The sequence below is a fragment of the Podarcis melisellensis genome, assembly GCF_964234715.1.
Source record: "Podarcis melisellensis genome assembly, chromosome: Z".
Classification (NCBI taxonomy): Eukaryota; Metazoa; Chordata; class Lepidosauria; order Squamata; family Lacertidae; genus Podarcis; species Podarcis melisellensis.
In genome coordinates, this window is record NC_138547.1 from 40,738,328 (window position 1) to 41,026,685 (window position 288,358).

General features: G+C 44.2%; 3 protein-coding genes and 3 long non-coding RNA genes across 15 annotated transcripts; 3 read left to right on the plus strand and 3 right to left on the minus strand.

Annotated features, from left to right (window-relative positions):
• Positions 1–2,166: 2,166 nt before the first annotated feature.
• RNF128 (ring finger protein 128) lies at positions 2,167–41,226 on the plus strand. The gene is made up of 7 exons (XM_081897655.1): positions 2,167–2,769; positions 27,119–27,366; positions 31,430–31,501; positions 33,862–33,944; positions 37,237–37,333; positions 37,796–37,964; positions 39,786–41,226. Exons 1-7 carry the CDS (start codon positions 2,328–2,330, stop codon positions 39,902–39,904), a joined length of 1,230 nt encoding a protein of 409 aa, XP_081753781.1. The 5' UTR covers positions 2,167–2,327; the 3' UTR covers positions 39,905–41,226.
• A 15,141-nt stretch (positions 41,227–56,367) lies between these two features.
• On the plus strand, positions 56,368–106,190 carry TBC1D8B (TBC1 domain family member 8B). Its single transcript, XM_081897573.1, has 21 exons — positions 56,368–56,617; positions 67,468–67,578; positions 69,473–69,591; positions 70,374–70,599; positions 73,948–74,188; positions 75,867–76,074; positions 77,459–77,626; positions 78,371–78,520; positions 79,420–79,570; positions 81,173–81,387; positions 82,824–82,941; positions 85,954–86,239; positions 88,202–88,331; positions 90,540–90,638; positions 92,634–92,702; positions 95,154–95,394; positions 96,712–96,777; positions 97,445–97,528; positions 99,852–99,908; positions 102,118–102,215; positions 103,451–106,190. The coding sequence occupies exons 1-21, from the start codon at positions 56,488–56,490 to the stop codon at positions 103,862–103,864; spliced, it is 3,381 nt and encodes a 1,126-aa protein (XP_081753699.1). The 5' UTR covers positions 56,368–56,487; the 3' UTR covers positions 103,865–106,190.
• Positions 106,191–109,491: 3,301 nt separating this feature from the next.
• LOC309362198 lies at positions 109,492–228,778 on the minus strand. Its single transcript, XR_014164867.1, has 2 exons — positions 228,731–228,778; positions 109,492–113,149 (listed from the first exon to the last, which is right to left on the minus strand). It is a non-coding gene; the product is annotated as an uncharacterized lncRNA (long non-coding RNA).
• Positions 112,142–211,679, minus strand: PASD1 (PAS domain containing repressor 1). Of its 9 annotated transcripts, none has more exons than XM_081897604.1 (20): positions 211,340–211,679; positions 158,260–158,316; positions 156,811–156,965; positions 155,346–155,437; positions 152,102–152,191; positions 148,630–148,750; positions 147,017–147,130; positions 144,726–144,844; positions 142,793–142,875; positions 135,445–135,551; positions 130,436–130,583; positions 128,556–128,637; positions 125,552–125,675; positions 124,467–124,576; positions 123,079–123,177; positions 121,021–121,179; positions 119,126–119,341; positions 117,770–117,999; positions 115,646–115,844; positions 112,142–115,406 (listed from the first exon to the last, which is right to left on the minus strand). In XM_081897604.1, the coding sequence occupies exons 2-20, from the start codon at positions 158,289–158,291 to the stop codon at positions 115,239–115,241; spliced, it is 2,448 nt and encodes an 815-aa protein (XP_081753730.1). In that variant the 5' UTR covers positions 158,292–158,316; positions 211,340–211,679; the 3' UTR covers positions 112,142–115,238. The 9 variants fall into 9 exon arrangements, with proteins under 9 accessions (XP_081753730.1, XP_081753732.1, XP_081753727.1 ...); XM_081897606.1 differs by having other exon boundaries at positions 117,770–117,981; positions 119,123–119,341; XM_081897601.1 differs by having other exon boundaries at positions 117,770–118,011; positions 119,123–119,341.
• Positions 228,779–249,529: 20,751 nt separating the features above from the next.
• LOC309362206 lies at positions 249,530–255,248 on the plus strand. Its single transcript, XR_014164875.1, has 2 exons — positions 249,530–249,617; positions 254,003–255,248. It is a non-coding gene; the product is annotated as an uncharacterized lncRNA (long non-coding RNA).
• A 22,172-nt stretch (positions 255,249–277,420) lies between these two features.
• On the minus strand, positions 277,421–280,263 carry LOC309362179. Of its 2 annotated transcripts, none has more exons than XR_014164845.1 (2): positions 279,139–280,263; positions 277,421–277,497 (listed from the first exon to the last, which is right to left on the minus strand). It is a non-coding gene; the product is annotated as an uncharacterized lncRNA (long non-coding RNA). The 2 variants fall into 2 exon arrangements; XR_014164846.1 differs by lacking the exon at positions 279,139–280,263 and adding an exon at positions 278,059–278,824.
• Positions 280,264–288,358: the final 8,095 nt, after the last annotated feature.

Here is a 288,358-nt window from a genome sequence, read left to right on the forward strand (position 1 = left end):
GTCCCCCCCTCACAAAAAAGAATTCACTGATTTTGGCAGTGGTAGCAAAACCAAAATGCATTCAAGGTAGACACAGCACTGGAGCAGACAGAGCGGTTTATAGCTGATGGGGATACAAATTGTCCCTTCCCAAGTCAATCATTTGATAAGGGGGCAGGGAAGGAAATCTCTCAGATGATACACACTAATCAGCTGCAAAAAGCCTCAATAATAAGGAAGTTAGTTGCACTTTCATTCCCTTAAAAATAAGTGGAACTAAAGCTATGATTAGTCTCACCAGCTGATTTCACAGAACAAGTAGGTACATTCAAGATTAGTAAATCATTGGAGATTCCTTCTGAGTACACACTTGAGATGTTGGCATAGCTACAATGCAGTTCTATGTATTTTCCCCCTTACCTGCGAGTAAGTAGGACTAACCCCCATACTTACTCCACTATTTACAAGAACTTAAGAGCGGCTTTGTTCACAGGTGTAAATCTCCAGTTGGGAGATTGATTGGGTATCTAATTAATTTTTCATTAGGCGGCAGGTCCCCCTACACTTCTGAAAAAGTGGCCTGTTTAGCAAGTTGAGAGTATCAGTTTTAAGGAGGAACGTTTGTGGGGATGATAGGTTAAATTCTTCAGGGTAGCAAACTATTACAGTGGTACCTCTAGATGCGAACGGGATCCGTTCCGGAGCCCCGTTCGCATCTAGAAGCAAATGTAACCTGTGTCTGCGCGTCTGCACTTCTGCGCATGCACATGACATCATTTTGAGCGTCTGCGCATGCGCAAGTGGCGAAACCCCGAAGTAACCCGCTCCGTTACTTCCAGGTTGCCGCGGAGCACAACTTGAACGTGCTCATCCCCAAAGCACATTCAACCCGAGATATGACTGTATATGACAAAATGCCTTATTTTAACTGTGTGGTGTATTTTGTTTTTCTGTATATTTTACACACACACACACAATTTTGTAATGGCTTTGGCCAGACAAATGAATAAAGAAACAAACAAGCAATAACATGGAACAGTGACAATGCAATTCTATTCCCCTTCCCCTTACATGGGTAAGTGGGACTAACTCCCAAACCAGGTGAGCAAAGCACTGCAAGGCAACCTACATCTAACATAAATCAATGGGGCTTACTCTTGAGTAAATTGCTAAAACTTGGGCTGCTAAGACTGCAATCCTAGCCCCTACCTCCACCATAGCTGTCAACGTTTCCCTTTTTTAAAGGGAAATTCCCTTATTCCGAATAGGATTCCTTGCAGGAAAAAGGAAAAGTTGACAGCTATGACCCCCACCCTCATGCTGAAGCATGTCGTTCCCCCCCCCTCCCCGACTCGCCATTGGAACAACAGATGACAATCTTAAGAGCACACAGTTTATTATAATATTTTGTGTTATTGTAAATTCCTTAATTGTTCATTTTTAACCTTGTACTGTGGTACCTCGGGTTACATACGCTTCAGGTTACATACGCTTCAGGTTACAGATTCCGCTAACCCATAGTGCTTTAGGTTAAGAATTTTGCTTCAGGATGAGAACAGAACAGGATGAGAAACAGGCAGCAGCAGCGGGAGGCCCCATTAGCTAAAGTGGTTAAGAACAGACCTCCGGAACAAATTAAGTACTTAACCTGAGGTACCACTATACAATGTTTATTGCTTTCATTTTATGGGTCAACCGTCATTTTAGATAGTAAGATTCATGTTAAATTGCTGTTTTAAGGGTTGCTTTTAAAAGTCTGGGATGCATTAATCCGTTTTGCATTACTTTCTACGGGAAAGCGCACCTTGGTTTTGGAACGCGTTGGTTTTGGAACGGACACTGTGACAGCTTTTACTAGGAGGCTCCTGCAAGATAACTTGTGGAACGGATCAGTCCATACAGCATGAGACTACTAATCTTTTGTTGGGGTGTGTGCGGAACCGCAGTTACTTAGGCATTTTTATTGAGTTCTACTGCTCCCAACCACGCGCTTCGATCCCGGGACAAAGGTTCGGAACGCGGCGGCGGCGGCGCCAGCGCTCGAACCCGGCGGCGCGCCTGCGCGCACGTGGGCCTCCCTGGCCGGCCGCGGAGGAGGAGGAGGAGTGTGGAGGGGCGTGTCTGTCTCTCCCCCCCTCCCGTCCACTCTGCCCCGCCCCTCCCCTCGAATCCCCGCCCTCCAGAAATGGGCGGGGAATGGGCTCAGGTAAAGAGCGCGGCAGTCCGGCCAGTCGCTCGCCTGAGGCAAACGGCGGCGGCGGCGGCAGCGACAGCAGCAGCAGCGTTGTTGTTCTCCCCCCCGCCGCGTCGTCTCCTTCTCCGTGGTGTGGCGGGTCTCCTCTGAGGCGATGTGGCGGCATTCCTCGTGGGCCTTCCTCGCGCTGCTCCTGGCCGGTGGTGGCGGCGGCGGCCCCGGCAGCCTCCGCCACGGGGCTTCTGCCCAGTCGGTGTGGACGGCGTGGCTGAACGTGTCGTGGAGGATGCCCGGCAGCAACGAGAGCTACTGGAACGTGGGCGAGAGCGGCATCTACGGGCAGGACTCCCCCCTGCGCCGGGCGGCCGGGCTGGTGGTGGCCCCCGAAGGGCCCGGGGCGGCCAACGCCTGCAGCCCGCTCACCAACTTCAGCAGCCCGCCGCCGCCCACCCCGTGGGTCGCCCTCATCCAGCGCGGAGGCGGGTGCACCTTCGCCGAGAAGATTGCCGTGGCCGCCTCCAGGGAGGCCTCCGCCGCCGTCATCTACAACTACGCTGGGGGGTCCGGGAACGACGTCCACCCCATGACCCACCCGGGTGAGGAAAACGGGGGTGGGGTGGAGGGCTCCCTGGGGGTGGGGGGCGGAGGGAGCCGGACAGTTTCCGGGATGCGCCCCTCGCTTGGGCATCTCTTAGTCCCTCTGAGTCGAGATTGAAAACCTGGCTTTTTTAAAAAAAAAATGCATTGTATTGTATTGCACAGAGTTGCGGGAGAGGGAACCCCGAGGGTCATCTAGTCCAGCCCGCAAGAATAAGCCCGCTGCCCCCATAAGGGGATGGAAAGTGCCACCTTGGCGTCCGTCAGCACCGCGCTCTAACCAACAGAGCTACCCCGGGAGATATAGATATGATTGCGTGTGTAGATATGCAGCTTGTTTAACGCGTTTATATAACACCTTTATATTCCGAGGGAGGGTCGGGGGAGGTGGGTTGGGGGCTCACGGGGGGTGGGGGGTGGAGGGAGGGAGCCAGACAGTTTCCTGGAGGCGCCCCTCGCTTGGGCATCGGGTCCTTCTGAGTCGAGATTGAAAACCTGGCTTTTTAAAAAATAAAAATGCATTGTATAGCACAGAATTGGTGGAGTTTGGGGAGAGGGATCCCCCGAGGGTCATCTAGTCCAGCCCACAAGAATAAGCCTGCTGCCCCCATAAGGGGATGGAAAGTGCCACCTTGGCATTCGTCAGCACCGTGCTCTAACCAACAGAGCTATCCTGTGGGGGGGCTCCCTGGGGGTGGGGGGCAGAGGGAGGGAGCCGGACAGTTTCCGGGACGCGCCCCTTGCTTGGGCATCGGGTCCCTCTGAGTCGAGGTTAAAAACCTGGCCTTTTTTAAAAAAAATGCATTGTATTGTATAGCAGAGTTACGGGAGAGGGATCCCCCAAGGGTCATCTAGTCCAGCCGCAAGAATAAGCCCGCTGCCCCCATAAGGGGATGGAAAGTGCCACATTGGCATTCGTCAGCACCGCGCTCTAACCAACAGAGCTACCCTGGGAGATATAGATATGATTGCATATGTGTGTGTAGATATGCAGCTTGTTTAATGCATTTATATAACACCTTTATATTCCGAGGGAGAGTCGGGGGCGGTGGGGGGGGGGGAAACATGGCTCTCCTGCTCCCCGTTTCATCCTTAATGGCAACCCTGGGAGGTAGGCTAAGAGATGGGAACTGGCCCAGAGTGAGCTTCAGAGGGTGTCAGAAGGGACACCAAGGGTCATCTAGCCCAACCCCTTGCAGTGCAGGAATCTTTCATATGAAGTCTGCTCTGCTTGACTCAGAAGATATGATCCATCTTCTTTTTCTGTGTTTGAACACCCAAGTAGAAAGAAGCATTTCCTAGCTTTTCTTTTTGCTTAAGTATTCTACAGCCTCTTTGTGGCATTGGCAGTTTTCAGTTGCCATAATCAGATAGGAAAATTGCTCATTTTTGCGCTTGGTGTACAAGCACTTGTCTGACGTGTGGTTGCTTTGTAAAGTATGTCTTATTTGGGCCTTGCATATATCTGTGGGTCCTTAATGTATTGCTTCCATCTTGCAGCCTTGATACCTTTCTGCTGTCGTATATGAAATTTATATCTTGCTTTTTAGCCAAGATTAGCTCTCAGGGCTGCTTTTAGTTAAAATCTGTTGGAAGGTGTGATATGAGGGAAAAGACGGAGAAGGGGGTATGGTATTCTTGTGGGCCATGGCAGTTGGTGGCATCATAGTCCAAGTCTCTAGAGAAAGGTGCAGCAAGAGGGTTAAAGGGACCACTGATGTTGAAGATGGCAACCCACAGAAGTATTTCTCCAATTCGGCTTCAGAGACTTGGCTATTGAAAATTGAGGGCAGACGTACACCACACACTTAATCCACATGATTTTCCTCAAAGAATCCAGGGAACTGTAGCTCCCCCCTAATACATTCCTGGCACCCGTGAAAAGCTGCAGTTCCCAGGACTCTTTGGGCAAAGTCATGGGTTTTAAGTGTGCAATGGGTGTGCTATCTTAAGAAGTGGATAGTTTCTAGGCTTTCTCCTCCAGAGGCAGAAGTTGCTGTAAAACAGCACCAGGAGTTGCTTGACTATTAAAGATGCTAGTCCACAGGATCAGACTGCCTACTGCAAAGGCTTCTCTTGACCATGGCTGTTGCTATATTACTGTTGTGAATCACACCACTTACTCCTTCCTCCCCCTGGTGTGGGAAGCACCACCAGGTTCTCACTGCGATCACATGCATACACAGAAGTGTCCCAGTAAGTTGAGTGGAGCACACCACCTCGCATCTAGGGTTAGACTCCAGTCATAAATACACTTTGCGAGTAACTAACTAAATGTTGGAAGATTCAGGGCGGATAAAAGGAAATCCTTTTAATCCTGAAACTCGCTCCCTCAAAAAGTAGTGATGGCTTCCAACTTGAATGGCTTTAAAAGAGGTGGGCCATTGTGAAAATAGGATGATGGACTTGGTGGACTAGTGGCCTGATCTAGCAGTCTCTTCTTATGTTCTTTGGTACCTCTAGTAGGCAGAAGATCCTAAGAACAATTTGGGCAGCTCCTGAGGTTATAATCCCTGAAAAAACATAGAGCACACGCTATCTTCAAAAGTACTAATGCTGTTTCTCCATTGTCCACACTACTTCACTTCAGCTAGCACAAAATTATATTCTGCATAGCATATAGATCCAAAATGCAGGTATCTTAACTCTGGAGATACACTCCCAAGTTTTGGTTCCTACTGAACTCAACTCACCATCCTGAAAAAAGCAATTGGCTTGCCACTATACTGTATACAAGTTGAAAGTACTCCAAAGCAGTTGCAAAAGGGCAGCAAACAATTCCTTGCTTTATTGCTTGCAGTGAATAAAAGCCATCTAAGAGGCTTCTGTATCATTTATTTGTTTAGGCAATTTATATACTGCATCATATGTTAGTGAAATCTGCAAACAGTTTATGTGACATCCTAAAAATTTATTAACAAATACAAAAAAGATAGCAGAAATTTAAATCGTCATTTTGGAGCTGCACAGATAAAAATTGGATAAGATATCCTCTGAAACCTGGCATGTGTAAAGTCTGTTTTGGGGGCATAATCTGTGGCAGTTTATTTCCTGGAGTTAAATCCTAAAAAAAAACTCTCAACAACTCAACAGCTTCAATCCTAAAAAAATCTCAACAATTTTGGGGTAAAATAATAAAAAAAGCTCAACATCTTCAAATCTAAAAACAGGTTAACAAGTTTGGTCAGCCCTTGGGTTCTTTGGTTGGCCCTCGCGGCCCTTCACTTCATCAAATCTGGCCCTCTTTGAAAATTTTGGACACCACTGTACATTTTGATGATTGTACTGGCCACGAATGATTCTGTTTTAGTATCTTAACTGCTTGCCAGATGAAGAAAATTTAAAGCCTGAAAGGTGCTCTGCACATGTTCAAGAGCATTCAGTCTAAGGTGAGAGTTCTTGTAAGTAAAATAGGTCAGTGTTTTTCAACCACTGTAGTGTGCCGCGAGACGTTGCTGATGTGCCGTGGGGAAAATTGAAAAATTTGAAAGATTTAAAAATAAAGTATTTTATAATTTTTCATATTTCTGTTTACTTACTATTTCATAATAAAGTAATTATAAAATACTTTCTTTGTGTTTATTTGATTCCTATTCAAGAGAATTACTTTATATATAGTCAATATAGGCACAGAGTTAAATTTTTTAACATTTTCTAATGGTGGTGTGCTTTGTGATTTTTTTCATGAAACAAGTGTGCTTTTGCCCAAAAAAGGTTGAAAAACACTGAAATAGGTTCACATTGGCTGTGATTGAAATTCTACACAATGTACATCTACCTAAAGCATAAGAGCCCTTCCAGAAAATATGTGGTAACCCTTGTTGCTCATGTGTCATATGCAATATTAATGTAGTAGTAAATCATGCTTCTAGCCCATGTTTGCATGTGAAGTGTGTGGTTTGAGAGATGGTAGTAACTTGGGCATGACCCTGGTATCACCTGCACCACGTCTACAAGGCAGCTCAACCTTTAGTACTCTGTTTTAATCAAGTTGCAATAGCTTATCTCATTTGTATGTTAACATTACAAATATGGATTACAGTAATTTGCATTTATGCAGTGCATTTTAATTATATGCAGTGCTCTTCATAGATTTTCACTGACAAGCTCTGGAAGGATTTCATCACTTGTTTGAACAAGGAAAATAATTCTCATTTTCTAGTTCTTTGGATTGCCTTGTATATTGGTAGGAATGATTAGGAATCACAGAAGTATGAACATTCTGACCACCCTTCCTCTGAGTTTGCTATGCTAGTGTGCTAATGCCATGCTGTTGCCTCATGTTTTTCTGTGAATGAGTTAGTTGTCTTAGTTACATGCTTACTGTGCTGCTATTTGTTGCAGTGACGGGGATATGCATAAAAGCAATATACGAACAATTTCCACTTAAGAATTCCAGGGACACCAATAGTCTTGCGTAGTAATGTTTTCCTTTGAGAAAAGAAAGCAACACACTTGGCCTCACTTCCCTCTGCAGCATGTCCCTCACGGCTATGGAACAATACTGAAAAGATGCCTATTATCTTCTGGGAGTTATTAAACATGCACTTATTTATTTATTTATTTATTTAGTGTTTCCATGTTATCATTGTGGAGGGGCATTAAAACATATGTGCCATGGGATTATTGTACTCTAGTTAACATGAACCTCGAATGTGGGTGGAGGGTTACAAATGAGGGTAATTGATGTGGCTTTTAGTGGACTAAAAAAAAAAAAAATCTTTTGCGTTTGCTGCTGCATGCCTTTGACGTCTCTGCACCCCCCGCTGCCGCCTGCTCCTTGCGAACTGAATAAACCAGATCCCCTAATGTAGTACAAGTGCTTCAGCTAATGAATAGCTAGTCAGAAAATCAGTTTCCCTTGATATCATTTAGAGGGCCTGCATAGTACAAGAAATTGATTGGCTGTACAGATGCCAAATAAATTGATTGGCTTTGGCTGAGACAAAAAGTCATCATAGCGCAGAACGGTTAAATTGCCTTGAAAGGAGAACGTAATTAATTGTATTGTGTGTTAATGCTACGGTACTTACACTGCTTTCATCTATCCTAGACTCTAATCCATGTGTATGGGTGCAGGCCCCAACCCTATCCACTTGTGGGATTAAGCTCCACTGAATACAACAGGGGCACTTCTGAATAAAACATACATAGAATTGATCTATAAAGCCACTGACATTTCAGATTGAGTGGTTTATGGGGTTCATTTGAAGCATTTCTCCCTGGAAAGATCAGTAGTGGCAGGCAGCCTTCCTTGAAAGGGCCTCTCCAGGGCAATGCCAAATGCTTTTTTCTTATCTTATCAAACGTACTTTGACATGCAATTAAACCAAGATAAGCATCAAATATCAATCCACTGTATCTTACAGTTGATGAGGAGGAGTGGGGACTATGGCAGAGAACTCTCCTCCGTCTCCTGAATTGAAGGGACCATAGCAAGCCTTCTGCTAAAGTGATTGAGCATGCACAGAAAAATACTGTTTCTGAAGCAGGCAGGACTTGGGCTATTTAGAATGACTATGAGTGTGGTACCATCATAACAATTCTGAGGAAACATTTGCATCCTCTCCTATAAAACGATGCTGCACAGTTGAAATGGAATCTTGAACTTTGGGAAAGGCCAGTGAATAGTCAATGAACTAAGAGGGGATAAGCCAGAAGGGAAGAATTGAGGCTAATGATGGAGGCATGGGGTTTTTAGGGGTTTTTGAAATGCTTTATGTCAGTTTTATGCAGTTTCATGTAGATTTTCAATTTCATTGTCCTTCATGGGACAATGACAATAAAGATACCGTATCGTATTGAAAAGTGAAGCAGCAGGAAGTCTCTGAAGAAACTGCATCATTCTTAAGGTCAGGGATGGCTGTATGCTATTATGGGGAGGAGGGGCAAAGGAGTGCTAAGAAACCTGGTCAAGGGGCAAGTGAGTAAAGGAATGGGGCAAAGGAAGCAGGAGCCTGAAAAGCAGTGTTGAGAGATTGTAGTTATTGAGCTGAAGAAAAGAAGGACCAGAAGGACCCTGCCAGATCATAGCATTGTAGAGTTGGAGGGGCAGATGATGGTCACCCATGCAATGCAGGAATCTTTTGCCCAACATGGGACTTGAACCCATGACACTGAGATTAAGAGTCTTGTACTCTACCAAATGAACTATCTCAGACTTAAAGCCCTCCTCCCTATAAATTTCAGAGAACTTTGGGACAGGTGAGGGGCTGCATGCTGGTATGGAAGAAGCAGTAGGAGACTCGCCCTACTCCCTTTATGCAAAATTAACAACACCTAGCTCCCTTCCCCAGTTGTGCAAATGAATTGTTGCTGGTGGTGGCAAAAGCAAGGAAAGGTTACCCAGAGAGCCAGAACCAACATTTGTGGACTCCAGACTGGAGCTTTGTGTGTTTAGCAGGAAGCAAGAGACCTTGGAAGTCCACTGAGCCCAGGAGGCATACATACCGTATTTTTTGCTCTATAGGACGCAATTTTCCCTCTCCAAAAATGAAGGGGAAATGTGTGTGCGTCCTATGGAGCGAATGCAGGCTCATTGGCTTCAGCGATAGCAACGGGAAGCCTCCGAAGCGCAGAGGGAGTGCTCCCTCCGTGCTCTGGAGGCTTCACGTTGCTTTCGCTGAAGCCTGGAGAGCGAGAGGGGTCGGTGCGCACTGACCCCTCTCAATCTTCAGGCTTCAGGCAGCTATCCACAAGCCTTTGGAGCGCGCCTCCAGCCCCACAAGCTCCCGGACCTGTTCTGGGGTCGGGGGAAGCTCGGGCTTCCCCTGCCCCAGCCCCGTGGCTAAAAACGAAGCCAAGACAGCGAGCGGGATCCATCCCACTCACAGTCTTGGCTTCTGCCAAAGCCGCGCGCAGCCTCTCCCAGCTGGAGAAGTTGCGTGCGGCTAAAGAGGAAGCCAAGATAGCCAGCAGGATGGATCCCACTCGCTGTCTTGGCTTCTTTGCTCTTTAGGGCTGGGAATAAAAAAAAATTCTTTATTTCCCCCCTAAAAACTAGGTGCGCCCTATAGTCCGGTGTGCCCTATGGAGCGAAAAATACGGTAGGCTATGAGTGTGAGGGAAACCTGAAATGTAGGTAAATGTGATCACATGTTTACCGAGTGTTAGCATATCCAGAACTGAACTTTTTTTTTAAGACAGCCATGCATACTACATTTGCTGAAGGAGGTAGCTGATGTATATGTATGTTTGAGGGTTTTTTGGCCCTCTTTAGTTGGAGAGCTGAAGCATGGTGAGTAGGAAATAACACTTGTGTTTTGAAAATAAACTTCCAAATCGTATTGGTGTGGCTGTTCTGATTGACTGGGTGTTTCAGAGGGACAGGCTTTGGGGTGCTAGCAGTTGGGTACTTGCTATACAGTCATACCTCAGGTTAAGTGCATTCAAGTCGTGCTCCGTGGCAACCCAGAAGTAACGGACTGTGTTACCTCCGGGTTCCTGCGCATGTGCAGATGCTCAAAATTACGTCACACACATGCTCAGAAGCGTTGAAATGTGACATGCGCAGATGCGCGGACACGGGTTCCGTTTGCTTCTAGATGTGAACTGGGCTCCGGAATGGATCCCGTTTGCATCTAGAGGTACCACTGTAAATTAAATACTGGAGTTAAATTTCCCTATGATGTCATGCGCAGAAGCGGCAAAAAGCGACGTGGGCATGCGCAGACATGCCGTCACTAGTTATGTTTGCTTCTGGATGTGAACGGGGCTCCGGAACGGACCCCGTTTGTATCCAGAGGTACCACTGTATTATAAACCAAACTAGGTTCCAGATGGAGAGGTAACATGCAGACTCGTTGTTAATGGTGTTGCATACTCCTGCCCGGGAGGTGTTGCATACTGCTACTCCTCCCACGTTAGGAGAGGAGTTGCTTGTGCTGCAAAACTCAGCAGGTAACTTCTAGTGCCTCTCAAATTATAAACCACATTGAGCAAACAAAATCAACCATAAGACGAAAATGAAATTAAGGAGAAATGTGTTTCATTTGCCTAGGTCACAATGTGAACCTCTGAATTCTGCAGACTTTTCAGCAAGCTTATGTGCCAGTGTTGCTGGTGCCTGGTGGGCAACTGTGTTTTCATTGCACGTCAGATGTCTAATGACTGTGGGAAAATTACACAGGTTCCTATTTGCATTGGGGGTGGAGGAAGAGGCTAGCACTGGCTGAGCCAGCTGTTGGTGGCTCAAAGATCAGGAGGCTAGTGTATGGATAGCCTAAAGGCATTCTCATGTGGGGGCGGAACTTGTTTCTCAGCTAATGTACATAGTCTTGCTGTGTCAACAGAAACTTGACGATCTGGTCCCCCTTTAAGGTGGCAGCTACGCTATAAACCTCTTTTGAGTCTGGGATTTGTGTTAAGCAGGTTGTTGTCAAAGCACAAGGCAGAGTTTATAGAGTTTATAAAATCCTGTGCGACTCTCAAGAGCAACTGTTTGCAGCACTTGCTACTGGGCTAAATGGTGAATAACTGGATATTCTTAGAAGGTAAGGTAGAAAGCAAAGCAACTGCTTTCCTTTAGGAATACACAAATTCATTTTTGTCCAAGTTCCATTAACTTTCATTTTTCAGGGTCAGGGAAGGAAACTAACTACCTTCTTATTGCTTTGGGGAGCAATGGGTGAATTTGTCAAGGTAAGATGCGGAAGAGGAAACACAGCATTTCCTTAGTAGCCTGGTAGGCTAGGCTTTTCTCTTCCCCTACCCTGATGGGCCATGTATGATGGGTGGAGCTGCTCACTTGTCAGTCACCTGACATTATAATGACACCGGGCTACCTTTCTGCATCACTTTGAACTGGACGTCTGAGGATCAAGCTCCCCTCAAAGTGATATATTGCCTATGATTTGCAAACACTATTGATCAGCTGCAAACACTGTTTTAAACAAGCCCTGCAGTTACCTTCCCTATATCTGATGTCGAACATGATGTCTGATTTAGATCAGGTGGGTGTGGCCTGATCAAAATGGTCTCATGGGGCAAATGGGGAGGACTGGTGGGCCTAATTAGGTTCCCCACCCCTCACTTAAACAGTTGGATAATACAGTGGTACCTTGGGTTACAGACACTTCAGGTTAGACTCTGCTAACCCAGAAATAGTACCTCATGTTAAGAACTTTGCTTCAGGATGAGAACAGAAATCGCACGGCGGCTGCAGCGGGAGGCCCCATTAGCTAAAGTGGTACGTCAGGTTAAGAACAGTTCCAGGTTAAGAACGGACCTCCAGAATGAATTAAGGTTTTAACCCGAGGTACCACTGTATTTATTATGGTTTTGATATCAGGAGGTGTTTACATTTGAAGCAACAATCTATTCACAGAATAGACTATCAGTCCACAGTTAGAAAATCACCATCTTCTAAATTGAAGGACAGTAGTCCCTCACCTTACACAGCAGTTTTGTTCTAAGGCAGTGTTCAAAATTAGTCAGTGGCTTTTTGCACCTGGCTTTGGACCACTTTGGACCAGGTGAAAATGCCTGAGCGCCAGGATCGTGCCTCACACCTCCCTTATCGGGAGGTGCATGCTTGGTGATCATTGCATATGGACTGTTTTCACACACTAGTACCCCATTCTGTAGAATTCTATCAGTTATAGTTCATCTGCACAATTGGAATGAATTTCTGGAACCAAAATGCTTTTTCTGTGCAGCAGGAACAGTCACTTTTAAGAAAAGGAGGTCGGAAAAAGCCAGTATATATGTGGACTGTCACTGGATCAAGTGATTTTAAGTTCTCAAAGTTCTTAACCTAGCTCAGGGTTGTCATATGAACTAGTCAGATGTTTAACTGATAATCAATCATAGTCAGTTCATCATTTGATAAATTAAGACTTTAGAGCCAAAAATGGCAACTAGACATTCCATTTTGCAACTGTAACCCTTGGTTTAAGGAGCCATTTGGCACCTAGATTATATATCTGAGTTTCTAACACTGTTCTAAGGGTTCCATATATACATGAAAATAACATGTATTCAAACCCTTGGAGCCTCCCCATAGCTAGGGAGTGGGTGGGGGGAGGGAGACATAGCAACCCTGAGCCTTCCAGAGCTAAAGAGTTAAACCCAAGTGAACCCAGAAGAAAAATAACTTTTAAGTTCTCTGCCTTGTTTGGGATTTGAGTTGTGCAATTTCAACCATGTATGAAATTGAGGCGTTTATAATACATAGATTTGTTTATAATGGAGCATCATCAGCCTGCTGTAATTTAGCATTTCCCTTTTTCCTTCTTCCAAACCCTTCTTTATATGCCAGAGAGAGCTTTGCTACAATGGGGTTTTGGAGCAAGCAGAAACAGCATGAATCTCTCTCCCTGCTTCTTCCTGCTTCAAAGCCCAGGTCAGCATCTCTAGAGCAGTGTTTTTCAACCTTTTTTGGGCAAAGGCACACTTGTTTCATGAAAAAAATCACGAGGCACACCACCATTAGAAAATGTTTAAAAATTTAACTCTGTGCCTATATTGATTATATATAAAGTAATTCTCTTGAATAGGAATCAAATAAACACAAAGAAAGTATTTTATAATTACTTTATTATGAAATAGTAAGTAAACAGAAATATGAAAAATTATAAAATACTTTATTTTTAAATCTTTTGAATTTTTCAATTTTTCCCACGGCACACCAGGCAACATCTCGCGGCACACTAGTGTGCCGCGGAACAGTGGTTGAAAAACACTGCTCTAGAGTATCTCAAGTATCTCAAGCCCAGGTCAGTATCTCTGGGAGATTTCTTGTGTCATGCTCAGCAGGGGCCCTCACCCCCAAGCAGTTGGTAAGTGGATATAGCTACAAGCAGCACCCATTTCAGAAGGAATGTTGCTCATTTCAGGCCAAATGAAGTCATAATAATGTGACCCTTGATGTCTTAGGATAGTAACTTGGCTTGCTAACCTACTACAATAGTTAGATGATTACTACAGTTTGTTTTGAGTAGAGTGTCTGGAAGCAGCATAACTTGTCCAGCCTGATACTTAAAATCTCTAACATAAAAAAAAAATGCTATTAAATGTTGGCTGATAATGATAATACATTTTTTTTCAGGGCAAGATGCCCAGGATTTAGCAAACTCAGAATAAATATTTGCTTTGTGAACTAGTAAGGGCAGAATCTTATCACCTGCTTACTGAGGGAAGATGGTACCTTTCTACGGCAGGTCTCCAAGTATATAACTATGATAACTGCCCTTCTTGTGTAATCTGTATTGACCTTCAGAAGCAAGCTGTTGTATTGGTAAGGATTAAAAACAGTCCCACAGAACAAAGTGTGTTTTTTTCTAAGGCTTTTTCCCCATTAGCTATATTGCGTTCCTCAAATATCGATTATTGTACAAGACTTGAGCATTTTTATTATAATGAGCAGTAAATGATTACTCATTTTAACCCCAGAAGTGAAGCCATATTGGTGTGGGAGACAACAAATTGGTTGGTTTGCAAAAAGCTGTGTGCAAATTTCCCACATTGCTCTAAAACTTTGCCTGAGAGCAGTTTCTTTCTAGACTTGGATTGGGGAAAGAAGGGGATGGGGGTCATGCATGCAGGCCACAGGTAGTCCACTCATATTCCCGACATTGCATCTACTTTGTCTAATGAAGTATAATTGGTTTTAAAACTGTTTTTGAAGTTATATTCAACTTCAAATCTTTATTGCGGTCCAAAGACCCACAAAACAATTTCAAAACTAGATACAGTTAAAACGACCAGACAGACAGATGGAAGAAACCAAGGCAGTCATTTTGTTTTATCTAGGGCATAATGATCTTTGTTTCTTATAACCTCAGAAAGAAACTTCGCCACGGCCAGTCTAATACCATTTGACCTGTCTTCCAAAAGATATTTAATATGGGAGGCTTCGGATTTTCCGGGCAAATTTGCCAGTAAGAGTTTGATCAGTTGATCCCTTGCTTGCTCATATTGCCCACAATGCAGTAGGATATGCTTCAAGTTGTATTTTGAAATTGTTGTAACCCATCCTGGGATCTTAGGGTGAAGGGCGGTAATTAATTAATTAAGATAAGGAGAAGGGGGATAATAGTGGTGGCACAGTTGAAATGGGTATAACCAGAATTACTTTGAGCTACAAAATTATGAGGTGAACATTCCCCCCCCCCCCAATCATGCCTAATTGCTCTCTGTTCTTGTCTTCTCTTCAAAGAAAGCCTGTCTACCTTTAAGAGTTTAGTATTTCCGGAAACTTATAGCTTGGTTTTTAGCAATTAATTAAATAAATGGTTGTGAGGACTCATTGTAGTGGTGAGGCAGGAAAGATTTTTCCAGAGACCCTGGAAAGCTGCTACGAAAGTAGAAGCTATGGGCATGAAGTCTAACCTGGAATAAGTCTGCTTCCTGTGTTCCTTCCATACATAAATACAGCACAGAATATTCATTTTCAGTGTGAATTGTGAGTTCAGGATAAACCAAATTCACTATCAAAGGATTCTCTGAAAGCCCAGTTGACTTTCAAGTGTTGTAACTTTCCTTTGCATGAGTATCCACAAAGCAGATGGCTGACTACAGTTGGAGACTGGGATAAATGGATTTTTAGCTTGCCCATATGTGATAATTCTAATGTTCAACTTTGTTACAGAACTTATGAGTGTTCAGACTAACAGTTTAGATATTCCTCTGTGATAATCTGATTTCAATACTAGAGCTAAGAAACCAGGATTTTAATTAGGAGGCAAAAGTTTACCTTTAAAATCAGAAAACCAAAATAGTTGTTTCAACTTAGCAACGATGTGGTAAACATCAGTTGCTTGATTAAAATTGCTGTTGCTCAGCAGAGCTCTAAAAATTAATCTTCCTTCTTCTTTCTGGCAGGCACTGGGTTGTTGTTTTTTAAAAGCAGCTGCCTTGTACTCTAGAATTAAAATCTAGGGTTCCATAATGGGGCAGCAGCACTGGCCAGCAGGAAATGTAGAAGATCCAAGCTAGATAATTCACGTATGCAATTTAGCTACAGTAACTGAAATCACCTTGCTATTCACAATAACAAGGTAAGACCTTGTAACATAAGACCTTGTAGCATATGGGCCTCCGGAAGGAAGATTCACTGAAATTAAAATGAAAGGTTTGGTTGAAGCAGCAAGGTTATCTCTCCTCCATCATCTCCGTTTGGCATTAGGGAACTAAGCCAGGATTAAAAACCAACACTTTAGCTAGAATTTTACTAACTAAACAACATATAACGTTACTGTAAAAGGTTAGGAAGGCATATTAAGTTTGCTAAGGCTTCTGGTGCTGCTTATTTTAATGTAAAAGGCCGGCACTCAGATAGGTTTCAAGGAATAAGACCCATACTTCTCTTGCGCTTCTTTCACGCTGGAGCCGATGCATCCTGTTCATCTTCATCCGACCTATAAAAACCAAGAGTAGAGTTGCCATTGGGGGATTATAGGGCTGCTTGGCCATTTTGCCAGTAATCACCATTTCGACACATAGAACTCTAAGGTTGCGGCATTTTATCTTTACTGACTAAAGCAGTCACTTAGGTCTTATGATCAGGGCCAAAGCAGACATGACACCACCTCCTTTTTCTTGACTTCAAAGCAGCTGTGATAGTATGTTTGTGCCGCTACATTGATAGGGCAACTGGCATTAGGCGTAAAAGGTAAAGGTACAGCTGACCGTTAGGTCCAGTTGCGGATGACTGTGGAGTTGCGGCACTCATCTTGCTCTATAGACTGAGGGAGCCAGCATACACCTTCTGGGTCATGTGGCCAGCATGACTAAGCCGCTTCTGGCGAACCAGAGGAGATCACGGAAACGCCGTTTACCTTCCCGCTGGAGCAGTTCCTATTTATCTACTTGCACTTTGACGTGCTTTCGAACTGCTAGGTTGGCAGGAGCAGGGACCGAGCAACGGGAGCTCACCCCGTCGCAGGGATTCGAACCACCGACCTTCTGATGGGCAAGTCCTAGGCTCTGTGGTTTAACCCACAGTGCCACCCGCGTCCCTACCGTTTACTTACTTAATGGGTAAGTGAACCATTTTTATAATTTGGTTTTTGCCAGATATCTCTATTGAACAACTTCACACTGCTGCTGAGTGTTTGCATGTCTGAATGCTCCTTGGTTAAAAAAACAAAACAACACCCCAAAAACCTTCAATTATAAAGCTAACATTTTGGAGCAGGCTCATTTGCATGACATCGGGCTTTATATATGCAATAGTGTGTGAGCCTCATCTGCCATCTGAAGTAGCAAAGCCTAAACACAAGTTTACCTCTGCAGTATTCAGAAGAGACTGGCTACATATTTTTCAAATATGTACAGTAGCTGTAATAAAAAGTGATGAGGTTTGATTCTCCTCTAACTTCTTGAGAGAATTTACCAGAGAGGTTAGGTTAGATTATTCTGTGGTATGTGGTATGGGGTGGGTGATTGGTTTTGAGTGGTGGGTGATAAATGTTTGCTGAGGGTATGAAAAAACTGTTCAGTGGCTTAATTACTAGGAATATTTATGCTTAATGATCAGCTGTTTAATCTAGTTTCAACAATATCTAAGAGGCACTGAGTGGTTTTAGAATAGAGACCTGTGAAGTCAGAGCTGCTGTTGTTCAATAAATATGTGATGATGATGGGAGTCAACTATATCGTTGTGCATATGGAAAACCTTTCAGTTTTTACTTCAAGGTGGTTAAAGCAGAGGTTTTCAACCTTTTTGAGCCCCCTTGACCAACTACATTCTTTCTGTGACATCCCTGTGGGGCTCAGGAGCCCAGTTATGTCACCCCTTGCTTGCAGAACTGGCAGCCTCTCACCCTCCCTTGTAGAGTTCCCCCAGCTTCTTCTCTCCTCTCCTTGGGAGTCCTCCGGGCAGCAGTCGCTGCTGTCCCGATCTCTGAGCTTCCTGCCCCCACCCCACCCCAAAGAGAGGTGCCTCCTCATACTGCCCCACAAGGGCCTGGGACTTTTCTGTCCATTCCCAACAGTCAGGGCTGCTGCAACATCCACACAAGCCTTTGGGAGGCAGAGATGCGAGAGGGCATCAGAGGAGGGAGAGAAGGAAGGAAAGAGGGACAGAGGCCAGGGTTGCCCATGGCACCCCGATCATTATTCAAGCTACCCCAGGGTGCCAAGACATTGGTTGAAAACCACGGGGTTAAAGAAATAATTTGTGGTTCAGCTGGATAGTTTCATCGTCCCTCCACTGCCACCAGCCCCTTATGCTCGCAAGGCACAGGTAAGCAGCCACCGGGGCTTGTGTTGCTCTTGCATCATCCCCCCAATATAGTCTGGACCCCCCCAAAGGTCTTGGGGACAGTGGACCGGCCCCCTGCTGAAAAAGTTTGCTGACCCATGCGCTAGAGCACTGGATGGGAAAGGGTGCTTATCCTGACTCTTTCTGTGTACCTCTCCCCTGCTGCCAATTTCAAACATGTTTGCTGCAAAGCAGTTGGAAATGGCTAGAAGAAGGGGCTTGCAAGGGGGAATGGTTGCTCTTCTGCTGCAAATTATTTCCTCCCTACTGCTTTACAGCTCTTCAGTGAGAAAATGAGTTTCTGGAATTGCTTCCCAGATACATTCTGCTGTGAAGTGTTCAGGAACCCTTAGTGGCAGGTTTCCCCCAAAAGAACTTCCTACTAGAGTAGACTTGATGCCTCCAGATTTGTTCACCTTGTGCAAATTGTTAACTGAATAATAGGTGATTGTCTAAGTACAACTTGGAGACCTTATTTTGTGTTCTACAAGACGCAACAGACCATAAGACGCACCTAGTTTTTGGAGAAGGAAAACAAGAAAAAAAATATTCTGAATCCCAGAAGCCAGGACAGCAAGCGGGATCGCAGCTCCACGATCCTGCTTGCTGTCCTGGCTTCTGGGATAGCCGCGTGCAGCCTCTCCGGGCAGTGGCATGAATTCTCCCCCTGCCTGGGAGAGTCTGCGTGCGGCTAAGGCTCCCCCAAGAGCTGTGCTCCCTTTAAAGAGCCGCATGGAGCATTGGGGGCTTTTCCCCGAGGAGGGAGAAGGGATGCTCTTCAAAGGGAGCGCTGAGCAGAGCCTCCTGCCTGCATTCGCTCCATAAGATGCCCACACATTTCCCCTTACTTTTTAGGAGGGGAAAAGTGCGTCTTACAGAGCGAAAAATACAGTAGGTCCATTGCTTTCAATGTGTCTGCTCAAAGTATGATAACTATTGGGCCTCATCCAATATAGCGTTCCAATATAGCATTGGAACTGGAAATCAGGGTGAGTCTAGATTTTGTGCCCCTTCTTAAGCTATCTTTCGTGTATTATCTTCTAATGTATGAAGTGCTCTAAAATATTCACCGTCAGTAAAGCCTGGGCATATCCACCCTTCAGATGTCAGCCAAACATTATTAGACTTCTCCCAAAGCTACAATTCTAGGAATTACAGAAAGTTATCTGATACCTTAAATGATCGGGATTTGATTAAGTTCAGTATACAAAACTAACCCTCCCCAACCTATTTTACATTTATTCTGGGTTTTTCCCCCAATAGCCCACCCCCACCCCAAAAAACTTGCTATAAGGTTTTAAGATAAAAATCAAGCCAGGCAGACTTTATTGCTTATAAGCAAAGGCCACCATTCTTGATGCGGTTTAAATGTTACGTTTAAACAAATGCAAAGTTTTACTGGATTAGTAAGTATTTTAAAACACAGCAACTCAACTTTCAGTAGCATATGTCTTACATTGTTAAAATAAGAGAGGGGAAAAATGCTGAATTTTAATATATTAATCTTAGCTTTCCCCAGAAAATATGCATTTATATTGTGTAGTAAATTATACCATGCTTGCAGATTTCCATGTGGAAAGAAAAGGTTAAAACTTGCATATTTGACTGGTATTCACTCTGTTCCTAGTTTTTTATGAAACAATGCATTTTTATAAATCATATTTTTCCTTAGAAAAATACAGCAGCAGATGTTAGTGGTTTAATATATGCTATCACTACAAAACTGGATTTGAAAAAACAATTCAAAAAAGCCATTTTTTTTTCTTTAATAAGAAACAACTCTTTTCCTAAATAAGAAACTGATCAGAGGTGATGCTACAGACAATTCTGCTTGCCGAAGAGATTGGGGCAGACATTTATATCAGAATGAAATGTTTGTAGCCATGGCAATGCTTAAGGGAAGCATGCCTGACAAAGATAATCTCACAAAAGAGATGGTGGTAGTCAAAGCAGGAAAAAGTAATACTTGAGAACAGTAACACCTTGTTTGAAAGTATTGGCAGCTTCCTGGCTGCTTGCTTTGCACTTGAGTGTTAAAGGCCTTAAAACATAAAACTGTCCTAGAGCAGTGTTTCCAAAAGTGTACAGTAATTCTTCTTTCTCCTTTTAAAAGAGAGTCCGTGGCTAGAAATGCACCTATGAGTTCATATTGCCAGCTTGAGGGTACCGGAGCCTCCTAATGATATATTGGCATGAGTTTACTGTGGCATGTGCACACATACAATATGTTGACTATTGGGCCTCAATTGGGCTCTGGGTCATTTGTAAATGCATTGGTTTGTAATTTGATCTGATCCTGGAAAGTAATGAGAAACCTGAGTCAGCCAAGTAGTTTCTGTGCACTTGTGGGATTGAACAAACTACTTTGCTGGTGTATTGTTTAGATCATCCATTGCTGAAAATTGCCAGTAGCTGCACTTTGTCCCATAGCACACGATGGTGCATATGATGAACATAATATCTTTATAGAACAATTCATCTAGATTTCTCCATGAAGAAGGAAGACAGAAAGCCAAACCTTTATAATTTTATATTCTGTTTCTGAGGGTGACATACTATAGAATTACAACAATGCATTCTAAACAGTGCAGTTGTAATTACAATAAGAGCAAAATAACTGCAACTGCTCATAAGCAACCATAAATTCCATTCCAGTTGTATTTTTTATTTTGTACCATGTTGATTTTGTGCCCTGAGTTGATTTTGTAGAAAGCTAGGTACAGATTCATCATGAATCATGATAACATTAAAAGGACTTTCCTCCTTAGGAAGGAAGGAAAGATATAAATGTAATTACTAAGTAAAATGCCTAAGATAAAAAAAACGAAAATAAAAAACCAATTTACTAGTGCCTGAAAGATACCAGTGCAGGTGCCAGGCAAACCTCCCACAGGAGGATGCCCTAAAGGTAGGAGTTTGAGGCTGTTCTGCCTTTTATGAGATGGACAGTTGCCAGGGAGGCTCACTTTTGCTATTGAGTCATGATTTATTGTATACCCCAATTAGTTAGGATTTGACCCGGTGCACATCTGCTGGAGAGATAACGTGCTCTGCAAGATGGCAAGTTATGGCTAGTGCTGTGGGAAGGTAGCGATAATGTAGCAGGCTTTCCTGATTCCTCCTCCACACTGATTATTACAGGCACAAGACTACATGGCCCTGCTTTGCTGCCTCTGCCCTTTGTTCTATATCTGGGCTGAATACAAAAGCGGATGCTGTTGTACATAATTACAGGTGCAGTCTCACATACGCTTGGAGAGATTGCTTTGTTTTTATCCAGGTAGGCTGTATGCCTGCCAGTCTGGCCACATTTTCTTGTTGAGAGTTGGAGAATGAGATTCAAGGTTATATATTTCTTGTTGGTAGAAGTGTTCAAGCATCAGTGGTGGCAATACTTGTGCATTCTTATAGTCCAATATTTAATTGATATTCCTAGGGTTGTTTTTGTTTTGTGGTTGAACAGGTGTTCGGGAATATCCAGCCGTCTCAAAGTTCTGTATCAAACATACCATTTAATATTTCATTTGAATGTTCTTTTGCATGAGTAGAACGCTGATTGCAGATTGATTGATTAATTGATTTATTTAATATCCTGCCTTTCTCCTGAACCAGGACTTGCTTACAAATAAAAATAGAAGACACAGATAAAATGGAAAAGCCCAAACCTAAAAGGATTAAAACAATATAAAAACAGAGCCATTAAAAATACATAGAATCGTGGAATTATACAGTCGGAAGGGACTTGGAGGATCATTTAGTCCAACTCTCTGAAATGCAGGAATCCTTTGACCCATAGTAAGGACCAAATCTTCAACCCTCAGATTGCTCCATTGACTGAGCTATCCCAACAATAAAAACATCACAGCACCATCCCTTTCTTTAGGAACAGTCAGTTCCTAAAGACTTGTTGGAATAACAAGGTCTTCACCTGCTGGCAGAAAGAGAACCTGAGGGAAGAAGTCTAGCTTCTCTAGGTAGGGAGTTCCAGAGTATGGGAGCAGCCACCAAAAAGGCCCTCTCATGCATCCCCACTGAGTGTGCCTGCGGGGCGGGTGGGATTGAGAGAAGGGCCTCTCCCAAAGATGTCAGAGCCCAGGCAAGTTCGTGTGGGAGATAAGGTCCTTTCACGTAGCCTTAACCTGGTTGCAGCGCATCAGCAGCCCCTCCCAGCCACTCTATGCTGCCATAATTGCAGTTCTCATTAGAGCTTGGAGGCAGGTTGAGGCTTGGACTTTGTGCATGAAGGAACTGGTACTCCAGTTTGAAACAAGAAAATGTTGATAGGTAGACAATGCAGAGCAGCTCAGCTCAACTGGTGGTGGTAATCAACAGAGGGAAGAGAGCTTCCCGGTAGGCTGTTGCTGCTGTCCCTCTCAATCTGAGACAATAGTGTTTATTTCATTTACAAAATGTATATACAGTGGTACCTCGGGTTAAGTACTTAATTCGTTCCGGAGGTCTGTACTTAACCTGAAACTGTTCTTAACCTGAAGCACCACTTTAGCTAATGGGGCCTGCCACGCTGCTGGAGCACAATTTCTGTTCTCATCCTGAAGCAAAGTTCTTAACCCGAGGTAATATTTCTGGGTTAGCGGAGTCTGTAACCTTTTTTTTTCTTTTTCTTTTTTTCCTGTTCTTTTTTTTTTAATAATATTTTAATAAATTTTACAAAAAAGTTTTAACATAACGACAAAAATCAAAAATAATCACAATAAACAACAAACATCAAAATACAAAATAGGAAAAAACAAAGAGATAGCATAAAAAAAGAAAATTTAACATAGAAAAAAAGAACTCTCTCTCAAGTTAATATCCTTCAAAACCTTATTTTCCTTACTTCCACCCGCCTTCCTTTCTTGTATTCCACTTTAAAAATTAGTTTAGCAAGATCATTCATTATTCAGTTTTATCCTTATCCCTCCCTTCATATTCTTATTTGTCTTAATCACTAGAACCCCTTCATTTCATTTTCAATGTCCTCAGCATTCAAAAATTTTACAATGTTTTTGTAAGTAAACTTTAAACTTCTTCCAATCCTCTTCCACCTGCTCTTCTCCTTGATCTCGAATTCTGCCAGTCATTTCTGCCATTTCCATATAATCCATTACTTGCATCTGCCATTCTTCCAGGGTGGGTAGATCTTGTGTCTTCCAGTGCTTTGCGATGAGTATTCTTGCTGCTGCTGTGGAATACATAAAAAAGGTTCTGTCCTTCTTTGGCACCAATTGGCCGACCATGCCCAGGAGAAAGGCCTCTGGTTTCTTCAGGAAAGTATACTTAAATACCTTTTTCAATTCATTATAGATCATTTCCCAGAACGCCTTAATCCTTGGGCACGTCCACCAAAGGTGAAAGAATGTTCCCTCAGTTTCTTTACATTTCCAACATTTATTATCGGGCAAATGATAGATTTTTGCAAGCTTGACTGGGGTCATGTACCACCTGTACATCATTTTCATAATATTCTCTCTTAGGGCATTACATGCCGTGAATTTCATACCGGTGGTCCACAACCGTTCCCAGTCAGCAAACATAATGTTATGGCCAATATCTTGTGCCCATTTTATCATAGCAGATTTAACCGTTTCATCCTCAGTATTCCATTTCAACAGCAGATTATACATTCTCGACAATATCTTAGCACTGGGTTCTAGCAGTTCTGTTTCCAACTTTGATTTTTCCACCTGGAAGCCATTTTTCCTGTCCAAATTATAGGCCTCTCTTACTTGAAAATAGTGTAGCCAATCCTGCACCTTGTCTTTAAGTTTCTCATAACGCTGCAATTTCAATTTGTCCCCTTCCTGCTCCAAAATTTCCCAATATTTTGGCCAGTTAGATCCCATATTAGATTTTTTCAAAGCCTTTGCTTCCATAGGTGAGAGCCACCTTGGGGTTTTGTTCTCCAAAAAGTCTTTATATTTAACCCAGACATTAAACAATGCTTTCCTGACAATATGGTTTTTAAATGCCTTATGTGCTTTGTCCTTACCATACCACAAATATGCATGCCATCCGAAAACATTATCATACCCTTCCAAATCTAGGATGTCTGTGTTCTCAAGAAGTAGCCATTCCTTCAGCCAGCAGAAAGCTGCTGCTTCATAATATAGCTTAAAGTCCGGCAGGGCAAACCCCCCTCTATTCTTTGCATCAGTAAGAATCTTATATTTTATTCTGGGCTTTTTGCCCTGCCAGACAAATCTAGAAATATCCTTTTGCCACTTCTTGAAACAGTCCATCTTGTCAATAATTTGCAACAACTGAAACAAAAACAACATTCTTGGCAATACATTCATTTTGATCACCGCAATTCTGCCCAGTAAGGAAAGCTTCAAATTTGTCCAAATTTCAAGATCTTTTTTCACTTCTAACCAACACTTCTCATAGTTATCCTTAAATAAGTTAACATTCTTAGAAGTCATATTCACCCCTAGGTATTTTACTTTTTTCACCAATATTAGGTCTGTTTCTTCCTGAAACCTTTCTTTCTCAATCGGCATTAGATTCTTCTCTAAAACCATAGTTTTTTATTTTCTTAACCTGAAGCACTATTTCTGGGTTAGCGGAGTCTGTAACCTGAAGCGTATGTAACCCAAGGTACCACTGTACTGCTTTCTTATAGCCATAAGAAAACCTCTTAAGTTTACATATAAATTATCAGTGAAAAACAGTTAGAAATTGATATTTTAAAACAGTCAAAAGATTTTTAAAGTCAACCAGTAGCTTAAAAGAGAGAAAATACAAGCAGTTGCTTCTACATGACTGGATAGACTTGCCTGAACAAAAATGTTTTAAGCAAGCATCTTTGCTGTATTCTGAATTATACTTAATAATACTCCAGAAATAATTCTTTTAAAAAGCCTGACATTTTTAGGAGGGAAGAAAGAAAAAAGCACAGAAAGTTTGTCCCAAACATTGAACTTGTCTGGTCTTTTATCATGCTACTGTGTTCTTCCCGGGAGAAGCGATGTGCAGCCCCTCGTGATCGCTGTTTGTTCTTTGGCTGATACAGTGGTACCCCAGGTTACATACGCTTCAGGTTACAGACTCCGCTAACCCAGAAATAGTGCTTCAGGTTAAGAACTTTGCTTCAGAATGAGAACAGAAATTGTGCTCCGGCGACACGGCGGCAGCAGGAGGCCCCATTAGCTAAAGTGGTGCTTCAGGTTAAGAACAGTTTCAGGTTAAGTCCGGACCTCCAGAACAAATTAAGTACATAACCCGAGGTACCACTGTAGTGGTAGAGTAAGCTTCTGTTGAGCTCTGTATCTCAGTGCAAGCAACATTTGGGAGCCAAGTATTCTTGTGGGCAAAGACAGAGTAAGCCAGTGCCAGTCAGCTGCTGCTGCTGCTTCTGGGTGAGGCCCGGCCGGTCTCCCCCCTTGCAATGACATTTATTACTGGGAGGCAAGAGTGGATCTCCGAGTGGTTCCTTAGTTTGCTTCCCTACAGCTGTGCAGTGCCAGGAAACGTTAAATGTCCTTTTTTGTCAGTCCCCAGCTGACCAATGCTTAAATCATATTTATTGCGTTTCTGTTCAAAACATAAACCAAAACTCATAGTTTAGCCTTCATGCTGTATAATTTAATCAGTGATTAGTGTATAGAGTTTAAATGGGGTATACAAGGAAATTTTTTATCAAATTGTCATTTTGGGCTAACCTACTTTCCTACATTCTCATGGAAGCGGTTACCTTAGCTGCTTTGGTGGGGCTTTTCTTTTGTTTAATTCTGAATAGCTGTTCTATACTTGCAGATAAAATTGAGCTGCTTAGGTCTAGTCTCTTAATAATCCAATAAAACAATATTGGTCATAGATTATATTAACACAGCTTTTAAAGAACTTCTTTGAACTTAAAATGGTGGTTTAATTATCACAAATTGGTACAGTAATACATATTCAGTCTCTATTAACAAATATGCAGCAATATGAAAAGAGATATATTGAAACCCTTTTGACGCCTTTGACTTTGACTGTCGTAAGAGGAACTGTAATGTTTTGTGGTTCTATTCTGACACTCCTGGGTTTACTTGCTGTCATAATTGTGCAGTAAATTATGCTCCCATGAAGTGTTTGTCCTTGTTAGATGATGCTATTGTATATTTTCTCTGTATGTATCAGAGAAGAGCCCCTTTCTGTATTTTGTTGAGTTTAAGCTTAGTTCTAAGCAGCCAGAGATACGATGCAATTCAGTCACTATTTCCGACAGTCTGTGCCTTCTGTTGATCCACAGTGGGATTTTATTTTTTTAAAGTCATCTCGCTCTTGCATTACATCCTCAGGTCTGTGGCTTGACTTTCATAACAATAGCTGACCTTTCCAATTGTAATAATGTTCTTAAGTAAAACAGTACTCTGCACCGTCTAGGAAGTAATCCCACGCTGACATGGCAGAGTGAATAAATAAAAGGCATCAGCATGTACCTTGATTGTGCACATACTAAATAGTGATATATTAGAAAGAGCACACTTTTTCTCAATTGAGTAGTCAAGACTCTTCTGTTTAGAGAGATACATGGCTGCAGCTCTCCAAGGTCCCCAACAGATACTGTTGGTTGGCCATTGTTTTGAACTGCTGCTTTGCTATATTCTTTTCCAATGTGAGCAACCTTGCACAAAAATAGATGTTGAATCTTGTGGTGTACTTTACAGAGGGAAGGTTTTTCTATCCTGGACTAAACTATCAGACATCCTGGCCCTCCAATCAATAGCCACAGTGCGAAAATATGCCAAGAGTCAGTAACATGCCACCCATAAAAATGCCCTAAGTTTTTTTGGGGGGCAGTGGAGGAGGGTGTAGTTGTTCCCATAGTTCAGGGGTGTCCAACAGGTCAATCACGATCTGATGGGGGGGGTCCTGTGGTTGATCGTGGTCAATTGTGGGATCCTGCCACCCCCCCCCAAAAAAAACTCAACAACTTTGGTCAATTTAATGGATACCACTGCCAGTTTTTAAATAGTGGGAGTAGATTGCAGTCTCTTGAAAGTTGGACATGCCTGCCATTCAAGGCAACTGTCCTGACTTACCTATATTGCCTAAAATTAAAGGAGAACAAGGTATAGAATACTAAATGGGCTTTTATAGGTTAATACTCAACTTTGGTAGGGAAATCTAACTCTCAGACCTCTGTCTTTTTCTCACAGGTACGGGAAACACTGTGGCCATTATGATTAGCCATTCAAAAGGCATTGAAATCCTCCGTAGGCTGGAACAAGGCTACCAAGTGACCATGGTTATTGAAGTGGGGAAAAAACACGGATCATGGATGAATAACTACTCCATCTTCTTTGTTTCTGTGTCTTTCTTCATCGTCACAGCGGCCACTGTCGGGTACTTTATATTTTATTCTGCAAGGAGACTTAGACTTGCAAGGGCTCAGAACAGGAGACAGGTGAGTTTCTCATATGCATTCTTCACTGGAGAGTCTGGATGTGCCAATTTACATAGCAAAATCAACACTGGCCTTCTGATGTAACACTGACATAACATATGCTAAGTGCTCCAGCATGCTATAGTTGATCTTGCTTTAGCAGCTGAGGCCCTACAGGCAATGTTCTGGACTTACGGCTGCCTCAGTAATAGTCCCTCGCAGGATGGCAGAAGGATGCCTCTGAATTCCACTTGCTGGGAATCTCTGATGCACACATGTAATCGGCCTTTGCTTCAATACTGAGAACAGCATTCTAGACTAGATGGGCCTTTCGTTTGACCCAACAGGGCATTTCCTGGGCTTTATTGTCCCAGTATTTTTGCTCTAACTTGCCTCTGCTTGTTAGTAGACACTGGTTCTCTCACAGCCTCATGTTTACGGCGAAATGTACACCCCTACTCCTCAAGACATGTGAAGACATTTGCTAAAGCTTACTTTTCTCAGGTGTGTAGAAAATGCTGGATTCAGGGGGTCAGTTGCTGCTGTTTATCACAACTCACTTCTGCCAGCATGCTACATAAAATCTGTGTTAAGATTAATCATGGTTCCATGAGTCTTAAATGGTGGATTCACCTCTTTATATGCAACTTAAGAAGGAGGCTTGAATCTCATTAGCTAAACAAGTTAGCTCTGTTCTGTGATGTTTACACATTGAGAGTGTTGTCTTGGATTTTCAAAGTCTATGCAGGGAATTGCTAATTAGTCTAGTAGTCTCTCTAGAGCTCTTTATCACCCATGCAGAGCCCAGTAAGCAGTGTCTCCCAGTTTCCCAATGAGCTGTGCTTCTAATAAATAGATGGTTTAAATACTTGTTTGAAGTTCCTTATATGAAAAGTGAATTCTTCAAGTAATGTGATTCTGGGTGCTCCAAGGGGTAAAGGGTAAAGGGACCCCTGACAGTTAAGTCCAGTTGTGGACGACTCTGGGGTTTCGGCGTTCATCTCACTTTACTGGCCGAGGGAGTCGGCCTACAGCTTTCAGGTCATGTGGCCAGCGTGACTAAACCGCTTCTGGCAAACCAGAACAGCGCAAGGAAACACCATTTGCCTTCCCGCCGGAGCGGTACTTATTTATCTACTTGCACTTGGATGTGCTTTCAAACTGCTAGGTTGGCAGGAGCTGGGACTGAACAACGGGAGCTCACCCCGTTGCGGGGATTCGAACCACCAACCTTCTGATTGGCAAGCCCTAGGCTCAGTGGTTTAGACCACAGCTCCACCCGCATCCCGCTACAAGGGGTAGGATGTGACAACCGGGAATGCCTATTGTAGTCTTATAGCTACTTGACCATAGCAAGTAAGGACTGCCGCTGAGCATGGGAACATAGGGAAAGTTTATTTGGGGGCATCAATAAAGACTAGCAATTATTGCAATACACTTTAATTTATATGCAAAAACTTCCAGGGAAGATAGGGGAAGGAAAATTTATTAGGACATCAATCCTAATCCAGAGGTACCCACAGGCCCCCAAAAGTTGACAAGCCAATCGTTTATCTTGGACAAGGGAGGTTAGTTTGATCACTGAGAGGTGATAGGGATGTGTAGTACTTAGACTCCCTCCTACTAATTTTTGGACTCCTTTGCCTATAAAGGCACCAGTATAGGAAATGTACTAGTGGTTCCATTTGGCTTTTCTTTCTGCATCTCCACACCTCTATTCTACTGAAATCTGAATGCTTATGGTAGATTTCACTGCTACAACTGCATAACAGTTTCTTTTGTATGCCTAGCATTATCATGATGAGAGGCTGAAAGGGATAAAATATTCCCACTTATTTTGTGTTTCTTTAGTATTTCCTGGCTAGTCAGCTTTGTGTATTCTGTGTTGGTAATTAAGTTCCCCTCTCAAGCATTCTATTCATGCAATATCTAATGTGGGAAACAGAAACCACAACAGGGACTAGAGTGCTTGCTTGGCAGATGAAATTTACACTGTTCAGGCTTCCTGATTTTTAGACAGAGAAGGGCATTTGCCTTGTGATAATTTTTTTAACTGATCAGTTTGGTCTGGCTGAAAATAACCTTGTTGTAATAAGCTCCTCTCTTGAAAATCAATTACCTTCTAACTTATGTTCTTTTTTTTATATATGTAGGTATCAAGCAGTCACCTACTCTTCAAGGACTGTTAATGAATGCCTGGTGTTCTTTGATGTGTTTTTGCCAGGAAATGCTCAAACAGTATCTTTTGAGTTACTGCAGGAGTAAGAGCAACTGTTCCTGGTACCACATCTTTCCAATGATAGGAGCCAAGGCCAAGTGTCCAATTTGTAGTGCCCTCCCCATCCTAAATGGGTTGGACTCCTCTTTGAGAGACAGCAGTGTGACTGACTGCAGGCATCTAGCTACCATTCAGGTTCTTCTAGTGCATAATTACAGCCTTTCCCTTGCTTCTTACCAACCTAGCTGAAATTACGAGTTGTGATGATAAATGAGTCGTATTTGTGCAAAAATGTATTCATTGTGGCTCATCAGTATTTATAGCCTCCTAAAAGGATGTGAATCTTTAGGGCTCATTATGACAATTAATCTCTAAGAAAATGAGAGACAATTTCCATTCTGCCACATGCCACTGAAAGACTCTTCTTGTATCAGGGAAGGACCTCATCTTGTATATTCAGTTAATGTTAGTGGCAAATTTAAGCAGTGAACCCATAGGTGATTTGTTGCCTTTGTGTTTGCTTGTTGGCTTTCGGTTTTAGGAGAGGTGCTAGAAACCAAGAAGCAACTTGCGGGGAAGACTGCATCAGCATTCATATAAGAATTTATTTTGCAAATATCCTGAACACCTCAGTGCCTGCATGTTTTGGAAACCTGTTGCCAGCAGATGCTCTTTCAAATATTGCTTACTATTTCCTTGAAGTTTTTTGAGCATCAGATTAAAGAGGCTTGAGAACAACTTCCTTGTTCTTTTAGCATCTTTTCCTGTGCTATGGATTGTGTTCGATCAGAGCAGATCTGGGAGTGGTTTGTGTCAGCTTTGATAAAAGACTGGTGAGTGTGGCTGTAAGGCTGTAGCATTCCTGGCAATTAAGCAGAGCTTTGATTGGAGCTGGCCTACTGAAACAAAAATTGAGGACAATAGGAGTTACTTGATTAGCTTGCCTGTGCTCATCTGCCAGTCTCTGTTGGCTGAGGAGGAGAATGCCACCTATCCAGTTTCATTTCTGACATTGTGGCAACTGTGACCCAGCCTATTCCTCTGAGTGTAATCTACTTTAACTGTTTTAAATTTTTACATTGTTGTAAACACCCTACTGTACTGTACCTGCTGGTGAAGGGTGGGGCGATAAATTTAGTAACAATTTCCTTATCAGCTAAATGGAAGAGAGTCACAATATTCCAGTTGATTGGTGGCTAGGATGCATTCGTGCATTTCAAACCAGACTCCATGGTACTTTAGTATTCCTGTCATTAAGAGACTAGAAAAGCCTGCAGCTTTCCAGATTAGATCAAATGCACACGTTTTCCCCTTCCAATTAGAAATTGCTTCAAACAAGCTAAGGGCGGTGGGTGACTTTGTTTAACTGATATACAGGCTTAGTTCAACACACAGTAGAGACTTGCAAGAGTGTGATTGCAAGCTAATGACTGGAACAAAAAGATCATTTTTGCATCTGTTTTGTGTATAGCCAACATGAGGTCAATGCAAGGAATATTAGAGATTCTGGAACAAGTGGGGGAGGTCAGTCTCTGCAGGACTTTTTAATACTTTAATGAGAAGTACTTTCTGAAAACATTGGAATTGTGTTTGAGAACTTTGATGTCCTTTAGTCTTTAGTGGCAAGCAAGCGTTGCCTCCTAAATAAACTCCAGTGTTCTTTAGGAATGCTAAATAAACACTTCAGTTAAACTTCCATGCATATCTTGGCTCATAATTATCTTCCGGTTGCCACTGTTAGGCAAGAGTTATCCATCTGCCTATGGAAACACCTCATTCAACGTTAATGAATTGTGTAGCGGTTGGTGTTTATAGATTTTTATGGGAGAGCAAGTTTCGTGTTGACCTAGTGCTTGTCTGTTACAGAGACGGCTGAAAGCAGATGCCAAAAAAGCCATTGGACAGCTTCAGTTACGTACACTGAAGCAGGGAGACAAGGTAATGTAACTGAGAGAAAGTGGTTCATGGTGCTCTGGGTGGGGTTGCGCTTCTACTGATGGAACAACTTGGCGGGTTCTCAGGCCTGTCACCTTCTTTGAGTGCTCGGCTGTTGGCAGTGGCCTGTAGACCCTTTTACCAACTCTGTACAGCTATGCTGCTTTTGGCCTCTCCTAGTGAAGACAGACTAACTTACCTCCGTTAACCACACTTTAGTTTCTTCTAGAACAGACAGCTTCAATGCTTTCCACATAAGGCAACCTTTAAAAACAGCCCAACCTTCAGCTACTCCAAAATATAGCAGCCAGACTTGTGTCTCTCTCCCCGCTCCACCAAGATTTATATTAAAGTTTTCACAATACAATAAAATAGTACTGTCATACCTCGGTTTACAGATGCTTCGGGTTGTGCGATTTTGGGTTGCGCACTGTGCCGAACCCGGAAGTACTGGAACAGGTTACTTCCGGGTTTCGACGCATGCGCAGAAGCGTTTTGCTGATGCGCAGAAGTGGCGCTGTGGGTTGCGAACATGCTTCCTTCACGGATCACATTCGCAACCCGAGCGTCCACTGTATCTGGAACAAATAGAATCAAAAAGACTAGAAAAAAAGGAGAAAGAGAAGAACAGAAAAAGAAAAGGGGGAGTGGACAGAACAGAGAGATAAGAAATATATTGACAACACCAGTAATGATAGTAGTAGTAGTAGTAGTAGTAGTAGTAATAATAATAATACACAAAATTATATGTATATAGCCTTCTATCAACATTATACCTTAATCTTCAGTCCACATACAAAGAAGTGAGTTGTGTCTGGCACCATCAATTGGAATATATAGTTCCAGTCCCATATTAAGTTTGAAGGTTTCCTGTTTCTAAGCTCAGTTTAAAGTGCTTGTCTTGGCCTTTAAAGCCCCTAAATTGTCTTATTAGGGCCTGGCTATCTTAAGGGCCCTCTGCTCCCATGCAGACTTGCTAGGCAAGGTGTAGGGAACCTTTGGTCCCTCCAAATGTTACTGCACTACAATTCCTCCCATCAGCCCAAGCAAGCATTGTTAATGGCTAGAGATACTTTCAGTGGTGATGCCACAGTGCTCTTCAACCTAGGATAGCCAGATGTTGCTGGGCTAAAACTAATCATCCCTGACCCATTGGCTAAACTGACTGGGGATGTTGGGAGTTGTAGTTCAACATCTGGAGACTCAAGCTTGAACATGCTATAGAATATCCTGCTGAAAATCCGTGCACATTCTCTGACCTACCTTCACAGTAATTTGGAAACTTCAGCAAGTAGCTAGTGTTTAATATTCTCCTGTTGCCACGTTTGCATTTCAGGTTGCTGCTTTTTCGTTATGGTAACATTTTAAATCTCTTGGGGTTGTTTTTTTTAAAATAATTTTTGTTCTACTTTTCTTATTCTGTGAAGCTCCTCTGAGTGCCCCATAGGTATAAAACTGCTTACTTAGAACTCCCCTTGGTCTTAAAATATTTTGTTAATCCTAATGACATTCCTAATATAATCATGCAGAAATTGTTTCTTTTATAATACAGAAAGATGAATATTATACTAGGTCAGTTTGTGACCCCTCTTTACCCGCAGCAAAGAGATGTTTTTGTAGCCATGAATTTCCCAAATAGGTATGAAAGGATAAGAGCCTGTTAAAATTGCTTTGCACATTTTTTAACGCCGTTGAATAGTCCTTACTTAAAGGTTGGGTGGAAATGATAGACAACATTTATAGTTTGTTTGGAGGAGGAACACTGAAAGGCCATGCTTCAGTTTTAGAACCAACTCTGGCTTTTTGCAGTATTTTTATACTAGACTGAATTCTACAAGACTGCAAAAGTAAAATAGCTTTGATGGAATAGATGGAATTACATATATTTTGGTCTTCCTTTTTGCTAAAGCACGTCTTGTAGATACAGTGGTATCTTGGGTTACATATGCTTCAGGTTACATACGCTTCAGGTTACAGACTCCACTAACCCAGAGATAGTGCTTCAGGTTAAGAACTTTGCTTCAGGATGAGAACAGAAATTGTGCTCCGGCGATGCGGCGGCAGCAGGAGGCCCCATTAGCTAAAGTGGTGCTTCAGGTTAAGAACAGTTTCAGGTTAAGTACGGACCTCCGGAACAAATTAAGTACTTAACCGGAGATACCACTGTATTGTTACCCTTAACGCTCTGGAGATAAAAAACAAAAATGTATTCTTAAAACTCACCACAACTGTAGAATAGTATTTTGGAATACTGCAAGTCTAGTGTTCCACTCCCTGTTCTGTGACTACCACACTTGCTATATGCTATCATGCTTGTTTAAAACAAAGGTCTCTAACAAGGATATTTTTTTTCATTTCTTTAGGAAACCGGTCCTGATGCTGATACCTGTGCTGTGTGCATTGAAGTGTACAAGCCAAATGATGTTGTGCGAATTTTAACGTGCAAGTAGGTTAATTCCCCACCCCCCCCAGTTACATTTTCATGCCAAAACATTCTGACCATTTTGTCATGTCTGTCTTCGTCCCTCTTTATATACACTGAAGTTGTAAAGGCTTTTATTTATTTTATTCCACTCTTCAGATGAGCAGGGTTAGTGTTAACTTTCCAAAGCTGTAGATCAGTGGGTGCTGCCAACATGTTGTTCTCTAGATGTTGTGGACTATAACTCTTACTCTTCAGTGAAGATAGTTGGAACCCACAACATCTGGAAAGCATCACATGGGCCTCCCCTGCTCTCAATCATGTTCTTCTGCCAGGAGAGCCAGGAAGTAAATGCAAAAAGGTAGGATTGTGAGGGCTTTTTATTTCATATTTCTACAGCTCTCAAGTTGGGTTTGCACAGGAGTCCAGTTATTTGCTGGCATCTTTGGGTGTCTCCCAAAGAGGGATTCTTATAGGTGTGATGTTTATGGCAGTTCAGGAACTTCCTTTATTGAATCTCCTGTTAAAACCTAGCTTCTAAAACACAATGATGAAAATTTCCAGCCCAGATAATCTTTCAGGCAAGCCAGATAGCTTTGCTGCCAGAAGCATTTATACTACCTAACAGCTTGTCCGTAGCTCAAGGCATACCTTCATTTTATGAGTAGCACAGGGTTGCTGACTCAGGGATGCAATTGTGGAAAAAGTAGTAAAAGTTCACCTGAACCCCTGTTAATCTTCTTTTTCCCATTTGCTGCTGGCAGTTTGTGAGTAGGGAAGGAAAAGCAGGATGGTGGTGGTGATGACTTCATAACTTTAGACATCAGATGAAAACATTTCCCTTTACCCAGGCCTTTGGCTGTTAAACAATCTATGGTCTTTTAAAAGTGGGACTGTTAAAGTTTTTTCTATGATTTTTAAAAATTATTATGCTATGTAAATTATTACCTGGGATCTTCAGATAAAGGGTGGTATATAAACTGAATAAACAACAAACACAACAACTTTTACTGCACTTTACACATGGAACCTGATTTAGCTAACTTGACAATTTACCTGCTAGCTTTGCTCTAGCTACTTTCAGACTTGGTTTACAGCTGCCTGATTTACTATCATGCTTTAATTCCAAGACCTTGAATGTTTTCAAAGGAGTAAGGTTTTAAGCTTTTAAAAGGAACCAAAGATTATATGAGCAGTTGGCTTTGAGCAATGATGTTGCATCTCTGGTGTATCGCAGCAACAATTTGATGCAGCGATAGGACACAGGGCCTTGGTTGAGTCTCCTTCTTTGGAGGTCTTTAAGCAGAGGCTTGACAACCATATGTCAGGAGTGCTCTGATGGTGTTTCCTGCTTGGCAGGGGGTTGATGGCCCTTGTGGTCTCTTCCAACTCTATGATTCTATGATTCTATGAGTATGTTTAAAAGAACTGGCAGATGTGACATTGATGGGGGTGAGAATTAAGGCAGCAGATTGGTGGTTATACCAAAACAAGAATCAAAATACCTTGAGTGCACTCAAGAATGGTAAATATTTTAGCTGCAAATTCATAAAAGAAAACTTGCTTCAATTGTTTGGTAATTTTTAATTAAATAAAATTTTCACTAACAAAATTACCATATGTAGAAAAGAGAGCTTTTAAATAGCGACAGATACTATTTGTTTCCTAGAATTTGTAAACCTGCCCCTGTAGCTACTGGCCAACTCAGTAACTTCCAAACTCTGTTGAGCACACTAGCCTGCCACAAGAGCGTTGTAGCATTCTCTTCCTTCCAGTCAGCCAAGGTAATTCTACTATGTGTCTGCATTGGATGCCACTCAATCATTCTGTCACTCCCTGTGCAGTGATGTGGCAGTATTGCCCACCATGAGAAGGAGGCATGCCTAGAAAATGAGTAATGCAGACACAAAAGGACTGAACTTGTTCTTTCTCTTGCACATTCCACAAGTAAAAGTTTTTGGGTGTTAGTGTGCCTCTGCTATCAAAAGTTCAGGAGTACCATGTTACTCACTGAGACGAACCATGTCAGCAAAACCATACCCTGTGGCAAAGTGTATGACTTGTTGCACATGCCTTGAATGACTTCTGCACTCCCCTTAATCAGGTGCATGCACATAAACGAAATCTGAAAGAGACAATGTTTTTAACAGATTAGCAGTTCATGCGTATTATTTGTAAAAATAGTAGCTATACAATTAAGGGTGCATTACACTTTTTCAGTGCTTAGAAAATGACCATGGCTTCACATCTTAACAACATGTGGATAGCTCGGTGGAAGCCTCTGACGGGCGGAGAAATTGTTCAGATGCTCTGATGCAAGTCAGCCTGTTTGCATATTACTGAAGTCCATTTTCTCCTAGCATTCTGCATGTGCTATTTTAGTCCTGCTCCGAAAGTGGGGACTAAAGACAGATTAACCACCTTAAATGGCAGACAGATTAATATCAAAACTGAAATGGAAACCTGCAAACTCATGAACACTCCCGTGCGTGCACACAGGGCTAATTTTCAAAAGCAAAACCATTTTCTTCAGGTGCATGGAATGCCATAAAGAGGAACCAGAGAAGACGAGCCTGCAGTGGCATTCTGTAGCTCTGTGGTATCAACTGAGAGTCTACAAGGGTGGGAAGCTGAATAGGGAAGCAGAATGTAGAAGTAGTCCTCTGTAGTTCCCTAGTGGTGGGCTGCCCTACATCTTTGTCTCTGCTGTCTCTGGGTGAGGAGTGGCTCTCCCAAGTGCTGCTGAACTACAAGCATGGTGCATGGCCAGGGAGAATGGGAGTTGAAGTTCAGCATCATTTGGAGGATCAGAGGTCCCTTATACTTGTTCTAGGTCTTGTTATACAGACATGCAGACACTCAAAACACCCTCCTGTGAGCACACCCTCCATGTGAGCACACAGAGCCCTTTCCCTACTCGGAGCCAAAGTTTCCCATCAAGGTTCTGTGTCAACAAGTTTGCATCCTAGCTATGCGTGTTTCCCCACTTCCCCAAAATTCCACAAAGCTTGTGCAGTTTTTCTCCCAGTAAGATGCTGCTGTACCACTAAAAGGCAAACCTTTCATGGTTTAGTGTTTGTGTGGCTTAGGGTATTTACAGTGGTGCCCCGCAAGACGAACACCTCGCAAGACGGAAAACCCGCTAGACGAAGAGAATCGCGGAACGGATTCTTTTCGTCTTGCGAGGCACCACTGTACCTGAGGTTCTGGGCCACTCCTGAACAATGTCATTCGCTTCAAACTTCTTCTTTATCGGCAAGCACTGTTTTACTGTAACCTGCTGAGTCACATTACAAATATTTGTTTTCCTTTCCAGTCATCTCTTCCACAAGATCTGCATTGATCCTTGGCTGCTGGAGCACAGGACATGCCCCATGTGTAAATGTGACATACTCAAGGCACTGGGAATTGAGGTACCTCTGCAGTTCCTGCTTAAGAATCATGTGGCTTGCTGCTGCTTCTAGAAAGGAGGCGGCAACTTAACTGAACATTTGGCTGCTGTAGTAAGTTTGTGAAGGCATTTCGGCCCAATGAAAGGTGCAATGAGACAAATTCCTCCACCACCAATTTACTAAACAAAATATGCATATTTCATATGGATCTCCTCATTGTGTTCCAGGCTGGCTTGTCAGCTCTGAGCAACTTTGTGTTATTTCTATATATACTGCCCAAAACAGTTTCTAAGTCATTTACAGCCATAAAATCTATATATAATTAATACATTTGCAGCTACATTGTGGGGCATTAAAACATCCCAACTTTTGCAAAGCGCTTAACAGCAGCAATACATGAAAAGGGTGGGAGGATAGCTGGCAGTTAGAAATAGTGGCATCTTTACAGTAGAGGCTCCCTGACATTAAGTCTGTTTGATTCAGGTGGATGAAGAGGAGAGAGCGGAGTCTCTCCCAGCCACTGTCTCCAACGAACCCTCTAACATGCCTTCGCACACCGATGAGGAGAATCCTAGTGAGACTGGATCATCTGGATATGCTTCTGTCCAGGGGAATGACGAACCGGTTCAAGAGGAAGTGGCCCCTTCAGAAAGTAAGTATTTTAATGGCTGTGCAGTAGCACTTCTGAGTCTTATGTTTTTATGGTAACATTAAACAACAGTACAAAGTACAATTCAATGCAGAGCAATTGTGCACTTCATATCACTAGTAATTGCGTACTTCACTGTTCCAATCATAAAGTACATGATTTATTTATTTATTTTTAAATTATCTGCACTGGAGTGTGAACCCTAAGCTTCTGCAGGCATGCGTTAAAAATGAAGAAATACTAGTGTTTGCTGCCACCTTCTGGAGGTTCACATCCAGTAAACTCCAGTGTATTCTCTTCAGTCCTCCAACATGAGCCTTGGAGCTCTTCCCTTTTTTAGCAGATTGTGCCCACTTAAAATACTTCATTGCTGACAAAAATACTGCACTAAGGTGGCAGGGTTACAGCTAATGGTGGTACTACTCAAAAAATTGCCTGGTTATATATGCATCTGGGAAAATGATTAAATACTGATTCTACATCGCAAGTACAGTGGTACCTCTGGTTACGAACTTAATTCGTTCCGGAGGTCCGTTCTTAACCTGAAACTGTTCTTAACCTGAGGTACCATTTTAGCTAATGGGGCCTCCCACTGCCACCGCAGGACCAGCGCATGATTTCTGTTCTCATCCTGAAGCAAAGTTCTTAACCTGAGGTACTACTTCCGGGTTAGCGGAGTCTGTAACTCTAAGTGTTTGTAACGTGAGGTACCACTGTACATAAAAACAGTCAGGTGTCAAGTTTCTTCTATTGTTAGTTAACTTTCTCATATTCATGGACTCAATGGACACAGATGCTACATGTGAAATATCTCATAGGGTTTCCAAGCTGGTGCCAAGCGTATTGCTCTGCTTTCCTTTGGACCACATCAGCAAGGCCAAGACGGGGGTATTGTTGGCTGGGCAGCCCAGGGCCTCCAGACATACTGCCCAGACTTGCACCCCGGAGAGATCACTTTGGTGCTGAAGTTTGACTTCACCCCCAGCGGCACATTGCATTGTCTCTAGAGGCCAACAATTCTAATATTAGCTTCAATTTAGTTTTGTATTGCTTTAAAGCTTCACATATCTAAGTATTCTTTTTTTAAAAAAACCAAAAACCGGTTTCCTAAAGAAATGAAAAAAAATATCATTGTTAGAGACCTTTGTTTTAAACAAGCATGATAGCATTTAGCAAGTGTGGTAGTCACAGAACAGGGAGTGGAACACTAGACTTGCAGTATTCCAAAATACTATTCTACAGTTGTGGTGAGTTTTAAGGATACATTTTTGCTTTTTATCTCCAGAGCGTTAAGGGTAACAATACAGTGGTACCTCGGGTTAAGTACTTAATTCGTTCTGGAGGTCCATTCTTAACCTGAAACTGTTCTTAACCTGAAGCACCACTTTAGCTAATGGGGCCTCCTGCTGCTGCCGCGCTGCCGGAGCACAATTTGTTCTCATCCTGAAGCAAAGTTCTTAACCTGAAGCACTATTTCTGGGTTAGCGGAGTCTGTAACCTGAAGCGTATGTAACCCAAGGTACCACTGTATATCCATTGTTAATTGGCTTGCCTCAGGCCCCTCTGGTGAAATTTCAATAGTGCTTGCAGCTCCTTCTCTGTGACACATGCTCTACTAGCGGGCTTGTAGCTTGTAGGGTGGCAAAGTGACATGTTGCCAAAACAGAGCCCAAATTGAAAGCTTCAGAAAAGAGCCAATTTAGTATAACTTCTTAGAACCGACTTTCCAAAGGCATAGAAATGTCACAAAAATATAAACTTGATCAGTTGTGATTGGGTGGGATTTTTTTTTCTAAACTTGTTTCCCTCCTTTCTTTTTAAAAGGTGATAATCTGCATCTTGTGAACAACGCAACTGAACCTCCACCTGTAGATGTCCTTGCTCACCTGGACAATCCAGGTTTTGAGGCTGACGAAGGAGAAGTACGTGAAGAGAAAGCCTAAGCAGCTCTTGCAGCATCTGCTATCTACTTGACATAACCAGCATCAAACAATGACAGAACCGATAAGACTGTTGTAGCAGCAATTTTGCTTTGATATTGAGAAAAATTTTAAGGTTGCAATTTAAATTGAGTGACCTGACCATTTACTTATTTTCTTGTGGGATTAGTTTTAGTACTCTCGAGTACAGATTTGTGGGGAGGTTTGTTTTTTTTTAGTGCAAACAAGGAAGACATAATCTTAACACAAAGCCATTTGAGCTCAGCTACTTTTGATACAGCAGAATTTCATTTGCTTCATTTTGGTTTTGAATTAACTTGTTTTAAGTCTCATAGTTAGCTTTCTTATGAATGTATGTTTTTAGTTAACTAGTAGGGCGTGTTCTTTTCATTTTAATGAGCCTAGATTAAGTATTTTTTATATATAAAACCATATATAAAACCACAAGAGTGGCCTTATAGTCAGTGCAGCATCTCTTGATTTATTAAATTACTGGGACCAGTCAGATGTACCTATAAAATATATCAGGAATTTTCTGCACCTACTCTATGGGATTTGAGGGTTAAAATTTGCAAAAATGCTTGAGCTGTCCTTGACTAAAAAGTTAAGATGCCTTTAATCTGCACGTTATACAGGAAAAAATTTAGCTACATACAGTCGTACACTTCACCAAAGGTTACTGTGGACTACAATTAACTGGTGCAAACACATGGGCGTAGCCCAGAAATCTGTCCACTTTGGATATTGCTGCTTTTAGCCTTTATGAAGGCTGAAGATTTCTAACTCAGAGGGAATTTTTGTTGCCATTGTCCTGAAGGAACAGTTAAATGAATGTTCCCAAATGGTGTTGGTTGGGTGAGAACATGGCTAAGATGGCAATTACTGAATGGGTGAACTTTTTGTTATTATTTTTTTCTGATTTGTGAGACAGCAATTTGGATATGAAGCTAAGTGGGGGGGGGGTACTCAGGGTGCCTTAGGATGGAGCGTGGAACTTCACCCACTCATCCACTAAAGTGAATAATGCACTTTATTGTTTATTTTGCATCTCCTGTGGTTCTGTTTCTAATGGCTAGCACTAGCAGAAGTGGCCTTTTTTGTGTGTTTTTTTCTCGTTTGTGTTTTTTTTAACGTTTTGATTTTTAACAGGAGAAAACAGTACATTTCCCCTCATTTTTGCATCATGTTGAATAAAGTTGTAAATATTTGATTTCTGTTAAAAACAAGAACACCGCGTTGGATACAAAATGTAAATAACGCTGTTCTAATACCCATTTAGGATGTTCCCTTATTTTTGATAAATAAAAGCAGTTGTGTTATAAGCAGATTTGTCTCAGAGTCTTTCATTGAATGACATCAGCACCACCACCATCATCATCATGGGGAACCTCAGAAGGTTAAGAGTGTTAAATAACCTCCATCTTGTTAACTTAATGTGTAATAATCTCAAGTATATAAGACTTGTGTGCCTTCAGCAATGGAGAGAGATTAACTGGCACAGCTGCAACAGGGAGATAACAGATAGCAAGATGCTACTGTTATGAGGACTATATTAAGGGTGAATATATATTTTAATGATATTGGATGGGAGACGGCTCAGTTGGTAACCACTTGTACTTGATCCTGAAGGGACAGCTGTTATGGACCCGAGTTGTTGCATCCAGGAGATAGCCTGTTTTGGACAGGGTTGCATTCCCTTGGAAGGAGCAGCTTGGCAGCTTGAGATACTCCTAGATTCAACACCCACTGCTGGCCTGGGTAGGCTTTGTGGCCAGCAGTGCCTTTTTCCAGTTCTGGTCCACCACCTCTGGCCCCTTTGGGACAGAAATGTCTGTACCCCATGCTAACATGCGAGAGTTATTCAGGAAAATCCCCCTGGGAGATGCAGCCCCTTATGTAGTAGCCCCTGAAAATCAGTCCAAAGACAGATGTAAAGAGATTACTTCATATGATGGACATTAATGTAGCACCTCTGCTTGTGGTTAACGCTTAGCTGGAATGAAATATTCAACGCAGCAATAGAGAAATTAAAATATTAATTTATTTGTCAGACAAATAAATGAGAGGCACAGTGGTATATGGTTACCAAGCTCTGGCCTGGCCTCCTGCCATTCTGGCCAGCACTTATATTCCCTTAATCCAGCCCCCTTTGCTCCTCCTGTGGCTGCCTCTGTCCAATCAGCCTGGTTGGAATTCCTATTGGCTGTTTGGTAGAACCAATCACAAAAGATACACCCACAAAAGATACACCCATTTCCTTGCCCTTATAAGGGAGACAAAGAGCTATATATATGACATATAAGTAATAATATATCTTACATGGAATCTTAATTACCAGCTCACCTCTTGCCCTATTGCCTTCTAAAACAAATGTTTAATCTTACATTTTTATGTTCAACAGATGTCAAGGATCTTGAGTTCACATCAACATTGAAAGATTTCCTTCATTTAAGGTTTCTAAACAAATGCCTGACAACTATATATCAAGAGTGCTTGGATGGCGTCTTCTGTCTGGCAGGGGGGCTAGGCTGGTGGCTGACTTAATTTCAGGATAAATACAACTCTTACAACCATATGAAATAAGAATCTAGCATTCCTTAAATCCTTTGCATAATTACATTTAAGCCAATATATTTAAGCTAATATATTTCATACATTATCATAGGTAGCCTCTTAAAAGAATAAAGCTTCTCAAAGTAAAAAGGAAGGAACTCAGTAAAAAACAGCTTTTAAAAGAAGCCTCTTTAGTTTACACTCCTCCTTTCACCCCCCTTTCCAGCCTAAAAATAAAGTAGAAAGAAGCTTCTTCTCCAGCCAAGCCAGTTGCCTTTCCCCAACATTTTATTGCCCTTTTTAACTCTCTCAGTTTGAGAAAGAAACAGCTTTAGAAGATTTCCTAAAAATGTTCTCTTTTTTCTGTCAGCTAAATGTTTTTCCCATTTGCTTCTGGCCTTAGAGAATTCAGCTCAAGGTTTAACGTGAGGCCCATTGGTATCATTTTACTTATTTACCCATTCTTAATAGTGTTTTTTCAGCCTTGGGGCAGCATATGTAATTCTCCCTTTTTATGACTTTGAGAATTGTTTTTTCTACCATAAATCAATGGGGCCCTCTTGTCTTAGGAGAAAACCTCTTGCCAAGGTTTTTTCTGCCTGGCATGAAACATTTTGAAAATCTAAGCCCATTTAATTTAGGAACCTGATCAAGATATAAGCCAATATAAGTCTTGATTAAAAATGCAGTCTATATTCAGATGCCACATTCCCCCCTTTCAAGCTCAAGGACCTTCATCCCAAGTGTCCTTGATAGCTTGACCTTCATCATATTCCTGAGGTAAAGCTCTGTATAGGGCCATGATATGAGGTAGAGTTTCATTTGAAACCATCTTGCTAATTGTACTTCTAAAACATGAAATGATACATGGCATCATACATAAAACCATTACCACTACTGTCAAGAAAAACAAGCAAGACAATAGTATCCCTTTAAGTCCTGTGACATTAGGTAACCAATTGGTGAGCCATCCCATATCCCATCCTTCCCATGTTTGTACTGGGACATGTGCTATATTCTCCATCTTTGTAGCCAACACACGGATTGCCTCACCATTATCTGAAATGTTAAAGCAACAGGCATTCCCTGTCAAGTTCAAGACTCCACATAAGCCTCCCTGCCTGGCAAGTACATAATCCATTCCCATTTTCAGCTGCAAAATGGCGGCTCTACTTTCATCCAACTGTTGTGCAATAAGTCTCAAACTCTGGGCCGTTGCATTGGTTACAAGTTCCACTACTGCTTGCAATCGAATTATTCTATTTAGATTATAAATAGGATCCCGTGCCCCTTGTATGAGCTCACCAGGATTCCAGGAGGCAGGATCATAATAGGCTATAATGCGCTCTGGCGGCCAATCATCAGTACCGCTCCAACTTTGGGTACTTCCTCCTGCTATATGAGAAATATCAGCGTTTCTTCGTGTACGCTTGGCCGAACTAGTGGGCATAATCCACATTGGTGGTAATACCCAACCCAAGAAACAAGTCCCACTCCATTTGGAAGGGAGTTTCTTGTATGCCCATTCTCCACATATCCACCACAACCATCGGGTCTGAGGTTTTTGGTACGTGGAGTGCATAAGGCGAAATATCAAAAGGGGTAGAGAGTTCACAGTGCAGTATGTTAGATTGCCTTTTTCTGTCACAGTTATGTTCCACACCACTTTCCATGCATGAATAAAAGGAGGTGCACAGGGCAAGGTATTCCGAGTTCGATACGTAGTACCGTTTGCCCAGGTTTGACTATTCTTAATATAATCCCAAGTATAGTGACAATGAGAAGAGCCTATCATGGTAGGATCAGCTGCATCTGATGATTTATGCACACAGATTTCCCCTTGCACAGGTATAACTCGTATTGGTTTAGTTGAGTTCCATCCGGGGAAATTCTGTACTTCTGTTTGGTGTGGCATTTCGCTTACCATACCAATGGCACTTAATGGTATTGGTAATAAGGGCATACCTCCCTCTGAATCATCTGGCCCAAGAGAGCAAACAAGGCAATTAGTCCTATTTGCAACATTGGCTACCATCTCAGCTAAGCCTACCCACATATTGTGGTCATGGCGGAATCCATATTTAGCAAATTTGGTCAGATTCATGGACCCTTCCCCTTCCCAAGGGATCAGGATTAATAATGAAATCATGTTGATGTCTAGCATATGCATTCCTTCCACAAAAGATTACCTTATTGTGATAGCAAATAATTATTAGCCCCAATATAATTCCCCCAATGACAGAAATGGGGAACCACCAAGACCAAAACATATATCCCGAGGATCCCCAATGAGTAATATCACTTATAATTGTTCCACAAGGGGGCAGTCAATCGATTGTATAAGAGAATCTTCCCGTTCACAATCGCTGGTTTAGACGCTCCTCAAGCTTCAGGCGTGCGCAGGTCAGCCAGCTTCCAGGTTGTGGCTGCAGCAGGCCGGTCGTCAAATGTTGCCCGTGACCTAGCCCGTTCCCGGTAGGGCTAGATACAGGGGTTTTTGGAGAGAGTTAGTTTTAAAGGATTAGAGGGGTCACCTTTGCATGTCCAACTGCCTTCGGACTTCTTCAAACGAGAGTGATGAATCCAGGGGGTCACCTCAGCTACCTTCACCGCTGTTGGAGTAGAGAGCAAGACGGTGTAAGGTCCACGCCATTTAGGTGCAAGTGGATCGCGTTTCCACTCTTTCACCCATACGCTATCGCCAGCCTGGAACTGATGAATCGGCTCAGCAATGCTGCACGGCGTGCGTTCGAGGGCCCACCTGTTAAGAGAAACAAAAACACGGGAGAGAGATTGCACTTGTCCCTGTGTCACATGGTCTCCTATTTGTTTAAGGTCAGCTGGAATATCCTGAACAAAGGAGGGCGGTCTCCCATACAGGAGCTCAAAAGGTGACAACTTAAGTCTTTTTGTGGGTGCACACCGAACACGAAACAGTGTTATGGGTAACACATCTACCCATCCCAATCCCGTTTCCTGGGTTAATTTTGCCAATTGGGTTTTCAGAGTCCGATTCATTCTTTCAGTTTTCCCTGAACTCTGAGGCCTATATGCTGCATGCAGTCTCCATTTTACTTGTAGGACTCGACATACATCTTGTACTACTTGATCAATGAACGCTGGCCCATTATCACTTCCAATGCATCTAGGTAATCCAAACCTTGGGATCAATTCAGTGAGGAGTCTCTTAGTTACCTCTCGTGCTTTTTCAGTTCGGGTGGGAAAAGCTTCAACCCATCCGGTAAGAGTATCTACAAACACAAGGAGATACTTGAATCCCTTAGAAGGGACCAGCTCTGTGAAGTCCACAATTAGGCTTTCCATGGGGACGTATCCCACATGCTGAATTCCAGGAGGTTGTACCGGTCCCTGCCTGGGATTGTTTTTAGCACAAAGAACACATTTCTGTGAAATGCAAGTTGCTAATTGTGATAGGTTAATAATATACAACTTCCGACTGAGACTCTCTCTGGTTGCAGTACCGCCAAGGTGAGTAGATTCATGATAATTTCTTACAATTGTGCCTGCTAGATGATGAGGTACATAAATCCTATTGTCCGGCAGGATCATCCAACCGTCCTTCACAACCGCTCCTTCCTGTTCAGCCCACTTCCTCTCTTCTGGGGTATAGTGAGGTTTAACTTCTTCTGGAACTACCTCTGGTATGAGGGCTGCTATAAATCCTCCCACAGGCTTTTGGGCTGCCTCTCGGGCTGCTTTGTCAGCAGCATGATTTCCTCTGGTTATTGGATCCCTTCCTCGTCCATGACCTTTGCAGTGCATTACAGCAATCTGTTCTGGAGCCCATACTGCTTCTAACAGGATTTCTACTTCAGGTCCATATTTCAAGGCCTTCCCGTGGGCTCCGATTAGACCTCTTTCTTTCCATAGAGCTCCATGTGCATGCAGGGTTAAGAAGGCATATTTAGAATCAGTATAGATGTTTGCCTTACATCCAGCTGCCAACTGCAGAGCTCTAGTTAAGCCTATAAGTTCAGCTTTTTGTGCTGAGGTGCCAGCAGGCAAAGCTTCAGCTTCCACAACTTCCTCATTGGTGACCACAGCATATCCTGCTCGTCTGGCACCTTCATGCAGGTAACTGCTACCATCCGTATAATATACAACATCTGGATTTTTCAATGGCTCATCTTTCAGATCAGGTCTACTGGAATAAACTTCATCCATTATTTGGAGACAATCATGTGATTCTTCATCATCTACCTCTGGTAGGGGCAGCAAAGTCGCTGGATTGAGCATATTCACTACTCGTAGATGAATCCTGGGATTTTCACACAATAGGCCTTGGTATCTAGCCATCCTTGGGTTCGTTAGCCAATAACTACCCTTATATTCCATGAGTGTCAGAACAGCATGAGGTACATTCACATACATCGTCTGGCCAAAGGTAAATTTATCAGCTTCTTTGACAAGGCTTGCAGTGGCCGCTACTGCCCTTAGGCATGGAGGCCATCCTTTTGCTACTGAGTCCAATTGTTTAGACAAATAAGCTACTGGACGGTTCCAACTTCCTAGTCTCTGGGTCAGGACTGCCGCTGCAATCCCATTCTGTTCATGTACATACAGCTGAAAGGGTTTTTCCGAATTAGGCAATCCAAGGGCTGGTGCCTCCATAAGTCGTTGTTTGATAACTAAAAAGGCTTGTTTCTGCTCAGGTCCCCATACGAATGGGTCCTTTTCTGCACCTCGAGTGCTTTCATGTAAGGGCTTGGCCAGACTGCTGAAATCAGGTATCCATAGTCTACAAAACCCTGCTGTTCCCAGGAATCCTCTAAGTTGTTTTCTTGTGGTAGGTTCCTTGATAAGGCAAATAGCTTCTTTCCTCTCTGGTCTCAATGCTCGTTGTTGGTGTGAGATGTCAAAGCCCAAATATTTGACCTTTTCTAAACATAACTGTGCCTTTTTCTGGGAAACTCGGTAGCCAGCTTCCCAGAGCAAGTGGAGCAGTTCCTCTGTCCCTTCTTTACAGGTATCAAAATCTTTTGCCGCTAATATAAGGTCATCTACATATTGCAGAACCACCTTTTCTCCCGGTATTGAGGGGTAACTTGTTAGATCCCTCGCCAAGGCAGTGCCAAATAAAGTTGGGGAATTTTTGAATCCTTGGGGCAATCTTGTCCAGGTTAGCTGGCCTTTTGTTCCTGTTAAAGGGTCTTCCCACTGGAAGGCAAATATAGGTTGGCTCTGTGGTGCCAGCCGGCAACAGAAGAATGCATCTTTCAAGTCCAATACAGTAAAAAATGTTGCTTCTGGTGGGATCAAACTCAGCAAGGTATATGGGTTTGGTACATTTGGGTGCAAGGTCTCGATAGCCTGGTTTACGAGCCTCAAGTCCTGCACTGGCCTGTATTCATCTGTCCCAGGTTTTCGAACAGGCAAAAGGGGTGTGTTCCATTCTGATTGGCAAGGCTTAAGCAGACCATATTTTAATAGGCGGTCCAAATGTTTCTGGATGCCCTCTGCTGCTCGCCGGGGTAAGGGATATTGCTTTACAGATACAGGGGTAGCCATAGGTTTTAGGGTTACTACAATTGGAGCTATATTCTTAGCCATTCCTGGTGGGCTATTTTCGGCCCATACTCCTGGTGGCACCTGTAGAGTTCGGAGGAGCTTGTTTAATTCTGTATCCAATGTGGGTTGGACTTGCAAGGCTGACATTAGGCGCCATGATTGTTCCTTAGGTACTGAGAGGGTAATTATTCCTGCTGCTTTTGATGGCAGTTTCATTTCTGGACCTCGAGGAGTGAAGGTGATTTGGGCCTGCAATTTGGACAGCATATCTCTGCCTAAGAGAGGTATTGGACACTCAGGTATATACAAAAACTGATGGGTTAAACGATGTCCCCCAATCTGGCATTCCAAAGGTTGGAGGAAAGACCTCTTAGCTGACTGTCCAGTGGCACTTTTAATGACTACACTTTTGGATGCCTTTTTCTGCAATAGTTCTGGGAGTACTGAGTATTCAGCCCCAGTATCAATCATAAAGTCTATTAAATGGCTCCCTAATTGAATCGTGACCGTGGGCTCCTGGAAGCCTAACTTTATGGAGTCCGGTCGTTCCTAGTCTTGGGTAAAATCCTCTTCTGCCAGTCCAATAAAATTGTCTCTACTCCGTCCCTGTCCTGGTCTCTGATATCTTCCATCTCGGATCATTCCCCGTCCCCGTCCCTGGTTTCTTGGGCCGGAGCCTGGGCCTGGGCCTGGGCCTGGGCCTGGGCGTACTTCTTCCAACCTCAAGGGTTCAGGACACTCCCGCTTCCAGTGACCCTCCTTCTTGCAATTTGCACATTGATTCCTTCCCAATGGTGGATTCCTTCCTCGCCCTCTCCCTCCATTTAAGGGGCGGTGGTCTTGCTTCACTGCTGTGGCTAGCATCACCATCTTTTCCTTCTGCCACTTCTTCTTCTCTTGTTTCTCAGCCTCATCCCTATTCCGATAAACTCGGCGTGCAATGGCCATAATTTGGCTCATCAGCATCCCTTCCCATCCTTCTGATTTCTGAATTTTCTTACGAATGTCAGAAGCACACTGGGCCACAAATGTAGCCGTAATCATTCTGCTGTTTTCAGGGGCTTCAGGGTCAAAAGGAGTCCATATACGATAGGCTTCCTGCAGCCTCTCTAAAAAGTCTCCCGGACTCTCATTTGGTTTCTGTTCTACTTCTGAAACTTTAGACATATTAGTGGGCTTCTGACATGCCCTGCGGATACCTTGCACAAGCGTCTGGCGGTAGGTGGTAAGTCTGGTCAGGTGAATTGCATTGTTTGGATCCCAATTAGGATCTTCCAAGGGAAAGTTGTCTTGGAGATGACGGTCAATATTAAAAATATTTCCCACTCTGGCCTGCTCACGCAAATATATCTGTGCCTTTTCAATTATGTCTCTCCTTTCCTCAGTGGTGAAAAGAGTATTTAGGAGCTGGCGACAATCTGTCCAAGTAGGGCTATGAGTATTTACTATTGAAGTCACCAAGTCCATCATAGCCTGAGGTTTTTCTGCAAAAGATGGGGTGTGTGTTTTCCAATTCATCAGATCCGTAGTTGTGAATGGAATGTACTGCAGGGTCGAAGTTCGAGGTGGCCGTGGTCCGGGTTGCCCGTTAACCAGCGCAGGCTCCTCAAGTGCATCAAATACTCTTCTAAGAGGGGCTACTACGTGACCTTTCTCTTCACTTTGCTCTAGGGGCCTCAAATCATAAGGGATGGTATCTGTTCCAAGGCGTTCTTTTAGCAGCTTTATACGCCTGGCTGTATTGCTTGCTGACCGATCAAGGTCTCCCTGTAACTTCTGTAATATTTCTCTAGGACTTGGATGTACAGGGGTTTGGGGTGGGCAATCAGTTGTTCCACTAAAGGAGACTTTAGATGGAGGTCTATTAGGAGTCACAGGTGGAATAACCACTTCTGCTTGGGCTTTATTATAGGACTCCAATGCCTCCTGAAGATATTTATCATAATCTATCAAGGAATCAAGCTCTGTGACTCCACCCCCATTATTCATTCCACTTTCTTGCCTCGGGGTTACAACTGGTGGAGTGTTTGGATTAGGCTCCCTTCGATGTGGAGCATAGGGGGGAGGTGGAAGCACCTCTTCCTCTGGTCCCTCAAAAATGGGTTTAAGTTTATTTGGCAAGATTCCTTTCCTAGCTTCAGCTTTTACAGCCAATAATTTGCATCGTTGGACTTTGCATTCCCTTATCCATGGAGGATTTTTATTTAATGTGCTCAGCCAGGAATCTATATATGGAAATTGTTCTGGGCACCCTCCAGTTTCTTTGGCGATATCAGACCAAAGTTTGCTTACTAAATTTATATCAAAGGTTCCCTGGGATGGCCATTCAGTATTTTGCTTTGGCCATTCTAGTTCACATAACGTTCTCAAGCGCTCTGGCGTCATTTTGACTCCATATGCCCCTGAGAAGGCTTTCTTAAAATTATTTAACATACACTCAAGAGGTGTATTTTCCCCCTTTGAACCCCCAACTCCCATTGTATGGCCCTGTGAAGTATCCACTCAGTCACTCACAGACACGCTTTGTGGGTTTCCTTGCCTAGTGAAGTCGCCTTACTAGGAACCGAAGTACTGCCCACTCCACACTCAGGTCAGCTACAGATTGCTCTGTACTTTCTCACACATACAATGCGCTGGATACTTCACCACACTCTACCTCCCAATTTTCCCTTTTCCTCCACCAGACCACCATCTGATGTACCCAACCACCTAGCGTACTCAGTTTCCCCTTACTGAGACGCAGAAGTTTGATCAAGACTTCTCTTCCTCCTAATTAATTGGAGGGCCAAAAATCCCTTTGTGCACTTACCCTTGGTTGGTTCCCTGTTTCCCCCGGTTCCGTCGCCGCCAGTGAGCAGGGTATCAGACAGACGAGTCTTCTGCGTTCCCCCTGGAAAAATTTACCAGTGCGCGCTTTGGGTAAGCAGTTGTCCTCTCTCTTGTACCCTGCCCAGTAGGGCGAAGGGGCTGCGTTCCAGCAGACCACTTATCCGAGTCACAGGGCACCATAAAATGTAGCACCTCTGCTTGTGGTTAACGCTTAGCTGGAATGAAATATTCAACGCAGCAATAGAGAAATTAAAATATTAATTTATTTGTCAGACAAATAAATGAGAGGCACAGTGGTATATGGTTACCAAGCTCTGGCCTGGCCTCCTGCCATTCTGGCCAGCACTTATATTCCCTTAATCCAGCCCCCTTTGCTCCTCCTGTGGCTGCCTCTGTCCAATCAGCCTGGTTGGAATTCCTATTGGCTGTTTGGTAGAACCAATCACAAAAGATACACCCACAAAAGATACACCCATTTCCTTGCCCTTATAAGGGAGACAAAGAGCTATATATATGACATATAAGTAATAATATATCTTACATGGAATCTTAATTACCAGCTCACCTCTTGCCCTATTGCCTTCTAAAACAAATGTTTAATCTTACATTTTTATGTTCAACAGATGTCAAGGATCTTGAGTTCACATCAACATTGAAAGATTTCCTTCATTTAAGGTTTCTAAACAAATGCCTGACAACTATATATCAAGAGTGCTTGGATGGCGTCTTCTGTCTGGCAGGGGGGCTAGGCTGGTGGCTGACTTAATTTCAGGATAAATACAACTCTTACAACCATATGAAATAAGAATCTAGCATTCCTTAAATCCTTTGCATAATTACATTTAAGCCAATATATTTAAGCTAATATATTTCATACATTATCATAGGTAGCCTCTTAAAAGAATAAAGCTTCTCAAAGTAAAAAGGAAGGAACTCAGTAAAAAACAGCTTTTAAAAGAAGCCTCTTTAGTTTACACTCCTCCTTTCACCCCCCTTTCCAGCCTAAAAATAAAGTAGAAAGAAGCTTCTTCTCCAGCCAAGCCAGTTGCCTTTCCCCAACATTTTATTGCCCTTTTTAACTCTCTCAGTTTGAGAAAGAAACAGCTTTAGAAGATTTCCTAAAAATGTTCTCTTTTTTCTGTCAGCTAAATGTTTTTCCCATTTGCTTCTGGCCTTAGAGAATTCAGCTCAAGGTTTAACGTGAGGCCCATTGGTATCATTTTACTTATTTACCCATTCTTAATAGTGTTTTTTCAGCCTTGGGGCAGCATATGTAATTCTCCCTTTTTATGACTTTGAGAATTGTTTTTTCTACCATAAATCAATGGGGCCCTCTTGTCTTAGGAGAAAACCTCTTGCCAAGGTTTTTTCTGCCTGGCATGAAACATTTTGAAAATCTAAGCCCATTTAATTTAGGAACCTGATCAAGATATAAGCCAATATAAGTCTTGATTAAAAATGCAGTCTATATTCAGATGCCACATTAACTTGTTTTGCTGGAGATTATATCCCTGTGTTATGCATCTTTAGGATGGTGTAGGCTGTAAATTAACAAATTACTAATTTTGGTGCTTGAATTGGAATTGCTCTTTTTGTAAATCATGTTGCTGCAAACTGATTAACCTTCTCTGTAATTACTGGGCCTTGAAACACTATATAGTGTCAAGAACAAAGTTTAGCTAACATAACGGTTCACGTAGGGAAATCCACAGCACCATCCAGCCCTAATGGTCCATTAGTTTAAAAGGTTGGAGAAATCTAACTCTGCTAGTAAAGAGAGTTGCTAAATGGTTGCTTTGGGGGTGGGGGGGGGGGAGATGCAGCTTGTTGCAAAATTGCTAGCTTCACTTGCAAAAGGAGGGCATGTCTGGCTTGCTGTTGCCATAAGATCACTGATACTGCTTTCGCTTTAAAAAAAACAACCACTGGGCTCCTCCTATTGCACTTAGGATGCCACAATCATGGATGAAAGAGGAAGTAGCTGGTATGTTTCAAAAGAAGGATTAGTGAAATGGGACTTCCCAGTAGATTGTGAAAGCAGGTATTAAATTACCTTCCAAATAAACCATGCCAAGGTTTAGAGGCCTGCTCAGCAGCACCTTGATGCAAAAACTTGTTTTGAGGCATTGGTGGTTTCTTGTTTTGGTGGGTGTGGTGGTGCTGTTTTAATGGTCAGATATATCCCAGGACCTTTACCTTGCATGTTAAGTTTTCACTGTTCTTATTTTAAAAGACACTCTTCCTTTGGGGTGTGAGGGGAGGAAAATGTATGTTCTTCTTAGTTGCCTAGGTAAGCTGTTCTACCTTCCAGTGTTTCAGCCAGTGACCCTAAAAGTATTTAGACAACTCACAAGCTCTTAGGTTTCATTTTTTAAAGTACAGAATTTTGCACTGCATCAATATTTAATATGATTAAGTGTGTACAGTGATACCTCGGTTCTCAAACATAATCCATTCTGGAAGACAGTTCAATTTCCGAAACGTTTGACAACCGAGGCGCAAAGGGCTGGCTGCAAGTTCAATTGGAAAAACTGAAAAACACTCAACAGAAGCCGTTCGACTTCCGAGGCGCGTTCAAAAACGGAAGCAATTCTGGGTTTTCGGTGTTCGAAAACTGAAACGTTTGGCTTCTGAGATACTCGAAAACCAAGGTACCATTATATATGTCAGTATATATATTGTGCAGGTTTCAATTCTACCTGTATCTAGGTTCTGGCTTTTCTGCATTAGTTCTCCCTTACAACTATGGGCAATTAGCTATTCTAAAAACAAAACCTCTCCCCTTAGCCTTGCAGGAACACTTAGCTGCTTTTCTAATACCCTTCTTCCATTAGGCTCGGGATAAAGTGGAATAAACCCTTCCTAGAAAGATTTGCTCTGAGGTGGGTTAAGTTGAGAGAGAGCGACATGGCCAAGGCCTGATGCTAAACCCCACTGAGCCTTTGGGTGGTTGAACAAGGTTTTGAACTACTCTGTCCACACTTTCCCAATGTGCTATGGCCTTTTCTTCCCCCAAAGGAAATAAGGTGCGCAAGTTGTTTTCTGGCAGGATGCCTCTGCCTTAAAATATCTAAGCAAGAAGCTTCAGGACACAAGAGAGGCCTATGGAATTTGTTGCCACCCATGGCTGATGCCACCTTAGATGATGTTTAAAAGGGATTATTTACTTACTAATACATTCGTATCCCACTTTTACGGCAAGGAGTTGTACATGGTTCTCTCCATCCTCATCTAGGTAGGTTAAGCTGTGGAACAGCGACTGGCCTCAACATCATGCAGTGAGCATTTTGTCTGAGTCAGGACTTGTACTCTGGTCTCCTAGGCCTAATCCAGAGTTCTAGCCTAGGGGAGGGGGAACATCACACCTGGGAGCCAAATATGGCGATATACTGGGGTAGGATAGCTGGAAAGAACAATTCACACCTGGCAACCAATGTGCCCTTTTGGTTTCAGATAGTGCATGGGTAGAGGGGTCTAAAAAGCTGAGACACAAATTTTCACTGCCCTCTAGCAGCTATGGTGGCTCATTTACCAGAAATGGTGTACAGTGGTACCTCTGGTTACGTACATAATTCATTCCAAATGCCCGTTCTTAACCTGAAACTGTTCTTAACCTGAAGCACCACTGTAGCTAATGGGGCCTACCACTGCTGCTGCACCGCCGGAGCACGATTTCTGTTCTCATCCTGAAGCAAAGTTCTTAACCCGAGGTACTATTTCTGGGTTAGCGGAGTCTGTAACCTGAAGTGTATGTAACCCGAGGCACCACTGTATTTAGTGTGTATACTTGATTTGGACCAAACTAAGCCCCCCCCCCTGTATATTTTGCTCTAGGAGGCTTAGTTTGGTCAGAATAGAGTATATACTCCCAGAATTAACACTAAATACATTAATTCTGGTAAATGAGCCACCATAGCCACTAGAGGGCCTTGAAAATTTGTGTCCTGGGCTTTTTAGACACTGCTGACACACGTATTATCTGAAACCAAAGGGGGCACATTGGTTGCCAGAAGTGAAATATATTGGCATTATTTTCAGCTCTCCTGCCCCACTAATATGGGCCTCTCTAGCCCTTGAGACTCTTCCCCAGGATGCAACCTTCAGTGGGCATGCTCCATGCTCCCAAGTGCTGTGGCTAAACCTGGTGGCTTGCATGCCTGCATGGCTGGAGGGTAGTCTAAATGCAGGTATCTTCAACCTTCTCAGACCCAGTACTGTGGTACCTCGGGTTAAGTACTTAATTCATTCCGGAGGTCCGTTCTTAACCTGAAACTGTTCTTAACCTGAAGCACCACTTTAGCTAATGGGGCCTCCCGTTGCTGCCGCTGAGCCGCTGCTGCACGATTTCTGTTCTCATCCCGAAGCAAAGTTCTTAACCTGAGGTACTATTTCTGGCTTAGCGGAGTCTAACCTGAAGCGCCTGTAACCTGAGGTACCACTGTACCCGCTTCCAAGCATGCACTTGGGAACCCATTTATTGAGCTTAAATATTTTCGGGTTCAGCTTATATCAGCTTAAATATTTTCGGGTTGCGTTCTGTGGCGACCCAGAAGTAACGCAAACCTCTGGGTTTCGCTGCTCGCGCATGCACAGACACTCAAAATGACGACATGCACATGTGCAGAAGCAGCGAAACACGACCCACGCACGCGCAGACGCACAGTTGCGTCTTATGTTCGCTTCAGGATGCGAACGGGGCTCCGAAACAGATCCCGTTCACATCCAGAGGTATCACTGTACAATTATTGGGTTTTTGCAAGTGAACAATACCACATTTTCCATCTTACAAGTAATAACAAAAAAGAGAACAAGACAGATGACCATCCAACCTCTGTTTAAAAACCTCCAAGGAAGGAGAGCCCACAGCCTGTCATGGGAGTCTGTTCCACTGCGGAACAGCTCTGACTGTCAAAAAGTTATTCCTATTGTTTAGTTGGAATCTCCTTTCTTGCAATTTGAAGCCATTGGTTCGAGTCCTACCCTCCAGAACAGGAGAAAACAAGCATGCTCCCTCCTCCATGTGACAGCCCTTAAGATATTTCAAGGTGGTTATCATTATCTCCTCTCGGTCTCCTCTTATCCAGGCTAAACACACCCAGCTCCTTCAACCATTCCTCATCAGGCTTGGTATCCACACCCTTGACCATCTTGGGCTCCCTCCTCTGCACACGATCCAGCCCTGCCAATGTCATGGGACGTGCATGGTGGGGGGCAAACTTAACTACCTCAACGGAGTTGGCCAACACTCCCCGGAAGGCTTCAGCCAAGAAACAAACCGCAGAAGTCGGCCACTTTTTGAAAACAAACAGAAGCAGCAGGGAGGGAGCTGGGGTGCGGTGGCGGGGGGAACCTTCCCTCCCCAACTCTCCAGCTGTCAAGGCAAAGGCGGCCAGCCCCTTAGAGGAGAGGCAGCAGCTGGGGGGGGGGGGAGCTGGCTGCGCAAGGCTTGCCGGGGCTTGTAGTGCGCCAAGGAGACGCACGGCGTGGAGAGGAGCAGCCCTTGGAACTACAGTCCCCAGCGGGCAGCTCGCGCGCGCCTGCCCGCCCCCTCCCCCTGCCTCTCCCGGGGAGCCTCTGGCCGGCTGTCTGCGTACGTGGGAGCCCGGGAGGAGCGGCGCGCAGCGCGGGAGGCGGGCATGGAAGGCTGAGCGGAGCTGCCTCTGCAAGCAGCAATAATGTGGCTGACTCCCGAGGAGGTGCTGCTGAAGAACGCGCTGAAGCTGTGGGTCTTGGAGCGCTCCAACCGGTACTTCGTCCTGCAGAGGAGGAGAGGCTGTGGGGAGGAAGGCGGAGGAGGGCTCACCGGTAAGGCAGCGGCTCCCTCCCTCTCCCTCTTTTCCGCCCCTCCCGGTTAGATTCCCCCCTTGCATTCTCACAACAACCCTGCGAGGGAGCCCGGGCTAGACGGAGAGTTATTGCTTTGCGCCTGCAAGGGCAAGCTGGGATTTCAACTTGGGTCTTCTCCCTCCCTTTCCCTTTCCCCCTCGCGCGCTGTGTCCTCACAACAATCCTGAGAGGTAGGTTAGGCTGAGAGCTGAGGCCACACACCAGGTGAGCTCTAGGGTGAGATCCGGGTATGGGTCTTTCCCGCCACACCTGATTTGATTCCAACAAGCACCTTGGCGAGGCCGGTAGATTAATGCTGAAAGATACTTGGACATGCAAGGGGGATTCGAACCTGTGTCCCCCTTCTTGGCCCTGAGGTGCCCTAGTCCACTTCACTGCACCAGTTGTTTTTGCACCCTGGCTGTGGTGGGGTTCTGAGTGCAGATGAGGTGGTCAGTTGTCCAGAAAGGCAAAAACAGTCCCACCTATGAATCTGACCAAAGGACCAGTCTAGGGCATATGCGGGCTGGGGGTGGGGGGTTCTTTCATCTTCCAGATGTTGCTGAACTTCAACTTACACCAGCCCCAGCAAATAAGGGCAGCAGCCAGGAATGGTGGGAGCTGTAGTTCATCAACATCTGGAAGACCAAAGGTTCCCCTACACATGGCCTAATGCAACATCTCGTTATGCCCTGCATATTGTTTCCAGCAGTAGCCAATCAGATATTTTTGGGAAAAGCCCAGAAACAGGGTTCAAAGCCATCATCTGGTAGTTGCGAGGGGTTACTGACTGCTCCTGAACGGGGAAGCTCTATGCAACTGTTGTGCCTAATGGTTTTCTATATAGTATGTCTCAAGCACTTGCTGCTCAAGAGGTAAACAGTGGTACCTCAGGTTAAGTACTTAATTCATTCCGGAGGTCCATACTTAACCTGAAACTGTTCTTAACCTGAAGCACCACTTTAGCTAATGGGGCCTCCTGCTGCCGCCGTGCCGCTGGAGCACGATTTCTGTTCTCACCCTGAAGCAAAGTTCTTAACCTGAAGCACTATTTCTGGGTTAGCGGAGTCTGTAACCTGAAGCGTATGTAACCTGAAGCATATGTAACCTGAGGTACCACTGTACTACTGCTGAAGGTGGACCACCTCTGAATTAATCTACTTTCTTAAAAAAAAAAAAGTGGGGGAACAGTATAATTTATTGGCTATTTGCAGTGTTTTGTGGCAGTCAGTTCCATAGGTTTTAACTAGCTTGGTGTGAAGCAGTGTTTTATTCTGCCTCTTGTCCACTCTGAGCCTGGTACCGCCTTTTTGCCCTTGAAGTGAAGAGACCAGCAGGTGAAGTTTTTGGACTGTGGGATAAAAGCATGCTTACCTGCTAATGTCTCGAGAAGCAGGTGCATTTAAGAGCACAGGAGGGAGCAGATTTGCAAACCTTTGCAAAAGAAAAGACTTTCTAGTTCTCAGCTTGGTATGGTGTTGCTGCTGCCGTCATTTTTAACTGGCTGTGTTCTGGTGTGCTTAAAAGTTCTAGCTTGCTAAGATGACCACGGGGTGTCGCCACCTTCTTAATAATAGTAATAATAATAATAATGGGCAGGCAACTGGTTTCTTGCAGAGATGTGTGAAAGGTCGCAGTGGGCAGCCGAAGTTTCCCCCCATTTCTGCATCTCCGGGTCAGGAATAGATTCTGTTGCTGGCGTTTTCCCTAGCATGGCAGCTCTTAAAACACCTAGGAAGCAAAGCAAACAAATGAACAAAATAAAAGAATACCTGGTAACCCCTGATTCTAAGTGAGGACAAGGGTTCCTATGCTTTTATTCATTCATTCATTCATTAAATGTATATCCCACTCTTTCTCCCCAAGGAGCCCAGGGTGGTAAACAAACAAGCAATAAAACAATAGAAACATCTAAAAGCCGTTCCAATACAGATGCAGTCAGGGGAGGGAACTCTGCTATTAAAAGGCTTTTTGGAAGAGGAAGGTCTTCAGCAGGTGCCAAAAAGACAGTGTCTGCTGAATAGTCAAGGGAAGAAAATTCATAGAATTGTTGAGTTGAAAGGGATCGTAAGGGTCATCTAGTTCAACCCCCTGCAATTCAGGAATCTTTCACCCAACATGGGGCTCGAACCCATGGCCATGAAATTAAGAGTCTTCTGCTCTATCGACTAAGCAGGAGCCACCACACTAAAGACCCTGCTCCTACATTTTGTGGAATGAATCCCCTGATAAGACCTGGTGTCTGCAGGAGGCCCTCACCTGCAGAACGTGGCCGTTGATTGAGTATATAAGGGATGAGACAATTTTTCATAACAGCTATGTAGAATAAATTGCTTCTCTTGGTCAGGCGAAATTCTACTTAATTGTTGTTCATTCTGTTTGATTGTTGCTGTTCCTGTCATTACGCTTTCCTCACTTTTCCAAATGAGCTCAAGGCAACATTTAAAACTCCTGTTATAACTACTCATAAGTGTGTCTTCAATCTGCGTGGAAGTTTAACAAAGCACAAGAGGGCAGGCCCCTGCCCCAAGGCAATTACAATCAGAACATTTGCTGTAGGACAAACCACAGAGAAAGGAGAGCCAAATGGAGGCAGGGAAAGCAATTTTCCAGTTGCATCTTTTTTTTCAGTTGTGTGTACTGAGGATTAGTTACAGTGTGGAACAGGGACTGAAGAATAACAAAAACCAAGGGCAGGCCTCATACCCTTCTGAAACATCCTACAAGGGCCACATGCAGGTGTGGAGAAGTTGAGTGCATTTTAACTTTGCATGGTAGGCACTTCATCATTCATCCCGGGAAGCAAGAAGCTGAGACTCTTAATCTTAGCCCCACGTTGGGCAAAAGTTCTTTCTGCATTGCACTGGGTTGGATTCGATGACTCGCGTGGTCCCTTCCCACTCTTCAATTCTGTGATTCCAGCCAGGCAAAAATGCACTTGTGGTGTGAAGCTGGACCAGTCAGGGTCTTGAGATTCATCTAAGGATACAAATGGAGATGGATGGAGAGCCTCCACCAGCCCCCAGGCTTCACATTCCCTGCCCTGATTAAAAAACCCCCGCCCGCATCTAATTCAGTGTTCTGTTCCCGTGTTCTGGACATGATGTTGATGTCTGTCCATGTTCTTCCCCAGCACCTGGTGAGTTCAGAGATACATGGCCACTGAATGTGAAGGTTCAATTAAGCTAACAAAGCAAAGAGCCTTTAATAATTGAATCCCCGCCCCCCCTTCAGTTTGATGGACGCTTAAAAAAAGCACACACAAAAGAGTTACTGGCCATCTAGGTTGGTGCTGGTGAAATTCCATGAGCTGATTATGCATTGTGTGTGGGGGAAATGTGTTTCTTTTGTCAATCTGCTTGGCTGCTTGCCTACCACCCATTAGTTTTGTTGCATGGACCAGTAGGGTCAGCAGCTGCAGCGGCTCATCACGCGTGGAGGAGAATGAACTTGGAGCTTCCTCTGCAGAAATGCCTCTACTTCTGTGCTGAGCTGTACCCCCCCCCCCCCCCCGGGCAGGGCTTAAGCACAGCATGCAGAAGATCCCAGGTTCAGTTTGCAGGTAAGGCTGAGAGAGACTCCCTCCTGAGACCCTGGAGATCAGCTGCCGGTCAGTGTAGTTGATGCTCAGCTAGGTTGGCCCAATAGTCTTACTCAGCATAAGGCAGTATGTTACCTATGTTTGGGGTATAGCCCTCCCCACTGGAAAGCCTGTAGGTGAGATACATAACTACCTAAATACCTGTGCCCCAGTTCAGTTGCCTCCTAGGGATTGCATCCGCAACAGAAACAGCATGTTGAGAAGCAAAAGCAGCATGTAGACTCAGGATGGCCTGACTGTGGTGCTAAAAGTAAGTTACATCGCGCACACCCCATCACACACTTGCTAAACACGCTTGTTCAGAAGAAATGCCAGCCCCATTCAGTACATTGCAAAGGTTTATTCATTCATTTATTTATTCTTAATTCATTTTTATACCACTGCCTTACATCCCAGGCAAGTGTGCAAACTTATCTCCTTAAGGCCAGTACAGTAAAACCAGAAAATGCAAATTATCCACAGTAGCATCAAATACTTAAGTAAATAAGTATTGAACAAGCATCTAAACCACAGATGGGGAACCTGCACTACTCTGGATGCTGTTGAACTCCAACTCCCATCAGCCCCTGCCTGCCTGGCCAGTAGTTGGGAATGATGGGACTTGGAGTCTGGAGAGGCGCATGTTCCCCATCCTAAGTCGAAGCCCAAGCAAGGTCGCCTTGGGACTTTATTCCAAAAGGTGGGTGCCAACACAGTGGGGGGGGGGGACCTTTCTCCTGGTTGTCTCCAGATGGATTTGCACAGGCTGCAGGACAGTTAGAAGGCCTGATCTAACAATTCTACTGTACTGATCAGGCCATCTATACTGGGGAAAGGCATTCCCCCAGACAATGTGGTCCAAGGTCGTTATGGGGATTTGTTTACCTTCAACCGTACTGTAACTTGGAACTTGGCATGCCCATGCAATGTTTTAAGCAACACGCTTATGACCAATTGTTCCAGTCGCCATCGTTCTTCTCCAGCTACAGCTTCTGGTTCAGACCCAAAGAACCATTAGTCATAGGTTAAAGAGAAAGCTGCTCTATATTAGGGCTAACTATCTGTACATCTCTAAATAAATAAATCAAGTTGTTGTTTTAAAAGAAAAGATCAGGTTGCAGGTGATGTGGAAAACCGTCCTCTGCCTGCAGTCCTGGAGAGCTACTGCCAATCTCGAGGTACAACCTGAGCTACCTGCACAAAGAGTCTTACCTGGTCTGAGGCAGTTTCCAGTAAGCCAAGATTGCCTTCTCTGTTTGTTGGGGGGTTGCACCCTGAAGCTGTCACAGAGTTTGCAACTGATGGCCCAGTTCTTCCTGGCTTTCAACCTTAATCCACTGCACAACACCTGCTCTCAAAGCAGGTGGTTGTTTGAGTGAGGCAGGAGCAGCAGCATGCTTTGTCAGAAAAAAATGGCTTGCTTCTGCTGCTGATGCAACCCCCAGGAGGCTGTTGAACTGGGCCACATGCATCTTGCTTGTGTGCTGTGCTTCCTATAAGCAGTGGAGAGTGTTGCCCCGTTTTTGTCCTTGCAATCGCCACGTGCATAGGGTTATGCCTGCTATGCGGATCCGTCCAAAGACGTCACCAGCCCATCGGCACAGCCATCTACGCTTGCGTTAGTCATTTGTAGCAGATTGATGGCCTGTAATAGGGCGTGGGTTGGGGAGGGGTAGGAACCTGTCCTTTTCTAATGGAAAAACTCTCTTCTATGCCCGGAAGCAATTGATACCCACCACAGGCTGCCAGGCAAGTGGGCATTTGCAAGGCTGATGAGACTCACCCAGAGCATGAGTCTTAATAAAGCAACCATTTATCCCAGGTAACATAATGATCACAAATGCATTATACACATACATATGCACACGTAGAGACACACTTGCTAGCGTCGCTTTTTAGCTTTGGGGGATACCTAGCTATGGTATTTTACTCCGCACTTTTGAAACTTTAATGAGCTTGCCTGTTGGTGTGAGGCCAGGATCTTGGAGTTTGCAGTTTGTTTTATATTGAATAGTGCCAAAGGGGATGTAGAAAGAATAATTTGGCTGGAAGCACTGTAGCTAGCTTTGAGTCACAGAGATTCCCCCCCCCCCTTTGCTTTATGACTAATATTGCAGTTAGAAACTGTGTTTTTATCTGGTGAAAGGCGGTAATCCGGTAATCAGTGCAAATTCTTTCTGCCAAAATTCATACCCTCTATATTAATATAGGATATTCAGTTCTGGGACTTAAAGAAAATAACATCACATCTTTTAATTATTCCCTCTGCACATTTTTTTCGTTGATAAGTATGTTGTGTGAGACAGAGTCAGTGTTTAGGCCTGAGGTTGTGGGGGATGCTGTTGGAATCCCATTATTCCTGAGCTTTCTGTCTGGGGGCTGACGGGAGTTGGAACCCAAAATCTGGAGGCTCACATTTCCCCCCACCTCTGATTCAGGCAAAAGTTGCTTAGCAACTTTTGTATATTGACCCCAGTTTTAAGCAGAGTAGTCTTCATTTGGCACCCACAGAAGTTATTTCAATTTCACTTGGGGCAGTGAAGGAGGGCAGGTCATCAGGGGTGATGGGCATTGTAGTCCCAACAACCGCTAGAGACCCAAATTTGAGAAACACTGTCTTAGGGTTATATCATCTACTTACTGAATGGATTGATCTATTGAAAACATTCTGCAATTGATTTTTAAAAGGTTCCCCAAATCAGACCTTATCCATTAAAAGTTTTTTGAAGGAAGATATGAGAGGAAATAGAATTACCTTTTCCAAAATTATGGCTTCTGCATTCACATGTGTGCAAAATATGCTCCCCCCCTTCCCCCCCCTCACATGCAAATTTAATCAAACTATTGGTTGGTTGAGCGAAAGTCACATGATTAGTTGACTTGCCCACACACACAAAGCGATGAGCTAGCAGAATGTACTGTCTTCTGATGGCAAGTGGTCAGGAATGATGGGAGTTGTAGTCCCAACAACATCTTAGAGGACAACCTGATGGTTACTCTTACAAACCATAGGTTAAAAGCAAACATGGACTACCACTTAGAACTTACTATAATGGGCATGTAGCCACTTGGACAGCCTCCAGATTGCTGTGGGAGGCCAGCAAGCAGGACACGAGCGCAAGAGCACTTTCCCCTCCTGCCATTTCCAAGCAGTTGGTGTTCAGAAACGTCTATACCTCTGACAGTGAAGGCAGAACAGAGACATTGTGACTGGTAAGCACTCTCCTCCATGAATAATTTCTCCATGAATAATTTTCTGGGAAGGATTCAGTCGGATTCCAGAAATTTTAAAAGGTAAAGGGACCCCTGACCATTAGGTCCAGTCGTGGCCGACTCTGGGGTTGCGGCACTCATCTCGCTTTACTGGCCGAGGGAGCCAGCGTACAGCTTCCGGGTCATGTGGCCAGCTCTGGCGAACCAGAGCAGCGCACAGAAACACAGTTTACCTTCCTGCCAGAGTGGTACCTATTTATCTACTTGCACTTTGATGTGCTTTCGAACTGCTAGGTTGGCACGAGCAGGGACCAAGCAATGGGAGCTCACCCCATCACGGGGATTTTTATTTTAATATTATCCTTCGTTACCTTAATTTTCTGTGGGCAATGCAAATGTTGTTATGATTAGATTTTATTTATTTTTTTTAAAAATGTATAATTTCAAGTTTCAAGGTGTCTTATTTGCAACATCTTTCTCTACTAGGATATAGGTAGAAATATCGGTACATAAAAAGAACGCTGCATCTTTCTTTTTGTTTACTTAAAGAAGGTAGATTTCCAGGAGGGCACTGAGTAATTTCTTTCTTTCTTTCTTTCTTTCTTTCTGAAAAAGGGGCGGTAGACCAAATAAGTATGGGAGCCTCTGGGATAAACTAAAGAGTACAGGATAAACTATTGATTGATGTGGACAAATTTGACCTCTGTGCCAGCAAATCAGGATAGATTGCTCAATGAACAGCTTGCCTGGCAAACCCACCACCATGCCATTTTCAATCATTTGTTGCCCAGGCAAACAGGAAAGTTTCTGTCGACTTTAATTGGTTTTCCTCTCCTTGCTGAAGCAGGCATGTGTGAGGGAACGAGGCAGTGCAGAAGTTTGCGAGGTAATTTGCAAGCCGCCTTTTCATGCTGACGAAATGTCGCCCCTCTTGATTTGATACGGAGCATGTTTTGGTGTTTCAAGAACACTTCCTTTTCCAGAGATGTTGCCGTAAGAAGCTGCCTTTGGGAGTTCTGCATTCTGGGAAACGTGGACTAGTACCACTGCCCTGTAGTATGATCATTATGAGGGTGTTCTGATAAAAGAAGTCTCTGCGAAGATGGAGGCAGCTGCAAAACGCGCCTGGCGAGATGAATAATTCAGCAAGGACGCGTTCTTCCAATGAATCTAGATGTAATCCGTAATGTCGCGGTTAAGGGCTCTGAAGTGGAGGGGAAGATTAGATTACACATGAAGGAAAAGCAATAGTTCTAGGTTTCGGACTGCAAGCATTATCTCTCTCCTGCACTGAAATGAAATTCAAATCTGGTTCTGTGTTTGAGGAGCGCGTTCCTCTGATGCTGGGCCCCCTCACCTGCTGCTGGGCCCCCTCAGGTTTATCTGGCACTGACAGATTTGAGCAATGCAACAAGCCAAGCTAGTAGATTTCATTAGAGCCAGAGTTGGCACCTGGCTTTGCTGGGCAACCTCCAATGCCTCCTCCACAACCTACTGCTGATGAATACCTAGCATTCTGAGCAGTGCTGGGACGAATTTCCCCACAATCCCCTGGGGTGATGCTATGTCAGGTCACTTGGAGAGTCAGCTGGCTGGAGCCCTGGCAACCCCGTCCAGCGATACGAAGTTCTGACGCCGTCCTGGATGAGGTCTGTCTGCTTGACTCAACTTATTGATCCTTCTGTGTGGGTGTTTCATCCCTTATCAAACGTTTAAGAGAGCCGCAGATTCGTTTTAGCAACTAATGGCTATTCTAAAATGTTAAGGAATTGATCTGTGGTTCCTGCGCATCGTTGTGGGGTGAGGGGGTGGGGAGTTCATTTTGCAGCTCCCTCCTCTTAGCAAGCCAGTTTTGGGCTTCATTGTGTGCTGCATGCATCTTGCCATGAGCAGCAGGAACATGGTAAGTGGTGGGGGAGAGTTGGTTGAGAGAAGATGCTCCCACCCATAAGCCCCTCGCACTACGAGTTCGGGCTCATCCAGTGAACCTGGTCATTGGTTAGTTCAGGGTAGGCAAAATGTTAGTGCTCCTTTCACAGAATTCTGCAGAATTCAATGCCACAAGGGCAGGTCACTGAAGATCTGTTAGTCATGTTGACTACATGCAACCTCCCTTTTCAGAGACGGACGTTGAACTTCTGCTCACCAGATGGTTAGGGCTGAGTACAAGAAGCTAGTTGCTTATAGGCTTCCTAGAGGCACCTGGTTGGGAGCTGTTGGACAGGAACCATGGACTGAATAGACCTTTGATCCAGCACAGGAGGAGGGTTTTTTTCTTCTTCTTACGTTCCTGTGATCTGTAATTTGAAGGTCAACTATGTGGCAACGAAATGTAGGGAACAATCCATGCTGGCTGGTTAAGCAACAGTTGGTTCCTGATTTGCATTTCAGCAGACTCATGGTGTCGTCGAGTTGAACACTTGGGGTTTTAGGATTTCCTCTTGTGTAACGCACCATGGAAGCTGGTCCATTAATAAGGTACTGCCCCACCAATCTCAGCCTGCTCTCAGCCAGACTCACTTGCCTGCCTTCTTACATCCAGCCAGTAAGGGGGTGGCTCTGCCCATCATTAGCTCTGGCTGTGGTTGGTCTCTAGAAGTCCTAATGGGCCCCAGCTGCCAGTGGTAATTCAACACGGCTCTTGGTATCCAGAGAGACAATGGAGTTCGCCTCTGAGGGGTGAATTCAAATTGCTGCATTTGCAGCACCGAAATGACCTCTCTGGGACGCAAGCCTGGGCAGTGTGTGTGGACATCCTGGGCTGCCCAGACAACAAGACCCCCCTTTTGGTCTCACTGATGTGGTCCAAAGGAAAGCAGAGCAAGGTGTTTGGCTGGAAGAGTTGCCAGAAGGAGGTGTATAAAAGCACAATTGGTAATACACACATGCAATGCAATGTTGCCCATCCTGAAAAGGCCTCTTAAAAAACTTGAATGCATTTTGGGAGAGTTGGTTGCAGGTGGATTTTCGTGAATTTCACAAGTTGGAAAAATGACAACATGGGGGGGAGGCAGAATGCCATTAACTTTTTTGTTTATGGACCAATTTTTAAAATGTAAACTCTTCAGTAATCTTAGTGAAGGTGGCTACAAAATGTGATGTGACAACCTATGGCAGATAGGTGTGATTGCACGCAGTAACCAAAATTGGTGGCCATGTTCCAACTTGGCCACCAAGATAATAAGAACAAAAAATGCAGCCCAATGTTTTGGGATTCAGCACACTTTTTTTTTCATTAGAAATGCCCACTTGCACTTGCAACTTATTCTCCCTTCCCCTCTGGTAAAAAATTTTTTTTTACCTTCTTCAATTTGGGGAGAACAGTCTAGTTCAGTTTCCCAAACTTGGGTCTCCAGCTGTTTTGGGACTACAACTCCCATCATCCCTAGCTAGCAGGACCCAGTGGTCAAGGATGATGGGGATTGTAGTCCACAAACAGCTGGAGACTCAAGTTGTGGAAACCCTGGTCTACTCTATACTCCAGTCCTTGAAAGCCCAGGAATGCAAATACAGCCAGGACACCCGTGATTCCCGCCCTCCCTAGCTATAGCTATAGCTGTATATGTATCTATAGATAATACCTGCCTTGCAATGGGTGTGTTTGGTGTTTAACCTTCTTCCAGTACCATTGTTCCCTAGCCCAGTCCCAAAGCTGGCCCTATGCAGCACTCAGCTGCCATCTTCCTTGCTCAAGAGTATATAGCCTTCTCTGTGCTATATGGAAGGCAAAATCCAGCCTCTAACAGACTCTGCAAACCATACCTTGTACAGTGGTATCTCTGGTTGCGAACGGGATCTGTTCTGGAGGCCCGTTCGCAACATGAAAAGCCCGCAACCTGAAGCGGCGTATTTGCGCAGGTGCGCGGTGTGATTTGGCGCCTGTGCGCATGCGCGAGCAGCAAAACCCGGAAGTAACCCTTTCCGGTACTTCCGGGTCATCACGGGACACAACCTGAAAAAACGTTACATGAAGCAAACGTAACATGAGGTATGGCTGTATATATTGTGTTCTCAAGCTTTGTCCTATATCCCACAGGCATCCTGGTGGGGACCCTGGATGCAGTTTTAGACTCTACGTCAAAAGTTGCCCCTTTCCGCATCCTGCACCAGACACCAGATTCTCAAGTCTACTGGTCTATTGCATGTGGTGAGTACATACAATTCAGAACTGAGCCAAGCTCAGCAGGATGGCAGTGATAACTTGGGGTGCCTTGTCATTGTAGGAAAGAAATGCTGCCTGATACAGAACAGAGACTTCACTTTTAGTTTAGCGTGCGGTGGGTGGGGGGAGGTAGGGGGACATCAAACCTTTGGGTCAGATCAGGGTTCCCATCACTTCCCCCCGGTTCTTTGGGAAGGATGGTTGTTCAGTGGTAGAGAACATGCTTTGCATGCAGAAGGACCCAGGATCAGTCCCTGGCCTCACCAGTTAAAAGGGTCAGGAGGCAAATAATGGGGAAAGGCCTCTTCCTGAGACTGTGGAGAGCTACTGCCAGCCAGAACAGGCAGTATTGAGCTAGATGGACCAAATAATCTCAGGCTCTATTTGCGCTATTATGTTTAAAGCACCACAATACCGCTTTTTAAATAGTTGTAGTTTCCCCCCAAAGAATTCAAGGAACTGTAATTTGCTAAAGTAGGCTGCGAGTTGTGAAGAGACACCCCCCCATTCCCCTCACAGAGCTACAGTTCCCAGGGAAGAAGGCTTGGCTGTTAAACTGCTCTGGGAATTGTAGCTGTGTGAGGCATAGCTGTCAACGTTTCCCTTTTCTTGCGAGGAATCCTATTCAGAATAAGGGCATTTCCCTTTAAAAAAGGGGAAAGTTGACAGCTATGCTGTGAGGGGAATAGGGGATCTCCTCACATCTCTTAGCACCCTGGACAAATTACATCTGCTGGATTGTTTGTGGAACCCATGGCCGTTTGAAGCAGTAGCATGGCGCTTTAAATCTGTAGCGCAAATGAGGCTAAAGGCAGTTTCCTATGTTCCCTTTACAACTGTTTGCATGTGCTTCTCTTGGATTCAGTGTGAAGCTATGGATAGGGTCCTCCAAGCCATCCATGCCCCCCCCCCACCGTATCCCCTCCATAACAAAACCAGGTGCTATTATATTAAGTGTAATGCTTGCCTTGCTGACACTTGAATCTTGTGTGCTCTGGAACCTCATGCAGATAATTGTTCAGTGACTCCAAGAAAGCACACACAAAGGAGAGAGAGAGAGAGAGAAATCTGTTTTATTGTTTTTTTGTTCAGAAGCACAGCAAGGATCATGTTTGTCTTCCTGCAGTACCTGGGAGCTGTTTACCAAAGGACGTGTCACCCTAAAGCCAATGAGAAATTGTTTTCTTCAAGTCCTCTTAATAGGTTCTCCATCCCTGATGTAAGGCCCGCTTGCACTATACATTTAAAGCAGCATCATACCAGTTTTAGCAGTCATGGCTTCTGCTAAAGAATTATGGGAACTGTAGTGCTGAGAGGTGTTAAGAGACCCACCCCCCCAATTCTTCTCTTAGAGTTCCAATCGCCAGAGTTCCTTGGGAAGAGGGAATGACTGTGAAACCACTCTGGGAATTGTCACTCTGTGAGGGGTATAGGTGGTCTCCGAACAACTCTCAGCACCCTTAGGAAACTATAGCTCCCAGAATTAATTTAGGGAATCCATGACTGCTGAAAGTTATATGATACTGCTTTAAATGCATAGTACAGATGGGGCCCTCGATGATACTCAGCAAGACAAACAAAATATTTGATTTGCTGTAAGGCAGCCCCCTGTGATCATAAGCCTATTTTCAACTCAATTTCAATTACTTCTGATTCTCCCCCAAGTCCCTTTTCTTGGGGCAACTGCACTAAAAATGACAGAAGGGCTAATAGAGAATAATATCAGCAGAATACTCAGCACTCTTTTTTCTCACTTTGCAACAAGATAGGAGATTGTCGCTGGGGAAAAAAAGGGGGAACTCTTGTTTACCCAGCTGGTGGAGGAGCGTCTAGTGTACCCAGTGAAGTTTATTTAATACTAGTTAATGTTTCCTATCAGGAGCCAGCAGAGAAGAAATAACAGCGCACTGGGACTGGCTAGAGCAGAATGTGATGACGACTCTTTCTGTGTTCGATTCCAGTGAGGACATCACCAGCTTTGTGCATGGGAAGATCAGAGTACGTTAGAAGCTGATTCGAAGCAACTTTGGGACTCTTGCACCCAGTATTAGGGCTGGGTGATATATCGTCCAAAACCACTTTAAAATCCACATCGTGATAACAGTTTCATGATTTTTGACCGGGCAATATATTTCAAATCATGATGTGTGTGCATGTGTGCTATGCAAAAATCACAGTGTGGGGAAAACCATGAAGCCAGCCAATGCTTCTCTTGATTCCTGCAACACCTGTTAACTCGGCTGGCTTAGCTCTCCCCTGCCTCATGGAGGGGGCAGCGGCACCAGCAAAAATCACAATAGGGGGGCGGGGGACATTGAAGCCAAACAGTGCCTCTAAATAGCTCCCTCCTTATTCTAGACATTGTAATATATTGGTGGATCATGATGTTTTGTTGGTGATATATCAAGATGCTGAAAACCAGGTGTCTACCCAGCACCCAGGGGCCATGGTGGAATGCAGAAAAGTTGCAGAGGGGAGGGTGTTGAAAGGCTCTGGGACTGAATCTGGACCTCTAGGCCTTGCTGCCTGGCCCTCAAAACCCTCCCTAGGCTGCACCCCTAACTGGACCTGAGCTTTTCTGCTCTGACAACACTTCTGGGTACAGGATAGAGCAGCTATACAAGGGTGGTTCTGAAATAAGCCTACTGCCCATACTTGTTGCTCTGTCTGCTGTTGCCTCTGGCCCCATCACAAAGCAGTGGCCCGAGGCTCTTGGCTTCAGGGGAGTGACTTGGGTAGATTACCTGGCGTTCAGCACCTCATTCACCTTTTTTTTCTAGGGTTTGATTGCCGAAGAAGGAAAAGGGTCCTTAATAAGAGAGGAGGATCCCGAGAAGTTCCGTGAGGCTCACCTGAAGTTCGGGAAGTGTTTCGGGCTACCTGAACAAGAGAAGCTGGTGACGTACTACTCATGCAGCTACTGGAGAGGCCGGGTGCCCTGCCAAGGATGGCTGTATCTCAGCACCAACTTTCTGAGCTTTTACTCCTTCCTACTGGGAGCTGAAAGTAAGTGGAGTCCTGCCGTTCGCCGTGATTCCCTTGGTGGTGGGTTTTGAAATGAGCTTTATGTCTGAAGCTACCAGTGGATTAATTAATATTTATCTTTAAAAGACAACTGTCTATCAAAAAACATAGCATAAAGATAAAGGGAAGTACAGTGGTACCTTGGTTCTCAAACTTAATCCATTTCGGAAGTCCATTCCAAAACCAAAGCGTTCCAAAACCACGGCACACTTTCCCATGGAAAGTAATGCAAAACAGATTAATCTGTTCCAGGCTTTTAAAAACAACCCCTAAAACAGCAATTTAACGTGAATTTTACTATCTAACAAGACCATTGATCCATAAAATGAAAGCAATAATCAATGTTCTGTACTATAAAATAAATAAGACAGCATTGTAGATGATAAAAATTAAAATTATTTTTTTTCTTACCTGCTCTGATTATAGTCATTGTTTGGATTGGGGGCTTTTATCCATTTCCACAGTCACACAATCAATCAATCAATCAATCATAAAATGAAGAACAAGCCACAGACATAAAAATGAAAAAGCCACACAAACAAAAACACAAAAAATAGCGAAAAGAAAAGCACCAAATATCACCTCAGAACACTGCAATCAGAAATGGAATGCTTTAATTACGATGAGGGGGGAGGCATTCAAATTTGCTGCTTAAGGGTAAAATGGGAATAAAAAAGCCTTAATTTCTATGCGGGGGACTCAAATCTGCTGTGCAACAGTAAAAACGGAAGCTCAGGAGCATGTTTGGCTTCCGGGGACAAAGTTCGAAAACTTGAACACCTGGATTTGCAGTGTTCGGGTTCTGAGTTGTTCAGGAACTAAGCTGTTTGAAAACCGAGTTACCACTGTAACTGCTTTCTTAAGAATGCAGAAACAGCCTTCTTGACCATTGTAACCCGCTGAAGGTTTGAGACCCATTGGATACTCTCATCTGGCTTAGCCAGCCAGTCAATATGCCCATATGCCCATTAGGTCTCTGCATTTGGAGCAGAGCTTTTCATTGTGGTTGCCCCATCTTGTGGGACAGCCTCCCTGTTGAGATACAACAGGTACCCCACTCCTTGTAGTTTCTGGAAACATATAGAGACATATTTGTCCTGGCAACCTTCTCCAGCTGCTGAATCTATGTCCTGGATATTTGTGCTGTCCTTAAATCTGTTTTCTAGAAGCTATTTTTGGGACGCGGGTGGCGCTGTGGGTTAAACCACAGAGCCTAGGACTTGCCGATCAGAAGGTCGGCGGTTTGAATCCCCGTAACGGGGTGAGCTCCTGTTGCTCGGTCCCTGCTCCTGCCAACCTAGCAGTTTGAAAGCCCGTCAAAGTGCACATAGATAAATAGGTACCACTCCGGCAGGAAGGTAAACGGCGTTTCCATGTGCTGCTCTGGTTTGCCAGAAGCGGCTTAGTCATGCTGGCCACGTGACCCGGAAGCTATACGCTGGCTCCCTCGGCCAATAAAGCGAGATGAGCGCTGCAACCCCAGAGTCGGCCACGGCTGGACCTAATGGTCAGGGGTTCCTTTACCTTTAATAATAATAATAATAAATTTTATTTATATCCCGCCCTCCCCAGCCGAAGCTGGGCTCAGGGCGGCTAACAACAATAAAACAGTACAAAAGTACAGCACAAACAACACTCTAAAACCATTCATTATAAAATTAATTCAAATCAAGCCACTGGCAGCCATTGGGCCAGAGCTCTGCGAAGATTGCCGAGGGAGGGAGTCAGGCTGTGCCCTGGCGAAAGGCCTGGTGGAACAGCTCTGTCTTGCAGGCCCTGCAGAAAGATGTCAAGTCCCGCAGGGCCCTAGTCTCTTGTGACAGAGTGTTCCACCAGATCGGAGCCACAGCCGAAAAAGCCCTGGCTCTAGTTGAGGCCAGCCTAACTTCTCTGTGGCCTGGGGCCTTCAAGATGTTTTTATTTGAAGACCGTAAGTTTCTCTGTGGGGCATACCAGGAGAGGCGGTCCCGTAGGTCCGAGGGTCCGAGGCCGTATAGGGCTTTAAAGGTTAAAACCAGCACCTTAAACCTGATCCTGTACTCCACCGGGAGCCAGTGCAGCTGGTATAGTACTGGATGAATGTGATCTCGCAGTGAAGACCCCATAAGGAGTCTCGCCGCGGCATTCTGCACCCGCTGGAGTTTCTGGGTCAGTCTCAAGGGCAGCCCCACGTAGAGCGAGTTACAATAATCCAGTCTGGAGGTGACTGTCGTGTGGATCACAGTGGCTAGGTCAGGGCGAGAGAGGTAAGGAGCCAACTGCTTAGCTTGGTGGAGATGAAAAAATGCCGCCTTTGTTATAGCTGCAATCTGCGCCTCCATGGAAAGGGAGGTGTCGAAGATTACACCCAAACTCTTACCGGACGGTGCTGGCACTAATTGCGCCCCTGCAAGAGATGGGAGTTGCCCCCTCAATCCCATGTCGTCCCGTCCCAGCCACAGGACCTCTGTCTTCGAAGGATTTAGCTTCAACCAGCTCCCACGTAACCATCCAGCCACAGCTTCCAGACATCTGGTCAGTGTGTCTGGAGCCGAGTCAGGATGGCCATCCATCAACAGATAGAGTTGGGTGTCATCGGCATACTGATGGCAACCCAGCCCAAAACTCCAGACAAGCTGGGCGAGGGGGCGCATAAAGATGTTAAAAAGCATCGGGGAGAGTATCGCACCCTGGGGACTTCACACACCAAGGAGTGGCACAATGACAATTCCCCCCCAAGCGCCACCCTCTGTCCCCGACCAGAGAGAAACGAGCGCAGCCATTGAAGGACTTACCTTAGAAGCTATTTTAAAATCTCATCAACGATGAGAGTGAATGCTGCCCATAGAAAACAATGAAGAAATCAAAATTGGATTGGAGAAATCAGTATGTCCACCCCCAAACTCCTAAAAACAGCCCAATGAGGATTGGGCATTTTCAATGAGACTGGAATGCCGAATGAACATTGTTGAGGAAGAGGGATTGATCTGTAAATTGTAGCTCTGGGAAGGGAATGGAGGGTCTCCTGACAGCTCTCAGCACCCTTGAGAAACTACAGCTTCCAGAATTCTTTGGGAGAAAGTATGACTGTTCGAAGTGGCATCATCGTCCTTCAAATGTATGGTCTGAATGTGGCCAGAAACACCAGGCTGTCAAAGCTGGACGTGTGGCGCTTAAAAGAGGAAATTTAATGTTGTTATGTTTTAGGGCTAATGCCCTAAAACATAAAGATACCTAATGGTATCTTTCCGTGGAAACGCAGAATATTTCATGGGATGCTCCCTTTAGGGTCGAAGGAAAATAGCTGGCCACTGTGAAGCCAAAACATATTTCTTTTGTTCCCACCTGCAGTAAAACTTGTCATATCCTGGGATGAAATCTCAGTGCTCGAAAAGTCGTCCAACGTCATCCTGACGGAGAGTATCCACGTCTGCTCCCGGGGGGAGGATCACTATTTTTCCATGTTCCTGCACATCACCGAAACGTTCCTTCTCATGGAGCAGCTGGCCCTGTATGCTGTTCGAAGACTCTTTGACAAGGAGACGTTCGAAAATGACCCCGTCCTCCATGATCCCCTGCAAATCACTAAGAGGTAATATATATATATATTAAACAGTAATGAAAAAGACCACCTGCTTCTGCTCACTTCTAAAGCTGAGCTGGGGATGATAATTGTAGTAAGGGGCTGCAACTCATTGGCAGAGCATCTGCTTCGTGAGCAGAAGGTGTTGGGTTCAATCCCCAGCATCTCCAGGTAGGTCTGGGATGGATGCCCTGCCTGAAACCCTACACTGCCAGCCTGTGTAGACCATATCAGCTAGATCAGTGTTTCCCAAACTTGGGTCTCCAGCTGTTTTTGGACTACAACTCCCATCATCCCTATCTAACAGCACCAGTGGTGCCTTAGTAGTCGAACGGATTGGCTCCCAAACAAATCAGCTCCCGAATGCCGTAAACCTGGAAGTGAGTGTTCCGATTTGCAAACATTTTTTCAGAAGCCGAATGTCTGACACGGCTTCCACGGCTTCCGTTTGAGTGCAGGAAGCTCCTGCAGCCAATCAGGAGCGTTGGTTTTCAAACCATCAAACAGACTCCTGGAAGGGATTAAATTTGAGAACCAAGGTACCACTGTGTAAAGACACTGAGAGCAGATGATACAGGCCCTGTCAAGGGCTCGGAAACTGAAAAGACAAGGGACACAAGAAGAAGTAGAGAAGTGGAATTAGTGCTTCAAGGCTGGAACAAAGTGAGGAGCTGTAAATGCACATTTATTTCCAGTTTGCTTGAATAGCAACCAGCAACTTTTTGTTCTTCCTCCTCTTTTGCTTCTGCAGTCCCTGAGCAACAGGCAATGCTACTTAATTTAAAGCATTTATCAAGTCACTTCATATTTTTATAATTTCTAAGTGGTGTACTCTCTCTCCTCTCCCCAGTTTAGGCACTAGGCATTCAGCTGGTAGCATGCCATCTGAAATCACAGGTCAGGGTTTGTGGGGAGTGCATCTTTAAAATGATATTTTGTGTGTGTGTGAATTGTAGTCCAAAGAACAGACCCAAGTTTGGGAAATATTGAGCTGTCTGACACTGTATAAAACAGCTTCCTGTGATCTTCCTGTGATGGTGATTTTATATTATTTTTGTACACAACCTAGAGATTTACAGGCATTACACACACACACACACACACACACACTTGCATGAGTTCTATTCAAGTGCAACCACATATATGTGTGGCAGGGGTAATAAATGGAATCATACCAGGGAATGGCAGGAGAGCTAGAGAGCCCTTGTGGCTCATGAGGAGACCCTCCCTGGAGTTCAGAAGAGGACTTCATTGAGGGTGAAGGAAGGCCCGAAGAGCCTAGAGGCTCAGTGGGGCTTTGTTTAGGCCGCTCAGCCTCCCCACCTAACTTAATTCTGTCCAGATGTGTAATTTTATTATGTAGGGACGTTAGTTGTTAAAAACCTGGCCCCCTGCCCTTGTTTTTTGATCATTTTATTAGGCCTACTGTTTTTGTATAGCCTCTTTTTGGTGTGTGTTTTTTTTAAAAAATGAATATTTAACAGCATTTTAAAATGCAAACCGCTTACAAGTTTGTTTATAGTTTTGATTGAACGGTGCTTAAATCTTGCTAAACGAAAGCAACATAAACACAGATAACTTGGAAAGAACTGTGGTTTCTTCCTGCCTCTGTTTTGCAAGGCAAACATAATTAACCCACCACACTTCTTTCTTTACACCCCCCCCCCCCGTTTTTTCTCCTCTCCAGAGGGCTTGAGAGCAGAGCCCACAGTGAGCAGTTTAATGCCTTCTTCAGGCTGCCGAAGGAGGAGTGTCTGCGGGAAGTGCACGAGTGTTTCTTATGGGTGCCTTTCAGCCACTACAATACTCTGGGGAAAATGTGCATCTCGGAGAACTACGTCTGCTTTGCCAGCCAGGATGGTTGCCTGTGCTGCGTAATCATCCCTCTGAGAGAGGTGAGTCAGGTGGGAGCCAAGGCTAAGTTAAGTCTGCCTCCCCTTCTAGAATCAAAGCAACTGCAGTCTAGCAAATATCCAAGTTGAGGGGCTTATTACTGGGTTTAACTGCTTTTTTTATCTTATTGTTTTACCAGACGTTGTGATATTACTATTATTTTAATGCTGGGATCTTAACAACACTTTTGCAGTCCTTTTGAAATCGTTGGCAGCCAGGTGGAGACGCACTCAGTAAATCAGACTGGTACTTTCTGGCTCTGGGTGCCAGATGGCCCCATCCTTGTGCCCCTCCAAAAGACAAAAGAATAGTAGAATTTAAGGGACCACAAGGGGACGCAGGTGGCGCTGTGGGTTAAACCACAGAGCCTAGGACTTGCTGATCAGAAGGTCGGCGGTTCAAATCCCCTCAACAGGGTGAGCTCCTGTCGCTCGGTCCCTGCTCCTGCCAACCTAGCAGTTCGAAAGCACGTCAAAGTGCAAGTAGATAAATAGGTACCACTCCGGTGGGAAGGTAAACGGCGTTTCTGTGCGCTGCTCTGATTCGCCAGAAGCGGCTTAGTCATGCTGGCCACATGACCCGGAAGCTGTCTGCGGACAAATGCCGGCTCCCTTGGCCTATAGAGCAAGATGAGCGTGCAACCCAAGAGTCGGTCACGACTGGACCTAATGGTCAGGGGTACCTTACCTTTTAAGGGACCACAAGAGCCATCTAGTCTAACCCCTTACAGTGCAGGACTCTTTTGCCCAACGTGGGGCTTGAACCTGCAACCTTGCGATTAAGAGTCTCATGCTCTACTGACTGAACTATGTTCGAGTATAGCTACAAACAGCAAGCCAGCAACTTACATGAGGGTTATGTTCCGGGGATCATGTCTAAAGCCAAATCCACGTATTATCAAAACATTGGATTCAATGGCAGGTGGGATTGCCAAAGTCTTTTTTCCCGTCCCCTTTCTGCTCCCTATTTATTTTATTTTAATATTTTTGCCAAGCACATAAAGCTGCATGTGCACAAGTCAAATGTGCTCGTGAGTTGTGGGTTTACACTCTATACATTTAAAGCATATCTCGCCCCTGGTAAAGACTCCTGGGAAGTGTAGTTCACCCCACAGAGTGAGAGCTACAGCTCCTATCACCCTTAACAAACTACATCTCCCAGGATTCATTGGGGGAAGCCATGGTTGTTTAAAGAGGTATGAGCTTTGAAAGCAAAATTAAAAGAGGGCAAAGGGCGAACCTCCTGGACTCAGCTGTAGTGTAAGCCCTAGCTGTCCTCGGAGTGAATGAGGCTTTTGAAGCCTTAACTGCTTGACCAAATTTAGTGAGAACGAGCCTTGTAAGAGTGGAATCTTACTGCCATCTTTGTCCATGCAAACACTTGCAGGTTCTATCAGTCGAGGTGTCTGATCCTGGTAGCAAAGCTGTCAGCATCGCTACCAGAGGGAAGAGAGCCTTCCGTTTCTCCGAAGTGCGGGATTTTGAACAACTGGTGGCAACACTGAAGAAGAAATGTGATACCACAGCAAGCCAACAGCATAACATGAGCACAGAGGTAAAGGCTCTGTTTGTCTAATTCATTGCAGGACTCCGGGGGTGGGGAGGGCGGTCTTTTATGACGGCTGTGTTCATTGGAGACACTATGCTTTTGAACTCCAGTTGCTGGAAAATGAAAGAAAGGAGAGTTTCTCAGGCCCTGCTTGTGGGCCTCCCAAAAATAGGCACCTGGGTTGGCCACTGTGAGAAGACTCTGGGCTAGTTGGGCCATTGAGCTGATCCAGCAGAGTTCTCCTTATGTTCCTTTGAGTCAGGGGAGATCAGAAGGTCGGCGGTTTGAATCCCTGCAACGGGGTGAGCTCCCATTGCTCGGTCCCTGCTCCTGCCAACCTAGCAGTTTGAAAGCACGTCAAAGTGCAAGTAGATAGCTAGGTACCACTCCAGCGGGAAGTTAAATGGCGTTTCCGTGCTCTGCTCTGGTTCGCCAAAAGCGGCTTAGTCATGCTGGCCACAGGACCCGGAAGCTGTACGCTGGCTTCCTCGGCCAATAAAGTGAGATGAGCACCACAACCCCAGAGTCGGCCACGACTGGACCTAATGGTCAGGGGTCCTTTTACCTTTACCTTTAGCAAACATTTGGGGACCAGACCACATGTTTGCAAACTGAAGGAACTTGTTAGTTCATATACCACCTAACGCCAGAACAGGGGGACTTTTCAGAAGGTTTAGGAGGTCACTTGAAGGTGCGACTGCTTTTTCTTCTCTTAAAACACAGCTCCTGTCGTAAATGCGTTTTTTGCAGGTTGCTGCTGGCTCGAACGCTGAGCCTCTTGCGGACTATTTTGAGGGGCAGCCAATGGCAAGCCACAAAGACAATAGCAAGATGGTTAGTACCGAAGCCCTCATGACCGTCTTCCACCCTCAGGATGCGGAGAATCTGGACGCTAAAATGGTAAGAAGGAAAAGCAGCTCCTGTTGTTGGAAATGCATCTGTTCTATGCCCCCACACCCCAGCTTGTCATCTTTGCTTACTTCGCATTTGGTTTTGTTTTATGCACCTAGAGTTCATCGTTCTTGTGCACATTCCACCCCTCCCCCAAAATGGGATCTGCAACAAAATGTTGCACTTGTGGTGTGTTCCTGTTCAGGGAGGCAGCCAGGCAACATCTTCTAGGACACTCCATTCCATCCCACCCAGTTTCCCATCCCTTTCCCCACCCAAGCTGTTCTGTTCCCTCTAAATGTGCTCATGACAGAACATGCTCCGGGATCAATGGCCATCAAACCTCTGTTTAAAAACCTCCAAGGAAGGAGAGTCCACCACCTCTCGTGGGAGTCTGTTCCACTGCCAAACAGCTCTGACTGTCAGAATCTCCTTTCTTGCAACTTGAAGCCATTGGTCCAGAGCAGGAGAAAACAAGCATTCTCCTTCCTCCATGTGACAGCCTTTAAGATATTTGGAGATAGCTCTCATATCGCCTCTCAGTCTCCTCTTTTCCAGGCTAAACATACCCAGCTCCTTCAAGCGCTCCTCATAAGGCTTAGTTTCCAGACCCTTGATCACCTTGGTTGCCTTCCTCTGCACATGTTCCAGCTTGTCAACATCCTTCTTAAATTGTGTTGCCCAGAATTGGACACAGCATTCCAAGTGTGGTCTGACTAAGGCAGAATAAAGTGGGACTATTACTTCCCTTGATCTGGACGCTATACTTCTGTTGATGCAGCCTAGAATAGCATTAGCTTTTTTTGCTGCTGCATCACACTGTTGACTCAACGTTAACCTTGTGGTCCACTAAGACCCCTAGATCTTTTTCACATGTACTGCTAGTACATGATACCTTGCTTTTCTAGTTGAAAGAGAAAATGAAGGAGCAGTCCTGGAACATCCTTTTCGTAGAATGTGGCCGTGGTGTAAGTATGTTTCGGACGAGGAGGACGAGGGACCTGATTGTCAAAGGGATACCCGAGGTGTTACGAGGAGACCTTTGGCTTCTTTTCTCAGGTACTATCGGTTGCGTTCTCATGGCAATGCATTGTTGTTGTTATTATATTGCAGTGTTATTTTATTTATTCAGGTTGTATTCCACCCTTCCTCCCAAAGGACCCCAGGACGGCAGACATCAAAATGTTAAAACAATACAATTAAAAATAAAACAAGGCAATTAAAACCATCTAAAACCTTTTAAAAGCAACCCCGTACCATAAGGTTGCCATCTATGGGCCCATCAAAAGCCTGGGGTTTATGGGGTTGCCTTTCAATTTCCCCCGAAAGTCAGTAGTTAGGGAGACAGGCTCGCCTCGCCAGGGTGTGCATCCCACAAATGGGGAACCTACATTGATATCAATAAATATTTCCTGGGCAGCTTACAAATAAAATAGTATTGAAAATACAACATACAAGGTTGCCTCCAAAGTTAAGGAATCAAGCGTTCTTAATACAGTTGTACCTTGGATCCCTTGGTACCCGAACGTTTTGGCTCCCGAATGCCGCAAACCCGAAAGTGAGTGTTCCGGTTTGCGAACGTTCTTTGGCACCCAAACGTCCAAACTTCCAAGGCTTCCTATTGGCTGCAGGAGCTTCCTGCAGCCAATTGGAAGCCACGCTTTGGTTTCTGAATGTTTTGGAAGTCGAACGGACTTCCAGAACAGATTCCGTTTGACTTCCAAGGTACTACTGTAACAGATTTTTCTTGCTTTTCAGAAGGTTTTCAGTTATGTTTATTTATTTACATACAGTATTCATTAAAAAAAACCCCCACACAATGCAGTGAGATTCAGGTAGGTAGATGTTTTGGTCTGACAGTCAAAATAAATAAATAAAATTAAAAATTGTCCAGTTGCAGTTTGCAACAATTGTCTGTAAAACTCTCCAATAAAAACCATGTAACATACTAAACATTAAGGTGTATGTGTGTATATATATATATATAGGCAATATGTATTTAGACAGAATTTAAGCTTGGCATGGGAGAGAACGATGCTGTCTTCTAAAGGCAGTGAAGGGGATCAAGGTGGAGGCACAGAACGGGCAAAGTATATTTTTAGGTGAGCGAGAAATAGAAATATCAGCATATGCTGATGACAGGAATCCAGGGATTGAGGGACAGGGCAAATAGAGGACGAGCCCCTTGTTTTGGAGGGATGCCCCCCCCCCGGTACACCAGCCCCCTGGCGCTGCCTGTGTCTCTAGGGGCTGCAGAGCAGCTAATAGTTTGGTGCTAGCCCAGTTAAAGAGGAGGGTTGGAATGATGGGGAAAGAAAAATTGTGTGACCCACGCAGGAGCACTGCATGTCAGGATCCCAGTTTGAGTGGTTTATTCCTAGAAGGCTGCTTAAAATGATCCCTGCCGGTGAGCTTTTGCCAACCTAGTGCTTGCCTGTGCTGGCTGGAGCTGATGGGAGTTGTAGTTTGGAACACCTGGAAGGCACCAGGTAGGCCAAGGCTGCATCAAAGGCGGGGAGCAAATCTGTGGGTGCAAATCAGCCTTGAGCCCTTATTCAGACATGGTGGCCGGAATAAGCACACTCGCAGCTTGTTGCAGGGGAAATGCAAATGTTCTCTTCCTGGTTGTTCTGTAACAGTGTGACCTAAACACCTTGGCAGGCGCTGTAAATGACATGGCTACCAACCCTGGCTATTACACCGACATGGTGGAGAGGTCCTTCGGCACGTGCACTTTGGCAACGGATGAAATCGAACGTGATCTGCGCCGCTCTTTGCCCGAGCATCCAGCTTTCCAGAGTGACACGGGCATTTCTGCCCTGAGGAGGGTTCTCACGGCGTACGCCTACAGGAACCCCAAGATTGGATATTGCCAGGTGAGACTTGCCTGTGGCCCCGGCCATCCTTGCATAGTCTCCAAACTGCTAACTTTTCTTTTTCCTTTTCTTCTTCTTTTTAAATTGTTTTGTTTGTTCATAGTATATGTGCAAGTGGGACCTGGACTAAAAAGGCTGGCAGCAGAGGTTTTGTTTTGTTTAACAAAAAAAGTATATACTATTTGATTGTGGGGTTTTTTAAAAAACCTTCTAAGGGGGTTACAAAAATATAAAACAGAGCATTAAAATTCCAGGCTGGGGAAGGGAGAAACAGTAGAAAGGTGTATTTGAAGCATTCTAAAGATTATTAAAATCAGCTTTAAAAATAAAACACATGTAACTTCTATATGTCTGGGTAGACTTGCCTAAACAAAAATGTTTTAAGTAGGTGTAGAAAAGACTACAGAGAATGCACCTGCCTGGTATCAATCGGCAGGGAGTTCCACAGTGTGGGTACCACCGCACAAAGGAAAGGTCAATCTCTTGCAAGTGCAGAAGGAGTATTTTGTGGCGCTTGTAATGGTACTAGTTTCACACTGGTTGCACCTGTCCAGGGATGCTATGCCCCTTTCCATTTCATCCTCCTTCCCCCTCGTTTTCTGTTCTCTTCTCTTAACCAGTTACTTAGCCTTCTGTGCCAAAAAAGCATGCTCAGTCCCCACCAAGCTGTTTGGGGTACAAAGCACTTTTTTATTTTTATTTTTTGCAAACCTTAGAGTTCCCCTAATCTTGTGCTTAGGTTCCTGCAGCGTTTGGCCACGTAAGGAGAACGATTTTTGACACACCCACCTGTCAATCACCTGACATTGCAGTGATGTCGGAATGTAGACACCTGTCAAAGTTGACCAGTGGTGGGTTGTTGGGAGATAACCTGCTCAGCCCTGCGCACAGTGGGAGGTAGTTGGCGCTGTGGTCTAAACCACTGAGCCTCTTGGGCTTGCAGATCGTAAGGTCAGCAGTTTGAATCCCCACGACGGGGTGAGTTCCTGTTGCTCTGTTCCAGCTCCTGCCTATCTAGCAGTTCAAAAGCATACCAACACAAGTAGATAAATAGTTATTGCTGCGGTGGGAAGGTAAACGGCATTTCCATGCACTCTGGCACTCGTCACAGTGTCCCGTTGTGGCAGAAGCGGCTTAGTCCTGCTGGCCACATGACCTGGAAAGCTGTCTGTGGACAAACGCTGGCTCCCTCGGCCTGAAAGCAAGATGAGTGCCACAACCCCAGATTGGACTTAACCGTCCCGAGGTCCCTTTACCTTTACCTACCTTTACAGTGCTTCCCAAACGCTCAAGAATCAGGTGGTTGTTGTGCATTCGGGAAGTGCCACACTCAGGGCTAAGCAGGCTTTGCAAGGAGCAGAACTAGTCCTTGATGTCCTTTTTACGAAATTACGTACCTCTCTCTCCCTCCTAACACTGCTTACTGTGCTCGATAGGCAATGAACATTCTGACATCAGTGCTGCTCCTTTACGCCAAGGAGGAAGAAGCTTTCTGGCTCCTGGTTGCTGTGTGTGAAAGGATGCTGCCCGATTATTTCAACCGCCGAATCATTGGTACTGCTTCACTTTAATGATCGCTTTCGCACATGAAAGGAATAGGCAGGAGAACCTGCTGTGCAGTAAAAGTAGATGCCAGCATTTGATTCCCAGTGCATAAGTCCCAGTGGCAATACAGTGGTGCCCCGCAAGACGAACGCCTCGCAAGACAGAAAACCCGCTAGACGAAAGGGTTTTCCGTTTTGGAGGCGCTTCGCAAAACGAATTTCCCTATGGGGTTGCTTCGCAAGACGAAAAAATCTTGCGAGTCCCCGCGGGTTTTTTCCGCTCCCCCCCCTTTTCCTAAGCTGCTAAGCCGCTTAACAGCTGATCCGCTGATAAGCCGCTTAACAGCTGATCGCTAGAAGCCGCTAGACCGCTGTAGCTCTAATCCGCTAAGCTGTCAATGGGCTTGCTTCGCAATACGAAAAAACTGCTAGACGAAGAGAATCGCGGAACAGATTCTTTTCGTCTTGCGAGGCACCACTGTAGAGCCTTCCTCTTAGAACGAGCGGTGCTGCAGGCAGTTCATATGGAACAGGTCGCAGAGATAGCAGGGCTGCCTGCTTAGCGAAGGGGACCCATGGAGCGCTCCTTGTCCAAGGGGCCTCTCAACATCTGGAGCCAGAACTTCATGTTTGGGTTATAGGAATCTGCCCTATATTGAGCTGAGGCCACTGGCCCATCCAAATAAATGCTGCTTCCATAGAGTAGCAGTGACTCTCTGGGCATTTGGACAGTCCCAGTCCTTCCCACCCACCCTCCCTTTCTTCCTTTCTCCCTCCCTTCTTTCCTTCCATTTATAGTGATGCCTTAATTCAAAGGCACCCCAGGCAGTTCACAAATAAATAAAATGTACAGTTGGTCCTGTGTTTTGATGGGGAAGAGGGCATTCAAACTGGAGCTGGTTCTGTTGTTGAGTTTACCTGCCTGCCTCCCATGCTTCTTCCTTCTTACAGGGAAGATTGTGCAGGTTGGCCGCGTGCGTGAGGGGGAAAAGCTGAAGCAGGCCCTGATTTCGATTCTGCTTTCTTCTCTTGCAGGGCTATCATTTTATTGAAGGCCGTTTCCAAAAAAAAATTTAAGTTGATCTTTCAGTCAACTTAAGTACACTTTCCCAAACACAATCCAGTCATTCCCCTTCTCTTAGAATCATAGAATTGGATGGGACCTCGAAGGTCATCTAGTCCAACCCCCTGCAATGCAGGAATCTCAGCTAAAACATCCATGACAGATGGTCATCCAACCTCTGCTTACAAACCTCCAAGGAAGGAGAGTCCACCACCTTCTGAGGAACTTGCTGTCAAGGAGCTTTTACTGTCAGAAAGTTCTTCCTGATGTTTAGTCAGAATCTCCTTCCTTCTAATTTGAATCCATTACAGAGGAGGAATTTCGTAATATGGTGCCCTGTGCAAGGCCAAAATTTGATGCAACACACACCACTTTCCCAAAGCTAGCTAAGTGAGGCACTGGGCTTTGGGAAGAAGGTGTGAGGCTCTGGCAGGGTCCTGCCTTCTTCCTAAAGCTGGACAAGTGCTAACTAGGCTTTGGCAAAGAGGCAGGAAAACTCTAGGACCTCTTTTCTGAACTAAGCACTTACTAGGCTTTGGGAAGGAGGCAGGAAGGTACCCTCTTGTCTCAGTGCCCTGTGCAGGTGTCTTGCCCGCTGCAAGGTGGTTCTTTTAAAATGAAATTCAGAAGTCATACAAAACACAAGTGAGTGAGAAGATTAAAGATTTTATTCTAAATAGCAAGCAATATATACGTACCAAGCAAGCATTTCAATCTGCCACTTGGAAGCCCTCAAGAAGCGGCAAAGTGACTCCCCCAGGTAGCCTCAGCTTGCATGGCCCCATGGCCATCAGTCCATGCACGAGCTTCTCCAAAACTCTGCCCACAACCATCTGAATTATAGCTAGCTAGCAAAACCACAGAGCCTAGGTCTTGCCGATCAGAAGGTTGGCGGTTTGAACCCCCGTAAACAGGGTGAGCTCCCATTGCTTGGTCCCAGCTCCTGCCAACCTAGCAGTTCAAAAGCACGTCAAAGTGCAAGTAGATAAATAGGGACCACTCCGGTGGGAAGGTAAACGGCATTTCCGTGCGCTGCTCTGGTTCACCAGAAGTGGCTTAGTAATGCTGGCCACATGACCTGGAAGCTATATGCCGGCTCCCTCAGTCAGTAAAGCGAGATGAGCACCGCAACCCCAGAGTCGTCCGCAACTGGACCTAATGGTCAGGGGTACCTTTACCTTTACCTAGCCTGTGTGTCTTGCCTGACTGGCTACATGCAGATCATTCATTAGCCACTCCCTCCCAATGCCTCACTTTCTCTAAACAGTGTCCAACATCAAAGAAGGTACCTAGCACTATCACTTCCTCCCAGCTGATTAGGACATTAAAGGCTGTTCTTTATGCCAGAAATTAACAAGAGACAGGGAGGGGGAAGGAACAGAGGCAGGAAATGTAACCATGTCAGATTACTAACTCCTCGAAATACAATTTATCTTCCAGATAGAGTGCCCATACAGCGGGGTAACCGGTTACGCTGCCCTAAATCCACCTCTGTCCATTGGTTCTCTTCCAGAGCAGGAGAACTCAAGCATGTTCCCTCTTCTGTGTGGAAGCCCTTCAGATATTTGAAGGTGGCTATCATATCTTGCAGGGACGCGGGTGGCGCTGTGGGTTAAACCACAGAGCCTAGGGCTTGCCAATCAGAAGGTCGGTGGTTCGAATCCCCACGGCAGGGTGAGCTCCTGTTGTTCGGTCCCTACTCCTGCCAACCTAAGCAGTTCAAATGCACATCAAAAGTGCAAGTAGATAAATAGATACCGCTCTGGCGGGAAAGTAAACAGCATTTCCGTGCGCTGCTCTGGTTCGCCAGAAGCGGCTTAGTCATGCTGGCCACATGACCCGGAAGCTGTACGCCGGCTCCCTCGGCCAATAAAGCGAGATGAGCGCCACAACCCCAGAGTCGTCTGCGACTGGACCTAATGGTCAGGGGTCCATTTACCTTTCTATCATATCTTGCAGGTGCCTTGGTAGACCAAGCGGTGTTTGAGGAGCTGATCAGGAACTATCTGCCGCAGCTGACGGAGCACATGACAGACATGACGTTCTTCTCCTCCGTCTCCCTGTCCTGGTTCCTCACTCTGTTCATCAGCGTGTTGCCCATCGAGAGCGCGGTCAATGTGGTCGACTGCTTCTTCTATGACGGGATCAAGGCTGTTCTGCAGCTGGGCCTGGCTGTGCTAGATTACAACATGGACAGACTGCTGACCTGTAAGGATGATGCAGAAGCTGTGACTGTCCTCAACAGGTAATAGAGCCTTTTTTAAAAAAACATAAGATGCTTGACCTGTCAGTGCAGTTCTGTTCATATTGACTCAGAAGTAAGTGCTGTTGGGTTCAACTTGTTGCTGCTACTACTACTACTACTACTACCACCAATAATAATTTATTTATATGCTGCCCATCTGACTGGGTTACCCAAGCCACTCTGAGCAGCTTCCAACAAATTAAACACAATACATCAAACATTAAAAACTTTCCAATACAGTGGTACATTGGTTCTCGAACTTAATCCATTCCAGGAGTCCTTTCGAATCCCAAAACTGTTTGAAAACCAAGGCATGGCTTCCAATTAGCTGCAGGAGCTTCCTGCACTAAAGTGGAAGCCGCAGAAGCCTCATCGGACATTCAGCTTCTGAAAAACATTTGCAAACTGGAACACTTACTTCCAGGTTTGCGGCATTCGGGAGCCGATTTGTTTGGAACTAAGCCATTCGGGAACCAAGGTACCACCGTACAGGGCTGCCTTCAGATGTCTTCTAAAAGTCAGATAGTTGTTTATTTCCTTGACATCAGGTAGGAGAGTGTTCCACAGGGTGGGTGCCACTACCGAGAAGGCCCTCTGCCTGGTTCCCTGTAGCTTCTCTCAGTGATGTAACTGCCAGAAGACCCTCGGAACTGGACCTCAGTGTCCAGGCTGAATTCATTTAGGATTACATTCATAGTCCACCTTCCTTCCAAAGAGTTCAGGGTAGCATAGAGGTTCCCTGCTCACCATTTTCTCTTTGTGAGGTTAAGTTAGGCTGAGAGATGGTGACTGACCCAAGGTCATCCAGTGAGCTTTGTGGCTGAGTGAGGATTCAAACCCTTGACTTCCAGGTCCTAGTCCAACATTCTTATCCCCAAAACAACAACAATTGGTATTATTATTATTATTATTATTGAAATTTGTAATCAACCCTTCATCTGAAGGTCACAGGGTGATTCACTGCCACCTTAGAAACGACACCACAGTGCAATCCAGTGATATAGGATTGTAACTTGAATACAACTGGAGTAATGTGAATATTTTTCTCCTTCACAGATTAGGCCTCTGTCTAGGATCCCCAACCACACCCCGCCAGAATTTCTAATAACCTTTTGCTTTCTGTTTTAATTGAAGAGCAGCACAATGCAGCTTCCAGTCGAAAGCAGCAAAACACAATAAAAACTGGGTGAAATACATTGTGAAAAAAATGTAGCTCCAGCAGCAGCAAGGCAGTGGAGTTTTGAGAAAATGCTGTGGGCGCCAATCACAAAATGGCTGACGCAAGACACATTATGTGTTGTGCTTGCAGTGTTTGTGTCTGTGGTGTAACACAAAATGGCTGCCATATCTAAAAGATTGGACTACAAAATGTGCTTTATGGTGGGGCTTGGGGGGAAGGGCACCTACAATCAGAATTATCATTGTTAAAATTTTTGTACCACCCTTCATCCAAAGATCACAGGGTGGTTCACAACATAAAAATGCAGAATAAAGAGACAAAAATCACTCGCTCACGGGCAAAAACTCTTTACTCCTCTGTTCTGAACAAAAGCGTGGGCGAGTTTCCCCTCCTGGCATCCAGTGAAAAGTTAGCAAACAGGAACTGTGGGAAGGAAGAGCAAACCATCTTTCAGGCACTATCCATTTTTGAGGAGGTGCTTACTGAGGAATTTCATGGGCTCTATAGGCAGTATTGGCTAGCCCACCCCCAGGCGCTGTGCTGATAACCCCTCCTCAACAAAAACTATAAAATATCCACAGCTGCACTACTCAACACTAATAAATAAAATAGCAGGTTGGCACATTATTATTATTATTATTATTATTATTATTATTATTATTTATGCACAACAAGGTTTTTCTTTGCGGTCTTTTTTTTAATAAAAAAATTACTCACTTCTACTCACTTTTAATTCTCTATGTTTTGTACACGCCCCCCCCTCCTTTTTATTTCAAATGAAGGTTTTTTGACAGTGTTACCAACAAGGACAGTCCTCTGCCTCCAGCAGTGCAGCAGGCCTCGGGTGCGAATGAAGGCAAGAGCTCTCATCCCAAAGTGGACATCACGGACTTGATTCTAGAGTCAAACGAGGTTCGTAAAGTCATTTGGTTTCAGAGGGGTGGGTGCTGTTTTTTGCTCTTTCCTGCATTGCCACTGCCAGTTCAACAAGCCACCTCTTGTGAGTAAAATTGTTTTCTCCTTCAAGGTATCTAATAATAGAATGAAAGGGGCTGAAATATACTCGGAGTCGAGAGTGGATTTCATGCTCTTTATTCAGCTCATAGTGGGAGGAGGAATGAAAACTCCCCCAAAGTATCTGCTTTATATACATTATTTACACAATGGGCTGCATGTGATTGGCTAATTCCAGGATTCTCCTGTAGGCCAATCAGGTTGTAGATTCACTTCCATCTGGAGCTGGATTGGGTGGCTCCTGCAGGCTAATCATACTGCTGCATTGTTCTAGGACCAGTCAGACTGGCATTTGGGATCCTATTGTTCTAGGACCAATCAAACTGTGGCATTTTGGATCCTATTGTTATAGGACCAATCAGACTGCTGCATTTTGGATCCTATTGTTCTAGGACCAATCAGACTGCTGCATTTTGGATCCTATTCAACTCAGTACATAACAGGGGCCTTAGAAGTAATCTAGCTCCACTGCTCAGCGCAGGCTCTAGGATGCATTCCTAATGGGATAGCCTTCCAGATTCTGCTTAAATACCTCCAGTGAAAGATCCTTCTATCTCCTGGGGCAGAACCTCAGGACTATTTTATTTTACTGCATTTATATCCCAACTTTTTCTCCAAGAAGCTCAGGGTGGAACGCATGGTCCTGCCCTTTATTTAATCCCCACAAGAAACCTGTATGGAACATTTGCTTTATCTGAACATCTGTTCAGACCAGCCTTTCTCAACCTGTGGGTCCCCAGATGTTGTTGGACTACAACTCCCATCACCCCTAGCCAGCAAGGCCAGAGCTCAGGGATGATGGGAGTTGTAGTCCAACAACATCTGGGGACCCACAAGTTGAGAACCGCTGGTTCAGATGTAGATGGGTAGTCTGGGGTGAAGCCAAAAGGGTCTCCATTTTTGGATTATATAAATAGGGAGAGTCAAATAATTACTCATCCCATGACTCCTCATTGTGGTTGGGCTATATAGACACATCTTTAAAACTTGGCAATATATTTAACTGCATCTCAGTAATTTGCTTTTTATGCTGAATATGCTATGTATATGGCTCTGTTATTGTTTGTATGGCTATGTGTCAGTTTGTACATATGTTTTATGATAAATCAATTAAAAAACAACCCTGTGAGGTAGGATAGGCTGAGAGGCGGTGACTGTTCCAGTGAGCTTCATAGTTGAGTAGGGATTTGAACCCTGGTCTCTCAAGTCCTAGGGACGCGGGTGGCGCTGTGGGTTAAACCACAGAGCCTAGAACTTTCCGATCAGAAGGTCGGCAGTTCAAATCCCCGTGATGGGTTGAGCTCCCATTGCTTGGTCCCTGCTCCTGCCAACCTAGCAGTTCGAAAGCACGTCAAAGTGCAAGTAGATAAATAGGTACCGCTCCAGCGGGAAGGTAAACAGTGTTTCTGTGCGCTGCTCTGGTTCATCAGAAGCGGCTTAGTCATGCTCACCACATGACCCAGAAGCTGTACGCCGGCTCCCTCGGCCAGTAAAGCGAGGTGAGTGCCGCAACCCCAGAGTCAGCCACGACTGGACCTAATGGTCAGGGGTCCCTTTACCTTTACCCTCAAGTCCTAGTTGGACACCCTAGCCCCAAAAGTAAACCAGGCTTTATGAGAGCTGGGGGTTCCCTCCCATCTTAGAAACTGCTTCCTGATAGTACAGTTGCATAAATAATGCAGACATAATCCAGAGAGAAAAGAAATTCTGAGAGCATTTTACTGAGGAAAACTGAACAAAACCTGTACATAATTTGAGGGGAAAGGAACTGGGTGGTTTTGTCTTTCTGACATTAAGCAATGTACAAAGCTGGGAGACATTTAACTAAACATACAGAGGAAAAGCTCCTGCAGAACTGCACAGCCATTCAGGGCACCTACCTCAGTAAACGTCAAGGCACTTTGTCTGGTTGTTAAGCAACACCCCCCCCCTGCGTGCCCCCTGGTTAGCTTTCTTACAGATAACAGAATTAACCCTTTAGTTCCTAATAGAATGATCCCTGCTATTGCACTTCCAATGCTTCCCTGGTAGGAGAATCTTACAGCATCCCAATCCAGTTAGCTCTGCCCCTGGAAGCAGCCTGATGGATTCCTGCTCTTCTCCTAGAAATATGGTGACATCCGATTTGAGGAAGTAGAAAGCATGCGGCGCCGTAACAGGCTGTATGTCATTCAGACCCTGGAGGTCACTACGAAGCAAAATGTGGTGAGTGAACTACATGCTCAGATACCTTGAGCTGTGTGGAACAAGAACATTAGCCATCCTGTTCATTGTATGGTAACTTCACAATGTTTTCGTCGTAGTTGTCGTCATTTTATTTGCTGGCTGTGCATTATTGCTATAGTAATTTGCTTTTTTTATTTTAAGAGTACAAGTGGATGGATCTCTGCCTCAAGGGGCTTACAGTTGGAAATCCAATAAGGGAAGCAGAGGGCAACTATGTGGTTATTTCAGCTGGACATGCTTAGACTTAAATCTCATCCGCACTATACATTTAAAGCAGTATCGTACCAGTTTAATCAGTCATGGCCTCCTCCAAAGAAGGCTGGGAACTGTAGCTTGTTAAGGTGCAGAGAATTGTTAGGACACCTCCCTGTTTCCCTCACAGAGCCACAGTTCCCTGGGAAGAGGGGTTGACTGTGAAACCACTCTGGGAATTGCAGCTCTGTGAGAGGAACAGGGGTCTTCTAACAACTCTCAGCACCTTTAACACCCTAGGATTCTTTGGGGGAGCCTATTCTTTGGGGGTGGCTATTTAAAGTGGCTTGACGCTGCTTTAAATGACTCAGGACTGCAATACCTCAAGGACCGCCTCTCTCCATATGAACCGAACCAGACCCTGAAACTCTGAGATCTGAGGCCCTTCTTTGTGTGCCTCTTCCACATGAGGTCCGCAAGGTGGCAACACAAGAACGGGGCCTTCTCTGCAGTGGCTCCCCATCTGTGGAATGCTCTCCCCAGGGAGGTTCGCCTGGCGCCTTCATTATACACCTTTAGGCACCTCGCAAAAATGTTCCTCTTCTCCCCGGCCTTTGGCTGATTAAGCTATTGCCTTTTAAACTGTGTGTGGTGGAAGGTTGCGTGGCAAGTCGCCTCCCCCCAAGTGAAATGAAGACACTGGATACATTCTTTAAGGTTAATGGGCATATAAGGCCACAACTTTATTGATTACAGGAATTGGAAGGTATTGGCCTTAGGCATTGGCTCCTATCAACTACCCGGCATGGGGACCGGGAAGGGTTATCCACCAGCCGTGGGAGTCCTGTTGAAGTACGCCAACTAGGATCCCACGGGTGTCACCGCTCAGGGGCATGCCGGAGGCCCTCACCTCCCTAGGTTTCGGACAGGGCAACGCCCCGCCCCCCGGAGTCCTCTACCGGACTACCCTTTTCCTTGGGGGAAGGTGATGGCGCTTCCTTCCCCCTTCATTTGCATTACAATTACCCCTGCCAATGCCTAACTGCCAATACCGAGGAAGTAGTGACGTTTGCTACGAGGTAGGCGAAAAAACCAAATGGCTGGAAGTGCAACAAGTGGGAAAATTCCTACCAGGCCCCTTGTGGCGACCAACCGAAGTCCATAGCAAGGTCAAAGCTAGCTAAACCTAAAGGGAGGATGGGACAGGAAAACCGGTCAGCTGGATTGGCGGGCTGGGTTGCAGACACGCCCGGGGATTCCCTCATTCTCTCGGGGGGCTAAAACCAGCCCGCGCATGTGTGGGAGGGGGTGGGCCCGCAACTCCACCTCCTCTCGAACTCGGAAGTGGCTTTATTGGTTTGTTTCTGTTCTTAAGGAAGTAGGGAAGCTTTTTCATATTGAGGGGCACATTCCCAAGGGCTACAGGCCACAAAGGATAATTTTCATTTTCTTCAGAGAGTGTGAAGCAGGGTCTATGAGGTCCAATCGCCTGAAGACAGGTGTAGTGATATAGAGGGCCAGACAGAGAGGCATGGGTACTTGGGGTTCCTAATGAACACAGATGCACCTTGTCTTCACCCTAAAATGGCTTTGCTCAGAAATTTGAGGCGGGTGTTTCGACCCAAGTGCACAAGAGGTTCTCGGCTTTTTGCTTCTCTGCCTGATGAAATCAGCCTCTTCTTTTACGAGGTGAAAATCAGCTAATGTCAAAGCACAAAGAACTGAGGGGGAAATGAGATTTACATCCTCCTAACTTGGTTGCTCTCATTCTGTCCTCTGTAGCTGCGTGTTATCTCCCAGGATGTGAAAATAAGTCCTAGCAACCTGGAAGAGCTGTATGAATTATTCAAGGTGAGAAGCTGTTTTCACCTAATGCGCTTGTTTCCCAAAATTTCTTTGTTTCCCCCTTGAGTATCCTACTGTGACACACCTCCGAAAGAACAGAGGAGAATTGATTAACTCCTAGAAACTGGCTAGCTCTTCTTGATCTTCTTTTTAAAATAATAATAATAATAATAATAATAATAATAATAATAATAATAATAATAAATATCATTTATTTATTTGTACTGTATTTTCCCCGAAGCAGTTATTAGTTTATTTCCAATACAGTGCTAAGTAACCAATCTGTCAGTGAAAGGATTTGTGTTTGTGCAGAAGGACACCCCCCCAAACACTCTTCTCGGACCTCATGCACTCCATGTTCTCCCCAAATCTCTGGGCAGTGTGGGAAACCCTAGTTTGGGGTTTGTGCAGAAGGGAGGAGAGGCAACAGAAGTCCAGTTGTGCAAGTGTAAATCCTTGTATCGACCGGTTGGTGACGTAGTGCTACATTGGATACAAACCGCAAACCATAGTTTCCCAAAGGGGCCGATATCAATACAGTGGTACCTTGGTAGTTGAACGGATTGGCTCCCAAACAAATCGGCTCCCGAACACCGCAAACCTGGAAGTGAGTGTTCCGGTTTGCAAACATTTTTTGGAAGCTGAACGTCCAACATGGCTTCCGTGGCTTCTGTTTGAGTGCAAGAAGCTCCCGCAGCCAATCAGAAGCTGCGCCTTGGTTTTCGAACTGTCGAACAGACTCCCAGAACGGATTAAATTCAAGAACCAAGGTACCACTGTGTAAAGACACTGAGAGCAGATGATACAGGCCCTGTCAAGGGCTCGGAAACTGAAAAGACAAGGGACACAAGAAGAAGTAGAGAAGTGGAATTAGTGCTTCAAGGCTGGAACAAAGTGAGGAGCTGTAAATGCACATTTATTTCCAGTTTGCTTGAATAGCAACCAGCAACTTTTTGTTCTTCCTCCTCTTTTGCTTCTGCGGTCCCTGAGCAACAGGCAATGCTACTTAATTTAAAGCATTTATCAAGTCACTTCATATTTTTATAATTTCTAGGCGATGTACTCTTTCTCTCCCCCCCCCCCCCCAGTTTAGGCACTAGGTATTCAGCTGGTATCATTCCACCTGAAATCACAGGTCAGAGTTTGTGGCGAGTGCATCATTAAAATGATATTTGTGTGTCTTTGTGCAATATCATTTTAAAGATGCACTCCTCACAAACTACGACCTGTGATTTCAGGCAGAACGCTACTAGTTGATTGCATAGCTAGCGTTTCTACTGACCATCAGACATTTTCAGTGTTATCTCTGATGCTTTACTATGTTAAACATGGTTCACAAATGTCTGGAACATCCGTTTGTCGGGGTGCTTGACCCCTGAACACAGACAGATGCTGGAGAGAGACTCAGTCTGACAATTTCAGGGCATATTTGGTTTTCTCCTATGACTATATTAACAGGACAGGATACCCCCATATCCCCCAAGCTTCTCATTCTTCTTTATAGTTAATAAATACCACCAGATATTCCGTGACGTAAGATTGTTATTTTGTATGCTGGTTTGCAGTTTTAAAAAATAATTTTAGAAAGTCATTCCTGTGTTCCTTTTCTTTCTTTCTCTCTGCTTTATAAAAAAATAATATTTAAGTTTCAAATTTACAAACAATCCTCAAGCAACCAAAACAAAAAAAATGAATTCCATAAATTCCCATGAACTTCCTTCCTCCCCTTTGTGGGTCCTTACGTTAACTCCCCCCCCCTGCATCTTCTCTGTTGATCCAGTTCTATTAAATCTCCATTGCAACCATAGTCCAACGTTCAAGCCCTACTAATAATTTTAATTGCTTACAACGATTTTCAATATAAATTACATATTTCCCCCATTCCTTATTAAAATTTTGGTCTTCCTGATTCCTAATTCTTCCGGTCGTTTTTGGCCATTTTATAATAATAATAATAATAATAATAATAATAATAATAATAATAATAATAATAGTAATAATTTATTTATACCCCACTCATAAGGCTGGGTTTCCCCAGCCACTCTGGGCAGCTTCCAACAGAATATTAAAATACAATAGTCTATTAAACATTAAAAGCTTCCCTAAAGAGGGCTGCCTTCAGATGTCTTCTAAAAATCTGGTAGTTATTTTTCTCTTTGACATCTGGTGGGAGGGCGTTCCACAGGGCGGGTGCCACTACCGAGAATCAGTACAATCTGCCATTCTTCTCTGGTAGGGACTGTGTCTTCTTTCCATCTCTCTGCTTTGCGGGTGGGGGGATGGCTACATGTTTTTGTATGCAGCAAAGACATCAACAAAAAGTTGTAGGTATGGGAAATTACCTGTCGCTGTTACCTCTGAGCGACAACACGGAAGCAATGTGTTCTTATCCTTGTTCTTTCTCCCCCGCAGGTATTGCTCTTATTTAACACATTGGCTTTTGTGCATATTTTGCAGAAGGAGCATTTTCTCTCCTGCTACTGGAGCATGGACAGCCCAGCCCTGAAGCACCATGATCCCAGCCTCCCCTACCTGGACCAGTATCGCATCGACTGCCAGCAGTTCCGTGTCCTCTACCATCTCCTGAGCCCTTGGGCGCATTGTGCAAACAGGGACTCCCTCGCTCTGTGGACATTCCGGTTGCTGGATGAGAACCTAGATGGGCTTATAAACTTCAAAGAATTTGCCTCTGCTCTGGGTACACTGCTGAATGCATGCCATAGGGTCATGTGCTCCTCAGTCTTGGGCCGGGTTGGTTATATTTGCCAATGGACTCGCTGTCCATTTGGGGTGGCAAGAATGGCAGTGGAAGCAACCTCAACAGGTTATGTTTGGTAGTGTTTTTGCCATTCTATCCGCTAAAATGCCAGTGATTTATTTTTTTGCATTTTAATGAGATAGGCCTGTATGATTCTGGATTTTTTCCTGGTTTTAATATCATAACAGTTGTAGACTCTTTCCATGACATAGGCACTATATTGCCAGCCAATATGCTGTCAAACAATCTTTGCATATGGGAAAATAACGTCTCAGATAATTTTTTATAGAAATATCTAGGTATACCATCCATGCCTGGCACTTTACGTGGCTTAAATTTCTTTATTGCTTTAGTTATATCTTTCAGCTTTATTGGTGCTACTAAGGACAGTTTTTGTTCATCTGTGTGGGTTAAACCACAGAGCCTTGGGCTTGCCAATTGGAAGGTCAGCGGTTCGAATCCCCGCAACGGGGTGAGCTCCCGTTGCTCGGTCCCTGCTCCTGCCAACCTAGCAGTTCGAAAGCATGTCAAAGTGCAAGTAGATAAATAGGTACCGCTCCGGCAGGAAGGTAAACGGCGTTTCCGTGCACTGCTCTGGTTCGCCAGAAGCGACTTAGTCATGCTGGCCACATGTACCGGAAACTGTACGCCGGCTCCCTTGGCCAGTAAAGCGAGATGAGCACTGCAACCCCAGAGTCGGTCACAACTGCACCTAATGGTCAGGGGTACCTTTACCTTTACTTTAATTTTCTCTGACCTTTTAGTTTCTAAGTATTGTCAGCTTGAACCCCCCCCCCAGGTTCAGGTTTTCCTTTGTATATAATTTTTTGTAAAATGATTTGAATTTATTTTTATTCGATTTGGAACCAAATATTGTGACCCACTGTTCGTTTTTAGAGAGCTGTTTCTATATATGCTAATAATCTTAGCAGGTTATACTATTTGTCCATAATGCCCATTATTGTCCACTTAAGAACCTGGGCAGCTGCCTTATCCTGAGCCAGACTCATAAGCCCATGTACCTCAGTACTGTCCACACTGGCTGGCAGCAGCGCTTCGGGGTCTTGGGCAGTGGCCAGTTCCCAGGGCTACCTGGAGATGCGGGGATTGAACCTTCTACATGCAAAGCAGATGCTTACCATCAGTTTCAGTACACCCAGGCAGCAAGAGTTGGGGATGACGCTCCCCTGTACATCTGGGACTTCTGAATATGAGTAATCTTTCTCTCCCCCCCCCCCATCCTTCTCTGTTTGTTAGATGTCATGTATCATGGGAGCTTTACCCAAAAGCTGAAGCTGATTTTCAAATTGCACATACCTCCGGGTGAGTCACTTTCGGGAGATCATGTATTAGTTGTTCCATTGCCTCCCTGGGATTGTGAAAGATCTCGCTTGCATTTTCTGTGTTTATTAAATGCAATTTTATTAGCTTCATGGCTTTCCTCTAAGGAGCTCAGAGTGGCATACGTGGTTCCCCTTCTCTCTCATTTTATCCACTCAGCAACCTTGCAAGGTAGGCTGAGAGACACTAACAGGCCCAAGATCAGCTTGTGAACTTCATGGCTGAATCTGGATTTGAAACTTGGTCCCATCCCCTCCCCCCCTCCCCAAGTCCTAGCCTATCACCACTAGCTATCATGCTGTTTTAATATTTCAGTTATTTTATTGTTTTGTGTTTATACCTTATTAGCTGCTTCATTTTGTGTAGAAAAGTAGGTCTTTTCATTAAGAAATTACCTCTCAGGGCTGTTGTGAAAATGAGAGTGGCGGGGGGGGGGGGGAGAGAGATATCCACAATTTTGCTGCTTACTATATGGTGGGGTGGCCTGAGGCAGGAATGATCTTTTTCAGACTCAGTTCTCCATCTGGGAATAATGGGCTGCAAGGATAAACTAAACAAAAGTTTTGTGTGTGGAACGTCCTTTACAAATGTGAAGTTCTAGTAACAGTGCTTCTCTGCTATCCTCAAAATTCTGCTTCCTTTTTTGCAGCTTTCACTGAAGTGGAATCCCTAAGCCCTTCCAAAGGGACTCAGCTATCTAAAGAAGAGTTGATCCACTTTAGCCAATTAAATGGTAAGCCTCAAGCATGCTCTGTTTATAGAACCAGGCGGAGATTAATCCCCCCCTCCCATTCTGCTGGGAAGAGGAACCGGCAGCAGAACTCCAACTTGAAGTGCCAAGAAATGAATTTTAGGTTCCAACTTCTGAGAGGCAAAAGAAGCAGGATGTTCAGGTCTGTACATATAGAAGCTGCCTCCACACTGAACCCTGCCATTTAAAGGTATCGAAACCAGAATTGACTGAAGTGAGACTGTTAGAGCTGCACCAGACTGCCTGATAAGCATTTGTCATAAACTACTTGTGCGGGACACTGGTGGCACTGTGGTCTAAACACAGAGCCTAGGGCTTGCCGATCAGAAGGTTTGAATCCCCACAACGGGGTGAGCTCCCGTTGCTTGGTCCCTGCTCCTGCCAGCCTAGCAGTTCAAAAGCACGTCGAAGTGCAAGTAGATAAATAGGTACCGCTCTGGCGGGAAGGTAAATGGCATTTCCGTGCGCTGCTCTGGTTTGCCAGAAGCGGCTTAGTCATGCTGGCCACATGACCCGGAAGCTGTACGCCGGCTCCCTCAGCCAATAAAGCGAGATGAGCACCGCAACCCCAAAGTCGTCTGCGACTGGACCTAATGGTCAGGGTTCCCTTTACCTTTACCTTACTTGTACAAAGCTCACAGTGTGTTTAGACTTTGGGACCCTCCAGGTGTCCTTTTTTAAAATCATGCATTCATTATGATTTGTGTTCATGACAGTATCAGGGTGGGTTTATACTATCCTGCTTCAATACTGTTTATTCTGTTTTATCAGGACTTGTTACATCCTGTTCTCTCTCTCTCTCCTCGCTCCCTCTGTTCTTTTAAGCAGAATTGGGAGAAAGGGGTAATTTAAAGTGGCAAGGGTGCTCCATTTTTGCAAAAGTGGCTCAGAACCACTAATAAACTTTACCTTTTAAAAAAATGCAGCAAATTGTATTTGGTAATAGCTAAACTATTTGCAACCATTTGCCTGTCCCATTGAGTGAGGAAATGAGAATTTTTAAAGTGTGCAGCTCATATCTTTCTAAGCAATAGACAGCTGAGGATGTGAAACAGACACCAGAAAAATAGAGTAGACTGCAACTGAGACCTCTTTTCTTTAGCTGCCTTTCAGAACTTAAAGGCATTTGATGCATCACAGCTGGGGGGGACGGACCCTGTAGTTTACCAGTGCTTCTCTTTTCTATAAAAATGTCAGGTTGTAAAAAATTCAGACATTACAGCCAAAGTTCATTGGGCAGACTGTATGCTTTCCACGCAGTAGGTCCCTGGTTCAAATGCTGGCATCTCTTGTTAAAAAAGATTTAAGTAGCACCTGCTGTGAAATATCTCTGGCTGAGGCTTTGAAGAACCCTGTCAACACAGGCAGTGCTAAGCTAGGTGGATGAATAAAACTTATTCGCACATAACATTAAACCATGGCTTGAGAAGGAGCTTGGAAGCTTCCACTTCATTTTAAGTTAAGTGTAACATCTGAACTCTAAACTGTAGTTCATCTTAAGCCAGTGGTTTTCAACCAGTGTGCTTTAGCATCCTGGGGTGCCTTGAGGGATGGTCATGGGTTCCTCGGGCAACACTGGCCTCTGTTCCTCTTTCCTTCCCTCCGTCCTCTGATCCCCTCTCACATCTCTGCCTCCGAAAGGCTTGCACAACCGTTTGTTGCAGCAGCCCTGGCTACAAGCTCCCCGGGTGAACGGTGCCTCTGGGGCTGGCCAGGGGGTGCTTCCTAGGCCCCTGTGGGGCCGTGTGAGGAGGCACCTCTGTTTGGGGCAGAGGGGGCAACTCAGAGACCTGGGGCGGCAGCAGCAGCTGCCCAGAGGAGGGGGGAGAGGAGACCCCTCCACAAGGGAGGGTGAGAGGCTGCAAGCTCTGCAGGGGTGACATATCTGGGCTCCTGAGCCCCACAGGGGTGCCGCAGAAAGAATGTAGTTGGTCAAGGGGGATGTGGACCCAAAAATGTTGAAAACCTCTGTCTTAACCAAGTGGTTTGTTGAAACAAGCCAGCTTCTTAAACTATGGTTTGATATTGGCCTGTTTCAGCAAACCATTGTCAAAATTAAGAACAGATTTATTATCAGGTTAGGAAAATATTGAATAACAATAAATAAAATATTTATGAAAAAATACTGTAATTAAAAGATGGAAGCAAAAGTGGCCAGGTTGCGGGGAGGGGTGGGAAAGTTATGAGCCCAGTGCTCATTGCAGCTCTTTCTTGTATGATTTAGCATTCTGTCCAAACCAACCTATAAACTCTCTGGTTTGAGGCAGCTTCCTATGTCCATTTTTATCTTCTTCTTCTATCCTAGTTTCTTCTCCTGAGGACCGTGAAGGTGCTGATGCTTTAAACAGGAGCCCAGAAAAAGGTTGGTGAACTTGATTAATATCCAGAGAACTTGCGTCAATCTATACATATCATGCAGGGAAGATGCTGTTTTCTACTCTGTGCTGTAATATTTAAGTTATGATAATATATATATTCAAGTTGGAAGGGTCCCAAGGATCCTCTAGTCTAACCCCCCTGCAATGCAGGAATCTCACTTAGTGCACACATTAGAAATGGTCATCTAAACTCTGCTTTAAAGCTCCAAGGAAGGAGAGTCCACAACCACCTTCCAAGGGAGTTTTGTCAGCTCTTACTGGCAGAACGTTCTTCCTCCTGTTGAGTTAGAATCTTCTCTCAACCGTTCCTCATAAGACTTGGTTTCCAGACCCTTGATCTTGGGAGCAGCTAACATGCTGCACTCCAGTTTTTGGAAACTCAGCTTCCATTGCCCTCCAACCAGCATGCTGTTGTGAAATTTGAATGCCCTCCTGAACCACCAAATTCCTCTTCCAGATGTTGCAGCTGACAATATAGAAAGCGTGTGAGAGCAGAGAAATTGGGTTGTTTTATTGATCTAACTAGCCTTCTTCCTCTGAGTCCTGCCTGTCCTCTGGAGATCTCAGGGTAGCATGTAGGATGGGGGCAGTCTATATGCTGCCCAACCAAAGGTCGAGTTCTCCAGTGGCAAAGGCAGTGAGGGTGGGGAAGTTCTGCTCCTCCCAGGCTGGGGGAAAGACAGAAATCCCACTGCTATGTGGAAGACCAAAGTCTGTACAGTAGCAGCAATCAGGCAGTGGTTCTCAACCTGTGGGTCCCCAGATGTTGTTGGACTACAACTCCCATCATCCCTGAGCTCTGGCCTTGCTAGCTAGGGCTGATGGGAGTTGTAGTTCAGCAACACCTGGGGACCCAGATGCTGAGAATTCTAGGCACTCCATGGGGTGAAGGGTATTTTACCTGCACGCAGAGGGTCCCAGGTTCAATCCCTGTTATCGCCAGGTGGGGCTGGGAGCATCCCCTGCCTGAATCCTGGAGACCGGCTACCAGTCGGTGTGGACAGTATTGTGCTTGGTGGACCCATAATCTGACTTTGATAAGGCAGGTTCCTATGTTCCATTGTGTCCCATTGTGTTCCATTCCCCTATTCCAGTGTTTCCCAAACGTTTTTGGGCAACGGCACACCTGTTTACTGAAAAAAAATCTCGCGGCACACCACCATTAAAGCCCCGCCCCGTGACGTCAGCGCGCAGCGTCACGCTGGGAGGGACGCACAAAAGTGAAAGTTTTTTCCCTCCCCCTTGCTGGGGAACCTCCAAGCTTTGGGGGTGGGAGGAGGCAGCAGAGCGAGGGACTGAGGGACGGCGGCAACTGAGGCGGCGGCGGCTGAGGCAGAGCTGGGAAGGGGGTTTCCAGGGGACACGGCAGCTCCTCGAAAGGCTTCTCTCAGCTGCGCTCAATCCGCCTCGGAGAGGATTTCCCCTCCGGTCCCATGCGTTCGTTTGGGGCATCGCTCCGGCTGCTCCCTCTCCCGCCGCGCAGGAGCGATGCCTCTCTCTGGCTCTCCCTCCGCGCAGGCTGAGGGAGGGAGGGAGGGGCGCGTGTGACCCGTCTCTGCTGGGAGACCAAACCCAGCGAGGCAGAGTCGCGCGGAGGCGCCCAGGCAGCGCTGCCGGCTGCGAGGAGGAGCGCCAGGCAGCAGCAGGAGGCGCGGCCTCTCCTTGCCGCCGCCGCCCCGCCTCTCGCCGCCCGACTCGCCCGCCTCCCTCCAGGCATCTCGCGGCACACGAGGCAACGTCTCACGGCACACTCGTGTGCCGCGGAACACCGGTTGGGAAACACTGCCCTATTCACCTTTTTGCCTGTTGCAAAACAGCATTTCATAGCCACCGACCATACTCAGTCTTCATTGGGACGCTTTTGTTTCTTCCCCACCCCAGAATTAAACCTAAACATTTTTATTTTTGCACTTCTGTAAACCTTGGGTCTCCCTCGAAGCTGTCGGATAACCTCTGAGTGGTGCTGTTTTGGCTATGTAAACGATGGCACCCAGAGAACTATGTCCATGCCAACATGATGTCCTCCAGATACCTTTGAACTGCAGCTCCCACCATCCTGGTGATGGTTTTGGGAGTCCTCATCCCTGCTGCAAAGCCCCAGTGTGATCCGGCAAGAGCAACTACTCCATGAAGACTGCTGTGGATAGAGTGAGGATTTCACTATTCATTTGTGTCTTGTTGCCTTCCAATTAGGTAAAGGAAAGGTTGACATCCAGGCCTATTTGAAGCAGTGGCAGGATGAATTGCTAAAAAAAGAAGAAAGCATTAAGGATTTGCCTCGCATGGACCAGGTAAAACTCACCTATGGGAGAACTTGCAAGGGGGGTGTTATCTGGGGTTTGGTTCGTTGGTAGGAGCAAACAATGACCCCTGAGCCTGACACATGCTAACAGGGTAACAGGTCATTAAAATAAAGAAGGAATTATAGAAGTGGTTTGGGCGTGGGGGCATCTAGTCTAATTCCTTTCTTAATGCAGGAAATTCAGAGTTCAGGCATCCCTGGCAGACGGCTGTGGCCAGCCACTGCTCGAAGGTGTCCAGCAAAGCCCAGTACAGTTGTACTTATCCGGAAGTCCCTTCGACTTCTGAAAACGTTCGAAAACCAAGGCACGGCTTCCAATTGGCTGCAGGAGCTTCTTGCACTCAAGCGGAAGCCGCATCGGGTGCATAGATGTCAATGTTTCCCTTTTTTAAAAGGGAAATTCCCTTATTCCGAATAGGATTTCCCTTAAAAAAAGGGAAAAGTTGACAGCTATGGTCGGGCGTTTGGCTTCCAAAAAATGTTCACAAACCAGAACACTCACTTCCGGGTTTGTCGCAAGGCATTCGACAACCAAGGCATGACTGTCTCTTTTAAAGTAATGACTTCATTGTCAAACTGCCCTACTGTCAGGAAGCCTCTCCTTATGTTCTGCAGAAATCTACCATCCTGCAACTTTAGCCCTAGATGTGCCCTCTAGATCAGGAGAGAAAACACGTCCTCATTGTGAAAGCCATTCAGTTATTTATTTTACTGCTCCATTTTAAAAGTATTTTTTATGCCGTGGCAAAAAATCTTTGCAAGGCAGTTTGCAAAATAAAAACATGAAAAATGGTTTAAGTGTTTGTGCAATATGTACAAACATAGAGACACTCGAACGCCCACAGATAAGCACAGTTAACTAAAAACTGCATTAGCATAATCTTCCGAATCAAGTAAAAGCATCAGTAGCTGGTAAAAGAAAAAAGTAACTGTAAAATATAAAACCAGCAGCAATTTAAAGCAGGTTGAAACATCTAGACCAGGGTGGTCCAACACTCGGCCCAAGGGCTGCATGTGGTCCTTAAGGCCTTGTTTGGCAGCCAGACTTAGCTGGCTACACTTCTGGTACCTGCCAGCCTGTCAGATCGTGCTAGCATGTCCCACTTAGAAGCACTCTTTGTAAATACCGTATGTTAAGAGGCTTTTAGAAAAAGAAATGGGGGGGAAATAGAAGTTAGGTTGTAAAATATGCCTTCTTATTTCTTCCTTCTCCACCCACCTCAGTCCCAGTTCATCCAGTTTTCAAAGACTTTGTATAACTTGTTTCACGGAGACCCAGAAGAGGAGCTGCTCTATCGCGCCATTGCCACCGTCACCAGCCTCTTGCTGAAGATGGAGGAGGTTGGGCGAAGACTCCAGAGCCCCACTTTGCCAGCCAAGAGCATGGCCCCTTCCACCTCCAACTTGGGTGCAGAAGGTGCCCAGAAGCCCCCAGAGGCTCAGCCTACGCCACAGATTGAAAGAGGTGGACCTCAGAGCCCACGCAGACCTGACGAATGGTCGTTTGCCTTTGAGCAGCTACTGGCGTCTTTACTAAATGAACCTGCTTTGGTGAGATTTTTCGAGAAGCCAGTAGATGTTGCAGCCAAGTTGGAAAACGCTAAAGTTTCTCAGTTGAAAGCGAAGGCCAGAGTATAGCACCTGCCTGACGCTCCGCACAGAGGCACTTGGAAGGACGGAGGGCTGTTTGTGAGCTCAGCATCTTGAGTTTGTCAGGAGTTGGGGGGGGTTAAAGATTCAGCTCAATTCCCCTCTAAGCCATAGGCAGGGTTGTTTGTGTTTTTGCAAAGTTAAAATAAGCATAGCTTGAAGGACAATTTGCACCTAAATTTTGCATTTTTAGTACACCTGGGAGACTTAAACCACATCAGCCAACACAAGCCAACTTGGAAGGGAATAGCAAGCTGGTCTGTCAGGGGCAAAGTTGGGGGTGGTTCGTGGCTGTTGTTTTCCCAAACCACCGTTTCGTGTTAATAGTTCTCACGCTGAATGTAATGTCTGCCACTTTTGCTGCAGAGTGGTGTTGGCCTTTACCTATTCTGTTGTAACTGTTGGTTGGATTTCCAAAGAATTTGCTTCTTAAGCTCTGAATGTAGAATTTGTTTCCTGCTTTGGGAGAGATATTTTTTGATGGTCAGTTGAGCGTGGCTGTTTAAAGGGGGGGGGAGCTGTGTTGTTTCTGTGAATGGGACCAAGTGCTGCTTTTGATCATTACTGTTGTTGTTTTTTAAAAAGTGGCTAGTTGATACAATCTTGGGGAGCTTCCAAACCCAGTTCACCTCCCCAATGTTTTAATTTCTGGCCCTAGACCCTTTTACTTGTGGGAGGTCCTGTGGTTCCCTGACCATGCTTACCCTAGATTAGCCCAATTCACAGCGGCATGGAGGCCACATTGCGATGGCGGCTTCCTTCCCAAATCCACTCTGGTAAAGGGAAGATGTCATGGCTTCTTTCCATGTCAACATCATCTAGTGAAGATGGTGCTAGAATAGACATGAACTGCAGCCTGGTGTCTCCACTCAGGTGCCCCCAGGAAGAACGAAGGAGACATGTTCCTGTGATGCAACACTAGTGTGTGGATTTGGCTTTAGATCGGGGGCGTTTAAGATTTTAGTTTATCTTTTTACTCAGGGGCCACATTCACCCTTGGACAGTGCTCCGGGGGCCAAATCCCACTGCGTAGCCCAAAGTATAGGCACCCCACACTCTAAAATGTTCACACACACAGCCTCTCCTTCATGTTGACCAGCTGAGGGTGGGGTGGGGGTTACTGTCCACTCCACAAATGATGTATCTCATGACCAAGAATTGGGTGATTTGCGTCCACATCAGGGTGCTGGACCGTATGGAGGGGCTTAAACGTCTCTGCCCACCCTGGCTAACATGTTTGCAGTGTGTATTTCTTTTTGCTGCCGCTGCCCAAACTGGTATGGTCTTGGCGTGGGGAGTGCATTGCTTGGGACAGAGGTTGCATCAGGTCCCTGGGGCTGCAGCCTTCCTTAAAATCATCTGCTTCCTTTTTGAGGTAGAAATAAGGCCAGCACAAAGCAGTTTTGTAATACAGATTGCATGATACTTGAAGGATTATTGTGAAGTGAAGGTGAACACTGTTGTGGAGAACTGTTCCCTGCTGGTGTCTTGTATATCTCTGTAGGCTTTTAGGACTAAGCCAGTTTCTAGTACCTGTTAAATTGAAACACACATGTGCGTGCGCACACATGGGGCTTATGGTCTCTTTCTTCACTCGTCTCTCTTTTGTTGACATTGCTGATGTCATAATGGTTATAGGAAGCACTAAAGTTTCAACATGCCCCTTCCTCCCAAATAATCTCCAGTGTCCCTGCAGGGTTTTTCTCAGCCAAATGGAGCTAGCTGATGCTAGAAGAAAGGGCAGTTCCAATTCAGAACTATGTTCCTAGTGCAGTTTGAGTGATGAGAAAGCCTTGCAAATCCATAACTCTCCATGGCTCAGGTGGACCAATTTCTTTTTATTTTCAAAGCATGTCATCCAATAGATCTGTTTACAAATTGTAAGCAAATTATCTTCCAGAACCTTGTAGGTACAATCTTTTATATGCAGAATGACCAGCATACATATTATAGGTACTAATCAGATTTTGATTACCAGTGACAGAAGTACTGTCTTTAGGGTTCTTTCTCTCTCTTGTTTGTGTCTCCCCTCAGGTCTTTTTTTTTTTAAAAAGCATTTGAAATGTGCAGACTTCTTATCTAACCAAACAGCCTCTGGTGATATGTGCAAAGTAGATATTTGCTAGCAATGGGCATATTTGCTCAAGACAAGGAAGAATGAGCTTTCCAGCTCTGAAGGAAAAAGCTTTAACAACTGGCAAGGAGGAGAAATCAGTCCACTTAGTCTTAGCCTCTTTGGACCTTTCTATCTGCATCCCTGACAAGGCTTAATCTTAATTATGAATATTTTGGAACACGTCCAAAGTTTTCCGCTGGTCTAAATTCTATGCAAATACACCAGCACTGTGGAAGGCGTATGTTGCCTTTTAAAAGGGACTGATTTCTGTTTGTCTCTGTTGCCCAGGGAGGTGGGTCTTTAGATCACAACCCACACACCTTGCCAATGAATGCAGCTTGGATATTGGGAGCAGATGATTCTTTACAAACTTGTTTTCCACGCTTACGTGTCTTTTCCCCTTATCTCTTTCCCATTCTTTAAGGCTGGAATCTTGAGTTCTCATCCACAGGGATGAGAACAAAACAGAAAGATCCATTTTCTTAATATTATTCTGGATTTATTTTTCTAAACAGTTGCTCAGTGCAATATGGGCAAACCATGCAGCCTGAATCCTCCCCACACCCCTTTCAAAATACTCCATTTTTAAGTTCCTACAGGAAACTCTTATTTACCCAAATCCAGTTGTTTTCCACTTGGCTGCCTGAAATGAAACATTCAGTCAATGTTTTCCAGGAAGCAACAGAAGTCCTGACCTGGGAATTAAACAGGACCTCACAGCTGTTGTTTAGCAGGCAGCATTATACCTATGCATATCTATTTCATCTATTTATGCATGCAAGCTGGGAAGTGACATTTTTGAAAGACTCCTTATTAATGTGAAGCTTAGCAGGAAAAAAAAATTAAAAGCTTCACTCTGATGCATTAGTTTTCTACTTGCAGGTTTTCCTTTTTTTCTAAAAACAGAAAGTGGGAGAACTTGCAGAAATGAGGAAGTCTATTCTACTGCCACAGTCTGTTTCATGCACCTAGCCTTGGAGAGGATGTTTCTAACATAGGGACTCCAGTCACTTTACTCCGGTAAAAAAAGAAGTATTTTGGCTTTGTGTTGGATATTATTGCTGTAGTCTCTCCTTCACAACATAAAAAGAAGTTTATTAAGACAGAACTTTAAAGCAATCCCTAGGGCTCTGAATGGGCAAATTGGCATCAACACCTTCCATGAAAAGCATTTTTCTTTTCTATTAAACCTACTCTAGGGATTGAACTCCTTGGCACTAGTTTTGATCAAAGTCTACTATCCATTTCTTAGTGTGCTTAGATGGTGGAAGGCCACTGGGTCTGGGTTTCATGTTTGTGCCATGCCGTTGTTGTTTTTTCCAGTGGTACTTGCTGCAATCCAAATATCTGAATATCTTCCTGAGAGTTGCCTCTGCAGTTTCCAGAGCATGCATGCATGCACTCTCTCTTCCTCTATCACACACAGGTGCTCTAGGCATTCTATGCAGCTGAATATAGAATATTTGTAGCTGAGAGGCAGTAGAACAGAGCAGTGAAGCTTTAGATCCATGGTGGCTAAGTTGTAAAATAGTGAGGTCATTTGGCACATAACACGGGGGATGATGGGATGCATAGAGGGTTAGATTATCAGCTGCCATTTACTGTTCAGAGCAGGTTACTGAGCAAATACCTGTCAAAGCGAAGATTTCTCACACTATTGCAAACTCCAGCAAAGTTTTCGGGAGTGGGGGGATTCTACCTGTTGCGCAGGTAGAAAAGTCTGGTGGGCAGAGAGCCTTTTTAGTAAGATCTGATTGCACAAGGATTCCACTAAAGGGTGGGGGTAGTATCAGGTGACTTCACTGTAGGTCACCTGATCAGAGATAAATTTTCACTAACATCTGCAATGATTGTTCATTGCTGTAGTGTGTAGCCATGCTGTTGCCTCACAAGTTGCAACTTTTATAATACAGTTTGCCAAAGATGCAGCTGTAATTTCTTAGGGAGAACAACAACAACAACAAAAAAGATGTATTTATCTGCCTTCTTCAAAGTTCCTCATCTTAATGGCTGTCTAACAAACAACTTATGGAGAGAGATATTGAAATAAGCTTACAAAAAAATACGCGTGTAATTGTCTTTAAGAATAAATTTCTAAATAAGATGAATATGGTATGTTTTCCAGAGGAACTGGATTATTTTATCCTTTTTGCTACCAAGGAAATAAAATATGTTTATGTGCTGGCGTTTTGTATTTTGATGACCATGTTCTGTACACAGCAAATTCACTGTATCTTTAATGAGAGGAGATGAATAAACGATCATTTCATGGAAGCAGGGCAGGTGGAAACCTGGCTCACAATATGCCTCTGACTGTCCATGGTTAAAATGTTGATGGTAGGATTTTCAATAGTGTTTTCTTGGGGAGGGAGGCAGAGGGGAGATGTTCAGAGTAGACCCTCTTCACATTGTAAAGGAGTAGGCGCTGGGACTGTGAGAGAACTGGGTGGTGGTTAGGGGGCAGATGTTAGAGAAAAGGGAGATGGCCCTTCCCCTTCCCTCCCACGGAAGGAAGAGCCCGAGAGAGACGCCGCTGAGAGGCCACTTGGGGGGGTGGGGAGGCCGGGGTGTACGGTGATAAAATGGCTGCCCGCACTCCAACAACACCACAGAGGTTGAACTGCAAGGATGGTGCTGAGTGGAGTCAACCAGAGCCACTTGCAGCCCGTTTGGGCTGAGATCCTGTCCCATTCTGCTGATATTGGTGTCCAGGCTGTGCCCAGGCTGTTCGCGGCCAGCCCCACCACCAACATCGCCAGCACTCTTGGCAACCTGAGTGCCCTGCCCGCCCAGAACCTGCTCGCGGACCCTGCCAACTTCAGGCTGCCGAACCAATACCTCCTGGCAGCAATGGACAGCAATGGTCCAGGCGTCAGCGTCTCCATTGACAGCCGCTGCATCGGCGTTGTGCTGACCTCCAAGTACCGCTAGGCCAGAGAAGCAGTCGGTGCCAGTGTGGTGTAGTGGTTAAGAGCGGTGGACTTGTAACCTGGTGAACTGGGTGAACTGGGTTTGCGTCTCCACTCCTCCACATACAGCTGCTGGGTGACCTTGGGCCAGTCACACTTCTTTGAAGTCTCTCAGCCCCACTCACCTCACAGAGTGTTTGTTGTGGGGGAGGAAGGGAAAGGAGAATGTTAGCCGCTTTGAGACTCCTTCGGGTAGTGATAAAGCGGGATATCAAATCCAAACTCATCTCTTCTTCTCCGCAGAGGTGCTGCCTGGACATGGCAGCCTCGACCACGTTCGTCCCCAATAAACCTGCTTTTAACTCTCCAAAAAAAAAAAAAAAGGTAATCAGGGCAACCTCATTGAGCTAAGCGCAAGTAACAAACTGACGAGAATGTAAGCAGAATGGGGTAGAAATAATCTGTCTATAGTAATACGCTGGAAATCCTGAATTGGCCTTTTTGGTGACTTCTGTTCAGCCGGCTTGCTCTGTTCTCATGAATGGGGGAAACTGCATGTTTCACCAAGTACAAAAGAGGTAGACACCCAGTAAGAGTTCATAAAAGTACATTTTTATTTTTCTTTCAAAATACTATGTACAAATCTGTTAAAGCACATGGGAGACATGTTGATTCTTGGCCAATGGACCTTCACAACAGCGTGAGTATTCCCGGCTAGAATTCTTAAATGCCCCCATAAGACACTTCCTCACCCCCTCCCTGCCCATTTTACAAAATACTTTTATGAATAGGAACATTTATAAATGTATCTATCTTTGACATCATATAAAATAAACTAAATATTCAATTCTAAGGCTTTTGCTGCTTTTTAAAAATCTTTTCATTTCTGTCCTTTCTTTTCGTGTGGTTTTTTTTTTTACATAGTTAATATGCCACGATATAGACAACATACGTTAGAAGAATCTGTATCTGTCAAACCAAACCTGGCCAGATCAACCAGCCGTTAGCTTATATATATTTATATCTATGTACAAAATGCATTTAAAAGTGCAAGGCTTCAGAAATGTGCCTTTGTTTTCTGAAGCCTTTAATTGCGTTAACAAATCCTCTTTATACATCAAAATGAGGCTATAGCCTTCTCACATTTGTATTTCGAGGCACCATGGGAAACTCTTGAGCCAGAGTTGTAAATAAACACCAGCGAAGAGTCCACGGGCCCATTATATCTAATATGGAACTGTTAACCAGTAGAACTGTCCCCTTGGATTCTCCAGGCTAATTAACTCTATCCAATTCCAAACTCTTCTCTCCCATAACACAGAGGTAAACCATTGGATAGCATCAGTTTCTTAAAAAATATATCTGTTTTGGGATGGGGAGAAAGAAAGAAAGCTTGAAGGTGGGTGGCAGCTAAATCTAAAGTCCCCAATGCAGAGCTGACCTAGGCAATTGCCTAAGTAAGGCCCTGCAGAAACACTGAAGGGAAGGAGGTGCCAGCTCATGGCTTGTCAGACGATGGGGAGAACTGGTTCAAACTTCACAATAAAATGGAACATGCATTTTGGCATACCGTTTCTTCCTCCCCTAAACAGTGCATGCGATGAATCAACACCAGGCAGCGACCTTCCCACCTTGTGCAACATTTTATGAAGGAAGACGTTCCTTACTAATAAAGTGCATGGTTTTACCTCTCCCCAAGTGTAAAACAATATCTCTTCCCCAGTGCACATGGTTGCCATACTAAGGGCTTGATTTCTAAAGCACAGCCCACCACAAGCTAGTCTCATATAGGTCTGTATAGCTGTGGGGAACGGGCATAACTCAGGCTCAAAAAGAGGGGGGGGGAATCCAAATGCCCTGCAAGTTTGTAAGATGATCCATGAATTATCCCTCCTTAGACATGCCAAACCATGTTGGTTCTGTTTGACTGGGGTGTTTTCCAAAACTAATTTTGTTCACCAACATGCCCAGTTTTCTCCACAAAATCCGGATTTAAAGTTTTGAGTGCAGATAGCTAAAATAAGACAGTCAAGCTCTCCCACTTACTGGGTTTGCATGAGGAGCTCCCTCTTGTCCCTCAAATTCCAAAGTGCCTTGCGAGAGAGACAAAGAGCCAGCTGTAGATGCCAGAGAGGGCATACAGACCTCCTCTCCACAGCCTCTGCTGAGTCTGTCACATTAAAAAAAAAAGGAAGTGGGGAAGGATGTCACGTTGACAACTTGCTGCAAAAACTTATTAAGGTTGACCCCCCCCAGGTGTTCTAAAGTGCATGAAGATAGGGGATGGGAGGGGGAGAAAGGTAACATTGGTGTGTTTCTATGAAAGGGGCTGTGCACCCCCAACTATTGGCTGTGTTAACTAGGGATGGTGGGAGTTAGAGTCAACAACCTCTGCAGGTTGTTATCCCTGTGCTCAAAGTGACAACGGAACAATGGACCTAAGAGTGACAGAGGATGCTCCTTCACTCGCACCGAAAGTGTTGATACCACTACTCTTGGGAGTGGATTTATCTCACTGGGGGACTGGATGATTGCTGTGGCCTTGACATCACTACTGATACAAGTACACAGCAGAACTGGGTGTGCAGCTAATGTGCACCCCTCCCCTCTTAAAAGTGGTCCTACTGATGTCTCCTGCCTCAGCTGGATAGCTAAGTTGGTTAGAGCATGGTGCTGATAACGCTAAGGCTGCAGGTTTGATGCAGCTGCAAATTCCTAGATGACCCTCAAGGTCGCTTCCACCTCTATGATTCAGTGATTCAAGCAGATGCCCACTGCCTTGTGCCTGGCACCGGAAACTTTCTCCCCTGCATAGGATGATTTCAGTAGCATTTTCTGAAGGGAGAGCTAGCACTACCAAAAGCCAGTTACTTACGGGAGCAAAGTGACCCTATTCCAGGATAGAGAGGGGAGAGAACCCTCAACTTGAAATGGCAGTGGTGCCCGTTTAGAACTAGACACAGCTTTACATAATGGGTGGCTAACCTTTGACTCCCAACTGCAACTCCCTTCATAGCTGGCTGGGGCTAATGAGAGCTGGAATCAGACATCAGCTGGAGGGCCACTGGGTTCCAAACCCTGGCCTAATAATGCCTTAGTTCCATTGCATCTGTAGTTGTAACAAATGAGCATCAGTGCTGAGCTCATTGGCAGAGACCGGCACAACATTACAGCGCCCACATGTGAAACGCTTTTCAGACAGCTGCTGTTGTTTAATAATGCCTTCCTATGCCTTTTCCCCCAAGAAATGGCAGACAAGCTGACATTGTTGGTGCTTAGTGTGTTCTCATTTAGGTTTCTTGCATGTGGTTAATACATTTATTATTTCAAAAAATAAAAGCCACAAATCCGAACATTTGAAACAGGCTCCCTGTAGCTGGTTGCAAGCCTCAACATTTTGCTGGGGTGGCGGAGCAGCTATCAGTGAAATAATGACATACCTAGAGTTGCTCCAGCCTTTTCTCCTGCAGTTAGCAAGGGGATAAAGAAAACCATATTCTACATTCTTTGAAATGCTGTTTGTTTGTTTTCTAAACTGGCATTTTGGCCTAGGTGTCTACTGTGCCCTGGGCCTGCCAAGGACTAAATAGAGGAGCTGGTTCCAGATCTATTGTGTTTTCCAGGTTCTCACACATACACCTTGGTGGAGAAGGGAGGGCCACTAAAAACTGGGAAGTACCAGCCAGAGGAAGCTCTGGCTACTGCTCTGCCTTTCCTTCCTTAGATTGACTGGGAGAAATGAATTGGAGAGAGATATAAGCTCTCCTTTAGGTACCCACCCATCTTTTCCTAATGCAAAGCAATACATTGTGCATTACACTTGAAAGCAAGATGGTTCCAAGCTCCTCTTAAATGCCTTACATTCTCCTCTTAAAAGACACGGGACAAGCTGAGAGGGCCACTTCCCCCCGTAGACTCTCTGCAGGTTTGGACTATGTATTGCAATTAAAGCAAGCAAAGTACACCTGTACACTTTCAAAGGGCCTGTGAAATTTTAGTTGTGTGTGTTTGCACATCAGTAGTAGAGAATTACCGGTAACAATACAGTGGTACCTCAGGTTAAGAACTTAATTCATTCCGGAGGTCCGTTCTTAACCTGAAACTGTTCTTAACCTGAAGCACCACTTTAGCTAATAGGGCCTCTTGATGCCACCGCCACACAATTTCTGTTCTCATCCTGAAGCAAAGTTCTTAACCTGAGGTACTATTTCTGGCTTAGCAGAGTCTGTAACCTGAAGTGTCTGTAACCTGAAGCATCTGTAACCTGAAGCGTCTGTAACCCAAGGTACCTCATGTTACGTTTGCTTCATGTTACGTTTTTTTCAGGTTGCGTCCCGCGGCGACCCAGAAGTACAGGAAAGGGTTACTTCCGAGTTTCGACGCTCACACATGTGCAGAAGCGCCAAATCATGCTGCGCACTTGCACAGATACGGCACTTCAGGTTGCGGGCTTTTCATGTTGCGAACGGGCCTCCGGAACGGATCCTGTTCACAACCAGAGGTACCACTGTACTGGTAAGTAAAGGGGAAAAGGCCCTTTGTACACAGTGATTGATCTCTAGTGCTGCCTGAGAGTCTTCAGAATACAGAGCTACTATGCTTCAAACGTTTGTAGCTTTGTTTTTCATTGAAGTTACGGCCCTGAACCTTTACTAAATGAATCTACTCTGATGTTGCAGGTAGAAAAACCCTCTTCCTAACAGCCAGCAACAGGTGGGTGTTCTTGTTGTTAACCAGATCCCTAAATGCAACCTCATTTCTTCTTTTCTTTAAAGAAGTTTTAGTGAAAGTTGCCTTCTGCCCCAAGCATATAAAAAATGTACAAGTCGAGCACACTTACATTTGCAAAAACAAAACAAAAAATGCCCCTAACAATTAATTAAGTATTAATTTTCCTTTGGAAACACACAAAACAGTAGGGGACACTTTGGTATACACACCCACTGAAGAATATATTCTTTTTTTTTTTTTTAAAGAAAACGTTCATAAATATATAAACACACTTAAAGTGACCATTTAAAAAAATACAATTTATTGCTAACGCTACTGACTTGTAACATCGTAGGTATCCTTGTTTAGGTAGAAACTCCACTTTGCCAAATTCTACCTACTAAGTAGCAAAACCACAAAGTTTGCTTTTGTCTTTGGGCATCAAAGATACCTCCCCCACAGAAAGGTTCATTGGATATACACAGAGAGAAAGAAAGGGAAGGATCTCTTTCTTGTACCTCCTGAAAAATATATATATTTGGCTAAATGGGCAGTGGGAATAGGTAGGTTTATATATCTGGACTTTGCAACAAAATAGGAGAAACTCTTAGACACATCGTAACTCTCATAACTCTTTAACAGTGAAAGGGGCTGGTGCAAAAAGAAGAAATTCAGGCAAGAGTGGTGTCATAAACAGCAGCAGCATTACCCAATTATCCAAAGAAACTATGGGATTCACATATAGGGAAATGTTTGGCTAATGGGATAGAGTGCTGGGGAATATGTTCAGTAATCCACACATGAACTACTACACAAAAATGAAATCTGTATATACACAAATACATCCACAAAAGAAAAAAAAGTTATATGGTCGTGGGTTGATGCTTACAGTTCCATCTGTGTTCACAGTGATTCACAGTGAATTTCAGCAACGATTATTTTAGAAAAAGGAAAAAATAAGACTTGGCTGCCTCCTGCACAGGTGTGTGGTTTTCTGCCGCATAACACATCAGCGTGTAAACTTTACTAATATTTTATTTAAAAAACAAAAAAACCTGCAGGCTAGAATTCCATCTACCATATTTATAAATATAACTAATATTCATATATATGGCTTTGCAGCAAACAAAGGCAGCTGCTCTCCTGAAAAATAATCCTTTCCCCCTCACTTGGGCAAGTTAAGTTCATTTTTGTTTTAATTATTGCAGGTGAGCAAGGAACCCTATCTGCCAGCGAACCTTTCCTGGCAGACAGAAGCATCCAAAAATAAACTAGCCTTGCCCCCGGGCTGCACTCACCCCCCCCCCATCTCTAGCCAAAGGACGTACAGACTAGATGCTCTAGCTGCACACAGTTTAAGCGGTTAAGAAATGCCAAGCTTGGCTTTTGATCCCACTTTGCTGGAGTAGTGTCGCTCCTGGGTGGTTCCTTTGTTTGTTTTCCTTCCAAGTAAGTGCAAGAAACTCCCAACCTGCTCTCCACTCTAGCCAGGGCCTCGGGCATGTTCCTCACCTTCCAGGCGTACCAGGAAGGAAGGACCTTCATCTCCTCTGTGCTTTGCCCCTCCATCCACTCCCTTCTGCTCAGCACAGCTGCTACCCCCAAGACTGCCTCCACCACCAAGGCCTCAAGGCAGCTGCATTTCAGGCAGGTCTTGTAAACTGCAAGGCTGGCCTTGCAGGTGCTGGCTCTGCGGCTGCGGGTGGTGAAAATATCCCATGGTGGCGTTCTGCGGCGGTACATGAGGTTGCTGGAACAGGCGCTGGTTCTGGCCCGGCTCAGCCGCACCTTGCATCTGCAGGATAATGCAACAGCCTTTAGCACTGGGAACGCCCAGCCCTCCCACGTATGTACCCCTCCTCTCGTAATACTGGAAGACTGGGTCACCCAGTAAAGCTGAGCCTTGAGGACTAGCAAAAGGAAGCAATCTTTCACATAGTGCAGAGTTAAAGCTATAGACCTTGCCTCCCACCTTGGCGTTCCTATCAGTCATCACGCCTTCCACAATCTGGCTGGAAACTAGTAGCTTGTTACCTGAAGGTAGAGGTGATGCTGTTGAACTGGCTGCGGTTGCCACTGGTGGAGGCTGTTGGGAGGAGGGTGGCTCTGCTGTGGGGCGATGTTGGCGCGTGGAATCATCACAGAGGAGGTGAAGACGGGTGACGGAGTGGCGGCGCATGTGATTGGCTGCATCTGTATTGCAGCAGGCAGCCCTTGCTGCTCCGGAGCAAATCTGCAACACAGGTAGCAGGCAACAGATCAAAAACCACCGGAGGCTGCCGCAACCCTTTCCACAGCAGTAGTGGCCGACCGGTGCCCCGTCCAGATGTTGCTGAACAAGATCTGGTGCTGATGGAGCCAGGAGCCTGGGAACATCTGGGTGCCCACTGATTAACCACCCCCTGGTGCAACCTTTTCCAGCTCTCTCTGGTGTGACAATCTGCTTGAAAGTTGTGGCAATGCTCCCTGAACCCTTGGAACCAGGAGTGATGGCAGGACAAGAGTTTAATGTGGCTAGCAAGCAAAGGCTCAGTGCTCTTCCTCCCCCTTTTTTGTAGTCACCAAACCACAGAATAAAATCAGCTATAACTATTCTAAAAATGCAGAATACTTTAGGCAAAGTCAGAAATGGGAGCTCTCCTGCATAATGTATGCTGCTGGCAGAATCCAACTTTTCATGGCAGAGCGTTTAGGTTCCCTGGGTGCATAATCTTTTGTTCAGCATGCAGGGCACATAGCCCAGGCTGCATTCATATCTTAACTACTATGGAAGTTGAAAATGGAAGTCTAGGGTCAGCTTTGCCCATTTAGAGGTACTAGCCTGACTTTTTGTGTTGTACTGTACTTCTGACAGGAAGGCAGCCCAGCCTATGCGTCCTCTACATGCTTCCCATGACATCCCCTCTTTGCTTTGGTTTTGTTCAAGAGTGGAACAGAGCAGAGCGATCCTGGGAGCTGGTGGAAGTAGCTATGAAGATGCTGTGCAGCCACATGTCAGGGAATCCTAGTTTAAAAGATTCCTGTGCCGAGCAGGGGAAAGGACTAGGCGGCCTCTAATATAGAGGCTTCTTACCCTGAAATTGTTTGGTTTTAATTGTGGGAAGGCTTTTTTTTGCCTTCTGTCTGCCAGTATTGATCTGTGAAGACTGATTGCTCCCATGCGCACCAGATGTTGCAGGCTGCACAGGCTGACCTAACAACGTGGCAATGAGCAGGTTCGATAGCCTCTTGCCAGCACAGTTTCAGAGCCATTGCTTGCCTCTTCAGAGACCAGGGACCAAAGACTGGTGGGTGGTGCACACTGGGATTGATAGAGAGGAAGACAGGAAGACCAACACCAGGTGGCGCCAGAGCCAATGACAGACAGAGCCAACTCACTCTAATTTTGCTTGCATCCTCCTCCCTTGTAAGTTCTTCAGGGGCACAGCACTGAGGCAGGGAAGGAGGGAGCTGGCAGCCAGAGTCACTCTACCAGACCAATTGTAAGAAAGAAGGCAGACAAATTGGGGCTAGCTCAGGACAGGCTGAAGTTGATGGGGCAGGGCTCCATTTGTCTCCCACTGGGACCAAACCAGCACTGAAGTCCTTGTTGTTGTTGTTTTGCATTAAACCCTTCCTCCCCAGCGGAGGCTGAAGAGGAAAATCCCTCCTAAAATAAAAAATGGTGCTGCACGGTGTCAGAAAAGGGATTTCCTCCCAATGCAAATACCAGCTTCAAGGAAGGGTTTTCATCTGGGCTTCTGCAGGGGCAGAAACGGTTGCCCCTTCCCCACAATCACACCTCACCTCACTGATACTATTTGCCTTGGGTGAGGGCAGGGAAACAGTGCAGGACGTACCTAACACTTCACAATCTGGCTTGGAAAGTTGGCTATTGGAAGGACCACTCATACAAATGAGCCCAGGAGAAGCAAAGCAATGGAGCCTTCTCCAACCTGTGGCCCTCTAGATGTCAACTCCCATCAACACCACAGCCAAGGGAAGATGGGAGTTGTAGTCAAGCAACATGTGGAGAGCCACAGTAGGGGAAGGCTGCCAGAACGAACTGCGAAGGGAAGTGGAATCTGCTCATTGCCAGGAGAGAGCAAAAACAATAATAATACCATCAGTAACGAACCCTACTTGGACTTCTCAGCATAGATATACCTGCATCCGTACCTTAGAGTCCGATCTTGGGTGTAATTGGACTGCTGTTGCCTTTCACCAATTTCAGCTGACATTGGAGTAGAGGCAGTGATAGGGTGCGCTTGAGAGAACACCATTGGGTTGTTGTACAGTGGCATCGCAATGCTCATCTGCATTGGCAAGCAGGCCTGCTGGACTTGCTTTCCTCTCATGGCTTGCTTTTGCTGCTGCTGCTGCTGCTGCTGCTGTTGTTGCTGCTGTTGCTGTTGTTGTTGCTGCTGCTGCTGCTGCTGCTGTACCTGATACATAAAAGCACACACCCCTTTGTCATAATGAGCACATTGTTCGTTTGGTATGTTCACATCCTTCTCTTCCGCTACACAGAGGGCTCAGAGTAGCTTGCAACCATGCAAATTGGTATACGAATAGGAAAACCACTTTCTTGAGTGTTGAGCCTAATGCAGCCAAAATACCATCTCCAATGCAGGGGCGCACCCAGGCTCCCTTGCACCCTGACGGCAGCCCTCCGTCCCTTCCCCACCTCCCGGAAAAGCCAGCAAGAGCCGCACACAGGCTCTGCTCAGCGCTCCCTTTAAAGAGCACCTGTCACGGTGTCTCCTCTTCCTCCTCTTTTACAGCGAGGCAGGAGGAGGGATGAGCAAGCAAAGTGAGAGCTGCGCAAAGCGGGAGAGAAGCTGTGTAAGCAGCTCTCGCTTTGCTTGCTTTAAAGCAAGCAAAGCGAGAGCCGCTTACATGCTCGGCGCAGAATTTCCCCCCCCCTTGCTTTCCCCCTCTAAAAACTAGGTGCGTCTTATGGTCAGGTGCGTCTTATGGAGTGAAAAATGTGGTAATTGTGAACTAAGTTCAACTATCAGTCTCTAAACCCTGTAATCAGTTAGAATCAAAAGAACCATCAAATACAGCAATCAATATAATATCCAAAACAGCCTAATTACAAAGGCTGCTAGAATAAAAACACTTTAAACTTTTTAACTAAGAGACAGGAACAAGAATCACCACAATGGGGGTGGATTCCAGAGCTGCAGTATCGCCCCTGAGAAGACCCTGCAAGTCTTGTGAAGGCCCTACAAAGTCAGGGTAGTAGGTCTATAGGGGAGCAGGCAGTAACCAGGGACTCAGCTATATTAGTATAAAAATCAGTGTTTTGAATGTGTTATGAACATGCAACACCAGGTGGTGCTGGAGAGCAAGATAAATAAATCAAATTCTAAGCGGCTTTCCATAGCGGTTTTTTTCTGTTGTTATAACTATTTAATTTCTGACTTATTCATAGCGTCCCATCCCGTCCCCCGATGTGTAGATCCATCCCAGGTTATACAGCTTTAAAATGGTGATGCATTTAGCACGACGTTGAACAAAAACCACCACCTGGGATGATGTGACACAAGGGTCCCTGAGGAATTGCTGAGGCGATGCCAGGTGTGTGCTGCAGAACTGCTTTGATGCCATAAGGCCTTGCTGCTGGGATTTCTTTGACGTGGCTGGTCTGCTCGCAACTGCTGCTGCTTGTTGCTGGGAAGGCCTCCTCGGGTTCTGGTGTTGCACCCCGCTGAAGACCATGGGCATAGGCTGTTGCATCAGCATCTATCGGAAAAGCGGGAGTGGGGAGAGACATTGGGGTTGTCACTAGCAATGCACACATGGGAACGCCTACAAAGATGGTGGCTTGAAATTTAGCATGCACAAAATAAAGAGGTTGATAAAGCAATCTCTGTAGATGCTGGCCAACCAGACATCATTTTTATTGCACAATTGCGATGATTCGTGCTCCTGATGCTATTGCGGCAGTCACATTCAATTCTGCTTTCAATACTGTTGATATGGGGCTGTCACACTGTTTCATTTCCAAGCAGTGCACACCCCGTAACTTCCAGCTGGATTCCTGTAACATTCTATGCAACAAATGTTTTGGTTTGGTTTTGTCCAACTGTTGTCGCTGGGGCAGAATAAACCCACCACTACTGCACTATTTTTGTCTCTATGTTGCAGAAAACACCTTAGGGGCTGTTAAGCACAAGCTTAAGTGCTGTGAAAAGAATTCGCCAAGTGCAGCAACATCCAGAACAGCCATTAGATGTCACCCAAGCATCAAACTTATTCTCACGTTAACCCATCAGTGATTAAAACTGAGAGTTGGCGGGGGGGGGGGAGGTTATATTTTAACACAAATATGCATTTTTAAACTTCTTTTAAAAACACATCCAGAACTGTTGCTTTTAAGGAAATTCCCTTTTCTCTACTTGTCAAGCAATAACCACTTTCCCTCGATGCTCATGTGGAGTTGGGCATCTATATAAGCAGGAAGCTGCTTGTATCACCAGAGGCTGGTGGAAAATAGGTCTCTGGTAGTTTCAGTCTAACAGACAGCGAGTCTTGCTCATGCTGAAATGAAAGGGCTAAAGCAAACTGTATCTCCTACACGACATATGATGAATAAGGAAGGCTTATGCCACACTAAATTCATCAGTCTTTAAGGTGTCATGGGACTCTATTCTTATAACCGCTAATTTCCAAATGGCTGCAGGTCGTTGTTTTCCGTACCCCAACACACTCTGAATAAAAATTTTAAGGCTTTTTGGGAAGAAATCACTTGAGCAATTAAAGGTTATTTTGCACATAATTTCTTACTTTGGAAGCAGAAAGACTAGCAACACTGCAAGGTCAGGTGAATGAATTGCTGTGTAGCCTTATGCAACAAACGTATGCACAGTGACTCCTGCTGAAGCAAAGAGGGATCCAGCATACCTGATTGCAGAGCGTTGCTAGTATATTTATTTACTTGTTTGAAATACTTGTATACAGTGCTGCTTTTCCATTAAAATTCTTTAAAACTTTTTTTTATGATATTACAGTCTGGTTTGATTATTTTTATATTGTAAATTTTTATATCGCTGTGATATACTGTTGTGACGCAGCAGTACATAAATATTTTAATAAAGAAATAAAAGGCAGCTTTCTATATTCCAACATGGAAAAGGCCCTCTCCCTCAGCTATTTATAAAAGAGGGGTGCAAGACTATGTGATTTAAGCATGTTTATTCAGTACACTCAGGTTTGCAGTGTGGGCCATTCAGCAGTTGCACCTATAGCAAGTAATAATTACCCGCAGTCAGGGAAGTTTTATAAAAGTTGATATCCCCACCACTTTCTTTTAAAACAATAAATGACTGACATGAACACATGTGGACAGATGGACTTGCAAAATATCTGTGGACCACATTCCCCCCCCGCCCCGTGCCTGAGGTTCCCTATATAGGAAATACCTGCAAATTGGAGTCCTGCACCAGCTGCAGCTGCTCTTTGATCACATGCAGTTCCTCTTGTTGAGTCTTGATGTCAGCCTGCAATATGCGCGTTCTCTCCTCAAGCTGTTCCTTCAAATGATGCATCATCCCTATCTGAGTTGGGAAGTGATACACTGGCTGGAAGCATAGATGAGAAAGGAGCATTACCCAATATGCAACTTTTACATGCAGTTATTATTTCCGCCTTCAGAGAAACTGGGCTATACGGATCGATGACCTGATGTAGTGTAAAGGGAGCTTCCTATGTTCCTAAGAATCTGCAATGCAACAGGTAACTACAGCATCGCTGACCCAGGCAGCCTCAGCCTAAATAACGCCCAGTGAAGAAGAAACCACCAGTCTGTTCCATCATCAAACAGCTCTTACACCTAACGACATTCAGCCGAAATCTGCTTCTCCTGCAATTTTCAACCTAATAGGTTCTGGTCCTGCTTTCTGCCGTAATGAAGTCTGCCCCATCGTTTGTGTGTCCACAGCTCTTCAGATATTAAGACGACCACTATCCTGTCTCTCTTTAACCTCCTCTTCTCCATGCTAAAAACGTAACTTCTTGTTCTAGGCATTTCTCAAAGGACCTATGGTCTCCTCTATAAGACACTGAAGATCTGTCACCTGCTGAGCTGTAGCAACTTTGCAGTGTCAGGTGATCCCAGACCACTCATTGGGCTCATTGTGATTGTTTTTAAAATTTTGCTTTAAGGATTTGTTTTCCAGTTCTGTTGAACAACAAACCAGTAACCAACATTTCACTGGGCTATAAATAATACCGTAGACCAAAAAAAAAAAATGGTCTCCAAACTAATCGTTGCAACGTTCGAAATCAAATGCAAAAACATGTCAAGGTCAGAATCTGCTGTCTGCAGCAGGCAGGATTAAGCTATCTCTATCACACCATGATCACTGTAGCCCTCCAGTCGCCTATGGGGCTCACCTGGTATTGCTGGGTTGATGGTGTTTTGTTTCTTTTTAAGTACACTTTTATTGCATTTTTGTTTTATTTTAAGCAATGCAAACTAACAACAGCAGGGGGCTAAGATATAAGGAGAGCAAGTTATAGATCAGAAGGAAAACGGGACTGCTGTGAGGAGATGAATGGAGATACATGCAAATTGACCGGTGTTTAAAGAATATATGTCAACCTATGCAGCCGTATGTTGTGGGGGGGGGAAATGCCTGGGAACTGTTTCAGATAGTAAGCTGTACGTTCATATGTAGAAAGGACAACATGATCTCTTGCAGATCATCTATTTATTGGGCATTCATCTTCATTTACTTGCACAAGCCTCATGCAGAGGTTCAGCATGCATTCGGATTTGCTTGTGGGGAAGTTAAATGACAACAAGCATTCATCCCAAATCACTTGTATGGTGTAACATGCCTTCCTGTCAATCATTCATCCAAGCTATGCTTTGCAGTGCATTTCTTTTTATATACAGTGGTACCTCGGGTTACATACGCTTCAGGTTACAGACTCTGCTAACCCAGGAATAGTACCTCGGGTTAAGAACTTTGCTTCAAGATGAGAACAGAAATTGTGCTCTGGCAGCGCGGCAGCAGCAGGAGGCCCCATTAGCTAAAGTGGTGCTTCAGGTTAAGAACAGTTTCAGGTTAAGAACAGACTTCCGGAACGAATTAAGTACTTAACCCGAGGTACCACTGTATATAAAAAAGTGGATGTGTTACACTAGGCAAGCAGACCCCCTTTAATCCACTTCAGGTGGGCAAACCTGAAGTTTCGGTATGCACTTGAATCCCTCTTACAAAATACTGATGCTCTGAAGGGAACTTAAGTCCTCCTACATGACACTGTGTGGGGCAGGTGAAGACCTAGTTCATCTAAAAGGGGGTGCTGACGGAAGCACCTACAAAGAACTCCCAAAGACCCAGCTTATTTTTGCACACATTTGTTGGAGAAAATATGAACTGCAAAGGACATTGTTCTGCAAAGTGTGAATTAGGTAGGCTTGCATTAAATTGCAAACCAAATTGCAGAGTTTCTCCCCCATCCCAACATACCATAACCGCTTGCTGGGCCGGGACAGTCGTCTGTGCCATATGGTGCTGTGCGAGATGTTCAGCGAGATGTTCAGTGGGCGTCTGAGGAGTTATAATACCCTGCAGGAGGGGGGGGGGAAATAGGGGACCGTAATTCACCCAGTGCAAGGATGAATATGATTATCTAGTCACAACATTTGCCACAGTATTTCCTTGTTAATCAAAGCTCTACTTCTTACTAAGGCAATAAAGATGTGCATGACTGGACAGTCCTCCATGCAAAAGTAGAGTCAGCATGTCAGGAAGAAGTTTCAATACACAGGGAAATTGTTTTATGGAGCAGCATTCAATTATGGAAGCAGAAACATGCAGTCAACAATTGTTCAGTCCACAGCTTCACCATGTTAGTTGAGAACTAAGCAAAAGATTCCCTTCTTACTTGGCATCTGATAAGCAAAAGACCTTAGAATAGATGCCCAGCACCTGCCCTGCCCCATCTCCTTCCTAACCTGTTAAAAGTGTTGACTAAACTTCTGCACCCAGCCCAGGCCAGTATTCATTACAGAACTGGTGGTGGCTGCAGCTTAGTGGTATAACATCTGTCCCAAGCTTGATCTCCAGCATCTTGCAGTACAGCTTGAAGAAACCCCAAGAGAACTACTGCCAGCCAGAGTTAGATTGACCAACTGGTGCTATTTTTTTATTTTTTATCTTTATTTACTCACTCACTCAGCATAAGGCAATCCCAAATGTTCCTATGGATCCCCCCCTTCAGTCTCTTTATATAGCCCTTAAAACTCCCAAAACTTACCTGTGTGAGAGACTTCTGCAGATCAGCTGACCACTAGGCCAGGTCAAAAAGAGACCCCTGTAGCCAATACTTATTATTATTTCTTACCAGCCTCTCTGTCTCTTCATGTGCTGTTCAACAGCAGCTTATTCTACAGGCAATAATGCCTGCTTTAACTTTGTTAGAAATGCTGATTTCTGAATATCAAGCTGCTTGTTAAAGGCACATATTCAGACTAGAATCATTCTATGAGTTGAATGGGACCCCGAGGGTCATCTAGTCCAACCCCCTGCAATACAGGAATATTTTGCCCAGTGTGGGGCCTGAACCTACAACCCTAAGAGTCTCATGTACTACTGATTGAGCAATCCCAACTCCTGGGATCCAGGTCATTTCCCCCTCACTCTCTGGATAACCTGTAGGTAACCTGCCCACTAACTACCTGAATGCCAGGATAGGTACTGTAGCCGACTGCTCAGATACACTGTACCAATTCAGATTAGAAGTTTTGAAAACATTGATGCTTTCCTCCTTGTGTTCTAAAGATCTGCGCTCTTGTTCTTTGGGTGAATCCCCTCCCTGGCTTCCTTTCTCGGGAGCGATGCTGCTGCTTCCTTACCTGTGTGCTGCTACTTGAGGCAAGTCTTAGAGGTGCTTTGTCCGACTGGCCCATCGGTAACGACTGCCTAGTAGGGGTGCTGGCATCCGTGTGCCGTACAGATGACGTGGCTGAAAAAAAGAAGCATCTTTCAAGGATGCATGGAAGAAAGCATCCGAAAACCCCTTCCCGAGGAACTAAGAAATTAGCCTCTCCGTCCAGAGTAGGCGGGAAACATGGGGGAGAGCTGTTGCCAGTGTCTCTCCTCCCAACCTAGCAGGGGGACCTGGAAGAATGGCAGATGAAAATGATGGACTATATGGAACTGGCGGAAATGACCGGCAGAATCCGAGACCAGGGAGAAGAGTTGGTGGAAGAAGATTGGAAGAAATTTAAAGACTATTTACATAAATACTGCAAAATTAATGAATGTTAGAATGATGTTGGCATGAAGTTAAGTGGTTCTAGCAGCAATGTTTTAAAGGAGTATGCAAAAATGGATTGTTATCAGGGGAGAATGTAAAGTTATAATACATCAAGGTAGAAGAATAAGATAAAAATAAGGAGGGAAAGGATTTGCTGAATTAACTAATTGAACTGGAATACAAAAAAGGGAGGTGTGAGGAGGTCAGGGAAACATGTAAATGAAAGATATGAAAAGATTGATTTCTTTTTAACTGTTTTTCATTTTTCTGTATTTTGTATTTTTTCTTTTTTTCTTCTTTTTCTTCTTTTGTAACCTTTTTTGTAACTTTTTTTGAAACTTTAATAAATATCTTTTTTTTTTTTTTAAAAAAAAGGAAAATTAAAGCCAACCTAGCAGGGGGAGAGCGGACGTGCAAATGAGCCCAAGGCACAAAGCTTTCATGTTGCCAAGGGATACTCTGAAGTGGTTGGGAGAAACAACTGGATTAATCCAAGGCTCCTCACCCATCTGCTCCAGACCCAACTGCCCGCCTCCGTCCTGTTATAGAGGATGGAGAGTGGCAAAGGAAAACAGAATCAGGGAAGGATGGGCTGACTCCTATGCTGCTCTTGAACACTGGCCAGCTGCATTAGAACCACAACCACCCTTTGGTATCACAGCTGTCCCATGTGATACCTACATGCAGAGTCCGAGAGCGCTGTGTGAGAAGATCGCCGAGAGCTGTGAGATGACACCGACACCCTTTCCCGGCTGGCTTCTTGGTTGGTTACACATTGCCGGATATCAATGTAGCTACCGTGACTCTGGAAATAGGCAAGCCCAGGAGAAAAAAAAAGCATCGTATCATTAGCAGCGGAGATCAGCATATGCTTAACAAACAACAGCAAAAGCAGCAAAGCACTGCTCTTCCAACATGGAGGTAGATTGCCCTCTTTGGAGCAAATGATTTTTCAATTCCTCTTTCCACCTTCTCCCAAGTGTGTCTCTGGGCTACAACTCCCATCATTCTCGACCTCTGCCATGCTGGGTGGCGGTGATGGGAGTTGGGAATCTAACAACATCTGGAGGGCCACAGGTTCCTCACTCTTGTCTTAGGTTTATCTAAGTGCTATTTTTCTAGGAAATGAAAGAGGTGCCGGAACTATGAAGGCCTCCCTTGTTCTCTTACAATGGCAACGGTGCGCACCTGAGCTGCAGTGATTTCCAGCTGGGGCGGGGGGGGGGGAGCGCCCTGGGTTTATGTTTTACTTGACACATAGGCATCTCTTGGAAATATAATCCCAATGGTAAAGCAACAAAGTTGTCTGTGAATCCATGGCAATGCAGTATATCTGCAAGAATAGAAACCTGCTACCTGCAGGTGAACTGGTTCATATCACTGCTATGGGAAATAGATGGAAAGGCTCTCTGTTGCCAAGCACCAGGTGCATTTTCCATGGTACGACATTGTGGCTTTTCTGTCCTTCTGCTCCCCTATCGCTTTTACCCATCACTGCCGTATGACGACAGAGTCGTGCATAAAAATAGAAATGCTCTTTTATAATTAGCTCCCTTCTGCCCAACATGTCACAGGCTTTCAACAGTATATGCAGAATTAATGAATAAATGGCCAAATTAGGGAGGCCGACTAGAAAAATAGGGTTGCTGAGGACTCATATTACGGAGAGTGGAATGAGTATGGAAGGTGAAAAAGGAATCAGTCAGTTTACTGGCAATATCCTTCATGAGCTTCATTAGCCCCTTAATTGGTAGCTCCCATCAGACGTAGCAGCAAAATGGCCTCGCTGTATTTAGGCCAATTCTAGTTAGCCCTCCATTTAAGTTAATGTACAGGATTCGAACATCATGTTGCCCGTACAATCACATTCAACAACCTCCCACGTAGCAAACACAATATTGATTCCATTACCTTGGGGAAATGCAATTACCTCGCAAGTACAAAACATTAAGTCTGCTCTCCACAACAAAAGTACAACTTTGAGGGGTTCTGTAGACAACACTGGGGTGGGTGGTGTCCGTGTTTAACCACTGAACATAACAGGATAAAAGATTAATGATCCTGATCACACAGAGACCAGTGATGGTGCCAGCCGGCAGTGTGAATTCTGTGGGTCAGCTGTATGTTCGTGTGTCGCAGCGCAGGAACTGCCACGACTGTGAAGGCCCCCCTACCCTAATGTATGCCTCTGTGATGATATGGCAAAGGGGCAGCCACAGAGCCAATTCGAACAGGCAAGCACATCACCTGACAACTTGGTAGTTGGATGCGTGGATCCATTTGGCTGGATTTTATTTCTGGTGCTGCTTCGGCATCTCATTATGAAAACCCTGGCAAGGTTTATTTTTAAAATGTTAACTGAGTTGACCCTATTGACTGGGTAGGCTATGACGATGCCCGATTGATTTCTTTTCTTTTTTAAAAAAAGGCAATGGAAACTGTTGTCATGACCACAGCTCTGCCCACCCTCTGGACAGCATTCTGCCTAGCCTTTAAAAACACAGCAGCAATCCAGAGAGAAAACAGATCAATAAATCATTCCTTCGCTTCCAATCTTTGTCTGGCTAGAACAGGTGATTCAGCAAAAAAGTCCTACAGATGTAGCTTCTGGAAATGCTGCCAACTGGCCTCCAGTCGTCTCATTCCACGTATGGGTAGCATGGGACTGTACACATTATATGCTATCCGTAGCTCAGAGGCAGAAAACTGGTCCTGTTTGTGGGTTTCCTCCAGGAATGTGGCTGGCCACCGAGAGAACAGGATGCTAGGCTGGGTGGGGCATGGATCTGACCCAGAGGGGCTTTTCCTGTGCCATTCCCAGCACAAAGGTCCCCGTCCCACCTTCGACAAATCTTTCTTTTCAACAGTAGGAGTAGGAAAATCAGCAACATTCATGTGGGTGAGGGAGGGGAGAAAGTTTCCTTCTTCTTCTGTTTTTTTTTTTAATAGTATTAAACAGACTTCCGGGAGATGATGGCACCTGGTCAAGTCTCCAGTGAGTCTCTGCTGTGTGGAGTAGGAGCTCTAATTATCAAATGACTCTGATAAAAAGGCTCAACCTATGAAAGTAACTGCCAACTTTTATCAATAAAAGACTCCGGGAGCTGTCAGGTAGACTTTCAAATCTCCCCTCCCTTTTGAAGCTACTTAAATCAGTGGAATCTGGCTTCCTCCATAGACCAGCATTTACCTGTAACCACTGCCATGCGTAACACACACACACACACACCAGCGCACATGAATGCCCACCCCTGCTCACCCAACTTTGGAATCCAGAGTTTTCTCCCCACCTTAGTTCCTCACCCAAATGTCGTCCCCCCAAAAAAAAAGGTTCCAAATGTAACTTTTTAGGCCATTCCTATCCTGCTTCAATCCATGGCATCATATATCAAAATATTTTGGGGGAGGGGGAGGGGAGGGGGAAGCTTAGAAAAAGACTAATTGCATCCTAACAAAACCTGGAAGAGCTGCTGCCAAGATGGGAAGCCTGGCACCCTCCAGAAGTTGCTATTCTACAACTCCCAGCATCCTTGACTGGGTAGGAGCGATGGAGTCCAGTAACACCTGGAGGAACTAATTATGTTGATGCTGATGATGGTTCTCATGCCCCCAAAATGCCATCTTGCCACCAGGAGCAAAAACACATTTCTAACAGCTCTTACTTGCTCATCCCATAACACAATACCTTCAAAGACGAAGATGCTAGTTCAATGGATGACTCTTCAAGGCCAAGATCTCTTCTTCTTTCAGCTCGAACCTCAGCATAACTATATATGTGTGTGTGTGATATATATGTATATATCGCATAGGAAAGGAAAAGAATAGAGAAGTTGGGTTAGGGTTTCCACAGTTGGGGCACCACCTCAGAGACAGCCCTCTTGCATGATGCCAATCATATCTTGGAATGCAATGGCACACTCAATATCTGGTCATAAAGGCTGAATGGATCCACACAGCAGGAGTGGTTGTCATGAACCTGTGGCACTCCAGATATTGCTGGCTACAATTCTCATTATCTCTGACCACTGGGGATGCAAGGAACTATGATGAGAACTGTAGTCCATAATATCTAGAGGGCACCAGGTTCGGAAATGATGTTCTAGAGTGCACACTCAGTTCGTCATATAGGATTCTCACCAAAACTCACCCATCACCCTTAGTGACTATACATTTCAGCAGAAGATCAGACAAAGAGGTAGGCAAAGTAGCCTTTTGCAGAAGCTTGCGTGCCATTAATGATTCCACCCAGTTTCACCACTAGCACAGTACTTTCCTATGGCGAACACTGACTTTGGATCAGAGCAATGGGACTATGTGACAGCTGTCTCATAAGAAGTCAGATTGATGGTCCATCAAGCCCAACAGTTTGACTGGCAGCGGCTCTCTTAGGTAATCTAAAATCTTTAACCAGAGTGACTTACAGGGCTTTAAGAGACCCCCCCTTTTTTATATATCCCACCCATTCACTGTAAGAACAGTGCTCAGAGTGGCTTAAAACAATCTGCAATTATAAAACATGTCTGAAAAACCAATGCTATAAAAACAAATGTAAGAGCAAAGGGAGATCAGGTAAAATCTGCCCCAAACTCATCGAATGCCTGCTGTAACAACATCATAGTTTGGTAGCAGAAGGGAAGTGGGAGATGGGTTAGGTGGGTTCTCTGTTAGGTGTTCCTGAACATGGGCTCAAACACAATTTGAAAACTACAGTTGAAGAGCTGGGCTGCCAATTATTGCCCCAATTTGCACATAACGCTAAACCATGGTTTACCAGAGCCAGTTTGTGCTGTGGCAAGCACTGGCCTTACACAGTTTCCCATTCTGGTGAAGTCACAAGGAAGAGATCAGAAGCTTCCACTTCCATTATAGATTGTGTCTAAATCCTAAACTATAGTGAATCTTAACAATGGTTATGGGGCGGAGGGAGGGGAGCCTGCTTTGTAAACTATGGTTGAAGCCACTTATCACAGCTAAGCCTAACCACAGTCTCCATGGCTTCGGGCATCAGAATAAATTGTGACTATCCTAAACTGGAAGCAAAAGCTTCTGATCTCCCCCTCACTCATGAGGAGGAGAGTATATGAACTGCTGCTGCTCATTGTCATAATGTTTATTACATTTATAACTCCTTATTATATTTATAACTCTTCAAGCAGCACAACACTAAATCACATTTTACCTTTGTATTTGAATGCAGCCATCATTAATATATAATACAATGACAGACAGGGAGAAATGATTTTATTCTAAAGAACCATTTGCTTTAAAAGTTGCTAATTGTGCTGCTGCCTGTTATCAGTTTTTCTCATTTACCCATTAAATTGCTTGGGAGAGGGTACCCTCTAGAACAGTAAAATTGGCAGCTGATACTGTTTCTAGGCTTCTCTTTCGGCTGCCAAAAATAAAAGAGTAATAAAAATACAGTGACATTCTCCCCCACTTCCCAACCCTAATCATTTTATATAACGGAGCGCCTTATCGAGCCAATACACATAGCCAAATATTTGAACAGACATAGCTGAAGACGCAGATAAATGGCAGCAGAAATTGTGTGCCGTTTCTTACCTAACAACCGTGTGGGTGCACACGATAAACTCAGGCTTGGAGTTCCACTGATGATAAGTGACGTAGTACTGTGTTTGTAACCAAATCCATTGCTGGCCTTTGGTTAAGAACCTGTAGTAGCAGGACTTGCCTTTTCCAAACTGCATCACTGCATATGAAAACAACCACTTAGTTAACATCACCAACGTATTAGGCTTTTTGTAATCTTTGATCTGGAGAAACATTAATGCTCTTCCAGGCATGTGCATAAAAAGCTGTGCATAATCCCTGTGCATGCCAAAATAACACCCATTGTAAGGGCCAAAATTCATATAGAGTGAATAAAAGGCCTGTCTAAAAAAGTTTGAACGTGTCAGGTGGGATTCTGACTCCTCAGTACCTTCAAATATCTCCTGGCTCCACTTCTTATTCCTGCCCTGCCATATCTGGGGCCGCTTTTGCACTCTGCTCTGATTTTTAAGCTTGTTTTTCAGCCGGGGGGGGGGGGCTGTTGCTGTCAGAAATTCACTGCCTCCTTTTCAAACCATCTAAGTACACCTCTGTCTATTTTCAGAGCAGGAAAATGGAAAGAGGCAGAAATTTGATCTGAAAAGCAAAAGCATAGCTGCTAATTCAAAATGTTCACAGCTTTCACACTTCGAAAATTGTAAACAGGCCTGCCCCCCCTCACCTCCCACATCAGCTGAAAGACAGGAGCACAGTTGCTAGACTGCACACTGGCAAGTTGCTCTGTCCTCCCATAAGGGGCTTGTACATTTTGTGACCCACCAAACTCAAATAATTCCAAGGTTTCAAGAAAAATCAAGTCTGGGGTATGCTTGTTTGTTTGAAAAAACAAGGGTAGTAGGACTTCTCAAGAACCTGAAAAACAAATAGCTGTTTGCTGCTTCTTCCCAGGGCGCTGCAACATTATTATTGTCTTTGTGTTGTATACTCTTTTCCCCCTTTTACTGCTGGGCAGAGTTGGGGATTCCAAGTCCCATCACCTGTGTTTATTGGTAACGCTGATGGGAGTTGGAGTCCAACACACATGGAGAGCCATAGGTTCCGCTTCTTTAAAATGATGGGGGCTCAACTCACTCCAGTCCTAATTAACTAGCACAGTGGTACCTCGGGTTAAGAACCTAATTCGTTATAGAGGTCCGTTCTTAACCTGAAACTGTTCTTAACCTGAGGTACCACTTCAGCTAATGAGGCCTCCCACTGCTGCCGTGCAATTTCTGTTCTCGTCCTGAAGCAAAGTTCTTAACCCGAGGTACTATTTCTGGGTTAGCAGAGTCTGTAACCTGAAGTGTATGTAACCTGAAGCATATGTAACCCGAGGTACCACTGTAATTCTAAAGCTTCAGCACGAATCTTTGTGTTGCAACCAGGCAACTCTACATAGGGTTGATCAGAAAGAATCCTGTGTTAGCACTGCAGGGATTTGCACTTGAGGAACCAATTCCCCAATACACTGGCAAAGCGAAGAACCCTGAGAAAAGCAGCTGAAATCTGAAGCTCCTAAATGCTGCAATTACCCCACACCCTGATCAAAACAAACAAACAAACAAACAAACAAACATATCAAAAAGCTTCCTAACAATGACAAGAAACAAAATGCAAGATGTTCATATATTTCTATCTCCTCCAGCTTCAACCCCAAAGTGAGAGCTGCCCCCTTTTCCTACACGCTCTCCTCTTGTATGTTAATAGCAGCTTGGCATACACAAAAGTCTGGCATCCTGGGGTTTGGGTGGCATCTAGTTCCACCTGTTAAATTTACATGCATTGGGCTGCCGTTAGAGGCATAGTAGCAGCACTAATGGGGGGGGGGGGAATAAGCCACTCCACCCCAAAGTATTAGCAAGCAGTCTAGACTCTCTGCAGCTACAGAGAGACAGCCAGGGTCTGCGAAGGCCTGAGGAGACCTAAAAGAGAAGCGAACAACAAAACTTGGCAGGGAGTTAAGTACGCCTCTTAATCTGGTTAACGAGAACATCCAGCACACTCTGTAACAGGTCATGCAATCCAGACACTGCCAGGAGTTAGGGTGAGCACTGCAGCAGAGATCAGTTTAATTTTTCTCCCTTCAGTCCCTGCAGCAAAAATACATCTATTGGTCGGCTGGAGATTTCATGTGGAAACCAAATACTGCCATGGCTTGGTGGGGCTTTTGGGGTCCATCGTTACAAGATCCAAGAGAAATCATCCTATGTATGAAGAGTGTGTGTATATATATATATATATATATATATATATATATATATATATATATATGCAGGTTTTGGTGTCCTCGGGTGTCTTCCCGTGTAAAAGTTGGGGTGTCTAGGCGACGTTTCGACGAGGTCTCACTCGTCATCTTCAGGCTGGTGCTTTCGGCTTCTTGTTACTGGAACAGAGCAGGATCTCAGTGTTTGAGTTCCTATAAATACTGTTGAGGGGGTGTGGTGTATAGCCTCCAATGTTCTGGGCAGAGAGGAAGTTCCCAGGCTAGTGTGCCTTTTCTTCTTTTGTTCCTTAATTACTTGAGGGATATCTTGAGTGATTTCTTGAGTGATATCCTGAGTACCACTTAGGTGGGTCATTAGGTGTGGATTAGTTGCTAAAGTCTTTGTGTCTTGACCTCTTGAACTTTGTGAAGAGTTTTTCTGAGAAGATGGCTGTACTGCACTTAGTTGTGCTCTGGCTTGGCTTCGTGTATAGGGGCGAGCTGTGGTTTTGTGGCCTGTGTCAGCCAGATCTGTGTAGGGATTGCAGGGGGGTGCAGCATCCGGAGGTGCCACCATGGTTTGGCTACTGGATGGTGTCTGTAATTTATCTGTGGAGAGGGTCTGGGTTTGGGTCTGGTGTGGTTGATTGGTGATAGCGTTCTGTGTGCCTCTGGATCTGGTGTCAGTTTTTGTGGGGAGGGCTAATTTCCAGATGTCTGGCAAGCGGGATGTGTCGTCACGCTTGTTCATGTTGTGAGGGTGTTTCTCTATCTCGATGGCTTCCATGATTATTCTCTTGTGGTGATGTTCCATGTTAAAGAGCAATTTGGAATCTGCAAAATTAATTTCGTGTCCTGTTTCTTTCATGTGTTGGAAAAGAGAGGAAGTTTTTTCTTCTTTTTTGACGGCATTCTTGTGTTCTGCGATACGTGCATTTATTCGTCTGTTTGTTTGTCCAATGTACGTGGCTGGGCAGACTTTGCAGGGTATTTCATAGACCCCTTGGTTTTCCAACTGGATTTTATCCTTGGGGTTTCTGAGGATATTGGCTATTTTTTGGTTGGTGCAAAAGGCTGTTTTGATATTGTGTTTATGGAGGATTTTGCTAATTTTATCTGTAGTGCCCTTGATACGTGCCCAGCCACGTACATTGGACAAACAAACAGACGAATAAATGCACGTATCGCAGAACACAAGAATGCCGTCAAAAAAGAAGAAAAAACTTCCTCTCTTTTCCAACACATGAAAGAAACAGGACACGAAATTAATTTTGCAGATTCCAAATTGCTCTTTAACATGGAACATCACCACAAGAGAATAATCATGGAAGCCATCGAGATAGAGAAACACCCTCACAACATGAACAAGCGTGACGACACATCCCGCTTGCCAGACATCTGGAAATTAGCCCTCCCCACAAAAACTGACACCAGATCCAGAGGCACACAGAACGCTATCACCAATCAACCACACCAGACCCAAACCCAGACCCTCTCCACAGATAAATTACAGACACCATCCAGTAGCCAAACCATGGTGGCACCTCCGGATGCTGCACCCCCCTGCAATCCCTACACAGATCTGGCTGACACAGGCCACAAAACCACAGCTCGCCCCTATACACAAAGCCAAGCCAGAGCACAACTAAGTGCAGTACAGCCATCTTCTCAGAAAAACTCTTCACAAAGTTCAAGAGGTCAAGACACAAAGACTTTAGCAACTAATCCACACCTAATGACCCACCTAAGTGGTACTCAGGATATCACTCAAGAAATCACTCAAGATATCCCTCAAGTAATTAAGGAACAAAAGAAGAAAAGGCACACTAGCCTGGGAACTTCCTCTCTGCCCAGAACATTGGAGGCTATACACCACACCCCCTCAACAGTATTTATAGGAACTCAAACACTGAGATCCTGCTCTGTTCCAGTAACAAGAAGCCGAAAGCACCAGCCTGAAGATGACGAGTGAGACCTCGTCGAAACGTCGCCTAGACACCCCAACTTTTACACGGGAAGACACCCGAGGACACCAAAACCTGCATTCCTGTACCCGTGAAAATCTACGAAAGCATATATATATATATATATACGGAGCATGTGCCTTGCAAACCACTGAGCAAAGTAAGGTATTAATAATAAAGGCTATGTCTCTTCAATTTAGTCCTCTGAAACAGCTTCAAAAACACAGGTGGTAGAGAGGTAACATAGGAAGGCTGAGTCCCAAACTAGATTTGACGTTAAACACATCTTTGCTTTTAGCATGCACACTTTTAAAAATGCAAATATTAATTTGTTTGTATGTTTTCATTTTCTTTCTTTCTTTTTACATGATTTCTTTCTTGCTTCTCACAATTCCGTACACACCCCTCACCTTAAGGTCCCAGGGCAGATTACAACAGAATAGACAATGTTAAAACAAATAAACCCATGACAATTATAATAGCAGCTCCATCTGGGGGTTTAGGCTGATAACTTCAAATAAGGCAAATAAGGCAGAGTAAATTCCCTTTATGCCTGTTCTAATTCCATTCATTATCAGTACTCCCAGCTAATACAATCTGCATTTTAAAAAACAACAACAGCCAAACAACACTGCATGCTAAATGCAAATATAGGTTTAATGTCCAGTCTAATTTGGCTTTGGGTTGACATCATTTTACAGTTAAGTTTTCCATCACAAATGGTTTTCGTATGGCTGCAGTGATTTGCACAGGTGTCCTAAGATTAGGGTGGAGGGTGGAGAGAGAGAACAAGAAATGCAATTAAAATACACACATCTGGCAGTCCATTGCACATAGTGAACAGAGACACTTACAGTGTTCGTGGCACCGAGCAAGAAGTTCCAGGTCGTCTGCATGGTAATAGTCGTAACCTGAAGTCCCAAGCACCTCAAAGGGTAAATAACCTATGATAGGTGGGGCCCTGGAACAAGAGGGGAGGAAAGTTGTGAGTACAAAGTTTGCCGTTTTGAGAGCTCTTTAGTGTGGGGGGGGGGAGCATTATCCTGAAATTATTTTATCATGTCTTGCAAGAAAGATGTGTTGGTTGCAATCTTATCTGCAATATGCTTGGAAACAAGTCCTACTGAATTCAATGGAGCTTACTCCTGGATAGACAGCATAGGATTGCACCATATCTTAGCTAGCGCTAAAGAGAGATTGCTTAAGAGGATGAATGGCAATGTAAATAATTATTGTTGTTAAAAGTAACCCGCCTTGAGAGAGCCAATCAGAACTCACCCTACTAGTCTAAATGGGCCAATGGCCTGAGCCGATGTTAAGTCAGCTTCCTACGTATGTCGTTAAGGAGTTTACTCACTTCTTGGGATTTAAGCAGCAAATGGGGAGAGGGAAGTGAGTCATTCGTTACCAAATGCCTGGGAGGTTTTATAAGTTGACAGACACTCAGGGTTCCCAGATAGGGAACCAAACAATTTGTGCGCTACGGTTAGTGCTGTGTGTACATGCCATGATTATAGAAGCTGCTTCCTAAGACTCCCAAGCCTTTTGTTTAAACAAAGAATCATATTTCTACCCATTATGAGCACATAGTCTCAAAAGCACATGGCCAAAACCAGGGGATTTGCTGTGGTCAGAAGTCTGGGGCTTCCGTTTCCTCCCTAGCTCCTCGTCCGCCAGTCCCCCGTGAAAAGCAGAGAAGGAACAATTTGTGTGAAGTTGTTTTTTAATAATAATAATAATAATAATAATAATATGGAAGAAACCGTGCAAAGTAAGGGTAAATCATGATAACAGGTGATACTTGTTTTTAACCATCTTTTAATTTTTAAGTTTCGTTTTAATAAATTAAATTAATTATTATTACTGTTTCTGAATTTAAATGTCCCTTACAGTCATCATGGCTGGCAGCCATTGATAGAGGTTCCCTCCATCAATTAATCTAACAATCACCTTTTGACACAGCAGTGGGGGTCCTATGGCCCTCCAAATGCTGTTGGACTACAATTCCCAGAAGCCCCAGCTGTTCATAGTATCTTGTAATTGTAGAGTTGGAAAGGACCCTGAGGGTCATCTAGTCCAACCCCCTGCATATGCAGGAATGTGCAGTTGGCCCATATGGGGATGAAACCAGCGCTAGTGGAGCTCTAGCTGTGAATTTGTCCCTGCCTGGAGAAGCTTCATCTATGGCCACCTATCAAATCAACCTGCTGTTAAGGGCATACTAGACTAGGAGGCTGGGTTGTTTCTCCACTTCCCACACCAACCCCAATCTCAACAAACCACAGCAAACTTGTCTGTGAGCACAGCCACCACCACTGGGGAAAGCTTTTCATTAAGCCAAGTCTCCTATGGTCAGGGAATAATCTTCGAACAGCTCTGTGACAAAATGTATACAATGACTCCTGCATAATTGTTCTGATTACACCTACGAACAGGCCAATATATAAGTTGCAAGCAGAACAAGATATCCTTCCCTTCCACATAAGGCATAATTTGGCAATCTACACATTCATGCCCTCAGTCCTACCTTTCAGCACAAGCCAAAACTTGTTTACTAAAACCTGAGTCTTGCTTTGCACTCCCAGGTAAGTAAAAATATGCACAGGACTGCAAACACTCTTTCAACAAAGAGCTTGTGTCGGCTCTCATAAGGAACAGTTAACAGCAAATTCTGCACAATTTTGGGCAAACAATTCAGGGTAGAGATGTGTGCGTATGCACTGAGGAAACAGTTAATGCTCTTAGAAATTACAGCATTCACAAGAACAAGCTGGAGGCTTTTTATTGCATAACAGAATAACATCTTCCTTCCTTTTAGTCACTCTCAGTATGCTTTTTGCAAGAGGAAAGGCAAGTGTCACAAAGCAACCTACAAATAGGTTATAAAAACCAGCGAGATTGAATTCAGCTGGGGGGGGCAGTGCGTTGCAAAGTGTGCTACGTATTGGGGCAACGGGAATCAACCAAAAGTGAATACTTCCCTCCCCCACAAAAATGGTACAAGAAATATGAAAAAAATCCTTCCAGTAGCACCTTAAAGACCAACTAAGTTAGTTCTTGGTATGAGCTTTCGTGTGCATGTACACTTCTTCAGAATGCACACGAAAGCTCATACCAAGAACTAACGTTGGTCTAAGTTGGTCTTTAAGGTGCTACTGGAAGGATTTTTGTTTTGTTTTGACTATGGCAGGAATTTTTTTTGTTTTGACTATGGCAGACCAACACGGTTACCTATCTGTAACAAGAAATATGAAGACATGTTATGTGTATTTCTTAGGTTTATGCCTAATATTTTCAAAGATTTCACACAGATATGCTCATTGGAGACCTACAAGTGGCTGAGTGGGTTGTCTTTGTATAACAGGACTGCCTAACCTGTGGCCCTCCAGATTTTCCCAGCATGGCCAATTGTGAGGAATGATGGAAATTCTAGCTCACAACAGGTGAGCCATCCTACTGTATGTGTGAAGCAGAGCTTCATGCAGGAAAAAAAGGTCTATCAGTAGCTGCTAGACACTGACAAGCAAAATCTGAACACAACGTTGCAGTATAAACTATTCCTGCTCAGGTTTCCAGCCAAACATGCCCTTTTCCAGGTTGTTCCATTCCACCTGCCTTACTTTCCCATCTTCAGCATTCAGCTAGACATTCCATGGCTATTTAGCATGGTCAGTCCTCACTGGGCTGATGTTAAGATTTCCCTCCATTAGGGCCCTTAAACTTTTTATTTGTACTTCTGAAAGTCTTGGGGCTCCCTTGTGTGTGGATGGTCTGTTTCATCTACAGAAGGGATCTACTCTTGGGACAATAAGCTCTCTACTGGAATACATGCATAAGTTGACTAAATATTCAGGCTGAGAGGCAGCGTGACCTCCACCTCAATGAGTATTAGTTACTTGTCTCCATCCTGATTTTGGGCTTCTCAAATCTAGCAGGACTCTTCTTATGTTGGCAATGGAATGCATACCGATTGATGTTTGTGGCATCCCAGAGCAAAACTACTGAGTGCTTCCATATTTGCCTGAGGGACTATCTCACTAACCGTGCAATCCTATGCATCTTTGCATAAAGAGGCACTGTGTTATACAGTAGTGGTTTATGTAGGAGTCGGTAGAAGAAGATTGGAAGAAATTTAAAGACTATTTAGAGAAACACTGTAAAATTAAGGAATGTTAGAAGGATGCTGGAATGAAGTTATGTGGTTTTAGCAGTAATCTTACAAAGGGGTATGTAAAAATGGATTGTTAACAGGTGAGAATGTAAAGTTACAATATATTAAGATAAATTATTAAGATAAAAGCAAAAATGGAAAGGATTTGCTGAAATAACCAATTGAACTAGAATACAAAAAAGGGAGGTGTGAGGAGGTCAGGGAAACAAGTAAATGAAAGACAAGATATGGAAAGATTGACTTGTTTTTAACTGTTTTTATTTTTCTGTATTTTGTATTTTTTGTTTTCTTTTTTCTTTTTTGTAACTTTTTTGAAACTTCAATAAATATTATTTTTTTAAAAAAATATATAGTGGTTTGTGTAGGATTAAAACCTGGGAGTTGTGGGCTCAAACCCCCACTCAGTCATAAAGCTTTGAATGGTGGGGTGTGTACATAGCTGTAGTCTAAAAAACCAGGAAGGCACCAGGTTGCAGAAAGTTGCTCTGATGCAAAGCCAATTATTTCCCATAGAGAAGTTTATCAAGGCTGCAGTCCTAGGAAAACTAAGAGAGGCTTCTGAATACGCATGCATAGGATCACGAATTACAAGTATCTTTGATTACACTTTGTTTAGCTAATATTATCAGGTTCCCAAATTTTGTAGCATTTCTTTTACCTCACTAAAAATCTCCCCCCCCCCCAAAAAAAAAAAACCACCACCGTAATTCGCTACAAAAGTCAAACTTTCTTTTTGGTCCAGCACTTATAAATACAAGGGCCATGTTGTTAACAAATTGCCAGAAAATGCTGTGGAGAGATCGCAAAGTGATTTCAGAACTGTCTGTACTGTTGAAGGAGAACAGATCCTTCAAGTAATAACAAAAGTATTAACAGTTACCTAGCTGTGATCTGCTAATGAGTTGGCGTATTAGCAGTACAAGCTGAAAAGCATACCCCCTCATTTTTAGGTTATTCACTGCTTGTAACTTCCTGTGCTGCTTGGAATTTGGACATTCTTCTTAGGATTTCCGAATAGGAAACTGGTGACTCAGCATGGTATGAAATGCAAGAATAAGTAACACAGAAATTGCAGTGTCCTATTGTACTATTGGGAAAATGGAGAATAAGGACAAGTAATGCAAATAAAACAGCAAAAGGAGGATATTGCACATCCAGGCACACACGTACACAAGTCTGCAAAAGCACAGTATTAACCTGCCCCATCCCACACAAAACCCGTGTTCACCCGATCAAATCTAGCTTTATAAGTCAGGCTATATGCCTGCATGCAGTTCCTTTGCTGACACCTTGCTCCTTCTTCCACATGAGTTATCAAAACAAACCAGGAACCACAGTGAACCATAACTTCCCATTGCACATGAACTGGAAACTATGGCTTTAAAGTGAGCTTTAAAGAGCCACAGCCCTTTGTCAGTATCTTCTAGTCTGGAGGATCAGGTTTGGTATATGTCCGGAATTTCCTGGACATAAGCGGAATATAGCAGTTGGAAGCAGTGTCGGAAATCGCTGAAATGCCCAGGAAGCCTGTTATTTTGCTGAATTTCCTTAAAAAGCTCAACAACAACTTTTGTGTCTAGATTTTCATTTTTTGAAATATGGCAATCCTATTTCCGAATGTTTTGGAAGTTGAACTGACTTCTGGAACGGATTCTGTTCGACTTCCAAGGTACAACTGTACTTTGAAGTATACACGACTTTTTCCTGTGGATTCTGAAAGCTAGGATAGCCATGCCTAGACAGCATGAATAATATGCATACAACTGGGAGAGGCTGAGTACAGTGGTACCTCGGGTTAAGAACTTAATTCGTTCCGGAGGTCTGTTCTTAACCTGAAACTGTTCTTAACCTGAAGCACAACTTTAGCTAATGGGGCCTCCTGCTGCCACTTCACCACCGCTGCATGATGTCTGTTCTCATCCTGAAGCAAAGTTCTTAACCCGAGGTAATATTTCTGGGTTAGCGGAGTCTGTAACCTGAAGCGTATGTAACCTGAGGTATCACTGTATATGAGTGGTTTCACACCACTGCCTCAAGGTAGGATTTCCTATGACTTTTTTTGTTTAAAATAGTAACATGGTTTCCCATAATACTTCCCCCCCCCCCCGAGCACTGTATATAATCCATATCTTGTCTTTGTAATTCTCCTCTTTCCATGTAAATAATTTAAGGCTGCCTGTGTCTGGTTTACTACTTTATTGCAAATTAATTGCTTGTATTGTCTTGGCAGATTTGACCTTTTAATAGAAAAACATACTAAGAGGTCTGTAAATTGACTAGATCTTTTTAATAAGAATATAAAAAAATTATGGCCCAGTTTCATACCACATCAATTTCATTAGCTAAGGATCTGATTTGAAGTATAGTAAGTCAACCTCTCCACTCTCCTCCCCCCATGTGGTCAAGGGGAAGATTTTAGCAGGTTTTTCTCATTTTCCCTTGGCTTGTTTTGCACAGAGACGGGATGCAATTAGTAACAAACCCTGGACAGCTTCAACAGAAGCTAACTTCAAAACATGGTTTCTTCAGCTTGTTTTAAACAGAAGCCAAAGCCTATGTTCTACTTCTGGCTGTGTGGGAGGCAGAACTATGCACTCTCAAGACTCTCATTTTCTCTTTTCCTGCTCCGACATGTCTCGTTAAACCATGGTTTAGTGGGTGTGAAGTATAAGTGCAGCCGCAAGTGATAACTACCCTTGCTTTCCCACATATTGTAGAATGATGGTTGTGCAATTCATCTGCCACAGCTGCAACAAAACATGTCTCTCCCATATTGGTCTACAGTAGGTGCTGTAACTCTCCAATGGTCTGGCTTCACCCCAAAGGCAGATTCATTAATCAAACAACAGGTAGTGCATATAAACCACAAGGTGAAATCTTAATCAGAGTTGTCTTCAAATGCTTTGACAGAATAGGTAAAGGTAAAGGTACCCCTGCCCGTACGGGCCAGTCTTGACAGACTCTGGGGTTGTGCGCCCATCTCACTTAAGAGGCCAGGGGCCAGCGCTGTCCGGAGACACTTCCGGGTCACGTGGCCAGTGTGACAAAGCTGCATCTGGTGAGCCAGCGCAGCACACGGAAACGCCGTTTACCTTCCCGCTGGTAAGCGGTCCCTATTTGTCTACTTGCACCCGGAGGTGCTTTCGAACTGCTAGGTTGGCAGGCGCTGGGACCGAGCAGCAGGAGCGCACCCCGCCGCAGGGATTCGAACCGCCGACCTTTCGATCGGCAAGTCCTAGGCACTGAGGCTTTAACCCACAGCGCCACCTGCGTCCCTTTTGACAGAATACACAAGCATTAAAAATGTGTAGAGGAGCAAGGAGGCATATTTCTACTGCATGCACAGGGCTTCTCTCAGGCCTTTGTGCATTAGGCACAAATCCTGAAAAGTCAGAGATCACAAGTGCATGGAAATTTCTAAGTGTGTTCAGTTAAATGTGTTCAATAAGCCCCACCCCCGCTTCAGACCTTTCTGCCAAACTTGGTTATTGTTTCCTTTACAGAAACGGGAACAATTATTTACCGAGCGTGCAATTTACCTATGGAACTCATGGCCACAAGTTGCTGCAAAGGTCATGCACACATTCACACAGTGTTTTTAAAATGCTAAGATAAGCATATAAAGTTCTGTGTTTGCTAGGCTGTGAGCAATGGTAGTCACAAATGTAACATCCATACTTTGCGACAAAATAAGGTAGATTTTTTAAAAATACATTCCTTGGGTTACGGAAGCCCTTCTATTATAAAAAGGGAATCTTTGGAACCAACTCTTAACATCTGAGTATTATAACTTGGGGATCAATAGCAGATGTTGTGAAAGGAAAGAATGCTGAACTAATAAACATTTGACCCAATGTGTCAATTTTAATGCTCTCAAATTTACTTAATTTGACTATGAATCCAAATCCTGGTTAGGAATTAAGATGAGTTTGTCTTCTCCAACTCTCCCCCCCCCCCCCACTTCCACCTTGAGGTGGTTTCTCCACTCCCCTTAAAAACGCATTAATTTAAAACAAACATATCCATCTCACCTGTGGTCTAAAAACAAAAATTTCCATTCCAGGCTGTGCCTCGATGTGAATTCTTCACACGGTTCTTCCACATTGCAAAGTTCCTGCAGAAACAGATGGTAGGACAAGGTTTTTTTCCTCCTCTTTCCTCGCCCCCCCCCTTTATAAATGCAGCTCTTGGAAAACAAATACGTCTTTCTGACAAACACACGGGCCATATGGTGAATGAGGCTGCTGGGTTTGCAGGCCTTTGAAAAAACCTGATGAGAATTGCTCCCAACTACATTCCTCTACGTTCCTTGCTTATTTTTTATTTATTGTGGCTATTCAGTCACAAACATCATGCAACCTGATGCTTCTGCACCAGCATTGGAATTCCCACATATAGATTCACTGTGTAGCCATGTGTTGGCCCTTACCTACAGCCTTGCAAATAAGCCTACCAATTCCACTAGCCTGCCAAAACCTTTACCAGCCAGATGAGCAAGGGATGGAGAACTATGTCTGTTCTGCAACAGTCTGCTGTATTCCTGTGCTAGCCATTTAGGAGGGATGGAGTGTTCTCTCTCTCTCTCTCTCTCTCTCTCTCCCCCTCCTACCTGCATGGAATTCCTTCTCACCTCTTGCTACCAGGCTTGAACCTAAATACCAGGCTGCTGTATATAGCTAAGGAAGCGAATAGCATGGCCCTATGAGTGAACCCTAGCTGACAGAAGACAGAAGGGCATGTCTGATACTCCTGGGAAGAAGGGCCTCAGTTACATAGCAGGCCTTGTACTGAGCAATTTTATATTTTTTTATAACTAAGCCCCAGTTTCTAGTGTGGGGATTGAATCCATGATGTATGAAAATTCAGTCAAGTTCCCATGATTCTACAGTCAAAACCAACTTTCAGCAGATAAGGTGATTAAACTGGTATTTGGACTATTCCACTTCAGCCTACAGGTGTGGCTCATATGAAGTGGGGTTCAATAATTCCCCCCCCCCCCAAGAAAACTAGCAGATCAGGCAGATGGCTAGGATAGAGCTCTTCTCGTTTACATGAATGTTTTCGATGTATAGGGGATTTTGCTCGATGTATAGGGGATTTTGCTTGTGTGCCTGTTTATTTAGATGAGCATTCAGTCATGCAAGTCCAGAAGTGCTCATGGTTTTGCTCATCTGCTGCTTGTGAGAATTGGCTTCAAGTGTTAAGTACCTTCTTTGGGCTTATAACTGGACTATGCCTTCATAGAAAGTCATATGTAAGACTCATTCTGGGATGGTACCACTTCTGGAGTACTGCCCCATACTAAAACAAACGCAAAGCCTTTCTGCTCATGTGGAAAGCCAGGATATCAGGAAGTTTGTTTTTTGCCAGTTGTTATATGAAAAATGCATGTGCATTCTAAAGCGGCAGAGTTCCACAGCTTCTCATATGACTTTTGAGATGTTTCAGTAATTTTTTTATGTACACTGGGTTAGGAACCTTGGTAATTAAGCAGTATACAAATAGCTTAAATAAAATTAACAAACAGATGCTGATCTTGTGAAACTCATTAGAAGCTCTCTTCTTCTGCCCCTCTCACCCACTGAGCCTGCCCCTTTAAGACAGTGGTGGGGATCCTCAGGCTCCAGCAGGCCAATGTGGCCCTCTGGGGCTCCCTGTCAGGCCCTCAGAAGCCTCCCTTGGCTACGCTGCTCACTTCCCCTGATTCATACCTTGAGTGACTTTGCCTGGCTGGATTAGTGCCTTTGGCTTTGTCTGCATGGAGGGCAGAGAGTAGTGTGCAACTGTGTGAAGAAACCAGCCTAAAAATGCGAAGGTATAACTCACATTTGTTGCCCCAACCCACTTTTCCAATTGGCCCTGCCCACCACTAAGTGGCCCGGGAAAGAAATGCAGCCCCGGGGTTGAAAACAGTTCCCTACCCTGGTTTATGACAACACTGCACTAATCAGAGAGACTGCATACCTTCAAGAACTGTGGAGTGACGAGACGAACTGTTGCTACTAGGCAGACCTGCTCTTCGTTGGCCGATCGGAACGCTCGCGCGATGGCAGACTCAAAGCCATTGTAAGAAGATGTAGGCACTGAAAGCAAAAGCACATTCGGAAGCTGAGTTTTCATTGTTGTTTGTAAAGAGGATGAGACAAATTCATGGAAGGTAAGGCTAGCCATGATTGCTATGCTCCACCTCCACTGTCAGACAGAGGGTGCTAGGAATCAGAGCTGAGGGGAGTGCTGTTGGGCTTCCCATAGACTACAGTGGGACAGATGGGGAAGGCAGAAGACATGGGAAACTCTGACCCTATAGCTTCGCTGCCTTGGGGGGAAGTCTTTGGGAGAAGAAAAAGCTAAGGAGTAAACCCTACACAAATCCAGAGTGGGGTCTCTAAGACGGCAACTTGTACACCTCCTTCCGCAACTCTTGCAGTCAAGCTGGTGCCAAACACCTTGGTCTGCTTTCCATCAGTGAGGTCAAGAGGGGGATCTTGTCATCTGGGCAGCCCAGGACCTCCATGCACACTGCTGGCCAGGCTTGCGCCCCAGAGAGGTCTACTTTGATTCTGCTAATGCAGTCATTTGACTTCACCCTGGGTGGGACACTCCATTGTCTCTCGAGACAGAAGGGTGCCAAACATCTGGTTGGCCCCTGTGAGAACAGAATGCTCAACTATTTGCACCTTTGATGTTATTCACTGGGGCTCTTGTTAGGTTCTTAAGTAAAGATAGCATTTCCAAAACTTTCCTGTCTACTTTTGGTTATCATCCCCCTCAGTATTCACCCAGTGCCAATAAAACCAAGCCAGCTAAACTTTCTACTTTATGAACATCCAGCATAACAAGACTTCTTTTATTTGAGAGATTATTTCAGAAATGTTGGCGCGGCATTGTTATACTGGAAAAGATTGTGAAATGGAGCTGCAAAAAGGTCGTGAAGACCTTGGACAGGGAAAAGAAAACAACTCTATTCAGTACTAAAATAGGGGCCTCCCCCCACCCTGACTGGTTTCTTTGGGGCAGGGGCAAGGGCTGTATGTCCCTGATGCAATCATAGAGCATTAGTAGCCAATTTACTTTGGATTATCCACACATCATTCTGCTTTATTAGTTGTTTTGCAATGCTTTCCCAAAATTACTCCATTATTACTCCATTAAAATTATTACCGTCTGGAAGGGAACTCTTGCCTTACACAGTGCAACACAACCTCCCACAAAAGCAAAAATTTGACCTTTTGCTGTTAGGCAAAGATCAGAAGAAGACCTGGATGGTCGCCAGATTCTGTGTACAAATCTGTAGGCGCAGACCATCGCCCAACTCAAAATAGTCCGGCATGAAAATCCCCAAGCTCGGTTCCATGGGTGACTCTGAGTCAACTCCCTGGGATAGTTTATTGTTGTACATTGTTTTAATTGTCTGTTTTAACCATATTTGCACATCAGTTTCTAATGCTGTGAGTGTCATCTATTTCAGAGGCTTCTACTCTGCAGCCTCTTATAGTTGTTTTAACTGCGAGTCTTTTAGTTCATACGCTCTTACAGTTGTTTTAACTGCATGTTTTTATTTGTTTTTAGTTCTTATCTGTTTTAATTATCAGTTTTTACCCATCCATTATCCGTGTTTAATCTTGTATTTTATTCAGATGTTTTATCCTATGCTTGTTTCTTTGTTCTTATTTGCTCCAAAATTTATCAGTTAAAAATAAATAAATCCTAACTGCTATTTTATTTATATGTTGTTGTTTTTTTTATCCTGGTCTGTGACCGTAATAAAGTTAATTCATTCAGTGCAACACAAGTTGGGGGCAATAAACTAGAACATCAGTGATACAGAATGTTAAAAGATTTCAGCAGGAAACGATGAAGCATAAACTGATTGCGAATGAAGCGGTAGGTCCACTGGGAAACCTCTAAAGGTGCAAACAGTATTGATACCATCATCATGAGCACAAACCATCATGAATGCTCAATCACAATAAAAACATTTGGAAGACCTAAAATGATCTGGTAGAAAACAGAAGGAAAGTGGGGAAAGATTTTGTGAAGTCCATAACTGGATGTCCACTGTGATGCCTTGCCCTGGCTTTATTCCACAATGCAAAAAATGATGACCCCCACATGCACTAAAAAAAAAAATCTCAACTAACATACTGTCAGCACCAGAAACTTTAGAGGTTCAACAGGTTTAAGGCAACTATATGAGCATATGGGGAGGGGGGAGAGGGACAGTGATAATACAAAGTGATAATACAATGGCTTACCATTAGTAAAATATTTAAATTCCACTACAAATTTCACATATTCATATGTAATGGGTTCATTTGGATCTAAATTTCCTCGGGCTAAATGACAACAAAATTCTATCTGTTTTTCAGCTGAAAGAGAGAGAGAGAAAATGTTTTTAAAATTTCAATAGTGACCTCATCCCTTCGGAAAACTCTGGATATCCAACCCCAAAATAAAATATTTTAGAAGAAATGTAATGACATAGGCACAAAATGACAGCACTCTATGGCAAGAAAAAGCTACCGTACTTCTTTGCAACAAATTTTAATTGTGTAAACTGCTCTTGAACCAATTTTAGCAAAGAGCATTGCAGAAACGTTTTAAGTAAAAAAAATAACATACAATAAATATCCTATTAGCATTAATCACAACAGCAGCAATTAATGTAGCTTGGCACTGTACAAACTAGAACCCAAATGCCCTCCAGTCACTACAACCAGTTTGTTCTATTCAGATGTTTTGCACTATGGAAAAAACTTCAACCGTGCTTTTGCCTTCAGGTTTAGAGCCCATCCTGAACTCTGACTTCTGCAAATTGGATGCAATGCTTAATAACGGCCAACAAAAATAAACAATAGTTAAGTGACAAATCTTCACAAGTTTAAAATCCGATCATTTTGCCTGTGTAGCTTCTTCCTTTGATTGCCATAGGACTAAAAGTTATGCTGAGAACAAAGCTTACTGGTCTGCACTCACCAACACCTTTGTCCAAAGCACATTCACATTAATAACAGCACGCTGCAGGAATTAAATAAGACTTCTAGATTAACCCTGCACCTGAATCATTCAATCATGCAACCTTCTTCAAGGCTGAAATAGGGCAGAGGGCACAAGACATAAGAAGCCCTGTGTGCCTCTTAAGTCCCAGTGAAGGCTTATTTTGCCAGCTTAATCAGTACTTACATGACAATTAAGCTGTCTGTAGAATCACTTTACAGAGATTCGGTTCTTTCAGCAAGGATAGGAAAACCTAATAGAGGTTCTTACATTGCCCTGGCAGAATTAAAGCCATTGCATAGTGTTCTGTCCTACTTAGGGGGCTAGGGTAACACAAGAAGTGATGGCCACAAACTTGGGTGGCTTTAAAAGAGGATTAGACAAATTCATGGCAGATGAACACTACTGAACTTGCAGATATGATCTGTCCATTTTATTTTATTTCAGTTTCCCGTTTTCCCCACTTTAAATTCAGTTCTTCACATTTCCACATCAATTTGTGATTTTTTTTAAAAAAGAGAGAAATAGTCATCATGAAAATTCAACAGGATTTTAGTATACATTCATCCTAACATACATATGTTTGTGGGAAATTTTGCCCAATATATGCACTTTTGAAAAGCAAATTTCCCTAAAAGAATGGATTTTGTATGTTGTTTTCGCTCTTATGTGTATTTGTATGCAAATTCTACACCATTATCTCTGTAGTTTTGTATTCTTTTCTTGCACTGCAAAATTCAGAGACCTGTGAATTTCAGAGGCTGGCTGTTAAAGTGGTATCACAGTGCTTAACATTTATGCTGTGGATGCGCCCTTGCTGTGCAGTTCTTCTTTTTCCTATCAAAGAGACAATAAACAAAATGCTACTTACCATTCAGGAAATCTGTCGCCACAGCGTTCGTCATGAGCATGTGTGGAGAAAGCAGCTTGTACACATCACTCTGTTCACGTTCAGGCAGAAAGTTTAATATATTTTGGTCCACCAAATCTGACTGATACAAAAGAACACTTTGTCATGTTCGATGGCAGTGTGTTTAAATGATCACAACACATGAAAGGGCTGGTTCACGCTTAAAAACAGCACTGAATAGTCACTCAACACTTGAAGACCCTCAGCCATATATGGGAACTGCTTCTGTTGTAAGGAATTCGGATTTATGTTGACGTCAAGTGACATAAATGATTTGCTGGTGTTGTTAGATCTCTGGTGTGTGTACACATATGCAAGCCATCCAATGATGCTGCATGAAGATGATGGGCACACGCACGCAGACACATGAGCTGGTTCAGAGGCAGACATGTACACACAAGTCTTTTGAAAAAAGATTTAGAAGACAGAGGATGATTATTAATTACTACAATAACAGTTTTGAGATGTGCCAATAAATCTTGTTTACGTACATAGTGAGTATGTAGGGAAAGGGTTTTAACCCTAATAATGTGCCAACAACCATATTGCATTCTTTTTTCCCTATCATCCTCACAACAATTTACTCGGGGTACTACTATTGCCAAATTGCATATGGAAAATTGAGGCCAAATGCTCATGAACATCACCTGAGGTGGTAAACCATTGTCCAGGTGATATTATTTGATGCCATCTTGCACGCCTCCTTCCAGCAACTCCTGAAGCCAAGCTGGTGCCAAATATACTGCTGTGATTTCCTTTGGACCACATCAAGGGTTCCAAGGAGGCCAAGAGGCGGAGTCTTGTCATCAAGGCAGACTAGGACCTCCATGAGCACTGCCCAGGCTTGTGCCCCGGGGAGGTCACTTCAGTGCTGCTAACACAGCAAAAACAGCATCAGAGGCAGCGGTTATGAGTTAATTGGTCTCTGTAGCCACAGCGGGTGCTGTGATTCTCCAGCAGTGTGACTTCACCCCCAGAGGTACACTCCATTTTTCTAGAGACAGACCAATGCCAACAAAGTGCATGACAGAGTGTCTCTCCCATTGGGGCGGGGTGAAACATTCAAACATTTAGAAAACAAAATGTCAGGGAGAAGGCTATGCAATACATCCTGATTTCTATCTTTTGTTCTTAGGGGAATTGTTTGTATGGAGCAGCATTCAGTCCCTTGAGGCAGAGTCAGTACCGTCATCCTTCCATGCAAGGCTTATGACCTGTTAATTATAACACTCAACTATCCACCATAGCTGCACCATTCCATCAGGCTGCAAAGCAGAAGGGGAGAAATAAAGCAGAGGAAATGCTATCCACTCTGCTGAGAGACCAAGTTTCTTTGGCTGTTCCTCGGTTGTCACCTAGCAGCAGCTATTCCATCCGGCTGCCAGACCAGTTTCCATCCCTGTATAATAGCTGCAACTTTAAGTAGTGCCTCTGCATCCCATTTTTCCCTTTGGTGTTGTGAATTTTAGATTGTTAAGCCAGACAAGAGGGTCTGCCTTGTTTTTACTGATCTATAATCCTCTCTTGGAGCCTTTTTTTGACTAAAGAGTGAAGTGATAACACTTTAAATGGGGGAGGAGGGAACACCCTTGAAAAAAATGCGTCTCTCAGCCAAGAACCCAGATCTATTTCAAGCCAATGTGCTGTCAACTGAACCACAGCAGAAAACACTTCAGCACAGGGCAGAACAGAACACAAGAAGTGTGGAGGTTGGTAGGCCAGAGGTGAAAAGGCCAAGTTAGAATGTGCCGACTGCATTTTGACTCTGCATTTACCCTGGGTCTCTGCCGACAGCGAGGGAAAGCTGTTCTAAAGCAAAGAGAACAAGGAGGCAAAGAAGAACCCAAATGAATATCACCAGCAAAAAAAAAAGTGGGCCTTTGGCTGCACAACGTTAATGATGATGATGATGATGGTGGTGTTAATGTGATGGCCTTAAAAAGCACCCATAGAAAACAGACAGTTTTGCTCAAAGCCGCAAAAGATAGCCAAGCCATCTGCACTCCTTATGGAAAAGAGAATAGTCTACAGCACAGTTAATTAGAGAAATGTCTCCCATACACTCAGGGAAAGAGATAAACAAACAAAACGCCTACTTAAGAGAGGTGGTGTCAAGCACATGAGCACTCTCTCTAAGGAGTATCTTGCATTACTATCTGATGGGCATTTTAGACACTAATGTCTGGTATCTGGACTACGGTACCCTTTGGCAGGTTCAAACAATTAATAGAGACTGTAGCTAGATTTCTCTTTCTGACAGCAAAAACACAAAAGGAAGCCTCTCCTGGTTAAACCTACCCTGTCTAGCTGCTCTTCTCTCATATATTACAATTCTTAATCTGGTTATTTTTCTTCAACTCCCTCTTAACTTCCATATTTTAAAGTATCATGTTGTATTTCTTATTATAGGCATAGTTTACATGTTCCAGGTGTTTTATATCATTTATGTATTACAACCCACTTTATGAGCTTGTGGGTACCAGACTCCCCTAAATTCCTGGATCCAGTGGGAGTCGGGTTTTAGTCAAGGCAAATGTTAAAATATAAGCCAGGCCAGTTTCCTGAAGGGTTAATCGCCTGGGAAATGAACCATTAAGAAAATAAAGGAAAGGCAATGGCTTATCAAGAAAACCATGGAGAGGGGCTCTGTGCCTAATGGCAAGTGGGTGGGAGCCCTCCTAGGTAGAAGACAAAGTCAGAGTTGGTTGGGATGTGACCTGCAGGGAAAAGGTTGCAGTTTGGAAAAGGCGGCAAGCTGGAGAGAGGGTCAGAGCCATGGCTGATTTCTGCTGGCTATGGGAGAAACGAGACCATCTTGGGTCATCAATGCTATGAACTCTTCTACCGTATGGTCAGGTTGTATATATGTGTAATAAACCATATGTCCTGAAAGATACAAATTTTGCCTAATGTACCCATATGAGGGAATGCACCTGAAAATGCACACAAACTGTCATGTGGACTTTTAAGAAAAAACAATGCACACTCCTGATGAGGAATTCAGGCAAAGTGTACTTAAGAATGGGAAAATGAGAGACCAAGAGAGACCAAAATTGATCGATTTGTCTATCCCTAGACCACACCATGGCAGTTCTTCGTGCAGAATCTCAGAACATCACTGTACATATTGGGATGAGGATGACAGTTTTTCTACAGACTTAAAGACAGCATGTGGTAAGTACCCATTATTATCCCCTGCAATTTCTGACCAAACAAGTTTTTGTCTGCAAGTTTTTGTCATGCTTCTAGAAAACCATGGGTTAGAAAAGACAGCAACATCCAAACATATCTACTTAGGGACAAGAACAGTTGTATTAAACTTAATTCAAGTCCCTGAAAAATTGCTTTGCATGCATGGTTGTCGCATTTCATCCATATTGACATTCCTAAGGAAAATAGTAAGATTTTCAGACATTATGTTGTGAGAACTTACCGGTAAATGCCCAAGAAGAGAAGAGACACTATCAGATACATAAATAATAATCCCATCAGTGGTAAGTGCAATGAGAAAACCATCCAATGCCTATATGGAAAAAGAAATAATTTAGATAAAAACCCTGCTTCCATCCTGTGTGAGAGAGAAATAATATTATTGGGTGACATTCAACGTTAGTTTTATTCAAAACAGACTAATTGGAATCAATGAACATAAGCAATTTAAATCCATTTATTTAAATGGGTCTAATCTGTATATGATTTATCTGGGTATTGATTTTTAATATAATAATACAATAAGCAAAATATATAAATTAGAAACAAATGCTATTTTTATTTTTATTCTGCAATTCTTTCCCCAAGTTGTCTGTTGCTGCCACGAACATTTACAAACATTGTCTATTTTTATATATGTTGCTTTATTCATCGATTCCCCCTCCCCCAGGGTCTTTTAATTACTTGGAGATCTTTTTCAAAAGCTATTTTTGATTTATTGTGAGATTGTTGGGATTTCAGTCATTTCTACAGTCAGTGTTCTTCTGGTTTCTGCCTTATTTCCATTAAAAATAATAGTTATACCATACTTCAGAAAGGATGTCTTATTTGTCCTTTATCTAACTGTAGTTTTTGTGTTACCTTTTCTGCTAGTTCAATAAACTGTAAATTAGAATACCATTTATATATGCTTATAGATAAATATCAAAGGTAAAGGGACCCCTGACCATTAGGTCCAGTCGTAACCGACTCTGGGGTTGCAGTGCTCATCTCACGTTATTGGCTGAGGGAGCCGGCATACAGCTTCCAAGGCATGTGGCCAGCATGACTAAGCCACTTCTGGCGAACCAGAACAGCGGACGGAAATGCCATTTACCTTCCCACCAGAGTGGTACCTATTGAGCTACTTGCACTTTGACATGCTTTCGAATTGCTAGGTTGGCAGGAGCAGGGACCGAGCAATGGGAGCTCACCCCGTCGCAGGGATTCGAACCGCCGACCTTCTGATCGGCAAGCCAAGAGTGTTTTAGACCACAGCGCCACCCACATCCCTCATTGTGTGCATAGGGATGTGTAAACAACTGCACAGTTAGAGTACATATTATTTCAAGCACACTTAAGAGTACAATCCTAAACAGAGCTGTTCAGACATAATTCCCAATGAAATCTATGGGGCTTAGTTGACTGCATATCTAATTAAAAAATATATATGGTGAAAAATTAAAATAAACAATTTCCTTAAATGACACCAAATTCTGAGCTTTTAAGTAATTTTTTTTAATTCCAGGTAACGTTAGGATAATTATAACATTGAGTGAACTTCTGTAATACGAAGTAATAAATTATTGTTAGGTTTCCCTAACTCAGCGTCCCACAATAATTACCCAACATAATGCACACCTATACACTGCATGACATCATGTGTCCCCCACACCTTAGGGAAATGAGTATAATTAGATTTTTTGAGAAACATACACTGTGTACATAACATTACAGTCTATGCTAACATTCCCCAATAGCTGCCCTCCAGACGTTTTGGACTGTGACTCCCTTTATAGTCCCATCCGGCATGGTCAATGGGCAGGGGTGATGGGAGTTGTCGTTCAGCAACATCTAGAGAGCACCAGGTTGAGGGAGACTGGTTATGCAATGCCATTTTTGAACAATCATTAGGGAGGGCAGTACAAACTCCAAACTCAGAAGGCTTTGGCATATTTCGAAGCAAGTCCCATTGAGCTCAGGGGTTACTCTCAGGTAAGTCTTGCCATTAAGAAGGATTCTTCAGTGCCACTTGTCATTTTAGAATCAAAGCCATGAAGGCGAATAAAGAGTTCAGGTGGGATAATAACTACCTTTCAGCAGTTTATTCCTGAACTACTTCAGAGGCTATTTGGTGAGAACTTTAGTGAACTCAATAGCCTTTGCTCCTTTTTACCTTCATCCATGTATCTGTTTTCCCCAGAACATCACTGTATTTTAAAAATTAAAAAACACCAGGTTTTCACAAGCCACGTGGAAAAGTCCCAGCCATATTATTTGAAACAGCAACACAGAGACCTGGGAGTCCACAGCAGCAAAAGTTTTCTGCTACCTTTATTCTGACTTAATTCGTTCCATTTCATTATTTCTCTCCCTAGTCAATGTTTCTTATTTATGTCAGTGCGGTAAAAGGCTTGGAGTTTTGATGAGTGCTGCACACATGGCAACATGTTCTTGAGATCAAGTGTTGTTGTTGTCGTCAGGTCAGCAGGGAGCCAAGACGAGCAGCTTGGACGGGGGGGGGGGCGGATCCAGTACCCTTCCTTCCCACTCCCCAATTTATTCTGCTCCCTCACATTCATGGGGAAATCATTAAAATAATGTCAAAAATAAAGAACCCTTAGCACAGAGAAGGTTCATTAAATAGTCCTCTATCTGCAAATGAAGCCTGCGAAGAGCTTGTCTCGTCTCAGGCAGAAGCCTGTTTTGATTGAACTGCAATGGACTGACTCGCTCATCAAGAGGCATTTGCAGATGGAGATAAACATACCTTCTTTTCCAAAGAAGGTGAGTCATCACATCTCTATGAGAAGGAAATAATCAAGAGACTGCAATTCTAGGGCAGTGCACGCCCTTAAACATTGGCAGGGGAAACAAAAGCAGAGAACTGTCTGAAAACCATGGGAAACCTTGCTTTAACAAACAATTAAAAGCAAGACGGGTTGGTCAGATGGTAGGCAGATAGATGGACTCTTTTATATATAAAAATGTGCAGAATGCTTATTTCCCACTAAGCCTGATTGAGAATGGAAACCCAAATAGGATGATTCACAGAACACATAAAAAAATCATTTGGCGAATGTCCAAATATATCTGTAGTTAGGGTGCTTCAAGTGTAAGGTTTATGAACTTCCCAATTCCCACAGTAAACATGGGAAATAGTTGGGAATATATGATTAAACAAACTGCAGAAGGGCTGTTAGGCATTTTATTCACTGCCAAAACAACTGGATGTCAGGCTTTGGAAACCAGAAAGATGCTTCAAATCTTAATTCTTCATATCGCCAGCCAAGTTGTTTGTGAAAAGTGAAATTCACAGCCAGACTGTCACACGTATAAAGCTGTTGGCAGATGGCATTCCGTATTACGCTGGGTGTGGTTTTTCTAGCACCTTTCAGAAGGACAGCAGGTTAATGACCTGGTGACAAAGAGAACTGAACATCAGCACCCCCACCCCCATATTCTGTACAATTTGAATTCTATCCTACCTCTAACATCAACTGAGTGAACTCCTCGTTGCTAAGAAATGAAGGTTTCCAGTCTTGCCTAATCTCACAGGCCTCAGTCTGTGCTGTGATTTCTAAAAGAAAAAACAAGGAGGGCAGGCAAGTTATGATTTTGAGCAGCACAGGAGTATCAAACACTGTGAAACAGGAAGGCCATTTAAAGGGAGCAATATCAGAAAATTAGACATATTATATATCACCCCTTCAGCCCTGTACTAGAAGAGAATCTAACTATAGACAAAACAGTGATGAAAAACCTGACAATCAACTCTAATAACTAGAAATAATTATTGATCTGACTAGGAAACAGGAGAATGCAGATAATGCCACGCCCCAAATCCAGTTTTAGTTGGCATGGGACCAAATGCATAAGACCACTGAGGCAAACATGCACTTGAACACACATCCCATAAATATACTCAATCCTCAATCATGTTCATGTCTTACTGGTGTCCATGATTCCCAATCCAGAAACCTCTTTAGTTGCATGCAGTGCTTTTTTCCCCTGGGGAGTACACAGGGGTACGCATACCCCTAAACATTTTGTGAATCTAAGTTTGGCCTCATTGAGGGGCAGTATTTCAAGATGAGTAGGAATATGAGAGTACCCCTAAACATTTTTTAAGAAGAAAAGCACGGGTTGCATGACATTTTTGACAATGAAATAATCTCCCTCTCTTCAACGCCCTTATAGTTTTGGAACAGTTTCTAAGGAGTTGCATGCAGAAGTCCTGGACATTTCCAGTTAAGAAAGACCACGTAACAGATGTTCTGTAAGACCTCTGACTGAGGCTCTGTAAGCTCTGTCTGAGGCTTCCCCAATCTGAAGCCTGCCAAATGCTTTGGACTACAGCTCCTATCAGCCGCAGACAGCATAGCCAATTGTCAGGAATGATGGGAGTGGAAGTCCAAACATATGGAGGGCAACATGTTTTGGAGTACTACAGTTCCGTCTTTGCCAAACAGAATAGGCACAAAGGGCTAGGAATCAGCATAAGGCAGCTCCATGTGTTCATACAAGGGTTTTACAAGGTTTGTAAGGGGGGGAAATGCAAAGGTTGAGTGTTAATTTGCATAAGTACTCATGCAGCTCTTTTTAAAGTATTTATTTTAAAAGCTCAAGGCTCTCGCTTTTTTTATGCCTTACCATGTTAAGAGACACATCCTTGTCATTTCAAAAGCTTATTATAAAATATATTTGCCTTGGGAATACATGCCCTCTTCCCTCTTTCCCCAAACTAGAGATTATATATCCTGTTTGTTTGTGCTCTTTAAAAAGAGGCTAACTGGGTGGGGTGGGTTATCGCAAGGCATTGCACACCTTTTAAAGCTTGTGATATGCATTTTAAGATGTCTGTAGTGCAATATACTTCAGTAACAGTAAAAATAGCAATGGCACTACTAAGAAGGGAGGCAGAGAAAAGGAGCCTGCAGGCAATTTAGGTACCTTTCTGTTTCTGTAAGAAGTCGATGGTCCTCTGCAGTATTGTGGATTTGTCCATCTTGAGTGGATGCCCATGGCCTTGCAGCATGGTACATAGTTCCTTAATAAGGACGTTGAATTGGTCTCTTCTTTTCTTTTCTGACTTGTTGCGTGATGCCCTAGTCAATCAAAACACAAAAGTGCATTGAAAATCACGAAGGGATAATGAAAGAACTGTGAAATCGAGGTTTAGGTTGTGATCATTTCAACATTTTAAAAGCAGCCATAAAAACCTGGTTTCTTACCATAGCCTTTCACAGCTAGATTCCAGACTATGGTTATTTTTAGGTGGGATTCAATTAGATACTAGCATATTCAGGTGCTTCAATTAAAGTTGATACAGCATTCTTCTGCACAAACCCACTCCCACCCCCCACAAAAGTGAGTTTCTTGCAATAAGGAAACAGATGGGAAAATGAAGTAACAATTACTTGATGTAACATTATATGACCTCCCTTAAAATAAGTAAGAATAAGTAGTCGGTGTCATCTAACCTCTCTGCAAACTTTGCGAAAACAAATCAGGGTAAGTGCTCAAGAAACAGGTCATCGGGAAGCAACCTGTGATTGGATTACATATATACGATACTGTTCTCTGGCTCTGGAATATTAGATCTATGCTAGTAAGTATTATTATATGGTTTATGTTGGCTTTTAACACTGTTTTGATGTTTGAAATGGTTTTAATATTATACTTCATTGTGTATGTGTTGGTGTGTGGTTTGTAAACCACTTTGGGAGGCAACTCCCTGAATTTGGGAGGAAGACTACAGGTGCAATCTCCAGGAAACCTCATATGAAATAAGTGCTTTTTTAAACTGATAAGAACAGATACTACACTTGACCTTAGGCACTGCACAGCTGGATACTAAATGTTAGGGGGAAGCCTACTGCAGTCATTTGGCTTTGCCCCTATTGGAAACACAATGTTGGCCAATTGTGCTTGCATGAACCCAACAGGATTGTGAAGATCTTATATCCTTAGGAAAGAGTTGTTTCCAGTTATTTCCAGCCCAGTGTCCTGACTCCAGCAGAACCAAATTCTAGGGGAAAGTGTGGGTAGAATAATTATGACATGGATCCACATTTCAGTTATTCACTCACAGTTTCTAAAACATCAAAAAACTGCATGTAGCAACTTTTGGGGCTAATGAACTTTGATAGTTTTATCCTTTAATAAACTTTGATAATTTTGATAATTTCAGCCTTGTTAGTCATGATGAAAACGGATGCCATCTTGCACGGTACACAAATCTGTACCACTACCGAATAAGAAACAAGAGTGAGAAACGACCCTCCATTTTGGGTCTTTGGGTTTTGAGTCATTGTTATCAGAAGTGGTATAGTTAACTGTTGTTGTATTTTCAGATAAGGACAGGTGAGCTTGGAGAATGACATGCGCCTATATCCATACCTCTTTGCCCTGTCCTTCTCATCTTCGTCCATCAGCTCGTTTACACAATACAGAGTTCTGGAACACAAGGAGAATACAGGAGGCATGAGAAACATTGCCCAATGCTATGAAGGTGGCAATTGCCCAATGCTATGAAGGTGGCAGCTTCATCAACCAATAATTGTTGATGCTGCTGTATTTGTTGGCTGATTCATTTAGATAAATAACCTGTCTGACCCAAGCTCAGGATAGATAAAAACAAAACAAAACACCCAACTACAGCATTTTCAATATTTTATCTACATATAAACATCTGCATATAACTTACATTTTAAAATACCAAAGCAGTAAACAATATGACACCATAAATCATAAAATAACAAACATATAATAAAACCTCAGAATGGTTGGGTCACCTTTCAATGAAGCCCTTGAAAACAAAGAAGTTTTACTTCAGTGTTGAAAACTCTGGACAGCTGATGAGGATTACAGAGATCATAAGATGGCCCTCAGGTGTATAAAAAGGTAAAGGTAAAGGACCCCTGACAGTTAAGGTCGGCAAGCCCTAGGCTCAGTGATTTAGACCACAGCCCCACCCACGGCCCATCATCAGGTGGATTAAAGATAAAGGGACCCCTGACCATAGGTCCAGTCGTGACCGACTCTAGGGTTGCAGTGCTCATCTTGCCTTGCTGGCCAAGGAAGCCGGTGTATAGCTTCCGGGTCATGTGGCCAGCATGACTAAGCCGCTTCTGGCGAACCACAGCAGCGCATGGAAACACCGTTTACCTTCCTGCCGGAGTGGTACCTATTTATCTACTTGCACTTTGACGTGCTTTCGAACTTCTAGGTTGGCAGGAGCAGGGACCGAGCAACGGGAGTTCACCCCGTTGCGGGGATTCGAACCGCCAACCTTCTGATCCGCAAGGCCTAGGCTCTGTGGCTTAACCCACAGTGCCACCCACACCTCAGGTGTATAGGGAACCATTAAAAATGCCTCTCCTAAAGGAAAACACAACAACCTGGTTCATACATCATGATAGGCCTGAGCTGGCAAGTGCATTGCCCTCTCTGCGATTTTTATGTTAGCATTGCACAGCTGCTGAACCAAGGTCTGACTGAGCATGTCATATGAACTGGGGGTACCGGTTAGCCATACAACAAGCCTTGGCTACAGATCATGGTTAGCCAAGATCCAGGGTTCACAGCTTTGCTTATTGCAGTACCACATTGATTTAAAGCACAGGGGAGAGCAAAGCAGATGAGATCTTTTACTCAGCAGCTGGTACATTTACACTAGTCATTGGTTTGGTTTAGTATGGCGGGTGAGTGCAACCCATGTCAGATAGAGAGAAGTTTGCTTTTCTATATCAGAAAGCTAAATCTGTGCGCAAATCTCAAACATGGTTTACATGTTCAAAACCACAGAAAAAAATGGGGGTGAAATCACATCTTGAACACAATGGAACTCACTGAAAACAGCTATGGAAATTGTTTCTCGGCTGACGACTTGCATTAAATCCATCGGTTCAGAGTGATTATGAGAAATCACATCCCAGTTTTGACAGATGGGCTGTGGCAGGCAAACCAAGCCACAATCTGTCTCCACACCCTTTTGATTTCACCAGCGTTTACACTGCTGGGAATGATCCTCCCTTTTGAAAAAATCCCAACCAGAACTAATCACAGCCATGCCATCAGAAACATCCTCCATCAGTGACTGTAATGAACCAATCACAACCCCAGGAACTCACAAGCCACTTTCAGCGGTGCGTCCAGAGGACCACGCCTAGCGCCCCAGGAAATTTTTTAGGTGGGTGCAACAAAATATTTTTTGCTGCATGGCAACCGCCACCTCAAATGATTTAACAGCTACATAAGTTTTAAAACTTCACAAGAACAATATGGAAGAAAAGCAGGTCTCTCTTTTTTTCCAGCCAGAACTTGCCAGAACTCAGTTCCGGCACCTCTGAGGTGGGCATTGTTGCCATTTTAAGAGAACATGGTGAGTTCCAGCATTCCTTCTTTTTTAAAAAAGAAAAATAGCAGTGAAGAAAAGGCTCTGCTGTTGTTTATTATGACCTTAGAAATACTGCTTCAGAATATAAGGGAAAACAGGAAAATTAAAGGTATTGAGACCTAGAGTCTATAAATTAAGGGCATTTGCTGACGATGTGCTGTTGACTCTAGAACAACCCTTGGAGAGTGTTCCCAAAGCATGAGAAGAAATTAAAAGGTTTGGAGAAGTGGCAGGTTTCAAAATAAATTCAGATAAAACCAAGATGTTGGTTAAAAACATGGATAAGCAGTCAAAAATTTTTTAGAAAGGATGTCTAGTTTAAAAATAGGCAAATATTTGAGAATTTGGCTGACAGTAAGAAATCTCAACCTATTAGAAAATAAATTTTTTTAAAAAAAATTGCATGCAAACGCTGAATTAGATTAGGTTAGCATAGACAGGACTGACATTAGTACCTGGCATTCTTAAGCAACTTCCAGGGTTCTAGCAAGAAGCTCAGGCAACTAGCCTCCATTTCAGTTCCCCTCAGGGAGGATAAAAATCAATGGTTTTTTTAAAAAATAAATAAATTATAGATTTTTAAATTTTAAATTGGATTTTTTGATTTAAATAAAAAAAATTATTTAAATTGGCTTTTTAAAAATAGAATGCTTTTGGAGGAAAAAAATATTTCTAAAGATAGTTTTCTATTTAAGTTACATTATAGACCAAAGGCTATAAGGTTACATTATAGTCCATAAAGAAGGCTGATGGCCAAAGAATTGTTGCTTTTGAGTTATGGTGATGGAGGAGACTCTTGAGAGTCCCATGGACTGCAAGAAAAGCAAACCAATCTATTCTGAAGGAAATCAGCCCTGAGTGCTCACTGGAAGGACAGATCGTGAAGCTGAGGCTCTAATATTTTGGCCACCTCATGAGAAGAGAAGACTCCCTGGAAAAGACCTTGATGTTGGGGAAGATGGAGGGCACAAGGAGAAGGGGATGACAGAGGACGAGATGGTTGGACAGTGTACCCGAAGCTACCAGCATGAGTTTGACCAAACTGCGGGAGGCAGTGGAAGACAGGAATGCCTGGGGTGCTCCATGGGGTCACAGAGAGTAGGACACGACTAAACGACTAAACAACAACATAGTCCAAAGGCAATAAGGATTTGTTTTTAATTATGTAGCATGAGGCTTTATATGCCATGTTTAAATTTTTTGGTAAATGAATTCCATTAATCCATTCACAATGTCATGGTCTTCCAGAGGTTTCTGTTAAGATTATTTGAGGCAGTTTTTCTAACAAGAAGATATTTCACAGATGCTTGTTTTTGCAGTTCTCAAAAGTGTGAAACAGTGTCCGCAGATGTAACATGCCTTTTCTTCACAGGAAAAATGTTATAAAATAAACATACAGAGTTGAGGGGGGAAACCTTAATCCCATTTTGTTCCTTTGCAAATTTATGTACACAGAATCGACCCCTTACCTCTTAAAGGCTAAGTTCCAAGAGGTTCAATGAATAGATTGTTTGGAGTGGAATAGATCTGCGCAAGTAGCTAAGTGAGAAGCAGTAAAAATGAAAGTGCAGCATTGTGAGCGGAATACTCCACAAGTCTTGGGATCTTTGTGTAATAATTGTGCAAGTCAGTTGAATGTCTGTGCAACTCAGACTTGAGGCAAGTGCAACCTTTTCCCAATCCCACTGGGTTCCAACAACTGCACTAACACTTAACTGTACAGAATAGGCACCTGAATGTAGAAGCAAATCCAAAGAGGGGGTGGAAATAGTAACTGGGATCTGTAAGTCCTTGGCGAGACCTTGAAGTGCTTGCCAGTCAACTAATAAAAGAGTTCACTGCTTCCAGGCCCTTCTTCCCAGGGCTCGCCTGGCATTGTCCAAACAATAAAGTCTCTACCCGGAACTTCAGTCCTGCAGCAGGAATCCCTGAAGTTCTCTGCTCTGGTCCCTGGTTCCCCTTTTCCAGCTTTCCACCAGCTTGTTTCTCCTCCGCCTGTTCTTCCTGCAAGTCTGTTGCAGCCTAGCCTACCAACCGTATCTCTCCTCCCCGCTAGAAAAAGAAAGGCCAGCCTCTCCAAACTCGGTCTAAGTTTAAAAATAAAATAAAATTTGTTTAACCACATCAGTTAACAAACATGGATACATATGCTCAGTGCTTTTTTTCTAAAAAATATTTAGGGGTACTCTCATTTCCCTACTCATATTGAAATACCGCCCCCCCCCTTTAATGAAGCAAAACTTGGATTCACAAAATGTTTAAGAGTATGCATACCCCCAGGAAAAAAAGCACTGCATGTGCTATATTGTTACTGTTTTAGTTAAATAAATTGTTTAAATTGTTATTAAGGAAATGGTTATTTTTCTCCTTCCAATAAAGTACAGCAGAAAAGTTTCCCAAATATAAAGAGTTAACTTATTAAACCTCACAATAATTTCATAATTATCTGTCTATGTATTTCTAATAGTAGAACCAAATCAGTAATTTTTGATAGAACTGTAAAAACTACTCTGAAAATTTTATTAAAATTTATTATTCAAAAAATGAAACCTTCCTCTGATTGTCAATACTAGGAGGACGCCAGCAAGGTTGAACCTTTCTGTAAAAAAGGGAATTTAAATTGATTTGATTTAAATCAAATCCGCCCTGGTTCCCCCCACTTCTATGATGTAATGTTCCTCTCAGGCACTATGGCAGCTATACTCTGCCATTCAGTGCTGCTACAATGCTACTTTTGGTCCCCCCCCCCGACTGCTAGGTTGCAGCCATAAAAAAGCATTATTCAGAATAGCGGTTTGTACAACCCTCTAAGGAAAATAACAGCACAGTAGAACAACTAATTGCACATGTATTCAATGTCCAATTAAAACTATTTAGCTGAATTAAGTCAACAAAACTGATTAACTTGTTCAGTGTCACCAGTTTTTCAAAGCCTGGTAGTCACTTACACCCCCAGTTCCCACCTCCCACTGCCTCCTTGCCCCCCAGCTAATCCCACTGCCCCCCAGGAGGCAGTACCACCCACTGATCTATAAGATTCTCCATGTTACATCAAATCTTTACTTGCTTTAATTTGCCAGGACCTTTCTTTGCCCCGAATCATTTTATTGTCTATCTGTAAGACGTATCATTTCTCTGAAGCAGTTGCTTAATTAGCCAATTTTGTTGCATCCTCATGTTGAAAACACCCACACTTTAAAATTATTAAGATGGGAGTGGGGGTTTCTTTGGGGGGGAGCTGCAGGAAAAGTAGAGGACAGGGACATATAGGCACATCTGGAGTCTCAATGATTTAGCGAGGTATCACTGAGGTCAGTGTCAATCTTGATTGCCGTGAAAATAATTAGGAATTGCATGCTCCTGAGAGGAACGTCCTCTCTGACCCATTGAGCAGATTGTGGAGGGAGCAAATTCCATAATTTAATGGCACTGCGATATAAGGGAGATAAATTGTTCTCTATTCACTTGTGTACACTTAGGCTGGAAGAGGTAATAGGTAAAGGTAAAGGACCCCTGGACGGTTAAGTCCAGTCAAAGGCGACCATGGGGTTGCAGCGCTCATCACACTTTCAGGCCGAGGGAGATGGCATTTGTCCACAGACAGCTTTCTGGAGAGCCAGTGTGGTGTAGTGGTTAAGAGCAGTAGTCTTGTAATCTGGTGAACCGGGTTCGAGTCTCCATGCAGCTGCTGGGTGACCTTGGGCCAGTCACACTTCTTTGAAGTCTCTCAGCCTCACTCACCTCACAGAGTGTTTGTTGTGGGGGAGGAAGGGAAAGGAGAATGTTAGCCGCTTTGAGACTCCTTAGGGTAGTGATAAAGTGGGATATCAAATCCAAATTCTTCTTCTTCTTCTTCTTCTGGTTCATGTGGCCAGCAGGACTAAACCACTTCTGGCACAACAGAACACCATGAGGGAAACCAGAGAGCACTGCAGCGGTACCTATTTATCTACTTGCACTGGCATGCTTTCAAACTGCTAGATGGGCAAGAGCTGCGACAGAGCAACGGGAGCTCACTCCATCACGGGGATTCACACTGCTGACCTGATGATCAGCAAGCCCAAGAGGCTCAGTGGTTTAGACCTCAGCGCCACCTGCGTCCCCTTTGGCTGGAAGAACCAGCTGCACAAATATAAGTTGGGGGATACTTAGCTTGCTAGTAGTACATGTGACAAGGATCTAGAGGTCATAGTAGACCACAGAGGGTAGGACCTGAACCAATGGCTTCAAGTCACAAGAAAGGAGATTCTGACTCAACATCAGGAAGAACTTTCTGAGAGTAAGAGCTGTTAGGCAATGGAATGGACTCCCTCAGGAAATTGTGGACCCTCCTTTGCTGGATGTTTTAGTTGAGATTCCTAAATTGCAGGGGGTTGGACTAGATGTCCCTCAGTGTCCCATCCAACTCTACAATTCTATGTTTATGCTCCACACAATGTATGATTTTATACATGCCTGTGATGTCATCTTTAATCTGAACTAAAAAGCCACATATGTTATATGTTTCTATACCACCCTTCATTCCAGGGTCACAGGGCGGTTTACAATTTAAAAGCACAAAAATACATAGAATTATCACATACACACACACACACACCCCAGTTTAAAAGGCCATAAAAGGTAAAGGTAAAGGTACCCCTGACAGTCACGGACGATTCTGGGGTTTGCGCACTCATCTCACTCTATGGGCCGAGGGAGCTGACATTTGTCCGCAAACAGTTTTTCCAGGTCATGTGGCCAGCATGACTAAGCCGCTTCTGGCAAACCAGAGCAGCGCACAGAAACACCATTTACCTTCCTGCCAGAGTGGTACCTATTTATCTACTTGCACTTTGACATGCTTTTGAACTGCTTGGTGTGTAGGATCTGGGACTATACAATGGGAGCTCACCCCATTGCAGGGATTTGAACTGCCAACCTTCTGATCGGCAAGCTCTGTGGTTTAGACCACAGCGCCACCAGCGTCCCTTACAAGGCCATAGATAATTTAATTAGCCGATGGCTAACTGCAATTTTTACATGTTTGCAGAGGTACTTTTACACATAACAGAAAGTGGGGAAGACACTAAAGCAAGAAATGTAAGACTAAAATAGCATATCAAAAAAGCTGAATGAATATATATTTATTTATTGCATGTATTTATTGCTTTTCATCCAAAGAACTCATGGAAGTGTTTGTGGTCGTCGTCCCCCCACCTCCAACCCACTTTCTCTTCACAACATCCCCATGAGGTAGGCTAGGCTGAGAGAGTGTAAGTGTCCCAAGGACCTAAAGTAAGTTTTGCTGCAGTAGGGGAGGTTTAAGTAAGTTTGACGCTTTGACCACACTGGCACTTTTTTTTATAAAACACTGGATCTCTGGGTATGCCCTATGTGAGCTCCATCACAGCCTCCCTCAACCTTGTGCACCTCAGAAGAAGAGAAGAAGAAGAGTTTGGATTTGATATCCCGCCTTTCACTCCCCTTCAGGAGTCTCAAAGCGGCTAACATTCTCCTTTCCCTTCCTCCCCCACAACAAACACTCTGTGAGGTGAGTGGGGCTGAGAGACTTCAGAGAAGCGTGACTGGCCCAAGGTCACCCAGCAGCTGCATGTGGAGGAGCGGAGACTTGAACCCGGTTCCCCAGATTACAAGACTACCGCTCTTAACCACTACACCACACTGGCTCTCAATTATGGAAGTTGTAGTCTAAAACATCTGGAGGGCACAGAATTTGAGAACGTCTCGGAGCAGGCCCCAGTGAAAGGATAGGGAAACCATGGCTCTCCAAGTGTGGGGCTACAGGTTGATAGAGGCTTTTTATGGCAAAGCAATGCTCCTTGAGTCCATCAGCACCAGGGAGTTAGGACTGCATCCTTAATTTTTAAGGCTTCAGTGCTAACAACAATGATAATCAGCATATATATATATATTAGAGCTCATTTCAAGTGTTCAAATTACTTTGCACTGTCTGAGTGCCAGAGCAGAACAGCTAAATAAACGAGAAAGCTGGAGTTAACATTTACTTGGCTAGAAGCACAAGTTGGGGGGAATAGCTTTGCATGTAAAAATGTTTGCCAAAACACACACAGCCTTTTCTGCCATGATGCAGCAGAATGTTGAGCTGTAAAAAGAATCGGCCTAGATGGTACAAATAAGGTCAAAATATTCTTAACTGGATTAAACAGTTTAGGGCTACATTGAGTGCAAAGTGTTCGCCGTCTGGTTTTAAGCTGTATCTTTAAATAGAATCGATTCAAGATACGTCAGAAAAGTTTCATAAGATGTGGTCAAACTTGTAACTGTGTGATTCTATCCACCTGCCCATCTACCTGTGCTGTGCCCATTTAAAGTCCAGGTGAAAGGATTAGATCAAAGATAAGCTACCCTTGCCATTTGGGGGGGGGATAATCTCAATGAATGACATGTCTGTCCTCCCATTGACTTTACTCTTGGGTGACTGTGCCTAAAATTGCACGTTAAGTTATACCTCTGAGCAGTGCTTTTTTCTGGGGGGATGCAGGGGGACGCATACACCTATACATTTTGTGAATCTAAGTTTGGCCTCATTGAGGGGCAGTATTTCAATATGTGTAGGAAAATAGGAGTACAGTGGTACCTCGGGTTACAGACACTTCAGGTTACGTGTTTTTAGGTCGCACACCGCAACGAACCCGGAAGTACCGGAACGGGTTACTTCCGGGTTTCGATGCTTGTGCATGCATAGAAGCACTAAATCGTGCTTTGTGCATGCACAGACGTGGGGCTGCGGGTTGCGAACGTGCCTCCTGCACGGATTATGTTTGCAACCCGAGTTCCCACTGTACCCCTAAACATTTTTTTAGAGAAAAAGTACCATGAGCTATGTGGGACACAGGTGGCACTGTGGGTTAAAGCCTCAGCGCCTAGGACTTGCCGATCGAAAGGTCGGCGGTTCGAATCCCTGCTGCGGGGTGCGCTCCCGCGGCTCGGTCCCAGCGCCTGCCAACCTAGCAGTTCGAAAGCACCTCCGGGTGCAAGTAGATAAATAGGGACCGCTTACCAGCGGGAAGGTAAACGGCGTTTCCGTGTGCAGCTCTGGCTCGCCAGAGCAGCGATGTCACGCTGGCCATGTGACCCGGAAGTGTCTCCGGACAGCGCTGGCCCCTGGCCTCTTAAGTGAGATGGGCGCACAACCCCAGAGTCTGTCAAGACTGGCCCGTACGGGCAGGGGTACCTTTACCTTTACCTTTACCATGAGCTATACTGTTTGCTAATTATTATTTTTAAAAGCAATCAGTGAAATTCAAATGATTAGTTTTCTTTTCGTATTACCTATATTGGTCATAATTTCTTTATGGCTTGACTGTAATTAGAACCTCTAACTGAATAACAGATATGAAACAAACATTGAAAATGTAAAATAATAGGCAATTAAAAACATATACAGTGGTACCTTGGTTTACAAACGTAATCCGTTCTGGAAGACCATTCTTAAACCAAAACCGTTCCTAAACCAAGACTCACTTTCCCTAATGAGGCCTCCCGCCGCCGGTGCCCTTTCACTGTTCGGATTCCGTTCCTAGACCAAGGCAAGGTAAAGTTCTCAAACCGGTATACTATATCCAGTTTTGCAGAGCTTGTAAACTGGACTGTTCTTAAACCGGACTGTTCTTAAACCGAGGTACCACTGTATATTTTAAATTTGAACTACCATTAAAAGCAGCAGATTTGAGTAGGTTTTTGACAATGGGCTGACATATAGGTCAATACTGTACTTGGTTTTACTTGAAAGGGCTGAGGCCAATAGGTAGGAGGGGAATGGTTGAGAAAGAAGAGGGGGCAAAGGCACCCACAAATTCTCAGTGTCCCAGGGCTCCCCGAAACATGGGGCTGGCCCTGCACCCTAACCCTCCAATATTTCTCCAATTAAAATAGGGATGTCCTGTACAACAACAAACAACAACAACATTTTTGTTATTAATACCCCTCCCCATCTGACCAGGTTGCCCCAGCCATTCTAGGTGGCTTACAACAAATATAAAAACACAATAAAACATTAAACATTAAAAAATACTTTCTGATACAGGGCTGCCTTCTGGTCTTCTATAGGTTGTATCGTTACTCATCTCCTTGGTTTGGGGGTCATATAACTGCATACCCTCCAGCATTTCTCAGGTGAAAACAGGGACATCCGAAGGAAAAGCAGGACATTCCAGGATCAAATTAGAAACCAGTAGTTTCTGTAAATCTGGGACTGCCCCTAGAAAACAGGGATAACCTCTCAGGTGGGCACCATTGCCATTGCAGCGGTACCTCTGGTTGCGAATGGGATCCGTTCTGGAGGCCCATTCGCAACCTGAAGAGAACGCAACCTGCGCCTGCGCGAGTCACGATGTATCACTTCTGCGCATGTGCGTGGCGTCTTTTTGCACATCTGCGCATGCGCGAGCAGCGAAACCCGGAAGTAACCCTTTCCGGTACTTCCGGGTTGCCGTGGGATGCAAACTGAAAAGGGGCAAACTGAAGCAAACGTAACATGAGGTATGACTGTATAAGAAAACAAGGGACCTCTTTTTCTAGAAAAATAGTGCTGCTTTTATTGCTCTGCATAATCAACAGAAGTCAAACAATCAACAACCCAGTCAAAATTAAGCCCTTGAAAAGGAAGTGTCTTCATAGTTGTGGCTACGATTCTCTGGAGTTCCCTTCCTACAGAGAGGCTTTTCAATGCTCCTTCCTGCTTGCTTTTCAGAAAGTGGGAAAAGGCGCTTTAATTTAGGAAAGCTTTTGGTCCTCCCAGCCTTATTTTTCCATTCTTGTTGATACTGGCTTTTGTTGGGATTGCTTCCATCTTGCTGTGCTGATTTATTCAGGATGCTTCATAAATTAACTAATTAATTAAAACTATATTGTAAACCCCATTGTTGCAACTTCTGGATATAAAGCAGTATACAAATTCTGCAAATTAATAAATAAGAGCATGCTGACTGGCTACTGTAATTCTCCCAAAAGAAAAAATTGCAATATGGAGCAAAATATTGCAGTGTAAGATCTGTAATATGCATTTCCTGCATTTTGTCCTAAAGTCACAGGCTTACTAATGACTGCTTAGAGTTTGGCTGATTAACATTCTATGGCTTTTCAAATGTGTTTGAGAGGTTATTGTTTTGGTTTGGTTTTATTATGTATTTTGTATTTTAATTTTGTATTTTTCTGTTGTGAACTGCCCTGGGATTTTCAGACGAAGGGTGGTATACAAATTAATAATAAAAAAGAATACTAATTACCAAATTATTCAGAGAAGCATTTCTATGTAGAATGAGAAGCTACTTTGGCAACCATTAGCACGCTTGCAGAATTGCAACATGCTGCAATTAGTAATGAAAGACCCACCCACATCCAGTTTGGAATGGGGCTGTTTAAATGGAAAACAATTTGGATGGCATCGTCTGGATAACTTAAATGCCTCTGATTTCAAAACCGGACTTCTGCTGAATCAGCCACGACTTGCACCACTGATGATGTCATGATGGGCACAAGAGAGGCTAATGCCCTCCCTTTGCTGTCCCCTAACTTTTCCAAACTTGCCAAAGGGAGAAACTGCAACAGACATTTTAACAGAAGCAAAGTGCAGTAATATAATTTCCCTCTTACCAAGAGAAGTGGGTAGGGTTCTGAATATTTCTGTGAACTGCCTCCCTTTAAAGTTGCTGTATAAACTAACTTAGGAGTATCGAACTATGCCAACAGCTAAGCTCAGTGGCATAGCTTCCTTCCTCTTGGCAAGGCTCTGCCAACGAGGGCGGGATGTTCTAATTTCACAGCAAAAGCTGATCTTTGTGCCCTTTGGATGACCCTGAGAAAACCTCATGCTTCCCCCAAAACAATGTTTCATGGCTAAATGCAACATTCGACAAAAATCTGACTCAGTCCTATATATCATTAGCCCTTGACCTTTTGCCTCCTGACTGCAAAGTAAAAGTAGCATCAACCAGATTAGAGGGTTACTGTGATGGCAAATATATGATAAAAAGATTGTGGTGCACTTTGTAAATTGTCAGCAGCATGTATGCGCTAAATAGTAGTAGCAATGTTTGCTTCTCAATCTAATTCACACCATCCATCAAAGCGATGTCCACAGAGGAAGAAGGTACTCATCCTAGCCCTATAAAAACATACACAAGCAGAGAGGGGAGGGCATGAATACTCAGGAAAGTGCTCATACCTTAGTAACAGCTAGGAGGAGACCTCTGAATGAAGGTTATTTCCTGAGCAAAGTACTATATTTTTCCCAGATAGCTCTTTCCAATCCACAGAATTTTAGGCAAAGCTTAACTCTCATTCTGATGGGTCCTTAACAAAAACCCATTTTCATGACTTTCTTTCAAAGCAATTTGAGGTTTCCTGGTCTTTGGGTGGCTTCCAATGATGGAACCATAAAGCCAACAGAGCACATACGGGATTGCCACAATTCCTTTACAACAAGCACACCGTTATAACTACATTTGGGGACGGAGGACAGCTCTCTGAACCGCTATGGCTGCACACATCTATAGTATCAATCAGGGTCTGCCATTCAAGCTCAACTATAGGCAGAAAGAAACAGCTTGCGTCTGACATCTGAATGCACAATGACTTTCAAAGAAAAGTGTGAGTTTAACCTTTTCAGTAAAGTGTTACTGATTCAATTATGCCTCATTTTTATAGATGACATTTCAACAGCAGGCAGGGCTTCCATATTCCTTATGGCTGGTTTAAGCACTGAGAATGCGGTAATTAAGGAGTCTATACATGCAGCATTAAAATTTGCCTCCTGCTGTTGGCAGACTGTTGCAAACTCAGAATGACATTTAGCTAGCCAAAGTAAAGCATGCACACTCACAGACACTTTTGGAGGGTAGCCAGAGTTGCCATGTCTCCATGTCAAAGAGGAATTAAGATGTACAGTTTTGCCTCTTCTCTTCTGGGACGGAGAGGTAGACAGGAATTCTCCTGCCCCAGTAACACATTTCCTTAGCTTATTGCATGCACAAGCCTGTTTCATAAACCTAGATACAAGCAGCAGCAGAGTAAAGAATCTTCAAGAGAGTCTGCTGCACTTCAGTCCTCTCTTCCTTGCTCTAGAAAACTCGGAAGACTTTGCAGAAACATAACCATGTCAGAACTACTACATTACTGGATTGGAACATACTACATTTCCTGACTGTACGTAGTATATATCTCAGGCAACCAGGGCAATAGGTAAGGGTATGCGTTAAATCAGTATTTGCTAGGTAAACTCAAAAGTTTACAGTACAGTATTCCACAACAATATGCAAACTGAACACTGCCATCTTTCAAAACTCACACAGCTGCAAAATCTGCAGTACAGTTCTCCAGTCAAATGCACAAAAATGCACAAACCTGGGTAAAGTGTGTGTAGTAAAACAACATACAAAAATGCATTGTACTAGGGAAAATTTTCTCTCCAAAAAAAGTGTGCATTGGGTGAAATTGCGTAGAAAAATAATTCTGTTCTGCGCTGACAGCTGTACATGTGTACCGAATACAAGTAACTTAATTTAAGGGCTTACTTTTACTGATTGCTTTTATTTGACATTTCTCGGCCTGCAGGCTTCTTTAATTGTTCTGTTGTTTTCTTTCACTGGTGCTGGTTGTTCAGCGCTACAGTACTCTGAAAGGCCGTTTGGGTTATTTCCCACCCCTACTCAGCGGGTTGGAGTGGTGTTGATGATGCTGAGGTTGAAGGTTTCACTCCTATATGGGTCATTTGATCCTCAGAGTCGCAATGCTATAGTTCTGAGGTTCTGTGGGCACGGCAGAGGCTGTGCCAATGAGCTTTAAGTGCAGAATTTAAATCACATAATAAATATTTGGTGTAAACAAATAGATGAATAATAGTCACCATTTGGGTGATCTTGTGGCTTTAGCTTGCCCACTCTGGTTCTCCCTTCCATCAGCCTAGAATCAATTAATCAAACTAACTAAATAAATAGTTTATATAAATTTATGCACAATTATATATATACTTGGGACGCGGGTGGCGCTGTGGGTAAAAGCCTCAGCGCCTAGGGCTTGCCGATCGAAAGGTCGGCGGTTCGAATCCCTGCTGAGGGGTGCGCTCCCGTTGCTCGGTCCCAGCGCCTGCCAACCTAGCAGTTCGAAAGCACCCCTGGGTGCAAGTAGATAAATAGGGACCGCTTTCTAGCGGGAAGGTAAACGGCGTTTCCGTGTGCAGCTCTGGCTCGCCAGAGCAGCGATGTCACGCTGGCCACGTGACCCGGAAGTGTCTCCGGATAGCGCTGGCCCCTGGCCTCTTGAGTGAGATGGGCGCACAACCCCAGAGTCTGTCAAGACTGGCCCGTACGGGCAGGGGTACCTTTACCTTTACCTTTATATATATACTTATATTTTCTTGGGGGTCAGTGCTACAACTGGCCTTTCAGTAGAAGTGCTGCTCCAAAATTTTTATTACCCCGCAGGCTGTAATTGCAATTATAATTGATTGATCCTGCTGTCTGTGTAGAAAGGAGTTGTTTATTTTCAATTAGTCCTTCTTATAACTGCAACCTTTCAAGTACCGCAACTTGTTTGGTTTTCTGGAAATTGACATAGCATTATTTATTGGGATCTATTTTCCCTCTTGTACTGCCCGCTGCAAGCGCACACTTTGGGTCAAATTAATAATAATAATGAGTAAATTTATAGCAATCAGCTCCTGGTTTAATTGCATTGGCCTGACCAGGCATGTTTAGCATAATCAATTTGGGTTGCTTCCATTGCATGGAATTTACATAATAATAATAATAATAATAATAATAATAATAATAATAATTAGTACTGATAATAGGTTTGATACATATATTCATGAAAATAACTCAACAGGTGAATAATAGTTTGTACATACACACTATCACTCGCACACTCACACGTGTTTTCATCTGTCAGGCTTTAAGGGCATCACTTTGGAGCTTTACTGCGGTCTGTTGGAAGGAGTGGTTCTATCTCCTTCTAATCCCTTATATATGTTCTATATTTACAATTTATCCAGTATGGTAAAGTGCTTTGTTTGCTGCAACACCACTCCTGGGCGCATACTGCCATGGGAATGGGCATCGGCGTCTGCTTGCCTGTGCAGACAATATTTGATCCAAGTGAGAGGGCAGTGGAGGTGCCTGGTGGGGAACACTGCTGTCACTTTAAGCAGCAATTTCCCTTTGGGTGGTTTACCCGTACAGACTTCCTGCAAAGCGGGCAGGAGTCAGATATAGTCTTGCCAATGCCTAAGCCAATACCGCTCCCATTCCTGTAATCAATAAGGTTATGGCCAATATTTTGCCCCAAAACCTTAAACAAAATATCCGTGTCTGTGTGAATTTCTTTATTCTAATTGGGGGGGGGGTCAGCTTAGGGGTCTTGCCATGCAATAATGCAAACTCATATGGAAACATGGAGAGCTGAACTTAAGATTGTAAAAATGGGAAACTGAATAAAACTGAAATGGACAGATTCACCCATCCCCACAATGGGCTCTGACCATTCAAAGGCAGTTGCAGTGGCTATGTGCTAATGAGTCCTATAGGGCCCAGCCGGACCTTGTTTTTCCCCCATTTCCCCATCAACACCAGCACATGATCAATCACTCACACAGAGACAGTGTCATGGGTATTGCAAATAATGGAAAGCTTGGATATGCCTGCCAATTCCTCACCAAGCAGGCTGGAGAATTCTTGCCACACCAACGTTGAAGCAATTATTTATGAAGAAGGTTTCTGGAATTACATAACAGAAGAAATATTTATGAAATTAATTCTTCCGCTAATTTGTTTTGATAGAATTCTGGGGGTGCAACAAAAATGAAGACGTCAAGATTATTAACCGATTCAAAAGGAGCAGTAGTAATTTCAGGGTTGTTCTTTTGCTTGGATATTTTCACATGATAAGGGTGGGGGTCGGGAATCAGAACTGGACTAATAAATATAAATAGTACCCGCAGCAAAATGTTGCAGTATTGTCCCACCCCAGAGTGAGTGATTTCCAGAAAATGTCGCTGTGCAAATTATACTTGTTTTCACAGGGGAATTTGCATCAGAAAATGTTCTGATGCCCTAGAAAGTGATCTAATTTAGCATGTTTATTTATCCTGTATTTAGTAAACAGAGCTAAAAACTCTGAAACTGCCAAGCTTGCGTAATACAGCAATTCTATTTGCAAATAGCATACATTCATTGCTACTTAATGAACTTATGGAATGGGGGAAAAGTGCTTCCTTGGAAATATTTTCCATCTCACAACACTGTTCCTGGCTCCAGACATGAAGAAATGATAAACTGGAATAGGAATCTTAAGAGTGCTATTGTTCAGACACCAGAGAAAGAGTGAAGACATAATTTCCTCCCTGCTGTCCCCTGAGGCCTACTCCCCCTGCAGGGCTGTCTCCACTACTGGACTCCTGTATCAGACTGTTTAATAGCTAGAAAGTGGTTTAGAGATAGGAAATGCATCCTTGGAAGTCCCAATTCTAACTGTCCCTCCTGAGGAAAACTCAGTACAGTCACACCTCGGGATAAATACGCTTCAGGATAAGTATTTTCGGGTTGCGCTCCGCGGTGACCCGGAAATAACAGAGCGTGTTACTTCTGGGCATAGCTGTTAACTTTCAGATTTGAAAATAAAGGATCAGCAGCCTCGAAAATAAGGGATCAGCAGCCTCACCTGTCTTGGGGACAGTCTACAGGATATCTAACAATCCGGGATAGCAGCGGGAAACGGCAATGGAATAAGGGAATTTCCCGCAAAAAAGGGGAAGGTTGACAGCTATGCTTTTGGGTTTTGACACTTGCACATGCGCAGATGCTCAAAATGACATTATACGCGGAAGCGGCGAAACGTGATGCGCAGACGTGTCTTATGTTCTGTTCAGGATGCGAACGGGACTCCGGAACAGATCCCGTTCGTATCCCGAGGTACCACTGTATAAGCTGGCACTGAGCAGATCTAGTCTGTCTCTTCCAATACCCTGCTATTCCTTGCACTGGGATTTCCTTTCCACTTACAGATGCAAAGCATTTTGTTTGCGTTCCAATATGGCATGCCCTCTCTGAACAAATGCTTGGCTCTCGGAGTTTCAAAGCACTTCATATGCCTTGTTTCAGCAATCTTTTCAAACCTGTAGGTAGGTCAGTATTATTATTCTATTTGTTTTAATTTAAAGCAGTTTCACTTTATTACTGCTCTCCATCCCTCCAGAATTCAGAATAGTCTACTGAATAAAACAGATACAAGAAACATTGACTGCATATGCACCGCACAATAAAAGTACATTTAAAGCCCATATGCCAGTTGCTGGAAACCACAGGAGCAGAGAGTGCTGGGTGCTAAGATCCTGCCAAGGAGGATCCTGAAGCCAAGGAGATAACTATACAACGTTCAGAAGACGCCTGAAGGCAGTCCTGTAAATGGTTTAATGTTTTATTATGTTTTTCTATACGTTGGTAGCTGCCTGCAGTGGCTGGGGAAGTCAGATGGATGGTGTATAAATAATAAAATTATCATTATTATGGAATAGGATGTCCCCGTTTTCACTGGATAACTGTTGGAGGGTATGCAGTCTCTGTCATGCCTCATTCCAAAGGAAATATGGACCAAGAGGCCTAGGATCTTGCACTGCTCATCAAAGATTGTGGTGGCCCGTAGCAATATTAACCAACAGAGAGCCAGACTAAAATGATTGTGTATACACTGTTTATATCTAACTGGTTTTTTGTCCTATGGTCAGTACAATAAATATATATTGTTTTTGGACAGAATAAAATACTTGGGGAAGAGGGAAACAATTATAATGCCGCAGTAATTCCCAAAAGCTGAACAACTTACTCAACAATTCCTTTTTTGCTATCTGATCTTCATGTGCATGTATTAGCGGTGGAATGCCTAGAACTCTTGACAACCAGGAAGTCATTTACTGACTTCAAAGCTTATCTTAAATAATATTTAAAGCCTGGCAAGTAGCCATATAGAGAAAGCGGGGGGGGGGGGGAGAGAGAGAGAGAATGAACTTGGTGCAAACATGCATCTGGATCCTTACACTAGCAAAGCAAGCAGAAGGAGGTGATCAGAAGGAGCCGCCACAAAACCATAAAAACTCAAAGGATTAAAGTTTAGATACTCCCCACAGATTTTTATCAGCTTGCCTGTTGAAATGAGTATCAAAAGAAGTCACAGCAGGGATGAATTAACTGGCTTCATCTTCTATTTTTAAGCTCTGTGCATATTAATTCAAGCCAAATAAAAGCACACATAGCACTGCATTATCCTGACCCAGGTACAACAAATGAGCGCAGAAGCCCGAAAGAATATAAAGCCTTACAGCTCACAATTCTTTGTTAACCTCATTTGGCTCAGAGATCCTGAAATGATCCGGTTCACATCTGTTCTGCAGCTGAGCTCCCCATTCATGGCCCAGCGACCTTACTGATGCCACAGAAATAATCTTAAAGCTGATGGTGAGATGGCAGGGATAGAGTGTCAGAAGGCAGAGGAAGGAAATGGATAGCCTAAGGACACTGCTATGCCATCCTTTCTATAGGCATGCCATTCTTATCTTGCGGAGTCATTCCATGATACTCCTGAAAGTATTTAGCATGCAAAGGGGATGAGAGAGAGAGAGAAAGGGACACACGCAGCCCTGAGTGGTGAAAAAGCCAACGTAGCAGATCCAAGATATTATAAACACAGAGGAAAACTAGTATTATGCCTTCGCTACAAAATTTTCCAGCGACAGTCTTGGATTTACAGAAGCTGTCCTGGTTTCTGATTTGATCCTGAAATGTCCCACTTTTCCTTAGGATGCCCTGATTTTCATCAGAGAAATGTCATGTGAACACCGAGCCAAGGAGATAAGTAACTATGCAACCTTTAGAAGACATCTGAAGGCAGCCCTGAATAGAGAAGTTTTAATTTTAAATTATTATTTTTTATTTGTTGGAAGTCACCCAGAGTGGCTGGGGCAACCAAGTTAGCTGGATGAGGTATTAATTAAATAATAATAATAATAATAATAATAATAATAATAATAATAATAATAATAATAATAGACATCTCTATTTTCACTAGAGAAATGTTGGAGATGTTGGAGGGTATATCTTAATTGGTTTCATTGTATCACTTTCCAAGCTATAAGAATCCCAGCAGATAACCACAAACGAAGAATCAACAATGCAAGTGTGCAGCTGGACCCTGGCACATGTTTAACTGTCATGGATCCTCCAAAGAATCATTTGTTTATTTTATTTATTTCTGCCGCTGATTGATTGTAAACCTCAAAGTGGTTTACAAATGTGGTAAGTGTACTGTGATGAGGTGCCAAGTGTTCTCTGTTAGAGGCTCCTCTACAGCAAGGGTTAAATGTGGCACTCCAAGCATCTCTCCCTGGCCACAACCACTCTTACTAAGCCACATCCCTCGCCAGCCTTGCTCTGTATTTTTGCCTGCCTGGAATGTGTCTTGGATGGCGACGATGCCCCTTGCTTGCCTGGAGGACCATGGAGAGATGTGTGTGTGTGCGTATGCACGCATGTAGGGACACCTGACTTGTGTGTGGCTGGAATGCAGCCTACTCCACAAAAAGTAAGAGCCAGCTCCATTTGCCTCTGGCAAATGTGGCCCCTGAAAAGCTGCCCATGAAGAAATGTGGCCCTCAGGATGGAAAGGTTTTCCCCTTCCCTAGGGGAGTGGAGGCCATGGCATTAATGCGCTCCGTCACTCACAAGCTTCGAAAACACATACACACATCCTAGAAGGAAATCAAAACACTCGCATCGAGAAGAAACTCACCCACGTATGTTGCTTTGGGCTCTGTGGGCATGCATGCAGCAATTTGCCTGCAGGATTTGACGCTGTATTCCTCAGGCACGCTTGCATGCAAGAACTTGTTCCCAACTGCTGTTCTCTTGCCACATTTGCTCTGCCATGGTGGGAAAGGGGCAGGTACATACTGGTGGGAGAGAAGCCACGCGGTGGCCCACCAAAGCTGGATCAGAAATATTGGCATGGGATCGGTAAACAGCCAAAGCTGTTTCCAGAGAAGTGTTGAGGGTATAAGGAGGCCAAACCATCAGCAACTCTTATCAGCTGTTGGCTGTGCAAACAGGCATGCACCAGAGTTAAAGAGTTAATAACCGTAGAAGGGGCTGGTTGTTTCAGAGGCAGCATGGGAAATGCTGGAGGTTCATTTGATAACATGGCTGGCTGCTGTTAGAGGTTCTGGGCTTCGAGTCTCACGGTTAGAGGCTCTAGGCCTTGATCGATTGATATCCAGATAAAAGGATGTGTTGTTCTTGTTTTATGTCTGTGCTTATTGGAAGCCTGAGGACATCTTTGGTTGTCTATCGCAGCTGTGGCCAGATGAAAAAAAAAATGGACAGAGTTTATACTCCTTTAATAGTTGTTGCAAACGGGATAATTTCAGTAGGTGTTGATTGCTATGCAAGCTACACGTGTTGAAATTCTCTCTACTGTGTAACTATTAAAAGTGCAAGAGGCCCAGAGCCTCTTCTTGCCTCCTTTTACAAAGGCTGCTGAGAAGTTGAAATGATAGCAGAAAAATCAGCTGGCTTTGGTTCCCAGGTAGTGCGGGGCTGAAGAACAAATCCCAACCATAGCTGGACTGTTTTGAGAGACAGGCCCTCTGCTACACCATCGAAGATCCAAACCCTGTAGCTGTCAGTCCTCCTAGTCTGGAATATATTGAACACATTTACTTGATTCTACTTAGTGCTATTTTTATTCAGCCCTGACTAATCTGATCAAGCCTCTTCTTGGCTTACGATTTAAATCTCAATAAGTAATTTCACTCCCCCCCCCCCCGAACATTTTGGGCCCACTTATTTGAAGTGTAATGATTGAGTGCTGGCGGCTAACACTATTATTAGGAAGCTCATTGCTCAGAATTGTTTCAGCAATCGAATACACATCTTCGATGACAGCAAGACCCCTCATATCAGCCTGGTGGGGGAAACTGCTGTCCTTTGGCTCCTCCCCTCCCAAATCTCCTTCCATTGGCACTTTTCCACCTGGGACCAAGAGCTATTTGGTTCCTCCCCTCCTAAAACTAGCTCTCATCAGCTGTCATTTCCACCTGGGTGCCTCTGAGAGGTGATAGCAAGGCCCCACTCCCTTGGCTTGTGGCTAGAACCAGTTGCCATTTGAGTTCCCCTCTCCTGAAAACATTCCCTGCACTGCTTATCAGTGGTGTGGATTTTGCAGAAATTTTTGATTTGGAAAATTGTACTATGAAAACTAGGCCATGCCACTCCAGATGCAAACTGATAATATTGTGATTCGCATTACCCTATGCAAACGAGCTGTGCGCATGCATCACAAAAAATTCAGATTGCGTCAGGAATGTTTCTAATGCTCTAGAGAGTGATCTAATGTAGAATGTTTATTTTACTTGCTTTGATCAAACAAAGGTAAAAGCGTTGCAACAGCCAAGCTTGCCTAATACTTATTTGCGATTGGCATTGAATTGTTGTCGCTAATGATTTTATGAGACAGAGGTTTTCCTGCAGAAAAATTAAGCACTGAGGGGAAACGGGGTGGGGTGGGGGGTGAATTCTTCAAGACTCCTGTCCATTCCACCTGGACATTTTGCAACTGGATTACATGGCAGAATGCAATTCCCTTCCGCACTGCCTTTCCTCAGCTTTTATATCATGCCTCTTTAATTGTAAATCATTATGATAAATGTAAGAACTGTACGGAGTGTTTTGAAAGAAAGTATGCGCGTGTGGCCAGCTCAAATATTCATCAGAATGGGCATAGCCACACTTAACCTTTCTTCCGCTCTTTCCAGGCTTGGTTCATGTTTTAAAGCTGTGGGTCCAAGTGTATTTTCTTTTCTTTTTTGCTCCTCGTGAAAGCCTGCCCTTTAGGGGCATAAGTGGAAAACTCCAATTGAGTGCTAAAGAGCAGCTTTTCATGGAGGCAGACACAGAGCTTTTAAGTATGAATCTATGTCTGGAAAGAGAGGAGCAGAGGGCGTTCTTAGCAGTGCCAACCTCCCTCTGGAACGCCCTCCCATCAGATGCCAAAGGGTTAAACAATTATATGACCTTTCAGAGAGATCTGAAGGCAGGCTTGTTTCAGGAAGCTTTTAATGTTGTTGGGGTTTTTTTAAACTTCTTTTTATTCATTTTCTATAACCCAACCACACAAAAAGAAAAACAAAAACGAACAACACATACCAAAGAATAAAGACAACATCAACCAAAACAAAACACATGAACAAACCAGAAGACAAACATTAATTAACAACAAATAACGGTTGACTTCCCTCCATCTCAGTTTTGGGTTATGTAAATATTAAATCCATTCTGCAGTTTTTCATTTTATATCGTCTACACATCGCAAGGGTTATATTAAACCTACTGTGATTTTTATATCTCTAGAATTTGTTTCCATATATGTTATGAATTTGGTCCAATCGTCAATAAACTTTGTACCCTTTCTGCTGTCTGATGTTCTACGTCATTTTTGCCAAATCCATATATTCAAATAATTTAATTTGCCAATCTTTAACGGTCGGGATATTTGGGGTTTTCCAATTTTGTGCTAACAGAATCCTGGCAGCTACAGTTGCGTATTGAAACATTATATGATCTTCTTTCTTAATCTCATCTCCGATCATTCCCAGAAGGAGGGCTTCGGGCTTTTTAACGAAAGTGTATTTAAGTATTTTTTTCAGTTCATTGTATATGGATTCCCAATTTTTTTTAACTTCTTCACATTTCCACCACATGTGGTAGAAACTTCCCTCTTTAGATTTACACTTCCAACACCTTTTATCACCAGTCTTATTCATTTTTTGCAATTTCACAGGGGTGATGTACCAACGGTACATCATCTTTTCCATATTTTCTCTAGGGGTAGTACAGGCTGTAAATTTCATTCCTTTAGTCCACAACCTCATCCATTTGTCAAAATCCAAATTATATCCGATGTCTATTGCCCATTTTACCATAACCTCCTTGACCTCTTCGTCCTTGGTGTCCCAATCTAATAGCTGATTATACATTTTAGATAGCAGTTTAATTTTACTTTCTATTATCTCTACCTGGAACTTAGATTTTTTCTCATTCATTCCAATCTTTTTGTCTTCCTTCCATAAGGCGTTAATTTGATGATACTGCAGCCAACCTGTTAATTTGCCTTTTAACTCTTCGTATGGTCTAATTTTCCATCCTCTTTCCGATCTTTCCAGGAGATCTTCATAGGTCAATCTCTCACATTCCATGTTTGTTTTTTTAATAGTTAATATATCAATAGGCGATAGCCACCAGGGGGTATTTTTTTCCAATAATTTTCTATTCTTTTCCCACCCTTCTAACAGTGTTCCTCTGATAATGTGGTTTGAGAAGCCTTTATGCACCTTTTCCTTATTCTGCCAGAGATAAGCATGCCAACCGAATCTTAAATCGAAGCCTTCTAAATCTAGCAGATCTGTGTTTTTTAAGGTAATCCATTCTCTAAGCCAGCACGAGGCTTCATAATACAATCTCAGATTTGAGACCGAGAATCCTCCTCTGTCTTTTCTATCCGTTAACAATTTTAGTCTAATTCTCAGTCTTTTGCCTTGCCATATGAATTTAGAGAGATTTTTTTGCCAGTTTTTGAATATTGCACTTCCTCTAATCACCGGGACATTTTGAAATAAGAATAATAGTTTCGGCAGTATGCACATCTTAATTGCTACCATTCTACCTGACCAGGAGAGTTTTATCCTATTCCAAATATCTAGTTCCTTTTGGATTTCCTTCCAGGTATTTACAGTGGTGCCCCGCAAGACGAATGCCTCGCAAGACGAAAAACTCGCTAGACGAAAGGGTTTTCGGTTTTTTGAGCTGCTTCGCAAGACGAATTTCCCTATGGGCTTGCTTCGCAAGACGAAAACGTCTTGCAAGTTTGTTTCCTTTTTCTTAACACCATTAATGCAGTTGCGACTTGACTTTGAGGAGCAACTCATAGAACGCAGTGTACATAGTAGCCTTTTTTGAGGTTTTTAAAGACTTTGGTGATTTTTGAAGCTTTTCCAAAACTTCTTTTGCAGCCATTTAGTAAGTTAAGCTTTTAAAACTTTTTTTGGGGGGGGTGGATTTTGGGTTGGGGTGTTTGGAATTCAAGGACTTGGTGTTGGGGAGGGGTTTGCAAGAATCTGGAAGCTTGTGTGTTTTTTTCTGCATTTTTATGATTTTCTGTGACCATTGGGCCACTCTGCTGTTTTTTTACAAAAAATTCTGGATTTGAATTTCTGTGTGCTGGGTGGCTGGGGGAACAGTTGGGGAGGGGTTTGCAAGAATGTGGAAGCTTGTGGGTTTTTTCTGCATTTTTATGATTTTCTGTGACCATTGGGCCACTCTACTGTTTTTTTAAAAAAATTATGGGTTTGAATTTTGAAATGCTCTTTACAGTATGTGTGACTTTAAAGAGCACTTAATAAACTCTTGTTGTACCAAATTTGGCTTTGTTTGGACTTTTTTTGACCATAGGAACGCATTAATTGATTTTCAATGCATTCCTATGGGATTTCGTGCTTCGCAAGACGAAAAATTCGCTAGATGAAAAAATTCGTGGAATGAATTAATTTCGTCTTGCGAGGCACCACTGTATGTAGTTATTAGCCATTAAATTTATATTTTTCATCGTTAGCCACACTCCTAAGTATTTTACCTTTTTTGCTTCTTTGATTCCCGATTGAAATTCTAACTGCCTCCTTAGATCTTCTCCGATGTTCTTAACCATCATTTTAGTTTTAGTTTTATTTAACTTAAAGCCAGCTACTTTCCCAAATTCCTCTTGAAATGCCAGGACTTTGTCAATACTCTGTTTTGGGTCCTCCACTGATATTACCAAGTCATCAGCGTATGCTTTCAGTTTGAATTATTTCACCCAAATTCTAATTCCTCGTATCTCTGCTGTTTTCCTTATCTTATTTGCGATTACTTCCAATACCATTATGAATAGAAGCGGTGACAGGGGGCAGCCTTGTCTCGTACCCTTTGAAATTTCGATTGTGTCAGATAAATTGTTATTAATAATCAGTTTGGCTCTTTGATTTGAATAAATTGCTTTGATTCCCTCCATGAAAGCACCTTCTATCCCTGCTGTCTCCATACACTTTAATAGGAATTGCCATGATACATTATCAAATGCTTTTTCTGCATCAATAAAAATTAATGCTGCAGGAATTTCATTCTTCTTTTCCAGGTATTCGATGATATTTATTATATGGCTAACATTATCTTATAATTGTCTATTAGGAAGGAATCCAGCTTGATCCGTGTGTATTACATTTTTTAGATAATTCTTAAGTCTGTTTGCCATTATTTCAGCAAATATTTTATAATCATTGTTAACAAGAAATATCGGTCTATACAATGGTGCCTCGCAAGACGAAATTAATTCGTTCCGCAAGTTTTTTCGTCTTGCGAGTTTTTCGTCTTGCAAAGCACGGTTTCCCATAGGAATGCATTGAAAATCAATCAATGCGTTCCTATGGAAACCGCCTTCAGACCAGGTCCGGGGACAGTCTGTCCCCCGACCTCTTCTGAAGGCTGGGGGGGGGGACAAGGGCTTTTCTTCCCACCCCCAGCATTTTAAAAAACCCCGGGACAGCGGAGGACTTCTCCGCTGTCCCGGGGAGATTTAAAAGCCCCCGGGAAGGCAGGCAGGGGGGACAAAACTTTTGCCCCCCGCCAGCCTTCAGAAGAGGTCCTGGACCTCTTCTGAAGGCCGGCGGGGGGCCAAAGTCTTTGCTCCCCCCCCCCGCCTGCCTTCAAAAGCCGTCCGGGACAGCGGGAAGCGCTTCCCTGCTATCCCGGACTGCTTTTAAAATGCTGGCGGTGCGGAGCAAAGCCTTTCGGCCCCCGCCGGCCTTCCTGGACCTCTTCTGAAGGCCGGAGGGGGGGGGGAAAGGCTTTGCTCCCCACCGCCAGCATTTAAAAGAGGTCCCCGGAGATTTCCCTATGGGCTTTCTTCTTGCGAAGCAAACCCATAGGGAAATTCGTCTTGCGAAGCAACTCGCAAATGGAAAACCCTTTCGTCTTGTGGGTTTTCTGTCTTGCGAGGCATTCGTCTTGTGGGGCACCACTGTAGTTTTTTATATTCAATTTGTCTGAGTCCGCTTTAGGTATCAGCATTATGTGAGCATCTTTCCAGGAGTCCGGTATCTTCCCTCCTTGCAGGATATTATTCATTATTTCACATAACACCGGGGCTAAATATTCTTCAAGAACTTTATAATATTTGGCCAATAATCCGTCTGGGCCCGGTGCTTTCCCTAGTTTCGTTCTCTTTATTGCTTCCTGAACTTCATCTATTGTTATGCACTTGTTCAATTGGATTTTCTCTTCCTCCGTTATGGACCTTTCAGAGAGATCTGAAGGCAGGCTTGTTTCAGGAAGCTTTTAATGTTTAATGTGTTATTATATTTCTATATGTGTTGGAAGCCACCCCGGGCGGCTGGGTCAACCCAGCCAGATGGGTGGGGTGTAAATTAAGGTTACCAGACGTCCCCATTTCCCAGGGACAGTTCCCGGATTTACAAATCAGTCCCCATACAAAATCAATTTCAATTGATTTTGAAAAGTGTCCCCGGATTCATTGAAAAAAAAAATCTGGTAACCCTAGTGTACATAATTAAATTATTATTAAGTGTGGATATGCCCTAAGTCCTTTGGTAATGAAATGTCAAGTGATGCCTCAAGGGGCAAGGCCATAGCTCAGTGGCAGAGCATGTGGTCTTGTGTGCAAAAGGTGCCAAGTTCATGCCCAGGTATAGGTGGGGAAGACTCCTGCCTGGAACCCTGGAGAACCACTGCCAGCCAGTGCAGGCATCATCAAGGGAGGCAAACCAATGTTCTGACAAGGCATAACACAGCTTCCTATGTTGTGAACCAACTTTCCTAAGTGGTGAGGCACACGTTGTTTCCCCTCGGTGTTTCAAGTATAAGCTTGGAAATGTAAAATGTCAATGACACACGTGGATAAACTTCCACACTTGCAATTATGCATGCATCATAAACCCAGAGTTGCAGTTGACTCTCACCTTCTGCATGGTGTTGGGCCCCAGGGAGAGCACGTAAAGCTGAAATATTAAAAAGTCAAGACAACCCCTTGGAACCAGCCCCTACGTAAGCAATCTTTACCTTCCGGAGCCAGTGCACCAAATGGATCTTACTTTCCAAGCAAGGCAGAAACTTTTTCAACTCTCCACCTTTCTTACCAGGCACTGGGATATTCTTGCCAGATCTCACAGGCCTATCCAGTATCTCACAAGAGCCTTTCAGAGCCCAGTAAGCAAGGGAGCTTAAAAGCTCTTTCTGTGTTGGGAAAACTCTGCGCAAAAAGAGCTTTTAAGCTCTCCACCTTCTCAGCATTTACGGTAATTTGTGTAGTTCAACTGGCCAGTCTTCAACCAGGTAATGTTGATATCACATATGTTCAACACACGTAAATCGCAAATCAACTTTATCATGATCTCTGTGAGTTTCTGGATTCCAGCTTTCATCAGCCCCAACCAGCATGGTCAGTTGTTAGGGATAATGGGAGCTGCTCTTCAATCACACTTGGAGGACCACAAATTTCTTACCCTTGATCTACAATAAGAAATAGTGCCCCCCCCATTGATTTTCCTGTGGCCACCAGGTCCTGGAAGATTCGTTTTCTTATTTACCAGGAACAAGACTTGACAAATGCATGTGACAAATATAGCAAATGAAAATGTCACAGTCAAAATAAACCTTATCTGTAATATGTGGGTCATATAAGTGGTGCAGCCTCAAAAAGCTGAAGAGACATTAGCCCAGGGCTTAATCCAAGAACTGAGCTTTAGCTCAACCAGCCCTAAAAAAAGTTAAGTAATAGTCCCACAAGCATACAAAGGATATAGTGATTTTACCTTTCCCCTTAATTAGCGATCTTGCTATATTGTCATGCAGCATTCTTCTTGTTTGTTCTTATAATATTATTTTTTAAATTTTTAATGGTGCAATTTTATTTTGAAGTAGAATTAAAGATTCAGGCACGCAGAGAGCAATACAATAAAGTCACTAAAGGAGTAAATACAGAGGTACCTCAGTTTACAAACTTAATCCGTTCCGGAAGTCCATTCTTTTCTTTTCTTTTATTAAAGATTTTCTTGTTTTACAGAAGTATGTGTAATGTCTCTCATATTTTTTTCCATACAACATTTTTACAAATCAGTTTCATTTGTTGAGACGTGGAGTGGTGGAGATGGGGGGGTCAGGTGGCGATGTTTCTATTTTGCTTAATGTATGTAGGGTTTGGTGTCAGTGTTGCTCGTGCAGGTTCTCTCCTGTTCATTTGTGTTCCTTTGGTGGTGAAAGAGGTTGAAACCGAAGCCATTCTTCAACCGAGGCTCGCTTTCCCTAGTGAGGTCTCCCATCGTTGGTGCCCTTCCACCGTTCGGATTCCATTCCTAGACCGAGGTAAAGTTCATAGACTTCTGGTTTTGCGGAAGTTCGTAACCCAAATAGTTCATAAACAGGGCTGTTCATAAACCGAGGTACCACTGTATGACAATCCTTAATATACCATGCTTGCGGTACAAGAAGTTTACTGACTAAGCAATATATAAATTACAGATGACATATGCCACAAACTCAGAAAAATATATCGGTAACTGTACTTGATTAGAATTTGATTGGAAGCTCAATTGGCCTCCATACAGGAAATAAACAGAAACCACGGTGCATATATGTGTGTGTGTGTGTTGATTTTTTTACTTATTGCATTTGCTGATTAATTAGGTTTGATCATAAGTCAGGTTGTGTTTTTGTTTTAATGCATATACATTTGCTTTTTGATACACTGCTTAGATACTTTCTGAAATATTAAATGGGATTTAAATGCAGATGATAGATAGATAGACAGATAGAGTGCTTTTTCTGGGGGGACGCAGGAGTACGCATATCCCTAAACATTTTGTGAATCTAAGTTTGGCCTCATTGAGGGGCAGTATCTCAATATGAGTAGGAAAATGAAAGTACCCCTAAACATTTTTTTTTTTAGAAAAAAAGCACTGGAAAGAAAGAAAGAAAACAGTTGCCTGAATTTTTAATAGTACTGTATTTCAAAAATAAGATTCCATGGCAATGAATGTAAGGAGCAGGATAACTCATGCATGACATGCATGTTCACTATGGTGTCTCAATAGGCACCCCTACCTCACTTTTCAAACACAATTCAAATAATTCTGCAAAGGATAATGTTTTGCTTTTTGTTCACCGCTGATTAATAACAACCAGCCATCATGTCTTACATAGGGTAAGCATTTGGGGCTTCAAAGACACAAAGACCACTGATTTACTTGTCCCCTGATGCCTCTAGCTTTAATTGTAACCCAATTAAATTCAGAGGCGCACAGACACACACACACGTTTACAGTAATTAAGTTTTAGGCTGCAGTCTTAAGGATAACTATAAAGTCCCACTGAAACCAGAGGGAATTACTTCTGAGTAAACATGTGCAGGACTGCATGGTTAAAAGTGTGTGAGAAATAAAAGAATTCACCTCCTCTGAGCTCATGCACCCATTAATCTCTGCTCATGAGGTGGATTTATTTGAAGTTACTTCAAAAACTCCTGTGGGTAGGCTATTCAATTATATATAAAGTATTTGCATTATTAACAATGCCTGTCTCTACCTATATAGAGCTATACAGATAAAAAAAATTAAACTTATTTATTACAAAGATTCCCCACCCTTCTATACTATCAAACAAAACAAATGATAAAACAAGTATATGAAAGAAAACATGAGATATAAATGGAGATTCTGGAAGCGTTTCAATCATATCCCCAAATAAGGCTTGTCTACCTAAGAGGTGGGTGGCGCTGTGGGTTAAACCACAGAGCCTAGGGCTTGCCGATCAGAAGGTTGGTGGTTCGAATCCCCACGACGGGGTGAGCTCCCGTTGCTCGGTCCCTGCTCCTGCCAACCTAGCAGTTCAAAAGCACATCAATGTGCAAGTAGATCAATAGGTACCGCTCTGGTGGGAAAGTAAACGGCGTTTCCATGCGCTGCTCTGGTTCGCCAGAAGTGGCTTAATCATGCTGGCCACATGACCCGGAAGCTGTATGCCGGCTCCCTCAGCCAATAAAGCAAGATGAGCGCCGCAACCCCAGAGTTGGCCAAGACTGGACCTAATGGTCAGGGGTCCCTTTACCTTTACCTTTACCGAAGAGGCAAGGCAAGGTGAGAGCCTCCACAGGAGCAGCAGAGCCTAATATAGATCTTTATACCCACCTGGTTCCTGACATAGATCTTTAATCACCCCTTCTTCCTGGCAGGGAAGCGAGGTGGCATTTTGTGGTTTGCCTCGGGTGTCAAAATGTTTTGGACCAGTCCTGTCCCCAACAGCAATCAAAATGCAGCATCCCTGACAAAGCATGTTCTCCTTCATAGATTATTGATAAATATTATTGATTATTGATAGAGAGCACAGGTTGCGGTGGGGTTAACCAGACACCCCCCCCACACACACACACTTTTGCTGGGCAAGTTGGTTTGGTTGGCCCACAGTGTGACTGGACTCCTCGGGTTGCTGGGGAGAGTTTGATGTTGCCAATTTTGATTGACAGCCTTGGTTGAATATATTTCCTGCGTGCAGCGTTGAGCTTCCTCTTTTCGCTACGCGCATCGGATCACCCACCCTCCCTAATTTTAGGGCATTTGTCACGTTTGACCTTGCTATGCCTGTCATGGGGTCGTCTGCTTTGGGGGCAGGGGCCTAGTAGGAATTTTGTCCCTTTGGCTGATTGGCTGGTGCCATTTGGTTTTTGCCTGCTGCGTAGCAAATCGTCACAACTTGTAAGGTTGCAGTTAGGCATTGGTTAAAAAATTGGTTGGTGGAAGGGTAAGGATTGGCTGTGCCTGCCCCTCCAATGCTGCTGCTGCAAGGGAATTCTGTTAAAGGAATCCAGGGGCTCACCATGCTTTTGTCTGCACCTCTGTACAGGGGGAAAGGGCCATGCAAGAGCCCCCGGGAGCATTTGGGGAGAGGTGATGGTCTGGTACCCAGCTCCATTTACTCCCCATAAAATGTTTCCCCTTACTGACTTCGCAGGCTTGCAGATGTCAGTTCTGTCCCTGGGTGGGGACAGATAGTCGTAACCAATGCCTAAGCAACCACTCACATTGTTTGTATTGTAATAAAGTTGTGGCCAGAAATTATGCCAAAAGCCATAAACAAAATTATGGTGTGAAGTGTGAATTTATTTAGGGGTGGCTTGGGGACCTCGACACGCAAAATATAGAGATAGTGGGTGGAGCAGCCGTACTAGCTTAGCAGTAAAGTTACTGTTTTCCATGCCAAATTAAATCTCTGCCTGTGTTGCTGCCTGTCAGATTATGCAGTGCTGAGCTGTATGGCAGTTTACTGTGCTTCTAAACAATTCGGCCAGCTTGGGAGTGGAGAGTGCATTTGCAGCTGAGGTGTAGCGATTAAGAAAGCCTTGTCTTATGTGCTGAATCTCATATTGCAAGAGGAAACTGGGCCTCCAGAGCTGAAGGGTGCATGCAGGTAATAGCTCAGTTGGTCAAGCATTAGACTTTGAATCTCTGGGGCATGGGTTTGAGTCCCATGTTGGATGAAAGATTCCTTCATGGCAGGGGGTTGGCGCGCACAAGCACACACACAAAAGCTATTTAGAATTTTAAAGGTAAGAACCTGAATTTTGAATTAGGCTTCGAAATGAATCAATAACCAGTTTAAATAATATGGGAGTTCTAAGCTCCACCTGCCCGTATGATTAACGTATGTCTGATCAAAGGCAGAACAGTTTTATCTCAAAATTTATTTAAAAAACCCCAAAAAACATCTATATTGAAAAGCTGCATTGTCTTAAAAGCATCTGTAAACTCAACTTAAGCTAACCTTTTGGAATAATGACCACTCATTATGGCTAATTGTTACCATAAATACTATATAAGAAAGACCTTGGGCTTTGATGAGCCTTATTTAAATTATACATGTCTTTCTTCCTACAGCTCTTTTGCATGGCTGGGTGGTTAATCAGACCATTGAACTAACAAAATGTGTGACTCAGCATGGGAGCAGCATCAACAGGAACTTCTGATTTATTTATTTTTTTAAAAGACTATTTTTAAAATGTTTTTAATGTTTGATGTTTTATTATGTTTTTATATGTGCTGGAAGCCACCCAAAGTGGCTGGGGCAACCCAGCCAGATGGGCAGGGTATAAATAATGTTGTTGTTATTATGATGATTATTATTAACCATAATTGGCATGCATTTATGGTTTATAACTATACCCCTCAAAGTACAAAACTGCAGCTTTTAGCAAGGAGCCCATAAAGGGAGAAGAAAGAAATAGGGTACTCTTTAACAGCCATCATCATGGATGGCTCCAAAGTTACCAAGCATATCTTGCCATTACATTTGTTCATTGAAAATCTTTTCAGATTTCAGGCTGGAAATTAAAAAAATATATATGATGTAAATTAAGCACATTTTGTAAAGCACAACTCATGTTTATAACCCAGTGTTCCCTTGGTTAGGACTTAGAAAATGCTTGGGGAGGTAAGAATTATGTCAGCTACAACTAATGATATGACCAAACCCTAGCTTGTGCCATGCAAATGTATACCAGGTCCTCCTCCTTAAATGAATATACTTTTTTGTGAAACTGCCTTTTACTGATTAAACCACTGGTCCTTCTCTAGTCCCTCACTCCCTCTATTTGCATCCAAAGCTAAGTCAAAAATAAGGAGGAAAATATACACAAGCTTGTTCAGATACTCAAGAACTCCTTCACAGCCACTTGACTCCTTCCTTTGCATGAGTGGCTGAACAAGCCAGAAATCAGTACTTAACCATAGCTTCCCAGTGTTCCCGTTTGCATGTCATGATTAACCATAATTAATGGTTTACACTGAATGCGGAGATTGCTCCTGCTTCATTCTTCCCTTCATGCACAAGCATGAAACCACAAAATCCCTGGCTCAGAGTTATATCTCCAAGTTGGGATTCCTGCTTAGCTTCACTCAAGCAAACCATGTTTGGTAAACCTTGGCTTCACATCATGGTTCATTTTAGAGCAAAACAAATGTTGATCTCCATTTTGGAAATCATGCTAAGTCAGGGGTTGTGGCCTGTTGCTCCTGCTTGCGAGAGAGCCATCCACATATTCTTGGAATCTGCAAATGCAGCCATTATGTGTGAGCCCAGGAACTATAGTTATAGACTGAAAACAACCTAGGATAGTGGGTCATCTCTAAACCATGGCTTCATACCCTCACTTGCTTCGAAGCCATTGACCATGGTTTCTGGGTTCCCAGAAGATGGGACCCTAGGATCTCAGCTAATTAGCCACTAACATATTGGAGGCACATAACAGCTACAAAGGCCCTGTGTGCCATTGCACACTGCTTGTGCATATAGTCCACCTAGTGTTCCATGCAAACACAACCAGTGTCTAATTCAGGAGTATTTCTCCAAGGTCTTAGGGCAGGGTGTTCCCCAGCCCTGCTCCCCAAGAGGTTGAACCTGGGATCTTCTGCATGCTGAGCATGCAGTTGCGACTGAGCTATGGCCCATTTTCATGCAATGAATGCATGCAGCTTGAGAAACGGTTCAGAAAGAGTTCATTTGTGTGAAAATATAACCGCATAGCACTGTCAAGGTCAATGAGATAGTGGACAATCATATGTATAGCAAGGAGCCAGAAGCAGTAGTTAAAAATGTCTGTGACCTTTAACTAAAGAGTCCTGGTTTCTACAAGATTCCACAGCCAGTGAAGAAAATGTAACATAGAACCTTCTCCTCCACCCCTCTAAATCATCTCTCTCTAAATTGTATGTGTTTATTTATTGTCTTTGCAAAGAAAAAGAAAAGAAACCTGTGCAAAGTTCAGAGTATAAAAAGAATCACAGAATCTTAAAATTGGAAGAGACCCCAAGGGTCCTCTAGTCCAACCCGCTGCAATGCAGTAATCTCAGCTAAAGCATCCATGATAGATGGCCATCCAACCTCTGCTTACAAACCTCCAAGGAAGGAGAGTCCACCACCTCTCGTGGGAGTCAGTTCCACTGCCAAACAGCTCTGATTATCAGAAAGTTTTTCTGAATATTTAGTCAGAATCTGCTTTCTTGCAACTGGTTCGAGTCCTACCCTCCAGAACAGGAGAAAACAAGTGTGCTCCCTCTTCCATGTGACAGCCCTTAAGATATTTGAAAATGGCTATCATATCTCCTCTCAGTCTCCTCTTTTCCAGGCTAAACACACCCAGCTCCTTCAAGTCCTCCTTTAAGCATTTATGTACTGCCTTTACCAAAGAAACCTAGGAGACTTGTACATTGCTCTCAAAAGATGCATAGCCCTTGAAACCTAGCTAGAGGAGAAGGAACAGTTAAAATGTCCAGAGAGTATGAATTCGTCAGTGTGCAGTCACAAATTCCTGAAGATCCAGTTCACATCACTGACCAATGTGGCCACATAGTGTGCTGTGGATCTTTAGGGACCAGACAGAAATTGGCAGGTTAGTTGAGTGAACCCCATTCATCATGATCACAAGTTGGGAGTCAATAACTCATAGGAAGCTTCCTTGCACAAGTTTGGATCATTGGTGCATTTGGCTTAGTATTGTCTGCATTGATTGGCAGCAATCCTCCAAACATCTGGCGGAGGTTTTTTCCTCAGTCCTGCCAGGAGATGCATAGGATAGAATCTGGGACTTTCTATGAGCAGAACATGAGCTCCACCTCTAAGCTGAAGTCCCTCCCTAGTCTTTAGGCACATAGGATGGCATTATATTGAGTGAGAGCTTCCTCCATCCAGCTTAAGTCCATAAATATATGTCCTGATAGCCAAATATGAAATGAAATAACAGGAAGTGCACAACTTTGTTGAAAGTGAACCATTATAACTCCATTTCAACCAAACCATTTCAATAGTACTACATTACTTCAAAATAGGGACGCAGGTGGCACTGTGGGTTAAACCACAGAGCCTAGGACTTACCGATCAGAAGGTCAGCGGTTTGAATCCCCGCGACGGGGTGAGCTCCCATTGCTCAGTCCCTGCTCCTGCCCACCTAGCAGTTCGAAAGCATGTCAAAGTGCAAGTAGATAAATAGGTACCGCGCCGGCAGGAAGGTAAACGGAGTTTCCATGCGCTGCTCTGGTTCGCCGGAAGCAGCTTAGTCATGCTGGCCACATGACCCGGAAGCTGTGCGCTGGCTCCCTCGGCCAATAAAGTGAGATGAGTGCTGCAACCCCAGAGTCAGCCACAGCTGGACCTAATGGTCAGGGGTCCCTTTACCTTTTACTTCAAAATCACATATAGATCCTGACTTTTCAGTGATGCCAAAGAAGAGGTTTATTGTGAGGGAGGTGTAAAAAGCCCTGTTTCAGGAAGTTTTTAATGTTTGAAGTTTTAGTCTGTTTTTAGTGTTTTGTTGGGAGCTGCACAGCGTGGCTGGGGAAACCCAGTCAGATGGGTGTGGTATAAATATCATCATCATCATCATCATCTCAATGCCCAAAAAGTATTCTTCTTGTCTGGCCCTGAAATGTTTCCCGTACACTAATCCTCAAGTAACTTCTGGGATGGGGCAGGACTCAGAACATAAAAAGATTATCCGATTCATCTCAACAGAGCAGAGCAAAATTTATAGAGATGATGGTGTGATTAATTACAATTATTCATTTATAGCAAGCTGATTGTTAAACCAACAAGAAAGCCATATGAATTATAACGAGATAAGTGAAACAACAACATTAAACCACCCATGAAGTGTGAAGCGAAACAAAAAAATACTGGCCAGCATGTGAACAGCATTTCAATTTGTTAAATGTATGGCAGGAAAATGTATCTATAATCGTTTGCAGTTCCTAGCAACAGAGGTGCATTGCCCCCCAGCAATGCAGGTACAGCGCAGCTATCATGGCAAAAGGTTAGATGGCCCTGCAGCTGAGGAATCAGGATAAAAAGTCATATTGGGCACAGAAAATCAAACAGTGAAAATAAAGCAGAGAAATAAAACAATCCTGGGTGGCCTTTGGAAAACTCAGCTTTATAATGAAAACTAAAAATGTTTCATTAGACTTGAAAGCTAAAGTGGTCAAAACGTGTGCATTACCTGTGATGCATTATGGAGCAGAAAACAAGATCACGATGCAGAGAAACACGACAGAGTACCACCATATGCCATGGGACATGCAATGTTAGGAATAACATTAAAGGATAGAAAAACAAATAATTGGATATGACAGAAATCGAAAGTTACGGATACAGTGGGAAAGGCCATGAAAAGTTAAAATGGACATATGAAGACAGGGGCATAGCATGGGGGTGCAGGGGGGCATGGCACTGGGTGCAGACCAGGCACCCCCAGCACAGCCTGGCCCGGTGTTCCTCTTTGTCCGTCAAGGGCCATTTTTGCAAAGTTGGGCTCCCCTCTGCACGGGTGGGCAGGCAAGCTCATCGTGGCCCTGTTTTGCTCTAGTGGGGGTGAGGTCGCTTTGGCAGCATTGATAGTGAGGGCTGGGCTCTCACACAACCCACCCAGCACATGCCCACCTGTCCCGGGCACTTGCAACCAACGCTACGCTGCTGTATGAATAACATGTGACAAGAGACAGTTCAGACCAATGGAATAAAGCAGTGTCAGTATGGAGACCCTAAAATTGCAAAAGACTAAGGGGGTGGAGACCTATGTGATGGGTGAATGATCTAAAACTGACAGCAAGGCTTATGTGGATGCAGGAAGCAAGCAACAGAGAATGTACTATTGGACATGGGACTTCAAACAACATTTGGAAGTTAGCCTATTGTCTACTCCTGCTTTAACACGCGATATTTTAAAAAATATTGTATTTGATTTTTACTTGCAGTGTTTTTGATGTTTAAGGGGGTATTCTATTTTGCTGCTAATTATGCTGCATTAAATGTGGTGGTGGAGTTTTGCACTTGATTTTCATTTGCGTGTCAAGGTCCCCAGGGCCACCCCAATAACTCACACATCACACCAATATTTTTGTTTAAGGTTTTTGGCATAATTTTGGCCACAACTTTATTAAAATACAAACATGTGAGTGGTTGCTTAGGCATTGGTTGCGACTAGCTGCCCCCACCGTGGGGGACAGTCTGACATTCCGCATGCCTGCGAAAGTCAGAAAAGGGGAATATACTTGGGGCTAGCGACGGAGCAGGGTACCTGCCCTCAGCCCTCCCCAAATGCAGCCAGGAGCTCTTGCAGTGGCCCGAGCCCCCTTGACAGGGTGGACAAACAATAGTTAGCCCCCCGATTCCTTTAACGGAATCCCTTGCAGCAGCAGCATTAGAGGGGCAGGCACAGCCAATCCATGCCCCTCAACCAACCAAACCATAAACCAATGCCTAACCATAACCTTACAAGTTGTGACGATTTGCTACACAGTAGGCAAAAACCAAAGGGCCCCAGCCAATCAGCCAGATGGACAAAATTCCTACCGGGCCCCTGCCCCAAAGCAGACAACCCCCATGACAGGCATAGCAAGGTCAAAGCGAACAACCCTATTCTAGGGAGGGAGGGACGGGCGATCCGATGCACGGGCGAAAAGAGGAAGCCCTAGCCTCGTGCAAGAAGTTTTAGCATTTCTGGCTGTCAATCAACAAATGGCAATATTAACTTCTTCCCAACGACAAGGGAAGCCCCAATCGCATCAATGGCCAACGGTCAGTCAGCCCGCCCCACAACTTTGGAGTGTCCTGGCGGCCCCCACTGCAACACGTGCTCTCCATGAAGGAGAACACGCTTTGCCATGTTCTGATATTTTACAATGTTCTATTTGTTGTGTTTTAAGACATGTTATAAGCTGCTAACAGGGTAGCCCCCCCAAAAAAGTGTAAAATGGAATAGAATTGAACTAAGCTAACTAAATAAAGATGAATGGATGATGAAAAGCATTTACAAACAGCTAAAAATTCCAAAGTGTTACACCGCTGTACAGTAAAAGGCATACACTGAAATAAAGCAGCATAAAATACAAGTCACATGTCACACCACAGTGCCATCCTGGTACAGGTACATTACCTAAATAGGGTTGCCAACTTCTGACGTGAAATGAGAATTCTTGCACCAGGGTGGAGCTCACAAAATGTTCTCTGCATGCCCTTACAAGTGTATGGTTCATTGCATGTTCTTCCCATCTTTGGGAACATTATTTTTTTAAAAAAAGAAGAAGAAGCAAACAAACACACAAACCTACTTGCCTTGCATGAAGGCCCAGAAGACATTCAACAAAGCTTTCCTATTTCCTTCCTGCCTGCAAGTGGAAAACTAGGAAGGTTCTCGGGTTCCTGGCAGTGTTTTGAGAACAGCAAGATAATCTGAACACCCTGGTGCGTAACGAAGAACAATTTGTTGTTACAAAGTGTCTGGAAAATCGACGGCAAAACTGAAGAGTGATACAATCAGCTCATTAAAGCACTTAACCACATTCCAACTTGTCTTTGGACAAATCTTACGTGTCCCTGAGATGGCGAAGATACTGGCATTGACAACTGCCTGGTAGCAATATATATAAATCATAGTGCCGCAAAACTGCCTGAACCCGATACCGACAGCATCAACCATTATGCTCTAATAACATACTACAGCTGCTGGGAAAAAATGCATTAAGACATGGTGCCTGGCAAACCACTGTATGTAAATTGTGACTCTGGAAGTTGAGCAGAGCTTTTCTAATAGCTTGAGTGGAGCCCCATGGTGATGAAACAAGCTTGAAATCTGCCATCCTCAAGGAGCTTACTCACAGGGCTTACAGTGCTTGCGCATGCGCACACACAGTTAAAGAAAAGCAGACTGACTTCAAAGAATGCACATGTGTCTTTTCAGCTTCAGAAGAAGCAAGAATTGTCTCCTCGGGTGGTAAGGAAGCCTGCCCTATGTAGTCATAAATAAACTCCAGCCACACTCCGTTATTGTGGAACATCATTCCCAGCGTTTTACATGTGAAATTGGAAAACAGTAATGAAACAGGTACTTTATTTATGTTATCTCCTTGCATTAGCACTTGCATTGCATTTATGTTATCTCCTTGCATTACATTAAGACTTGGCAGTAAAAAATAAAAATAAAAAGATTTGCACAGAGATCAGTATATCTGAATGACACCCATGTTTTGAATATTTATTTTGTAAGGGCTTTGCACCTTTCTCTCTGCTTACCGGTAATTGCAGAAAGTGGAATTTGGTTAGATATTTGATATTCAAACAGAGCTGGGCAGCAAGCCACCCCCATAATCACTAAGACAAAACTAGATGGCCTTCTTAACAGTTAGCAACATCTGCATGGAAAGAAAATATGTGGACTAAAGCATCAATTTTGGTAGTGGCTCTGGGGCCTCTTGTCTTTGCTAACAACTTTAAAAAGGTAAAGGACCCTGACAGTTAAGTCCAGTTGCAAACAACTTGGGGGTTGCAATGCTCATCGTGTTTAATGGCCGAGGGGGCCAACGTTTGTCCTCAGACAGTTTTTCCAATTCATATGCCAGCATGACTAAGCCACTTCTGGTGAAACCAGAGCAGTGCACGGAAACACCATTTACCTTTCTGCCAGAGCGGTACCTATTTATCTACTTGCACCTTGACGTGGTTTCGAACTGCTGGGTTGGCAGGAGCAAGGACCGAGCAACAGGAGCTCACCCCGTCACAGGGATTCGAACTTCTGACCTTCTGATTGGCAAGCCATAGGCTCAGTGGTTTAGACCACAGCGCCACCCGCACCCCCTAACGACATTACATCTGGCAAAAGGCTGCTAAGCCACATAGCACAACAAGGATTTTAACAACTGGCCACTTTATGGAGGGGCTAATGGGTTGTTGGCCAAAGAATTCTTAACCACCACCTCCTCCTTCTCTGAGTTTTCACGGTTCGGACAAGGTGGCACCTTTGTTGTCTGTTGTTCCCCATTAAATAAATATAATGGGTTTATTTAAAGGGTTATGCACAGTTCCCTGGCAGGTCTGAAGCAAGGTTTATTCGAATCAACAGAATGTAGCTCAGTGTTAGAGCACCTGTTGGTGTTCAGAAAGACCCACATTCAATTCCCAGCATCTCCAGGTAGGGCTGTCTGAAACCTAGGAGAGCTACTTTCAGGCACCATAGACCCATGGCTCTCAAAGGTTGTGGCATGCCACATTGTTTGGCAGGAGGGGATTGCAAGTGTGGCAGGAAGATTCAGGGACAAACAAAGAAACATTTCAGTGTAATATGGTATCGCATCAAAATGTTATTTTATTTCCATAATATGGATAGATACCTTTTCAAAATCAAGCACTGCTAGAAGTTGTTTCTTTTTTTGCTTTCCAATGTACTTCTTATCAATAAGAAATGCAGTGTGGCATGAGCAAATTTTTATTCTGAAAATGTGAGCCGGGGGGGGGGGGAGTCTGAGAACCAATGCTGTAGGCAGTGCAGAGCTATTTGGACCATTTGTGTGACTTGTTGTAAGGCAGCTTTCTAAGGGAAGAAAAATAAGTGGGGAATAGGGGTTGCTTTTAAAGGGACATTGTACATACAAAAATAGAAAGCTATGTCATACAGTATCAGGTCACTGGTGTAGTACCACAAGTAAAATCTCCCCCAAATAAGATCTCTAGCAATTTTGCAGGTTTGTACAGGGGCAGCCGGTCCTTCAGGCAACATTATTGTTGTTCAGAGCTTTGTATGTTAATAACAAGATCTTGAGCATTGCTGGGTAGCTAATTGGCTGCCAACACAGTTCTCTTAGCACAGATGAAAAAGGTGGCACTCCAGGTTCACTACTGAATAACCTGGCTGCACCAGCTTTCAAGGTGCAGGGAAGACCCACAGTGCTTTACTGCAGACTAATTGCAAGGCTACAAATGCATAAATCACAGTGGTCAAGCTATTCCTGTCCAGGAAGAAATCACAGTTGGTGCACCAACTTATATTGATAATTGGCATTCCTCACCATTGAGGTTAATGAGCACCCAGTGATGAAGGCAGATCTAGGACTACTCCCAAACTACCTATCTGTTCTTTCAGAGGGAGTGCTCCAGAACTGAAAAACTCCCCAACTTTTGGTCCTGAGAACTGCTCACACATGAAGTCTTACCAGGATTCAGTCTCAGTTTATTGGTTCTCATCCAGTCACCACTGCATCCAGGTACCAGCTCAGAAAAGTTGCAGCGTCTCCTGAATGAGATCTAACAGAGAAACAGAGTTGGGTGTCATCAGCATACTGATGACACCATGCCCCAAATCTCATAATGACCATTGTCACCAGCTTTATTTATTTTATATTGGGTACAAAATAATGCCCTGCTACATCCCACAACACAACTGCCAGGGGGCAAACCAATAATCGCCCATCACTATTTTCTGAGTCAGCCCCTTAAGTAGAGGTGAAGCCAATGAAAACAGTGCCACCAACTCAAGAGGATACCATGGTCAACAGTACTGAAAGTCACTGAGATGTAAAGCAAGAGCAACAGGATTGCACTCCCCATGTCCCTCTCCTGAAGAGTCATCTATTGTGAGGACCAAGGACAATTCAGTCTAAAAACTGGTCCTGAAGCATTGCGCTCACTCACTCACAAACTTTTTGCCTCTGGCTAAACCTCTGCCCACCACTGGCATGCAGCCTCCAAAAGGTTGAAGTTGTCCATAGATGAATGCAGTTCTCAGAATGACAGGGGTTCCCTGCTCTTGCCTTAAGGAATTGGACACATGGTAAAAATACAAACAAAACAAAACAGATGGGGGAACCTGGCAAGAACACAGAGAAAGAGCTGGGAAGGAGATAAATGCAAACACAAGGTGTAGTCAGGTAACCAAAGAAGAAAGTACGGTATATCTGCCCTCCATAGGTGTGCTATTTTGTCCGCTAAGTGATGGCACCAACTTGAGCTCTACTGAGAATTCTAGAAGATGCACTAAATATTTTTGACCCAACTAGCTAAAGAACCACCTTCACTCATATGATCCTGTTTATTAATTGCAATCAACTACATTCCTGAAGTACTGTACAAAGTTAAGTTGGCAAGCTTATACCACAGGCTTGAATTCAAAGATTCCCGTTGCATATATATATTTGCCTATCCCATAGCATAAATCCCTTGGGCAGTTCACAAAGCAAAATCAAATCAATGTCAAGACACACGCACACATCAGAAAAATATAATATAAGCAAATAAGAACTATAACAGATTAATTAAAAAATAAAGCACAATTTAAAATTCAATTTAAATTTCATAGAATCATAGATGTGTAGAGTTGGAAGGGACGCTGAGGGTCATCTAGTCCAGCCCCCTGTCTTGCACAATTTCAACCATTTGGTTTTCCAAATTTCAGCAGCACCCTGTGCAAGGCCAAAATTTGGCGCTCCCCATCCCGCCTCTTGCCTTCTGTTCTGCATTTACCACTACATCATAGTTGCAAAGCCCTGCAGCACCCCCCTCGGTGAGGTAACCCACTGTGGGGGAACCAGTCGTGTTGCCTCTGATAATGCGGTAGAGGATGGGCTGGTTGAATTTGTGCAAGTCATATGCTAAGCAAGGCAGAGAGCTTAAAGGCTATTTTCATGGGGTCCACTTGGGTTACCCAGCACAAATGCAGGGCCCCCCTCAGTGTACTGGCTCTGGGATGCTCTCATGAGATTTTGCAGGGCAATCCAGGTGAGACCTCTCATGAGCATCCCTAGCCTTCCAAGAGCCAGCATGCTGTCCGGACGAGGCAAAGAGTTTAAAAGCTCTTTTTGCACTGGGTAACACCAAGCGAGAACTTTTAAGCTCTCCACCTTGCTTGCTGGCCAAGGCTGGCTCAGCAGACTGGCTGGGCAGTGTTAAAGATGTTCTGTTTATTCCCCTCAACAGCTAGCCATGGGGCAGCTCCAAAAGTTTCAGTATACTATACATGATTTTTGTGTATACTGTATGTGGAACTCTTGGAACAAAAGAGAGATTACTGTATCAAAACAATCACTTGTAATACTAATAGCCTTGTGGTTTTTGCAAAATTAAGTGCCTCATTATTCAGTTAGTAGAGAACTCCTAAATTAAGATGTCCGGCAATCTTCCAGTATTAACAAATGTGACTTGTTTAATAAAAACATCAATCAGCAGACAGCAGCCATAAATTACTATTTTTGGCAACTCTCCTTGCCTATTGACTCCCTGTCATTAAATCAATATAGAAAACAGGAAATATCAACCACAGTCTCTAAACTGCTGTCCACTGCAAAAGAGAAGATCAGATTTACTGTTTTTTTTAAAATGCTGACTCATGCAAGTCGTCGTGGTAACTGAAGAGTTAATAACACGTGTTGTATCTGCTGAGAGAGGCACATAGTAAAAATGTAAACTTGGAAGCCTTGCCCCTGACTTCAAGAGTAAGAGAAGCAAAATAAGATCAGATAACTTACCAGAGGGAGGTAAATCAGACTTCCTCTTTTATTACTTTCTGAGAGTGCACTGCTATTTCAAATTCTAGGAAGAGGACAGCTTATCAGCTGTCAAATCTGTGCTCCAGGCTAAGAATCTTAAATTGTTTTCAGTTCCTAGCAGAAAGAGGAGGCGGTGTATATTTTACATCCACAATTCCTTTGAAAAAACAGTTGTTCCTCTGCAGGGAGAACATCCAAGACTTCACACCCTAGTGCAGTTTTATGTGCTGTGTGCTTCCCTTTGCCCATTTTTTAAAGGACCTGATGTACACTAGAAGAGGAGTAACACATTCACCTCTGGTCTGACAGAAGCATCTCACACACAGGCAAAACAAGCCCAAACAATTAACATGTACCTCCACCTTTACTTTCTGCAGATATTTACAGCCTTGTTATGGGGGTCAGAAGAATGGATCAGTACATGGTGGACTACGATGGAGGGGGTGAGGGGGTGTATTAAACACCTCCCTTATGCAAATGGAAATAACAAGTCTGTGCAGCTGGTTCATGATCAGAAATAAGTGGACGAGAGCCATCTCTGGGCAAACTGCACACGAGTTGCAGAGGGCAGGATGAACCAGCCGTTAAATGAGTCTAACATGCAGGGTTTTCTTTAAAACAAAAAAAGAACAAATTGCATCAGCTGTGTATGTGTGTGATTTATGGTTGAAGTCCTGTAGAAACCCCTTTCTTGAAGATGGAATTTGCTTTAAGCGAGGGGGGTGCTGCTGATGGGACTACAAAAACTGGGGTGGCAACTGCAAATTACATTTTTTTATTTACTCCCACCCAGTCTACAGAACTGGCTTCCAGGATATGCATGCCTGGTTCCAGATCCTTTGGGTTTTAGACACCAATGCAAAACAATTTCATTTGCCTTTAATGAACGGTGATTTCTGCATTTTTTTATTACCGCCAATACTATTTTATGGACTGTATTTTCACAACATTCTTTCCTGTGTTTTTAATTGCAATCTATGTGTGGTTTTAATGTTGGAAGGTAACTTGAACAGCTTAAAACTGATAGGAAGGATAGAAAAGCGTGAAATGAATGAATGAGCACTCAAGTGATCGCTTACGGTGAATAAGCCTTCTTCTTCAGCAAATGAAAGCAATGAAGCTTATCTAAACCAGAACAGAGTTGGTTCCAGGCCACTGATGTGCTACAATGACACATGTGGGCATGCAAATGAGAAAAGGGGGTTGTAGATTTTCATGATTAGAAATTTATGTATACACATTGACAAGGATATAGGCTGTGTACACATTATCATTAACTTTGGCTCCAGTGTGCTGCTACTGCTGGTGACTTTGTGTACGCAGGATGTTAGCTACAATCCATATGCAATTTCTTGAGAAACACTCTTGTTTGCTATGCTTTCCCTCAAACCAGCTTAATGTAAGCTGTGGTTAGGCTGAGGTGTGTACATTTGAGACAGCCTTTGCACATGTGCAGATAGCAGCTTCTATGAAAAGGAGTTCAGGAGGGCTGCAAGCATGGGAAAACCAAAGATGTAATGTGTGTCTGTTGAAGACTTCCCTGCCCCCTCTCTGGTATGTTCAAAAACATAAAAATGTGTCTTGAAACACAGTGGGAGGAAACAACCCCACTGCATTTTAATGTGTACAATAGCCTTACTATTCAGATCCTTAAGACACACATGCATATATATATACACATGCACACACAATGATTGGCCACAGCACTAAATTAAAATAGAATAGAATAGAATAGAATAGTAGAGCCACCTGAATCCAAGTCCAGTCCCATACGGAACTGGAAATGAGTGGGAAAGGTGGTGGTGTGCAGGGGGGCAGCCAACCAATAAGACAGAGTAGTAGATCAGTGGTATGAAAAGGTTCGCTTGCATGCAGAAAGTTCTATATTTAACCCCAGGCATCTCAGAGATTGTCAACCTTTTTGAGTCCACGGCCCCCTTGACCAACTGTATTCTTTCTACAGCACCCCTTTGGGGTTCAGGAGCCCAGCTAAGTCACCCCTTGCCTGCAGAGCTGGCAACCCCTTACCCCTTTTTGAGCACCCTCCCTTGTGGAGTGTTCCCTCAGCCTTCTCTCCTCTCTCCTCCCCTTGGGAGTCCTCTGGGCAGTCGCTGCTGCCGTCCCTGGTCTCTAAGCTGGCCCCAGCCCAGCCCCAAAGAGAGGTGTCTCCTCACACTGCCCCACAGGGGCTTGGGAAGCACCCCCTGGTCATCCCCAGAGGCACCATTCACTTGTAGCCAGGGCTGCTGCAACAAACAACTGTGCAAGTCTTTGGGAGGCAGAGACGCAAGAGGGCATCAGAGGAAGGAGGGAAGGAAAGAGGGACAGAGGCCAGTGTTTCCTGCGGCACCCCTGACCATCATTCAAGGCATCCACTGGGTTAGCACATGATGGGGAAGATCTCTTTCTGAAACCCAGCAGAGCCGACACAGTCTGATCAGATAAAAGGTCACTCTCCATGTTCTTAAAAGTACAAAATTATGCAGATCTAAGAAGAAGTAAGTCCCAGTGACTCAGATTGTAATCTTGGCTGCAGACGCTTACTTAAACATGATCAGAATTCATTTGGCATTAGATTTGGGGTTGTGCTTAACTAAATTAGAGTAGACCCCTTGAAACTGATATGCCCATGTAAATTATGTTCATTAGTTTCAGTGGGTTTTACTCTTGACTAGACTACAACCCACTGAGTGTAAAAAACATAGGGGAGGAAACACAGCTATAGCAATAGAACAGAGGTAAATGTTCTCTAGTTCCATGTCCCAACAGCATCCTGAACATATCAACCGTTGTAAGAGAGCTGATGGGTTTAGGATACGGTTCAGGACAATATTAGTCACTGAAGTAAACAAGAAAACTTTGTTAAATTCAATGAACTTTCATTTCCTCCTTAAAGTGCTTTTGCAAAGAGCAATACTTGTAACAGCATGCTTCTGTCTCAGAGGCTAGCAGTACAGCAGTGATACAGAATGGTGAGTCTTCTCCAACATCGATGGTACAAGACTGGATGTTATTGGCAAACTGAAATCTATTGGGGCAGATCCTGCTGGCATTTACACCACCATAAATACATACAAAGGGCAGTAAATTAAGAACAATGCATATGGGGAGAAGATTTTTGGTTCAATAACACATCAAGATTTGTCGGCAGTTGTCAGGTGAAAAAAAGGGGGGGGGCTTAAAGTAGAAAGCTACCACTGAAAACCGTAGATTGTTATTACTACGCAGTAGGGGAAGGGAAAAAAATCTCTGTGCAACTTTGGCTGCAAGTAGAACCAAGATGCCCAAATGCTCCTGCATGGAAGGATGGAAAGGCCTCCAAGGCAGAAAACTAGCTAGTTAAAGAGAAAGCTAAAATAGTGTTGCATACCACCGCAATCTTCAAGTGGTGCAATATTCCAGGTTTAAAAGGTAAAGGGACCCCTCACCATTAGGTCCAGTTGTGACTGACTCTGGGGCTGAGGCGTTCATCTCGCTTTATTGGCCAAGAGAGCCGGCGTACATCTTCCGGGTCATGTTGTCTGCATGACTAAGCTGCTTCTGGCGAACCAGAACAGCACACGGAAACGCCGTTTATCTTCCCGCCAGAGTGGTACCTATTTATCTACTTGCACTTTGACATGCTTTCGAACTGCTAGGTGGGCAGGAGCAGGGACTGAGCAACGGGAGCTCACCCCGTCGCGGGGATTTGAACCGCTGACCTTCTGATTAGCAAGTCCTAGGCTCTGTGGTTTAACCCACAGTGCCACCCGTGTCCCCTATTCCAGGTTTAGGATGAGTATAATAACAATCTTGTAAGTTTATAAGTTTTCCCTCTCCCTTTTCTTCTTCTTTCGCCTTATAATTCTTTTTTATTTTTAATAAAGAATATAAATAAAGAATATAAAAGACCCCAGAATGGTCATCAGGCCTACTTGCTATGACAACTCCTAGAGGCCGAGGTCCTTTCATCCTACCCCGCTCCCCAAAAGAAAACCCCCAAAGTCGATAGGCATGGCTATTCAAATGGTGTGAATGCCACATTTTGTGAACAATTACATGGGGTGGGGCTTACCTGCCCCCCTCCAGTATTTTATTTGTGTTGATATCCCTGCCTCCAACTCCACCCAAAAGGCTTTCTGATTCAAGCTGTCTTCACCAAAATAAAAATAAAAAATGGCTGCCATCTTAGTCCCACTTATCTGGGGAAAAGACCCATTGAATTCAATAGGTTTCACATCTGAGTAAATATGGTTAGGATTGCACACAAAACTGCCGTAATGTACTTTAAATGGAGTGGTCTGGATCAGGAAGGGTAACATTTTTTAATTTAATTTAATTTAATTTTTTTATTCATTCATTCATTCCTGTAGGAACCCATTCCATAGTGGGCAGAGTCAGAGCTAATGATGGATGGAGCGAGAGGCAACCTTGTTTTAGTTTTCTCTATGACTAACTGAGAATCTCAATCTTACGAAGTTCTACTCAGAGGCAGTGGTGTAGCGTGGGTTGTCAGCAGCCGGGGCAAGGCAAGTAATTTGCGCCCCCTAACCAGTGGATTTTAGCAGGGGGCAGAGAGCTGCGAGTGCGACCGCGCCCCCCCAGATGTTGCGCCCAGTGCGGACGGCGCCCCCTGCACCCCCCACACTACGCCACTACTCAGAGGTAAGCCCCACTGGGGTTGAAGCAGTTACTCTCAAATATGTATATTGCTTTTCAAGTGAAAGTAGTATTTCACACATGTATGGTAGAAGCCTATGCACTTTTTTTCTCAGACAGCTGGTGAATAAAACATATACAAGCCACACAAGCAATAATTTAATCAAAAACCGTCTATTTCCATGATGCGAAAAACTGCCCCTTCCAACTGATCTAAAACTGCACAGAAAGGGTGAGGGAAAGCTCTTAAAAGTCCAGGAAAATAAGGAGGTAAACGGAAGGGAAGCTGCCCTGATGGGATGTAGGTATAGGAAAAGATCATGCCTAAGTAGCAGAACATCTACTATTCCTGCAAAAGGTACAAAGTTCAGTCCCTGGCATCTTCAGGTATAGCTGGGAATGCCTCCTGCCTAAAACCCTGGAGAGCCAGTCAGGGTACAGTGCATAAAGAATAATGTTTTTTTTTTTTCATTTTTTTAATTTGCATTTTCCAAAACAGGAACAAATAGCATCTTTAAGCCCCCTCCTCCCCCCCGTCCCACTTACATCTTCGTACCAAATACCGTATGTATACATATTCCGTATGACTTCCCTTCCATACTTTTCCTGGTTCCTTTGCTTTTCTGCTACTCCGTGTAATCCACACCTTTTTAATCATCCAATTTGTTAACAATATTTATTTCAACCCTGCTGGATTTACTCAAGACCTGCTAAGCTGTGTATTTGTCTATACTGGTGCTTGAAATAGTCAATAAACATTATCTATTCCTCCTTGTATTCGTTATCTTCATTTTCTCTTATCCTATTCATCAGACCAGAACATTCAGCATACTCGAGCATTTTACACTGCCATTCTTCCTTAGTGGGTACTAGAGTTGTTCTCTACCTTTGTGCCAATAAGGTTCCTGCTGTGGCAATGGCGTATAGTAATAAACTCTTTCGTGTGTTTTTTTTTGGGGGGGGAGACATCCGTTGTTACCACTCCCAAGAGGAAAATCTCAGGTGTCTTTGGGAAAAGTTTTTTTAAAAAATACATTTTTAAATTCATTATATATAGTTTTCCAATATTCTTTAATTACTTTACAGGACCACCAAATGTGGCAAAGGGATCCTTCATTTTCTTCACACTTCCAACATAATACCTCTTTTTACTTTTTTAAGACATTTTTGCCAATCTGGTGGGTGTTAAATACCATCTGTCGACGAATGTTCTAACTTGGTACATGACATGATCCTAAGAAGACCACATAAAATGACATCAGGGATGCATGCAGCCTTTGGGTGGCAAAGTTGCCTACCTGTGCTTTTTTATATTTATTTTTTATACAGTGGTACCTCTGGTTACGTACTTAATTCGTTCCGCAGGTCCGTTCTTAACCGGAAACTGTTCTTAACCTGAAGCACCACTTTAACTAATGGGGCCTCCTGCTGCTGCTGGACCCCATTTCTGTTCTCATCCTGGAGCAAAGTTCTTAACCCGAGGTACTATTTCTGGGTTAGCGGAGTCTGTAACCTGAAGTGTATGTAACCTGAAGCATATGTAACCCGAGGTACCACTGTATCCCACTTTTCTCTTTCCAAGGAGCCCAATGTGGTGGACGTGATTCACCTCCTCATTTCATTCCCACAACAACCCTGGGAGGTAAGTTAGGCTGGGAGGTATTGACTAGTCCAAAGTCCCCTTCTGAAGTTGAAGCACTAATCCAACACTCTAACCACTACCCCACACAGGCCACAGCATCTGATGAATATAATAGCTCAAATCCTGATGGCTATGGGTCTCTGGGACCACTCTGCACCAGTGCCCAAGCATCTGAACATGCCAACGCCTTCATTTTCTATCAATAAATCACTTATGAGCCTTTGAAATGCACAGGAAGGGGTGGAGGAAGGGGTGGGTAGTGGGTGGTGGTCACCCCAGGTGGGGTGACAAAATGCCGGGTGGCACTGCCTGCCCACACGGTCCACTTGCTGCCGCCCTCCCAGCTCTAGGGCGGCTGAGTGGGAGGAGGCAGGCAGACTCCAGAGGCCCCGTGGTTTGCCCTGCCCCTATGGGTGGCTCACCCCACCCTTACCCCACCCCTATGGGCAACTCACCCTGCCTCTATGGATGGCACACCCGCCCCTATGGGCAACTCACCCCAGGCACCCGAGCGGGTTCCTCCGCCGCTGTGCACAGGTTGAGAATCTAAGGAAACAAGGATGTTGATAGCTCATGGGCTGTATAGTCAGAAGGGTTGTTTTTTTTACACCACACACATCTTTTCATAGTCTCCCTTAGAGTCACACTGTTTTTCTATCTAGGCAAGCAAGAGGCATTATTACATTTCACTGATACACTCCAGACCAGGCTTCCTCAACCTCAGCCCTCCAGATGCTTTTGGCCTACACCTCCCATGATCCCTAGCTAGCAGGACCAGTGGTCAGGGGTGATGGGAATTGTAGTCTCAAAACATCTGGAGGGCCGAGGTTGAGGAAGCCTGCTCCAGTCAGTCAAAATGACTTATAGAGTGCAGGGCGGGGCTAGTTGAGAGAGGGATGTGGCCTGACATGACAAGGGCATGACCTTGTAAAAGGGGGTGGCCTGGAGCAAATCTCAAGGGCCAAATAGAGTGACTTTGGGGGGCTGAATTTGGCGCCTCAGATTTCCCCACACCTATTATACTGTACAAGTGCTTTTCCTCCCCCCCATAAGATGGTACACTGTTTGCATCAAACTTGTCCATATCAATTTTGATATTGGATCTTAAAAGCTGCTTAGTAGTCCAAAACTAGAGCTGTAACATTTGTAAGTAAATTACGCTGAGTTCAATGGGCTTTACTTTTGAGGAACACAGCATGCCTTTACTTTGAGCATAGATGTGCACTATTAGGCCATTAAATGGTTTAACATTAATCAGTGGGTTTTTTTTTCTTTTTTCTTAAAAAAAAACTTGATTTACTAAAAATATGTTAACGCTGATTAACAGCAGACTTTTTGAAAAAAAAGTGTTACAAGGGCTTACAAAAAACTATGTATTGCAAAACACTCTATGCACAGTTTTTGTATTAAAATATCTATTTTTTTAAAAAAATCTGCTATTAGATACCACATTATTCTGCCTCACACAGGAGCTAATCCCTCTTTTTAAGTAACTCGTTTTACTTACTTTCTTTGCAGCAGTATTGATTTCCTTGCATGTGCATTTTTGCAGATTCGTCTGCCTTTAATTAATTGGTGAATCAATTAAAATTCATACAACCAATCAGCTAAGATATATTTCATCAGGTGATGGACCTATCCAAAGCCCCAGGTATTAGCAGAAAATAATCCCATAAATTAGGGTAGGCAACTACAGGTGAATTAGCAGTATGGGTTTTTGTTGTTGTTTTTAAGAAACAGAATGACTCCTGACATTTCAGAGTCTGAACAAATGGAACATTTTGTCTCACTAATTAGATCAACACTGCTTTTACTGGGCAAGGTAAAATAATCTCCCTGTAATAAATCTCTTCCCTCTTAGCATATTCCTACTGCACCCTTTTTAAGGATGTCTGAGGATAATGATGTCTGTTTTCAAGTGCACCTTGCTAAAAAGGTTTGCTAATACCAACCCCATCCCCCTAAAATCTCTCCTGAAACAGGAGGATGTTTGTTCAATTGTTTAAAGTTGTAGTTTTCAGTCCACTTATTCTTGACTATTCCCACTAAAGCTCATGGCACTATTACCAAGTATGTTTTGAAGATCACAGCCCAACTAATTATCATGTCATCTCAACTGCCCCTCTCCTCCTCCTCCTCCTCCTCCTCCTCCTCCTCCTCCTCCTATTCATTGCAGGGCTGCTTCTCTAAATCTACTTACGGTGGATCTAAGGTAGACTGGTAAAACGGGATATCTGGTGGCTCAGATCTGACATTTGGGATTGTGTAATTTTACAAAGGCCAGGCATTCTGTAAGATGGTTATGACACTGCCTGAGTCACCTGGGCATGGCTTAGCTGTACATTTCTAATACAATCCACTCACAAGAGCAATCAATTTACAGTTTTTGCCGGCTGATAAGCAGTTTTCTACAATTCCCTGTTTATAAGCAGTCTGCAAAGTCAGACAGGGAGTAACTTTTTGACCTCGCATCAAACATCTATATATCAGAATATGACTTAGCTTTCCCCCTTTGCTGTTGGACCATTCTAATAGACTTCTGCAATGAAAGACTGAGAAAGCTGGCAACATCCATCACAACCACATTCATCTGTACCTAGGATAAATCACTCTCTTTTACAGCAAACTGGGCACACTATGGAACAGCCTTCTTCCTTATATGATACCTTATATGATACCTTTGTAACTCAAACTATGCATAGATTTTTTAATTAATTATGCTATTTGTTCACCAAAATCTACTCAGACACAGGTAAGCCTTGTTGACTTTAAATTAAAGATGCTTCTCCATTTGTTTCCATGGTTCTGATTTGATTCAAAGTTATAATACACACCTAGCAAGACCATTTCAATCTGCCCTGGTCTAGCTAAAGATTCCCTGGATGTCAAAACCTGTCACATTCCACTGGTTTATGAAAGAAAGAAAAAAAGAAAGAGGGAAGGAAGGAAAATTACTTTTCAGGCTGAAACACATTGTTGCGAGTTTTAAAAAGGTCCTACCAACAGGACTTTAGCGCGATTTGGGAGATCAGGAAACGAGGACGGACCGGGAATCTTCCAACACATCCATTTCCTTCACCTTGCAGGCATCTTCATTAAAGGGAAAGGCAGTTGCAAAACAAAGCAATTGCCTTGCAACCAAGGGGAGCAAATAAACCCCGACAACCCCCAGAACCCAAAACTTTTATGCCGCACAAAGTAACTTGCCACCCACATCGGGTATCTAGACTGCCTGCACATGCCAGGCAAATATGCAAAACAAACATACCGCGCTGTGGTGGTGGGGGGGGGGGGGAAGAACCCCGGTTTAAAAGAAAGTCGAACTACCCCCAGTGCAAGAACTTACCCAGCTTCTCTTCTAAGAAGATGCCCGACCAACAGCAGCGAGGGTCCTCAATTCTGGTGCCAGCCTCCAGGAGAAGGAACCACATATCATCTTTTCGATTCTCGCCTTCCCAAGCAGAATAACAACAGCCGTAATAAAAACGAAAACTGTTTAAGGGAGGGCGGAGGAACACGTCTCCAGAAAGTGGTAACAGTGAGGGCACTTGAAGGGGCGCCCAAAAAAATTAAAAATAAAAATAAGAAGACGGGGTTGGTCCAAGTAAGAGGTGGAGAAAGATAGACGGGAGCTTTGGCTTACTTGGGGAAAACTCACATTTGCAGCACGCAATCTGCCCTGACTGGTTGTGTAACTCCCCAACACACTCACACACACACACATACATGCACGGCTTGCTGGGGTTAGCCCGTCCTCCCTTGGCATCATCGCCCGGGCTGCGGGCGCGCTCCCGCCGCTCCTCCTGGGTCAGTAGGACCCGGGAGCGCGTGCGCGCGCCTCTAGCTCGCGGAGAAGTCCAGTCAGTTTAGTCAGCCAGCCACATCTTTTGAAGGGAGGGCCGAGGCGGAGGACGGGACTGGAGGAAAGGAAGGAAGAGATACACACAGAGAGCGCGCGCTTTGCCAAGAGCTGTGTCAAAAGCGAGAAGCGCTGAGTAGGGCGGCGGCGGCGGCGCGCTTCGGGGAAGCGAACCTCTGCTGTGCTGTGGGACGCGCATAACGAAGAGCTCCCTTACTTTAGAGGAGGGGAGATTTAGGTAGATAGGCTGAGAGACCTACTCGTGCACGTGAAGGAGAGGAGGAGCGCATCCTCAGGCACCGGCAGAAGGAACTCGCTGGGCATGAGGGGGAAATGTTCCCACGGAGCGCGCCTTAATGGGAATCTCTGACAGAAGAGAGCCGGACCACCACCCCGTCCAGATATTGGATAGTAATGGAAGCCGGGTTGCTGTGAGGGGGGTGGGGGGTGGAGGCGGGGAAGGGTTCAACTGAAGCCATCCCAATCATGCCCAGCCAGGCGGAGGTGGCTAGAGAGTGCCACCCACGCTGAAAGAGAGCCTTGGTATAAGTGTGGGTGCACGCGCGCTATTTATTTATCTGTCTCGCTTGGCACAGCCAAGGGAGAACACATTTCAGGAACATCCCTCCTGAAGAGGTGCTGGCAGCCAAACTCCAAAGGACCGAGGAGCGGCAGTGGCGGCGGCAGCAGCATCAAGCAGGCAGCGCAGCGTAGCGAGGCGTCCCATCCGAGGATGAGCTGCCGCCACGGAGAGTTGACAAGCAAGGGCTCCCAGTGCTCTCTCTGTCGCGCTCCTGCGCGCTCCTGTGCTGCGCGCTCCCCAGGTTGGCACGCTGGGAATCTGGCGTGGAAAGTAGGTCAGCCCGAGAGCTGAGCGTCGGTGGCAACAGCTACATAGGCAGAGAGGAAGAGAGAGCCCAAGCGCTCCAGGGCCGCTCGGGAAGGGAGCGCGCGCGCGAACGAGGCGAACAAACGGGCTGCTCCTTTCCCGCCGTTTTGAATCTGTGTGTGTGTGTGTGTATTTGTGATGGCTTCATTAGAACCCACACAGAATTTGTTTCTCATTCTCTTGCTTTTTGGCACACCCAGGAGGAGGGAAAACTGATTTTATTCAACTTAATATACTGAGCCCCAACTAAGCAGTTGCCAAGGATTGAACCTGAGGCCTTCTGCATGCCAAGCAGGTGCTTCGCCACTGAGCTACGAAGCCTTCCCTTCAAACTGCACAGCTCCACAACCTTGCTGGGCTAACAGTTCCGCCAAGCATGTACAAAGTGTGCCCAGGCTTCACTTGTATATATGTAATACAATTATATATACATAATATATATAATTTGCATCTTTTCTGTTTAAAAGCAACTTGCAAACATTAAAGCACTGAAATGGGTGAATGAGCAAAATAATAAAATAGGAGAATAATATCACAAAAATAAGCAAATAACTTAAGCAGAGGCACACACCGTTTTATTGAGGGAGTGATTTAACACTCCCATTCTAAGCAAGGGGAAAAAACAACAACAGTATTTTTTCGTCTTGACATTCCAGTAAGATGTAAATCATTTTCAGTTTCATTCAGACATGTTCCAGTTTTGTGACCCACTCCTTTAATGCTGGATTACTTTTTCTTTGAAGTTGTTTGCTCATTTCCAGTACTTTGCATATATTAGCCTAGCAGACACAATCACATGAAATCTTTTCGAACTTAAATATTGTTAAAAGGTAAATATTAGGATAAGTTGTTAATGCCGCTTCTCAAACCTGGAACACGATACAAGAAGTGGCCTGGCGGGGGGGCAGGGGGGGGATGCCCTGCAGTGGTTGGAAAGTGCCATTTCTCTTAACAAAAAGTCCCTCTTTCACAGGAAGAAAATATTCTAGAGCAGGGAAAGACTGAGTTAAGCCCCATCTATTTTTGTGAACAGTCAGAGACAGCAATTTCCCCTTTCCTTCATTGCTAGGGATGCCACCTTAATTTATTTTTCTTTCTAGCACTGGCTTTAAAACTCCCAACAGAAAGAAATTTGACCAGTGAGGTATTGCTCTGCGTGTAGACATGGTAACTAACCGTAATTAACTCATTCAAGGTGTTCAAACCATTTCAAATACACTCCATTATAATCTATACTGTACAACAAACCCTGAAGGTCAGTAAGTATGATTTATTTATTTATTTATTTAAAATATTTCTAGTATACAAGGAAAATTAAAAAATTAGTATACAAGGCAGCTAATAACCCGTTTGATTTGTATTATTAATAATACAACAACACATTAAACAATGCAACCAAAGAATGCAGTAATTAAGAAGCTACATCAGCGCATAACTTCAAAAACGATTAGAATGAAGCCTTGGGGAAAAAGAGAGAGCTTGAAATAGCTATGCTTTAACAATTAGCTGAAAAGTGAGGTAAGGTGGAACCAGGTAGGCTTCCCTAGGGAGGCCTACCTAAAAAAAACATTTAAAGTGGTTTCCCTCTGAAACTGAGGCATCATTCAGTATTCTGCCAAGGCTATATAATAACTTTATTTTTCACCAAAACTTTGAGGAGGGAGAGGGAGGTGTATTGGGATGGCACAGGTGCAGGCCAATAGGTGCTTTCCCTCAGATTCAAACTGAGCCACTCTGAAAACTAGCAGAACTGGTATTTCAGAGTTTGAACCAAGACAGAAAGAGGTGTGCTCTTACTGAATGTGGAGGAAGTCACCCAAGAAACAGCATTTTATGTCTGTCATCTATGCTCTAAGATCAGTGTTTTGCATGTTCAGACCCAGAAACCTCCTCCCTAAATGAATTCACACATGACTCAAATTTTTGGTTTGTTTTTGGCAGAATTTAGGCCACAACTTTATTGATTACTCAAAGTGAATGCTTGCATAGACTCTGGTTCAACTAGCTCCCTGCCATGCAGGTAGTGCTGACCCAGGGTTCCAGCATAGGTCAGCCAAGGGTGAACACCTGGATAAGCAGAAAGCCGGAAACAGAAGAATGCAAAAGAAGCAAGCATTCCTCCAATTTGGCTGCAGAATTTAATAAAAAATCATCAAGGTCACGCCCCTAAAACCTGTTTTGGTACACAAAGCCCAGTCCCAAAAATGTACTGAAGGCCTCAAAAGCTGCACAGGATATAGAGCAGCCCATAGGCATAGCTTTACCCACGTAATAAGCTCCATCCAATTGGAACCCCAGCAACTTAAAATCGTGGATGAACAGGAAGTAAGCGGAAGGCAGCTTCTACATCGCACTTTGCCAGAAGTGCACCCTTCCCGAAACTCCTGATCAACTTGACCACTTGGTTAAAGGTGGCAGACTTAACAGAACCCAGCTCAGGAGGGATAGGATCATTTACTGATGAACCCTGCTGGTAAGATAAGTTGTGAATTAAGTGAAATTCACCTGGGGCCTTTTCAGGTACCACACCCAAAGGAGAAAGATGCAAATCTGGGTAGGGAGGGCGTGCAAATGGGCCAGCCATCCTACCCAAAGCCAGTTCTTTCCTGATATTTCTCCTAGCGACAACAGGCAACTCTGTGACAGATTTTTGATTTTCAGCTTTGGTAGCCCTAGGCGGGAACACCACTAGGATATGAAAGCCTTGAGAAAATCCAAGCCACAAATAGGAAGCAGCAGCTGTATCAGGGTGCCTGCGCCCATAAGGTGGGCAACTTAATGTGAGTATGAGCTAGGGTCAACAAGACCTCACTTAACATCGTGGGCTGCTGGAGGAGAGTATCCTTTCTGATCCCACTGAGAACCTCTCCTTGCCGCTTGACTCCACAGGAAGCGGCAGAATGGCTCCCAAAACATTTATCACAAATGTGGGAAAACCTGCAACCTTGACGCTAGCAGGATGCTTTGTTATATTCCCAACAAATAAGGCGCCTTCCTGGCTTCTTAACCTCTTGCTTGGATATTGATTGCTCAGTGGACTTGCTCTCAAAATTCGGAGAGACATAAGTAGTCCACGCATCAAGGTCTTTTTTGATCCCATCGAGTAGAAGGGATCCTGGCGGCACAATGTCTAAAACTCTTGTCGTAGCTTATGGTTGCCACTTGACCAGCCAATGCAGAATCCTTACTCACCAACGATTGGTAAATCCACAGGTGAAAACTTTTTGGGGGACATGCTGCAGAAATAACTCCAGCAAATACCTCAAAGGCATCGAGCCATTTCTCAAAAGAGCTCTCAGCCTTAAGGGAACCGGCCTTACCCTTCCCTACCACCTGCTTGTCCTTATCCGGACATTCTTCGGGGGAAGGAGTTTGAAAATGTCAACATACTGGCCATTGAGAATCCTATTCCGGATCCTAGATGGCAAGTGCGCACCAGGAATAATATCCCTGACCGCTTTGGTTGAGACTTTAACATCCTTGACTGGTTTGCCATCTAAACATTCAAGGGGAAGGCTGTACCTAGCCCTGTGGGAATTGGCTCTACGCTGCCACACCCACCTGGGAAGGCCCGAAGCCCCTTCGCCGTTGCCCCAATAAAGACCAAGGACCACATCTGACTCATCGTCAGATGTCTCAGAAGACGTACCCGTAGAAGTACGGGTATCTTTGTGCCTCTTGGCCCTGCACATAGAGCGACGACTCTTTTGCCGCACTCTGGGCACCGGAAGATCCTCCTTGGAAGAGTGGATGCTGAGCGCCTCCCTCAAATGAACCGGCTGCACCTGAACAGAAGTAAAAACAGAAGTAAAAATAGTCAAGCTTGCAAAAATTTATAATTTACCTGACAATAAATGTTGGAAATGTAATGAGACTGAAGGTACATTCTTTCACCTTTGGTAGACATGCCCAAGGATTAAGACATTCTGGGAGATGATTTATAATGAAATGAAAAGGGTATTCAAATATACCTTCTTGAAGAAACCAGAGGCCTTTCTCCTGGGCATGGTCGGCCAATTGGTGCCAAGGAAGGATAGAACTTTTTTTTATGTATGTATGCAACAACAGCATCAAGAATACTCATTGCGAAGTATTGGAAGACACAAGATTTACCCACCCGGGAAGAATGGCAGATGCAGTTGATGGGTTACATGGAACTGGCGGAAATGACTGGCAGAATCCGAGACCAGGGAGAAGAGTCGGTGGAAGAAGATTGGAAAAAAATTAAAGATTATTTACAGAAATACTGTAAAATTAATGAATGTTAGAAAGATGCTGGAATGAAGTTATATGGCTTTAGCAGAAATGTTACAAAGAATTAAGTACAAATAGATTGTTAATGGATTAAAGGGAAAAATAAGGTTAGAATGTGTTAAGATAAATTACAGGACAGAAAACTGAGGAAGATGGAAAGGATTTGCTGAAACAGTTAACTGAAGTGGAATACAAAAAAGGGAGGTGTGAGGAGGTCGCTGAAACAAGTGAATGAAAGTTAAGATATTGAAATTATTGGATGTGTTTTTAATTGTCTTTGTTTTGTTTTGTTAAGGTTCGTGTTTATGTAGTGTTTTTGTTTCTGTATTGTATTGTTTTGTTTTGTTTAACTCTTTTTTTGTAATTCTTAAAGTGTTAATAAATATTATTTTTTTTTTAAAAAAAGAAGTAAAAACATGTGTGGTGCTTGGCTGAGAAGAAGTTCCTCTCCCCATAAGCTGCGCTGCTGGAAGCCCTGGACTCTCAGAACCTATGGGTGCCGACTGCGAATGTGGCAGTCCAGACCGAAAGGCCTGCTGAACCATGGCACCCATACTCCTGGGACGACCCCTGGGACTAGCTGGGACTGTAATCCTGGAAAACCGCAATTGGGAAAACAAAGCCCCAGAGGAATCAAAAGCTTCTCTCCCTTCACTCGCATCAGAGGGACCATGAGCTTCATAACCAGTGGAAGAAGAGGATGGGCCAGGCTGGGGATCAGGCTGCCTCCCAAACTGCTGAGCCAATGACTCAAGCTCCGAATTAAACCTTGTCAAGGCCGCAGGGTCTGAGCCCATATTGGCCACAATAGCACACAGACAATCCAGCATTTGCTGAGGCACTGCTGGGGCTTGCACTGAACGCAGAGACTGAGACAGGCCTCTAATTACCCTTTTTGAAGGGACAGCAGGACTAGGGTTCCTTTTAACAGGCGTCTCAATAAGCTCTCCCAAAATACAAAATATATAAATAAACTCTTAAGCCGTTAAAATGGCGCTCCCGCCAAAACAAGATGGCAGCACAAGATGGCGCTCCCGCCAAAATAAGCTGGGGAAAATGCTTGCCAGCCCCAGGAATTTCCCCAACCAACCTTAAGCCAATTGGGAGGGGGGTACAGAATTCACCAAGCTTACAGAGAGGGAACTCTCAAAAGCCAAAACAGCAAACAAAACAATCACTATAACTCAAAATCTTTGCCCCACTAAAACTGAAGTCAAGGCTCTTTAAAATAAAGACGCGGCTATAACTGCTCAAAATTGCTGCTCCCAGCCCAGGGAAATGGAGGAAACTCCACAGCCAGAAACGCTAAAGGCCAAAACCCTGTGGGCAAAATCTCCTCTGAAAACAAATAAGAGGTGCTACTGAGCAGAGGTTTTTTCCACACTGCAACAACACCGCACACCGGGAGTCCCTGGATCAACAAGCTCGAGAGCTAAAGCCCTTTAAGGGAATAGCAATCGCTACACAAGCCACAAATACAGAATTGGAAAAGGGAGTGCTCAGGGGACACTCTAAAGACAAATGTAGAGAAATTAAAGGAATGAAAAGCTCTGAAACGGAGCGCTAAGGGGCTGCCAGCCCCGTGGGGTGAAAGCCCCTCTTAAATAAGGGAAGGGCAAGGATGGGGAAGATTAAATCAAAATAAGGGAAAAGGAAGAGGGTGAAAGGAATTAAAAGAAGGGATAATGGAAAGCTATCACCAGGACGGTCTGTCGAAGGTAAATCGCTCTTGCTCTCTCGGCTCGCAGAGGGCATGCTGTTGGTGTTCCAAATGCACGCGCCAAAAGAGGAAGCTCTGGGTCACGTGCGTGGGTATAAATAGGTCCCTCGAACTGTTTGGACTCCGTCCCATTGGCCAGATTGCACCTAGCTACGAGGGACCTACCAATCGGGTGTTGTGGCTGATCAATCGTACTCACCCACAACACAGGGTGTCGGTTTTCCAGGTCTCACCGAAATACGTGCCCTCTTTAAGGGAGGACCCAATTTCCCACTATTAAGGCCTTGTTTTAAAAACAACAACAAAACCCTTATGAGAGCTAGGAGAGTTCAAACAGAGGTTAGTTGTGTGGTTTTATCTATTTTATTATTTATTTAAGGCTGCAATTCTGTCCACACTTAACTTGGGAGCAAGACTCCCTACTGAGGTCAAATAAGCCTTATCCCTAGTTGAACTTACAGCTCTTGGTGAAGACTATATTATCATTAGCTTCATCATAATTATGTCAGCAAGAATTTCAAGTGAGCCTTTCTGCTTCATTTTATGGTGTTCCACTCTTGCGACCGCCCCTCCCATTGTACACTGCTTTGAAACTATGGCACTAAGCAGTATATAAATTAGTTAACTAATCAGCTAACTAAAACTAACTTAGTAGCAGTTACTTCTGAGTAGGCCTGCCTAAGTTAGTTCTGAAGAGGATTTATATCTTACTTCCTCAAGAGGTTCCCAGGGCAGAAATGACCAATAAAACAAATCAAAACGGAAATGTTTCAGCACCACAATGGGAAATAATAATAAAAATGTCTCCTGTCATTGAAATCACATCAAGGTAGGTGACTATCCTACAGGAAAGTAATTCATAATCAGTATATCCTTTCCCTTGTAAGCCACACACCTGAACTGGGCAGGAAACCTAAAGATTGCATTCTTGGGTTGCAGTCCTAAACATTTTTAAAAATTAAAAATTTTCCAGTAAACTTTATAGACCGACTAAGTTTGTTCTGGTATAAGCTTTCGTGTGCATGCAAACTTCTTCAGATACACTGAAACAGAAGTCTACCAGACCCTTATATATAGTGGGAGGGTGGGGTGGGGTATTTCTCAGAAGGGTAGTAGGAGATGGGTGATTGGCTCAATGGGTATGGTAAACCTGTTGATTGACTGTTAACGTCTGCAATTAGTCCAACAGGAAAAAGCAAGGGATAGTATGCAGATGAGCAAATATAGCTTTAGCATATCACCCTCCCACTATACATAATGGTCTCTGGTGACTTCTGTTTCAGACTATCTGAAGAAGTGTGCATGCACACAAAAGCTTATACCAGAACAAACTTAGTTGGTCTATAAGGTGCTACTGGACATTAAATAAAAAATAATAAAAATTATTTTGACTGCGTCAGACCAACACGGCTACCTACCTGAGTCCTAAACATGTAACCTACTAGGAAGTAAACTCCCACTAAACACAATGGGTCTCACCTCCAACTAAACATGAACAGGATGGAACTGCACATCAATTTAGCAACATTGATCTAAGCATTTCTTTGTTTCCCTTCTGGCTGGAAAACTGCATCTCCCAAAGATTTTGTGTGTGTGATGTCATTACTGAAAAATCTGCTCAAATGAACCCAGGAGGACTCTGGCATAGAAAAGGAAGCAGTGTCCTTCACGGTCAATGGCACATGGGGACTCTTTGCCCAAGCTGAACCCACACATCAGTTCCTATAACCTCTCAGCTTCTTCAGCAAGATATTTTCTACAGATCCCACCCTTGAAACAAGCTGTTCTAGGTTATTAGTCACACAGCGTTATGAGTCACCAACTTAACATTTTCTCCTTCCTTCTTCATAATGCCCTTTTTTACTCTTTCCCCCCTCCCATTGTCATGATTTCTCCCCCCTGCAGCACATACATTCCTCTGTGCATCTTTCTGCTATGCATAATGTTAGCCTTTGTTGTTTAGAGAGCTGTTTCTCAAATAGATGAGAAGATCTCATCAAATAGATGAGAAGCAAACAGGTGGAATAAAGAAGAATGTGGCAGCTTGATTCTTTTCAACTAGGAAGTACTTCAGGAAGGAACACGGACAGCCAACCTATCCCTCCAAAAAATGATGGCACCATCTTTTACAAAAAGAAATGCATTATATACTATGAACAAAGAACATATTTATCAGTTTGTTTTATTTTGAATTCTTTCCCTTAGGCAAAAATATTACCAGGCAAAAACTGGTTCAGAATCATGGTGCCTCAATCCTGACCTCAGTTGTAATTGTGGGAGGAAGCCTCACTGATTTCAATGCAACTTACTTACTTCTGAGCAGACATGGTTAGATTTCTGCTGCATGGTTGCGACATCAAGCACATGGACATGGGAGTATGTCCCATTGAAACATGGTTGGGACAGTGCTATATGGGAAGTCTCAACTGTGAACTCTCTTGGCTGCTTCTCTGTGAGTGTTTACTGTGGGATCCGTGTTCTTCATACATGCAAGTTTTTCAAACCATCCCTTAGCGATCAGAATGCCAGCGCATATTCCCTACAGCCACCATGTAATCTTTTCCCACAGGAAAATCTAATAAGTGTTGCGGCACTGCTGCCAATAACTCGCTCGTAATATCTGACAGATCTGTTTGCAATATGAAGCCCCAATTTTGAAGCACCTTTGCTGGCAAAGTGCTATCTCTCAGTTTGTTTTCTTGCATCTTCAATGCAGTGATAAGTGCGATGAAATTTTGAAGTGTGGAGTGCTCCTGTTAAAAGTTCCAGCCATCCTGTCTCCCAAAATGCTTTGTTCTCTCCCCTCTAATTCCACCCCATTTCCCCATTCCCTACCCACAAACAGGCATTGTGCATGCTCACTCCTCATCTGACTGTTTCAGAAGGGGTTCCTCTCTTATTTATTATTTTCTGCAGTTTTGTTTTTTCAGCTTCATATCTTGGGGCTCTTCAAGCCTGATGATAGTTCTCTTTTGTGTATTGATGGTAGCATTTTGGCTACATAATGATCCATACGTGAATAATGAGTTTACTATGAGCATGTATCTGCCAACAAGGATGAAGTGGGGAGGAGGAGAACCATGTAAACCACCTTGAGATCCTTGGAAGAAGATGTTGTTGTTGTTTAGTTGTTTAGTCATTTCCGACTCTTCGTGACCCCCTAGACCAGAGCACGCCAGGCACTCCTGTCTTCCACTGCCTCCCACAGTTTGGTCAAACTCAGGCTGGTAGCTTCGAGAACACTGTCCAACCATCTCGTCCTCTGTCGCCCCCTTCTCTTTGTGCCCTCAATCTTTCCCAACATCAGGGTCTTTTCCAGGGAGTCTTCTCTTCTCATGAGGTGACCAAAGTATTGGAGCCTCAGCTTCAGGTCCTGTCCTTCCAGTGAGCACTCAGGGCTGATTTCCTTCAGAATGGATAGGTTTGATCTTCTTGCAGTCCATGGGACTCTCAAGAGTCTCCTCTCGGAAGATAAAGGTGGTCAAAAATAAGCTGAGTGCAGATCCTGGGAGCTTGTGAGTAGACCTCTCAAACAGGGACAAGGATTGCTGGAAGAGACAGAAGAGGGTGAGCTTGTCTTTTGGAGTAAGGCTGCTTGCTTGCTTGCTTGCTTTTTCTGAGCTGTTTAAAAGTTTGATAGATTGATAGCAGGACTCAGGGAGTGGCTGAGTGCTCTGCCAGAGGCTTGATTACTTTTCCTGATTACTTTCCTTTCCTTGCAGGCCTGAGGGTGTGTGTGGCTGATTGCCCTGTTGGAACACAGGATCTGAGGGGGAGGAATTAGCAACCAGCAGCAGTCAAACTTAGCTCAGTGCAGATCCTGGGAGCTTGTGACCAGACCTCGCAAACAGGGGCATTCAAGGGGATCATCTATCTTGGATCTGGTTCTCACCAATAGAGAGGAAGTGATTCATGAGGTGGAAGTGCTTGGGAGGAAGTGATCATGTTCTCCTGGGTTTCAGGATACAGAGGCAAGGGAAAACTGAGTGTAGTCAGACACACACTCTGGACTTTAAGAAGGTCAGTTTCAAAAAGCTGAAGGAGCTACTGGGTGTGTGTCCATGGTCAGTGCAGATCCCTTTTCAATGAGAAGGGAGTCCAAGAAGGATGAGAGTTTCTAAAAGGAGAAATATTGAAGGACCAAATGCAGACAAAACCAACAAGAAAGAAAAGTGGAAGGCATCTAAAGAAACTTGTGTGGCTGCATAAGGAGCTTACATATGAGCTGAGAGTTAAGAAGGGCATGTATAAGAAATGGAAGAAAGGGAGAATCACAAAGGAGGGGTATACACAAGTAGCCAACAGTTGCAGGGGGAAAGTCAGGCTGGCTGAAGCTCAGTGAGCTCAAGTTTGCAAGAAAGGTTAAAAATAAAAATATTTCTTCGACTATGTCTGAAGTAAGAGGAAGAACAAGTAAGTGGTAGGTCCTCTGTGTGGGGAAGATGGAGAAATGCTATTGGGTGACAGAGAAACGGCAGAACTACTCAACAGCTACTTTGCCTCTGTCTTCACCCAAAAGGAAAGTGATGCCCAACCTGGTGATAACTAAATAAATGATGTAAGGAGGGAGCTGCAGCCCAGTATAGGGAAAGAGCCAGTAAGGGACCACCCAGCTACTGTATTTTTCGCTCTATAGGACGTACCTTTTCCCCTCCAAAAATTAAGGGGAAATGTGTGTGCGTCCTATGGAGCAAATGCAGGCTCCTTGGTTTCAGCGATAGCAATGCGAAGCCTCCAAAGCACAGAGGGAGCGCTCCCAGTCCCACCAGGAGATGCTGGGGACTGAACCTGATGCTAAGCAGTTGTTCTACCACTGAGCTATGGCCCTAGCTCACAATATTGCTGTCAAGATAAAATGGAGAAGGGGGAGGCTGAAGTGTGTATGCTCTGGGGAGGAAAGAAGGGATAGAAGTATAAGAAAGAATAAAGCATGTAAATTAGCCTATAAGTGAATAAACCACAGTATATTTTTAACTTACTCTCCTAATAATTTGTATATAAATTATTAAAGTGGTATATAAATTTTGTTAAATAAAAAAAGAGGAAATATTCAGACTTTCAAACAGTATGTTATGCCTGAGCCTTCATTGCTGAAACTCCCAACAGCATTTTCATGCTCACAAACACCTGATGAAGGAACCATTGTGACATAACCCATTCAAGCAGAGTGAAGGGGCAACAGGCTGTCAACAGTGGCAGTATTTGGGGGCTCCCATCTATTCAAAAGCCACAGAAAGTCTTTTCAGACTGCCTGATGAATTAATCCCTTCTTTAACGGTCATAATTGCTGGATCGATTTAACAGGACTGGAGCTAACATTTGCTTGGATTTGGCACCATTGATAGGGAACTGTCTGCTGCGTCCTCCGCTTTGAAGTCACTCTGGTCTTTGGGCCTCCAGCACCTTCTTCAGCATGTCCAACCCATCTAAGAGGCGTATGATACTGGTGTTCCACTGGGTCAGGAAGAAGCCCCTGACAGAGAAGCCGTGCTCTACCATCTCGACCAGACCTTTTGCCTCTGCACTGGTTTGCAACACTCCTTACATTTCACCCTACTTCACGAGGAGCAAGACACAACCCGCTCCGCTCAGGAGGTCCAGCAGGCGCAAGGTGCTGTGATTGCCGAATCTCACCGACTCCAAATTTTTAAGATCTGTCATTGGCAGCGTTGGCTGGAAGAGAGCCTGCAGGAGTGGCAAGCAAAAGAAGACTCCAGCGGGAACAGGAAAAGGGGTGAGGGCTAGGCTAGAGGCAAGAAGGCTCCAAAGCTATTTGCGGGATGGGATTGCTTGGGAAGATGCCTTCTCACAATCTCTACCCTTGAACCACGTAAGGACATCAGAAGTGCTTGCTGGATTGGCCTGTCTAGTCCAGCATCCTGTTCTCACAGTGGCCAACCAGAGGCCTGTGGAAACAAGAGCATTCTGTATTCCCTTCCTGCATCTTCCAGCAACTACTATTCACAAAGGTTACTGCCACTGACTGTGGAGGTAGAGCATAGCCATCGTGCCTAGTGGCCATTGATAGCCTTTCCTGCGTAAAACCATCCAAGTTGGTGGCCGTCACAGCTTTCTGTGGGATTGAGCTCCCAGAGGGGTAGCTGAGCATGCCTGCTGCAGGAAAAACAGGCATTAAAAGCTCATTTCTCCCAAAGAATCCTGGGAATTGCAGTTTGTAAAGGGTGCTACAAATTGTAGCTATACAGTTCCCAGGATTCTTACACAGCCTCAAATTAGCTCCACTAGCTCTGTAATACTAGAGCAAAGATTATAATGCATATTGTTGTTGTTGTTGTACATTTATAAATATTATAAAACCCATTCCTGCAAGCCATGTAGTCTGGAATAAACCCAGTCACCCCTCCCATCATTAATTGTTTCTACTAGGTGGGGAGGGGTGTTGGATCTGCTTCCCTGCCTTGAAGAAAGGTGCAGGTCAGATGTGTGCCCAGACCTGGCCACACTTTGCAAGAAAGGTGTGTTGGTTCAAGGTGGCCACGCTGCCTGCAACTTGCACTCCTTCCTGACGTGTCTTCCCCAAACCCCTTCTTCCAGAGGCTGTGTTGAAGTTTTCCATCACGAGGAACACAAACTGGTGGAACTACCTCAAGACTCAGGCAGTGGTGGAAACCTTCCTCAAGCATGAGACGCCAGAGAGCCTCTTGCAATACGAAGGGATCAAAACAGCTGTGGAGTCTCTCCTACCATACACGGCACTTCCAGAGGCTGGGCCGGTTACTGCAGGCCTCCATGTTCCTTGATTTCATGTGACAAAACATGAAGTTGCCTGACGCCGCCAAGTGAGACAAGGAAATGGACATGTGATGAGCTTTATTTATTTATTTATTTATTATTAATGTTATTGACTACAAATGAGAAAAAAATACAAATATACAAAAAAGGAAAATACATGTAACCAATAAAAAATTAGAAAACATTTTACCTCTTCTCATAGTTACAATTATTTGCACCTCTACAAAACAATATTCACAATAAAGAAAAGAAATGAAAAGAAAAGAACAAGAAGAAGGCTTCAGGGATCTTTGAGGCTGGCGGTGGGGCAAAGCAGCGCTTCCCCCCACTGCCAGCCCCATAAGCTTGGGGGGCAGCGGGAAGGCGGTGCACAGCCTTTGCGCTGCTCCCCGACCTGGTCTTTGAGGCTGGCGGTCTTTGAGCAGCGCTCCCCCCCCCCGCCAGCCCCAAAGAGCAGGTCGAAAGGAACCCAAAGCCTCCGGAGCCCAGAAGAAACTCCCGCTTTGCTCTGGAGCCTTCAGGTGAACACACCTTGAACGCACAGAACGCACCTTGTTTTAGAGATGGAGAACAAGGAAAAAAAATCTCCCCCTCTCTGTGCAGCACCCCTTCAGCGAAGCGGCAGGAGAAATGGAACGGGCTCCATTTCTCCTGCCGCTTCACTGAAGGGGCGCTGTGCAGAGAGGGGGAGAATTTTTTTTTTCTTGTTCTCCCCCTTTAAAACAAGGGTCGTCCTATGGTCGGGTGCGTCCTATAGAGCAAAAAATACGGCACTTTAAATGAATTCAAATCTCTAGGGCCTGATGAGCTGCATCAAAGGGCACTAAAGGAGCTTGCAGATGTAATTTCAGAGCCTTTATTATCTTTGACAATTCTTGGAGAACAGGCGAGGTCCCTATAGACTGGAGGTGGGCAATTGTTGTCCCCATTTTGAAGGGGGGGGGGAGAAAGCCCCAGGTAACTGAGCTTGACATTGATACCAGGGAAGGTCCTAGTGGGTTTTCCGTCTTGCGAGGCATTCGTCTTGCGGGGCACCACTGTACCAGGGAAGGTCCTAGAACAGATAATTCAACAGTCAGTCTGTGAGCATTTAGAAAAGGATGCTGTGATTACTAAGACCCAGCATGGGTTTCTCAAAACTAAGTCATGCCAGACCAATCTGATTTCTTTTTTCTCTTTTTGGTGGAATTACAAACTTGGTGGATCAGGGAAATGCTGTGGACACAGTGTATCTTGATTTCAGTAAGGCTTTTGACAAAGTCCCCTATGATATTCTAGCGAGGAAGCTGGTAAAATGTGGGTTGAACGAAGTAACTGTTAAGTGGATTTGTAGCTGCTTCACGGACTGAACCAGCTACAAATTCCTCATCGTCCTGGAATAAAGTGACAAGTTGGGTGTCACAAGGTTCTGTCCTGGGCCCGTTGTTGTTCAATGTCTTTATAAATTACTAGGATGAAGGAAATGAGGGGATGCTCATCAAATTTGCAGATGACACCAAACTGGGAGAGGTAGCTAAATGCTGCAGAAGACAGAATTCAAAATGACCTTAACAGATTGGAGAACTGGGCTCAAGTTAACAAAATGAATTTCAATATGGACAAATGTAAGGTTCTGTCCTTAAGCAGGAAGAACCAGATGCACAAATATAGGATGGGGGACACCTGGATACTTAGCAGTACATGTGAAAAGGACCTTGGGGTCTTGGTGGACTACAAGCTTAACATGAGTCAACAGTGAGATGCAGCAGCAAAAAAAGCTAATGCTATTCTAGGCTGCATCAACAGAATTGTAGCATCCAGATCAAGGGAAGTAATAGTCCCACTTTATTCTGCCTTAGTCAGACCACACTTGGAATGCTGTGTCCAATTCTGGGCAACACAATTTAAGAAGGATGTTGACAAGCTGGAATGTGTGCAGAGGAAGGCAACCAAGATGATCAAGGGTCTGGAAACTAAGCCTTATGAGGAGTGCTTGAAGGAACTGGGCATGTTTAGCCTGGAAAAGAGGAGATATGATTGCCATCTTCAAATATCTGAAGGGCTGTCACATGGAAGAGGGAGAATGCTTGTTTTCTCCTGCTCTGAAGGGTAGGACTCGAACCAGTGGCTTCAACTGCAAGAAAGGAGATTCCGACTAAATATTCGGAAAAACTCTCTGACAGCCAGAGCTGTTCAGCAGTGGAACAGACTCCCACGAGAGGTGGTGGACTCTCCTTCCTTGGAGGTTGGGTGGCCATCTGTCATGGATGCTTTAGCTGAGATTCCTGCATTGCAGGGGGTTGGACTAGAGGACCCTTGGGATCCCTTCCAATTCTAGGATTCTATGGCAAGCAGATTCATTGTGAAACAGAAAATGAAGGTTTTGATATCAGAATATAGTATCAGGTTCGGGGGGGCAGGTATTTTCATCACTGTGCACTGTAGTCTTAATAGAATTCAGCTCTCCAACATGTATTAAAAAAAAGTCTGAGATGAATGCAAGTGACACCTTTAGCATAATTTATAGTTTGCCCCTTAGATAATCTGGAACAGCCTTTGTCAAATTGGTGCTGTTCAGATGCTATGGACTGCTATGTCAATCTGCCCCAGCCAGCACATCTGAGAAGGCTGGTCCTAACTGTTTCAAACTAGCAAACACTGTTGTCACTTCTTCTCCAGTGACTTAATATTTCTTGTGTTCTATTTGCTAGAATACCCTCTCCAACCCCCACATCTTCATTTAGTGTACAAATAGCTGTTGAACAAATAGCTTTATCTCCTTTGCTTGCAACTTGCATGCAATGAGTCAGCTCCAATTTGAATTGCCACTTCTATTTACTTTGGTCTTCGAAATCAAAGTTTTATACATGATGACAGATCCATCTGGTGATGCATCCAATTGCAGGCAATTTCCCCTCCCTGGGGAAGTTGAGGTCTGAAGGGATGCTGCCCAAGCACTGGGATTTGGCGTATCACACAAGCATACATGTTGAATTCCAAAATCACAAAGCTCTTTTTTCAAATCACAGCGGCAAGCTGCAGTATATACAGTCCAGTCCACTCTTATTATGCCATTGTCTCAGTACAAATGTGCCATACAGTGGTACCACTGGTTACGTACTTAATTCGTTCCGGAGGTCCATTCTTAACCTGAAACTGTTCTTAACGTGAAGCACCACTTTAGCTAATGGGGCCTCCCGCTGCTGCTGCACAATTTCTGTTCTCATCCTGAAGCAAAGTTCTTAACCCAAGCTACTATTTCTGGGTTAGTGGAGTCTGTAACCTGAAGCTTATGTAACCTGAAGCGTATGTAACCCGAGGTACCACTGTATTATTCAGCTAAGCATACATCTCCTCCTGGGGGGAAAAGAAGCCCTTTGTGCAGGTGGCTGCCTATTCAGACCTTCACTTTCTCTCCGTGTCCCAGTTCAACAGTCATAACATTTAGATCAGTTATGGGGAACCTGTGACTCTCCTGATTTTGTTGTTCTCTGAGTTCTATCTTCTCCGGCCATTCTGGCCCATGGTCAGGGATGATGGGAATTACAATCCAGCAACACCTGGAGGACCGCAGGCTCCCCAGCCGTATGTTTCAGATGGAGGAACTGCTTGGATGTGGTGAATTATCTGGTTTCTCACATGATCAGGAAGAAGGAAAACAGCCAATGCAAAAAAGAACCACATGGTTGTGACGATTGATTTTGTTAATTTCTCATCCAATGTTTTTCAACCAGATGACAAGGCTGCCTTGTTTTCTCCACCTAACTCAGGCGTTATTACTGGAGTGTTATGAAACCTGCCCATAAGGGAGTGCCTTCCATGATGCAACTACAGAATATGGGCTGGCACTGTCCTAATGAAACCAATGGGCACAAGGCCTTGACTATAAACTTGCAGGTGCTGTAGAGATGTTGCCCGAGTAGACAGTACTTGACTAGATGACCTTGTTGCTTGACTCAGCATGCTTCCAGGCAACCTGCTTACTGAGAATTCATCCTGATTTGTTTGTGGGGAGACTAGACGACATTGCATCAAAGCAAGAATTACCTCACATTTTACACTGCAGTTCCCTCTTATTTGCCTAATCACCAAAAGCCTGATCTTCTGGGGAAGTGGCTTTGTTAAAAGACACCCCCCCCATCAATTATAATTGCAAGACCTGAATTTACTGGCATGCTGTTGAATTCCAACCTGAAAATGTTGAGAGGTTGGAAGCCTCCTCTGCACAGAACAGCTTTCCTCATATGGCATTGTCTAAGCAGGTATTTTAGCCAACACAAGCTAGGTAAGATAAGGTAACAAAAACAAGAGGCAAAGGTACCTTTGGCTTCTTTAAAAATGAGAGTGTGCTTCCTCAGAAACAATGACTGCAAATGCAAAGTTCAAGTACGTACACCCATGAAAGGGAATCCATAATGGATCTTCTAGAACTTACACGCAAGTGTTTTCTAAGTTGAGCATGGGAGCAGCTGCTGGAAATCAACTCTGTCATTGCTGTGGAACCAAAATACTAAAGCCTTAACATTAAGTTGTGTAAACTATGTGTTACGGTATTCTCTTCCTGTTTTTGCATTCCCTCCTGCTGATATATTGCAGAACATTTGCCCTGCTTTTTTAAGGTCTACGTTTTTGCTTCATTCCTCATGAGATACTGCATTTCAGGGGTGGTCAGACTTTTAAGTTTGTCAGACCCACTTTGGTTCCTACTGGAGCTCTGTGGTCTGCCAACCAGATCAAGAGGCATTCAGTTAGAATTAAAGAACATGGTGCCCCTGAACCAGAACTGAACTGAGTTCTACATAAAATTCTACTCCTCGTTCTACCTTTCTGCATTTCACGGCAGCCTAATTTGGGTGGAAAACATAATTTTGTAGTTTAGCAATTCAAGAACCAGAAACCTTTGTTCATCTTCTGTAAATCACTCAGTAGATCCCAAACTATGTTTTGGGCACTCCTGCTGTAATTCATATCTCCCTCCCTCCCTGTTATTTAGTTATTTAGTTAGTTAGTTAGTTAGTTAAATAGTACATGCAATTTATTATTAATGGGTTTTTACTGCAGCAATGTATGGTTCTAGTACAGTAACTTTTTTATTAAAAAAAAAAAACATTAACAAGGTTTCCGTCCCACCTGTCTGAGGCCTGTTGAAGACAACATAGGTAAAGGTAAAGGCACCCCTGCCCGTACGGGCCAGTCTTGACAGACTCTGGGGTTGTGCGCCCATCTCACTTAAGAGGCCAGGGGCCAGCGCTGTCCGGAGACACTTCCGGGTCACATGGCCAGCGTGACGAAGCTGCTCTGGCGAGCCAGAGCCGCACACGGAAACGCCGTTTACCTTCCCGCTAGAAAGCGGTCCCTATTTATCTACTTGCACCCGGAGGTGCTTTCGAACTGCTAGGTTGGCAGGCGCTGGGACCGAGCAGCGGGAGCGCACCCCGCCGCAGGGATTCGAACCGCCGACCTTTCGATCGGCAAGTCCTAGGCGCTGAGGCTTTAACCCACAGCGCCACCTGTGTCCCTGAAGACAACATACGTCAATTCAAAAAGCCATCACAATAAAACATCTTGGTAAAGCACAAAAATAAAAAGACAAGCGTGGCAGGTAACAAACAATCCTACATGCAAAGCTTTACCTAAGTGGTGGCAGACATTGGGCTCTCAAATTTCAGCAGCACCCTGTTTGATGCTAAAATTAGGTGGGTGGGTGTCCCCACACCTCTCTCACTCCATTCCACAGCATTGTTATGGTGCCCCTGCAGCCAATGCCCAGTGCCACTGCACCAGCTGTGCCACCCTAAAACCACTTTTTATGTAAGGCAATGAAGCAAAAATCCACTGGCACAGAAAAGTATTTGATGACTGGTGGGAAGTGGCAAGGGTGTGTGCTTATTTTAGTTGTGACATCATGAGTAGATCACAAGTGTAGAGACACCAGGAACATTTTATATGGCGTTTGCTTAGCAATTTATACCCTGCTTCACCAGTTTGTTCAAATAAGTCCTTCACATTTCTGCAACCACAGTCCACACAGTGCATGCCTCTCTAGCAAAAGAGGGTGTGATGGCTATAGAGACATTTCACAAGTAGCCCAATGTTATGTTGTTTGTTTATTTATTTATTGCATTAATGCAGGGATGGGAGCCTTCAGGCCCATTAGGCCCCAGGCCTCCCTATCTGGCTCCCGGATCTGTCCCCAAACCACATCCCTTATTGGCTACTTCACACCCTAAATGTTATTTCCTGGCTGGAATGTGTCATTGAATTCTGATAAAGCCTCATGCTTGTCTAGCAAAGAAGCAAGCCTACTGTAGAAAAGTAACATTTGCATCCGTTCTTCCACTCAGCTTTGCTTTCAGCCCTACCTGTCATTGACATGTTCCTCTTGAAAGCATGCCCAGAAGGGAATGTGGCCTTTGGAATGAAGAAAGGTTTCCTACCCTTGTATTAACGAAAAGCCTCTCTGGGTGTCATACAAAATAAAAACAAAGCAACAAAGGTAAGAAACGACCAGTGCAGGAAGCCTTCTGTGTCCAGGGGTGCATGTGGTGGAGGGGGATTGTGCAGCCATTCAGAAACACAAAAGAGCACGTTATTCCCATGTGATCGGAGGAGGTAAGAACAAAAGAGCCCTTCTGGTTAAGGCCAGTGGTCCATCTAGCCTATCAGCCTGTTCTCAGATGCCTGTAGGAAACCCACATTCAATAAACCCACAAGATGTAACCGGCTGTACGTTTGAAAAAATAATATATACTATTCATTGTATTGAATTGTAGATTTCAACAGAAGTAGCTCATAAAGTTCAACAAAAAAAGTAGAAGACCCAGTGGATCAGTTCATTCTCTAATCAGTTCTCTAAGGTCCATATATGTGAAAGTGTCTATTCCACCTGTCTGTTCATAGAGTCTAACAATCCACATGAAAGGTTGTTGCAGTACCACAAAAATCCTTTCAAAGAGTTTAAGACAAGGATTTCTGGAATATTAGCCTTGTTTCGCCATCTTGGGCTTCATCAGTAGTACAAATTCATATATGATATCACGGGATAGTGGATCTTATAGCATAGCAGTAGCTGCTGTTTTGTTGAAATCTACAATTCAATACAATGATTAGTATACCGCTATATTATTTTTTCAAACGTACAGCCAGTTACGTCTTGTGTGTTTATTGAATATGTTTCACATAAGCAGAGGTTTGTTGTTGTTTTGCGCATGGAGGAAGCCCACAAGCAAGACCCGAGCACAAGAGACCTCTCCCCTCCTGAGGTTTCCAGCAAATCGTGTCCTCGAAATCATGGAGAGCCACGTGTTGTGGTGAGATCACCCAACTGCCTTCTTGTTGCTGGGGCGGCCCCATTTGGATGGCCTCCCCACCTCATTGGTTGCCTCTTTGTTGCTGGGAAAATTTTTCTGGGGTTTGATTGGCAACTAAGGGGCTATTTAAGGGGCTGCACGAGGTGAAGTACTTGCTCTTTCGCATCGTGCAGCGGATCTCCCTCCCTCCCTCCCTGTAATTTAAGGTTGTGTTTTTGATCTTGCTATGCCTGTCACAGGGTCGTCTGTTTTTGGAGCAGGGGCCCAGTAGGAATTTTGCTACTTGGCTGATTGGCTGGTGCCATTTGGTTTTTTGCCTACCATGTAGCAGATAGTCACAACTTTGTAAGTTTGGTGGTTAGGCATTGGTTCATTCTTTGGTGGAGGGGATTATGGATTGGCTGTGCCTGCCCCTCATTTTTGTTGCTGCTGCTAGGGAATTCCGTTAAAGGAATCCATGGGCTCCATTTGCTCTGTCCAATCCCCTCTCAGGGGTAGGGCCAGGCCAGAGGTCCTGGGAGCATCTGGGGTGAACTAAGAGGCGGAAATCTGCCTCTGTGCTCCCCCAGTCAGTTTTCCTTTACTGACCTCTGGAGGTTCCAGTTGTCAGTCCTGTTCCTGCTGGTGCAGCTTCAGGTAGTCCGAACCAATGCCTAAGCAACCACTCCCATGCTGTAATCAATAAAGTTGTGGCCAAATTAATGCAAAAAAAAAAAAAAAACAAATATTCTGTGTCCGGTGTGATTTATTTTGGAGGGGGTTTGGGGGTCTTCACACGCAACTGATATTCAGAAGCATCAGTCCCTCCAACCTTGGAGGCAGAGCCGAGCCATCATGGCTAGCATAAAGCCATTAATAACTTCATCCTCCATGAATTTCTCCAATTCTCCAATATGTGAACGAGTTCCATAGTTTAGCTATGTGCTACATGAAGTACTTTTCCTTATCTGTTTTGAAACTTTCAGTGTTACTATAACACTATCCTGGAACTATTTTCCTCTTTTTTAGACCTTCAGTCCAGCAATAAACCTTTAAATAAGTATAATTGGTTTGATAAAGATTGTATTAACTATAAGAAAGAACTTAGAACTTGTCTAAAAGAAGCCTATATTACCAACTCTCAAGGACTCTGGAATGCCCACAAGTTATAGTGTTATAAGAGACAGAGAAAATCTTTTCTCTATCCATATTCTCCATGCCAGGCATAATTTTATAAACTTCTATCTTGTCACCTCCAACGAGCTTTTTTCTGTAAACTAAGAAGTCCCATATGCTGCAACCTTGGTGTTGAAAGCCATTTATGAATGAAGCAGAATTTTCTTCAGTAGTCAGATGGCATTTCACTGCTAATGTCAACAAAGGTACAGTGGTACCTCGGGTTACATACGCTTCAGGTTGCATACGCTTCAGGTTACATATGCTTCAGGTTACAGACTCCGCTAACCCAGTAATAGTACCTCGGGTTAAGAACTTTGCTTCAGGATGAGAACAGAAATCGTGCAGCAGCGGGAGCAGCGGGAGCGTGGCAGCGGGAGGCCCCATTAGCTAAAGTGATGCTTCAGCTTAAGAACAGTTTCAGGTTAAGAACGGACCTCCGGAACGAATTAATTTCTTAACCCAAGGTACCACTGTACTGTGTTCATAAGAATTAGCAGATTCGCACCAAAACATTGGCACAGTTAGTCCACTTTGTGCTGTGCAAACAACGAGTCCTTATATTTCTATGAATATTTATTTTGTTTCTAACCAAGCAGGGAATTTCTGAGAAAGTTTTATAGGCATATCCCCACCTAAACAGGAATTTCAGGATCAGCAGTGTTGGTCAAGAGCTAATTTAAGGCAGGGCTAGGGTTGAAATAGGATTGTGGTTAATTTGCATGGTTATAATTACGTGCTCTTATAACCTCATTGCACACACACACAAACCAAAGGTAAATAGATTCAGGGTTTATTCCCCCCCCCCCCCGCTTCAAAACTTAGAAATTTATGTTTTTAAAGAGTTGGTTCTATTTTAGCGCATATATTTTGGTGCAGTGTACCTTTCCTTCATTTGTTCTTTGTCCCAGCTGCTTTACTGGTCCTAAATAAAAACTGTCTATCTGCATAGTTCTGGGTGCCACCAGCTACAGGAATTTACTCCACCCTTCGACACAAGTGGCACAGAGGAACAAGCAGGAAACTCTGGCAAATACTTGTGCACTGAATGAGTCCTTGCCAACCTGGCAGCCTCCAAATGCTTTGGGCAACAACTCCCATCTGCCCCGGCCAACACTGGAGCTGTTGGGAGTTGCAATTCAAAACTTCAGGAGGTCTGCAGGTTTATGAAGGTTGTACTGGACAACTAACTTCCTTGGACCTCTTGCAATGGACAATGGTGGTGGTGGTGTCTATTGGAACTGGTGAGGCAGAAGGTTAGAAAGGCAACAAAAGCCAGAGCCAAAGCCAATGGCAGCTAATTCCAGTTTTGCCCCCATCCTCATTTTAGACAAGTTCTGCAATGGCAGGCTGTGTACACATTGCAGCTTACTGCAGCTCCCACCTCTTGCATTTGAAGCCAAGCACACATAATGTTACTGGCTATGGGGAAGCCCTTGCAGAACACCCACACACACATCACAATTATGGCGGCAGCAGCAAGTCGTTTTACCTCAGGTGCCAAAACATCTTGGGCTGCTCTTGGTTGCCTGTTCAACAGTCCTCTCTATACAAGCAGGCTGTGATCAACAGGAGACTGGAAAAGGGGCGGCACGCTTTGTTCGCTTCGTTCTCCCTCCCCATTGGCCGCCACATGGATTGGTCCCAGAGGAGGAAAGTGAGTGAAAGGAGCAGTGATGTCAGTGGTGAGGAGGAGATGGACGCTGCTTGTGGAGGGGACTCAATAAGGCTGGGTGGGGAACCGCAGGAGGGCAAATGTGGCCCTCCAGGTCATTCTATCTGGTGCTCAGAACTGTCCCCAGGTTGCGCCACTCCCTGGCTCTGCGTTGCAACCTGAGCATTTTTGCTTGGCTGGTTAGAGTCCTTGAGCCCCCCCCCCCCAAATTCCTCTTGCTTCTCAGGATGGACGAGAAATAAAGATAGTGTGTAGAAAGTAGTGCTTTGCAGTAAGGTACAAAATTACATTTGTTGTCCTGTCCATTTTGGCCTTTGGTTCCACCCACCACTAGCTTGTGGCCCTTGGCAGCTTGCCAGAAAGGGAATATGGCCCTCGGGTTCTAAAAGGTTCTCCATCCTGCAATAAGGGTATCTAGTCCAGGGCCCTTCAGCAGCAGCAGCACCCATTAAAATGGAAACAAAAGAATCCAGCATGGGTCTTTGGATCACAGGAATCAGAGTTGAAGGCAACTATTTCATGCAGCCATGCATGCATGCATGTCACAAGCACACAAACCCTAGTGGATGCCCAGGGAAAAAAGAAAGAGTGGGGGAACACGACATTTACAAACTGTGTGCTTTGGTGGGGCAGGGGGGTGTTGAGCAACAATTGTAGAGCAATGGCAGCTCCATGTGGCAACATCTCTAGGCTTGGCTGCCACTTCATGAATTATACTGGAAATGTAAAACAACAGTTTTGCAGCACAATATCGAGAAAAGATGGATTTCTTTTAGAAAAGCAAAGTTGTAAAAATGCCAAGGGATGTCCTGTGAGAATTGGCTGGAGCACGTTTCTCCTGCTGTTTAGCACCGCAGTTGCTAAGGGAAATTCAAATGCTTGCCATGACATCTGCATTATTCTGGAGACTGTGCAGTGTGGAGTTCGAGTACCGTCAAACAGGTTGCATCTCCACTGATCACAGTGCCCTTTCCCCATTGCTCTCGTCTCTGCAGACCACAGTTTCATGCTTCCCTGTGCTGAAACTGTGTGAGAGTTCCCAGGATTCTTTTGGGAAAGTTTAAATGTGCCTTAAATGTACAGTGTGGATGTGACCACTGGATCAGGATGCTGAACAAGATTGTTCTCATCTAAAGGGGCTCTTGTGCTATTTTCATCCACAGCTCTCAAAAAAACAACAACAAGTGCCTGTCTCCTTTTTCTGTTAGCTCAATTAACTTTTCAGGAAAGTACAACATCTCCAAGAAGGAGAAAGTGATGGCTGAGGGGGTTTGGGGATGGTTGAAAGTGTCATGCATGACCAACCCTTAATAAACAGGGACTACAAAAATTTGGGGCTCCTCAATATCCTGATAGGTCACAATTGACAGCTGGTGGCTTCTTTTGAATGGCTTAGTTGCATGTTGCAAAAGCAGCTTTAGAAAATTTGGGTTGGGCAGATTGAAGCAGTTGTGGAATACATGAAGGAATAAGAAGGAAGAGTATCCTCTTTTCCCTTGCTGCACCTGATTCATGCTCTTAGGACAGCTAGGAGATATTACAAGGAATAAGCATTAGGTTTCCAAGTACAGTTGTGCTCTGTCACACAAGTGTAATGCCAACATTTTACCCAGCAATGTTGGTAATACAGGGCTTTGGAAGAAGAAGAGGAGGAGGAGGAGGAGGAGGAGGAGGAGGAGGAGGAGGAGGAGGAGGAGGAGGAATTTATTTGTACCCCGCCCATCTGGCTGGGTTTCCCCAGCCACTCTGGGTGGCTTCCAACAAAGATTAAAAATACATCAAAATGTCACACATTAAAAACTTCCCAGAACAGGGCTGCCTTCAGATGTCTTCTAAATGTCAGGTAGTTGTTTATCTCTTTGACATCTGGTGGGAGGGTGTTCCACAGGGTGGGCGCCACTACCGAGAAGGCCCTCTGCCTGGTTCCCTGTAACTTCGCTTCTCGCAGTGAAGGAACCGCCAGAAGGCCCCCGGCGCTGGACCTCAGTGTCAGGGCAGAACGATGGGGGTCGAGACGCTCCTTCAGGTATACTGGGCTGAGGCCGTTTAGGACTTTAAAGGTCAACACCAACAATTTGAATTGTGCTCGGAAACGTACTGGGAGCCAATGTAGGTCTTTCAAGACTGGTGTTATGTGGTCTCGGCAGCCGCTCCCAGTCACCAATCTAGCTGCTGCATTCTGGATTAGTTGTAGTTTCCGGGTCACCTTCAAAGGAATGGATCTTCCAGCCCATTTCAACCACATACTCAGCTAAGGGAGGAAGGCTGACTGTGATAAGCAGTCATAGAATCATAGAGTTGGAAGGGATCCCTCAGAATCATCTAGTCCAACCCTCTGCAATGCAGGAATATATAGCTGTCCCACAACCTTGGCATTATCAGCACCACTCTCTAATCCACTGAGCTGTCTGAGGTCAGTGTGCATGCTGCAAAACCACCAGTGCAGGGGGAAAGAAAATGCAGAAAGCAATAACCGGTGCAGAACTGATCTCCTGGAGAATCTCAGCTTTCATTTAAATAAAATGTTTAAATGAAAACAAGCCACTTATGCTCGCTGAGATACACCTGAAGAGATGTGCAGACTATTTTTGGTACTATCACAGAAGCCATGTGAGAGGTGACCAAAGATGAACCTGATCGACACATGCAGAAGAATGAAACAGTCAGAAGCTGAGGTGGTAGAATGGATTACTTCAGACAGCTAATGTTCTGAATGGTTCCTTTTTTAATGTCCCTATGTGTGTGTGAGCAACTCCCTTCTGTTAGAAGGCCAGCAGAGCAGGCAAAGTGATGGTCAAGAACCTTTCTCTCTGACATGCTAGTTTGCAGGGGATTCTTTAAAATGATGCACAAGAGTTAAAAATGGCACTTCACACCTGTAGTCTGATGTGGTGAGTCTATTCTACCACCTTATCCTGCTCCATCATGTGTACACCCCATTAATTTTCCTAGGCTCTGCATAGGCTCTAACATTGATGCCCCATGACCTGCAAAAGCAAAATTTATTCAAAGCATATCTTAGTAGCATTATCTATCCTGAAAGCAGAAATTGGCTTTTCTTGGCACAGAACCTCTTTGTTTATTGCCTGGATCAATCCACTGTCTGGAGTATATATATATAATCTCATCACAACTATCTCCAGCCAGTTCAACGACAGTGCAAGAGCCATTGACTTCAATCCTCTGTGGAGTACACAGTGGAGCCAAAATGGTACTTTTCTCTTAATGAAAGCTACAAGCAGACTGCTTTGTTCCCCAGAGCAATGCCTCTGTTTATTGCGAGAGATGCAGCTAGCAAGTCTCTTCTGACTCAGAATGAGATGTCAGGTCATTAACCTAGCCCACTGACAAGCTTATTCATCTCCAGAAACACAATTCAGCCTCTGGTGAAGAAAGTAGGAACCGCTGTGATTAACCACAGCTAATATTAAAACCAAAAGTTGATGTTGATTTGATATAGGCCTATTAGCCAGAAATGACTGACTGTGTAAGGTGGTATTCAATGTTAGTCCTAATCAGAGTAGGTCCAACAAAGTTAATGGGCATAACTAAGGTTCAGTGCTCCCAGTCAGTCTACTCTGAGTAGGACTTAGTTAAATACAACCCAACAATAATGGTAATAATACTACTTACATGCCAAGATGCTATGCAAGGATCAACTGCAAAATATCCACATATAATTAAAACACAGAATAAAGCAGTTGAATCAAAAGATGAAAAACATCCATAATTAAAATATACAATGAAACAAGCCTGTCATAATAACTAAAATAGTTTTAAAATCCAATTAAAACAATTCAGAATGGTCATGATTGGGATTTTTTTACGTGGATTTGAAAAATGAGAATATGGGTCTCCTTCAGATACACAGCAGGTATTCTATATGGCAAACTTTTACATCCTGGTACCTCCTCAGTCCGCCCCCTGTCCTGGGATATTCAGTGTTCCATGGCTACTGAGCATGCTCAGCCCTCACTGGGTGGTCTGGGGTTGCCCCAAGACTGAGTGCTGACACTTCTCTCTCTCCTGTGTGTGTAGCCAGTGCTGCTTTTGCTACATAAGGTAAAGGTAAAGGGACCCCTGACCATTAGGTCCAGTAGTGGCCGACTCTGGGGTTGCAGTGCTCATCTCACTTTATTGGCCGAGGGAGCTGGCGTACAGCTTCCGGGTCATGTGGCCAGCATTGCTAAGCCGCTTCTGGCGAACCAGAGCAGCGCACGGAAACGCCATTTACCTTCCCGCCGCAGTGGTACCTATTTATCTACTTGCACTTTGACGTGCTTTCGAACTGCTAGGTTGGCAGTTCCGTTACCTTCCATAACCTACAACTAATTGTGTTTCTTTTGGCCTCAAAAATGTTTTCCTAATTTTAACAAGTAATAATTACATCTCTTTCTCTCTCTCTCAATGTGAATCTTCCAGGTACCATTTGTAATGCTATTTATTTATTTTAACACATGCACACACACACACATACACAGATACAGACTATTTAAATGACACCATCTTAGTAAATAGAAATGTTTCATTGCACTATTGAAATATCATCCATATTCATGTGCATTTTGCAACTTCTTTTTTTCATAACTGCATTTTCCTGACGAATGGAATGCAATCAAATGGTTACTGTGTGTAAAAAATATGGCCAAAGTCTGCCCAAAGGGAAGTGCCATTCAGTCCAACTAAATATGATGATAGAAAGCGAGTGAAGCACATAGAATAATGCTTAACTTTGGCTGCATTCAGACAGCACTTTATTATGTCTTCCTAGTTCCTTATCTGTTATTTTTTGTGATTTTAAAGTGATTTTTCATGTATAAGCAGTTCTGGAATCTAGTGGAATCTAGCAGAAGTTTAGTGCTCATATTGGAAACCACCCTATGAACATTGGATGAAGGGAGGTATAGAAAATAAATAGAATATAAATAAATTTCCATGTTAATTGTTTCAAGAGAGAGAAAATGGTTAACTCAGAAAATTGTAGGAGTTCTGCACTGTAATTTTCCCACAGTTTTCATGATCACACCACTGCTGCTCCCATAAGGAAATTCGCAGCACTATTCTGGCATATAGTGATTTGTCACAATTTAAAATTTAGCATGGCATGGTGGTATATGAATAAAAAAAGCCACAGTTCCATAACACAACAGTGTAAAAGAAATGCTAGAATACAAGACAGAAGTACTAGAATTATAACCAGTAAAACTAACACAGGAATAGTAATATATTGAAAGCAATGGGATTTCAAAGTTTTACAATCTTGTCCTATACAGATTGACTGAAAGACCACTCTAGAAATGGCCTCAAACCAGGATTATCTGCCTTTTGGGGGGAGCTCTCCAAGGTTCTGCAGAATCTGTCCCAGGAATTCATTCACACAGAAGAGGCCCAAGGCAGGCATCATTCTGCTTAACCATGGTTCTGTAGTTTAAAAACACCCAATGTGTTTGCAGAGTCCCTCCTCCTCCCTTCTTGAGGGGACATTCCTGCATCACTTTCAGTATTGCAGCCAATTACTGTGAGTGTAACACTGTCATCAGTGTTTTTGCTAACCTTAGTTAGCTGAAAGTATGGCTTGTGGATTTGCACCTAATCAAACAGTTTAGAGGTAACCATGGTTAACAAAACCCACCCAACCCAAAAGGAAATGTGCTTATAAGACAAAGTTAGCTCTGAAGCTAAAAGGAAGTAGGGATTTCTATGAGAAAGGAGAAGGAAAGTAAAGGAAAGGGGAGGAGCTAACCATGGTTAGGCAAGCAAGGTGTTTTGCACCTGCACTGGACTGTTATGAGAAAGACAGCCCCTTTTCTGTTACTTCCCCAAGGCTAACCACATGCAAATCACTTCCAGGAGCACACGGTGCAAAGTTTAGTTTCTTAAAACCATGTGATTAGCTACCAGTTGATTAGCTACCGGGCCATAGATTATGATGATTATTGTATAGTAGGTTGAAGACTTGACTTTCTAGAATTTCAAGACTGACACAGAAAGTGAAATGAGCAGGTTTCATCCCTTACTAGAACACACCTATTTAACTTTTGGCATATGCAACTGTGAGGCATGCAGAAGTCAAAGACTGCAGCAATTCACAGAGAAGAGACATTTGTCCTCCTGATCTCTCAAAGAAAACAAATCCAAGAAGCAACAGCCGCAATCCAACAAAGACTTAAGGATACTTAATTCTCCATTGGATTGTGGCCATTTTAATTTCATAAGACTTGCCATGTCTTCTAAACACGTAACTTGTACTTTTCCTTTTTTCTCATAAACTTTGAGAGTAAACACACAACTTTGTGAACAAAGTCTAATTAGATAACACAGTCCTTCTCAGAGGCATCTGATGTGTGAGAACTGGAACCCCAAATGCAAACAATGGAACACTTTTATAGGTACAAACTAAACCCATAAATTCATATATAACCTTGTGGTAAAATGATTTCAGTTTCATTTGCTTCTGGATAACTTGTGAGCAGCCATTTTTAATACCTGAAGCAAAGGACAAGATGGTACCCTCCCCCCCCACCCCCGTATTTCCCAAGTACAGAAGCCAGCTGGGCTGGAAGGTTATTCTTTCTTTAATGCAAACAGCAGCAGGATACCTAAGTGGGTGCAAAACAGGATCTGTGATACACACACACCTCTTCCCTCCAACAGAGGTGAATAGCTAGGGAGTTCAGAAAGAATGCAGCTACCTCACCAAGCAGAGGCGCTATTATGTCTGATTGTCCTGATCCACTAAGCCCAAAGAAGGACTTGTGGGAGTGTTTGGGTGCAGGGATACTAAAGAAGGATGTCAAAAGCACCAGAGCAATCAGTTCTAGTGCTTTATTAAAAGGAAAAAGAAATGTAGGCTTACAGTAAAGCAGCCTGCCAGGTCTCACAGCTTTTACAGATATGGGATGGATACCGCAGCAAGGAGATGGCTTGTTCACACTGAAGCAAACATGTGCACATCCTTTATGCACAAAGCAAACAAGTGTCAGTTTGGCCTGGATTCCCATCGCTCCTGGCCAGTGAGGCCATAGGTGGCAACTGTCCAGAGCTTGTCCCCTCTCTGGGCCTAGAGCCCAGCATCCCAAGGTCCAGAACATTCCTATTCTCCTCAGATCTAGGCTGAGGGAACCATAGGTTGTTAAGGGTGTTGAAAGTTGTTAGAAGATGTTCTGTTCCTCTCAGAGAGCTACAGTTCCCAGAGTTCCCTGAGAAGAGGGATTGATCATTAAACCATTCTGGGAATTGTAGATCTGAATAACAACAATTCCAACAACTCTCAGCGCATTTAACAAAACACCGTTTTCGGGATTCTTTGGGGGAAGCCATGACTGCCTAAAGTGGTAGGATACTGCATGAAAAGTATGGTGTGGATTTGGCCTCAGTGTTAGCACCCTGACACCAGCAGGCAACAGCCCTGCCTCTCTTTTAGACTATCTGGATAGGGAAGCCACCATTTTAATTTTCCACAACACTCCTGGCTTAGCATTGTTCAGGCCCAGAGGCCAAATGCAACCCTCCAGGCCTCTCTGCTTGGTTCTTGGGATTCCATCAGGCCACACAGCTTCCTGGAATGTGTCATTAAACTGGGACAATGCCTCTTGCTTGCTCAAAAGGTGGATGGAGGCATGTGTGAGTGTAGAAATCTCTGCCTTTTGGACGGCTGAATGTAACCTTCTGTATAAAGGAAAGAGTTGCATACAATGTTCTGCCTACCTTTCCAGGCAGCACCTTCCCCCTCAAGCCACTGGTTTGTAGGCCCTGGAAGGGAATGCAGTCCTTGGGCCGAAAAACACCTCCCGCCCCTGCTCTAGGGCAGTGGTCCTCAACTGATCCAGACCCAAGACCACCCACTTAACTCAATGCTGAAACATGGGACCCATTTCCACATTTGATTCACATTTAATAGTGCTAAAATAATAATAATAATAATAATAATAATAATAATAATAATAATAATAATAATAATAATAATTATTATTATTTATACCCCGCCCTCCCCAGCCAAGGCTGGGCTCAGGGCGGCTAACAAACAATAAGAAAAACAAGCTGAATGATTACAACTTAAAAACAAAATTAAAATACAACATTAAAATATTGAAACATTGAAATATTAAAATGTAGCCTCATGGCAGGAGGAGAAAGGAATAGAAAAATGAAAGAGAGGGAGGGAATCAAATTGGCTCCAAGCCAAAGGCCAGGCGGAACAACTCTGTCTTACAGGCCCTGCGGAAAGAAATCAGATCCTGCAGGGCCCTGGTCTCATGAGGCAGAGCGTTCCACCAGGCCGGAGCCAGTGTTGAAAAGGCCCTGGCTCTGGTTGAAGCTAATCTAACTTCCTTAAGCCTGGCCTAGGGCCTGGCCTAGGGCCTAGCACTAGGGTGTTGCTATTTATGGACCTTGAGGCTCTCCGTGGGTCATACCGGGAGATGGCACACTATTAACCCTAAAATGGATATTAACATAGCAATATCCATAGTGTTGATTCAGCACTACTACTGAATTATATATATTGAATATACTGAATTATATATACAGCTTGTGCCTTTCTTTCTGCCATGGAAACTGGTAAAATAAACATCTCACCAGAATAACATGTCCTAGTCCAGGCATGCATGCAATGTTCCTTTGGTCTGGGTCAGTCTAAGTGTGGTCTTGCAAACCACCTGGGGGCCCTGACTCACTGGCTGAAGACCTATGGTCTAGGGCATGTGGGTAATTTAAATGGTTTCCAGCTGCCTGGTACTGTTTCAGAGCACTGCTGCTGTGCCTGGCAGCAGGGAAGTTTGTCAGGATCCATCAAGGTAGGAGGGGACCCAAAGGAAAGGAATGTGCCCACGATCCTGCTCCAAACCTGCATACAGCCTGTTCCAAACAACTTCAATTACTCTTGCCTTCATTTGCTTGGGGAGACAGCTGCCCCTTCTTCATCCCAATGCTTATTCAGCACAGCTGCCAAGTCCAGACCTGGATTAAGTTCCAGTGCCTTTAAGTGTTGCATAGGCATGAGAAGGTTGTTGGGCGTTTTAAATGCTTAAGTGGTGCAGTGGGTGGAGAAGCCACACCCTGTGGAATTTTCCATTCTGTACCATTCTTAAAGGTGCAGGAGGCACATCCAGATCTGGACCTCAGTTCTGTTTATGCTAACAATATATATTCACCAATTGCCTCATGACACTGCAGGGCAACCCTTGCATTAAAAGTAGGGCTACAGTGTTCATTCACTTAAAATGGTGAGATTCATTGATGGAAAGTTTTCAGTTGATTAAGCAGGGGACAAAGAGATGGAGGTGTTGAAAGACTTGCAGAAGGCCCCAGATCTAATTTCTAGCATCCCCAGACACTGGAAGATGGTACATGCTTTGAATGTGGAAAGTCCAAGGCTCAAACCCAAGAATCTAGGGAGAGACTTCTGAATGAAACTGTGGTGAGCCATTGGAAGTCAATTTGTACAGTAGTGAGGTAGATGGACCATTGGTGTGACTAACTTTAAGGCAGCTTCCTATTTCCATATGGACTGCTACTACCAGTCAGAGTAGACAACAGCGGGCTAGGTGGACAAATCATCTTTGGTGGAACCTCTCTCTCCATCCTCCCAGCTACTTCCATTTGGTGTCCAAAGCAGAGGGGCTCTCATCACTATGACCTCCTCTATCTAGTCTCCATTGGCCAGATTCTTGACGTATAGAATTTGGAACCAATAACTAATAATCTTACAGGGTCATTATTTAATCTTTTCCATTAAAAAAAATAAATAAATGCCCGTATACTCCAATTTCCTTTTAATATCAGAATATGGGCCTAGGGTGAGTCCATACTCAGCCGTACTAAATGTTATGTACATGAAGCAAATGGGTTTGAAATATTCCCAACCAACAGGTAAGGTGTTATTCTAAGTGTTTTGGGTTCTCTATAAGTAATGGGATCTCCTTATACTAGGATTTCCCAAACTTGAAACTCCAGCCGGTTTTGGACTACAACCCCCATCATCCCTAGCTAGCAGGACCAGTGGTCAGGGATGATGGGAATTGTAGCTGGATACCCCAGTTTTGGAAAGCCTTTCCAATGAGAGGCATCTTACCAGCCTGAAATGTTATGCAGAGGAGGGTAATGGCACTTTATTATTTTTTAGTGACATCTAACCAAGTCATTCTCAGAGGAGATCCACTGAAATTAATTATTTAAGTTACTGCAATCCATTGTTTATCATCTAGTCTGAGTATGGCTAACATTGGATATCATCCTTTGTTTTGTGCCCTTAAAAGATAACTTGGGATTCCTTTAACTCTAAGTCATCCAACCCCTCTGCATGATTTGGTGCCGGGGCAGCAAAGTGAAAAACTGAAAGGTGGAACAGGCCAGTTTCTCACAAAAGAAGGAGAAGAATAGTAGATGTACATATGTACATTTTCCCTGATATCTCAGGTGGCCCCTTCGTGGATCACTGCCTTGTTGTGGTGAAGGGGCTTGAATAACTCAGAGAAGCTATGAACTATGCCGAGCAGGGCACCCAAGATGGACAGGTCATGGTGGAGAGTTTTGACCAAACGTGATCCACCTGGAGGAGGAACCGGCAAGCCACTCCAGTATCCCTGCCAAGAAAACTCCATGGACAAAGACAACAGGCATATAAAAGTTATGATGCTGGAAGATGAGCCCCTCAGGTCGGAAGGCGTCCAACATGCTACTGAGGAAGAGCGGAGGACAAGTACAAGTAGATCCAGAGCTGATGAAGTGGCTGGGCCAAAGCCAAAAGGATGCTCAGTTGTGGATATGCCTGGAAGCGAAAGGAAAGTCCAATGCTGTAAAGAAAAATATTGCATAGGATGAGTTTGACCAAACTGCGGGAGGCAACGGAAGACAGGAGTGCCTGGCGTGCTCTGGTCCATGGGATCACGAAGAGTCGGACACGACTAAACGACTAAACAACAACAACAACAACAACAACAACAACAACAACAACACATTTTTGGAACATACTCTTTGTAAAATGAAAGCTGGCAATTTGGGGTTATGGTTTGCTTGTGGGGGGGCTCCCTCCCCACACCACCAGTGGACTTACTAGGGACCATCTTAATAATAATAATAATATCTTTATTGTCATTGCCCCCTCTCAGGGACAACGAAATTACTTGGCTGCTCCATCCACCCAGATAGGGCTCTCCACTCAAAATCAGAACAACTATAAAAACACTAATTAAAACAATATAATATAATACAGCAAGGAAGATTAGATGACTTTCAAAGTCCAGGTTTCCCATTCAGGGCCGAGATCGCTCTGGAGAAGAAGCTATTCTTGAGACGGCTCGTTCTTGTCATCATCGTCCTGTATCTCCGTCCCGACGGCAGGAGCTCAAAGAGACAGTGACCAGGATGCGATGGATCTTTTACTATGTCCAGTGCCTTCCTATGGCACCTTGTGGCATAAATCTGCTCTAAGGTGGAGAGTGGGCAGCCAACAATGCTCTCTGCTGCCTTAACAACTCTGCACAACGCCATCCTGTCCTGGGTAGTACAGCTTCCGTACCACACACATAAGCCATAAGTGAGCACGCTCTCAATGGCACAGTGATAGAAGGCAAGCAGCATCTTGTGTCTTTTAAGAAATCCTTGCAGTGTATGCAACAAGAGGGAATACATTGAAGTGTGGCATTCCAAAGCTACCCCTTAAAATAAATCTCACAGGAAGAAAAAGTAAACAAGACGATAACGGCACCTGATTTTTGCAGCTTTAACAGTTTGAGAAGTGTGAATAAAGGTATTCGCCAAATGAGGTTAAGTTTTACAACAGTGCATACACACACACACACACACACACACACACACACATATGCATTTCAGATTGCCCCATTTCAACACACTTTACAAACAAATGAGCTCACACAACTATAAAAGAGGTAGCTGTGAGTTTTATTAAGTTCTGTTTAGAGTAGTTAGAAAGTGTGACTGGGAAAATATAGGAAATAGAAATAAAGAAAAAGGAAAAAAGGACACTTTGAGTGACTCTAGCAGTTTTAGTTTTTTATTTAGATTTGGAGGTTTTTGCTCCATGTCCACATATTGGGAAGTGAAACCCTGCTGTGGCTTCCTATTGAGTGTGTCCTGGATGGAAGAAGAAACTTGTTCAGCTATTCATAGTTTAGAATGGAATTGCGAGTGCTCCAATGGGAGAACAGCCTTTACCGAAGGTGGTCATTGACTTTGAAGACGCTCAAACTCAGGATGAAAGGGAGAAACATGCTAAGAGGAAAGCACATTTGGCAAGCCTTCACTATAGTCAATGATCAACTCCTGCCCAGAAACCAATGTCTTCACTGTGGAAGGACGTGTGGATCCAGAATTGGCCTCCACAATCTTTTACGGACTCATTGTTAAAACCATGTTCATGGAAGACAATCTTATTTGGCTATGAGGAATCGCCAAAGAAGAAGAAGAAGATACACATACACATTGCCCTTGCTTGTTCCTTGCTGTGAGCGCTGGAAGAAAGACCTATTCCCTGCTACAAGACCCATTTCCACCTGGCCTAGGGGGTGGGGCCCAGACTCACCCTGGATAGCTACAAGAGGCTCCCGGAAGGCCACTGGGACATTGCTGGAACAACTCTTGGGCTGGGGCAACTGGCTGTTTTAAAATGTTTTAAACAATTCTATTTTAGGTTCCTCTATTTCATTTTTGTTGAGTTGGTGTTGGATGAATGTTTAGTTGGGGTTGGTGCTTACTTTAATTTGGGTATAACTGTAAACTGTTTATTATTGCTGTTGTTATTGTTATTGGTTTTTCTTGATTTATTGGTTCGTTTGTTGCTTGTATAGGATATCTTATTTTTTAATGTTTGATGTTTTGTTGTGTTTTATATGTTGTAAGCCACCCAGAGTGGCTGGGGATATCCAGCCAGATGGGCGGGATATAAAATAATAATAATAATAATAATAATAATAATAATAATAATAATAATAATTCTACTTGGCAACTCCCTTGTCATTACCGCCCCCGCCCCACTAACCCCTTTGAGCAGAGCCTTCCAAACTTTTCATGTTGGTGACACACTTTTTAGACATGCATCATTTCGTGACACAGTAATTCAGCTTTACTAGCAAACCAGAGGTTAAACTAATCCCTTTTCAGCCCATGGAGGAGCATGGGGAGTGTTTGTACAATGCACCTACACACTGCAGCCGACACACTAATGTGTTGTGACACAGAGTTTGGAAAGTTCTGCCTTAGAGCTTTTACTTCCTACTCTGTGCAACTCCTTGCCACCTTCCCAGCCACATTTCTGAAGCTGCCTCTCTAGTCTGTTCTGCGGCCTCACTTGGCACTCTTCTTTCCACTTTCACCCCAGTGTCTGTGCCTCCTTTTTCTTCCTTTTGTGCAACCCTCCATTCCCTACAAAGCAACCCTATGGTAACCTCCTGCATCCTCCTCCTCCCACACATCGCAACTGCTAAACACCTTTTTCATATTTTGTCAGTTATGAAGCTCCAGACCCTCGTATGCCCTTGCTTTCATTTTTCACCCCAAACTATTCAGTCCTTTTTATAACCCACTTTGCACCTCCCGGTTTCACTTTCACCCCCTTTACCTTGTCCCCTCCTCCTTACCTTTCTCAGCTGTCCCTTGCACACAGGGTACCCCGATTTTCCATGCCTCACCCTGTCTTCTATTCTGCAGTTTTCTTTGCATTAACACCCCATGCTGATATATGTTGCTGCATCTTTAAGATGAATAGAATCTTTAACAGCAAGCCTGTCAGCTTGTTCAGTTGATGGATGTTACACATATATGGGTGTTGCTTGTTAATAAAATATCTCTTCTGAATCACTACACTGAATCTGGAACTCGATATCGAAAACAACACATGGTGCCAGGAGTGAAATACATTCTGTGAAGGTACTGTATAATATTTGAGGCTTCAGCATCCTTTATCTCTTTCATATAAGGCAACTGAGGAATGGAAGAGGGAGACATAATGAGTACAGCAAGAAAGTAGAAACACTGAGAGGAAAGAAGTGTTTGGTTTGTATGGGCTTTATTAGGTAGGTGAGGAAATATAATTAACTATGTTTTACTCCTCCACAGACGCACATGTGTGGGTGAACAGACAAAAGGATCAGTTTTAAAAGCGTGGGGCCAAGCAGAGTTTAAATTCCATCTTCTGCAGTTTAATTTCGGGAAGCTTTTAATGTTTAATAGACTATTGTATTTTAATATTCTGTTGGAAGCTGTCCAGAGTGGCTGGGGAAACCCAGCCAGATGGGCGGGGTATAAATAATAAATTATTATTATTATTATTATTATTATTATTATTTGAAGGCATAGGACTTAGCCATTAAGGCTGATCTCCTCCTTTTTTTAGCCTGTTTATCAAAGAAACAGGCTACAGACTGAAAAGTAAGTTCAAACATATAGTTTACTTACAGCCAAGTATTTGTCTTTAGCAGCAACAGCAGTACAAATAAGTGCAGGAAAGTACTTGCGTTTACAGCAAAAAAACATTTCAGGGATATGCCTGATGTTACTGGAGCAAGTGGACAGACATTTGTTTCTCTGGCTGGTTGAAAAGAGAGAGATAAAATGAAGGAACAGGAAATACTTCTTTTGCTTCTTCCTTCTCAGAAGCAGAGGGGAAAGGACATCACGCAGAGCCTTCTCTACCAATTTCATTTCTATGGTCTGAGTTTGCCTATCAACAATACATCTCTATGGTGTTAACCCTTCCACATGCTAACTAGCAAAAACATGCATTGTTAGATTGGACTGCTTATCTCACACAGTTTTTAACAGCAGCAGAGGTTTGAGTAAAGCAGGGGTGAAGTAACACTAAGGTTTTGACCAAAAACGCGTGAGGCAAACGGTGGAAGTCTTTTAGAAATATTTTAATTAAGATAGATAAGGATATGATGAAAATACATAACTGAACATAAATATAGATTGGAAATGGCTGTGTATAGTGAATACTTATCTACTTTTAAAATTCTCATTCTTGATCTTATTTCTTCCTTTTCTTTATCTTCTTCTTGTTCTTTTCTTTTATATTTTACCTTTCATTTCTTTTCTTTATTGTGAATATTGTTTTGTAGAGGTGCAAATAATTGTAAATATTAGAAGAGGTAAAATGTTTTCTAATTTTCTATTGGTTACATGTATTTTCCCTTTTTTTGTATATTTGTATTTTTTCTAATTTGTACTCAATAACATTAATAATAAATAAATAAATAAAGCTCATCACATGTCCATCTACTCGTCCCACTTGGCGTCAGGCAACTTCATGTTTTGTCACATGAAATCAAAGAACATGGAGGCCTGCAGTAACCGGCCCAGCCTCTGGAAGTGCCGTGTATGGTAGGAGAGACTCCACAGCTGCTTTGATCCCTTCGTATTGCAAGAGGCTCTCTGGCATCTCATGCTTGAGGAGGGTTTCCACCACTGCCTGAGTCTTGAGGTAGTTCCGCCGGTTTGTGCTCCACGTGATGGAAAACTTCAACACAGCCTCTGGAAGAAGGGGTTTGGGGAAGACACATCAGGAAGGAGTGCAAGTTGCAGGCAGCGTGGCCACCTTGAACCAACACACCCTTCTTGCGAAGCGTGGCCAGGTCTGGGCACACATCTGATCTGCGCCTTTCTTCAAGGCAGGGAAGCAGATCCAACACCCCTCCCCACCTAGTAAAACAATTAATGATGGGAGGGGTGACTGGGTTTATTCCAGACTACATGGCTTGCAGGAATGGGTTTTATAATATTTATAAAAGTACAACAACAACAACAACAATATGCATTATAATCTTTGCTCTAGTATTACAGGGCTGGTGGAGCTAATTTGAGGCTGTGTACACACCATACATTAAAAGCATTATCGCTTCTCCCCTGTATGAATTCTGGGAACTGTAGATTACCCTTCTACCGCATAGCTACAATTTGTAGCATTCTTTACAAACTGCAATTCCCAGGATTCTTTGGGAGAAATGAGCTTTTAATGCCTGTTTTTCCTGCAGCAGGCATGCTCAGCTACCCCTCTGGGAGCTCAATCCCACAGAAAGCTGTGACGGCCACCAACTTGAATGGTTTTATGCAGGAAAGGCTATCAATGGCAACTAGGTACGATGGCTATGCTCTACTTCCACAGTCAGTGGCAGTAACCTTTGTGAATAGTAGTTGCTGGAAGATGCAGGAAGGGAATACAGAATGCTCTTGTTTCCACAGGCCTCTGGTTGGCCACTGTGAGAACAGGATGCTGGACTAGACAGGCCAATCCAGCAAGCACTTCTGATGTCCTTACGTGGTTCAAGGGTAGAGATTGTGAGAAGGCATCTTCCAAAGCAATCCCATCCCGCAAATAGCTTTGGAGCCTTCTTGCCTCTAGCCTAGCCCTCACCCCTTTTCCTGTTCCCGCTGGAGTCTTCTTTTGCTTGCCATGCCTGTGGGCTCTCTTCTGGCCAACGCTGCCAATGACAGATCTTAAAAACTTGGGGTCGGTGAGATTCGGCAATCGCAGCACCTTGCGCCTGCTGGACCTCCTGAGTGGAGCGGGTTGTGCCTTGTTCCTCGTGAAGTAGGGTGAAATGTGAGGAGTGTTGCAAGCCGGTGTAGAGGCAGAAGGTCTGGCCGAGATGGTAGAGCACGGCTTCTCTGTCAGGGGCTTCTTCCTAACCCAGTGGAACACCAGTATCATACGCCTCTTAGATGGGTTGGACATGCTGAAGAAGGTGCTGGAGGCCCAAAGACCAGGGTGACTTCAAAGTGGAGGACGCAGCAGGCAGTTCCCTATCAATGGTGCCAAATCCAAGCAAATGTTAGCTCCAGTCCTGTTAAATCGATCCAGCAGTTAAAGAAGGGATTAATTCATCAGGCAGTCTGAAAAGACTTTCTGTGGCTTTTGAATAGATGGGAGCCCCCAACTACTGCCACTGTTGACAGCCTGTTGCCCCTTCACTCTGCTTGAATGGGTTCTGTCACAATGGTTCCTTCATCAGGTGTTTGTGAGCATGAAAATGCTGTTGGGAGTTTCAGCAATGAAGGCTCAGGCATAACATACTGTTTGAAAGTCTGAACATTTCCTCTTTTTTTATTTAACAAAATTTATATACCACTTTTATAATTTATATACAAATTATTAGGAGAGTAAGTTAAAAATATACTGTAGTTTATTCACTTATAGGCTAGTTTACATACTTTATTCCTTCTTATACTTCTATCCCTTCTTTCCTCCCCAGAGCATACACACTTCAGCCTCCACCTTCTCCATTTTATCCTGACAGCAATATTGTGAGCTAGGGCCATAGCTCAGTGGTAGAACAACTGCTTAGCATGCAGAAGGCATCAGGCTCAGTCCCCAGCATCTCCTGGTGGGACTGGGAGAGCTCCCTCTGCGCTTCGGAGGCATTCGCTCCATAGGACGCACACACATTTCCCCTTAATTTTTGAGGGCGGAAAGTGCGTCCTATAGAGCGAACAATATGGTAAGTTTGTTATTGGTATGAGCTTTCGTGTGCATGCACACTTCATCCCATACCAATAACAAATTTAGTTGGTTTCTAAGGTGCTACTGGAAGGATTTTTTTTAAATTTTGTTTTGACTATGACAGACCAACATGGCTACCTATCTGTAACTAGAACTAAGGGATTGTTAGTAAAGGATGACATCACAGAAACTAACACCAGAAAGCCAACACAACAGTTTTTTCCAAACTCCCTTCTCACTGTACTCAAGCCTGCCACTTCCTCCCTCCACCAGTGTTACTGCCTGCTCACTCTACTCAAACGTCTGCCAATGTTTAAAATCACCGCTGTTTTCCTCTCAGCTTTTTTGAATGGGAAATATAGACTACAACCCAAACCTACTATTGTTCATGATTGTGCAGTGGAGGAACTATTGGTGTTTGGTACAGTGCATCTTCCCTGATCGAAATAGGATGACTGCTATATTTTTCCTACTTTATTCTAAGCATGCCTTATTTTGTGTCGGGGTGAAATCTGTTTCCACTTCCATTTTGTTGTGAATGGGTGGGGGGGGGCATGTTCCTCCCATTGTTGGTTCTACTGGTTTTAGAAAGGCAGGTCTATAACACAGGTCTATAACAAAAGGTTGCAGTGTGAAGCACCAAGTGTCCAAGATACCAGCCACTCAATTCCTCTTCATCCATTTTTCTATTCCAACCCTACTCTTGACAGTCACTCTGCATTCCATAGCTTCTTAAGGGGCTGTGTTATGGCCATGGGCGGGAACGTTTGAAATATTTGTTTGTACTTCTGCAAACCTTGAAGCTTCTGCAAGGTAGCTGATACCTTCTCCTACTATGTGGGTGGTGCCACTTTGGCGATATAATCATTGGAACTTATCAATTGAATATCAAAAATAGAGAGATTTGTATCTCTCTCTCCCCCCTCTCTCCCCCCTCTCTTTCTTTTATGAACTTGAGGGCAGCAACCATAGGAGTTATCCAGCGATCTACCTTCCAGACAGAAACAGAACCAGGCTTGCTTTGGTTCAGCAAACTTTCTACATCATCTGCCTCAGGCCAGATCTTGGGATAGATACCGTGTCTGCATAAGTAGGGGGAAGCCCTTCTTTTCTGGATGGAAATTGGTTTAAAATGGAATGCTGTTGAATGGAAAATTCAGTCCAGTACTATGGTGAAGAGTGAAACAAGTGAATATACTATTGTACTTCACAGGCTCTCTATTTTATATAACCTGGTAATACACAAATAGACTTTTCATTAACTGATAATAGGTCCAGATGTAGAACAGCATTCAGTCTGTTCTACATCTGTAACTGTGAGTAACACCCCAGAAGAGCATTGACATATGTAGGTCAGGAAGGCCACAATGACCTACATCATTATCACCTCTGCATTTTGGCAGTGAGAGGAGGTGGCAACCCAACTACAGAACACTCGAAAGCTCTTTCACAGCAGATGCAGGAGGAGAAATTGCACATGCTGTTTTTGAAAAGGATGTGCTAAGCTCCTCCAGAATGAGAGATTTGCAAGTAATCATAAAGCTGACAGAACCAAAGGGGGGAGGGCTGCTTTGGGTGCAGAAGGTTCCATGTTCAATCCCCAGCATCTCCAGGGAGAGCTTGGGAAAATACTTTCTGTCTGAAACCCTGGAAAGCTACTGCCAGTCAGTGCATGCAGTACTGAGCTAGATGCAGCAATGGTCTGACTCTGTATAAGGCAGCTTCCTAAAAGTTCAAATGGTGTTCATAAAAGTTAAAGATGTTTTCAGTGTGCGATATAAGCCAGTCTGGTTTATGTAGGTTGCAGTTTTGGCATTAGACATCCTGGCCCCTGGAGATCAAAGGCAAAGAGCTCCAGGGATAGAAACTTTTGATTCCTAGAGCTTACCAAACAATGGATGATATGCAGTCAAAGGGCTGATTCACACAGCATTTCTGCTTTGAATCTCTGTCTCTCATGTTTTAAGCCTGACACTCTTAAGCACTTTCACCACACTGCCTGTGATTTTATTCACATTCCCCCCCCCCCCCCGTTGCTCAGATATTTTCATTATTTAACTGCATTGCTTTATTTTGGCCATTTTCTGTTATTGTAATTTTAAATTTTGCTGTATGCTACTTTGAGCTTCTTCTATTTTGAGGGAGAAAGCAGCAGGTTCATTTTAACATGAACCAAACATCAAAGCAATAAATGGCAGTTTGAAGAGGAGAGGGCTCTAAAAGAAGAGAGGGATCTAAAAGTTATTTTATTTAATTGTTTGGTTTATGTTATTTGTATAATGCACTTGCTACATGCACATTTGTACATGTGGTTTTTTTTGTATGGATTACTTGGCTAGAGAACTGCACTGCAACATTTGCAGCAGAGGAGATTTTGAAGGATGGTGTGTTTTAGGTCTCAGATGTTTTCATAATGTGTGAATTAGGTAAGCACAGCACTAAATGGGAATCCACTTTCTAAGCCATTCCTAATCAAGCAGTACATAATCTAACCTAAACAAATCATAATGAATACTCAATAAACAAGTCATATGGTGGAGCCCAAGGAATAGCCATACATAAAAACTGTTATCTTATGGTAAAGGTCAAGGGACCCCTGACCGTTAGGTCCAGTTGCGGACAACTCTGGGGTTGTGGTGCTCATCTGGCTTTACTGGCCGAGGGAGCAGGCATACAGCTTCCAGGTCATGTGGCCAGCATGACTTAGCCGCTTCTGGCAAACCAGAGCAGCACACAGAAACACCATTTGCCTTCCCGCCAGAGTGGTACCTATTTATCTACTTGCACTTTGATGTGCTTTCGAACTGCTAAGTTGGCAGGAGCAGGGACCGAGCAACAGGAGCTCACCCCGTCTCGGGGATTCAAACTGCCGACCTTCTGATCGGCAAGCCCTAGGCTCTGTGGTTTAGACCGCAGTGCCACCCATGTCCATTTCAGTTCCACATGCTACTTACTGTAGAAGAGCAATGATTGGTCAGTGGTAGAATTGGACAACCTGGAAGCTGCTCTTTTCTACATTAAGATCCACATTAAGAAAAGACCCTAAACTTATTGAACCGTATAAAACTTGAATGGTTTCACATCAGTGCACCCAAATCCCTATATGTGGATCATGACTAGATTCCAAGAAAACACAGCCCACACGCAGATCAAAGCAGTAATTCATGCACATAACTATATTGATGAAGAAAGCACTGCCCCACTTCTAAAGACTGACAGCAGAGCACAGTTAAACTCCAGGGTGCTCTAATAGGCTGCTAGAGAGAATTAACAGGAAGCAGTCTTTAATTAAGATCTTTGGAGGGGAAAGAAAGAAAAAGCTAACGACCCACTGGGATTGTGGAGAGCGTAGCAAATGTTCCTGATTCACAGTCATTCAGCTTTACAGCAACTAAACATCGTGTCAGGCTTATTAAGAGGAAGCACATGCCCCAGGCAAGCTGGTCTAAATGGCTGAGAAGTCTATCACACCTACAGAAAGTGGCCAAGTTGCTTGCTTATAAAATCACAACAACACCTCTATCAGTCACAACTTTGCTAGGGATGAACATAAGGGAGAGGCTTGAACTCTGCATGCAGACAGTCCAGAATCAAAATCTTAGGTGTCATCCACACAAAATACATTTAGTATGCTCTCATACCACTAACAGTCAAGGCTTCTGCCAAAGAATCCAGGGATCTGCTGCTTGTCCCTTGATGTAAGGGACTGTAAGGGACTGCTGGCAGTTAAGTCCAGTCACAGACAACTCTGGGGTTGTGGCGCTCATCTCACTTTACAGGCCGAGGGAGCTGGCGTTTGTCCGCAGACAGTTTTTTCCGGGTCATGTGGCCAGCATGACTAAGCTGCTTCTGGCAAAACCAGAGCACTTCCCTATTTATCTACTTGCACTGGTGTGCTTTCGAACTGCTAGGTTGGCAGGAGCAGGGACCAAACAATGGGAGCTCACCCCATCACGAGGATTCGAACCACCAACCTTCTGATCAGCAAGCCCAAAAGGCTCAGAGGTTTAGACCACAGCACCACCTGTGTCCCTTGATGTAGGGTTGCCATATTTCAAACAATGGAAATCCAGAGTGAAAAGTTGTTGAACTTTTTGGGGGGCAAAATCACAAAAAGGCCATTTTTAAGTTTTGGTTTTTTAATGGGAGATTGGCAAAAACGGCACTGCCAGCATGGGGCTAGGAGCCAATCCCGAGGGGATGAGTCACCTTATTTCTCTGTGAATAGCTCCAATCGGCACAAAGGGAAAGAAGACTCAGTAGCCATAAATTTCCCTTTCATGTTGACTAGGTGGTTCCACATGCCCTCCTCTCTCCAGGACATTCCCCTCACTTTGCACCCTCCTTGACTGTTTTTGCCTGGCTGGAATATGTCACTGAAGTCTGGTGGTGACTCTTGCTTGCCTGGGTGAAACATGGGAGCAAGGTGAGAGAGTATGTGCAGAAAACAGCCTACTCTGCAAAAGTTTTAAAAAGTGCAGACATTGCTCCGCCCTGTTTTTAAACCTCTGTCCCTGCCCACCGGTGGCATGTGGCTGCTGGAAGGTTGCTCACAATGGAATGTGCCCCTCGGGCTCTATGCTTCCATGATGAGCTCAAACAGCACAGAAGGATTATTCATCACGTATGCAAAGTTTATGTTCTGCACCTTGTAGAATTCTGCATGTTTTGGCACAAAATACCAACATGGTTTATTCATTGGGAACCCTGTGGCCCTCCAGGTCTTAGCTCAGTCAGTAGAGCATGGGACTCTTAATCTCAAGGTCGTGGGTTCAAGCCCCGAGTTGGGCAAAAAGATTCCTGCCTTGAAGAGGGTTGAACTAGATGACCGCCGTGGTCCCGTCCAACTCTACAGTTCTATGATTCTAACACCCATTTCCCCTAACCATTTGGCTGATGCTGGTGAGAACTGGAGTCCAGCAACATCTGGGGTGCCACAGGATCCCCAGCCCTGGTCCAGCCATCCCCACACAGCCCTGGACGCAGAATGACAAAATGATCAGAAAAAGAACAATTCTGTTCCACCAACATACTGGGGTGGGATATGCCATCACTTCCTGGCTCAATCATTGGTCCCCTGAGATGCCCTAGGTTAGTTTTATGGAATTATGCAAGCAACATTTCCTCAGCTATTCTGCTTCCTTTGCAATCTTGCTTTCCTATTTAAATGACACACTTTTACTCTAGTCACACTGACCTCTTTTTTATTTTATTCTTCCTTAAGGGAGCAACACATTTTCTTCTCCCTCCCTGCCTAGACTAAAGCCTCTTATGCTTAGTAACCTGACACATTTCCTATGTGGGAGCCTAGTTAGAATGTGGAATTCTTTTCTTTAGAACCGACATAAACGTTAGCAAGAAAACCTCATCGGGGGGGGGGGGGAGAGAGAAAGAGAGAGCAATATTCCGCAGTGCCTAATGCAACTTGAGAAAACTGGTATCAGTAGATGCTCCAGGCAGGAATCCTGCTGACCTCTCTCTCTTTTGCATGAAAAAATACGTGAGCATATTGCAGGAGCATTTAAAAGCATCCAGTCTCAGTGGTGAGCTGTAATCTTCAAGAGGCTTGTCTCATACAGACTTCTACACCTTTGTGGTAATGTAATTAAAAATGCACTTGAGTCTGGTGGAATTGGAATTAGGCTATCGCCTTTCTAATAAACCTGTGCTTCTGCTGATTCCCAAGCAGAGTTGCAGGTCCAATGTTCTGAGGCTCAGTGGACCCCATTTCCCTGGGAGAAGTGAGGCAAAGAAAACAGTCACACTACATTATTATTAGCCTGTATCCAATGCTAAGCCTACTTGGAACAGACCCATTGAAATTAGTAGACATGACTTAAAGGTAAACGTAAAGGTACCCGTGTCGTTAGGTCTAGTCGCAGACAACTCTGGGGTTGCAGCGCTCATCTCTCTCTGTAGGCCGAGGGAGCCGGCATACAGCTTCCAGGTCATGTGGCCAGCATGACTAAGCTGCTTCTGGCAAACCAGAGCAGCGCACAGAAACGCCATTTACCTTCCCGCTGAAGCGGTACCTATTTATCTACTTGCACCTTGAGGTGCTTTCGAACTGCTAGGTTGGCAGGAGCAGGGACCAAGCAATGGGAGCTCACCCTGTCGCGGGGATTCGAACCGCCGACCTTCTGATCGGCAAGCCTTAGACTAAAGCGCCACCCGTGTCCAGACATGACTTACTTAGGCACATTAGTTTCAGTGGCTCTACTTAGATCAGAACTTATTTGGAACACACACACACACACATATTATTGATCCAAAAAAATGATCTACATAGTGTACAAAGCAAGCAAATGTTTAAAATACAAAACACCACAATCAAAACACCAACAAATAATGAGAGGGAACTAAGGTAACATGAGGCCACTAATGGAGGAAGGGAGGGAGTGCACCGCCCCCGGCAGTGCGATCCTGGTGAGGTGCCATCACATCTGCCCCCCCCCACCTGCGCTGGTCACCACATCCCCACAGATGGTGCGCCATGCCCCCAGGACGCGCGCCAGCCCCAGCCCCGGCTGCTCTCCACCCCACCCCCCCGGTGCCAGAGCATGAAGCTCTGCCACTGCATGAGGCACTGTCTGCTCACCTAGCAGGGCTTCTCCTTCCTTGCCCTGCTTCAGTCTCTGCTGTCCCCACCTCCAGTCTGCTCCAGATGGCGGGGGGCAATCTCTTGCACAAGCAGGGGTGGGCAGAATCATTAGAACTAGCAAATTATTATCATTATCATCATTATATTCAGTGCAATTTTTCTAGAAAAAAGAGGTGCCGGAACTCGCCATGAACACCTCTCTTGTTCTCTTAGAACGGCAATGGCACCCACCTGAGCGGTGCAGGAACTGAGTTCCAGCAAGTTCCAGCTGGGGGGGGGAGTCCTGATTTTATTAGAGAATTGGTATGCTGGACTTAGGCAGGTCACTGTGGCTGGAAAATAAACTGACACATAATCTGATGCATAATCTGCAAGAGGCACTAGGGCTGCATCAGATTTTTAGTCAAAATGGTTCTGCTTTGGCTGGTTTACCAAGCAACATGGACTTTGGCCTTACAGCTGACCCCAGCATTTCAAAGGCTTTGGGAGAGGGCACGAGGTGACAACTTGACATATATTTATTGGTTCGTCTTGCAGGATCTGTGGAGGCAGCAGGAGTGAGCTCTCATGTGATTGAGCCCTCAAGATTCAGTCCTGAGGATCCATATTTCAAGGAATTCTTGACATCTTCCATTGCTTAGGTTGGATGGTCTAACTAGAACACTTTCACTCCATTGCTCGCTGCTTCCTGCTGTTCTTTTGTTTCAGGGTTTGCTTATGTTTCTGTATGCCGACTTAATAACTGCCAGTGTTTACATTTATTTATGTGTCTCATAATTATAATCATTTTCAGGAATATTCCGCTGACACTAGCTGAAGCTCAAAAGCTGCAGCTATAATCTATCTGCAGCAATTCGGGATGGCTTTCTGTTATTTTATATAACTGGGTTAAATCCCCTTCAGAGAAACCTTCACCTCCTACGCAGCAAGGGGGGCAGAGCTTAAGTGACGGACAGTTATTTAACGCATTGGGGAATTGTGGGGGTTTTTTTAAGGCACAAACACTTGCATCAAAATATTGGGGGTTAAATGGATCCAGTTGAGGCCATTGTTTTGTATTTTGAAGACAATTTGCATGTTACAAAATCAGAAAGAATTTGCCTCCTCCTTTCTTTCCATACCAAAATTTTGCCAGGAATGTATGTGCTGTGCTAACTCGAATACTCAAAACTTCTTATTTCCTCTTCAAACATAGCCCGACCATTACCCAGGTGTATCTGTGTAACCATATGGAAATATCACTCCAATTTTTGCATTCTACTGATTACCTAGTCATCGAGTATGTCCCTTGGATAATTGGGCACTGATGTGCTACATTCCCTGAACACCAGAACTACAAGGTCATTTAATGCACTAGTTTGATTCTGACATTACAGAATAACAACATATGGTATTAATACAATAAACAATAATGATGAAATTAAATACTGGATATACGGTAAGTAGGAAGGCGATGTTTGGATCTAATGGTTACAGCAGGAAGAGTATTATGGACTTAATCGAAATTATTCACATTTCTTTTTATTTCTGTTTGTTACATTGTATATAGGCATATTAAATTATATGTAGGCAGCTACGATTAACTGAACTCGAACATAGATTTGAACAGTTTGTAAACTTAAATGCTACCTTTTTCCTTTATGGGAAATTCTTTGCTATTTGTATATTCTTTCTGATTATTATTTTTGTTTATAAACTCAATAAAGATTAAAAAAAAATAAAAATGCACTAGTTTGAGATTGAAAGGAGCCACTTATTCGCACAGCAGTAATTAATTGGTTTAGGACCAAGTTACCTGAAGGATTGGGACGCGGGTGCCGCTGTGGGTTAAACCACAGAGCCTAGGACTTGCTGATCAGAAGGTTGGCAGTTCGAGTCCCCGTGATGGGGTGAGCTCCCGTTGCTCGGTCCCAGCTCCTGCCAACCTAGCAGTTCAAAAGCACGTCAAAGTGCAAGTAGATAAATAGGTACCGCTGTGGTGGGAAGGTAAACGGTGTTTCCGTGCACTGCTCTGGTTCACCAGAAGCGGTTTAGTCATGCTGGCCACATGACCCGGAAGCTGTATGCCGGCTCCCTCGGCCAATAAAGCGAGATGAGTGCCACAACCCCAGAGTCAGTCACGACTGGACCTAATGGTCAGGGGTCCCTTTACCTTTACCTGAAGGATGGCCAGCTCCTGCATGAACCTGCCCAGAAGCCGAGAGCATGGTTGGAAGGCCTTCTCCAGATGCCCTCATCAGCGGCCAGGAGATGCCAGGGCTCTAATTCACAGCTGTTGGGTTTGCATGCAGCTGAACTGTGTGTTACAGCATCTGCCCAACCACATTGTGGGTGGGTGTATACCAAGATCTCCACTTCCTTGTTCACTCACCTGGGGCATGTGTGGGGAGGAAACCTAACTAAGGGGAGGGTTTTCAAGAGTGTTATCAAGTACCCACACCCAGCAGCCTCTAGAATCAATCTGGATAAAAACAGTATCCTGAGGACAACTGTGCACAATTCTATACTGGGAGACCTGCTGTACATCTTTGTGCTACCAACGGTAAAGTGTGAACACAGCCTCAGTCACAACAAACACTCAAGCACGCACAGTCAATGTATGTCAAACCAAAGGGAAATTAACAGTCCTAATTACAGGAGAAGGAGATTGCACTCTCCTGCTGGCAGGGTATCTGGAGTACCTTCCTTGAGTGCCAAGTGGGTTATTCCCCCCTCCTTTTTTTAATTCTAAAACACAAACACAGGTAATTTACATTTGAAAGGACATCATGTCCTTTTTCATTTAAAGCCTGCTGCTGCCCTGGAGGATAGAGTTACCTAAGAAGAAAACAAGCAGCTTTGCAGCTCAAACGCCCATAGAAAGTTCCTTGCCCATCTAGATGAAGCAGGCCTTTGGTGTTCTGTAACACATAATGGAGCAGGTATTGTTATCCATTGTAGTGAAAAAATAATAGAGCCTGGAGACATACAAGGCAACTGAAGAACAAAGGTGTGAAAGGAAATGTCCAGAAGGCATCTTTTTAAAAATCTAATTATAGTGTGTGTGTGTGTGTGTGTGTGTGTGTGTGTACTTAAAAAAGCAAAAGGCTGCTCTCCCTGAAATAAACCACTAATTCTGAAAGCAAAGCCACACAAGCACACTTTGGCTGCAAATCAGGAATTCCTCCAAAACAAGATTTCAGAAACTTTCCAAACATCAGGTCATGGTCAATGAGCAGATTTTAAGTTGGCCAACTTTTACGCCAAAGATTTATGAGCTCAGAGAATCTGGCTGCATGTACAAAAGCGTTCTTCTTGGGTCAAAGGGTGTTAAACCCTTGAAGGTAACAAAGTAAGATGATTTCAGTTAAATAAAAACAAAAAGACTCCCGGGAAAAATAAAACCAATCTCATTGACTGAGTGCTAAAACCCAAACTTCCAGATGAGTTGTAACTTTCTAAATCTAGTTGAGTGCATTGTGGGAATGCTGTGGACATAATTTATCTTGATTTCAGAAAAGCATTTGACAAAGCTACAGATTTGAAAATTGATTAAATGTGGGCTTAATCATACTCCTAGGTAGGTTCACAACTTAAAGGTAAACCATATTCAAAGAGTGCTTATCAGTCGTTCCTCATAATGAGTAGCACTGTTCAAATAGAATAGGGTTTGTTCTCTGCTACTCACAGAGCTAGGACTATGGAGACAGCCATAGTTCAATGGCATGGCACATGATCTCAGTGCAGAATGTCGCAAATTCAATCCCTTGTGTCTCCAGACTAGGTTACAAAGGGCTCCTATATGCAACCCTGGAGTGTTGCAGCCAGTCAGTAAAGACCAGGGATGAGGGTTGAGAATTGTGCTCAGTACAATATTGTGGATGGGGAACTTGTGGCCCTCCAAACCTGTGGGATGGCAACTCCCATTGCCCCTGACCATTGGTTGAACTTGAGCTGCCTTTGACTAGTGGGAGTTGGACTCTTAACAACATCTGGAGGGACATGGCTCCCCATTGATGATGCTGAGCAACTTAGAACAGTGTAGTCTGACTTGGCATAAAGGAGTTGCTTCCTTTTGTTAAAGTGCATGGACACAGAGAGAAAAGATGTCCCAAGTATGGTGGAAAACATTTTACTTCTAAAACTGGCATGGAGGAGGTCTTACATGGACCCAATTAGGTTTGACTTTGCCAGATGCAAACTCCCCCCTTACACACACACCCAAAAATAAAATAACACCAAGGTTGCACCAGAGGCGAATAGGATAGATAGATACACTCTCCCTTTGATTCTATAAAGGTAAAGGGACCCCTAACCATTAGCTCCAGTTGTAGCTGACTCTGGGGTTGCGGTGCTCATTTTGCTTTGTTGGCCAAGGGAGCCGGTGTACAGCTTCCGGGTCATGTGGCCAGCATGACTAAGCCGCTTCTGGCAAACCAGAGCAGTGCACAGAAACGCTGTTTACCTTCCCACCAGAGCGGTACATATTTATCTACTTGCACTTTGATGTGCTTTCGAACTGCTAGGTTGGCAGGAGCAGGGACCGAGCAATGGGAGTTCACCTTGTCGCGGGGATTCGAACCGCCGACCTTCTGATCAGCAAGTCCTAGGCTCTGTGGTTTAAACCTTTCCATTATTTGGATCTCTCACTAATAAGGAAAAGCAGTCATTTTCACTTACTGAACACTGATGCTCAGCTCCCCATTATCAGATTCCAAACTACTTTTGCAAGGCAGCCGCGCAGAAACACATCCTGCACTTATTTTGGCACAAGTTTCAAAAGAAAGGGCAAGTTCAATCAGATATGCCTCGGCTTTCTTCATCTTCTATTCACAGCACTGCCCAAAATCATTTATGGGGTGTGTGTTTTTTGTGTTGTGTGTTTTTTTTTTTTAAAAAAGACCCATTTCAGCCCGACAGGTCACAGTAGCATAAACATGATCAAGGGAGGAGGGAGAGGAAGGAGGGGAAGGGCAGCCTGGCAAACAGTCAGAACTTGTTGTTCCTGACCCAGTAACCTACTTTCCAGAGCACCACGTAACCGCAAAAGCAACTCCAGCTCCCAACAGAGATATATCAACTCTTATTTAACTTCTGCATGGGCAGAGGCGGGAGTAGATGGGAGGGAGGGGAAAGACTGGGGAGCGAAGAGCGGGGGGGGGGGGAGCTTGTTGGGATGCGGTCATCGTCACTGACTTCACTCTGGCCACAAAAGCCATTTCGAAGACTAGACAGGAACAGCAGAGGACTTTTCCAGTCTGACATCATTCAGAACTACTGTCTGGCTCTGCAGTTCCAACTGTCAGCAAATGGTCATTCTTGCAACAGGCAGAAGCGGTTAGGATTCTTATCCCTTCAAGTCACCGTGAATTCCTTGCCAGATTTTATTCCTTGGCTTTGTTCTAGACAAACAGCAGGAATCTTTGGGGTGTGGGGAGGTGAGAGAAAGAAAGAAAGAAAGAAAGAAAGAAAGAAAGAAAGAAAGAAAGAAAGAAAGAAAGAAAGAAAGAAAGAAAGAAAGAAAGAAAGAAAAGGCTTTGCAGTGCTCAAGCTATGGGGGGGGTGGAAGAGGGTTGTTGTAAGTTCAATGCACAGGCCTCATCCCCTGATGCCTGCTTCCTCCTCCTCCTCCTCCTCCTCCTCCTAGCTGGGCTATTAGGACAATTGGGCCACTATCCCCAACAACTTCAGTCTGCTTTATATGCCAGGACCCACATGCCTGCCTTCTTCCTTACACCCAGTCCAAGGGGTGGCACTTAGAATCAAAGAACTGTAGAGCTGGAAGGGACCCTGAGGGTCATCTAGTCCAACCCCCTGCAATGCAGGAATTCTGCCCATAACTGTCCCTGGGTGGGCTCGAATCACCAACCTTCTGGGTAACAGCCAGACGCACTGACCCATCGTGCCACACACAAATCCTCCTTCTTAGTCTCTGCGTTGTCCCTTGTACAACTCAGCAGGGGGCTGAACTAGAATTAGTTGGCTCTGCCTGCCAATGGCTCTTATTGGTGCTAGCTCCACCTACCATTGGTCTTTTGCCTCTGGCCCTGCCCAGTACTGGCACGTGGCCCCTGGAAAGTTGTCCTTGTTTCAATTGTCCCCCCTGCACTAATTTCCTTATTGAAATCTTAGCTTAGTCAGTACAACATGATACTTTTTAATCTCAGGGTAATGGGTTCAAACCCCATGCTGGGCAAAAGATTCCTCCATTGTTTCATTGCTTGTTTTATTTATTGCATTTATATATTGCCTTTATCTTCCAAGGAGGTCACAGAGCTGCACGTGGTTCTCCTCTTCTCCATTTCATGCCCACCACAACCCTGCGAGGTTGGTTAGGCTAAGAGATGTCCCAAGGTTACCCAGAGAGCTTCATAACCGAGTGGGGATTTGAACCCTGGTCTCTCGCAGGTCATAGCCCAACCCTCTCAACCACATTGTCGTAGGTTGGACTAGTTGATACTCGTGGTCCCTTCCAACTCTACAATTCTTTGATTCCATACCAACTGTTAATGCGGGTGGAGTGTGGGAGAGAAGCAGCAATCTGGTATCCATACGATGCCTGTTCTCCTCCTTAGGGAGGAGACCTTTTGAAAAAGGTAATCAGGAAAACAACACAGAGCAAAGGAGAGGAACCTCCAACTTGGGCAAGGGAGCAAATGTGGCCCTCCATCTCTATTGGGCCCTTGGAGTTTTCCCAGGGCAACACACCCTTTTATTCAGGCTATACCGCTCAATGGCCCTGCTTCACATCTGCACTGTTTTTGCCTGGGTGGAATGTGCCCTTGAATGGGTGTGTTCATACTGCTGCGGGAAAACACTTCAGCCTTTCAAATTTCAATGGCGCCCTGCGCAAGGCCAAAATTTGGCACCCTCCACCATCACCTCTTGCATTCTGTTCTGCTCGATTCACAATGTCATAGTTGTGACTGCCCTGCAATGTCCCTTAGGCTTCCTGCTGCTGCCACCCCCACCCCCGCTTGCCGTTCACATCAGCACAGCTTCATTAGTGTCAGATTGGTTTCCATGTGTGTGTACACATCAGGGGGGCATTGGCAGCGCAAGAATGTCTTTACCTCCAATGATGAACGGCTTAAGGACTTCAACTGGAGCGGAGCTGAGTTAAGGAAAAATGCATCCAGCAGTAGTGACATAGCAAAAGTACAGGATGCTTCTTGCATTGTGGGTAATGTTGCATGATCGTGGATTAAAAACCCAGCACTGGAAACGCAGCGAGTTCACAGTAAACACTGGTGCAAACACAGCTAATGTTTCTTGCTTGATTGGATGAATGGAGGAATGGGCATAGCTGGGGGGGGCAATAAAAATAAACAAAAATACATAGCAGACTGAGGTTCTGTCCCCCACAACAAAAGGCCTCCCTCCCTCTAATAAAAGCCACCCCCCAAAAAAAAACTGGCTACGCCCATGGATGGAGGATGCAGTGGGTTGAGCGAGTGTGTGTATAAACTCACCTACTGCACAAAGGTAGAATTAGTCACTCATTGCTCTCCCCACTTCTGCTTCTGGTCCTGGCCGCCTCTGTGGTAAAGGATTAAACAGCCCCTTTCCCAGTGCCATTGCTACAATAAAAATAATGGTGTTAATTAAAACCCTCCACAGTCCCACACACTCTTGAGAAGTAATGTCAACAAAGCCATGACAGGAGTCCTGCGCCATCCCGGTGTCTGTTTTGGCTCTTATCTTGGAAACAATTGCTCTTTTTTAAAAAAAAGAAAAGTAAAAATTGCCCCTTTGGTTCATTTCCTCTCTTCCTCCTGCTTAGGAAAAACAAACAGCTTGAATTATCTGGTGGCAAGAAAAAGGCAATAAAACTGAACTGGAGCATGTTTGCAGGGCAAAAGTTTCAATGAATCATTCAAGAAAGATACGGGCGTGCTTTTTATCTGCCTCCTCCTCCGCTGCCAACTGCATACCACTCTGCAGCGCCCTTCCATAAATTTCCAGCAGTTTGGATCTAGGCGCAGAGAATGAAAGGCAAAGAAATAACAGCAGCTAAATATAGGCTTCTTTTTCTTCTTCTTAAGTTTCCAAGTGGTACAGCTAACACTGTTTTTTTGCTCCTGCAGTACACTTATCTCTTGTGCCGGGCCTTAGCTCTACAAATTGATTTTCCGTTTGCTGGGAGCCAGCCCTGATGAGGTCATCGGTTTCAGTTTTTGAAGCTAAACCCAAACTACCATGTACTGAATAATTGTTCGATGATCAAACACTACTTTGTGGTTAAGCCGGAATGCCAGCTCTGCCTTTTGCTTGCAGCTTCATCTAGCTGTGGTGGAGACAACGTGAAACACTGCAAACTGGTTTCCAGGAAAAGTCATGGGGAAGGCCCTAGGAAGATGCACTTACTCTGAGCCCAATTCCCCAGCCCTTTCTGCTGCGATGGACCAGACTCCCTCACTGCAAATAAGCAGCTTTCTCCATGACAATGCTGTCTGTTACACTTAGTGCCTGCCTTTGCTCCAAGGAAAGTATAGGGAAGCCTGGGGCCATCCAAACATTGCTTGCTAGGACTGATGGGAGTTGTAGTTTATCAACATCTGGGGAGCTAAAAGCTTCCCATTTCTGCTCTATGGATAAGGGGTCATTTATGTGCCACAAAAAATGAAAAAAATATATATTTCCTCCTCCAAAAAACAAAACAAAAACCAGGACAGATTTGCATGAAATTCACATGCACAAAGTCAGAGGTTTTCAACCTTTTTGAATCCATGACTCCCTTGACCAACTATCTTCTTTCTATGGCATGCCTGTGGGACTCAGGAGCCCAGTTATGTCACCCCTTGCCTGCAGAGCTAGCAGCTTCTCAACCTTTCTCGAACACCCTGCCTTGTGGAGTGTTCCCTCAGCCTCCTCTCCCCTCTCCTTGGGAATTCTCTGGGCAGTCTCTGAGATGCCTCCCACCCACCCCCACCCCCAGACCCAAAGAGAGGTACCTCCTCACACTGCCGCACAGGCGCCTGGGAAGCACCCCCTGGCCATCCCCGGAGGCACCATTTGCCTGGCGAGCTTGTAGCCAGGGCTGCTGCAACAAACAGCTGTGCAAGCTGGGGGGGGGACAGAGATGCAAGAGGGCAACAGAGGAGGGAGGGAGGAAAAGAGGGACAGAGGCCAGTGTTGCCCGCGGCACCCATGGCCATCATTCAAGGCACCCCAAGGTGCCACAGCACACTGGTTAAAAACCACTGGGTTAAAGCATCGTGCTGATAATTGCCAAGCTTGCAAGTTTAGATCCCTGTATGGAACAGCTGCATTGCAGGGGATACAACTAGATCAGCCTTTCTCAACCTGGGGGTCCCCAGATGTTGTTGAACTACAACTCCCATCACCCCTAGCTAGCAAGGCCAGAGCTCAGGGATGAAGTGGGGAGTTGTAGTCTAACAACATCTGGACTAGATGGTGCTCAAAGTCCCTTCCAACTCTAGTTCTTTGATTCTATGACCAGGCAGCCATACAAGTAGAGAACTGTCCTATGCAAAGCAGGACACATGGCCACCCTTTCTACAGATACAAAGGGGCAATACATTAGTCCTCCTTTCCTAATTTTTCCTTGCAACAACCCTGTGGAGTAGGTTTGTTTCCATCATTCTTAACTGCTGAAGCCCTCAGTCTAGCTGCAGTGCCCAAACATACAAGGATCTCCCCCAGCACCCAAACAACCCTTGACAGCCGCTCATTTTAGGATTTGGGGAGAGGAGACAAGGTGTGGTTCAAACCCTCCACCTTTGCTGCTATTTGGCAAGGGTATAAGAACTCTACCATTGGCTAATTGGGACATCACTCCTTCTCAGCCTCTTCCCCCACTTTGGCAATACAGTGGTACCTCGGTTACATGTGCTTCAGGTTACATAAGCTTCAGGTTACAGACTCCACTAACCCAGAAATAGTACCTCAAGTTAAGAACTTTGCTTCAGGATGAGAACAGAAATGGGGCTCCGGTGGCGCAACGGCAGCAAGACGCCCCATTAGCTAAAGTGGTGCTTCAGGTTAAGAACAGTTTCAGGTTAAGAACGGACCTCCGGAACGAATTAAGTACTTAATCTGAGCTACCGCTGTATAGGGAGTTTTTGTTCCATAAACCTAAATATACACATTTGGAATAGGGAATGTACCAAGTGGGTTGCTGGTACATAAAAGCCCCCTCCCCTGCTCTCAAAGGGGCTAAGAAAAACAACCCCAATTTTAAATCATATTTATTTTATTTGAATAAAGATGTATGTATGAGTTCCAGTCATGTTAACCCAGCTCTCAGAGGGGTTTCCAAAAACCAGTTATAAGGCAGACCTAGCTCATAGGCTTAGAATCTGAAAAATACAGCACAGGAGGAAAAAGTACTGAGAGGGGGGGAGGAAGAAGCAAACTTGGGTCCTAGTTCTTGAAGTTCTTTCAACAACAGCTAGAGTGGAAACTGTTCTGGGAAAGGATGAGTTGCTAAATCTCTCAGCAAAGCCAGTGCAGTAGCCCTGCTTCCCTTCTCTTCCTCTGCTTGCATTTTAAAAATTGGCCCGGGGTAGGCAATGCAGTGCCCTCCAGAAACAGAGGGGAAAGGAGATAAAAGAGAGAATATAAAGAAATGTGAGACCAATTACACAGACCTGCTCTGCATAAACATGCTCTTTTGTTTATTGTTCAAACAAGGTAGGTAACACTTAGGTGTGTTAATTCCTGCAGCAACAGGCACCCACAAGGTATAGCCAGAGTGAGCCATGCTCATGAACAAAACGCAAAACTGGCTTGTTTTCAAAACATTAATCAGTCCAGTATTTATTTCAACATTTCTGAGAACTAGCTTTAGCTTTAGTTTCATCAGGCATCTTGATCCACCTTCATTGTTCAGCTAGGTTTACATTTCTCAGTTCCCACAACACATTTGAAACAACTTTCTAAACTATAAACGTTTCTTTGTTTCATTTAGGGACCTTTTGAGAATGAAATGGAGTCTCTTCTCTTCTCTAGGAAGAGGGAGATGCTGATCTCTTCCTCTTAGAGATCACATCCATTCTTCAGAAACTAGAGCATGGGTTGACAAACTAAGGTCTGCGGACCAGATCAAGCCCAATTGCCTTCTGCATCCAGCCCGCAGACGGTCCAGGAATTGCCACGTGGATTGCCAGTGAACGCATTCTTTCCCTTTCCCTCACATGGCAGTGGTGGCGGCAATGTCTCCCCCCTCCTGGCTTCTCCCCGCCCTGCCTAGAGGAGGAAGGGTAAGTAGTAACCAAACAAACCCCTGTGTTGCAAAGAGAACGTAAGCAATGTCAAGGCAACACGATGACCACGTACATACGCAATAGACAATCTTTATAGAATTCCTTCAAACCATAACAAGTACAAAATGAAAGCTTTAGTCATAAAGTCTCTGAAAATCTTTTAATGAAGTGAAGTACCAGACTGTGTATGATGAAAGACAAGATGTGAAGCTTTGTGTATTCAGCAAATATGATGTCCAACATTGAACAGTGATTCTGGATATTGACTACTGTTTCGTAGAATTCTTTGTCAGAGTGGGAGGATATAGAATTGCTTCATAAACCCATCTTATTTTGAATGAATGTATGTAAATGAAAATATCAAATGCTGTGGAACAGTGCTCATGTAATAATGTAGTCATGGGGAACATGAGCGCTGTTCCACAGCATTTCATATTTGTATGTAAATGAAAGTATCAAATGCTGTGGAACAGCGCTCATGTAATAATGTAGTCATGGGGAACACGAGCACTGTTCCACAGCATTTCATATTTTCATTTACATACATTCATTTGAAATAAGATGGGTTTATGAAGCAATTCTATATCCTCCCACTCTGACAAAGAATTCTACGAAACAGTAGTCAATATCCAGAATCACTGTTCAATGTTGGACATCATATTTGCTGAATACACAAAGATTCACAGCTTCTTTCATTGTACACAGTCTGGTACCTCGCTTCATTAAAAGATTTTCAGAGACTTTGAGACTAAAGATTTCATTTTGTACTTGTTATGGTTTGAAGGAATTCTATAAAGATTGTCTATTGCTTATGTACGTGGTCATCGTGTTGCCTAGAGGAGGAAGGGGGCTGGGCTTTGTTGGTGCCAGCAGCAGCAAGTGCTCTAGCGGCTGCCATTTTAAGCAGCCCCTCTCTGGAGCCCTTTCGCGCTCAGCTCATCACCCCTCCGCCACCAGCCCCTGATGTTCGCAAGACACAGGTAAGCAGCCTCCAGGGCTTGTGGTGCTCTTGCATCATTCCCCCCCAAAAAATATAGTCTCCCCCCCGAAAGGTCTGAGGGAGGGTGGACCAGCCCCCTGCTGAAAAAGTTTGCTGACCCCTGAACTAGAATATTCATTGCTTGGTCATACTAGGATGTACAGCAAAGGTGAAACCCATTTGATTCAACTTTTATTTAGATGCTCTCAAAGTACTATCATTTTAAAATCATTGGCACCATACACCTATGGAATGACAAGAACAATACCATAAATGAAGAGTCTGAGGCTGGGGATCAAATGTTGACCTCCAGGACTCTCTCTCCAGCCCTCGGGACTCCTAACCCAGACCTCTCACCAGCCCTAACCTGTGGGATGTTCCCTTCTTTAAGATGCAACCCCCATCATTCCTAACCATAGGGCATGTTGCCTAGGGCTGAGGGAAGCTGTAGTACAACACATCTGGAAGGTGCTATGCTGCAGAAGCCTGTTTTAGGATTTCTTACTGAGAATTAGCTGCTGAGAAATGGCTGCTGCTGGGTTCTCAGCACACCTCTTGGAAGCCATACAGAAGCGGAGACAGAGCCTTTTATTTGAAAGCATCCATCTTCTGAACCACTTTTGAAATTAGGTAGCAGGTACTTCAGATGGATTGGACAAAGTTGGAATATTGGCACATCAAGCTCAATATTGCCCATTCCAACCAGTAGCCTGGCACCTCAGCTCTCTATCCTAAAGTTTTCTAGACCTGGATAGGGCTGACAAAAGTTGGAGTCCAATGACATCTGGAGGGACACATATTCCCCATCCCTGGTTTACTGAAACAAGTCATTGCCAATGTCCATGGTTTATGAAGCTGCTCTGTTTCAACAAAGAAATAAAGCATAGGAATAGCCACAGTTTAGGGTTCAGATGCAACACTAGGCTGTGGTGCATGGAGGCAAAAGCTTGCCATTTCTTCCTTGCAGCCACACCAGAGTGGAAATGAAGAGAGTGCCAGAGCTTTCTCTAGACCCATCCTAGAGTTGGTTTCCTCCAACTTGGGCGTGTGACCCAAGACCAGAAAACCACAGGCCTTCTGCATGCAGTGCACCTGTCCCTGAGCTATGCTTTACCTCTGACATGGTTAACTGTTGTCTTTGATAAATTGATGCACACGAGAGCAAGGATTTAAAAAACCAAGCACCACATAGGGCAAAGCTCAGTGTGAACTTGTTTAGCAATGCTTCCAAAAAAAGAATGTTTTATTTGATGTCAGCTGCTTGCTTGGGTGTCAAAAAGGAAATGAGACAAGGGGAGGTAGAGGCAGGGAGGCTGGGTTGTGGAAGTGTTTTCATTCTATATTCTGGTTTCTGCCCACCCCCACCCCCCAAAAAAACCAAAAAAAAAAAACCAAAGAGATCTCCTGGGAAGAGCACAGAACAAAGAGAAACACATAGTCAAATGTTTAATTCATACCCAAGATCATCGGAAGACACCTACGTATTGGTAAAGGCCTCTGAATCAAAATAAGCTATGTTGGTGATACGCATAGGTAAAGGTAAAGGGACCCCTGACCATTAGGTCCAGTCATGGCCGACTCTGGGGTTATGGTGCTCATCTTGCTTTATTGGCCGAGGGAGCCGGTGTACAGCTTGGGGTCATGTGGACAGCATGACTAAGCCGCTTCTGGTGAACCAGAGCAGCGCACCGAAACGCCGTTTACCTTCCCGCCAGAGTGGTACCTATTTAACTACTTGCACTTGGACATGCTTTCGAACTGCTAGGTTGGCAGGAGTGGTGATACTCATATGTGCCTTTTATTGGCTGCTAGTTATATCTGAGCACTGAGGCTGGGCCAGTGGGTTATAATCAGGCCCTTTTTTCAGCCAGAAGTCACTGGAACTCAATTCTGGCACCTCTCAGGTGGCTGCCATTGCCATAATAAGAGAACAAGGGAGTCGTTTATGGTGAGTTTCAGCACCTCTTTTTCCAAAAATGTAGCATTGGTTATACCTTGTTTGGGACGAGATGATCTTTTAGCTGTTCTGTTTGGCTGAAGAATGTTGGACTGACTGTTTGAAGCTGCTTTTGCCAAGAAAGCTCGTTGAGATGTGGGGCAAGGTGGTGGTGGTGGGGACAGGGAGAGAAGAAAACCACTTTATACATTTGGAAGACATTTATTAGTACTACTAAATTAGCTGGTGGGAAGGGAGGCATAAAACACAGCAAATTGTTTCAGTTTGAGATGAAATGTGCAAAAAATGCCTCAAAGCTCTAAATTTTTGCAGACCTGCAATTTTTTTTATTTTTTATTTTTTAAATTTGCAGATGGTTTTGGTAAGTATTTTTTTTCCGTGCTGCTTTAGGGCATATTAGTAGCTTCCTGACTAATGAGTCATTGCAGTTCAGTTAAATCATAGTGGGCTGTAAAATTGTAAGGGATCCATCACTTTTTATAGCACTCTGGTTCTTAAAATAAAAAACAAGAGCAGGCCTGAAATTATATTTCTCTACTTTTACCTTTGGATAGCCTTGTGCCCATCTTCAGTGAAACACTTAAACTGAGTAAGAAGATCTGGGAAAGTTAGCAATGAGAGAGAGAGAGAGAGAGAGAGAGAGAGAGAGAGAGAGAGAGAGAGAGATGGAGATGTTAGGATTTTTCAGCTCCAAACACACTAGACACACTAGACACACCACAGATTTAAAGAACATTTAACCACCCACAAAGAATCCTGGGGACTGTAGTTTCTTAAGGGTGCTGGGAATTGTAGCTATGTGAAGCATAAGGAATTTTTTTTGGAGGGGGAGTGCTTAAATTTATTATATATACAGTATGCTAGGGCAGTGTTTCCCAACCGGTGTTCCGCGGCACACTAGTGTGCCGCGAGACGTTGCCTGGTGTGCCGCGGGAAAAATTAAAAAATTCGAAAGATATCCGGAGAGGCGGCCTTCAGGCGAGTTTTAATTTTAATTTTCCTTCTCCCACTTAATGCCCCACGCTCTCCCGAGCAGCTTGCAGTCCTCGGTAACCACGGCGACCCGAGGGAGGGGAGGGAACAGGGAAGTCGAGGGCGGCGGCGAGCCGCGATGACGTCAGTGGGCCGCGCCGCCTCGCCCTGGCACGGTGTGAGAGCCCCGGCTAGTGGCGCGAGCTTCGGAATAAGTGGGATCCGCGTGCGCGAGACCGAGATCGCGGGTAAGGAGCTCAGCCCTGGGCAGGAGGAAGCGGGACCGCGCATGCGGGCCACATCCCCACAGAGAGCGAGCCTCCCCCGGCCCACCACTCCGGGCAGGTCCACTCGCATGAGGGGGTGGCGATGGCGATGGCCGGCAGCTTGCCTGCAATGCCATCCCTCGAGCAGGCGAGGAGCCCGGAGGCTACCAGATGCGAGTCCTCTTTCCCACCCTCCTCGGGAGTCCAGAGCACTTGGTCGCATTCAGGATCTAGAGTGGGGAAGCGGGGCTTGGTGTCTGGGCTGGACACATTGGGCTGCCTGTGCCGCTCGACCTGCGGGGAGAAATCAGGGTGGGAGTCACGACCATGAGGCAGGGCTGCCAAGTGTGGCAGAAGAGGACACGGCCATCGCACCTGTCCTTAGGTAGGAGCTTCTTCCGTGTTGACCTGCTGCCCTAAAGTCTTGGCTTTTTTCTTGGCTTTTTAGCGGTTGGCACAGAAGGAAGGCAAGGGGGAGGGGGAAAATTGAAACTTACACTTTCGTGCGTCCCTCCCGGCGTGACGCTGCGCGCTGACGTCACGGGGCTGTAATGGTGGTGTGCCTCGAGATTTTTTTCATGAAACAAGTGTGCCTTTGCCCAAAAAAGGTTGGGAAACACTGTGCTAGGGGACGCGGGTGGTGCTGTGGGTAAAACCTCAGTGCCTAGGACTTGCCAATCGCATGGTTGGCGGTTCGAATCCCCGCGGCGGGGTGAGCGCCCGTCTTTCGGTCCCAGCTCCTGCCCACCTAGCCGTTCGAAAGCACCCCTAAGTGCAAGTAGATAAATAGGTACCGCTTTATAGCGGGAAGGTAAACGGTGTTTCCGTGTGCTGCACTGGTGCCGGCTCGCCAGAGCAGCTTCGTCACACTGGCCATGTGACCCGGAAGTGTCTGCGGACAGCGCTGGCCCCTGGCCTCTTAAGTGAGATGGGCGCACAACCCTAGAGTCGGACACGACTGGCCTGTACGGGCAGGGGTACCTTACAGTATGCTAAGCACGCAACTGCTGTAAATTATGGTAGAATAGTTTAGCTCTCTCCTCCATAGCTAACACTCCTACTTTTTCCAAACTGGTATTCCCCAGCTGTTTTGGACCATAAGTTCTCTAAGCACCACCCATTGTGCTGCTATACAAAAGAATAAATGACCACAAATCTGGCATCAATAATGGCAATGATGAAAGACAAGTGGGAAAACATTTTAACCTCCTAGAACACTCTACAAGCACACTTATACCACTTGCAACAGTCATGGATAATCCTGGGAACTGTAGTTTGCTAAGGGTGCTGGGAGTTGTAGCTCTGTGAGCAAGGCACGCTTAACAAACTGCAGTTCCCAGGATTGGGGAAGCCATGATTCCCCCCCCCTGCTTTCAAAGACTCCCCAAATGTGTTCTCTTTCAAGTGAATGTTAACAACTTTAATATTCCAGTTACCTTTCTAAAAACAATAATTTTAGATGCTGCTGTTTCAACTGCCAACTTGCTGATCTTGTTTTTAATGTTTTATTGCTCGCTGTTTTGCTGTGAGCCACCTTACAATGGCTTTGCTCTAAAAGGCAGGGTATAAATACTACATTGAGTGCACAAACCTATACATGTGTACTCAGGAGTAAGTAAATCCCATTGAGTTTGGGGATTTACTCCTAGGTAAGTGGGTGTAGGATTGCACCCTAAAGGAACGATCTTTTAAAAATGTCCAGATATGAACTATAGCTGCTCATTTGTATACAAACACACCTGCTACTTAATACACTCCCTTAACTGAGAGCAGCTGCCTAAAAATACATCAAAGCCCTCCCTCAAAATAACACCTGGGTCAAATAGTTTTTTATTCCTAACTGTCCAGCGAAAGTTTATAACTCTGGCAGTTATAGTGGAGGGTGGCAGAGGGCAGGGGAAATAAAGGGGTGCATTTAATTGCATGACACCAAATAGAAATCCAATCTAACACCCTCACTCTCTCCCTGATGGTCTTATGAACTTGTTGCTTCCTGAAATGAACTGAAAGTCAGCCCCGGCAAACTCTTGTTTTCACTCTTGGTGGGTGGAGGCGGGGGGGGGGGAGGAAAGGAATCCATAAGTGTTGCAAACAATTTGTTTCAGTTCCTGCCCGAGTCCAATGCCAATTTGCAAGACGTAGTACAAATGAATCCTGAACCTTCAGCACAGACATTAAAACTCTTATGCAAGGCGTAATCCTCTCACTGACTCCTTTATTCGCTGATTTTAAGGTCTGTGGCACAGCAACCAGTCTCAGTTTGCACATGCATGTGTGTGTTTTAAAGAAAGAAGTAAGATTCTATCTGCCAGGTAATTTTCTCATTGACACCTGCGGTTGTCTTTGTGAAGAAAGTCTGGTACCTGGCCGATTAGCAACAACAGAGAAGTGCTTCTGGGTACTAATATTTTGTTGCAGCTTCTGAGTCTCTTGCTGTCTTCATCTACTGCCAACTAAATCACTGCCCTTAAGTCGTCTGCCGAGGCAAAGGATAATCATGTTAAATTTACACTGCACAGCCGCAGTTTAATTAGACACCGTTATACAACTCACATTAACCATCCTGTAAATGCCCTTTACAAAATAGGGATTGTTTTGGGAGGGGTTACTCTTTGTTCTTTTCTCTCTCTTTTTGACATCACAAAAGGAAATTAAAGCCATAAATCTCATAAAAAGGAGGACTAGAGCTCTTAACAAAAAACAAAAAACACCAAGACTGTGTTGACTTTAAAAAATGCTCCTGCATGTGGTCACTTTGCAACAGAAGCAGAGAAAACAAACATGATGTGAAGAAATAAGATGTTCTGCAAATAAAAAACTGCAAAATGTTTTATAAAAAAGGTATTTCCTGGTTACCAAAGCATGTAACAGTAACAGCCAAAGTTGAGCATTTTGAAGTCCAAAGGATATTGAAGAGAGACTTAAGACACAAAACTGATGCCAAGTGACCAGGGCAGGAAGTTTTTGCATAAAGGAAGCATGTTGGATTCCACCCGCCCGCCCCCCTTGGGGTATTGATGTGGCACAAATGACTTACCTGATGTGTCTGGCCAAGTGAGATAGTAACTCTGTAGGCTTGCAAAGCTGCATGAAGCACATACTTAAATATCTTACATTTAAATCAATGGGACTTTGAAGGACCAAACTCCCTCATTCAAAAACCTTCAGGGGCGGTAAGATAGGAAGAGAGCAAGGGATAAAAATCACTTCATAATAAATGGCTGGCCAGGTACCTAAGAGATGCAGCTGAAGCAATGCAAGTTAATTTGGATAATTAATCCTTAGCAATTTAGCAAATGAAAAACAAGCTAATACGGAGGCATCTCCTCCCCCCTCCCCCCCCCCGGATTTCTTGTATGTGCTTGTTGGGTAGGACCATAGCTCAGTGGTAGAGCAGCTGGCCTTTTCAGGCAGAAGGTGTCAGGTTCAAGCCCTGGAGACCTCCAGTGGGGATGGTCAAAGGTCCTGCCTGAAAACCTGAAGAGCTTCTGCCAGTACTACTTTTGTCCAAGACAGATTCCTATGTTCCTAGTGTTCACTTTCCCCTCATTTCGGTCTCCTACAGAGCTTGCATGAGGGTTGCCTTAATGCTTTTCTCGTCTTTGCTACCTTTCAGAAAGCAAATAGCCAGTGTAGAATTTGCGGGCCAGGCTGCTCACTGGGGCAAGAATGTTTGAGCATGTTACACTGATCCTGGCCCAACTGCACTGGCTGCCCATCAGTTTCTGGGCCCAATTTAATGTGCTGGCTTTAACCTGTAAAGCCTTAAACGGTTTAGGCAAGGGTCAGCAAACTTTTTCAGCAGGGGGGCTGGTCCACTGTCCCTCAGACCTTGTGGGGGCCGGAGTATATTTTTTTTTGGGGGGGTGAACAAATTCCTATGCCCAACAAATAACCCAGAGATGCATTTTAAATAAAAGGACACATTCTACTCATGTAAAAACACCAGGCAGGCCCCACAAATAACCCAGAGATGCATTTTAAATAAAAGGACACATTCTACTCATGTAAAAACACAGATTCCTGGACCATCCACAGGCTGGATTGAGAAGGCGATCGGGTCGGATCCGGCCCCTGGGCCTTAGTTTGTCTACCCATGGGTTTAGGACTGCCTTACCTCAAGGACTGCCTCTCCCCATATGAACTGATCAAAACCTTGTGATCGCAATCTGAGGCCTTTCTTCAAGACCCTCCAAGTGTCCCGATTTTCCAGGGACAGTCCCAGATTTACATAAGCTATTCCTGTTTCTGATTTGATCCAGGAATTTGATCCCACTTTTCCTTAGGACATCCCTATTTTCATCAGAGAAATGTTGGAGGGTGTGGAGTTATCTGACCCCTGAGCCATTTGAAGGCAGCTCTGCATAGGGAAGTTTTTTTAAAAAAAATGTTTATTATGTTTTTATATATGTTGGAAGCCTCCCAGAGTGGCTGGGGCAACCCAGTCAGATAGGAGGGGTATTATTATTATTAATAATAATAATAACAATAATAAATAGGACATCCCTATTTTCATCAGAGAAATGTTGGAAGATAAGCTCCTCCACAAGAGGTCTGGAAGGTGGCAACACAAGAACGGGCCTTTTCTGTAGTGGCTCCAAATTTGTGGAATGCTCTCCCCAAGGAGATTCACCTTGTGCCTTCATTACGTATAATTAGGCACCAGGCAAAAATGTTTCTCTGTAACCTGGCCCTGGGCTGATTAAACAATCTATAGCCTTTAAAATGTGTTTGTAGGAGGGGGTTATTGGTTTTGCTTTGGTTTTTGTTTATTATGTATTTTGTATTCTCATTGGTGAATTAATAATAATAATAATAATAATAATAATAATAATAATAATAATAATAATAATTTTTATTTATACCCCGCCCTCCCCAGCCAAGGCCGGGCTCAGGGCGGCTAACAAGCAATAATAAAAACAAGTTGAATGATTACAACTTAAAAACAAAATTAAAATACAACATTAAAATATTGAAACATTAAAATATTAAAATGTAGCCTCATCGCAGGAGGAGAAGGAAAAGAAAAGAAAGAGAGGGAGGGAATCAAATTGGCTCCAAGCCAAAGGCCAGGCGGAACAACTCTCTTACAGGCCCTGCGGAAAGAGATCAGATCCTGCAGGGCCCTGGTCTCATGAGGCAGAGCGTTCCACCAGCCGGAGCCAGAGTTGAAAAGGCCCTGGCTCTGGGTGAAGCTATTCTAACTTCCTTAGGGCCTGGGACCACTAGGGTGTTGCTATTTATGGACCTTGAGGCTCTCCGTGGGGGATACCTGGAGAGGCGGTCCCGTAGGTACGAGGGTCCTAGGCTGTGAAGGGCTTTAAAGGTCAAAAGCAGCACCTTAAATCTGACCCTGTACTCCACCGGGAGCCAGTGCAGCTTGAAAAGCACTGGGTGAATATGCTCCCATGGCTGAGACCCCGTGAGGAGCCTCGCTGCAGCATTCTGCACCCGCTGGAATTTCTGGGACAGCCCCGCGTAGAGCAAATTACAGTAGTCAAGCCTGCAGGTGACCGTTGCTTGGATCACTGTGTCCAGGTCGGGGCGGGAAAGGTAAGGAAAAGGTAAAGGTAAGGGTAAGGGTAAAGGTAAGGGAAAGGTAATATTATTATAAAATAATAATAATATAATTAGTTTATTGTGATGTGAAGCAATCTTGTGAGCTTCATTCACAGAAAAAAGAGCATATTCAAACTTCTTTGGCAAGCTAAAGAAAGAAGCAGGCTGAGCTAGTTTTCTTCTTGCTCAAGAGACAGCTTCATGACGTGCACAGATTGCAGGTCACTGTGCCTTTGCAAATTGTCAGGAAAGTGGATTGGAAAAGGTTGTCGTGACCTGCCAATCAAATCTGTAGCTTGCATCACTCCTGTGTCTACTTTGGAAGGTTCACATCACAACCCAGAAGGGGGCAAAGGAAATATAGCCAAACAAATATAGTTTATACGGACTATATTCCTCACCCTGCTTCTTTATGGGAGTGGATAGCACATTGACATGCTATGTCCTTTTAAAATGTGGGTTTGGGGTTTTTGGTGTGGTGGGGTTATTGGGTTGTTGTTTTTATTTTGATTAGGTATTTTGTGGTTTTATATTTTGATTTTATTCTGTGAACCATCCTCCAGGTATAGGGTGGTATATACAAATAATAATAATAATAATAATAATAATAATAATAATAATAATAATAATAATAAATCCCCTTGCAAAGCCATCCTAAAAATTAAGCATCACAGAATTGAGTGGGGTGTTGGGGAAGGGCTGTAACCCAGCCCCTGAGGTCCCAGGTTCAATCCTTGGTGTCTCTAGGTAGGGCTGGGAATGACCCCTGCCTGAAACCCTGGAGAACTGTTGCCAGTCAGTGCAGGCAAAACTGAACTAGAGGATCTTGCATGCTGGTATGCTGTGCCCAGCCTGAATCCAGGTACACTTCTCTTGGAGCAAGGTTGATTTCCCCCTCCCTCTTAAATTTAAAATAAATTTTAAAAAGACTGTGTGGGTGGTAGATTGCTGCAATTGACGAGCACTTTTATAGCCTCTGCAACCAAAACCATATGCAGCCTTTTAATCATTTGTATCCTCACCATCCCTTTGTGAAAACAAAAGAACCTTACCTTTTATTTGCACTCGTTTGCCTTTGCAGCCATGGGCTGACACACGCAACCAGGAGGCAATATAGCATAATAATTATATTGCAACATTTCTCCTCTCTGTGCCCAGAGATTGTTGTTTTATACAGCATTGTGCTGGAAAATAATTGCTGGTTTCCTATTGCTCTCATCACCACCCGCCACCCTGCTCCATAGCAACTTAAATTTGCAATCAGAATCACTGGGCACTTTCAGGGTGAGCTCATGATGAGATAAGATGTGGGTGATAGTGACACATCAGACATGGAACCAATGCACATCACCTTCGGTACAACCCGCTGGTGCATTTGCCATTGGTTGCATGGGAATACTAAAGCCTTTTCACAACTTATTTTCCTCCAGGAGGGTAGAATGCTGGTTGGCAAGACCCTTCTGTGCATCTCTCCCCCTTCAGAGCACAGACAGTTGAAAGGGTCTTTTCTGTTGGGGACCCAGGACGTGGAACTCCCTGCTGCAGGAGATTCACATGCACACCTTGCTTTAAAGGAGGATGGGACAAGTTCACGGAAGATAAGGTTATATCAATGGCTACTGAGCCTGATGGCTAGGTTCCAATCTCTACTTGAAGAGGCAGTGTGAATACCAGTGGCTGCTAGAAACCACAGGTGAGAACCCTTTTGTGCTCAGCTCCTGCTTTTGGGTTTCCCACAAACATCTGGTTGGCCACTGTGAGATGCTGGGCTAGGTAGGCCACATTTCCAGGTAAGGTCTAAAAGAAGGCAAGGCTGATTCCTACTGGACCTCTACTGGTAGGTAAATGCACAGGGCAGGGCCTTCCACAGTAAAGACGGACCAAACCTGAGGGTATGGGGAGCCATCAGAAGTGCCCCATCAGAGAATCTTAGTGATCAAGGCAGAGAATCAGGAATCAAATGGACTGTTAAGTTGTGGGTGAACATAGCAGACGACACAGCGATTCTTCAAACAGCTCTTGTTTATTCACAGGCCAGAACTGAACTGAACTGAAGGGTTCAGTCAGCCTGCTTATATAGAGTTCCACTAGAACGCAACAGTAACCATTTTCTGTAACCATCCAATCACTGAATGTCACTTTTGACCCCTTATTTGCATATGTACAGCCTAGGACCCTCGTACCTAAAAGTACCAATAAGGGGTCAAAAATACCCCTTATTTGACCCCTTATTTGCATATGTACGGCCCTATACGGCCTAGGACCCTCGTACCTACGGGACCGCCTCTCCTGGTATGCCCCACAGAGGAACTTACGGTCTGCAAATGAAAACATCCTGAAGGTCCCAGGCCACAGAGAGGTTAGGCTGGCCTCAACTAGAGCCAGGGCTTTCTCGGCTGCGGCTCCAATCTGGTGGAACACTGTCACAAGAGACTAGGGCCCTGCGGGACCTGACATCTTTCCGCAGGGCCTGCAAGACAGAGCTGTTCCACCAGGCCTTTGGTCAGGGCGCAGCCTGACTCCCTCTGGCAATCTGCACAGAATTTTGCTTAACGGTTGCCATCAATTTGATTTTAATTAATTTTTATAATGAAATGTTTTTAGAATGTTGGATTATTTGACTGTTGTTAGCCGCCCTGAGCCCGGCGTGGGCTGGGGAGGGCGGGATATAAATAAAATTTATTATTATTATTATTATTATTATTATTATTATTATTATTATTATTTGGACCTGAACTATCTACAGTATCCCCCTGCTAGCCCAGGGTGAGAACTTCAGTACATAACATGGACCTTAAGGTCCTTTGAGCCAAAGTTGTTTTGTGAATTAACACAAGTTGCTTTGTGAATTAACACAAGAACCCTCATTTTGGCTTAGGGGCCAAGTGTAGCCCTCGCAGTCTACCAGTTTACACCCCTCACCAACCTTGCTTGTCACCTGCTCTTGAGCATTTTTGCCCCTCTGGAATGTGCCTTTAAACTTGTATAATGCCTCTTGCCTGCCTGCCTGAAGCACAGAGGGGGTGGGTGAGTGTGTGAAGACACTAGCATACTGTACAATGGTAGAGCTAATATTCTTTGCTCCACCCGCTTTGCCTCTGGCCCTACCCACCACCGGCATGTTGAGAAAGGCTCACCATCCCTGTGACAGGAGTGAGCCAACAGTAAATCACACTGAGCAACCTGGAGTTAACTCTTTATTAGCAAAACAGGATCTGCACAGCAACTCAGGTCTTGCCCCCATGAAGCAATTGGTCCCTGCCTCCCCATAGCTAGCTATGTCTCCTCTTCTCCAGGGAGTTTTCCAAGCACCTGAGTGTCTGCTTTTGCTCCTCCTGCTTCATGCCTCTCCTGGTTCTTGGAGACCTGGGGGAAGGGAAGCTTGCTGCAGCAGGAGGGACAGACACCTGTGACTCTTCACCAGCCAGACTCCTCTCTGCCTCTTGGCCTCCCTCCTCCCACTCGCCTTCTTCTGCCTCTGATTCTGGACTTCTCTCTGCCACAGGCTCACCCAGCTTACTAAGCCCTTTTACCTCTTCCGACACCTCCTCTTCCCAATCTTCTCCCCCTTCTCCCTCTGACCACTCATCTTCGCCCCACCACCACTCCCCGGGCTCTGAGCCTCCTTCCCTTGGGGGTTCCCCAGCTGGTTCCTCTCCCCATCCCTCTGCATTCAACCAGTCCATGACACCTTACTGTAAGAGAGCCCTCCCCAACTTAGAACCCTCCAGGTGCTTTGGGCTACAGCTCCCATTAACACCAGACAGGGAGTTGTAGCTCAAAACATCTGGAGGCCCCAGAGAGAGGAAGGCTCCTGTAGCTCCAAGTGCTCTAGTCTATGCATCTGCAAGCCAATGCTGATGCCAACCTAGTGACACATCTGCCACATCAAAGCTACTCTCAGTACTGAATCCTATGCAGCCCTAGTGCCTTGTATTACTGGGTGGGCCAGTTCAGTTTGGTTCCTCCCACACTGGGTTCCTCACCACGGTGGTTGATGATAGCTTAGGAAGTGCAGCGTAATGGCAAAGAGCATTAGCTAGAATTTCCTACCACCAGCCCCCCGAAAACTAGAGCTTCTCCTAAATCACTCTGGTTCATACTTTCCCCCAGTGACAAATTTGCAAGGCAAGCTGCTATCATCACAGCTGCCCACAGGGTAAGAAAGATCATGTGTTGCTCACCCTACCAGGTGTTGTAAGTCTTGCCAAGATCTCAAATGCGTAGCCCTCCTAAGTGCCCCAAAACTGCTAGGAACGTATTATTCATTACTGTTTATCTGATTTCTTTACTGGCCCTTCACCATCAGATTCCAAGGTGAGCGACAGAAATTTAAAGTTCGCTATTAAAAACAGTTTATAACAAATTACAGTCACAGGAATAGGAGCGGCAATGGAGCTTGTGTCATAGTGCTGGAAAATGTTCTTTGAGAGGAGATGGCAGTGAGCTAGATGTGAAAATGGGCTGACATAGGACATGGCAGTTTCACTGATTATGGTCCCATATTTAATGTGTTGCAGTAATCTAACCTAGGGGTCACCAGAGCATAGACTACGGAAATTAGGCTATCCCTGTCCAGACAGGGGAGCAGCTGCAGCTGAAGGAAGGGACTCTGTGCCACAGAGGCCACCTGGGCCACAAGTGACAACAAAGGATTCCCCAAACTGCATACCCTCTCCTTGAGAAGGAGTGTATCTCCCCTCACATCCATCCATCCATAGGAAGCGCCAACTAGCAGTATCCTCTGTCTTATCCGGATTGAGCCTCAGATTGTTGGCCCTCATCCAGTCCATTACTAAGGCAAGGCATGGTCCAGCACATCCCCTGCCCCACCTGTAAAGGAGAAGTAGAGTTGTGTGCCAACAGCATATTGCTGACAATGTACTCCAAAAATCCAGATAACCCCACTCTGTGGTTTCATGCAGATGTTAAACAGCGTAGGGCATAAAATCAAACCCTGAAGAACCCCACGATGAAGTCTCCATGGGGCTGAAGAGCACTCCGCAAGCATCACCCTCTGGAAATGACCTTCCAAGTAGGACCAGAACCACCACAAAGTGGTGCCACCCACCACAAGATCAGACAGCTGCTGCTGCTGCAGGATACCATAGTCTAGGCACTGGCAAACTCGGCCCTCCAGATGTTTTGAGACTACAGTTCTCATCACCCCTGACCACCAGTCCTGTTAGCTAGGGATGATGGGAGTTGCAGTCCTAAAAAACATCTGAAGGGTCGAGTTTGCCTATTCCTGCCATAGTTGATAGAACTGAAGTCCATTGAGAGGTTGAAGAGAATTAACAGGGACACATTTCCCCTGCATCTCTCCTGGCAGAGGTCATCATACAGGGTGGACAAAGCAGTTTCCATGCCAACACTGAGCCTAAACCCCAATTTTAATCGATCTAGAAAATCAGTTTCCTCCAAGAGTCCTTGGATCTGGCATGAACACCCACTCAAGAACCTTGCCCAAGAAAGGGAGATTGGCAGCTGGCTGGTAGTTACTTAGATTAGAATTCATTGCATCTTCCTGTCCCTGACTCTGGCTCTGCCTCCTCTTGACCTCACTGCCTTCTGCGCTGCCAGTCCCGGTGGGCACCAGCCACCGATGCCCTTTCTTAAGCTGGAATCGGCACCACCTCAGTGGTTGCACTACAACGGATGCTGTGGTGTGATCCAGGAGGACAGCTCATATTTTCTTTCTCTTGCTGGTGTAGTGACCTGGTTTTGTCAAGTTTATTTTCCTCCCTTCATCTCTGATGTCTTTTCATGAAGGAGATTTCCATGGCCTTCTCCAAGGCTCAAAGTCTGATTAAAACAAAGCCAAACACATAACAATAATGAACAAAGCAGAGAAAAAGAATCCCCCCTTCACAGATTACATCCACAGGATTCAGCAGGTATATACTGTGCCCTATATAATTTAGTTTGTGATCCAGTTGTTCAAAGTGTCTTGCTCCTATATAAGATGTGCATATCCCCAGGGAATTGTAGTTCTGCATATCCTCAAGGTAACATATTCTGCTGATGAACACAATTTACACAGCAGTGATGTATCAGGCAAAACACAGTTCCTGGATATATATTTTTCCAGAGCAAGAATGGTGATGTGAACTCTCCTTGCTCAGGCAAGTGAATGAGGTAATAGTGAAGGATTCCAGGTTCCTTTGTAGTGGATTAGCATAGAGCAGGTGTGGAGAACGTCTGGAATGTTACTGGAACTAATTGCTGGAGCTAATGGGAGTTGTAGTCCAGCAATCCCTGGAGAGCCAAAAGTTCGGCAATCCCTGTGTTATATGAAACTATTTACCTGCTTGGTATCCATTATTTGAGAAGTGGCAACAAATTGGTAATCTTAGACTTTAGACTTAATGGTCGTTGGGGGCAGCTTTAGATGGCCATGTGCATTATGTCAGTTGTGAAGCACACAATTAACATTTCTCTTTTTCTCTCTCATGCTCCCCAACCATTCTGTTTCATCCCATGCTTTGGCATACCCCTCAACTGCCCCAGTAAAACCAGGCCTCTCCTTCCTTGGGGGTTTAAGTAGAGGTTGGATGGCCATCTGTCAGGGATGCTTTAGTTAAGATTCCTGAATTGCAAGGGGTTGGAATAGATGACCCTTGGGGTCCCTTCCAACTCTACAATGCTATGATTCTATGATGTGTGGGAGGGGAGAGGATTAAATACCTCCTCTACAGCATTGTGATCCCAATTCATATGGCCCATAAGCCATAGCTTAGTAGTGGAGCACATGCTATCCATGCAAAAAAAAATCCCAGGTTCAGCCCCCAACATCTCCATTTAAGGTTGCAGGAAAAGGACTTGCCTGAAACTATAAAGCACCGCTTCCAGTCTTGCGTAGTTAATATTGACTTGGGTGGGGCCAACCATCTGGCTCCTTAAAAGGCAGCTTCTTAAGTTCATTAAAAAGGTGTGCGCAATCACAATCATAGATCTCCCATCATGTCATGCTTCATGGTGCCAGAAGGGAATGCTCCCTAAAGGAAAAGGTTTTTTTTTTATGATGATGCTTTGAATCTGCTGCGGGTGAGCTTCTTATGTGACACCTAGTGGCCAGAAGGAGAAATGGAAGAAACAACATCTGTCCCTTAGGTTGCATACACCTGTACAATTGCATCTTGCACAGGGTTTACTTTCTGGAGATGGCATGCTTGCACAAAAACATGTATACTTGAACCGCTCCCTTGGAACCACCCCTGCACAACAATCCGTACCTTTCAGAGCTGGCATGCCAAGCAGCCCTTACAGGGCTCTGGTATGCTCTCTTGCTGGATCTCATGGAGCTGTCCAAGTTCTCCTTGAGATTTCATGAGAGCATCCAAGAGCCTGGTAAGCAAAGTAAAGGGACCCCTGACAGTTAAGTCCAGTTGCAAATGACTGGGGTTGAGGCGTTCATCTTGCTTTACTGGCCGAAGGAGCCGGCGTTTGTCCGCAGTTTTTCCAGGTTAAGTGGCCAGTATGACTAAGCCACTTCTGGTGAAACCAGAGCAGCGCACGGAAACACCATTTACCTTCCCACCGGAGCGGTACCTATTTATCTACTTGCACTTTGATGTGCTTTCGACTGCTAGGTGAGCAGGAGCTGGGACCAAGCAATGGGAGCTCACCCCATCGCGGGGATTTGAACCGCCGACCTGATCAGCAAACCCTAGGCTCAGTGGTTTAGACCACAGTGCCACCTGTGTCCCGGTAAGCAAGGAGGAGAGCTTAAAAGCCAAGAGAACCCAATGCAAAAGGAGCTTTTAATCTTCCCACTT

Excerpts from the sequence above, each read along its gene's own strand:
- RNF128 (XM_081897655.1), top strand. The coding sequence starts at position 2,328 with ATGTGGCGGCATTCCTCGTGGGCCTTCCTCGCGCTGCTCCTGGCCGGT. Across the intron at positions 31,502-33,861 it reads CACTGAAGCAGGGAGACAAG|GAAACCGGTCCTGATGCTGA; the intron begins GTAATGTAACTG and ends TCATTTCTTTAG. Across the intron at positions 37,334-37,795 it reads TCAAGGCACTGGGAATTGAG|GTGGATGAAGAGGAGAGAGC; the intron begins GTACCTCTGCAG and ends TGTTTGATTCAG.
- PASD1 (XM_081897598.1), bottom strand. The coding sequence starts at position 158,291 with ATGGACGAAGATGAGAAGGACAGGGCAAAGAG. Across the intron at positions 155,438-156,810 it reads CTTCTTACAGAAACAGAAAG|AAATCACAGCACAGACTGAG; the intron begins GTACCTAAATTG and ends TTTTTCTTTTAG. Across the intron at positions 152,192-155,345 it reads TCACTCAGTTGATGTTAGAG|GCATTGGATGGTTTTCTCAT; the intron begins GTAGGATAGAAT and ends TTTTCCATATAG.
- TBC1D8B (XM_081897573.1), top strand. The coding sequence starts at position 56,488 with ATGTGGCTGACTCCCGAGGAGGTGCTGCTGAAGAACGCGCTGAAGCTG. Across the intron at positions 90,639-92,633 it reads TCACTACGAAGCAAAATGTG|CTGCGTGTTATCTCCCAGGA; the intron begins GTGAGTGAACTA and ends TGTCCTCTGTAG. Across the intron at positions 102,216-103,450 it reads ATTTGCCTCGCATGGACCAG|TCCCAGTTCATCCAGTTTTC; the intron begins GTAAAACTCACC and ends CACCCACCTCAG.